The sequence below is a fragment of the Rhinopithecus roxellana genome, chromosome 13, assembly GCF_007565055.1.
Source record: "Rhinopithecus roxellana isolate Shanxi Qingling chromosome 13, ASM756505v1, whole genome shotgun sequence".
NCBI classification, from domain to species: Eukaryota; Metazoa; Chordata; class Mammalia; order Primates; family Cercopithecidae; genus Rhinopithecus; species Rhinopithecus roxellana.
In genome coordinates, this window is record NC_044561.1 from 108,784,652 (window position 1) to 108,997,693 (window position 213,042).

The window sequence follows — 213,042 nt, forward strand, 5'->3', positions numbered from 1 at the left end:
GCTTATTATATTTTAAAATAAATTTTTACAATAGATAATATATTCACATGATTAAAATTCTAATGACTAAATGCAATGTGATGTCTTTGATTGGATCCTGAAACAGAAAAAGGACATTAATGGAAAGGTGAAATCCGAATAAAGTCTGGAGTTTAGTTAATAGTAATGTACCAATGTTAATTTCAACAAATGTACTATTGTTATGTAAAATGTTAACATTAGAGGAAACCAGGTGAGGGTTATACAAGAACTCTCTGTACTATCTGTAACCTAGAATAATCTAAAACTATTGCCAAATAAAAGGTTTTTTTTTTTTTTTGAGACAGTCTCACTCTGATGCCCAGGCTAGAGTGTGGTGGCGCCATCTTGGCTCACTGCAACCTCTACCTCCCGGATTCAAGCGATTCTCCTGCCTCAGTCTTCCAAATAGCTGAGATTACAGCATGTGCAGCCATGCCCAGCTAATTTTTTTGTATTCTTAGTAGAGGCAGAGTTTTGGCATGTTGGTCAGGCTGGCCTCGAACTCTTAATCTCCAACTCCTGCCTCAGCCTCCCAAAGCTGGGATGACAGGCATGAGCCACCACGCACAGCCTAAAAGACTTACTTTTTTCATGTATCCCAGAACTTAAAGTATAATAAAACAAATTTTTTAAGACTTTTTTTTTTTAACTCTAAAGAAACATAGACCTGGTGCGGTGGCTCATGCCTGTAATCCTATGGGAGGCTGAGGCGGGCCGATCACCTGAGGTCAGGAGTTTGAGACCAGCCTGGCAAAACCCCATCTCTACAAAAATTACAAAAATTAGCTGGGCATGGTGATGTGCACCTGTAATCCCAGCTACTAGGGAGGCTGAGGCAGGAGAATTGCTTGAACCCGGGAGGCAGAGGTTGCAGTGAGCCGAGATCACACCACTGCACTTCAGCCTGGGCAACAGAGCAAGACTGGCTCAAAAAAAAAAGAAAGAAAGAAATGTAATAAAAAGTCCTCCTCCTACTCTTTCTTCCATCCACCCTGTTCCTGTTCCTAGTTTCTTGGATACCCTTCCACTGATAGGCAAATACGAATAATATTCTTTTGCCCCCTCTTAGAGGATTGGTATCCGCATGCTGTAGCAGATGCTGTCTGTGCCCTGCCTCTACCACCTCAAGCTCAGTTAGGTTTATGCCAACCACTTCCTTCTGGAAAAACCTGCATTTCTCCAGCTGAGGGCTTTCCTTCAGCCTGCATTGGGAGGGTGGAAGTGCTGGGGTGTTCATTTCCCTAGGGGCAGCCCTCAGCCATCGCAGAAGGAAGTGGAGAATACGGACCCCAACTCCCTTGCCCTTGCATGGGATAACTCTGAGATATGTGTTCTGCCTCAAGTGTAGATGTGATAGTCCAATTTTGCATCACTATAAGAAATATCTGAGGCTGAGTAATGTATAAAGAAAAGAGCTGTAATTGGCTCACAGTTCTACAAGCTATACAAGCATAGCTCCAGCATCTGCTTCTGTTGAGGGCCTCAGGAAGCTTCCAATCACGGCTGAAGGTGAAGCCGTGGCAAGAGAGGGAGTGTGGGGCATAGGGGAGGTGCATGCCCTTTTAAACAACCAGATCTCTGGTGAACTACGTGAGAATTCACTCATCACCACGGGAATAGTGCTAGGCCATTCTTGAGGGATCCGCCCCCATGATCCAAACACCTGCCACCAGACCCCACCTCCAACACAGGGAACCCCATTCCACATGAGATTTGGAGGGGACAGACATCCAAACCATATCAGCAGAGTTCCCAGCAGGGTTGAGCCTGGGTGTCACAGCGAGGTTGTGCAGCCTTCATTGGCTCTCCTTGTGTCCCTACCCCTACACTGTACTTCCTGGGTTCACCTCCCAAATAGATTCAAATTCTTTTTTTGTTTTGTTTTGTTTTTCGAGACAGAGTCTTGTTCTGTTGCCCAGGCTAGAATGCAGTGGGATGATCTCGGCTCACTGCAACCTCCGCCTCCTGGGTTCAAGCAATTCTGCCTCACCCTCCAAGCAGCTGGGACTACAGGCATGCGCCACCATGCCCAGCTAATTTTTGTATTTTTAGTAGAAATGGGGTTTCACTATGTTGGCCAGGCTGGTCTCAAACTCATGACCTCAGGTGATCCACTCACCTCGGCCTCCCAAAGTACTAGGATTACAGATGTGAGTCACCGCTCCTGGCCTTAGATTCAAATTCTTATCTAAGGGTCTGCTTCTCAGAGAACCCAAATCAAGACAGATGCCCTAACCCTGTTCTACCCCTTGCTGTTTTCACTTCACAGTACCTTTGGAGAGCTTTCCATGTCAGTACACTCAGTGCCGCCTTATTCTTTTTGACAGCTGCATAGCATTCCATAATGTGCTGGGTGATCTTGTATCCGGTCTCCTCATGGACAGCCTTTTGGGATGTTTTCAGGCCTTTGCTAATACAAATAGTATGTCAGGAAAAGCCCCACACACCCATCATTTCCCATATGCAGAAGGCAAGGCCGTTGGTAATTCCTAGAAGTGGAATTGCTGGCACCCATGCCCTTTGGGGTCTCCTCTATTTTGATGGCTGATGGCCTACAGTTTAAATCCAGAGTTCCTAGAGGGGCAGGGGGCATCAAGCCCTCCATGATCTGAGCCCAGGCATTTGCTTCCCTGTCCCCCTCAAAGCCCACACTCATCACATGGACAGTTTGCTGTCCCCAGCGCTCCCTGAATCCCTCGCCTTTGGCCATGATTTTGTCTCTACTTATCCCTTTTTATAAAACGCTCTTCCCTGCACCTTTGTCTGTTGAAATCTTACTTGTCCTCAGAGATCTGGCAGAAATACCGCCTCCTCTGGGGACCCTTCCTGGTGCCCCCCTGAGTATTAATCTCTCTCTTCACAGGACTGCACATCCTGGCTTCGACACTCTGGGATTTATCTTTATGTATTGTCCAAGTTCTGTGTGTATTTCTGCCTCCCTCCACTTGTCCACAAGCTCTTTAAGGGCTGGGACCATCTGAGTCACAGAGCAGGCTCCATAATTGTTGGAAGAATTGAATTAAATGTGCTGGCAATTGCTGCATTCTGACCATTTTGTTCTGCTGTTTGCCAGCATGACCTTCCAGGATGGTTCCCCAGTGGGGACCAGAAAGAAACAGGGCGAGGCAGGTGGCCTCCAGAATCCGCCTGCCCCGCAGTCAGAGCTCTGAGGCTGCAGGGCAGGACAGCATGGACAGCCTTGGCACAGCCCTCCCCTGAGAGTCATCTCCCAGCCTGTCTGTTGGAGGAAGGTTTTGGTGAGGCCACAGTTAGAGGCTATGTCCCCTGAGCATGGCCCAAGCTCAGGGTTCTGTGAGGTGGTGGCCAACTGAACATTGTCTCCTGAGAGCTGAGAAGCAGCACAGGAAGCTCATTGATGGCATGGGCTCTGGAGCCAAATTGACTGGGTTCAAATCCCAGCTCTGACACCTGCGTGACCTTGTACAAATCATTTCTCTCTGTGCCTCTGTTCTCTCTCTATAAAATGGGACCAACAATGAAACCTCCTTCATAGGGCTGATTTGAGGATTCAAAACATCATCCAAACAAAGTGCTTAGGTGTATGTAGGAAGCACCTGATCAGTAAGCTCTGAAAAGATCTTCATTCACAAGAGACAGGGTTTCGCCATGTTGACCAGGATGGTCTCAAACTCCCCACCTCAGATGATCTACCCACCTTGGGCTCCCAAATTTCTGGGATTACAGTCATGAGCCAGTGCGCCCAGCCTTATTCCAGAACTCTTTTATCACCCCTAACAGAGACCTTGTACCCATTAAGTAGTCACTCCCCATTCCTCTGACCTCCCAGCCCTTGGCAATTACTAATCCACTTTTTGTTCCTATCGATTTGCCTGTTCTGGACTTTTTTTTTTTTTTTTTTTTTTTTTGAGACAGTCTTGCTGTGTTGCCCAGGTTGGAGTGCAGTGGCACGATCTCAGCTCACTGCAACCTCCACCTCCTGAGTTCAAGTGATTCTCCTGCCTCAGCCTCCCAAGTAGCTGGGACTACAAGCGCCCACCACCACGCCTGGCTAATTGTTTGCATTTTTAGTAGAGACAGGGTTTCACCGTGTTAGCCAGGGTGGTCTTGAGCTCCTGACCTTGTGATCCACCCTCCTTGGCCTCCCAAAGTGCTGGGATTACAGGCATGAGCCACCGTGACTGGCCTATTCTGGACATTTCATATAAAGTAAGTCCTATCTTATGTGGCCTTTGCATCTGGCTTCTTTCAGTGAGCATGTTTTTGAGATTCATTCCTGCTGAGGTGTGGATCAGAACTTCATTCCTTCTTATGGCAGAATTATATTCCATTGTATGGAAATACAACACGGGGAAGAGGTGGAGTGAGATTTGTATCCAAGTCAGGTAGGGTCCAAACCTGTTCTCTTCCGCCTTTAGGGATGCCTGGTTTACAAGCGCTTTCCCATCCAGCTGGTCCCATTTGCCCCTCACGAGAGCCCCACGCTGTTAGGATAGTCAGCTCCAGTTTCAAATGAAGAAAACTGAGATGAAAAAATGACTTGCCTGAGGTCACAAGGTGAGGTAGCCAGGACTGGGGTCCCAGCCCTCACAAGTGCAACAACAAACACTGCTTGAAAACGGCAGCCAAGGGGGTGATCGTGGTCTATCCGGACCCTGCTGGAATGGGAAGGGGGAAAGATGAATGCCTGCGCTGACCCCCTTCCCAGGCCTATAGTTGTCCCAGTGGTGACCTGGAGAGCCGTCTCTAGGGCTGATGGGTGCTCACCCTGCGGCTGTGGCCAGCTGTCCCCCACCAGCTCTTCTGCAAGGCCCCAGGAATGTCCATCCCAGGGTGTTTTTTGGTATTTATTCATCAGCAAAAAGTTGTTTCTGTTGACTAGCACTTCTGCCAAGCATGGCCAGGCTGCTGATTCTCCAGCTTGAGCGTACAGAAAGCTCAGAGTCAGGAGAACTGAGCCCTCGGCAGCCTCCACCTGCTGTGTGACCTTGGGCAAGTGTCAGCCCCTGCCTGAGCCCAGTTAGCAAAGTGGAGCATGAGAGAGTTGGACCAGACATGACAGGTTTGGTGCTGAGTGACATCCCATAACTCATAGGCTTTAGAGAGTATTCCATGGGGGCTCCAGAGGGCAGAGGCCCTGTTCCTATCCCCATCCAGTTCCATGTAAGCCTCATGGGAAACACTGGCATGCAGTAATCAAGTTCTAGGCCAGTGCTGCCTATGGAGAACTGTCTGTGCTGATTGCAATGGTTTACATCTGCACTGTCCACAGGGTGGCCACTAGCCATTTGTGGCCACTGAGCACTTGAAATGTGACAAATGCAGCTGAAATTTTAAATTTAATTATATCTAAGTTTAATCATATGTCTAGAGCAGGTCTAGACAGTTGTGCTCTGGGAATACAAGGAGGGATGAGGGCCATGCAGAAAGAGCTCACAGCACAGAACATACCCAACCTTTGTTCGTTCAAAACCTCCAGAGAGGGCTAGGCACAGTGGCTCATGCCTGTAATCCCAGTACTTTGAGAGGCCAAGGCAGGTGGATCACCTGAGGTCACGAGTTCGAGACCAGCCTGGCCAACATGGTGAAACCCCATCTCTACTAAAAATACAAAAATTAACCAGGCGTGATGGCACATGCCTGTAATCCCAGCTACCCAGGAGGCCGAGGCACGAAGATCACTTGAACCTGGAGGCGGAGGTTGTAGTGAGCCAAGGTTGTGCCACTGCATTCCAGCCTGGGTGACACAGTGAGACTCTGTCTCAAAAAACAAAAACAAAAACAAACAAAACAAACTCCAGAAACCTCCAGAGAGCACTGGCCTAGGAGTCCAGAGGTCTGGGTACAAATTGCAGCTGCCACCAGTATGCTGTGACTGGGCCAAATCTCAGTCCCTCTCTGAACTTCTAGATGGCTAAACAGAGACGGTGCCCAGTCCTGTCTGGCTCTAGAGCCCACCCTTCCTCTAGCACCCTGACCTCCTTGTGTAGGTGGGTCTCATTGTTAGGGATAGTAACAGCAATACTTGGGTATTTGCTGTATGCCAGCCACTGTGCTGAGAGCCATCTGTCTGTGTAAACGCACTGATCTCTCCCAACAACCCTTTGGGGACACTGGGGCTCAGGGAGGTGAGGTAAGTGGCTCAAGGTCACACAGCAAGTAAATGTCAGCACCAGCATTCAAACTCGAGGAGGCTGGCTCCAGAGCCACATTCCCAGCCTCCATGCCACACGCACACATACACTATCTGCAGGGGCGGGGTTGTACTCAACCTCCCTGTGGCCAACACATGGAGCGGCAGTGAAGCCTGGAATCTCAAGTGGTGGTCTCCAGGTGAGGCCTGGAGATGGAGGGGAGGGGCCAGTCATGATCATCATCAAGATCACCCTCTCATCCCCTCAACTCAGACTTTTACTAGGTGAGGGTGGGGGAACCTGATTCCCCAAGGGTTGAAAGGGTCTTGGCTTGGGAGTCCAGGGAAGAAGCTCAGACCAGACTCATGTGCTTCGCATCAGCCACAGACCTGTCTTCCTCTGCTGATGAGCATATAATTCGTTAAGCCATGACTTTTATTTATTTTTATTTATTTATTTATTATTTTTGGAGATAGAGTCTCGCTTTGTCACCCAGGCTGGAGTGCAATGGCATGATCTTGGCTCACTGCAACCTCCACCTCCTGGGTTCAAGCAATTCTCCTGCCTCAGCCTCCCGACTAGCTGGGATTACAGGTATGTGCCACTGTACCTGGATAATTTTTGTATTTTTAGTACAGATGGGGTTTCACCATGTTGGCCAGGCTCGTCTTGAACTCCTGACCTCAAGTGACCCGCCTGCCTTGGCCTCCCAAAGTGCTGGGATTACAGGCGTGAGCCACCATGCCTGGCCTAAAACTTGACGTTTTTGAGAATGAAACGGCACTAACCGTCGGGGATTCTGGGACAGTTGGTTGAACCTGGGCAAACCAGGATGTCTGTCACCCTCTCCATGCACCACCATGTACAGAGGGCCAGCTCTCTACAGAGTCATTGCTTCTGGCTCAGGGGGATACTTAGGTTAATCCGTGACTCCTCATGCGGGAGCTCCCATCAGGGGGAGCCCCGATGAGGCCTTACCCACCACTTTCAAGGTCAGGGAAGATTTCTTGGAGCAGGGCGTGTCTTCTCTGAGCTTCAAGGATATTAAGCAGGGAAAGACTTGGCTAAGGACAGAGTGTTTTTAGGAAGGTTCTCAGGAACAGAAACACCAACCCAGCCTGTGTGGGATTCAGACATGGAGAAGAAGCAAAAAAAGAGGTGTGGTGAGGCCTAGCCATCAACTCCCTTCTCTCCCATCGGGCAGCTGCAGCTCTCTAGCTCCCCTCCCTTTGAGGCTCTGTCCGTCTGACTAACTCATTCATTGAACAAGTGTTTATTATGCACCTACTAGGTGCCAACTCCATGCTTAGCACCAGGGATAGAGTGGAAAATGAAACAGGTGCAGTCCCTCCCCTCTTGGAGCCCACAGAGCGCAGGAGGCACTAATCAAGAATGTGAGGAGCCAAGCAGGATAACGAGAGACCCCGATACAGGTCTGGAAAGCAATCAGGAAGGGTGTCAAGAGACCGCAGCGGGAGGGAGGTGCCTTCTAGACACAGGAGTCTGGGGAGGCCTCTGAGGAAGTGACGTTTAATCAGGGATCTAAATCAATAGAAGTAGCCGAATATGTGAAGTGTTGACAGGTGGATGGAACAGGTGGATGGAACAGCATGGGCAAAGGCCCCATGGCAGGCAAGAGCTGGGAGTGCTAGGGAAGTAACTAAGGAGGAGACTGGCATGGCTGGGGAGGGCTGAGCAGGCTGGAGTATTGGGTTGTTTTGTTTTGTTTTGTTTTGTTTGTTTTTGAGATAGGGTCTCACTCTGTTGCCCAGGCTGGAGCACAGTGGCAAAATCACAGCTCACTGCAGCCTCAACCTCCGGGCTCAAGCAATCTTCCCGTCACAGCCTCCCAAGTCACTAGGACTACAGGTATACACCTCTACACCTGGCTAATTTTTTTTTTTTTTTTTTTTTTTAGATGGAGTCTCGCTCTGTTGCCCAGGCTGGAGTGCAGTGGCCGGATCTTAGCTCACTGTGAGCTCCGCCTCCCGGGTTTACGCCATTCTCCTGCCTCAGCCTCCCGAGTAGCTGGGACTACAGGTGCCCACCACCTCGCCCGACTAGCTTTTTTGTATTTCTTTTTTTTTTTTTAGTAGAGACGGGGTTTCACCATGTTAGCCAGGATGGTCTGGATCTCCTGACCTCGTGATCCGCCCATCTCGGCCTCCCAAAGTGCTGGGATTACAGGCTTGAGCCATCGCGCCCGGCCGGCTAATTTTTTTTTTAATATTTTGGAGAGACAAGGCCTCACTATGCTGCCTAGACAGATCTCAAACTGCTGGGCTCAAGTGATCCTCCCATCTTGGTCTACCAAAATGCTGTGATTACAAGCATGAGCTGCCATGCCCAGCCTGAGGCTGGAGTTCTGCCTGAGGTTGAGGGTAGACCTTGAAGCATTTTAGGGGAACTGGGTGAAGCGATCCCATTTGAGGTTTGGTGGGGTTTTTGTTGGTTTTTGTTGTTGTTGTTGTTGTTTGAGATGGGGTTTTGCTCTTGTCGCCCAGGCTGGAGTGCAGTGGCACAATCTCAGCTCACTGCAACCTCCACCTCCCAGGTTCAAGCGATTCTCCTGCCTCAGCCTCCTGAGTAGCTGGGATTACAGGTGCTTGCCACCATGCCTGGCTAATTTTTGTATTTTTAGTGAAGAGAGGTTTCACCATGTTGGCCAGGCTAGCCTCAAACTGACCTCAGGTCACTGACCTGAGCTGACCTCAGGTGATCCGCCACCTTGGCCTCCCAAAGTGCTGGGATTACAGGCATGAGCCAACGTGCCTGGCCTCATTTGGTTGTGTGTGTGTGTGTGTGTGTGTGTGTGCACGTGCGCGTGTGTGACAGTCTCGCTCTTGTCGCCCAGGCTGGAGTGCAATGGTGAGATCTTGGCTCACTGTAACCCCCCTCCACCTCCCGCATTCTAGCAATTCTCCTGCCTCAGCCTCCCAAGTAGCTGGGATTACAGGCACTCACTGCCACACCTGACTAATTTTTTATTTTTAGAAGAGACAGGGTTTCACCACGTTGACCAGGCTAATCTCGAATTCCTGACCTCAAGTGATTCACCCACCTTGACCTCCCAAAGTGCTGGGGTTACAGGTGTGAGCCCCCACGCCCGGCCCATTTGAGGTTTTTGAAGGACAACCCTGGTTCCACCTCTGTAGTCCCTTTGCTCTGAGGGTCTAGAAGCCTTCAGTTCTTAGGTCTGTGTTTTCTTATCTTTTCGGTATCTACCACAGAAAGATGAGTGCTGTGTATGGAGCCCCTGTGACCCCCAGAGTGTCTGCTGAGGCTAGGCAGGTTTCAATGGGGGTGGGGTCACAGAGAGGCCAAGTAAGCAGCTCTGTCCCTACCAAGCCCTGAGCCCCTGAGGAGCTGTGGCATCCACATCCTGGGCCCTGTGTTCAGAGTTCACTGTCAGGATGGGCCCGGGAATTCACTTCTAATGGTTGTCTTCAAGTGGAGGAGGGACCCGAGGTGGGGGCAGTGTTGCTCACACATCCCCAGCAGCCATGGCCTGCTATCTTGTTGACCAAACAACTAGTTGATTGAATGTCATGCTTTTCAGACAGTTGCTATGGACACGGACTTAGGCTGGAAACAATTCAGACCTTGAATGCATCAGGATTATGGAGCTGTCTTAGATGGAAAGAATCCCGGAATCTCAACTCAGCCTGGTGGGCGGGGCCATGGGATGTGGGCTCAGAGATCAGGCCCAGATTCATACCCAGCGCCACCCCCTCCTGGATATGGGGCCTAGAGAGGTGACTAGCTATTGAGCTGCTGCTCCTCCTCTAACATGGGTGGATTTGTGACCTATTTCTTTCTTTCTTTCTTTTTTTTTTTTTTTGGCCACCTAGGCTGGAGTGCAGTGGTAAAATCATGGCTCACTGTAGTCTCCACCTCCCAGACTCAAGCAATCCTCTCACCTCAGCCTCCTGAATAGCTGGGACTACAGCTGTGTGCCACCACACCCAGCTAATTTTCTCATGCTTTATTTTTTGTAGAGATGGGGTCTCGTTTTGTTGCCCAGGCTGGTTTTGAACTCCTGGCCTCAAGTGATCTTCTTGCTCAGCCCAAAGTGCTGGGATTATAGGTGTGAGCCACTGCACTTGGTCCTCAGGGAACTATTTCTGCATGGTAAATCACCCCAAACCTTGGCCATGGTTTCCAACAATAAATATGTATCATCTCACAGAGCTTCTGGGGGTCAAGAATCGGGTAATGGCTCAGGGTCTTTCATGAGATGCAGTCAAGTTGTCAGCTGGGGCTGCCGCCGTTTAACTGGGGCTGCAGGATCCCCTTCCAAGGTGGCTCACCCACAGGGCTGGCAGGTTAGTGCTGGCTGTTGGTAGGAGGCCTTAGTTCCTTCCACATGGCCCTCTCCTTAGGACTATTTGAGTGTCCTCACAACATGGTGGCTAACTTCTCCAAGGGAGCAAAGCAGAAGCTGCAGTGTCTTTCCTGACCTAGCCTCAGAGGTCACACTCAGTCATCTCCACAATATCCTATTGGTGACACCAGTCAACCCTGCTTATGTTGGGGGAGAGGGGTGTACACAAGGATGGGACTCCAGGAGGTGGGGACCACTGGGGTGTATCTTGGAGGCTGGCTGCCATGGTGGATGCAGCATTCTCAGCAGAAGGAGTTGTAGTGAGGATTAAATGAGCTCACATATGTGAAGCACCTGGTATACAATAAGCACTAATAAAGGATCACACACAGCTCTCCCCACTAGCCTGACTGGCTTGAGTGGAAAACGTACTACCCTGTAGCTGCCTCACTTTCTACATCGTTTCTTGGCATCCCCAAGGCCTTCCAATCACTCTTTCATTCAACACAATCTTCATGAACACCTACTACATCCAGGCCCCATGCTGGATGCTGGTGACACAGTAGTGGCAGAGACACAGTCTGTCCTTGCTATCCCAGGCTGCTTCAGGAATACATCCGAGACAGCAGAGAGGGGCTGGCAGGCGAGGAACTGCTTTGGACGGTGTGGTCAGGGATCGCCTCTCAGTGGAGGTAGCCTGTGAGCCAAGCCCTGAATGAAGTGAGGGGGGCATTATGTGGACACAGGAGGGAAGAGCACTCCAGGCAGCTGGATCAGGCAGGGCAAAAGCAGGAGCAAACCATCCATGTCCGAAAGACAGAATGAAGACCCAAGGGAAGAAGGGCAGGAAATGAGGTCGGGAAAGCCAGAAGCAGACTGGTTTTTAGGCCAGGCACAGTGGCCCACACCTGTAATCCCAGCACTTTTAGAGGCCAAGGCGGGAGGATCACCTGAGCCCAGGAGTTCAAGACTGGCCTGGGCAACATGGGGAAACCCTGTCTCTACAAAAAATACAAAAATTAGGCTGGGTGCGGTGGCTCATGCCTGTAATCCTAGCACTTTGGGAGGCCGAGGCAGGAGGATCACCTGAGGTCGGGAGTTCAAGACCAGCCAAACCAACATGGAGAAACCTAGTCTCTACTAAAAATACAAAATTAGCCAGGCGTGGTGCTGCATGCCTGTAATCCCAGCTACTCTGGAGGCTGAGGCAGGAGAATCGCTTGAACCCGGGAGATGGAGGTTGCAGTGAGCCAAGATTGTTCCATTGCACTCCAGCTTGGGCAACAAGAGTGAAAACTCTGTCTCGAGGAAAAAAAAAAAAGTAGTAGCTGTGCCTGGTGGTGCACAGCTGTAGTCCCAGCTACCCAGGAGGCTGAGACCAGAGGATCTCTTGAGTGACGTGTGCCTTTAATCCCAGTTATTTGGGAGGCTGAGGCAGGAGAATCGCTTAAAACTGGCAAGCAGAGGTTGCAGTGAGCCAAGATCACACAACTGCACTCTGGCCTTGGCGACAGAGCAAAACTCTGCCTCAAAAAAAAAAAAAAAATAGGTTTTAGTCCAAGGGCCATGGGAGTCTTTGAAAGGATCTGAACAGCAGTCATCTGAGTGAAAGACAGTGGGGACTCAGCCTGGGGCAGGGCTGTGGAGGTGGAGTGGAGGAACTCCGGGGAGATGTGGAAGGGAGACTTGTTTTTAAAGTATGTGCTGCTGAATGGGATGCAGGAGTAGCGAAAGAGGAGTCAAGGGTACTTTCTGGTTTCTGACCTGAACAAGCAGGAGGGTGATGTTGTCATGAGTAGAATCGGGGCAGACTGTGGGCGGAGCAGGTCAGGGCGGGTGAGAGATCCAGTGTTCTATCTTGGACCTGTCAGACATCCAGGGCAAGATGTCAAGGAGGCAGTTAGAGATCCGAGTCTGGCGTCTGAGACAGAGATTGGGCGGAAGATGTAAATTCAGGAGTTGTCAGATAGGTGGTGTTTAAAGCCACGCGTCAGGATGAGATCAGCAGGGGAGAGGGTGTGTTAGAGCAAGGCCAAGAGCACCCGGGTCCTCTAGCATTTAGATGTCAGAGGAGAGAAGCCAGCAAGAGCCGGAGCAGGTATGAGAGATAAGAGCACGGGAAGGGTGCCCAGAGACTCAGCCATGGTACAAGACAGCCAGCCACTCTCTACCTTCATTCACCCCACCCCAGGAAGCAGCAAGGCCCTGAAGGCACCCAGAGAATCCATCCTTCCCCTTCCACACATCATCCCTTCAGAGGTCTAAGGCAGGGAATGTGTCCTCCATGGACTGCTATGTGCACCCCCAGAATGTTCGGCCATTCCACCTCACTTCATTTCTAAGCCTTCATCATCCAACTCAGCATTGAGCAGGACTACCCCTCCCTTCACTTAGACTCTCTACCTCTGTTAATGCAACCTTAGACAGAAGTAGGCTTTCTGGTAGTAGCAAATATGCAAGATATGAGTGGGGAATTGTAAGGGATCTGGGCTGGTTAAAGGGAAGGGCTGTGAAGAAAGGAAATGGGATTGGTAATGTCTGAAAAAGGGTTTAGGGTTAGATCAGTGAGAGACTTGATTGCCACACCAAGCAGTTTGGACTGAGGTGGGAAGAAGGATTCACAGAAGGTTCTGGCTTAAGGGAATGATGCAGTCAGGTGAATTTTGTGTCAGAAAGAGCCATGCTGGGTTCTGTTCCTGGCCTTATCCCTAATTAGCTCTCCCATGCTCACAGGCCCACTCTGGCACCACGATGAGGTGAGGTAGGGCAGGGACGTCCCACTCCGGCATGTGGGGGTGGTGGCTGCAGACACAGAGGCACCATGGAGCAGGGAGGTTCCCAGGGAGGCAGCAGCTGTGCTGGGCCCTCCGCGTTTCCATGAAGGTAATGAAGCTTATATTAATGAGCAGTAATTATGGGCACTCAGATGGGCCTAAGTATAGCTCATTGAGAAAGGCAGCTCGAGGCAGCCAGCTGCTTCCCCCTGAAAGGTCAAGGCCTGCCTATTTTAAGACCTCCCCAAGGTGAGGATCCTGCCGCCCTGGGTGTTGGGTGGCTGAGGGCCTGGCACCCAGTGGGCCAGAAACCCTGACCAAGGGAGCTCAGAGGAGTCAGGGTGACCAGACGCTCAGACCGTCCTCATTCAAACCCCCCATTGCCTAGAGGAGGAAACCAAGGCACAGAAGGAGGAAGGGACCAGTTCAAGGTCACAGCAAATAAATAGCAGGGTTTGAATTTAAATCCAAGGGGCTAGGCGCAGTGACTCATGCCTGTAATCCCAGCACTTTGGGAGGCTGAGGCAGGCGGATCACTTGAGGTCAGGAGTTCAAGACCAGCCTGGCCAACGGTGAAACCCCATCTTTACCAAAAATACAAAAATTAGCCAGGCGTGGTGGCAGGCACCTGTAATCCCAGCTATTCGGGAGGCTGAGCCAGGAGAATTGCTTGAACTTGGGGGGCAGGGGTTGCAGTGAGCCAAGATCACACTACTGAACTCTAGCCTGGGTGACAGAGCAAGACTCTGTCTCAAAAAAAAAAAAAAAAAAAAAAAAAAGATAGTATTTGAATACAGGTCCAACTACATGCAGTTTCCACCATGCTGTGCACCATTCCTCACCTGGAAGCTTTGGCCCTGTCCCCAAGAAGCATAGTACAGTGAGGTGAGGAGGGGAACGGGGTGTGACTGATACTGATTGGGCATCGAAATGCCAGAGGCTTTCTATATGACATCACAGTTCAACCTTATTATAATTTTTAAAAGTAAGGATCATGGCCAGGCACAGTGGCTCACGCCTGTAATCCCAGCACTTTGGGAGGCCGAGGCGGGCAGATCATCTGAGGTCAGGAGTTTGAGACCAGCCTGGCCAATATGGGGAAACTCTGTCTCTACTAAAAATACAAAAATTAACTGGACGTGGTGGCGCTCACCTGTAATCCCAGCTACTCGGGAGGCTGAGGCAGGGAGAATTGCTTGAACCCGGGAGGCAGAAGTTGCAGTGAGCCAAGATCATGCCGCTGTACTCCAGCCTGAGCGACAGAGTAAGACTCTGTCTCAAAAAGAAAAAGAAAAAAAAGAAAAAGGATCATTATCCCCATGTTATAGAACAGGAAACTGAGGCTCAGGAGGAATGACTGAATCACCAAGTGTCCTGCAGTGAGGAGGGGAAGGAGTAGAATCCAGTTCTGTCCTATCTCAGGTTAGCTTCCCAGGAAACAGACAGGTTTGCATGCAGAAGTTTCCTGGGAAATCATTTCAGAACACCTGTGACAGGTGAAGGGGACAGGATTGGGCAGAGGGAAGAGTCGAACCTCGATACAGCACAACAGAGGCCTCAGTGAATCCCATGGAGAGCTCTGGAACTGGGATGGCCCTTTAGGGTTGTTCTGTATTGGGGCAAGGGAGCCACACCTTGGTACCCAAACACTGACCAGTTATTGGATGCAGGGTGCCCCTGGGAAGGAGTGTAAGGACAGACTGTGGGTGGAGCAGGTCAGGGTGGGTGGGAGAATGAGTGCTGTATCTTGGACCTGTCAGACTTCCAGGGCAAGATGTCAAGGAGGCAGTTAGAGATCCAAGTCTGGCATCTTGGGTGAGGCACCTCCCTATGGCTGAGAGCAGCTCCTAGTGGGAACTTAGCTCTAAATTGTCAGCAGCCAATGCTCTTGGCAGCTGCGGTCGTGAGTGCCTCAGTGCAGGGGGATCCTGGGTGGCCATCACAGCATCCACTGCACATCCATCTCCAGAGCCATTCTCATTCCTCTGCCCCAGATGAGAACTAGCCCCTGCTCTCAGGAAAGTTATGGGCACATGGACTCCTGTTTTTTTGTTTGTTTTGTTTGTTTGTTTGTTTGTTTGTTTGTTTTTGAGAGAGTCTTGCTCTGTCACTCAGGCTGGAGTGCAGTGACACAATCTCAGTTCACTGCAGCCTCCACCTCCCAGATTCAAGCAATTCTCCTGCCTCTGCCTCCCAAGTGGTTGGGATTACAGGTGCAAGCCACCACGTCTGGCTAACTGTTGTATTTTTAGTAGAGATGGGGTTTCGCCATATTGGCCAGGGTGGTCTCGAACTCCTGACCTCAAGTAATCCACCCGCCTCAGCCTCCCAAAGTGCTGGGATTACAGGCGTGAGCCACTGTGCCTGGCCTTACACTCCTTTTCTTTATGGCGCTCACAGGCCAGGGGATGCTGGAGGAAGGGAGGCCATCAGTGCTAATGAGGAAGGAAAGAGTGAGTAAGTGGCCAGTCCTGGAAGAGGAGAAAAACACTACTGAAACCCCACAGGGACAGAATGGGAGAAAATATTTACAAACCATATATCTGCTAAGGGTTCAATATCTAGAGTATATATAAAGAATTCCTAGAGCTCAACAACAAAAATGACAAACAACCCAATTATAAAATGGGCAAAGGACTTAAATAGACATTTCACCAAAGGAGATATACAAACAGCCAATAAGCACATGAAAAGATGCTCAACATCGTTAGTCATCGGGAAAATGCAAATCAAAGCCACAATGAGATACCAGTTCACACCTACTAGGATGACTATAATTTTTTTAAAAAGGAAATAAGTTCTGGCAAGATCTGGGAAAATTGGAACCCCTGTACGTTGCTGGTGGGAACATCACATGGTGCAGCTGCTATGGAAAACAGTTTGGTGGTACCGCAAAAAGTTAAACATAGAGGCCGGGCACAGTGGCTCACGCCTGTAATCCCAGCACTTTGGGAGGCTGAAGCGGGCGGATGACGAGGTCAGGCGTTCAAGAATAGCCTGGCCAAATGGCGAAACCCCGTCTCTACTAAAAATACAAAAAATAGCCGGGTGCAGTGATGGGCACCTGTAATCCCAGCTACTCGGGTTGCTGAGGCAGAAGAATGGCTTGAACCCAGGAGGCAGAGGTTGCAGTGAGCCAAGATCGTGCCTTTGCACTCCAGCCTGAGCGACAAGAGCAAGACTCCATCTCAAAAAAAAAAAAAAAAAAAAAAAAGTTAAACATAGAATTACTATGTGATCCAGCAATTCCGCTTGGATATTAACCCAAAAGAATTGAAAAGAATTGAAAACAGAGACTGAAACAGATACTTGGATGCCATTGTTTGTAGCAATATTATTCACAATAGCCAAAAGGTAGAAACAATCGAAGTGTCCAGCCATAAAACAGAATGAAGTTCTGACACACGCTACAACATGGGTGAACTTAGAAAACAAACATTATGCTACATGAAATAGGTCAGACACAAAATGACAGATGTTATATGGTTCCACATATTGGGAATATTTAGCATAGGCAAATTCAGAGAGACAGAAAGTAGGTTATACATTACCAGGGGCCGCCAGGCATGGGGCTAACACCTGTAATCCCAGCACTTTGGGAGGCCAAGGCAGGCATTTCACTTGAAGTCAAGAGTTTGAGACCAGCCTGGCTAACATGGTGAAACGCATTCTCTACTAAAAATACAAAAATTAGCTGGGTATGGTGGCATGCGCCTCTAATCCCAGCTACTTGGGAGGCTGAGGCATGAGAATTGCTTGAACCCAGGAGGCAGAGGTTGCAGTGAGCCAAGAGCACCACTGCACTCCAGCCTGGGTGACAGAGTGAGACTCTGAGACTGTCTCAAAAAAAAAAATAAAGAAAAGAAAATAAAAGAAATTACCAGGGGCTAGGAGAAGGAGGAGAAAAGAAGTTTTTGCTTAATGGGTACAGAGTTTCTGTTTGGGGTGATGGAAAGGTTTTGGAAATAGATCGTGGTGATGGTTACACAACATTGCGAGTGTCCATAATGCCACTGAATTGCACACTTAAAGATGGTTCAAATGGCAAATTTTATGTTACATGTATTTTACTACAATAAAAGTAAAACCTATGGGAAATAGGAAAATTTATAGATACAGATGGTACAGATACAGTATGTATAGATACAGATTGTGGTTGTCAGAAGCTGGGAAGAGGGGAAAATAGGGAATGACTGCTTATTGAGGATGGGGTTTGCTTTTGGGGTTATGAAAATGTTTCAGGGCTGGGCATAGTGGCTCACACCTGTAATCCCAACACTGTGGGAGGCTGAGGCAGGAGCACTGCTTGAGCCCAGGAGTTCCAGACCAGCCTGGGCAACATAGTGAGACTCCTGTCTGTACCAAAAAAAAAAAAAAAAAAAGTTTTTTCTAATTAGCTGGGCATGTACCTGTTGTCTCAGCTACTCAAGAAGCTGAGGTGGGAGGACACTTGAGCCCAGGAGGTCAAAGCTGCGGTGAGCCATGATCACACCACTGCACTCCAGCCTGGGCAACAGAACAAGACCCTGTCTCAAAAGAAAGAGACTGGGTGCAGTGGCTCATGCCTGTAATCCCAACACTTTGGGAGGCAGAGGCGGGTGGGTCACGAAGTCAGGAGTTAGAGACCAGCCTGGCCAACATACTGAAACCCCATCTCTACTAAAAACTACAAAAATTAGCTGGATGTGGTGGCATGAACCTGTAGTCCCAGCTACTCGGGAGGCTGAGGCAGGAGAATTGGTTGAACCCAGGAGGCAGAGGTTGCAGTGAACTGAGACCACGCCGCTGCACTCCAACCTGGGTGACAGAGTGAGACTCCATCAAAAGAAAAGAGAGAGAGAGGAAAGGAGAGGAGAGAGAGAAAGGAGAAAGGAGAAAGGAAAGGAAAAAAGAAAGGAAATATTTCAGTACTAGATGGAGGTAGTGATTACACAGCATTGTGAATTTACTAAATGTCACTAAATTGTACACTTTAAAATGACTAATTTTATGTTTCATTAATTTCTCCTCATTTTTTTTTTAAAAAGGACAAAAGGGCTGGGCGCGGTGGCTCACGCCTGTAATCCCAGCACTTTGGGAAGCCGAGGCAGGCGGATCACGAGGTCAGGAGATCGAGACCATCCTGGCTAACACGGTGAAACCCTGTCTCTACTAAAAATAAAAAAAATTAGCCGGGTGTGGTGGCGGGTGCCTGTAGTCCCAGCTACTTAGGAGGCTGAGGCAGGAGAATGGCGGGAACCCAGGAGGCGGAGCTTGCAGTGAGCCAAGATCACGCCACTGCACTCCAGCCTGGGCAATGCAGTGAGACTCTGTCTCAAAAAAAAAAAAAAAAAAAAGGACAAAAGGATGGGCACGGTGGCTTACGCCTGTTATCCCAGCATTTTGGGAGGCCAAGGTGGGTGGATCACAGGAAGTCAGGAGTTCGAGACCAGCCTGGTCAACATGGTGAAAACCTGTCACTACTACAAATACAAAAATTAGCCAGGTGTGGTGTTGCATACCTGTAATCCCAGCTACTAGGAAGGCTGAGGCACGAGAATCACTGGAACCCAGGAGGCAGAGGTTGCAGTGAGCTGAGACCGCCCCATTGCACTCCAGCCTGGGCGACAAGAGCGAGACTCTGTGTCAAAAAATAAAAATAAGGCCAGGCGCAGTGGCTCACGCCTGTAATCTCAGCACTTTGGGAGGCCAAGGCAGGCGGGTCACGAGGTCAGGAGATCGAGACCATCCTGGTTAAGATGGTAAAACCCCGTCTCTACTAAAAATACAAAAAATTAGCTGGGCATGGTGGCGGGCGCCTGTAGTCCCAGCTACTTGGGAGGCTGAGGCAGGAGAATGGCGTGAACCCGGGAGGCGGAGCTTGCAGTGAGCCAAGATCACGCCATTCCACCCAGCCTGGGCGACAGAGTGAGACTCCATCTCAAAAAATATAATAAAATAAATTAAAAAATAAAAAGAGAAAAAAACTGGAAAAATAAAATCCATACTCGGGAAAATATATAGCTTTTCTATGACACATTTATTAGAGTATAAGGAGATCAGAAAACAAATGAACTAAACTTACAACTCAAAAAGATGGAAAAGGTATTAGAATAAGAGAGAGTGCTGAACCCAGCTTTAGCAGGGATGAGGGAGGGAGGCACCTTCTAAGGGGAGGGTTGAACCTCTAGGACTGTACTGTCAACCTGGCAGTCACTTGCCACATGTGCTATTTAAATTAATTAAACTTTTTTTTTTTTTGGGATGGAGTCTTGCTCTGTCGCCAGGCTGGATTTGCAGTGGTGCGATCTCAGCACACTGCAACCTCTGCCTCCTGGGTTCAAGCCATTGTCCTGCCTCAGCCTCCCGAGTAGCTGGGACTACAGGCGCCCGCCACCATGCCCAGCTAATTTTTTTGTATTTTTAGTAGAGAATGGGTTTCACTATGTTAGCCAGGATGGTCTCGATCTCTTGACCTTGTGATCCGTCTGCCTCGGCCTCCCAAAGTGCTGGGATTACAGGCGTGAGCCACTGCGCCTGGCCTAAACTTTTTAAAATATTAAAAATTCAGTTTCCCAGTTGCACTAGCTGCATGTCAAGTGCTCTGTGGCCCAGTGGCTACCATATTGGACAGCACAGATCTAGGGGAAGATGGACAAGAAACTAGAAAACAAGTAAACATGTGAGAGTTTCCCAGAGCAGTGAGAGCTATGAAGAAGTCCTGAAGGGTGTGAGCTTGGCTAGCAGATAGACAGCAAGAGATGGGGACAAGGCTGGAGAAGCTGGTGGAGACTGGGCCATGCCGGGCCGGATGGACATCCACTCTTTGCTGAGGCCGCACCTGGTACTGTCCCATCCTCCTCACCCTCTGCCCCTCAGCTGGTGGATCCAGCCCCCCACATTGTCCCCTTTCTTTGCACCTCCTCCAGTTCAGCAGGGCCAGTGGGCTGGTGGGGCCTGCATTAAGAGTCAAGAAGACCTGGGTTCCAGGCCTGGTTCTGTGTGACTTTGTGCTGTCTGATTCCCAGACTGGTGCACTTTGAATCATAGGATGTTCTAGTGGTCACAGTCTAAAACGGATTGCAGAGCTGCATTCTCTCTGGAAGTTCTAGGGGAGAATCCATCACTTTTTTTGAGACACAGTCTCACTTTGTTGCCCAAGCTGGTCTCAAACTCCTGGCCTCAAGCAATCCTCCTGCCTTGGCCTCCCAAAATGCTGGGATTACAGGTGTAAGCCACCATGCCCAGCCACCTCTGCCGGCTTCTGAAGCCTGCCTGCATTCCTTGGCTCATGTCTCCGCATCACTCTGATCTCTGCTTCTGTCAGCACATCTCCTCTGACTCTGACCTTCCTGCCTGTTTATTTATTTATGTATTTATTTTTGAGACAGAGTCTCACTCTGTTGCCCAGGATGGAGTGCAATGACACAATCTTGGCTCACTGCAAACTCCACCTCCAGGTTCAAGTGATTTTCCTGTCTCAGCCTCCCAAGTAGCTGGGATTACAGGCACACGCCACCACGCCCAGTAATTTTTGTATTTTTAGTAGAGACGGGGTTTCATGACGTTGGCCAGGCTGGTCTCAAACTCCTGACTTCAAGTGATCTGCCCCGCCTTGGCCTCCAAAAGTGCTGGGATTACGTAAAGGTGTGATCCACCATGCCTGGCCCATGCCTGTTTCTTTTCTTTTCTTTTCTTTTTTTTTTTTTTTTTTGAGACAGAGTCTCATTCTGTCACCCAGGCTGGAGTGCAGTGGCACGACCTCAGCTCACTGCAAACTCTGCCTGCTAGATTCAAGTGATTCTCCAGCAGCCTCAGCCTCCCAAGTAGTTGGCATTACAAGCACATGCCACCACACCCAGCTAAGTTTTTGTATTTTTAATAGAGACGGGGTTTCACTGTGTTGGCCAGGGTGGTCTCAAACTCCCAATCTCAAGTGATCCACCTACCTTGGCCTCTGAAAGTGCTGGGATTACAGGTGTGAACCACCATGCCCAGCCCATGCCTGTTTCTTATAGGAACCATGTGATTAGCTTGTGCCCATCCAGATAATTCATGATAGTCTCACCGTCTCAAGATCCTTAATCACATTTGCAAAATAACCACACCTGCCAAGTTCCTTTTGACAGGGTCGTGGGCATATTTGGGGACCATTATTCTGCCCTCCATGCTTGATGTCAGCCAGAGCTTTTGTGCTATGACCTGACCCAGCCCCTCCGAGAGCCCTCCCTCCACAACCCTTGTCCTCACTTGCTCTGCTCCAGCCACACTGACTCTTTGCCAATCCTCAGCACACCAGGCTCAGGCCAGACCAAGTCTTGGGACTCCCACGTACAGGGCCTGTGGGGGCCGGGGGCTTAGAAACCTCGCCAACCTTTCTGCTCCATGGCAGACAGGAAGACCGAGGCCCAGGCCCAGAAAAGGGAAGGGACTTACCTAAGTTTTGGACTAGTATTTCCAGGATGACCCCATTTTACAGCAGGGGAAACTGAGGCACAGCAACTGCACCTAAATCCCACCCTCTTGTGAGCCCTTGCCTTTTCCTGAGGATGTGCCCCCGTTACTGACTCTGAGAGCTCTATTCCAGGCTATCGTTGCTTCATCTCAATTGGAAATGATGGGCCTATGGGCTTGTTGGCCTCTTTGGTGTCTGAAGCCCTCAGCACCTGCCCAGCAGTCACACTTGGTAGACATTGGGTGAAGGGCAGAGCAGGTTTTTGCAGAGGGCTTACATTTGACATAGGAATTCCTCTGTTAAAGAGTTGGATGGTACTGCCCTCAGACCTGGAATAGATGGGCCTTGCCCTGGGTCCTCCTTTTTGGAAGGCCTCTCTAGCCAGGCACAGTGGCCCTCAGGTATAACCCCAGCACTTTGGGAGACCAAGGCTGGAGGATCGCTTGATCCCAGGAGGCCAAGGCTGCAGTGAGCTGTGACTTGTCGCAAAAAAAAAAAAAAAAAAAAAAAAAGCCAGTCATGGTGGCTCACGCCTGTAACCTCAGCACTTTGGGAGGCCAAGGCGGGCAGATCACTTGAGGTCAGGAGTTCGAGACCAGCCTGGCCAACATGGTGAAACCCTGTCTCTACTAAAAATACAAAAATTAGCCATGTGTGGTGGTGTCGGCCTGTAATCCCAGCTACTGGGCAGGCTGAGGCAGGAGAACCACTTGAACCCGGGAGACGGAGGTTGCAGTGAGCCGAGATCACACCATTACACTCCAGCCTGGGTAACAGAGTGACTCTGTCTCTAAAAAAAAAAAAAAATCCTCTTTGGCCCTCTAAAAGCCCGTGTTTTTCCCCATAAGGCAAGGAGAGTTCAGGAGTCCTGGAGACATACCCACCAGCAGACTGTATTCCCCCATAGACCACCCTGGATACTGGGAACCCTGGGATTCCCTGCTAAAATGACCCAAGCCTGCCTCCAGGGCCAGCACAGGGTCCTCCCATGGGAGGTGGACCCTGCCACAGGGACCATCCTGGGGTTCCGTGATGACTGTTTAGAGGCCTGTGGACAGAGCTAGGAGATGTGGGCTGGGGTATTTGCATCCATGTGGCCCCTCCGGGTGAGGGACAGAGTCAGAAACGGAAAGAGAGTGGAGGATGGGCAGCCCACCACTCATATTCCATCATGGAATTCAGAGGAGACCCAGAACTCTGCGTTGGAGCCTGGCTTTCCAGGTTGTTTTGAAGATACAGTCCTCAAGCTAGAACAATGGAAGATGTGTTTGTCTGATAGTCGGTAGCTTGAGTTGTAACTTTTATTTACACATAGAGTACGTGGGCCTCAGTGTGTACTCCTGTCCTCAGGCCCACAACATGGAGGACTGGCTTCAGAGATCCTCCCAGCCTGGCGATCTGGATCTGACCTTCCTGGCATCCCTCCCCCAAATCCAGCTGACCAGCTGACTGCTTTCTGTCTTCTCTCCCCAGGATAGCTGCCGCCCGGGAGAGGCGACCCGGGCGCCCTGCTAGGGTGACGGCCCCTGCCCTCGGCCCGGGATCATGAAAGGCCTCGGTGACAGCCGCCCACGCCACCTCTCCGACAGCCTAGACCCACCCCACGAGCCCCTGTTTGCAGGGACCGACCGCAACCCCTACCTGCTGTCGCCCACGGAGGCCTTCGCCCGTGAGGCCCGCTTCCCCGGGCAGAACACCCTGCCAGGGGATGGCCTCTTTCCCCTCAACAACCAGCTGCCCCCGCCCAGCAGCACCTTTCCCCGCATCCACTACAATTCCCACTTCGAGGTGCCAGAGGAGAGCCCCTTCCCCAGCCATGCTCAGGCGACCAAGATCAACCGGCTGCCCGCCAACCTCCTGGACCAGTTTGAGAAGCAGCTGCCCATCCATCGTGATGGCTTCAGCACCCTCCAGTTCCCCCGTGGTGAGGCCAAGGCCCGTGGTGAGAGCCCTGGCCGTATCCGCCACCTGGTCCACTCAGTCCAGCGGCTTTTCTTCACCAAGGCACCCTCACTGGAGGGCACAGCGGGCAAGGTCGGTGGCAATGGCAGCAAGAAGGGTGGCATGGAGGACGGCAAGGGCCGGAGGGCCAAAAGCAAGGAGCGGGCCAAGGCTGGGGAGCCCAAACGGCGCAGCCGCTCCAACATCTCAGGCTGGTGGAGCTCCGATGACAACTTGGACGGCGAGGCCGGCGCCTTCCGCAGCAGTGGCCCAGCCTCCGGGCTGATGACACTAGGCCGCCAGGCAGAACGCAGCCAGCCACGCTACTTCATGCACGCCTACAACACCATCAGTGGGCACATGCTCAAAGCCACCAAGAACAACACTACCGAGCTGACCGCCCCACCACCCCTGCCCGCACCCCCAGCCACCTGCCCCAGCCTTGGGGTGGGCACTGACACCAACTACGTCAAACGGGGCTCCTGGTCCACTCTGACACTCAGCCATGCCCACGAGGTCTGTCAGAAGACCTCGGCCACCTTGGATAAGAGCCTGCTCAAGTCCAAATCCTGCCACCAGGGTCTAGCCTACCATTACCTGCAGGTGGGTCTCTGCCAGGGTCAGGGGTGGGGTGAGGGCTCTGGGGACGACACCAGTTTTGAGGCCTAGCTGTACCACAGATTCACTTGGAAAGTCGCTTCATTCTGGGCCTCTGTGGCTCAACTATAAAATGGGTGGCCCAGTGGTACCTGCTAATCAGGGAGTCCTTCCACTGGTCATGCTCTCAACAGAGATTAATTAGGGCCTTTCTGAGCCCAGCCCTGAGCAGGGACTAAAATATGTTCCTGCCCTTTAGAAGACAAATCTGGAAGTTGTGCCATCCCAACCCCCTCACAGAACCAATTGCATGGCCTTCTAATTGCCAGCCTCTGCCTGCCACCCCCATCAGACTGACAGCTGTTTGAGGACAGGGATCACATCTGATGCAGCCATGTGTCCCCAAGACCCAGGACAGGGTCTGGCATGCAGGAAGTGCTCAGGAAATGTAAGTGAGAGAGGGGTAGATGGACAGATGGACAGTTAAATGAACAGAGTCAGAAATAAAGAAAACACAGTCCCAAAGATTAGGATACTGGGAAAGACATGAATGGTCATGTCAGTGTCAGCAGAGTGTCCTGGGGATCAGTACCGAGAGCTGCAGGGACCCAGGGGGTCCTAACCCAGCTTGGGGGAATACCTTCTTCTTTCAAATGCTAACACTGATTCAGGCACTTGCTGTGCACCAAAGCCACATGGCTTGAAAGTGGCAGAAGGCTGAGACATCACTGTGGCTGCACATTTCCAAATGGCTCTCAAGGAGGGTAGAGCAAGGGGCTGTGAACTGAATGGCTCCCCAGGGCAAAGCCAGGCTGTGGGTGGAAATTACAGAAAGCAGATTTTAGGTGGAAGGAGGCGCTTCTGTAGGTAGTGAGTGCCTCATCTCAGGGGGAATGCAAGTGCAGGCCTGGCCAGCCCTTGGGAACTCTAATGAGTCTTTTGTTTTTTTTTAAGACAGTTTCATTTTTGTTGCCCAGGCTGGAATGCAGTGGCGCCATCTCAGCTCACTGCAATCTCCGCCCCCACCGGGTTCAAGCAATTCTCCTGCCTCAGCCTCCCAAGTAGCTGGGATTACAGGCACCCACCACCATGCCTGGTTAATTTTTTGTATGTTTAATAGAGACGGGATTTCATCATGTTGGCCAGGCTGGTTTTGAACTCCTAACCTCCAGTCTGCTTCAGACTCCCAAAGTGCAGGGATTACAGGACTGAGCCACTGCGCCCAGGCTTTTTTTTTTTTTTTTTTTTCGAGATGGAATTTCAAACTTGTCACCCAGGCTGGAGTACAATGGCACGATCCTGGCTCACTGCAACCTCCACCTCCTGGGTTCCAGTGATTCTCCTTCCTCAGCCTCCCGAGTAGCTGGGATCATAGGTGCGAGCCACCACGCCTGGCCAATTTTTGTATTTTTAGTGGAGATGGGGTTTCATCATGTTGGCCAGGCTGGTCTCGAATTCCTGACCTCAGGTGAGGACCTGCCTCAGCCTCCCAAAGTGCTGGGATTACAGACGTGAGCCACCACGCCCAGCCATGAGATGCATTTTGAACGAGATGATCTTTGGGGTCTAACAGCCCTGACTTCTTATCATCTTGTATGAAATACCAGAAACAGTGAGACATTTTCTTTTTCAATAGGAGGAAACTGAAATCCAGGCAGTATTTGATATATTTAGGGCTCTTGTGGTTTTGAAACTGCTTCCTTGGTTTAGAAGCATTAGGGAGGGTGATGTGTGACCGGGCTTCCTCTCAAAATGGTATAGTTGGGTCTGATCATGTAACAATGCCGCAGAAACACCATGAGAGGGTGGCCCTGTGGGCCCTGGAGTCTGTGCTGCCTGCTTGGGTGACAGGAGGTGAGTGGGTGGCTTAGCAACAGTTTCTGAGCAGTGATGTACAAGGCCACATTCCCAAGGGACACTGGGGATAGTGGGGCTGGACTAGCAAGTGGCTTGTAGGCAAAATGCACTGGTCCTAGGATGGGCAGTCTGCTGAGGGTTTATGGGAAGGCTGGGTGGGGCAGGAGTGGGAGTCCTAGACGTTACCTTTCCTTTGTGGAAAGTGGGCCTCTGGCATGGAGGGCATGGAGAAGGGTGCAGTACCTGTGTGGGTGTGGCCCTTGGGCAGTGTGCATATGTGTATGTGATAGAGAGTGGGCATGCCGTGTACACTCAATATGTGGGCTTGGACATCTGTGGTGACGTGTAGCCTGCTGAGGGGTACGCTGTGTGCATGTGGAGGCGGGAACAATGCAAGGTGGATACATGTTGTGTGTCCACAGTGCAGTAGTTGCTGGTGCAAATGTCCAGAGGGAGGGTAGTGGGAAGGTGAGTGTGCTCTGTATATATGTTGCATACTTGTGGAGGGGTTGCCATGACGAAGTGGCTGCTGGTGTGTGTCCTTGGTGAGGTGTGTGGTACACTGGGGATACTGAGGGGCATGGGGCGTATGCTTGTTCTGTACATATTGAGATATGTGTATAGGATGAGGCATGTTCACTCTGTGCACAGGCTGTATGTGAGTGCTGAGATGTGTGCATTTTTCATTACACAGTGACCATCCACTGTGTTTCCGTAACAGTGTAAATGAAATGGCCAGGAATGTAGCCTGTGTGCACTGCCCTGGGGCGGCCAGCAGAGCCTGGCCTCAGAAGGACAGGGGAGGTCCCCTCTGTTGGTTACTGCCACCATAACCACTGGGGACTGGGGGACCAGGGCTGCCCTCTCAGCTGTGACCTCCCTTGCCCTATCATAGCCCTGTTCCGTGGACGGATTCCCTGAAGTTCAGATGGGAAAACAGCCCTTTTTCCAGCTCACCATGTGGCTACCTGACCCGGGGAAGCACTCTGCTCTCTGTACCTCAGTTTTCCTACCTGTGGGACAGAGAATATCCATTGACTCTGGGACCCTGTCCCCCCTCCATGCTGATGTGCCAGGGTCCTCTTGATTCCCCATTCTAGGCTCAGGTTCTGGATCCAGGTCTGGGGCCTCTTTCTGCAAGTGCCTTGCGTCCCTCAGGCCTGGTGTTCTCATCTGTGCAGTGGGATCATAAGCATCCCCTGAGACAGCCAGAGTGAAGTGACTGTGGGGCCAAGTAGAGATGGCTGCAGTGGAGGCCACCGTGACCACAGGGCCTAAGGGCATTGCTTCTGGGGCAAACCCAGCCTGGGATCCATGGAGAAATCCGAGGCTGGAGAGACTCTGGCACCCGGGTATTCCTCCCAGCCCAGGGCTCTGCTCTGCTGCCCCTTGGTTTCAAAAGCGGGAAACCCAGCACGTGAGCCCGAACTCTGCAGGGAACGAGGGAGCTTCAGGTCCCGGAGATGGGGGTTCTCGCCATCTGCTCATTTTCTGCGGTGGCCCCACTGAGTCCTGTGCCCCATCCCCAGGTGCCCGGCGGCGGCGGCGAGTGGAGCACGACGCTGCTGTCCCCACGCGAGACGGATGCCGCGGCCGAGGGCCCCATCCCGTGCCGACGCATGCGCAGCGGCAGCTACATCAAGGCCATGGGCGACGAGGACAGCGACGAGTCCGGCGGCAGCCCCAAGCCCTCACCCAAGACCGCGGCGCGGCGCCAGAGCTATCTGAGGGCCACGCAGCAGTCGCTGGGAGAGCAGAGCAACCCCCGCAGGTAGGCGCGCAGCTCCACCCCTAGGGTCCCGCCCATAGGCAAGCCCCGCCCACTACGAGTCCTGCTCCCTGGGAGGGCCCTTCCATTAAAATAAGCCCCGCCCGCGTGGTGGCCCCGCCCCTTTGAGCCCCGCCCACGTATGAGTCCTGCTCCCTGAGAGAACCCCTTCATTAAAATAAGGCCCGCCCGGCCCGCTGGTTCACGCCTGTAATCCCAGAACTTTGGGAGGTCGAGGCGGGTGGATCACTTGAGGTCAAGAGTTGGCCAACATGGGGAAACCCCGTCTCTACTAAAAATACAAAAATTAGCTGGGCTAGCGGCAGGCGCCTGTAATCCCAGCTACTTGGGAGACTCAGGTAGGAGAATCGCTTAAACTCGGGAGGCGGAGGTTGCAGTGAGCCGAGATCGCGTCACTGCACTCCAACCTGGGCGACTGAGCTAGACTCCGTATCAAAAAAAAAAAAAGGAAGAAAGAAAGAAAAAGAAAAGCCCCGCCCGCGTGGAAGCCCCTCCTAGAAGCTTTTCTCGCTCCTTCGGGTGAGCCCCGCCCACTTGTGAGCCCTCCCGGGGAAAACCTCTTTCAGTAAGTACAAGTCCCGCTCACCCGCAAGCCTCCTCCCCTAGGTGAACCCCTGATAGGTATGCCCCACCCCGGGAGCCTCGCCTTCCTCCCATTCGGTTGTCCCCCGGAGATCCCAGCCCACAGATGAATCCTGTCCCTCAGCTTCAGATCCAGGTGAACTCGCTGCTATAATGATCCAGGCCCCCTAAGTGAACCCGCCGTCAGGTTAGTTAGCTCCCTCCATGAGATCCTCAGGTTGGCCCTGCACTCTGATGAATTGACCTCGAAGAGCCCCGCCAATTGGAGAACCACCCTTTGAGCCCCACTCACAATTCAGCCCTGACCACAGGTGAGCCACATCCTTTGGTAAACCCCAGTAATGAAAGCCACTCTCAGGTGATAGGTCCAGGTAAACCCCTCCTACAGGAGCCACTTCCCCAGGTAAGTTCCACTCCCACAGGTGAACTGTCCCACGGGATCTTGGTCTTCAGGTTAGTAGAGCCTGCCCTAAGTGAGTGCATCACCTGTAACAGCACTGCCTAAGGAAGGCCAGAGCCCGCTCTACCCTTGCCCCTGTAACTGATCCTTGTGGGGAGCTCCAAGATGGGGGAGGGAGGTGAATCCAGAGGTCAAAGAGTGATAGACAGGCTTTGCCTGTCCCAGTGCCTGCCTGGAATTCACCAGCCAAGCCCCATCGTGTTGCTGTAAGGCTTGGCGGAGTTAGAGGAAACAAGCTTCTCCCTAGAGCTTCAACTATGGGGGACAGGAGCCAAGGCTTCATGGAGGAGGTGGCCTGGGAAGACTGAGACAGAGGGAAGAGAACAGGTCAGGTGACACTGGTACCTAGGCAGGAAGAGGACAGTGTTCTTGGAGCAGCCAGGAGTCTAGTTGACTGGGCAGAAGACAGAGAATGGCCTCCAGGATGGAATTCAGGACACCACCAGACAATCCCAGGTCTGCCCCTCTCTTAACCTTAGTTTCTCCATCTTTTTTGGGGGGTAAGTGGGGAACAGGGTCTTGCTATGTCACCCAGGTTGGAATGCAATAGTGCAATCATGGCTCACTGCAACCTCGACCTCCTGCACTCAAGTGATCCTCCTACCTCAGCAGCGTCCTGAGTAGCTGGGAGTACAGTCGTGGGCCACCATGCCCAGCTAATTTTTTTTTTTTTTTTTTTTTTTTTTTTTTGAGATGGAGTCTCGCTCTGTCGCCCAGGCTGGAGTGCAGTGGCCGGATCTCAGCTCACTGCAAGCTCCGCCTCCCGGGTCTACGCCATTCTCCTGCCTCAGCCTCCCGAGTAGCTGGGACTACAGGCGCCCGCCACCTCGCCCGGCTAGTTTTTTGTATTTTTTTAGTAGAGACAGGGTTTCACCGTGTTAGGATGGTCTCGATCTCCTGACCTCGTGATCCGCCCACCTCGGCCTTCTAAAGTGCTGGGATTACAGGCTTGAGCCACCGCGCCCGGCCTAATTTTTTAAAAGAAGTTTTTGTGACTGGGCACAGTGGCTCACGCTTGTAATCCCTGCACTTTGGGAGGCCAAGGCAGGCAGATCACTTGAGGTCAGGAGTTCAACGCCAGCCTGGTCAACATGGTGAAACCGCATCTCTACTAAAAATATAAAAATTAGCAGGTCATGGTGGTGCACGCCTGTAATCCCAGCTACTAGGGAGGCTGAGGCACGAAAATCACTTGAACCCAGGAGGCAGAGGTTGCAGGGAGCTGAGATCATGCCACTGCACTCCAGCCTAGGTGATAGAGTGAGACTGTCTCAAAAAAAAAAAAGAAAAAAAAAATATGTATGTATATATTGCTCTCCCCTTGCTCATCACCCCCCACACTGCCCAGGCTGGCAGTGGCTTCCGTTTTTCCCTCTGCCACTGGATGACCTTCGCCAGTCTTTTTCCCTCTGGGCCTCAGTTTCCCAGGCCTATGTTGCCCAGAGTGGTGTTGAACTCCTCGGCTCAAGTGACTCTTCTGCTTTGGCCTCCCAAAGTGCTGTAATTATAGGTGTGAGCCCCCACGCCTGCTCAGTTTCCCCATCTTTTTTTTTTTTTTTTTTGGAGACGGAGTCTCACTCTGTCGCCCAGGCTGGAGTGCAATGGCACAAACTTGGCTCACTACAACCTCCACCTCCCGGGTTCAAGCAATTCTCCTGCCTCAGCCTCCCGAGTAGCTGGGATTACAGGCGCACATCACCATGCCCGGCTAATTTTTGTATTTTACTGGAGATGGGGTTTCACCATGTTGTCCAGGCTGGTCTCGAACTCCTGACCTCAGGTGATCCACCCGCCTCGGCCTCCCAAAGTGCTGGGGTTACAGGCGTGAGCCACCACGCCCAGCCCAGTTTCCCCATCTTTAAGTGAAGGGGCTGAGCTGTAGGATCTCTAAGATCCCTTCTAGTACTGAGATCCTACTAGGATATCTATGAGTGACCAGTGGGCAGTAAGGTGGGAGAGGCAGGAAGCCCGGGGCTTAGGCCTAGATTCAAGGGAAGCAATAATAATAACAGTAGTAATAGTAGCAATAATAGTAAGAGCTGCTGTCTGTTAGCACTTGCCCACTGGCCACTGTGCCTGACCCGATGTCCTTTAATCTGCATCACTGAATCCTCACTGCAGCCCCAGCAGGCAGGCAGCGTCATCCCCATTTTAGAGATGAGGAAACTGAGACTTAAGTAAGGGGTAATGACTTGCCCAGGGTCACCCAGCAGAGAAAGCTGGATTCCAGTCCAAACCCTTCTGTATCAGGGGCCCGAGCTATTGGATGCTTGGATTTTATCCCCAGAATGAGGACTGGGGGAGGCCCAGGGTCAGGTAGACATGAGAAAGATTAAAGGACTGGGGTCATGGAGATAAGGGGTGAGTCTAGGGGCCTGATAGAAGCCACTTGAACATCGCCGCAGAGCTGATGCCCTTTGGGAACCCTAGGCTGTAGAACTTAACCCACCTCTGTCTGGCCTCTGGAAATGTCCCAGACCTGCAAGGAGGAAGGAAAGGGGCTGCAGAATTGGGCAGGGCCAGCCTTGGGCTTTGAACAGTCAAATGCAAGCTCGTGCTGCCACCCTGCGGCTGCAGTGGGCATCACAGGGGTGGACCACCTGTGCATCACAGATGGTCAAGGCCTCCAAAAGCTGGTTGAACAATGCGTGGGCTGAGCCCTGTCTGCTCCCCACTCCCCACCAGGAGTCTGGACCGCCTGGATTCAGTGGACATGCTGCTGCCCTCCAAGTGTCCAAGCTGGGAAGAGGACTACACCCCTGTCAGCGACAGCCTCAATGACTCCAGCTGCATCAGTCAGGTGAGGGTGGCAGGCAGGCTGGAGAGTCAAGGGGCTTGGGTACTGACTCCCATCTGGGAGGAGTACACCCCCAGGCCCAGCCCATGCTGAGTGGCCCCCAGATGTCTGCATTGTGCTTCTGTTTGGTCCTTATTCCTGAAGCCTCCTGTGTGTGTCTCTGCCCCACCGACTGTCCTGTGGCTGGAGAGCACAGTTATGGGGCCTGACCCAGGACCCCAAGGGAGGAAGCCCATACCACCATTGTAAACACAGGATGCCAGCGGGGCGCCTGTCACTTCTCATGGGGTTCAGAACCATGAGGATAGGGAACTAGAGACCTGGGTTCGAGTCCCAGTTTTGTCACTTGACAGTATGAACCCAGGATAGTCACCTCCCCTCCCTGAGCCTCGGTTTCCTGATTTACCAGAGGAAGGTGAGCATTTCTATTTGGGGGCTGTTGAGAGGAATAAGTGGGATTGTGAAGGCGGTGTGCTCAGCAGAGGGTAGCTGCCTTTCTGGTTATTATTAGCATCTTGTGTGGCCTCCAGCAAGTGACTGCTCTACTTTGGACCTCTGTGCCCACCTACTCAGTGGGCAGTTGTGCTCCCAGGCACAACCAGCTCTGCCTGTGTCAGTGAGGAGCACGCTGTGCTACACGTTGAATTTGCATGCCACCCTCTCAACCATCAGCTCCTTGAGCCCTTAACCACCCCCAAAGGTGGCCTTGTTATCCATATTCCCATTTCATAGGCGAGGCAACTGAGGCTCAGAGGGGTGAGGTCATGCAGCTAGGAGAAGGCAACGTTGGGCAGGGATCTGGGGCTGTCCAACCCAGACCTGGACCTCAGCTCCTGCCTCAGCACTTTAGGGTTTGCAAAGGGAGAACCAGTCAGAACCAAAAGGCACCCCGCATTGTGTGGATGGGGAGATGAGCCCCCCGAGAAGGCAGACGCCTGCTGGTGGTAGCAGTTAGGCAGTGGGGCAGCCAGGTGCGAGTCCAGCCCCCTTCAGCAGGAATAGGCCACTGTGCGCAGGCCCAGAACCAGGGTTAGAGGACTGCTTAGAAAGTTTTGGGACCCTGACTCCTCACAACTCCATTATTCCTGGCCTAGCCAAACTCCTTCCCCAGCCCCTCAGACATGGGGAGGGGTAGAGTGCCCCAGCCCAGGGAACCCCCTGCCCCTGCCCCCCTCATCCAGACTCCACCAAGTCACACCTGAACTGCTGTCCTCCAATCCATACTTAGTGGCCACATGGAGCTGTCAAAGCCACACCCCTGCTCAAGACCCTCCCTTGTCTCCCACCTCCCGCAGAGGGAAAGCCAGAGTCCTTACTTGGACCTGTGAAGCCCTGTAAGACCTAGGCCCTGCCTCCCTGTTGGACCCTGCCCCTTGCCCTGCTCCAGCCACACTGGCCTCCTTTCTGCTTCTTATATAGGAGCGTGCCACATCAATCTGCTCCAGGCCCTCCGCATTTGCTGTTTCCTCTTCTCAAATCTTTGCACAGCTGGCTCCTCGTGTTTCAGGTCTCTGCTCGAATGTCACCTCCTCAAAGAGGCTGCCTGTGATCGCTCTGTCTAAAGTAGCCCTCCCAGGCGCTGTTCCTTTACCCTGCTTAACTGACACTGCCTGGAACTAGAATCGTTTGCTTATTTACTTAATGTCTGTTTCCGTCTTAAAACTAGGATCTCCTGGGGGCGGGGGCTTTGCTGTCTTGTTCCCTGCAGTGTCCCCAGTGCCTGGCACAGTGCCTGGCACAGGGCAGATGCTCAGTAGGTGTTTGCTGAATGGACGGCATCCCTCCCTGTCTCTCCCATCCCACCACGTTTTCTCATCTCAGTCTTCCTGTCTGTGTCTGTCTCCGTCTGTTTTTTTTTCTCTCTCTCCCCTCATTCACATTTTTCTCTGATTCTCTCCAGTGTGTCTCCATCTCCATGTCTCTCTCTGTGTCTGTCTGTCCCTCTACACATCCCATCTCCACCCAGGCCTGGGCCTGGCACCTGGGACACCTTTGCCCTTTAACTACACAAAAAGGCTTATGAATCAGCCAGGCTGGGGGCAACAGCAGGTCTCACCCACCACCCACTGCCCAGTCCCAGTTCTTTCCTAGTCCAGGATCCTCTGACCCCTCACAGCCTCACCCCTAGAAGCTTGAGTGACCCAAGCCACACATTTGGCCCTAAAGTTAGAGATATCCTAGGCTGGGGAAGAGCAGGCTCTGGGCTCCATCCCTAATCTGTATCTCCAGGTGGGCTGCCTGCCAGATGAGAGGCAGCAGACAGAGGATACATGGTCACAGGGGCTAGACCTAAAGAAGAACTTTTATTTTATTTGTTTGTTTGTTTGTTTGTTTGTTTTGAGACGGAGTTTCGCTCTTGTTGCCCAGGCTGGAGTACAATGGCGTGATCTCGGCTCACCGAAACCTCTGCCTCCTGGGTTCAAGTGATTCTCCTGCCTCAGCCTCCCTAGTAACTCCCACAGGCATGTGCTACCATGCCTCGCTAATTTTGTATTTTTAGTAGAGATGGGGTTTCTCCATATTGGTCAGGCTGGTCTTGAACTGCCGACCTCAGGTGATCTGCCCACCTTGGCCTCCCAGAGTGCTGGGATTACAGGCATGAGCCACTGCGCCTGGTCAAGAAGGACTTTTAAACAGCAGATTATAAGTCCTCAGTAATGCCCAGCCCCAGAAGGAGTGAGCCTCCCATCCCTGGAAGAAGCCAAGTGAGACCTTCTAGCAGCTGGGTCCCAGCCAGTGTGGGGAGGAGGTTAGACCAGCCAGCTTCAAGTTTCCTTGCAACTGACCCTGAATCCCCAACCCCAGCCCCAGCCCTGGTCCCCCCATAACCCTCACCCTCTCTTTCCTGCAGATTTTTGGACAGGCCTCCCTGATCCCCCAGTTGTTTGGCCATGAGCAGCAGGTCAGTATGTTTGCCCTTCTCTTCCACCCCAAAGTGTAGGTCTGGGTCTTAGGCCTGCCCTCTGAGTGGTCCCAGCACCCAGTCCAGGCGGGTACAAGCAGAGCCATCACCAGGAAATCCACTTCCAATGGATGGAGTTTAGGCTTACATTGGTGTCTTGACCCTCCACTCCCTGCCCTTATTGCTTCACCTCTGTGTGCCTCAGTTTCCTCCTTTTGAAGATGGGGAAGAATGAGCTAGGTGCTGTGGATGGGGCAAGAAATAACTCCAGGACTCCTGCCCTTCTCTCTCCTCCCACAAAGCCTGGGTCAGGCCTAGGGAGACTGTTGAAGTTGGACAGGTCAGGGGCTGGTGGCTGGTGATATTAGCTTCCAGGTCCCAGCCCCCAGATCCCTTGGCTTTTCTCCTTTCTGGAGCCCCAGGAGGACATTTAAAGATGCTGGGGTGTTGGAGTGAGTGTGGAGACTTTCCAGCTTCACACAGGTTGGCGAGGTTATGCTGCTCACAGCACTGTCTGGCTGCCCTAAGGGCACCACCTCCCAGACACTCCTTTCCTGCCCCTGGAAGTGTCCCTCTCCTCCCTCCCAGGCCAAAGACCAAAAACCAGGGGCAGGAAAGGTACTCTGAGATCAACCCCACTTTGAGCCAGGAGGGTGTAAGGGACTTGTGCAAGGCCACACAACCCACAGGGGCAAAACTAGGACCAGACCTCCAGCTACTGATTCCAGCCATGGATACCCCATGTGTCCCTCTCCCCCATGTCACAGGAGCTGTGTGTTCCTCCTGAACACATGATTCAAGAAGTTGTTTAAAGAGCCCACAGTGGGCCAAGCCACCGCTTCCCCATCCACCTTTAATAGGCGAGTGGTAAGGATGTGATGTATTAACATACAAAGCCCCCAGGACAGTGCCCGCTACACAGTAAATCCTCAGTGATACACACACCAGCAGCACTGACCAGCTGGTCTCGCCTCTGATGGCTCAAGAGCATCTTAACCAACATCGACAGACTCCACAGAGTTACCTGTATTCGTGGGTAGAGGTTACTAGGTGCATACTCTCTTGGACTCTATCCTAAGCCTGTGATATAAATTCTCTAATTTCATTTTTACCACAACCCTGTGAAATAGGGACTATAGCCCCATTTTATAGGTGGGGAAACTGAGGCACAAAGCAATTAAGTGACTTGCCCACGTTCATATTGCAAGGAAATGATGGGCCAAGGGTTGGACCTGTGGCAGTCTAGTTCCAGAGCCATGTGGTTCCTGTGTGATCCCAAAGCAAGACCTCATGCCCCCGGTAGTCATGAGGGTCTCTTCATAACTTCAGGATGCAGTTTTGGAGGAGAAACACCTATCTCTTTAACACTCCTTCTGAGTGAATTTTGGGTTTGCCACATGGCCTATATTTTAATTTATCAGTACTATACAGTAGAACTTTCTGTAATGATGGAAATGTTCTATAATCCACACTGTCCAATAAGGTAGCCACTAGCTATATGTGACTTTATTTATTTACTTATTTTTGAGATAGGGTCTCACTCTGTCACCCACGCTGAGTGCAGTAGTGCAATCATGGTTCACTGCAGCCTTGACCTCCCAGGCTCAGGTGATCCTCCTACCTCAACATCCTGAGTAGCTGGGACTACAGGCACGCGCCACCATCCCTGGCTAATTTTTTATTAGAGACAGGGTCTCACTATGTTGCCCAGGCTGGTCTCAAACTCGTGAACTCAAGTGATCCTCCCACATCAGCCCCGCAAAGTGCTGAGATTACAGGCATGAGCCACTGTGTCTGGCTTACCTGTGGTCTTGAGCAAGTCAAATATGGCTCCTGTGACTATGGAACTTTATTTAATTTTAATCAAAAAAAAATTTTTTTGGAGACGGAGTCTCGTTTTATCACCCAGGCTGGAGTGCAGTTGCCCAGTCTCAGCTCACTGCAACCTCCCCCTCCAGGGTTCAAGTGATTCTCCTGCTTCAGCCTCCCAAGTAGCTGGCACCACAGGCATGTGCCACCATGTGCCACGCTTGGCCAATTTTGAGATTTTTAATAGAGACAGGGTTTCGCCATGTTGGCCAGGCTGGTCTCGAACTCCTGACCTCAAGTGATCTACCCACCTTGGCCTCCCAAAGTGCTGGGATTACAGGCATGAGCTACCACACGTGGCCTAATCAATCATTATTATCATTTTTAAATTTTTTTAGAGACAGGATCTTGCTTTGTCCCCCAGGCTGGAGTGCAGTGTCACGATCATAGTTCACTGCAGCCTGGAACTCCTGGGCTCAAGTAACTGGGACTTGAGGTACACACTACCACACCTGGCTAATTTTTATATTTTTAATTTCTTTTGTAGAGCTGGGGTTCCACTATGTTACCCAGGCTGAATTTTAATTAATTTAAACCTAAATAGCCATACATGGCTTGTGGCTGCCATATTGAAATGCACAGATTTGGCCAGGTGCAGTGGCTTATGCCTGTAATCCCAGCACTTTGGGAGGCCAAGGCAGGCAGATCACGAGGTCAGGAGTTTGAGACCAGCCTGGCCAACATGGTGAAACCCCATCACTACTAAAAATACAAAAATTAGCCGGGCATGGTGGCACACACCTGTAGTCCCAGCTACTCAGAAGGCCGAGGAAGAAGAATTTCTTGAACCCGGGAGGTGGAGGTTGCAGTGAGCCGAGATCACGCCAGTGCACTCCAGCCTGGGAGACAGAGCAAGATTCCGTCTCAAAAAAAAAAAAAAAAAAAAGCACAGATTTAGAACTTTCCATTCACCCTCCAAATTGGGTGACCACCCATCTAATTGTTTGACCTGATGCAGTCTCAGATGAGAACATGAGCATCTATTTCACATAGATGAGGAGAAACTAACCCAGAGAAGATAGTGATGGCCTGAGGTTACACAGCTGGGTGGGACACAGCTGGACCCAGGCCCAGGTCAATCTTTTCCTCCACATGGTCAGTCAGCTTGTGCCCCCTCCCCCTCTGGCCCAGGCCAACCCCCAGGATGTCCACATCTTTGGCCAACTGACTCCCCAGCTTATCCTCTGTGGTCTTCAGTTACCAACATGGCCTGAGACATGGGTCAGATAGCCCTTCTAGAACCCTCAAAGAGTATGTGCATGGTGAGGCCCCTCAAGGCCCACACCCTTGGCTTCAGATTTGCAGGGTCCTAGACAGTCATTTCTGGAGAAATACTTAGGAACCATCTACACAAAGTTGAACTAGATGTAAGATAGCAAATAGCATACACATCACCATTTTCCATACTGTCCATGACAGACATCATTAATCAATCCTCACTGCAACTACCCTCACTCCAGTTTTATCTTCTCCCACCAGACAATTGCTTCAGCTTCATCTCTGGCCTCTGTCTCCATTCCAGACCCCTTTCCCAACATCCATTCTGTATACCAGGGCGAGATTAATTTTCCTTAAATACATTTTTGGAGTGTTGGTTCTGCCACTTCCTCACCGGGTACCTGTGGCAAATGTCTTCCCTTCACTGACCCTTGGTTTCTTTCCTTGTAAAATAAAGGGATTGGACCATAAGATGGTAAATATCCAGCATGCCTACTGCCACCCCCATTCCAACATTCAGGACAGACATTGCTAATTGATTATAGACCTCTTTCACACTAAATTCAGATGTGCCCTTAAAATCTATTAATCAGTTTGGACCCTGATTTTTATCACAGAGTTAATATCCTGAGATATTCCAACTTTGTTCTCATTATAGAGATGGGAAAATTGAGGCCCAGAGAGGTGGGGCTGTTTCTTTCTTAAGGGCTCCATCTGCCCATCACATACCCTGAGTGAGATGGAGCTGGGTGGGCTGAGGTCAGACCTCACAGACTGTCCAGCCCTGCCCTGAGCCCACCACCAAGAACCTCTCCCCCCATCATGGGCAAGATAGCCAGCCCCTCATGCCTGCCTTTGCCTGGACAGGTACGGGAGGCAGAGCTGAGTGACCAGTATGAGGCGGCCTGCGAGTCAGCCTGCAGTGAAGCAGAGTCCACAGCGGCAGAGACGCTTGACTTGCCCCTGCCCAGCTACTTCCGCTCCCGCAGCCACAGCTACCTGCGTGCCATCCAGGCAGGCTGCTCGCAGGAGGAGGACAGTGTCTCCCTGCAGTCCCTCTCCCCACCGCCCAGTACCGGCAGCCTCAGCAATAGTCGCACGCTTCCGAGTGAGTACTGTGATGAGGGAAGGGGTTTTTTTTCTTTTCAAGGGGACGCTAAGGACCATGCCTGGTGGGCCAGCCTGGGAGGATACAGGGAGGAATCTGTCTCGGGCTGGCCTGCACCAGGGGGATGGTTGGGAGCAAAAGCAGGAGACCTTGGAGCTGAACTTCCAGCCAATTGGCCACTGGAGCTCAAATGGGGGTCCCAGAGGCAGATGCCATCCTTGGGGGGTGTGGGAGGTATTGGAGGGGGCTGGAGCTTGTGGGGTACTTGGTTGCTCATTGGCTTAGAGCAGCCACCTGCTGTAGTCAGGGCTTCCTGAAACTTGACCTGCCTCTTGGAATTAGTTCAGGTAGGCAAACCTGTAGGGGAGGTTGGAACCTGGAGAGAAGCCTGCCGTGAGGGTGGGGTCTGCACTGAGCCTTCTCAAAGGGATGCGTTTATAGGCTTCTCTCATATACACAATCACGGAATACCTTCTGGATTCTTGGGTGTTTTGTTGTTGTTGTTGTTGTTGTTGTTGATGAGACAGAGTCTCATTCTGTACCCAGGCTGGAGTGCAGTGGCATGATCTTGGCTAACTGAAACCTTTGCCTCCCAGGTTCAAGCAATTCTCATTCTTCAGCCTCCCAAGTAGCTGGAATTACAGGCACGTGCCACCATGCCTGGCTAATTTTTGTATTTTTAATAGAGATGGGATTTCACCATGTTGACCAGGCTGGTCTTTAACTTCTGACCTTAAGGGATCTGCTCATCGTGGCCTCTCAAAGTGCTGGGATTATAGGCATGAGCCACCATGCCTGGCCCTGGATTCTTGTTCTAAATCATCTGGAGATAACCCATATGTGATCAGAGAAAAAAGGGGACCCCGTATAACTGAGCAAGCCATGAAATAATAGAAAATTGCATGTTCTCACTCATAAGTGGGAGGTAAACAATGAGAACACATGGACACAGGGAGGGGAACATCACACACCAGGGCCTGTCGGAGGGGGTGGTGGGAGACAAGGTGAGGGAGAGCATTAGGACAAATACCTAATGCATGCAGGGTTTAAAACCTAGATGACGGGTTGATAGGTGCAGCAAACCACCATGGCACATGTATATCTTATTAAGTATTATTAAGATGGTCAAAAAAATAAAAAGAAATAATTGAAAATTAGCTGGGCGCAGTGGCTCACACCTATAATCCCAACACTTTGGGAGGCCGAGGCAGATCACTTGAGCCTAGGAGTTGGAGACCAGCCTGGGCAACATGATGAAACCCGGACTCTAAAAAAATAAAAAATTAGCTGGTCGGGTTGGCATATATCTGTGGTTCTTGCTACTCAGGAGGCTGAAGCAGGAGGGTCATCTGAGCCCAGGAGATCAAAGGTGAAGTGAGCTATGTTCACACCACTGCACTTCAGCCTAGGAGACAGAGCGAGACCTTGTCTCAAAATAATAATAATAGAAAATCAAAACCAAGGAAAAACAGCACAATTTATTGTTTATCAATAGTAGAGAGAGGTTTGAGCTTACTCTGGCAAGCTAGTTCTCCTCCCTGAGCCTCAGTTTCTCCATGTATAAATTGAGGGCATACGCCAGACCCCAGGGAGCTCTTAAGGAGATGAAATAATATTGTGCACCGGACATGTTTAGGCAGGGACTTGCTTGTGGTAGGAGCTTGGTAAGTGGTAGCTGTTATTATTGCTTCTCAGACTTCACTCTGAGCTTCCTGAAAATCAAAAGCAATTGGGGGCTGGGCGTGGTGGCTCATGCCTATAATCCCAGCACTTTGGGAAGCCAAGGTAGGCAGATCACTTGAGGTCAGGAGTTCAAGACCCGCCTGGCCAACATGGCGAAACGCCGTTTCTACTAAACATACAAAAATTACCCAGGTATGGTGGTACACACCTGTAGTTCTAGCTACTCGGGAGGCTGAGGTATGAGAATCGCTTGAATCCGGGAGGCAGAGGTTGCAATGAGCCAAGATCGAGCCACTGCGCTCCAGCCTGGGTGACAGAGTGAGACCTTGTCTCAAAGAAAAAATAAAAAAGCAATTGGGGTTGGATTGTTGTAGGAAGAGAGGCACTGCTTCAAGTGCTCAACCTGTGTTTGATATAAATAAATGAACTTGAATCCCATAGATATTCTATACATAGGTAACCAATTTATTGACTGAATGAACTTCTATTTGCAGGAGGCAGAGCAAGAAACAACTGTCTCACTATTGCCTGTTGCACCCTCTCTGGTCTCCTTGCCCTGCCAATGGGTTATATCTGGGGCAGATCCTTGAGCTTTTCCAGTCACTTTTAATATTTAAGGAACAGTCTCGTTTTCAGTTAGTAAGGGTCCAATCTGGTCTGATCGGTGTCTTTTTTTTTTTTTTTTTTTTGAAACGGAGTCTTGCTCTGTTGCCCGGCTGGAGTGCAGTGGCCGGATCTCAGCTCACTGCAAGCTCTGCCTCCCGGGTTTACGCCATTCTCCTGCCTCAGCCTCCGGAGTAGCTGGGACTACAGGCGCCCGTCACCTCGCCCGGCTAGTTTTTTGTATTTTTAGTAGAGACGGGGTTTCACCGTGTTAGCCAGGATGGTCTCGATCTCCTGACCTCGTGATCCGCCCGTCTCGGCCTCCCAAAGTGCTGGGATTACAGGCTTGAGCCACCGCGCCCGGCATGAGCCACGGCGCCCGGCCGGTGTCTTCTCTGTTCCTTGTTCACCTCTGTCTGTTTCTGGTTCCTACACTTGGGAAGGGATGGTAGCCAGAGAGGTGTTGTCTGGCATTGGGACTCTCTGATGCCACATGGTGGCTCTTTCTCCCACTCTGCAGGGTCCCCAGTGCTGTCTTTCCCGGCATGGGCAATCTTCCTTCACCTCACTGTTTCTTATTCCCCCTCAGCTTCTCCATCTGGCAGTCTGCCTCCTCCCCACTCAGCTTCTTTCTGCTAGGGCACCTGGCTCTGCTAGTCAGGCATCTTGGGTAGAATCCTTTGAAGACAACTCCAGCCCTACTTTCCCTCTTGGTGACCACTTAATGCATATGAAAACAAGGGCCTTTGCTTTATGGGACTCTGAAAGTATAGACTGGTCCGCTACAGCCTCTGAAAGTATAGACTGGCCTGCTACAGCCTTCCTTCCAGTCCTGCTGTTACCGGTAGCCCCGCCAGCCTCTCTACCTTCAAGGTCTCCAAATAGGAGCTGAGGCCCAGGTTCTGTGTCCTCCAAATCCAGAAGAGCTCTCCCAGGCTGTCCCAGACACTGCTACAATTCGAAAGGGGCCTCGGGTGAAGGATAACATCTCCCATATCCTCACAGCCATGCGAAGTTCTCTAAGCATTAAGTGGGCCTGGAGGGATAGACAGCACCCCTAGCAATTCTCTTCAAATAAACCATCCCTCACCAGTTTTTCCAACCCCAGTCACTTATGAATGGACTGAAGACAGGGGATGGGCTACATGTCCCAATATTGCCTGGGTCCCTGTATTGGTCAGCTCTTGCTACAATTATGCTGCGTAACAAACAACCACAAAATCAGCATAATACAACAATTCACATTTATTTCTTTCTCCCAAGTTTGTCAGTTGGGACAGTTCTGCTCCACATGTCTTTCATCCTCCTCCTGGGACCAAAGGGTCCTCGTGGGATCAGTGGTCTAGCCAGGGAATATTCTCCTTATGGTGATGGCAGAAGACAGAAGAGCAAGCCTAACTAACCAAACAAGCACATTTCAAGGCCTCTGCTCATGTCACACCTGCTAACATCCTATTGGCTAACACAAGTCGTATGACTGAGCTTATAGACAAGGGATGGAGAAGTACCTGCTCACCTTTGTGTAGGAAACTATATTCATATGGCAAAGGGTGTGGCCACAGGTGGGGGGGTAAAGAATCAGGCTCTGGCTGGGCATGGTGGCTCATGCCTGTAATCCCAGCACTTTGGGAGGCCGAGGCGGGTGGATCACTTGAGGCCAGGAGTTTGAGACCAGCCTCGCCAACATGGCGAAACCCCATCTCTATTGAAAATACAAAAATTAGCCAGGCGTGGTGGTGCCTGCCTGTAATTCCAGCTACTCGGGAGGCTGAGGCAGGAGAATCGCTTAAACCCAGGAGGTGGAGGTTGCAGTGAGCCGAGATTGCACCATTCATTGCACTCCAGCCTGGGCAACAAAAGCAAGACTCCGTCTCAAAAAAAAAAAAAAAGAATCAGGGTCAACAATTCAGTGCTCCATGATCCATTGTCTTGACTGTATTTACTTATGCCCTTTCCATGTAGAAAATGTTTATTCCCAAGACCCCCAAAAATCTCATCAAATCATGAGATTAGATCAGACTCTTAAAATCTATGTATGTCAGGTCTGGATGTGGCTTCTGTTGAACAATTGACTTAATTTTTTAAAGAAACTACTTTTCTACCCCACAGTCTAACCCTCCCCAACCACACAGCATACACTGGTGAAACAGGGACAGGATAACTGCAGTTAACACTCCTGTTCAGAAAAGAGGAAAATGGAGATTCAGAGACTTACTGATCCACAGCAATTCTGAAGTCCTGAGCAACTGTTGGGCAAATGCGTTAAGATTTGTTGATTAGGTCCAAGTTCTCCCTGGGGTTGATTTTCTAGTCTGTTGTTCTCCACAGCTCTTGATTCTGCTCTCTGAAAGCACTTATTTCTCCATCAGAATTTTTGGCCACTTCTAAAGAGAACTTGGAGAATATAGTCTTGGGCAGTGGAACACCTTTCTTAGCTTGCTTTCTTCCTAAAGAAAGTTAGGGAACTAGATGTCTTTTGCATCTTGAATGGTCTTACTCCCTTTAGCCTAAGCTGGTCAATCTTACCCATGCACTTACCTCAAACATTTGATGAGTTTTCTATGTATTTGATTCCTTGTAATTTCAAGTGCCAAAAGCCACACCCATAATTGTTTTTGAGTCATGCCTCTCTCTTGACTTGATGCTTACTTTGGGCTTCTGTGGGACCATGCCCTTAAGCTTTTGTAGGCCCTTTTGACCAGATAATAGCATCTGCTACCTGGTATCTTGATTGATTGATTGCTTGCTTGATTGAGACGGTCTCTCTCTCTGTTGCCCAGGCTGGAGTGCAGTGGTGCGATCTTGGCTCACTGCAACCTCCACCTCTCAGGTTCAAGCAATTATCATGCCTCAGCCTCCCAAGTAGCTGGGACTACAGGCGTGTGCCACCATGCCTGGCTAATTTTTGTATTTTTAGTAGAGACAGGGTTTCACCATGTTGGCCAGGCTGGTGTCGAACTCCTGACCTCAAGTGATCCACCCACCTCGGCCTCACAAAGTGCTGGGATTACAGGTGTGAGCTACCACGCCTGGCTCTACTATTTTTAGAGTGTTAATAAGAGATATTATAACCACACCTTGATTTGATCCTGTGCACATACTGCATCTTAACTGGCCATGATCTTGGTTTGATCTTTGCCCTGAGGATGTATCTTTTTTTTTTTTTTTTTTTTTTTTTTGAGTTTTGCTCTTGTTGCCCAGGCTGGAGTACAATGGCGCGATCTCAGCTCATCGCAACCTCCGCCTCCTGGGTTCAAGCAATTCTCCTGCCTCAAGCCTCCCAAGTAGCTGGGATTACAGGCATGCGCTACCACGCCCAGCTAATTTTGTATTTTTAGTAGAGATAGGGTTTCTCCATGTTGATCAGGCTGGTCTCAAACTCCTGACCTCAGGTGATCCACCTGCCTCGGCCTCCCAAAGTGCTAGAATTACAGGTGTGAGCCACCATGCCTAATGAAGCTGTATCTTAATTTGAGAATGGTTTACTGTCTGGAGGGGCTGGAGTTGACAAATTTATTTTCCAACTAAGCAAGTTCTGGTCTCCTTCCCTTTCCTCTAAACACTCCTTGAAGATCGGCTATTTTTTACTTTTTCAGACAGGATCTCCATGTGTCACCCAGGCATGGGTGCAGTGGCATGGTCATAGCTCACCATAGCCTTGACCCCCTGGGCTCAAGTGATCCTCCTGCTTCAGCCTCCTGAATACCTGGGACCAGAGGCATGCAGTACCATGCCTGGCTAATTTTTAAATTTTTTGTAGAGATGGGGTCACCTTATGTTCTACCAGGCTGGTCTTGAACTCCTGGGCTCAAGTGATCCTCCCACCTTGGCCTTGTAAAAGTACTGGGATTACAGGTGTGAGCCATGGTACTTGGCCTAGCTATTTCTTTTGAGTTCCTCCTTTTCTTTCTTTTTTTTTTTTTTGAGATGGAGTCTCGCTGTGTCGCCCAGGCTGGAGTGCAGTGGCCGGATCTCAGCTCACTGCAAACTCTGCCTCCCGGGTTCACGCCATTCTCCTGCCTCAGCCTCCCGAGTAGCTGGGACTACAGGCGTCCGCCACCTCGTCCGGCTAGTTTTTTTGTATTTTTTAGTAGAGACGGGGTTTCACCGTGTTAGCCAGGATGGTCTCGATCTCCTGACCTCATGATCCGCCCGTCTCGGCCTCCCAAAGTACTGGGATTACAAGCTTGAGCCACCATGCCCGGCCGAGTTCCTCCTTTTCTTATAAATCTTTTTTTTTTTTTTTTTTTTTTTTTAAAGACAGTCTTGCTCTGTTGTCTAGGCTGAAGTGCACGATCTCAACTCACTGCAATCTCTACTTCCTGAATTCAAGCCATTCTCCTGCCTTAGCCTCCCAAGGAGATGGGATTACAGGGGTGTGCCACCATACCCAGCTAACTTTTGTATTTTTAGTAAAGATGGGGTTTCATCATGTTGGCTAGGCTGGTCTTGAACGTCTGACCTCAGGTGATCTACCCACCTTGGCCTCCCAAAGTGCTGGGATTACAGGTGTGAGCCACTGCGCTTGGCCTTTTTCTTGTGTAAGTCTCTTTTTTTTTTTTTTTTTTTTTTTTTTTTTTGAGGCAGAGTCTCCCTCTGTCACTCAGGCTGGAGTGCAACGGCATGATCTCGGCTAACTACAACCTCCGCCTCCCAGGTTCAAGTCATTCTCCTGCCTCAGCCTCCCAAGTATCTGGGTCCGCAGGCATGCACCACCATGCCTGGCTAATTTTTGTATTTTTAGTAGAGACGGGGGTTTCACCATGCTGGCCAGGCTGGTTTCGAACTCTTGACCTCAAGTGATATGCCTGCCCTGGCCTCCCAAAGTGCTGGGATTACAGGCATGAGCCACTATGCTTGGCTCCTTTGTCTTGTAAGTCTTTAATAAATGCATCCAAAAGGAGCAAGCTCAGGCCAGGTACAGTGCTGAGCATGGTGCTATAATCCCAGCACTTTCAGAGGCTGAGGTGGGAGGATCTCTTGAGGCCAGAAGTTCAAGACCAGCCTCAGCAACATAGTGAGACTCCATCTCTACAAAAAAATTTTCTTAGTTAGCCACTGCACTTCAGCCTGGGTGACAGAGCAAAACCCTGTCTAAAAAGAAACAGAGGCGGGTGCAGTGGCTCATACCCATAATCCCAATGCTTTGGGAGACCAAGGTGGGAGGATCACTTGAGCCCAGGAGTTCAAGACCAGCCTGGGCAACATAGTGAGAACCTGTCTCTACAAAATAAAAACATTAGCTGGGCATGGTGATCGCAGCTGCTTGGGAGGCTGAGGTGGGATTTGCTTAAGCCTGGGAGGTCGGGCTGCAGTGAGCCATGATCATGCCACTGTACTCCAGCCTGGGTAACAGAATGAGACCCTGTCTTTAAAAAAAGAAAAAAGAGGCGTGGCACAGTGGGTCACACCTGTGATCCCAACACTTTGGGAGGCCAAGGCGGGTGGATCACCTGAGGTCAGGAGTTCGAGACCAGCCTGGCCAACATGGTGAAACCCTGTCTCTGCTAAAAATACAAAAATTAGCTGGGCGTGGTGGCAGGCGCCTATAATCCCAGCTACTCTGGAGGCTGAGGCAGAAGAATCACTTGAACCCAGAAGGCGGAGGTTGCTGTGAGCTGGGATTGCGCCCTTGCACTCCAGCCTGGGCGATAAGAGTGAGACTCCATCTCAAAAAAAAAGAAAGAAAGAAAAGAAAAAGAAAAAAAGAGGCTGGGCGTGGTGGCTCACACTTGTAATCCTAGCACTTTGGGAGGCCGAGGCGGGTGGATCATGTGAGGTCAGGAGTTCGAGACCAGAATGGCCAACATGGCAAAACCCCGTCTCTACTAAAAATACAAAAATTAGCTGGGCACCTATAATCCCAGCTACTCGGGAGGCTGAGGCAGGAGAATCACTTGAACCCGGGAGGCAGAGGTTGCAGTGAGCCGAGATTGCACCATTACACTCCAGCCTGGGTGACAGAGCGAGACTCTGTCTCAAAAAAAAAAAAAAGAAAGAAAGAAAGGGCATTCCTTAAGACACTTAACTGCCATCTGTTGAAAAACTGTCATGTCACACTTTTTATTGGAATAAGGTCCTTTACTTCCATTTGCCAGAAATTTGTCATAATAATTATATAATTAAATTATGTCTGTGTGGTGAATGGCTCCCCCCAGCCCCCGATATGTAGCATCCTTGATCAGTATAAAACTTGTACAACCATATATGGCGAGCCTGCCCAAAATCACTCCCTCCACAGACAAACACCAGCACACACAGGCACATCATCACCACTGCACATCCAGCTACTGTCTCCCTGCAGGGTCACCCCTGCTCAGAAGGCTGCCCCCTTACTCCTCAGCATCTGTTTCCAAGGAGTGAGCAATCAGGTCCTGTCCCCACCCCTAGGGCTGTTCTGAGCCCTCACATTGCTGAGGGGCATGAAGGCTCTGTCCCTCTCACAGAGGCATCTGTGCAGGCTAGTGGGTAGATGTGGGGGAGCGGCAGTTCTGAGGCAGAGAGCCCCTCTCAAGCAGGGCATGGGCAGGGCGAGGAGCTGCCTTCCTGCCCACCCACCCACATGTGCCTGGCCAGTTCCCCACTGCCAGTGCCACTACTGCTGTCCCCTTCTCCCTCCCCCTGTCTGACCCAGATTCCACATTCCAGAAATAGCTCTGGCAGGTGACTGGCAGGCGGGGTCAACTCTAGCTGGGATGGTGGGAGAAGCAGCCGCTGTGGATGCGTGCCCCTCCCCAGCCAAAGGACCTACCTAGAAGGGGGCTTGGGGGTGCCATCACTCCCCAATCTGCCCCCTCCTGCCTCTTCTCTCTCTATGCCTCTGAGAAAAAGGAGAACATCCTCCCTCCTCCTCCCTCCCTCCTCTTACTCTGCCCGTCTCCCTCTCTTTCTTCCAGCTTACCCTCCCTTCCTCTTCCTCTTTCTCCCCCTACCATCTTTGCCTTCTGTCTGTCTCCCTCAGTTCTCTGCTTCTCCCTCCCACCCTCTCTGCCTTCCTTCCCTGTCAGTTTCTCGCCCTCCTCCCCTTCCTCCCTTTCTGTGTCTCTCCCACTCCCTCTGAATCACAGGGAGGCTGTGATGGCAGCCAGGGGCCTGGGCAGGCATGGTGGTGGGCTGCGGGGTATACCCCCATTCCTGCCAGCTGCATTCTCTGCACCTGAGTGTGTGCAAGCACACAGGCACACACTTGGGCTCACTCCCTGACAGTGCCTGTGGCTCTAGGCTGAGCTGGGATGGGCTCCAGGCCTGGGAACCACCCTTGCTCCTTGCTCAGGGACCCTGAGATCTGTGTCACTCTGAGTGGGCTCCTGCCCTTCCCTGGCTTCCCTGGGCCTCAAAGTCTCTATCTGTGTTGTGAGGCCTTGGTTTGGGGACCCACGGGTACCTCCCATCTGTGACAATCCAGTCACCAGCTGCTATGCCTGCCCTGCTTTGTCCCATCTTCCATCCCCCAGCTTCTTCTCTGACTGACTCCCCTCCTACCTCTAACCACGCCCCCACACTCCATATACAGGAGGAGAGATTGATAAAATTGCAGTACACAGTCAACCCTGTCCTCCAACCCTACCCTGGGCCCACCCGTCCCCTTACTCCACCGCAGGCTCTTGTCAGCCCAACCCATCTAGTCCCCACAGTGTCAGGGCTAAGAGGAAACTCAAAGACCATCATGTCCAGAGATTGCAAATGGACTTGAACCACGTGTCATCTCTGATCCCTGGAGCTCAGTTCTGAGATTTGGTTAAGCAAAGAAAGGTGCCACCATCAATTCGCGATGTCTGCTGTAGCCAGAAGAGTTACATACATCTGCAATTCCTGATCTATCCCACTGATCCCAACATGCATGTGCACACACACACACGCACACACATTTACAGATATTTCACAAACATCAGCCTAGAGAAGGTGATTATCTATCAAGGTCAAAGTCACCCAGCGTGTAGGTCAGGGAGATGTTTCCCACCTGGGTGTGCCTGACTTCAAAGCCCTGAGTTCTCCATTGTCCCCTGTGCGTGGGAGCCACCCAGTCCTGGTAAAGAGGTACAAGCATGGGTGATGAAGGTATGCTGCAGGAGTTGCAGGGGAAGTCCTCTAGCAACATGGGCAGGATGGATTAGAGGCTGAGAGGCCACTCACAGGTTGATGCAGTGGTCTAGATAAGTGACAGTGAGGTCAGGACAGGGGCCATAGGGTCAGAGAATAATGGGAGGACCCAGGAGGCCTTCCTAGAGTGAGTAATGAGGAACCAAAATTCCCTACTGCTGGAACAGGCACCTCTCCACAGAGGATGCTGGGCCGAAGGCAGGCTTCCTGTCTGGGGTCCACCAAGCCTGGGACTAGGACGTGCCTGATTAATCGAGTGCCTACTGTGTGCTGAGTATATGGATCCTCACTCTTCCCTGTCCCTGTTTTTGAGACAGTGTCTCACTCTGTCACCCAAATTGGAGTGCCATGGCACGATCACAGCTCACTGCAGCTTTGACCTCCTAAGCCTAAGCAATCCTCCCACTTCAGCTCCCTGAGAAGCTGAGGAACCACAGGCACATGCCACCACACCCAGCTAATTTTTTTTTTTTTTTTTTTGAGACAGAGTCTCGCTCTGTTGCCCAGGCTGGAGTGCAGTGGCTTGATCTCAGCTCACTGCAAGCTCCGCCTCCTGGGTTCACACCATTCTCCTGCCTCAGCCTCCCGAGTAGCTGGGCCTACAGGCGCCCGCCACCGCACCCGGCTAATTTTTTGTATTTTTAGTAGAGACAGGGTTTCATCGTGTTAGCCAGGATGGTCTCAATCTCCTGACCTCGTGATCCGCCCGTCTCAGCCTCCCAAAGTGCTGGTTACAGGTGTGAGCCACCACGCCTGGCCCCAATTTTTAAATTTTTGTAGAGACAGGGTCTCCCTATGTTGCCCAGGCTGGTCTTTTTTAATAATTTATTTTTTTTGAGATGAAGTTTCGCTCTTGTTGCCCAGGCTGGAGTGCAGTGGCACAATCTCAGCTCACCACAACCTCTACCTCCCAGATTCAAACGATTCTCCTGCCTCAGCCTCTCAAGTAGCTGAGATTACAGACATGTGCCTCCACGCCCAGCTAATTTTGTATTTTTAGTAGACAGGGTTTCTCCATATTGGTGAGGCTGGTCTTGAACTCCCAACCTCAGGTGATCTGCCCGCCTTGGCCTCCCAAAGTGCTGGTATTACAGGTGTGAGCCACAGCGCCCGGCCCAGGCTGGTCTTAAACTCCTGGGCTCAAGTGATACTCCCATCTCAGCCTCTTGAAGTGTTGGGATTACAGGTGTGAGCCACCATGCCTGGCCTGAGTCTGCTTTTCTTTTCTTTTTTTCTTTTTTCTTTTTCTTTTCTTTTTCTTTTTGGAACAGAGTCTTGCTCTGTCACCCAGGCTGGAGTGCAGTGGTGTGATCTCAACTCACTGCAACCTCTGCCTCCCAGGTTCAAGCTATTCTCCTGCCTCAGCCTCCCGAATAGTTGGGACTACAGGCACACACCACCATGCCTGGCTGATTTTTGTATTTTTAGTAGAGATGGGGTTTACACCATGTTGGCCAGGCTGGTCTCGAACTCCTGACCTCATGATCCACCCGCCCCGGCCTCCCAAAGTGCTGGGATCACAGGTGTGAGCCACCACACTCGGCCCAGAATCTGCTTTTCAATTGGTGCCCCCAGTGATCTCTATTCAGGGTGTCAATCATGGTCCACAGTTTGAAAAATCTTGCCTTGGTCCAGTTTCTCTCCAGGGAACAGATAGGGCTGGTGATCCCAGAGAGGGAAAGGGACTTGTTCAAGGTCACACAGGGAGTGTGTTATTGAATTTGGGAGGATGGAGATGGAGGTGAAATAATGATATTTCATCCTGTGCTGTATGTGCTGCCTTGGGTCGTCCAGGCCCATAACAAATGTACCTTATTTTTTTCCTAAGTAAATCAACCTTGGCTCACGCCTGTAATCTCAACACTTCGGGAGCCCAAGGTGGGAGGATCGCTTGAGCGAAGGAGTTCAAGACCAGCCTGAGCAATAGTCTTTTATTGTCGCTATAAAAAATAAAAATAACCAACTTAAAGTGAATAGTACAGGCGTAGCATAAGTGACTGAGGATGAAGTAAACTATGACCTTCAAAGTGCTTAGCACAGTGCCTGGATTCAAAATGGTTGGCTAACCCTCAGTTCCATTTATTATTTTTACACCTTAATGCAAAAACCACGACAGTGGTATTGGAAATATTATCATCTTCGCCTGTCCTCAAAATATTTTGATATGTCAAAAATTCTTTTCTCGGCCGGGCGCGGTGGCTCAGGCCTGTAATCCCAGCACTTTGGGAGGCCGAGACGGGCGGATCACGAGGTCAGGAGATCGAGTCCATCCTGGCTAACACGGTGAAACCCCGTCTCTACTAAAAAATACAAAAAACTAGCCGGGCGATGTGGCGGGCGCCTGTAGTCCCAGCTACGTGGGAGGCTGAGGCAGGAGAATGGCGTGAACCCAGGAGGCGGAGCTTGCAGTGAGCTGAGATCCGGCCACTGCACTCCAGCCTGGGCGACAGAGCGAGACTCCATCTCAAAAAAAAAAAAAAAAATTCTTTTTTCCATTTTTTGGAAAATAGATGCGAGAAAGGAAAGGAGTTGCCTAAGTCACCCAGCAAGGCAGGTCATGAACAAGAGTTGGGTCTGCGTCTAGCAGACTTACCATAGGTGCGGCCTGGAGAAGATGAGGCCCACAAGGCAGTGACAGGACCTGGATTCACTGAGGAGAGGGGACTCACGGGCTAGAAGCCAGCAACCGGGAAGGCAAGGAGGCGTGAAGACACCACCTACTGCCAACTGGGCTCGAGCTGGTGGTCACTTTGCCCCCCATAAGATCGTAGGTGTGCTTGTTTTATTTGACGCAGGAGGAATGGAAGGCTCAGGGAGGTTGAATGCGGATGTTGTTCAAAATCACACAGGCCTCCAGAGGCGGAGCCGGGATTGGAACCCAATCTCTAGCACTCTGGGTTAGCAAAGCAAAGGAAGGATGCAGTGGCGAGGACAGCTAGAAACACCTAGGACGCAGAGCAGCCAGGATCGGAGGGCCAATCTGACTATGCAGGGATGAGAGGGCCACCTAGGGCAGCTTCCTCGGAGCCTCAGTTTCCCCCCTTACAGCGAGGTGTCGCCGGGGTGAACTGGTGGGAACTCCCGCCTCGGTCCACCTCCCGCACAGAGCATGCGTCGCGTTCCAGCTGGAACCGGTTTGGCGAGGCGGTTCGAGAGGCGGAGTCCCCCATCCTCGGGCATGCGCATGCCGACGTGGGCGCGCGCTCCTTTCCTGGGCCGGCCGGCCTGGGCGTGGGCCGGACGCGGCGGCCCGCGCGCCTGCGCACCAGCCCGGCTGAGCGCGCCGGGCCACGTGCCAAGGGGGCTGGCGCGCCCCCGCCCGGCCCGGGAGTCCCTGGCGACGCGCGCGCGGCTGACGCGGGGGGCGGGGCGGGGCGGGGCAGGCGCGGGTCTTTAACCCGGAGGCCCCGCCCCTCGGGCGTACAAAACCGGAGCCTCGGGCCGGGCTGCGTGAGGGAGGAGGGTGAGTGCCCGCCGCTGGCCGCAGCTGCCGCCAGTCCGTCCGTCACTCCGTCCGTCTGTCCGGTCCACGTCGTCGCTGCCGCCTCCTCAGCCCGGACGCCCGGGGCCCGCCCAGCGCCGCCCGGAGCAGCCGCGGCCCCGCGAGGAGACGGGCGCCGCCCCCGCCCGGCCCGTCCCGGCCCTGCCCCGCCCCCGCCCTCCTGCCCGTCTGTCCGTTCGTCCGTCCGTCCGCCCGCGCTTCCGTCCTTCTGTCCAGCCGCTAGTCCTCCGGCCCGTGTCCCCGCTCCGCCCGCTTTGTCTCTCCCCGGCTTGCTGTCTCTTTGTCTCTGCCCTCGCGCTCCCCCGCAGCCCCTCCCTCGCTCCCCATCTCCGGTCCCCTTCTCAGAGCGCTCTTCAGCCCTCAGAGCCGCCCTTTCTGGGCGACCCCATTCTTCGGGACTTCCCCTCAGAGCGCCCCGAGATCTTTTGGGGCTCCCCTTGAGAACACCTTCCACTCTCCCCAAGGGCTCCCCGTGAGCTTCTTGCACATCCTTTGGGGGTTCTCCTGCACCCCACATCGCTGGGGTCTCGCCTCCTCTGAGCCCCCATTCCCCCTGGGCTTTCCCTCTTCTGGGTGTTCCGCATATCCACTGGGAGCTCCTAAGTCCCTTGGGGTCTTTCTCCTTGGGGCCCCCCATATGTCCTCAGCTCCCTGACTTCAGGAGCCCGTCTCTGCTTTCCCCTGGTTTGTCGCCTGTCGCTGTCTCTCCTTGTTCTCTCTCAGGTCTCCGAGCACCCCCACTTCTTGGGATCGGGGTCCCCTGCTTTGCTCTCCCTGCCCCTCTGTGCCGCCACATCTGTTTCGGTGGTCTCGCCACTCTGTGTCTCTTGCGCTGAAGGTCCCCCTTTGAGCCTGCTTCTTTGCTTGGGGCCCTTGGTCCCCCCCTTGCTTTTTCTGCCCCAGCCCCCTGTCTCCCCTTCTCTCTGCTCCCTGTCTCCCTCTCCCTTTTTCTATCTTTGCCGGGTCTCTGGGTCTCTGACCCCCATCCGGCCCTCATGGCTTTGTGTCTGGAGCTCTTGAAGCAATGTGAGTGGTGGGGTGTCCGGGTCGGGCCGGAGTTGGCCCGCAGGCTGGCCGCGGCCGAGGCTCCATGGGGTTGGCGCTGGGGCAAGGGCTGGCGCTGGGGCAAGGGGGCTCTGGGGCCTCCCACAAAGGGTGGGGGGAAGGAGGGAGGGGCCAGGCTGTCTGGCGGAGGAGGGAGTGGGGGGCCTTCCTGCTCTGAGGCTTCTGCTTTAGTTGCTTGAGTGTGTGGAGGGCACCACGGGCTGGGCATCCCTGCCCACTTGGCCCCGCATGGCCTGGCACTTTGTGATCGCTTGTGGGCAGGCCGGGCTATTTTGGAGTCAGCAGGATGTGATATCATTTGGACGTTTATTTAGCCCCGGCTGGGTGTGGGGGCTGCGTTCTTGCCAGCTTGAGTAATGAAATTTCGCAGGGGGGCTTTGGGGGGATGGTCAGCCTCCTAGGCAGCTGGGTTGTGGGGTTCATGGCCAGAACTTTGCAGAACACCAGAGTGGGCAAGTGAACAAAGGTCTGTGCTGCCTGGATCTTGCTGAGACTCGACTCAGGATGAGCAGGGAGAGGACTTCTTAATCTGACCACCCAGAGGATTGGCTTTGGCAGTCTAACCTCTGGGGCCTTGGTTCTGCCAGGTTCAAGTTGTGTAATCTGAGTGAGACCCTTGTCCTCTCGAAGTGTCAGTTTCCCCATCTGTAAAAAGTGGATGATTGTGCTGGCCTCACAGGGTTGTCATGACGATCAAATGAAACATCTGTAGACATGCTTTGTGAACTGTCAGCTTGTCTTTAAAGAGCCCGGTCGAGGGAGAGGAGCTTGCCCAAGGGTAAACAGCTGGCTCGCTCCTGCCAGAGCTGGGACAGGGATCCAGGCCTAGGATACTACAGTCCAAGGCTCTTTAACCTCCTCCCCACTGCCTCCTAGTTATTCGGGAATGCACCTGCCCTTCCAATAGAACAGGGAGACGGCTGTTTCTTAATTCAGGCCCCAATCCTGCTTGCTCTTTGTTAGTCCGTTTGTAAAGATAGGTGGGTGTGTCCATCGGGATGTCTGTGCTGGGGGACAGTTGGATTTTCCATGTTCCATCCCATTGTTGTTTAAGGGTGGGCCCTGCTTGGACAGTGGCACTTGGAATAAAGTCACTTTGTAGTTGTGAGCCTTGGCTGCTTTTCCTGCTTCCCCTGCAGAGGAGGGGAACAAAGGCCTCAGCTGAGAGAGGCTCTGCAGAGAGCTGGGGTTTTCTGTCAAGGAGCTTAGGATGTTCTAGAACTTTGGTGCAGGGAATGAGATCAGCTGTTCAAGCGCCTTGTCTTACAGATGAAGAGATGAGGCCAAAAGGACCAAGGACCCACAGAGGGTTGAGCCAGGACTTCTGGGTCCTGTCCCATGGCACTGCCTCTGAAGAAGTCACTGTCATGCTGTTATCACCTGCCCCTGGTGTATAATGACAATCTCTAACATCCTTTGACCTTTTTACTGTGTGCCCTGTGCTTGGTGCTTTACTTCAGCTACTTGCAGTGGGAAAGAAGAAGGGCTTGGTCCCTGGCCTGGAAGTGAGGGGTGCAGGATCCCAGTCCCCACATCTCACCCACTTTTAGGGATGTCACTTTCCTTTGGGCTTCAGCTTCCTAATCCATAAAATGGTAATAACATTCCTTATCCTAAGACTGATTCTGAAATCATGGAATCCCTCAAGAATTGTGTGAGCAGCAGCTCACTCCTGTAATCCCAGCACTTTGGGAGGCCAAGGCAGGTGGGTCACTTGACCTCAGGAGTTCGAGACCAGCTTGGGCAACAGGGCAAAACCCTGTTGCTCCAAAAAATACAAAAATTAGCTGGGTGTGGTGGCATGCACTTGTAAACCCAGCTACTTGGAGGAGGCTGAGGCAGGAGGATAGCTTGAATCCAGGTCAGGAGGTTGAGACTGCAGTGAGCTGAGATCATGCCACCGCACTCCAACCTGGGTAACAAAATGAGATCCTGTCGACCGGGCGCAGTGACTCACGCCTGTAATCCCAACACTTTGGGAGGCTGAGGCAGGCGGATCACTGGAGGTCAGGAGTTCGACATCAGCCTGACCAACATGGTGAAACCCCGCCTCTACTAAAAATACAAAAATTAGCCGGGCGTGGTGGCACACACCTGTAATCCCAGCTACTTGGGAGGCTGATGCAGGAGAATCATTTGAACCTGGGAAGCGAAGGTTGCAGTGAGCTGAGATCGGGCCATTGCACTCCAGCATGGGTGACAAAAGCAAAACTCTGTCTCAAAAAAAAAAAAAAAAAAAACTGTTCCGGAGAGTAGAAACTCTGGGTTTCAGAACCACAAACGCCTGATTTTAATCAGTCTCCATCATTCACTGCATTTGTAATCTTGGGCAAATTATTTCTTTGAGCTTCAGTTTTCTTATCTGGACTCAAGATTTATACCACAGGATTATGATGAGGATTAAATGAGGTTATGTATTTTTTTAAATCTGGTGCACAGTAGGCACTTAATGAATGTGAACTTTCCCTTCCCAAAAACATCTGGGTGACTTTTCTCTTTGTAGGAACTAGACAGAAGCCCAGTCTCTCCCTCCCCCCACGCCCTGTGGTTGGGGTTCAGGCAACTAGGAAAGCACCTGTGACTATTTTAATAGTAATAAGAGTGATCTTCTCATCTCTCCCAGGCTGTGTGAGGCATTGTGTAATCAGCCAGGCCCTTTCCCGACCATTGTTCGCCACCAACAGGCCTGGAAGTCAGAAGCCAGTGGAGTTCTCCCTGTTTCACAGGTGAATGAAAAATAGGGGGCCCAGAGAGAGACAAGGACCTGCTCAGGGGCCCACAGCCACAGCAGTGTCAGGCAGGCTTGGAGCCCCGGCCTCTTCTCCACAGCCAACAGATTTATGGCTTCTGCCTGTTAGCGTACCCCCTCAGGCCGCCTTCCCTGGGTCTGTTCCCGTCTGTTCTGGGAGGGGGGTTTTCTTGACATTTCCCCAGTCTCTGAGCTCATCTTGAATTTAAAAGGAGGCTATCTGGAGGCTGGGTGGGGACTGAGTCACCACCTCCCCTGGCTTTCTCATCCTGAGCAGCTACCAGACACACCCAGAGGACCACTGCTGGAGACTTGCGGGTTGTAAACGCCACACAGGCTTTCTTTCCAGAAGCTCAGATGGGCTCTTGGGGGCAAGCTGCAGTTGTGGTTCCGTATGTATTTCTTCCTTCCCCTAGCCACTTTGAGAAGTTGTTGCCTGTCCTTTCCTGCTTCAGCCTTTATTAATGCTGTCGTCTTCTCCTATAGTGCCCTCTCTTCCCCTAGAGGCCCACACTGTCAAATGCCACCTTCCCCAGGAAGTCTCTCCTTGCTGACTCTGGAGTCCCACCAGGACTCCTGAGTATGCTTAAGGTATGACCTTGGCAGATCACGTCACCTTTCTGTGCCTCAGTTTCCTCATACATAAAATTCAGGTTTCTTGTCTTTATAAAGCTCCATCCCTAGACACAATCATTTGGCAGATCTGGGGGCAGGAATCAAACGCCCCTAGGTTTTTAAACCAGCCCTCTAGAGGATGCTGGTGCTGAGAGCCTGTCAGCTATGACCTGGGAAAAGCTGAACTGAGAGGATTCTGGGTTTGTATGACAGCCTGGCTTGTTGCTGTGTGACCTTGGATTAGTCACCTTTCTGTGCCTCAGTTTTCCCTGTCAGATTGGGATGGAAATGAGAACTCATGTAGTAAAAGCCCCTCAAGAAATGGCAGTCATTACCATCATCAGCTTTGTTTTGTGTGGGGGTTGGTGGTTTTCAGAAGTAAATCACCCTTCCCCTACTTGGTCCTGGCAGCAGGCACTGTCAAGTCAGACTGGGCCAGGGTGTGGGCTGTGGAATTGAACAAATTGAACACCTGAGCAGGGATGAAATCTAGTCCTTACAGGAATGTAATGAGGTTGATGAAGTGTGTGGTGTAAATCTCTCTCAGGTTCCCAGATTTCCCAGACCTAACCGTGGCTGCCTTTCCTCACTCAACCTGTGCTGGAATCAGCTGTGTTAATAGACAGACCCACCCATTCTTAGAAACCAAGGCTACCTTAAATACAAGCCACATTCTAGAGCTAAAACATGGCTGTTGTTCCACAGCACGGAAGCGGGCCCAGGGACGGGGAGGGATGCCTAGGATCCCAGAGCAAGACTAGAGCCACAGCTCTGCCTCCTTGCCCCGGGCTCCCTCGTCTCTGTACATCGCTGGCCTAGATCCCCAGGTGGAGAACTGGAGCCCTGAGGTCTGGTTTGGCCAGTGAACAGTTTCCTCACAGGACAGGAGCAAGAGAAGTGGTCCCTAGTGGTCAAAGCAAACTCGTCCTGGAGCTGAATGAGGCTTGGATAACTCCTCCTTCTCTGGGCCCTGCTTTCCTAGCCTTGGGCCAGGCTCTGAGAGGATGGGGATTCATAGACAGACAAGGCCTCTCTGCCCTGAGGAACTTATGGTTTGACAAGAAGACAAGCCTGCAATTATGAGAGACTGTGTGACAGTCTGTAATTAAGTGTCTGCTGAGGAAAAGCATTGTCTGAGAAAGAAGAAGTAAGCATGAGCCAGAGGAAACAAGAGCCCTTTGAGGGAGGCTGGATTTGCAGAGGCAGAGGGTGGTGCTGACATTCCAGGGAGGTGGAGGTGGCAGAGGGCATAGCTGGATAAGTTTGCATTTAGGGAAACAGCGAGTGTGCTAGTTTTGCTGAGGCATCAGAGCTCTGGCTGGAAAATCTGGGTGAAGCCAGAAGGTTGTAGGCAGTGTTAAACAGCTGAAAAACAGAGGCACCGGGGAGCTATGGAAGGTTTTAGAGCAGAGGTAGCACAACTGGAGGACTTCTTCCAGAAGATGAATCAGGCTGGATAAATTGGAATGAATAAAAATGACAACAGGGAGGAGGCTTTGCAGGAGTCCAGATGACACAAGAGGGTGAGGTTTGGGTGGGGCCCGTGGGAGTAGGAAGAGCCAGTTGGGGTAGCAGAGAATGCTTGTGTTCCCTTAGGAAAGCCTGGCCATCACCCTGATGGGCCAGAAGGGAAAATGTTGGGTGTTGCTGGTTTGGGGCAGGACGTAGCAGTCTGAGCACATTTCTTGTGCACCTGCTGTTTGCCTGGCTCTGCAAACAGGGGCTCCACAAAGGGGCTCATGAAATCTGTACAATAAGCCAGAGGCAGTGGACTTACCATCCCTGTTTTGCAGATAAGGAAAAGGTAGCTCAGACCCAAGGCCGATTGTCTCCAAACCGTGGCTCTTCCCACAGCTCAGCTCTGCTTCTTGGAAAGGGAACTCCTGCTTTTAGGGTCCAAGGGAGCTGAGACTTCTTGTCCTTTAATTAGGAGTAAGCACATTTATCCTAAAAGCCCACAAATCCTGCTTTCTAAGGATCCTGAAGGTCAGGGTGCCAGTTTAGAATTCCTTCAAGGTGGAAGAGTCAGAGGAACTAGGGACCCTCACACCAGCAGTTTTACATACTGGACTGTGAGAAGCTTCTGGAGTTGTGCCGTGTGTATGTCCAGCGCAATATTAGGCATGTCCACCACTGAGCCTGTTGGAATTCTCAGCTAACCCCCACCAGAGAGGGGCCCAGCCACAGTAATCAGTCACCCACAAAGGCAGGAAGGGACTTGTCTCCAAGGTGCCTTGCACAGGAGAGCCAAGTGACGGAGCCTAGGACCCATTTCTCAGGCTGCAGCCAGGAATCTCCAGTGGACAGAGGGAAAGGGAAGGGGACTAGTGCTTACAGAGTGGCTACCATGGGAGGCAGCAATGGTTGGTCCCAGTGTACAGCCAGGAGATTGATGGCTTGGCTGGGGTCTCCCAGCCAGTCATTCTCCTCTGTGTGCAGCCCATACTCCTCTGAACACAAACTTGGTCATGAGGCAGAGCAACCACATGGCAGGCACAGCTTCCAGGCGCCCCTCACCCCGCTGCTCCCTTGCCTCCAGCAGTCCCCAGCATCTATATGCCAGTTTGCTTTGGCAGATACTCTGAGCCCAGCGGTATGCAGGTTACAGTTGTAACTGTAACCATGTTCTTCATACCAAAATCTGGACAAAGGTTTTCAGGAGAGATTTTTGTGCTCCTTTGGAACAGAGATGGCCTGAGAAATGCTATTTGGACTTTGGAACAGTGGACTAGAGTGACGTATGCCATCCCTTTCCATTGTAGTAATTCATTTGATGACCATCTAGAGCCAGGTGCTTTCTCGTAAATTTGCTCATTCTCGCGTATATTCATTCTTTTTGTTTTGTTTTCAGCACGTTGGTTCTGGATCTTTAATATTTGTTTAGCCTGTTTTGATTTGCAGAGTACTTTTATATACATTATCTCCGTAGATCTTTATCCAGCTTTGGGAAGTATTACTATTCTTGTCATCCTTGTTTTTCAGAAGAGGAAACTGAGGTTCACTGGTAGAAAGAGGCTTGACCAAGGTCACTGTAGCTGAGCTACTTATTCAATAAATATTTATTAAGTGCTGCTCTGTGCCCGGCAGTGAGCTGGCCCTGGGGAAACACTGACAGTCAGAGCTGCCTTAGAGACTTAGTTTCTGACCTCCCAGAGTCTGCAGCAGCAGCAGCACTGAGATCTAGCCAGGATCCACCACCAGGCTCCTAACCTGCATCCTGGGCCCTCTCCACTTCAGGTCCCTGTAGTTTGGGCCTGTGGCTTAGGTCTAGACTGTTGCAGCCTGTAAGCCCTCAGCCTGGAGCATCATGGTGTAAAGCAAGCCAAGGCATAAGTCTCTGCAAACCGAACTTCCAAAGTAACAAAAGAGGCCAGGCATGGTGTCTCATGCCTGTAATCCCAGCACTTTGAGAGGCTGAGGTGGGTGGATCACCTGAGGTCAGGAATTTGAGAGCGGCCTGGCCAACATGGCAAAACCCCATCTCTACTAAAAATACAAAAATTAGCCAAGCGTGGTGGTACATGCCTGTAATCCCAGCTACTTGGGAGGCTGAGGCGGGAGAATCGCTTGAACCCGGGAGGTGGCGGTTGCAATGAGTCGAGATCACACCATTGCACTCCAGCCTGGGCAACAGAGCAAGACTCTGTCTCAAAAAAAAAAAAAGTAACAAAAGAGGTCTTCAGTAATGGCTTAATTATTAACAGGGTGAAGAAGGGCCTCTCAGCAGAAGGCCATCTGCTCCTTCTCCCTGGGGGGATGTCGCCCAAGGGCTGCTTTACCTAAGATCCTGGTGTGAATGTTCTGGAGCCTCCAAATATTTAATTATACTCTGTACAGGTGTGGAGCTCTGTGGCCATGTGCTGAGCTGGGGACCCACCCCACCACCTTTAATATTAAATGAGATGAAATAAAGTAAGGTCCTAGGATAGCAGGTCTGGAAAGGACTCTGGCCCAGCCCCTTTCTTTCCCATGAGTAGGAACCAAACCTCGGAGGGAAGGGACTTGCCAGGATCCCATATTGAAAGACATTCCTTCCCCTTCCCTTCCCTTATCAGTTTCACTTAATTTCCCCAGTCCTTCCTGATAGGAACTCTCATCCCAGCTGTACCTGTTCAACATTCAAAGCCTTCTTCAAATCTTTCCTATGCCTTAAAGTCAAGTTTTCCCTCAGTCTTCCCTGACACTCTCCTCCACGCCCCAGAGCCCCACAGTGTCCAGTCTGTCTCAGTCTACTTTCAGAGGCTGACTGCCTGTTCTACAAGACTAGACCAGCAGCCCTTGAGGAGACATTTCAAAATCTGGGTGCCTGGGTCCTGCCTCCCCTCCCAACCCAGGGAGTCTGATGCCTGAGATCTAGGAAAAGTCATCTCTGGATACATTTTGCTGGAGGGTTTTTTTTGTGTGTAAAAGTTATAATTTTACTGGAAAAGCAATACTTGTATGTTGGTTAAAAAAAAAATTCAAACTTGGTTAAAAAAAAAAAACAATGAAAAATTAGTCCCTGTCCTACCCAGACACCTGATCACTGTGACCGGTCTTGAGGTTTCCTTGTAGAAATACTCAGCATCCACGTGCAGCTATTGTCAGTAACATCCCTTTTTATTACTTATCAGTAGCGTATTCTCTCTCTGCTTTTCTATACCTTGCATTTTTCATGTAAGTCTCTGTTGCAGGTTATTCTTGGTGGGCACATACAGGTTCGTGGCCACCTTTGCTCCTGAGCTTGGCTTTCCATTGACCCGTAGACCACCAGTTGTTTGTCCTCTACTCAAGGATGTTTAGCTTGTTCTCAGGCTTGCTGCTGTAAACAGTGCTGCAGTAAACACCCTTTCCTATGTGTCTCCATGCACGAGTGCATGTGTAGCTGTTGGAGCCATTCCTGCACACGGAATTGCTCTTTCCAAGAGTCTGTGCACTTAAAATTTTGTCATATATTTTTTAATTGCCTTCTTTTTCATTCTGAAAATGTGTATATTTTAAAAGGCACCCCGCCTTCACCCCCAGATTCAAATTTGTTTCTTCCATGAGCTCCTCTTGTGCTGTACCTGCTTGGCAACGGCGGCGCCAGTGAGCTCATTCAAATATTTACTGACCTTACCAGTCATGGTGGCTCACGCCTGTAATCCCAGCACTTTGGGAGGCTAAGGCAGGCAGATCACAAGGTCAGGAGTTCGAGACCAGCCTGGCCAATATGGTGAAACCCCGTCTCTACTAAAAATACAAAAATCAGCCGGGCATGGTGGTAGGTGTCTGCAGTCCCAGATACTCAGGAGGCTGAGGCAGGAGAATCACTTGAACCCAGGAGGCGGAGGTTTCAATGAGCTGAGATTGTGCCACTGCACTCCAGGCTGGGTGACAGAGCAAGACTCCGTCTCCAAAAATAAATAAATAAAATCCTCCTGAATCCCAGTGCTGGCTTGACAGCTATACCCCGCCCTTCACTGAACCTATTTTCCTCTTCTAAATGGTTGGGAGACTCATTCCTGCCTTTCTCATGTTCCTGGGCTGTTTGGTAAACCAGCCAGTGGGAAGATGTCGTGAAATGTGTTACAGTGGTCTTAGAGTGGGCATGCCAGGGTCAGCAGAGATTCTGAAGTCTAGACCAGCTCCCCGGTGAGCCATTGTCAGTCCTAGCAGATGGCCAGGTCAGCCCTCTGGGTAGAAATTTTAGGACAGCTAGTGGTAGGTGTCTCCTCTTGCTGTGCTGAGATAGGGTCAAGATCACACTCAGGGTTTTGTTGAAAGAACATATAAGATGAGGGGGAAAAAAAAAAAAAGATCATACTTAGGGGCTTTCTGAATTTGCTCTGCCCTAGGTTGCTGGGACCTCTAGGACCTGTGCAGACTAAAGGAACTCAGTTGGTAGATCCAAGAGAGGTGGTCAGGGAGACCAGGAGCATGTTTGCACTGCCAGCAGGCTTTTGCCTCCTCCCCCAAGCCAACAGGATGGCCCAAAAAAGCGCCCCCCCCCCCCCCCAGCGGATCATCTTAGCAGCTCCTATTTTAGCTCCAGTGGCAGCAGGGATGAGGAAGGAGAAGTTCTATCATTTTTTTTCTAGTTTAAAGTGACATTTAAAATCACCAGCCTAGGGGCCAGGCGTGGTGGCTCATGCCTGTTATCCCTGCACTTTGGGAAGCCAAGACGGGTGGATCACTTGAACTCAGGAGTTCAAGACCAGCCTGGGCAACGTAGTGAAACCCCATCTCTATAAAAAATACAAAAAGTAGCTGGGTGTGGTGGTGCACACCTGTACTCTTAGCTACTTGTGGGGCTGAGGCGAAAGGATTGCTTGAGCCCAGGAGGTCAAGGCTGCAGTGAGCTGTTTGTGCCACTGCACTCCAGCCTGGGTGACAAAACAAGACCCTGTCTCAAAAAAAAAAAAAAAAAATTACTATCTCAGGTCCTCCCTCTTATTTTATCAGCGGGAAAACTGCAGCCTGGAGAAGTTGAGGGTCTCCTCCCAAGTCTCCCACTGAACTTGACAGGTCTCAGCTCACTTCTGCTCAGATTAGAAGCCAGGCATTTGACTCTCCTAGTCCTTAACTCTCAACATCTTTCCCAAATCGTTTCAGTTTCACTTAGGGGTTAAAAACCAAAGTGAAAGAAAAACAGCAAAGCAGGAAGCAGCCGCTTCAGACCCGGTCCAGGCTGAGGGGAGGCTCTGAGGGACCCAGGCCCTGGTGGCCTCATGAGGAGGGGAGCAGGCCTTTTCCCTACCCACTCCCACCCTTGCTCTGGGAGCCTGACTGGGGCAGGGACTGGGTGGGGCCCTGCAGGGAGAGGCACCAGGCTACAGACAGACAGTGGCGTCCTGGCCTGGCCCACTGCTGTCTGGGAGACAGCCAGTAGGACGGGTTCCCTGGGGAAGTCAGCCCCATGGAGGTGTGGTCCCAGCCGGGTTCCAGGTAGGCCTTTTAAACTCCGTCCTTCCGGGGCAGAGCTGAGCTGGAGCTGGGCCTCTGTCAGCTTGGGAAAGAAGCCCTGGCTTCCCAAACCCAGCTTTCACAAGAGCATTTCACTCTCCCTGAAGGTAAGAGCCAGCGCCCTGTCTTTACCATGAAAACTCTTAAACTTTTGGTCACTGTGGGCACTTACCTCCTATAGTTTCTTTTTGGGACCAAGATGACCTGAAAGCCCAAGGATGGGGGAGCTGGAACTGCTGGCTTCTCACCTCTTTATGTCACTGAGTTGATGGGTGGCCTCAGGCAAGACCCTTCCCTTCTCTGGCCTGCAGATTCCTCCTTTGTTTATCAGCAGGAGGGAGCTCCTTCTGTCTCTGCTATTAAGTTGAATTTGGTTCCTGGAAGCTGGTGAGAGAGTATCGTAACACCCATTTTGGTTGGCCTGTGTATTTCAGATATTAACTGTTACCTGATTAGCTGGGGTCTCAAGTTCCTATTTCCTATGCTTTTACTAAGGAAATTCTCAGACTTATCAATGCAAATGTATCAATTTTGTCGCTAGACCAAATATGATTTTTTTGAAATAGAGATATCCCACTATGCCACCCAGGCTGGTCTCAAACTTCTGGGCCCAAGCAATCTGCCTGCCTTGGCCTCCCAAAGTGCTAGGATTACAGGTGTGAGCTACCATGCCTGGCCAGCAAATATGATTTTTATGTACCTCTCTTCTCCTTTGCACAGTCACAGGGTCCGTAAGTACAGAGCTGGAGTCCAGTCTCTAAGGGCACCCACTGAGCATACAGTAGGTGATCAGGAAATCCACACCTCAAAGGTCATATGTACCCATAGTTAAGAGCATCTCTGTGGAGTTGGGCTGCTGGAATTCAGTTCTTGGGCTGCTAGTTAGAGCCATGAGACCTTGGACAAGGCACTTAACCTCTCTGGGCTTATTTCTTCACCTGCAAAATAGAGATGCTAATAATACCTGATTGTAGTCCAGCATGAGGACAAGAGAAATGTGTGCACAGCACTAAGCACAGTGCCTAGTACAGGGGAAGCATTTAAAAAGTAATAGCTGCTGCTGTTACTGATATCCAGGGGGAAAGAGAAGACTTGAAATAGGCAAAAACTGTCCATGTCCCATGCCTGGAAAGATGTAGATAGATTGGGTGGGCTGCTTGGAGTGGAGTCAGTTATTTGATGGCTGTTTGTCAAGTGCAGGGCTCTCACGGGGGAGAGTGGCCTGGGTAGGGGAGAGGCGAATGCCCTGAGTGAGGGAAGGGGAAGAAGGGCAGGCTGTCTAGGGTTCAGGACACCCAAGATCACGCTGGAGAATCTACCCAGGGCTGTCAGAATCTGCCAGGTATGTGGAGCTAGAGTTTTGTCTGCAGGATCATCACTCCTTCTGGGCAGTTTCCTACTGGGGACTGTAATGAGGACCTGTTACTGACTGCGGAGAATAGGTTTGATAGTTCTAGCCTCTCCTGAAACTTTCTTGCTTTCCCACGCTTCCTGATGTGGCTGTTGCCCTGCACAGGGGTGCAGTAATAGGAGTTGTCTGCCTGCCTGTGGAGTGCAGACCAAGGTCGGGTGGGGAAGAGGGGCCTTGTCTGATATCACCCAGTAAAGGTAGGGCTGCCACCGTTGCTGCTTTCCCAGCAGTTTCTTTAAGAGAGGCACATGCAGCAATGTGTGGGAATGGTGGGGGGTGGAGGGCAGGGATTGGGCTCCTCCCTCCTTCCCACCCCACCTCCACTTCTCTTTCCAAACAATCAGCCATTCATTTACTTGAGTGCCAAGTGCTGTGCCAGGAGCCAGGGAGAGACTAGGGAACAAGATTGACTTCCCTCCAGCTTGGAGTCCCCACCCAAGCAGGTAACAAATAATCAAGATACTATCTCATCTGTTTGTGATGAGAGCCCTAAAAGAAACAAATAGGTGCTGAGAGATTGGGGAAGGCATCTCAGAGAAGGTGACTAGGGGATGGGAAGGAGGCAGTCAGGGGCTGACTGGGACGTGTCACTACCCTAAGGTGGGGGTATCTTGAGGGAACAGGAGAGGTAGGGGTTACATCTGGAGCAGTCTCAAGGTCAGGCAGGACCCTGGGGATCTTGGTGAACCTAAAGAGGTGTGATAATGAATGTACTACAAGTGAATATGTTTCTTCCCTTCTCTTTCTTTCTTTTTTTTGAGCGTTTGAGATGGAGTCCTGCTCTGTTGCCCAGGCTGGAATGTAGTGGCATGATCTCGGCTCACTGCAACCTTGCCTGCCGGGTTCAAGTGATTCCCCTGCCTCAGCCTCCTGGGATTACGGTGCCTGCTACCATGCCTGGCTAATTTTTGTATTTTTAGTAGAGACGGGGTTTCACCCTGTTGGCCAGGCTGGTCTCGAACTCCTGACCTCGTGATCTGCCCGCCTCGGCCTCCTAAAGTGCTGGGATTACAGGCGTGAGCCACTGCGTCTGGCTCTCCATACAATCTCTTACCCAATTCCTATCCAAGATTCTATGATACACATCCATTACTGCCTTTGTACACCTCTGATCTTTATTTTCTATTTGAATTATTTTTCTTTTATTTACATTTGCTGAATTTCAGTAAATAGATTGTACGCAGATTATTAATCAGCCCTTGCTCACAAATACAGTTAAATCAGAAAATTTTAAAAAATGCTTAGTTTTAAATATTTTATTTGTGACTTTTAGGTTTGGAATGGCATGCACCACCTTGCCCGGCTAAAATCAAAGCAGTTTGATAACTGCTGGGGCTCATTCTTCAGTGGGCCACTCACTCGTCCATTTTTAACACTGTGTTAATGACCATCTTAACCTTTTTTTTTTGTCTTGTTTTGAGACAGAGTCTCACTCTGTCGCCCAGGCTAGAGTGCAGTGGTGCAATCTCGGCTCACTGCAACCTTCGCCTCCTGGGTTCAAGCATTTCTCGTGCCTCAGCCTCCCAAGTAGCTGGGATTACAGGCACCCGCCACCACACCCGATTAATTTTTGTATTTTTATTTTTTTATTTTTTTATTTTTTGAGATGGAGTCTCGCTCTGTCGCCCAGGCTGGAGTGCAATGGCCAGATCTCAGCTCACTGCAAGCTCCGCCTCCCGGGTTCACGCCATTCTCCTGCCTCAGCCTCCTGAGTAGCTGGGACTACAGGCGCCCGCCACCTCGCCCGGCTAGTTTTTTGTCTTTTTTAGTAGAGACGGGGTTTCACCGTGTTAGGCAGGATGGTTTCGATCTCCTGACCTCGTGATCTGCCCGTCTCGGCCTCCCAAAGTGCTGGGATTACAGGCTTGAGCCACCGCGCCCAGCCGATTTTTGTATTTTTAGTAGAGACGGGGTTTCACCATGTTGGCCAGGCTGGTCTCAAACTCCTGACCTCAGGTGATCCACCCGCCTCAGCCTCCCAAAGTGTTGGGATTACAGGCATGAGCCACCACACCCAGCCCTCACTAGCCCATTTTAAGGAGATGTATTTGAAGGGCAGCTGAGGGGAATGCTCTGAATAATTAACTCTTACGGTAGTGATTAATTCTCCAAGTTTTTTTTCTTTTTTCTTTTTTTTTTTTTTGAGACAGAGTCTCTGTCCCCCAGCTTGGAGTACAGTGGCGCGATTTCAGCTCCTTGCAACCTCCTCCTCCCGGATTCAAGCCTCCCAGGTAGCTGGAATTACAAGCACCTGCCACCACACCAGGCTAATTTTTGTATTTTCAGTAGAGAGGGGTTTCACCATGTTAGCCAGGCTGGTCTTGAACTCCTGACCTCAAGTGATCCACCTGCCTCGGCCTCCCAAAGTGCTGGGATTACAGGCATGAGCCACTGTGCCCGGGTAATTCTCCAAGTTAATGCACAATGCACATTTAAGCTTATGTGTGGCCTTATCCTGGCAGAATTGCTAAGGGACTGATCATCTGGGAGAGCCTCCTCTGCAGAGGTAACCTTGGTTACAAAGCCCCTGGTGGCCTGCTCACTGCCTCCTATCGAGGCAGGATAATGGGATGAGGAAGGCTGTGGATCTGATCACAGGACCCAGGCATCATTCCTTCATTAGCTGTTTGCTCTAGGATTTAGGCCAAGTCCCTCCACCTGCCTCAGCCTCAGCTTCCTCTTCAGGAAATGGGACAATACTTTCCAACATATTTATGACTCAGAGTCAGTGAGACAGATGATGGACTTCCCTTTGCAGTCTTGAGAATCCTAGCACAGTGTTTGGACACAGTTAAATGCAAGGAAAATAGGACTCCTGATCCCAATTTGTAGAAGTAGTGGAGACCCAGAGATACAGTGACTTGCCCAAGGTCATACAGCACTTCACTGATAAAATTGGGCTGAAACCCAGCTACCCTCCACAAGTTAACAGCTATTTAAGATTTCTTGTTGGTCAGTCTTTCGAAGGACAGTAGACTTGAAATAGATGTTTGCTTTTCCATCTTACTGGATTTGAAACATTTCTCAAGAAGCTCTGGTGTTGATGGGCCTGTGAGGGAGGATAGAGGGTAAAGGTTTGGGTAGAGGATAAGGACAATACTGTGTCATAGGACTAGAGTCCTAAATGACTTCCATGGTGATCATCTTGTCCAGGGACAGCAAATATCTTGCACTTGGCAATTACCCCTCATACTGGACCCATGGCAGACAGCATCAACCATAGCACTCCCATTGACCCCCGGATACAGCATGAGGAACCTTCTCAACACAGGCAAAACCAATCAACCGGAAGTAGCATGCCCAGTGGAACCTGTGCCCTCCCCAGTCTAGTGCAGTCCCCCGCTTTTACAGATGGGTGGAGTCCTGGGAGGGGGAAGGACTATGAAGGGCAAGTGATGTCACAGGTCTCTTTGTGAGAGCAGAAAGGAGTCTGGCAGGACAGTTTGAAGCCTTCGGAAGTATGTTTGCAAAAACATCGGGGCAGAACAGCTCCCAGGGGGTAGGTGTTATCAAGGTAAAGTCTGTTTTCTCCAGATGTTTCTTGGGATGCTGGCTTGGCTTCAGGGTGTTTTGTGAGAGTGTACCATAGTCAGATTCCACCAACCAGAGCGGGAGGACAAACTTGTCTTTCTACAGCAGCTTCTAAGCTTTGTAGGAATGTATGTGTCAGTCTTGCCGAAGCAAGCTTGTATTTTTACTACTGTGAGACTGGATTCTGTGAAGGTTCCATTCTGGAGGTTGAAACCTGTAGGGTTTGCACTCAGTTAGCAGATAGAACATGACTCACTGTGTGATCCCGAGCAAATCCTTCAACCTCTCTGAGCCTCCTTTTTCCTTAGTAGCACAGGGGTGATGATGAAAACATCTCCTTGAGGGGATCAGATATAAGATGCAGAGGTTAGGACCTCAGATGGTGACTGGGCTACTGCAATAACCACCAATTCCTGAGCAGGTGAAAAACATCTGGCAACTATGGTTATTAGCCACTAATATTCAGCCACTCCTCAGTGTGGCTGACCCCATGCCATTATTGGGGCAGAGTTCTATGGACAGGATGGGGTGGTTGGTGACCTTATGATTGGTAGGTGTTCTTTCAAAGAGATCTTCCCAGATGTTACCATGTTGTGCTTTCAGAGGTAGTTGAGAGGAAAATTGAATGGGGAGGGCTGTGTGGGCATGAGGGGGAACATATAGTCAAGACTTGTTCCAGCATCGCTGTCATCTGCTTGCTAAGTTATTTCTTACTCTTCTCTACTTAGAGTCTTCAAAGTCTTCTAGGATGAGGGCTCTGCCAGCCTGTGTCATTTTTTCGGGTGAAATCAGAGGGTGGGGTTCTGCCTCCTAAGTGGCAGCAGACATTCACCTGGGTACCTCTTTTGGGCCAGGAATGGAGGTCACAGGGATGCAACCCTGCCTTCAGGAGGCTCAGGGTCTAAAGGGGGAAGCAGAAGAGTAAAGAGGTTTGTAAAAACAATGTGGTGGGCAAGGGCCTGTGGTGTGCCTGAATGTGGGATTTTGTTCAGTGAGGGAGCCAGGGCAGGGGCCTGGAAAGACTGTCAGGGAAGGCTTTTTGGCAGGAGTGATGCTGGAACTGAGATTAAAGGAGGAGGCAGAATCAGTGAGGAAGAAGAGGGTGTTCAGGCAGCACAGAGGCCTGGAAGCTGAGCATGGTGTGTTGGCATGAAGGCGGTGATAGAGAGTTAGAGGGGTGATTGACAAGGCAGAGAGGCTAGTGGTCTCTGCACTAAACTGTTAGAATGGTGCTACTACAGCATGGTGTGGAGGGGCTGGATGGTTGTGAGTGCTGGGCAGGGCAATGAACCTTCCCAAAATCAATCCTTGGAGAGGATGAGGCCCCTCATTTCTGCCCCAGGCCAGAAATCCTCAGCCTCTGGCGTGCAGAGTCCCCGGAGGGCCTGGGATTGGGTAACAGCTCCGTGGGCCCTTTGCTCAGGAGATGTGTAGGCTCCTCAGGCAATTGTAATGACAGTTCCTCACCTGCCAAGCCCTTTCCCACCTGTCTTAGGAAACTCACAGCAGTGCTAGGGCAGTGGACAGGGCAAGCCTCATTATTCTCATTTTATAGATGAGAGAAATTCAGACCCAGGAGCTTAAGTCATGCAGTGAATGAAGGCTGGTTCCAGGGATTCCTAACCTACTGGCAGTTTCTGTCATAGCGGGTATTTTGAAGGGGGCGGGGTAGCAAGTGTCAGCTGATCTCATATTCTGATGATGGATTTATCATCTCAGATGGGAGCTCTTGTGCAGCTAGACTTCCCAGATGAAGGTGTTTTACTTCCTGACTTTGCTGTCTAAAGCCCTGGTGCTAGTTCTCACAAAATTTCCTGTGTGGCTAGGCTGTGTGAACACTCTCCTTTTGTATTTCGCTGTTTGTTGATAACAATTCTCCGGAGGTAGGGGGAAGAAAAGACCAGACATGGTGGCTCACGCCTGTAATCCCAGCACTTGGAAAACCAAGATGGGATGATAGCCTGAGCCCAGGAGTTGGAGATCAGTCTGGGCAACATAGCAAGACCCTGTCTCTACAAAAAATAAAAATTAAAAAAATTAGTCAGGGGCGGTGGTATATACCTGTAGTCCTAGCTACTTGGGAGGCTGATGTGGGAGGATCACTTGAGCCCAGGAAGTTGAAGCTGTAATGAACTATGATCACGCCCTGTACTCCAGCCTGGGTGACAGAGTGAAACCCTGTCTCTAAACAAAAAGTTGACTGGGCACGGTAACTCACGGCTGTAATCCCAGCACTTCAGGAAGTCTAGGTGGGAAAAGTGCTTAAGCCCAGGAGTCCAAGTCCAGCCTGGGCAACATAGTGAGACCTCATCTCTACAAAAACTAAAAAAAATTAGCCAGGCATGGTGGTGCACACCTGTGGTTCCAGTTACCTGGGAGGCTGAGGTGAGAGGATTGCTTGAGTCCGGGCTATCAAGGCTGCAGTGAGCCGTGATCACGCCACTGCACTCCAGCCTGGATGACAGAGTGAGACCCTGTCTCAAAAAAAAAAAGTTGAACTATGAATGTCACGCACACAAAGATGATGTCTGATATCACATCCAGAACTGGATGTAAAGTAGGAGGGCAAAGAGCATATCAGGCCCAGTAGGAATCTTAAAGTTCACACCCATGGGGACTTCAGTTTCCTCCCTGGCATCCATCCTACCTGCGTCTAGCCTGGCTGGCCGTCTTCTAGGCCCTTCCTCTGTCTTTGGCCAGCTCTGCTTCTTAGAAAACTCTTCTATATAATTAGGAAAAATCTACTTCCCATTAACAGTCCCCATCTTCTTTTTTCCCTCTGATTGTAGTGTGACCCTCTGGGGCCACATGTGTATTTGACAGTCTTTTAGGATTTGAGGACAGTCGTCATGCCCTTTTAAATTGTCTCTCTTCTCCAGGGTGACCAGCCTAGCCTCTCCAAGCCATCCCTCACTTTATGCTAAGCACAATTTTTGGTGCATATGTGTCACATGCCCCATTTGTGACAAGTCCGTCCCAGACACACTAATCACTTGTTGAGTCAGTCCTGGGCTTTCTCATGCAATTCCATGTGACTGCCACAGTGCCCAGTCAGTGGAGGAGGCTTTTCATTGTCGTATCTGCACATTCCTGTGGGTTTCTTGAGGACAAGGACTGCTCATTCTGGGTCCCTAGTGGCTGGCACTGTGCATGGCTTTCCCTCTGTAAATAAGCACTTGCTGGAATGGGATGGAGTTGAGACTTCTCCCTGTGTGGGTCACCTTCTGTCATCAGGCTCCAGTTTGACGATATCCCTTGCCTGGAATTACCTATGATACCCTCAGTATTATCCAGAGTTTGGTGGGGACTGCACCCTCTCTGATCCTGTGACTTTCCTGTAACAGTGCATCCTTAAACAGTGTCTGTGGTCTGCTGACATCACTAAGCCATTTTTCCACATATGCCGCTTTTCTTGTGTAATTGTGTTACTTGGGTTCCCAAACTCAGTGTCTTAATATAAGCTCAGAGGGGAAAAAAATCCCTCTCCTTTCTTGTGTCTCTGTCCCCAGGGCGTGTCTGGCACAGAGGCAGGCAACATTACCTCTGCTGACCTGAAGTGAACTCATGGTTTTCCCCATTCAGTCCTGCACTATTCGTCTCATCCCGACTCTTGGCTGCCTAGGGATCTTGGCTCCTACTCCTGTCACCTGATATGCCACCTGCCACTCCAGGCCCAGTGAATGAGCTTGTTAACACTGTGTTTCTATTCTGGGATTCGCTTGGTCATTCAGAATGGTGAAAGAGGCCACAAATCGAGGTGTACAGGGCCTGGCAGTGTCTGGCTTTGCATGCTGGACACAGGGCCTATGACAGTTTGTGAAAGCCAGGCTTTTGTGACCTATCACCAGGGTTTGACATCAGCCCTCCAGAAGTGAGGGTAGTTTTTTTTGAGGCTCTTTCCGAGTAATAACTTCCCAGTCTAGGCTCTGGGATCTTAGGGCTTTGGAAAGGTAGCAGCAAAGCTCTTATGATAGAGCCAGTATTTGAAAAGCCACATTTTGCATTCTCTACCCTCAGTCCTTCACCAGACCAAACAGAGGCTGCACATGTCAAGTTTTTGCACTGTGTTGGAGCCGAGGCAGCTCTGTAACTGGGCAGCTTCTCCTGCTCACTAGCACCTGTTTCTAGTGGGTTGGTTTTTTGTTTTTTTGTTTTTGTTTTTGTTTTCTGAGACAGGGTCTCACTCTGTTGTTCAGGCTGGAGTGCAGTGGCATGATCTTGGTTCACTGCAACCTCCTTCTCCCGGGTTCAAGTAGCTGGGATTACTGGCATGAGACACCATGCCCGGCTAATTTTTGTATTTTTGATAGAGACAGGGTTTCACCATGTTGGCCAGGCTGGTCTCAAACTCCTGACCTCAAGTGATCCTCCCACCTCAGCCTCTGAAAGTGCTGAGATTACAGGCATGAGTCACCATGCCCGCCCAAGTTGGTTATAGCTTTGATAAACAAGATTGTGATTTAGTAACAGTAGCTTGGGTGCTACCATCTCTTTAAAGCTTGGACTCCTAGGGATGTTGGTAATAAGGTGTCCAGGGTGGGCTGGGGCAGGGGCCACTGCAGACTCTGTAGGTGGGTCTCTGAGGATAAATAAAATGATGTTTGTGGTAGATTCCAATACAGAATGGGTGAGGAGTAGATGTTTCCTAACAGGCTGCTTACTGGATATGTTTGCAGTGGTGGTAGAAATGGTTTTTCAGAAACTACATGCTATTTGGACATACTATTTGGAGGTCAGTGGTCGGGGCTAGAGGAGGTGGAGTTCAGCTATGGGAGGGTGCCTCCCTGAATGCCTGGAACTGTGTTCTTCGGGCTGGGGGGAAACCAGGAACGTTCCCACACTCAGAGCACCAGGCAAGGGTCCCGTGCTCTGCTGCCAGATCCTCAGCGAGTGCATTTGCCTTCCTGGTCCTTTTTCATGTGTACTGTGAGAGAGTGAATTAGTCTGGTAGGTCCCAGAATACCATGTGGGAATTCTATACAGAGAAAAAAGGGGAAATGGAGCTGCTCTGAGGGACCTGGGGTGGGGGTGAGAGTCCAAAGAGCCTTCCCCAGGCCCCCTTGGGAATCACTAGAACCAGACTCAGTCACACTGGAGAAGTCCTGAGTGTCTGGGAACCCATGTTAGCAGTTCCGGTGTTCCTGGTGAGAAAGTCAGAGCATGTGGGGCCATGTGTCTGGGAGCAGGACCTGAAGGAGGACCGTGGACAGCAGCAGTCACAGGCAGAGTGGGTGCCTTAGCCATGTGCTGGGGTTCTGCACCGGGGTCACCAGGCCCCTGTCCTCATGGTCAGCAAAGCCAGAGCTGCCACCCTCTAACCCAGTCAGGAAATAGTCAAACCCTGCCTGAGGACCCCAGGAATAAAGGGCCCATTTAGGCCCTGACTGGGGAACTGGCCTGGCCCGGATCTCAGCCAGGCTCTGGCAGGTGGCACCTAACTCCCAGCCCTGGAGGGCGTGGCTAAAAAGCAGCTAAATGCACTGGTTCTGGGCGGAAAGCCTGGGCTCAGATTCTGACTTTTCTACTTCCTGTCTGTGTAATCCTGGGCTACTCAGTTCTCTGAGCCTCAGGGGGTTTTTTTTGTTTGTTTATTTTTCTCCTTGAAATCAGAATGGTAAGCCTGGTGAAGAGTTGGTGAGCCTATATAGTTAAAGTGCTTCATGCTAGGCCAGTTCACGTCAAGCCCTCTGTCAGTGGGAGATGTCTGGGAGCTTCTGAAGTCTCCCAGCCAGCAGACGGCTTCCCACCCACTGAGGACCTGCCACCCTGGACTGTAGGTGTGCCTAGAGGCATTGCTTAACCTCTTCCCTCACTCTTGTGGCCCCAACATGTCAGGAAAAAAGCCCCTCATACACTTGACCCCAGTTGGGGAGTGAGCAGCTCTCCTAAAGGAGCAGCTGGGGGTGGGGTGGAGGCATTGCCCTGGCAACTGAGCAGGTCCCTCTCAGGCCTCTGCTCCAGGCCCCTGAAGGAGGGTGGCTGTTTGCACTCTGGATATAGCTTTCCTGCCACCTGTGTCCTGGTGCCAAGAGCCTGAAACCAGACCTGGCCTTCTGGCCAAAAGGGACTTTCTCTGCTTTCACCCAGCTGGAACTGAGACACCGCTAGAAGTTCTTCCTGGCTTTCTCCACCTCAAGGTTCCCACCGGGCTAAGAGGAGGCTCTTATGGACAGGCTTCCTGGGGAGCAAAGAAGGGGGCTGGAGCCCTAGAAGGAGCAAGGAGGTCTGGGGCAGCTGCTGTAGCAGTCCATAGACTTGTGTGCCACAGGCCACTGCTGCTGCATGCGTACCTGCATTGTATTTCTTAAAATTATGAATTAACACCATTTGAAAATGCAGAGTTTTTTTGCCAATTGATTTTTTTTTCCACTGACTGTTTCTCAGATGATTTTTCTGTTGATATATAATAGATATACATATTTTCAGGGTAGATGTGATATTGTAATATATCCATATAATGTGTAATGATCAAGTAAGAGTAATTAGGATATCCATCACCTTAAACATTTTTCTATATGCTGGGAACGTTCAAATTCTTTGGCTGGGCAAGGTGGCTTATGCCAGTAATCCCAGCACTTTTGGAGGCCAAGTCCAGAGGATTGCTTGAGCCCAGGAGTTTGAGACCAGCTTGGGCAACATAGTGAGTTCCCATCTCTACAAAAAAATTAAAAATGAACCAGGCATGGTGGTGCATGCCTGTGGCCCCAGCTACTTGGGAGACTGAGGTGGGAGAATCATTTGAGCCCAGAGGTCAAGGCTGCAGTGAGCCCTGACAGAGTGAGACCCCGTCTCAAAAAAAAAAAACAAAAAAAACAAAAAAAAACCCGGCTAATTTGAAATGTATATTTTAAAATCCAGATTTCTGGTACATTTGGCAGCTCTGACAGTGCTGGGCCCTGGTCTCCAACATGGCAGCTGTGAGCCAGAAAGGGTTGATGCCCTGTACACATTTGAACTGTGACCTCCATTCAGGGACAACCCACTTAGTTTACAGCTGTGGAAACTAAGGCCCAGAAGGGACTCAGGCCCTGTGCAGAGTACGCAGCCTACCATGGCGAGCATTGATTTTAGATCCTGGCAGCCTGACCTTGCAGAGCAGAGCTTTCTGCACTGCCAGTCGTAAGAATAAAAAGCCTCTTCTCCCATCTATAAAGCATCAGTGATAATTACCACTCCTCTCAGAGCTGTGTCAGGATAAAGTAGCCCCTGGCCCGGGCTGCAGTAATGATTCTTTTAAATCTGTACAAATCCTACATCTTGCCTGGAAAGTGTTGCTGGAAGCACCACATGCTTTCTCTGCCACCTTTCAGAAATGATTATTTTTCACACACTTTCCATTGCTCAGTGCTGAAGGTTTGTTGCAGTCTCATTCCCATAGCTTCATTGCCCAGCTGCAAGCAGATTTGCTCAAGGCTCTACCTCCCACCAGACTGTGCTGCTGTGTGTAGTGGCGCGTGATCTGAAGGAAGTTCAAAGCCCTGGACCTGGGCATTAGATCCAAACTAAAAGACCAGGAATAAATCATTCTGCTTCCCTGTGCCTCTGTTTACCCAGTTGTCAAATAGGGGTTTGTTCATTCGTTCAGTAAGTATTTACTGAGCCCAACCATGTGTTGAGCCTGCTACTGAGAAAGCACCATGATTATATGAGATACTCAAGTTCCCCACCATCAGGGACCTGTATCAGATACTCAGGTTCCCTATCTAGTAGAGGAGAGAGACCAAAGACATGTGAGCTAATAAATGACCAGTGCTTGAATGAAACAAGCAGAGTCCTTAATGAAAGAATAACAGCTTTAGATGGGTGGTCAGGGAGGCCCTCACTGAAGACATGCCACTTGAGCTGAACCTAAAATAATAATGAGAAGGAGCAGACATGCCAACATGAGGGTGAAGGTCGTTTCAGACAGGGCATGGCAGGTCCAAAGGCCCCACATCGGAGCATACTTGGAGCGTTTGAGGAATAGCAAAAGGCTGGTGTGGCTGGAATGGAATGAGGGAGGGGGTGGGTGGGCCAGTTCCTATTGTAGGCCGAGGCGAGCAATGTGGATTTTATTCTGCATGGAATGAGGAGCGTTTTTTTTTTTTGAGATGGAGTTTCACTCTTGTTGCCCAGGCTGGAGTGTAGTGGCACAATCTCGGCTCACTGCAACCTCCACCTCCCAGGTTCAAGTGATTCACCTGTTTCAGCCCCCTGAGTAGCTGGGATTACAGGCATGTGCCACCACACCCAGCTAATTTTTTGTATTTTTAATAGAGACAGGGTTTCACCATGTTGGCCAGGCTGGTCTCAAACTCCTGACCTCAGGTGATCCACCTGCCTCAGCCTCCCGAAGTGCTGAGATTACAGGTGTGAGCCACCTCACCCGGCCTAGAATGGGGAGCCTTTGAAAAGCTTTAGAAAAGGGGAGAAGCAATCCAGTTTGAGCTATTAAAAACTGTCAGGGTTCCAAGAGTGACTGTGGGTAAGATGGGCCATAGAGAAAACAGGGAAGCAAAAGACCAGGCCTGTGGGGGCAAGGAGAAGCTGGTCTCTCTTAGCTGTGTTTTTGTGGTAGAGGAGTGAGGCTTTGCAGATGTAGGAGGGTGAAAGGAGGGGATAACTGAGTGCTCAGGGCCCCTCTCTGGGAGAGCAAGGCTGATGTGGAGGAGGAGAGGATTCAGATTCATTCTGGACATACTCAGCCTGAATGGCCTTGGCACTCCCTGGCAGAGCTGCCTAGTGCACTGGGACTCTCGAGATAGTAGGTGATACTCCCTCCTAACTGCTGTCAGTGTCTGTACACTATAAAATCCTCTGCCCATGGGCCAGTCTGGAGGGACTTCATAAGAAATGGGATGCTATGGCAGGAAGAAGGTGCCTCTGTTCCCATTGCTGCTTAGAGCAGCCCCAGGAAGCTGACAGTCCTGAGAGGAGGCAGCCTTCCTTGGATCTCCTTGCCTCAATCTCTATCCTCCCTCCACCAGCTAAGGTACCTAAGTTACGTTTCGCCAAACTGTGCCCCACTCAGCATCTGTCTTCCCATGCTTTGGGCTGTCCTGCTCTGCTCCTTTGCTCACAGAGGATCCCTTCACCAGAAAGCTCTGTATTTCCTTGCCACTCAGTGACTCTGGCTATCCATCTAGACGCAGGCAACCTCAGTGTCTTCCAGAAAGGCCCCCAGATTGCGTCCCAGGAGGCAATCACTTTCTCCTTAATCCAGAAACCATGGTAACAAATTGGCATGGGCCCACCCCAAGATCCAAAAGTACCTCGTGCCTGTCAGCTCCTTGGCTCCTCCCCGGAGCGCATTGAGTATCGCATCCTATTTTTAGGGGTAAAACAACTGCCAAGTAAAAGGCAGTTAGTGCAGCAGAGGGGCCATCAGGTAGTGGTCAGCCTTCAGGCACCCTGGTTTCAGGCTGCAGCCTGAGCACTGCCTAGCTGGGAGGTGAGTGCATGCAAATCTCCACCTCTCTGTAAAATGGAGCATTTACATTTGGGAAAATGGGAACCTCCCTCATACTGGTTTTGAGGATTCAGTCAGCTAAAGGATAGCTAAAGTAGATTCTCATTCACTGTAGGTCACAGAGTCATAGTGAATGCTAAACCATTGCTCTTCTGGGCAATACAGGGTCACTGCAAGCCTGTGGTCATAACATTTCTACCAACCAACCAGTCAGTCCATAACCTTGTGTTATGTGTGTCTCTGTTGAAAGTTTTTTTTCTTTTTCTTTTTTTTTTTTTTTTTGAGACAAGGTCTCTTATTGCCCAGGCTAGAGTGTGCAGTGGTGCAATCTTGGCTCACTGCACCCTCTGCCTCCCAGGTTCAAGTGATTCTCCCACCTCAGCCTCCCAAATAGCTACAGGCATCCACCACCACATCCAGCTAATTTTTGTATTTTCAGTAGAGACAGGGTTTTGCTACATTGGCCAGGCTGGTCTCCTGACCTCAAGTGATCCGCCCGCCTCGGCCTCCCAAAGTGCTGGGATTACAGACGTGAGCCACCGCGCCCGGCCGAAAGATTCTTTACTTAATATACTGTTGATTCATTAACATTGAACTCATGACTAGCAGCACTATGACTCATGCACGGATGAAGCGTACCTAACACTTTTCTCCATAAGGGACATCACAGCCTTCTTGCACTGAGAACACTGGGCAGTGCTTCAGCACTATGTGGGGGCCATTCTAAACAGTGAAGTCACCAACAGAAAGCCCACAAATGGGAAAAGTATAGCACTAAATAGACCTGTGAAAGGATACTTGTTTACAGTATGAGAGCTGCAGTGAGAAGGTGGAGTGTCACCTTGTTCCACCTCAGCTGGGGATGTGTGCAGCGGGCACACGTCTGCGAGCCCCTTAAGTGTTGGTTTTGCAAGTAAATTCGAGTGAGTAGGTAATTTTGCACATATAGAATTAGTAAGTAGGATCAGCTGTATATGAAGCACTGCTCAGGCCTGGCCATGGTCAGCACTCAGTAAGCTCATCTGTTAGCATCAGAATCATTACCGATGGGAGTGCATCCTGGCTTCTGGACCAGGCTCCAAGGACAGAGCTAGCTCCTTGAGCTTTGTGGCTTTGTCTTCACCAGCCTGACACCTTTTTAACTTCTTGGCTTCTGTGGATGTTGGGGTCTGAGGTAAATGCGGATCCTGGAGGCCCTGAGTGCTCCCACTGAAGGGTTGGTTTGTTCCAAGTCTACAAACCATTGAATGGTTTCAAACAGTGAAATGATTGGATTCCTCAAATGGCTGGGGTGGAAGGAGGGACAGGAGGTCGGAAGGCCAGAGGGCATCTGTGGTAGTCTCAGGGAAGCTGGCTGCAGATCAGGGGGAGAAGATAAGGATGGGAGGGGTCTGGCTGTGAGGGGCAGAGGAGGATCTCCAGAGGGACTTGGGAGGATGCTGCTGTGAGAGGGGCTACCAGTCCCTCTTGCTGGAGTTTGAAAGTAAAGTTTGAAGTTGCTAATTCTTTTTTTTTTTTCTTTTTTGAGATGGAGTCTTGCTCTGTCACCCAGGCTGGAGTGCAGTGGCACAATCCTAGCTCACTGCAACCTTCGCCTCCTGGGTTCAAGCAATTCTCTTGCCTCAGCCTCCCTAGTAGCTGGAATTACAGGTCTGCACCACCATGCCCGGCTGTTTTTTGTATTTTTAGTAGGGATGGGGTTACCCCATGTTGGCCAGGCTGGTCTCGATTTCCTGACCTTAGATGATCCACCCACCTCGGCCTCCCCAAACGCTGGGATTATAGGCATGAGCCACCGTGCCCAGCCAGTGTTGCTAATTCTTTTTTTTTTTTTTTTTTTGAGACGGAGTCTTGCTCTGTCGCCCAGGCTGGAGTGCAGTGGCCGGATCTCAGCTCACTGCAAGCTCCGCCTCCCGGGTTGACGCCATTCTCCTGTCTCAGCCTCCCAAGTAGCTGGGACTACAGGCGCCCGCCTCGTCACCCGGCTGGTTTTTTGTATTTTTTAGTAGAGACGGGGTTTCACCGTATTAGCCAGGATGGTCTCGATCTCCTGACCTCGTAATCCGCCCGTCTCGGCCTCCCAAAGTGCTGGGATTACAGGCTTGAGCCACCGCGCCCGGCCAGTGTTGCTAATTCTTAAGGCTCAGTGAGGGAGGTGGCTCTCAGACTGAAACAGTGGGAAAGGAGAGGGTCACATGGACAGTCAACAGAGAAGTGACTTGAAAAGGCAATCTGTCCCTGATCCTGACCTAGCTGCTTGGAATTCTCTTCCCAGCTGCTTCTGCCTTGGGCTGAAGAAACAGAGGAAAGGAGGGAGGGATTTGAGGCTGGGTGGGTGGGAGTCTTTGAGCTGTGTTTTTGTCGTAGCACACAGATGAGTTGCCCAATTTAGCTGTGTGGTTTGACAAGTTACTTGCTGGCTGGGAGAAGGAGTGGGATCTTACCAGCCCTCAGCCCTCCCACTAATGAGCCTTTTCCCTAGCTTGGCAGTACCAGCAAAGGGAGTTAAGGAAGTCTGCTTGTCTCTGGGGTCAGCTTCATCCATTCATGGGGGCCTTGAGCCTGGCCCCACTGCCTTCGCTGCAGAGCCTGAGCCATGGCTTCCAGGTTGTCTGTGGCCCCATGGCATCTGTTCCTCTTGAGGAGTTCAGACCGCCTCTCCTTTGCCCCCTCATCACCTGGGAGCCAGCAGGCATGAGGCCTGTGTTAGGCCTCAGGACCAAGTTCAGCCTGACCTCCAAAGACACATGCAGGGGACTAGCTTCTTGGGGTTGCTGTGTCCTCCACATCCCTCAGGAAATGGAGTCACAGCCACTCCTGAGTATTTGGCCATCTTAAAACCTTTACAATAAAAAACAAAATGCAGGCCAGTCAAGGTGGCTCACGCCTGTAATCCCAGCACTTTGGGAGGCCAAGGCGGGCAGATCACGAGGTCAGAAGTTCAAGACCAGCCTGACCAACATGGTGAAACCCCGTCTCTACTAAAAAATACAAAAATTAGCCAGGCATGGTGGTGCACGCCAGTAATCCCAGCTACTCAGGAGGTTAAGGCAGGAGAATTGCTTAAACCTGGGAGGTGGAGGGTGCAGTGAGCCGAGATCTCGGCTCACTGCACTCCAGCCTGGGTGACAGAACAAGACTCCGTCTCAAAAAAAAAAAAAAAAATGGAGAAACAAATTCATTCTGACCTGATAAATACAGTTTGGATGATAAAATCTTGAGGTAGAAGACAGAAATAATGAGATAAGGAAGCTTCTCTAGAAAAAGCAAAGACTTAGGTGCTGGGAGGCAGAGAGGCTGGGCTAGATATGTGGGGCTGGGAGCAGGCTGCACAGAGGATGCATCGTACAACTGGCTTGTGTCTGGGCTGTGGCATGAGGGACCTGCATGGCTGAGAGGGGGTTGGGAGAGGCAAGCATGCAGCCCACGGGACGGGGATGGGTGGTTTCGTGTGCTGTGGTTTAGGGGCCGGCAGGATGACAGGAAGCATGGAGGACAGGGGAAGGGGGCTCCAGCAAAAACCCATGCCCATGTAAAGGCTTGGACGCACGGAGGTGTGCTGTGTTTGGGAATGGTGCACTGTGCATTTGGTTCTCTGAAGCTGGAAGGGGGCGGTATGCTTAGGGGGTGAGAGGATCATGAGATGAAGCTGCCGAGATGGATGGGCAGGGACCAAGCAGAAAGGGCTCAGGTTTGGGAGGGGCCCTAGAACCTTGGATACTAAAGTGTTGGGAGCCTTTGCTGTATGGCCAAATAATCTGGGTTTTTTGCAACTGAGGGTTTTTGTAGTGATAATGAGGTTTATTTTCTCTTTCAACAAATTATTGAGAACCTTTGTGCTTGAGGCATAACCCCATTCCTAGCATGTGGCATGATTTGGCAGGACAGAGTTCCCTCAATTGCCCCAGGCCTGTAGCTGTCAGGTGACTCCTCCAAGCCCATGGACTGATGTGGTCAGTGCTCTGATGGAGATTCCCAGGTGGAAGAAGAGAGGGCAGTCAGGGGAGGCTCTCAGAGGAAGAAATTCTGAAACTTGTGAGTAGCTGAGGGAAGCCTTCCAGGCAAAAGAACAGTATGTGTGAAGGCCCCAGCAGGGGAGGAAGTGGCCGGGGTGAGGTATTGGAAGAGGTGGGGGCGAGGTATTTCCTCACTATATTTCCTGCATTCACACACTTGAAATGAGAGCTCTCCTGTACAAGGTTAGGTCCCATCTCCCTGCTCCAGGGGGGCAATACTCAGAGCAGAGGGGTGCCTGCCCCCCAGGGAGCCCCTGAAGCCCCCACATCTTGTATGCTAGTCAACACCACTTATCTGACTGTGGCCTCAGGAGACATAGAGGATCCAAGATAAGCTCACTTTCCTCTTATCAAATCAGGCCTGGACTTGCTTTCTGGCTGGGTCACCTTTCCCTCTGATAACTGGCTGCCTAGGCCAGAGCTCAGGGCTTCTGAGGGTGCTTAGTAGAACTGTGAGCCCAGCAGCTCTGAGAGTGAGGCTGGAGGGTCAATCCTTTGTCCAGACCCTGGCTGTGGGCGGTCCTATTGTCTTACATGGGGAAGAAGGTGTGCCTCTTCCCCACCAGACCCCCGTGAATGCTGCATGGACACTCTTCATGGACAGTGTCATCCCTACCCCACAGATGGGAACAAGGACTCTGGTGTCACAAAGCCTAAGCTAGGCTTAATGCCCAGTTCTTGCTCCCCTGTACTAACTGCTGCCCTCCTAAGGGAGATATATACCCCTTTAAACATTTTGAGCAAATTGAGGTTGGCTTCAGTTTTCTAATCTAGGGCAAAAAACCCCATTTGTTTGGAACTTTAGGCCAAACAAATGCATTCCTTTCCTGAAATCCTCAATGAGTTAGTCCTGTCTCTGCTGGGCACTGGTGGCCATAGATTTCAAGAACTGCTCTAAACGAACGTCCAGGTCTTAGGGGAAATTGTTCCTGGGCCAGTCGGAGAACCAGACCAGACTCCCTGCCAGTGGCTGGGGAGTGGTAGAAATTTGGCTTGCCTCCTATCCCCACCCTGTCCACAGGCCCAGTTGCCTCTGTACCAGAAATGAGGAGTCATGCCAAGCCTAGGCCTGGCCCAGCCTTAGCTTCTGCAATGCAACCTACGTAATCACGCCCTTTTTACAAGGAGGAAACTGGGACCATACAACAGGTCAGTGACAGAGCTGGGACCTGAACTCAGGCTAGTCTGGTTCCACACTGCCCCCTGGCTTCTGAACCCGTACCACCACCAAAATGATTCAAATTAGAGAATTTCAGGCATCTGTGGAGAGGGCATTCACAGAGGGGATCTTCCCTGCAGTCACAGTGATGGGAGGCTCCAAACCCATCCTTGAGGGAAAGGATGAATGGGACAGTGCTTTGAGTTTGTCAAGGGCTGTGTGAATACAGTATGCTGTGACCTAGTGAGAATCCTTCCCACCCTGGCTTCTGGGACAGATGAGAGTACTGAGAAGTCCAGAGGGCAAGCAGGAGCCTGGAAGCCAGGCCTCGGCCTCAGCCTCAGTCAAGGCCCTTTCTACTCCCACAGTCAGATTTTGGTTTGGTGTACCCCTGCAGACTGGTCCCAGGGCCCAGCAGGATGCTGTAGGGGTATGGTGATGAGTGAAGGCCCCAAACACCTGCAGCCCAGCCCAGCGACGAGGGGCCCAAGGCCTGGAGAGCAGAGTGAGGGGGCTGTGCCATGGAGCAGATGCGGCTGCTGCTTACTCCTGCAATCTGAGCAAGTTGTCTAACCTTCCTGAGCTTCACGTACCCCACCTGCAAAGTGGGCATAATCATGATCTCTACCTCACAGGCACTGAGGCTTACATTACAAAGCCGCAAAGCTGCTGAGCACAGCTTAGTAAATGACCCAGCTTTTGGCCCACAGCCTGTGCCTTGTGGCCAGCTGAACGCAGGCGCTCCTGTTCGCTGAGCAGGCCTGTCCCCCCTCTCGCAGGATGTTGTGTTAGAGGGCCATACTCCTTTTGACCTGAGCCCTGCCTCCTGCCTCCCTGCTGCCTTTCTTCTGGCCCAGACAGGTGGCTGTCCTTCTGCCTGCACACTGCTGTTTGGTTGGTAACCAGAGATGCAGGTGTCTGGGGGATCCCTGAGTTTTCTCAAGGCCTGAGCAGGACTGGGACATTTCGAACAGATGAGTAGGAAGTGAGTGCTCCTGGCTTGGAACTCAGAGCACTTTGTCCGCCTCTGGACTAGGCTGGGCACAAGGCACAGCATCCAGTTCCCTGGGCTTAACATCGTGGCATGTGTTACTTTCAAATAACTCACTGCAGAGCTGTTTCTCTGCTGATGAGGGCTCCTGGCTTTCCTGGAATCCAGTACAAGGCCTTGGTTCCATAGATGTCTATTGGATGAACAGATGGATTATTTTAAATTAAATTTTTAGGCCGGGCACTGTGGCTCAAGCCTGTAATCCCAGCACTTTGGGAGGCCGAGACGGGCGGATCACGAGGTCAGGAGATCGAGACCATCCTGGCTAACATGGTGAAACCCCGTCTCTACTAAAAAATATAAAAAACTAGCCGGGCGAGGTGGCGGGCGCCTGTAGTCCCAGCTACTCGGGAGGCTGAGGCAGGAGAATGGCGGGAACCCAGGAGGCGGAGCTTGCAGTGAGCTGAGATCCGGCCACTGCACTCCAGCCTGGGCGATAGAGCGAGACTCCGCCTCAAAAAAAAAAAATACAAAAAAAAATACAAAAAACTAGCCGGGCGAAGTGGCAGGCGCCTGTAGTCCCAGCTACTCGGGAGGCTGAGGCAGGAGAATGGCGTGAACCCGGGAGGCGGAGCTTGCAGTGAGCTGAGATCTGGCCACTGCACTCCAGCCTGGGCGACAGAACAAGACTCCGTCTCAAAAAAAAAAAAAAATTAGGGCCGGGCGCGGTGGCTCAAGCCTGTAATCCCAGCACTTTGGGAGGCCGAGACGGGCGGATCACGAGGTCAGGAGATCGAGACCATCCTGGCTAATACGCTGAAACCCCGTCTCTACTAAAAAATACAAAAAAACTAGCCGGGCGACGAGGCGGGCGCCTGTAGTCCCAGCTACTCGGGAGGCTGAGACAGGAGAATGGCGTGAACCTGGGAGGCGGAGCTTGCAGTGAGCTGAGAGCCGGCCACAGCACTCCAGCCTGGGCGGCAGAGCAAGACTCCGTCTCAAAAAAAAAAAAAAAAAAAAAAATTAAATTTTTAATTTTTAGACAATTGTAGATTCACATGCAGTTGTAAAAATAATACAGAGGGGTTCTTCGTACCCTTTACTCAATTTCCCTCAATAGTAAGATCTTGCAAAATTGTAATACATTCTCACATCCAGAATGTCAATAGATACAATCTACCCACCTTATTCAGATTTCCCCAGTTCCACTTGTGTTCACTTATGTGTGTGTTAGTGCTGTGCAATTTTATCACATGCATGCATTCATGTAACCATCCCCACACTCGATACAGAACTATTCTATCACTTCATACAAGGGTCCCTGTTGTTACCCTTTTATAGCCACACCTACTTCCCTCCTGCCCTCCCCTTCACCCTCTCCCTAGTGACCTCCTCTGCCCTAGCCCCTGGCAACTACTAATCTGTTCTCTATAATTAGGTCACTTCAAGAATGTTATAGGCCAGGCACAGTGGCTCACACCTATAATCCTAGCATTTTGGGAGACTGAGGCAGGAGGATCCCTTGAGTCCAGGAATTTGAGACCAACCTGGGCAACATAGTGAGACCCCATCTCTACCAAAACTTTTTTTTTTTTTTTTTTGAGACGTAGTTTCGCTCTTATTGCCTAGGCTGGAGTGCAATGGCATGATCTCGGCTCACTGCAACTTCTGCCTCAGTCTCCCGAGTAGCTGGGATTACAGGTGTGCACCACCATGCCCTGCTGCATGTTTAGTTTTATAAGAAAATGCCAATGTGTTTTCCATGACAGTAGTATCACTGTTTCTCCACATTCTTAATAGCATTTGATGTTGTCACTTTTTAGCCATTCTGGTAGGTTATGTGATAGTATCTCATAGTGGCAGATGGGTGGTTTCTGCAGTCCTCTGTCCACAGCTCCTATGATACTGGGCCTTGTTTTTTGAGTTTCCTCTGGGTTATCACCATCACCATGATTATAGCCCCTTGAAGGCAGGGCTTATCTGGCTTGTGGGCCCAGACCAGGGTAGGGGCTTGTTTCGGTTCTCACAGGGCAACAGGCAGCTGGAGTTAAGGTGCTGAGAAAGGCACTGGATCCAACCTCACCCTCCTAGCAAGTAGCCACTGTTGGAAAAGCACTTTCTATTGCCAACAGAGTTCATCGTCTGAGAAGCAAGCAGTGGGCCTTTGGTGTTTTGGGCCCCTGCTGTGGGTCAGCCCCTGGCTGGGATCGGGGTGAGATTCAGAGATGGCTCAGGTTCCTACCCATGGCAGGGCCTGGCTCTGGGAATCTCAGTGGAGAACAGGGAGTTGGACCAGTGGAGAACAGGGAGGCAGACCAGTGTACAGGGTTTCCCATAAGGAGGAAGAGGTGGGGTAGGAATGGCAAGATAGGGGAGGGGGTTAGCTGGACCCTGAAGGATGTGTTTTGTGTGTGTGTGTGTGTGTGTGTGTGTGTTTGTTTTGAGATGGAGTTTCGCTCTTGTTCCCCAGGCTGGAGGGCAATGATGCAACCTCGGCTCACTGCAACCTTCGCCTCCCGGGTTCAAGCAGTTCTCCTGCCTCAGCATTCCGAGTAGCTGGGATTACAGGCATGTGCCACCACGCCCAGCTAATTTTCTATATTTAGTAGAGACGGGGTTTCTCCATGCTGGTCAGGCTGGTCTCGAACTCCTGATCTCAGGTGATCTGCCCGCTTCAGCCTCCCAAAGTGCTGGGATTACAGGCGTGAGGCACCGTGCCCGGCTGGATGTGTTCATTTTTGACCAGATGGAGAGGGGCATCCAAGCAGAGGGAATAAGGGAGAGGGAAGGTGGTGTGGAAGGAAAAGACCAGGGGGAGCACTGAGTCTCTCAGTGACCTTGAAGATAGCAAGGTTAACCATTCCTTAGCTGTTTTGACATCTGCTCGGTTGTCACCACCTCCCCACGACACGGGTCAGGGTCTGTCAGAGCCTTGTGGCCCCACACACTTCACCTAGCACATGCCCCTGCTGGGTAATAAAGTTTGTGTGTGACTGACGTGGGGGATATCTTTGTCCAGTGGTGGCATCCCCTCAAGACTTTGTCTCGAATGAGGGTAGGTAGGGCCTGTGTGTGTCTGTCTTGGTCGTTGCTATCTTGACCCTTATTCTCCCTGCTCCAGAAATCCTTGCGGACAGAATGGCTAAGGCCAGAACTAGGGCCAAGTCAGGCAGGGCTTCTGCACTGGAAGGGGCTTGAGAGGGTTGGGGGCTTCACCATCTCACCTCTCCCCTGCCCTTCTCTCGTCCATCTGCAGGTTCCTCATGCCTAGTGGCGTATAAGAAGACCCCGCCACCGGTCCCTCCACGCACCACTTCAAAGCCGTTCATCTCAGTCACAGTCCAGAGCAGTACTGAGTCTGCCCAGGACACCTACCTGGACAGCCAGGACCACAAGAGTGAGGTGACTAGCCAGTCGGGCCTGAGCAACTCATCGGACAGCCTGGACAGCAGTACCCGACCGCCCAGCGTGACACGCGGTGGAGTCGTCCCAGCCCCTGAAGCCGCAGAGCCACCCCCAAAACATGCGTCTCTGAAAAGTGAACAAGGGACGCTGACCAGCTCTGAGTCCCACGCCGAGGCCACCCCCAAAAGGAAACTGTCATCAATAGGAATACAAGTAGGGGCTCCTTTTGCACTGTGTGTCCTCAGCCCACTCCGTGCACCTGCCTGCGTGTAATTACATCTGGTGGAGGCCCACTAGGTCTCCTGGGAAAAGGTGGTTTGTCTCTCTATTTTGGGGGATCAGCCCCAAGTGGCCAAACCGAATTCCACCCATAGCCACGCCTCACTGGTATCTGCCCACACATGCCACTGGTCAGCAGCCGCGGGCATGTGTTTCTGCTTCTCCAGTGGGTTGTCCCAGTGAATGTAGTTACACTCAGCCAGCCATCTCCTGTCCACTGTTTGCCTGTCCACTGTCTGTCTGTCCACTCCACCCTTTGCCCTGCCAGCTGGCCCGTGGGAGGCGGGACTGGCCTAACAGTTCTCTAATCCAAGGTCAGCTCGGGTGCGGAGGCCATAGCCCCGCTTGGCAGCAGGAGCAGCATGGAGCATAGACGCTGATGGGCCAGGGGCCCAGGACCCAGGGCCCTTGAGCCATGGGGGTTGCTCGAGGGGAACTTTGCCCAGAGCCCTCTCGGGCCTTGGGGACAGGTAGGTGGCTTGAGGGACCAGGCTCATGTCATTGAGAAAGGTGATACCCGTCTCAATGCCTCCCTCCATGGGATAGGGTCCAGGCGATGATTCCCCCAGGGCTAGGTGGCCAAAGTCAGCAGGCCCTCCATAGTCACGGCACACAGCAGGGCAGGTGTGCCAGCTTCCCCTCCACTACTTCATTGCACTCCTGCATGCACCTGATATCAATAATCTGTCTTGTTTGCTGAGCTGGGGAAACTTGGGCCCTGCCTTGTAGTTTTTAAGAGTTTCTCTAAATCCAGATTGAGTGGACTCTCCCTGCCCTGGCTGGAGCTGCAGACCAAACTAGGGCACATTCAGGGCCGTGAGGAAGGGGCAGCTACAGTGGGTGAGGGTGAGCAGGGAGACAGGCCCCCTCCAAGCCCAGGGGGTGAGTCAGGGAGGATGAGGCGTTGTGTGTTGTGGCACAGGCGGCAGGGGACTCCTCCAGCCACCCGTGAGCAATTGGATGTGGCCCAGCTGATAACAAAGCACTGAAATGCAGGAGCATGGGACACAAAGTGGAGCTTGAATGGAACAGAGAAGGCTTACTGAGCAATTTCTTGCAGTTGCCTAGACTTGTTTCCACCAAGAGGCAGCTCTAGGCTTCTGATTCCCCACATATAAACAGGGAGAGAGTTGGCCAGGAGACTCTGCTATCTGTTTTCTGGGCTTCTTAGGTGTCCAGACTCTGCCCTGCAGGTGGGATTCTCAGAAACACAGAGAGTAGCCTGATCTTTGACCCTTTGTCCTGACCACCCATATCTTTGGGCAGCCCCACCCTCTTTTTGGCCAAACCAGATGCTCTTCCCGGAAAGCCTAAGAGTTAGGACTACCCTTGATTCCTTTCACCCAGAAAATGACACCGGGATAAAGACTCTCTTAGGCCTGTCCTGGGCATCCTTTCCCTGGATTCACCCCAGCCCCATTCTTGCTTTCGTTGCAGCTCCTTGGAGATCCAGTGATGCTGCATTCCTTGAGCCGGCTTTTGCCGAGGGGAAATGTGGCTGCATCCCTGTCCCAGAAAGCTTCCCTGGCCCCTACTTCTCTCCACAAGGCCAAGAGACTGAAGAGTCCCCAGTTTCTGAGGATGCCCTGAACCCTTTGGTGCCTCATGCCCTAGGCTGAGTGTGGGTTCTCCCTCATTCTTGAGTGATGATAGGAAAGCTGGCCTGGCTGCCCTACGGCCCGGCACCTTTGTCCCAGAGAAGAAAGGCAGGCGCAGGGCATCACTGTTGTCCTGTTCCTTCCACTTCACAGGAGTGGAGGGAGTGACAGCTTTCCACTTGGCCCTGACCCCAGTCCTTCCTACTGCTCCCCAGGGCTACCCAGTGCTAAAGGTAACCTCAGCCAAGTATGAATAATGCCCAGGGACTTCGGTGGCTCCTGTCTGGGTGGCAGTTTCTGAATCTAGAACTGCTGTCCAGGGTTTGCCCTTAGTGCAGGCACCTCTGGCCTGCCCTCCAGGCTTCCACCACAGGGTTTGGGGAATGATCTTTGCCTCAAGACAGCCGCCAGCTTCAACTACACCAGATAACGGCTGTGGCTTTGTGTGTGTGTGTGTTTTCTTTCTCTTTCGTCGTCCTTTTTTTTTCTCTCTGATGCGTGTGAAGGAGAGGACTAGAAGGAACGGTTCCCACCTCTCGGAGGACAACGGACCCAAAGCGATCGATGTGATGGCACCCTCCTCAGAGTAGGGAAAGCCAGTCATCTCCACCCCATCCCACCTCCCATCCACCTGCCCGCCCGCCTCCACGCGAATGAGCAGTGCCCGGCTTAACCTGGTCCGGCCTCGGGCCCACGTGCAGTGTCCGCATGCCTCGTGTCTGTCTGTCCACACGTCCGTTTGCGTCGTCCCACTAATGTGAATTTCAGCAGCAAGTGTGGTGTTTGTTTTTTATTTTTGTCTTTGTCTCCGTGCCGTTGCTGTCGTTGTCCTTCAATAAGGTTGACTGCATTCAGCCAGTGCCAAAAGAGGAGCCCAGTCCCGCTACCAAATTCCAGTCCATCGGGGTTCAGGTAGAGGACGACTGGCGGTAAGTCGGACAGAGATGGCGGCTGCTTCTCCCCTCTCCTCTCCCTCCCTCCGCTCTCACCTCTCCTGCTCTCCCTAACCCACTTCTCCTTGCTGGATTTCTAATAACCAAGCTGGGTTTGGGTTGCGGGTGGTGGCCCACGCATGGGAGGCTGGGCAGGGGTGGGCGGGTGGACAGATGAGCACTTGCTCTGTGAGACCAGTCACCCACGGGGGCCACGGCTGGGCCGGGACATGGCCTCAGCTGCCCTGATGCTGGTGGTCTTCCTGGCCCCACTGCAGTAAACAGGCAACCTTATGACCTTGTCCTCGTGTGTGTGTGCGTGTGGGCTTGGGCGGGATGGGGCAAGGGCTGAGCCAAGAATGAGATGGGGGCTGTGGGACCCGCTTCAGGCGCATGGTGAGCAGATGATGCATCCGTTTCTCTGTCTCCCGTGTGTCCGGGTCAAGGCGGCCTCTGGTCTCTGGCCGTCTTGGTGACTCACTCCTTCCTGTCCCCACCCCATCCACCCCCTACCCACAGAAGCAGCGTCCCCTCTCACAGTATGTCCTCCCGACGGGACACAGACTCGGATACCCAGGATGCCAATGACTCAAGCTGTAAGTCATCTGAGAGGAGCCTCCCGGACTGTACCCCTCACCCCAACTCCATCAGCGTCGATGCCGGTCCCCGGCAGGCCCCCAAGATTGCCCAGATCAAGCGCAACCTCTCCTATGGAGACAACAGCGATCCTGCCCTAGAGGTGTCCTCGCTGCCCCCACCCGACCCCTGGCTTGAGACCTCCTCCAGCTCCCCAGCAGAGCCAGCACAGCCAGGGGCCTGCCGCCGAGACGGCTACTGGTTCCTAAAGCTGCTGCAGGCAGAAACGGAGCGACTAGAAGGCTGGTGCTGCCAGATGGACAAGGAGACCAAAGAGAACAACCTCTCTGAAGAAGGTAGGTGCCACACGGATGGTCCTTGGGCAAGGGTAGAAGGTGTTCGCAGCTGGTTCTCCAGCTGGTGGCCAGCAGCTTCTGAACTGAGTGGGGAGGTCTCTTAGGTTCTCTTCTTGGACTAGTTTTTGAGCTCCTTCTTACTTTCTTCGCATTCTTCCGTCCATCCACCTATTGAACCAAACCTCTTTTCAGAAACGGTTGCTGGTGATAGCTGCTTGTTGTGCAGGCTGTGAGGTCACCCACACCTGGGTTTGAATCCCAGCTCCTCCCTTAGTAGTGAAGTAACCTTGGTCAGGTTACTCTGAGCCCCCATTTCCTCATCTGTAAAATGGAGATAATCCTCTGCTCACTATGTGAGCATGTTGTAAGGGTTGAATATGGTCGTGCATGTAAAGGGCCTGACACAGAGAAAAGTGGGAGCCTAATTATGCCTTCAAGAACTTCCTTTTTTTTTTTTTTTTGAGATGGCGTGTTGCTCTTGTCACCCAGGCTGGAGTGGTGCAGTGCCACGATCTCAGCTCACTGCAACCTCTGCCTCCCAAGTTCAAGCAGTTCTCCTGCCTCAGCCTCCTGAGTAGCTGGGACTACAGGCACGTGCCACTACACCCGGCTGACTTGTATTTTTAGTAGAGATGGGGTTTCACCATGTTAGCCAGGCTGGTCTTGAACTCCTGATCTCAGGTGATCCACCCGCCTCTGCCTCCCAGAGTGCTGGGATTACAGGCGTGAGCCACCACACTCAGCCAACAGCTTCTTACTGAGTGCTTCCTGTGTGCCAAGCACCAGGGATCCAACTGGGTCTCAACAGGGCATGAAGAAGTTATGCTTTTATTTCCCACTTATGTTTCTACCAATATCATGCCAATTTCCAAAAATTCCTTTGAGAAGTTAGTTCAAGAAAGTGCTAGACATGTGTACGGAACTTAGATTCAAAGGTGGTTGAAGGGGGATTGGGTGGTGGAAGGGAGATCCTGGGAAGCTCCAAGCTGTTGACCTGCACCCACCTGGTTCACCTGAGGTTCTGGTTCCCATTGAGCTACTCCTCCACACTCAGGAAGGACAGGTCTTCAGAGTGTCCAAATGGTGTTGACCCACATCCCATACACGATGGAGGGGCCCTGAGGACAGCAGCCTTTGATGATGCAGAAAGCTCATCAGAGTCATTGTTTTCACTGTCCTCTAGGCCAATTCCCAGCTTTGATGTCACACCCACTAGTGCAGGGGAAGTGTTGTGAGGAAAGTACCTAGTAACTTTTTACAAGAAAAGTATTTTAAAAAATCAAAACAGAGACAGGCATCAGAGAGCATTAAAAGTCTTCTAAGAGAAGGCTGGGCGTGGTAGCTCATGCCTGTAATCCCAGCACTTCGGGAGGCTGAGGCGGGCGGATCACGAGGTCAGGAGGTTGAGACTATTGTGGCTAACATGGTGAAACCCCATCTCTACTAAAAATACAAAAAATTAGCCGGGCGTGGTGGCAGGCGCCTGTAGTCCCAGCTACTCGGGAGGCTGAGGCAGGAGAATGGCATGAACCCAGGTGGCGGAGTTTGCAGTGAGTCAAGATCGGACCACTGCACTCCAGCCTGGGCGACAGAGCGAGACTTCATCTCAAAAAAAAAAAAAAAAAAAAAAAAAAAAAGTCTTCTAAGAGAAAACATCCAGCCCACCGCCCTACCTTTAGTTTTTACTAGCTATATATTCTGGTATTTGCCTTCATACATGTTTTTAAAAATGTGACTGATTACCTTATATTTCCTCTTTAAAATTAATCATCATTTCTATTAATTTCCTTTTACCATAGGCATAAATGAGTGTTTACCTCTCACACAACCTCTTTCCCCCACCCTCTGTATACATCACACTTTATGGTTAAATAGTAATCAGTGTTTCTGTTTACTGAGTGTGTAAATATTGTTTATTGCAGAACTTAACAGTATATTATTACTGCATTTTCTTCTTTTTACATTTTGTTTTTCCTAAAACAGTTTGTCCTGTTGCCACATTTAAAAAATACGCTCCATTTGCTAAATTTAAAAAAAATTTTTAAGAGACATGGCCTCACTGTGTCATCCAGGTTGGAAGTGCAGTGGCATAAGCATAGCTCACTGCAGCCTCAAACTCCTAGGCCAAAGTAATCCTCTCGCCTCAGCTTCCTGAGTAGCAAGGGTCTACCACAGAGTGCCACCATGCTCAGCTAATTTTTTAAATTTTTTTGTAGGGACAAGGTCTCCCTGTGTTGCCTAGGCTGGTCTCAAACTCCTGGGCTCAAGCCATCCTCCTAGGTTGACCTCCCAAAATGCTGGGATTATAGGCATGAGCCACTGCAGCCAGCCTACAAAACTTTTTTTTTGTTTGTTTTTTGAGATGGAGTCTCGCTCTTTTGCCCAGGCTGGAGTGCAGTGGCATGATCTCTGCTCACTGCAAGCTCCACCCACTGGGTTCACACCATTCTCCTGCCTCAGCCTCCCGAGTAGCTGGGCCTACAGGCACCCGCCACCGCACCTGGCTAATTTTTTGTATTTTTAGTAGAGACAGGGTTTCACCGTATTAGCCAGGATGGTCTCGATCTCCTGACCTTGTGATCCGCCCACCTCAGCCTCCCAAAGTGCTGGGATTACAGGCATGAGCCACTGCACCTGGCCAAAACTTTTTTTTTTTTTAAAGAAAAATTAGCTGGTCATGATGGCACATGCCTGCAGTCCTCGCTAGTCTGGAGGCTAAGGCAGGAGGAACACTTGAGTCCGGGAGTTTGAGGCTGTGGTAAGCTATGATTGAGCCCTGCATTCCAGCCTGGGCAACAGAATGAGATCTTGTCTAGAGATCTTGTCTCAAAAAAAAAAAAAAAAAGGTGCCAGGCATGGTGGCTCATGCCTGTAATCCCAGTGCTTTGAGAGGCTAAGGTGGGCAGATCACTTGAGCCCAGGAGTTTGAGACCAGCCTGGGAAGCATAGTGAGACCTTACGTCTACAGAACATTTTTTAAAAATTAGCCGGGTGTGGTGGTGGCCACCTGCGGTCCCAGCTACTCAGGAGGCTGAGGTGGGAGGATTGCTTGAGCCCTGGAGGTTGAGGCTACAGTGAGCTGTGGCACCACTGCACTCCAGCTTGGGTGACAGAACGTGACCCTGTCTCAAAAAATAATAAAGAATATATTTATATGTAAATACAATTTCTGTATTTCTATACAAATATAAAAATGATATGAAGTTAAAAATAATTTTCCCTCAGAATCTTAAAAGACTCCATCTTTTTTTATTTTTATTTTTTTGAGACAGAGTCTCGCTCTGTCGCCCAGGCTGGAGTGCAGTGGCGTGATCTCAGCTCACTGCAACCTCCACCTCCTGGGTTCAAGTGATTCTCCTGCCTCAGCCTCCCGAGTAGCTGGGATTACAGGTGTGCACCACCATGCCTGGCTAATTTTTTGTATTTTTAGTAGAGATGGGGTTTCACCGTGTTGGCCAGGCTGGTCTCGAACTCCTGACCTCAGATAATCCACCTGGCTCTGCCTCCCAGAATGCTGAGATTACAGCCGTGAGCCACTGTGCCTGGCCACCTTGTATTAATTTTTAAAAGTAATTTTCTCACTTCTATTTGTTCTGTTGTCTGGCTCTGGAATTTCTGTCAGTCAGTTGCTGTACCTGCTGAGTGGATCCTCAGGCTTTCACCTTTTCTTCCTTATGTCTTTTTGTTGGACTTTCTGGAAGGTTTTCTTTTTCTTTTCTCTTTTTCTTCTGCCCTATAATGGCTTTACTGAGATATAATTCACATACCTCAAAATTCACCCTTTTAAAGTACACATTTAGTAAACTCACAATGGCACTTAAGTGTACTCACAGTGTGGTGCAACCATCACTACTGTTTAAGAACATGTTCTGGCCGGGCGCGGTGGCTCAAGCCTGTAATCCCAGCACTTTGGGAGGCCGAGACGGACGGATCACAAGGTCAGGAGATCGAGACCATCCTGGCTAACACGGTGAAACCCCATCTCTACTAAAAAATACAAAAAAAAAAAACTAGCTGGGCGAGGTGGCAGGCGCCTGTAGTCCCAGCTACTCGGGAGGCTGAGGCAGGAGAATGGCGTAAACCCGGGAGGCAGAGCTTGCAGTGAGCTGAGATCCGGCCACTGCACTCCAGCCTGGGTGACAGCGAGACTCCGTCTCAGAAAGAAAAAAAAAAGAACATGTTCATCGCCCCAAAAAGATGTTCTCTACTCATTAGGAGCCGCTCCTGCAGCCTTAGGCAACCTCTAATCTTTCTGTCTCTGTGAATTTGCCTATTCTGGACATTTTATATAAACAGAATAATACCATATATGGCCTTTTGTGTCTGGCTTTCACATGGCATGTTGAGATTCATCCATGTTGTAGCATATGCCAGTATTTCATTCCTTTTTGTTGCTGAATAATATTTCATTTCATACTACGTTTTATTTGTCCATTCTTCTGTTGATGGACATTTGGGTTGTTTGTACTTTTTGGCTGTTATGAATAATACTGCTAGAATATTCCTGTACAAGTTTTTGTATGGATGTATATTCATTTCTTTTGGAGTAGAAATGCTAGGTCAAACTGATATTTTTGTTTTCCTTTTTTTGTTGTAAAATAACATATAAAATTTACCTTTTAACTGTTTTTAAGTGTGCAATTCAATGGCATTAATTACATTCACAATATTGCTACCATCACAACTATCTATTTCCAAAACTTTTTCATCTAAAACATAAAATGTACCCATTAAACAGTAATTCCCCACTATCCTCTCTGGCTAGCCCCTGGTATCCTCTACTTGCTGTGTCTACAAATTTGCCTTATCCTTTTGTGTTTAGCATGTTTTCAAGGTTCATCCATGTTATAGCATGTATCAGAACTTCATTTTTGTGGCTGAGGAATATTCCATTATGTGTACAGTATATACCACATTTTGTTCATCTATTGCTGGGCACTTGGATTGTTTCCACCTTGTGGCTATTGTGAGTAATGCAGCTATGAAGATTGGCGTGTTTGAGTCCCTGTTTTTAATTCTTTGGGGAGTGAAATTGCTGAGTTATCTGGTAACTCTATGTTTAACTTTTTGAGGAACTGCTGAACTGTTTTCCATAGAAGCTATACGATTTTACATTCCCACCAGCAAAGCACGAAGGTTCCAGTTTCTCCACATCTTCACGAAAACTTATCTTCTGTCTTTTAAAAAAATTATAGCCTTCCTAACGGCTATGAAGTAGATGAAGTAGTATCTCATTATGATTTTGATTTGTATTTCCCTTATGACATTGAGCATCTTTTCATGTGTCTGTTGGTCATCTGTATGCCTTCTTGGAAGAAATGGCCAAGGCCTTCACCCATTTTTTAATTGGGTGGTTTGTCTTTTTGTTATTGAGTTGTAAGTCCTTTATATATTCTGGGTGCTGGACCCTCATCATATATATGATTTGCAGATACTTTCTCCCATTCTTTTCACTTTCCTCCTGGTGACTTTTGATGCATAAAGTTTCTTTTTTTTTTTTTGAGACAGAGTCTTGCTTTGTCGCCCAGACTGGAATGCAGTGACGCCGTCTTGGCTAACTGCAGCTTCCACCTGCTGGATTCAGGCAATTCTGCCTCAGCCTCCTGAGTAGCCATGTGCGTGCCACCATGCCTGGCTAATTTTTTGTATTTTTAGTAGAGACGGGGTTTCACCATGCTGGCCAGGCTGGTCTCGAACTCCTGACCTCATGATCTGCCTGCTTTGGCCTCACAAAGTGCTGGGATTACAGGTGTGAGCCACCACGCCTGGCTGACACACAAAGTTTCTTAGTTTTGATGAAATCCATTTTTTCCTTTTGTTGCTTGTGTCTCCACTTTTTTTTTTTTAATTATGAGCATATATTAATACAAATTTAAGATAAACAGTTGAGGCACTGAGAAGCTGACTGGCAGTTTTGTGTGGGCAGGGCTTGTTTTAAGTAGGCTTTCTATAGATCCCTTCTTAGAATAGTGGTTTTAGGCTGGGCGTGGTGGCTCATGCCTGTAATCCCAGCACCCCAGCACTTTTCGAGGCCGAGGCGAGAGTATCTCTTGAGCCCAGTAGTTCAAGACCAAGCCTCTTCAACATAGCAAGACCCCCTGGTTAATATAAAAATTAACCAGGCATGATGGCATGTGCCTGTTTTTCCAGCTATTCGGGAGGCTGACAAGCAGGGAGGATTGCTTGAGCCCAGGAGGTCGAGGCTGCAGTGAGCCAAGATTGGGCCACTATATTCCAGCCTGGGTGACAGAGTGAGACCCTGTCTCAAAAGGAAAAAATCATAAGAGAAAATATATTTACTGTTCATTAAGTAGAAGCGCATCGTCATAAAGGTCTTCGTCCTTGTCTTCACACTGAGTACACTGAGGAAGAGGAATGGGGAAGAGGAGGAATGTTGGTCCTGCTGTCTCAGGGGTGGCAGATGGGAAGAAAATTGATACATAAGTAGATTCGGCCGGGCGCGGTGGCTCAAGCCTGTAATCCCAGCACTTTGGGAGGCCGAGACGGGCGGATCACGAGGTCAGGAGATCGATACCATCCTGGCTAACATGGTGAAACCCCGTCTCTACTAAAAAATACAAAAAAACTAGCTGGGCGAGGTGGCGGGCGCCTGTAGTCCCAGCTACTCGGGAGGCTGAGGCAGGAGAATGGCATAAACCCGGGAGGTGGAGCTTGCAGTGAGATCCGGCCACTGCACTCCAGCCTGGGCGACAGAGCGAGACTCCGCCTCAAAAAAAAAAAAAAAAGTAGATGTGTGCAGTTCAAACCTGTGGTGTTCAAGGGTCAGCTGTATTTCACCATATATTCAATATAAAATTATTGCAATATTTTATATTCCTTTTCATAGTAAGTCTTTAAAATTTAGTATATATTTTACTCTTACAGCACATCTTAATTCAAACAAACTACATTTCAGGTGCTTACTAACCACATGTGGTTAGTAGCTGCTGTGTTGAATAGCACAGATTGAGACAGTAAGCCTGGGGCAGAGTGCACAGATTGCTTCGTGCCAATAGGATGATTCTGTGGGTTTGATTCCCTTTAACTTTCCTTTACTATATTAATTATAGTTATTTCTAGAGCAAGAAGATGTTTACCTGCAAAGGAAATGATGTCATGCCAAACAATATTGGTATTACCTTCCTGTCTACCTGGGAGGGAAGGGGTCTTTCATGATGTTTCTGGATAACCACACCACAACTCCTGCAGCTGAACACTCTAGAGGGAGCCCTTTCCATAGCCCTGTAGCACTTACTGCAGCTTACAGACAGATGGAGTCACATAGCTCGTGTCCCTTATCTAAAATACATATTCTGACTGCTCAGGGAACTCAGCAGTGCCCACGCACCCAGATGGCTGCCTGTCTTGATTGGAGTTTGCATTGCCCTCTTGTCTAAACCTGAAGAACTTTAAACTTGACAATGTTCTTTTCAGACAATTTCTTTTTCTGAATTGTGGTTAAATATATATATATATCATGAAAATTACCATTTCAACCAAGTGTACAGTCTGTGGCATTAATTAAATTCACATTGTTGTACAACCATCACCACCGTCCATCTCTAGAACTTGTTTTGTCTTCCCCAACTGAAATTCTGTGCCCATTAAACGCTGACTCCCCATTCCCTCCTACCCCCCAGCCACTGGCAGCCACCACTCTACTTTGTCTCTGTGAGTTTGACTATTCTAGCTACTTCATGTAAGTGGAACCATGCAGCATTTGTTCTTTCGTGACTGGCATATTTCACTTTGCATAATGTCTTCAAGGTTCATCCATAGCATGTGTCACAATTCCCTCCCTTGTTAAGGCTGAGTAATATTCCATTGTATGTAGAGACCACATTTTATGTATCTATTAATTTGCCAATAGATGGGTGGATTGCATCTACCTTTTGGCTGTTGTGAATAATGTTTCCTGTCTCTTAAGAATGATATTCTTCATTAAAATAACAAGGCCTTCTGATTAAATTCTGTACATCCACTCAAGGTCCTGACTTGTGATCACAAGTTAATTTTTTTGGTATTTTGTTGGTTTGTTATGTTTTTGTGAGACAGAGTCTCACTCTGTTGCCCAGACTGGAATGCAGTGGCATGATTTCTTCGGCTCACCACAACCTCCGCCTCTTGGGTTCAAGTGATTCTTGTGCCTCAGCCTCCTGAGTAGCTGGGATTACAGGCACGCGCCAACACGCCCAGCTAATTTTTGTATTTTTAGTAGAGACGGGGTTTCACCATGTTGGCCAGACTGGTCTCGAACTCCTGACCTCAAGTGATCTGCCCGCCTCGCCTTCCCAAAATGCTGGGATTACAGGTGTCAGTCACCACGCCCAGCCATGGCCACAAGTTTTAAGGTCACCCCTCTTACATCTGTGAGGAACTCCACCAAGGAGATACCATTCGTAGCTGGGCCTCAGAGAGTATCTGCAGGCTGGGGGAGAGGAAAGGCATTCCAGATGGAGGGAGCAAAGGCACAGAAGCAGGAAGGGCATAACAAGTCACCCCAAACCTAATGGCACAAAACAACCATTTTATTATGGTCATGGATTCTGTATGTCAGCAGTTCAGAAAGAGCGTGGCAGGAACATGTTGTTTCTTCTCCATAAAGCCTGGGGCTTCAGATGGGAAGGCTCAAGGGCTGGGGGTGACATGACACCTGAGGGATGGAATTACCTAAAGGTAGTTAAGGTGTGTGCCTGGCACTTAGACAAGGATGACTCAAAGGCCAGGACAGCCAGCCACAGCCCATGTGTATGCCCCTCCACCTGCCTTTGCTCCCTCGCAGCATGGCAGCCTTCTTGCGTGGTGGCTGCAGGCCCAAGTATGTGTTGAACACTGAGGCTGCATCACCTTTTCTGACCTAGCTCTGGAAGTCACCTGGTAACTCCTCCACTGTATTTGATTGGTTACAAGCAAGTCACAAGCCCAAGGCAGGGCTTCAGGTTGAAGGAGGGGAGTATTAGACCCTACCTATGATGCTTCATAGGGAAGTATCAAGGTTCTAGAAGAGGAGGAGGGACAGGAGAGACTGTTGGGGCCTTCAGAAAATACAGTCTGCCACAGCAAAGAAGCAGTTACATCCACTGTTAAGCTGTAGTTAAAAGAACAATTTTATTTTGAACACTGTGTCTTGAACACTCTTGTCTACTCTGATACATAGAGATCTAGTTCATTTCTGTTAAATTCATGTGCATATACTACATTCTCTTTGACCATTTTCCTAATGGTGTTTCGGGGTTATCTTTTTTTTTTTTTTTTTTTTTTTTTTTTTTTGAGACGGAGTTTCGCTCTTGTTACTCAGTCTGGAGTGCAATGGTGCGATCTAGGCTCACCGCAACCTTCCCCTCCCCGGTTCAAGCGATTCTCCTGCCTTAGCCTCCCAAGTAGCTGGGATTACAGGCATGTGCCACCACACCTGGCTAATTTTTTGTATTTTTAGTAGAGACGGGGTTTCTCCATGTTGGTCAGGCTGGTCTCGAACTCCCGACCTCCGGTGATCCGCCTGCCTGGGCCTCCCAAAGTGCTGGGATTACAGGCGTGAGCCACTGTGCCCAGGCCTTTTTGGTGTTTTCAGCGTTTCATCAACACTGGTGCATGTCTTTCTGCCACGACATGGGAGAATTTCTCTGGAGTACTTATCTTGGACAGAATCACTGGATGGGAGGAAACACATATTTTAATAAATTCTGCCTGATTGCTCTCCAAAGAGGTTATATCAGTTTATCCTTACACCAAGTGTTTGAAAATTGCCATTTCCCTAGTATACTTACTGATAGTTGATCTTGTTGGACTTTAAATCACTTACTTGATAAGTGGAAAATGAAAACCAGTTGATTTATCTCACATTTACTTGGTTACTAGAGAAGCATATTTTAATTTTATTTATATTGGCTATGCAAACTTTACTCCTGTGAATTACTTGTATACTCTATTCATTTTTCTGTTGGATTCTCAGTATTTTTCAAATCCTCTGGGCATGGTGGCTCATGCCTTTAATCCCAGCACTTCGGGAGGCTGACATGGGAGGATTCCTTGAGTTCAGGAGTTCAAAACTAGCCTGGGCAACATAGCAAGACTTCATGTCTACTACAAATGAAAATTAGAAAATAAAAAAAATTGGCCAGGCACGGTGGCTCACGCTTAAAATCCCAGCACTTTGGGAGGCCGAGGCGGGTGGATCACCTGAGGTCAGAAGAGTTCAAGAACAGCCTGGCCAACATAGTGAAACCCCGTCTCTACTGAAAATACAAAAATTAGCTGGGTGTGGTGGCAGGCGCCTGTAATCCCAGCTGGCTGAGGCAAGAGAATCGCTTGAACCCGGGAGGCAGAGGTTGCACTGAGCCAAGATCGCATCACTGTACTCCAGCCTGGGTGACAGAGCTAGACTCCATCTCAAAACATAAATAATAAAAATAAATAAAAAATTAACTGAGCACTGTGGTGCACACTTATAGTCCCAGTTACTCAGGAGACTAAGGTTAGAGGATTGCTTGAGTGCAGGAGAGTAAGGCTGTAGTGAGGTATGATTGTGTCAGTGCACTCCAGCCTGGGCAACAGAGTGAGACCCTGTCTCAAAAAAAAGTACTTTAAAAATCAATTTGTAGTTCTTTATATATATGGATAATTACACTATGCCTATTATAATATGACCAATATTTTCTGCCACATTATTGCTTGTCTTTTTTTTTTTTGAGACAGAGTTTTGCTCTTGTTGCCCAGGCTGGAGTGCAATGGCGCGATCTTGGATCACCACAACCTCTGCCTCCCAGGTTCAAGCGCTTCTCGTCTCAGCCTCCCAAGCAGTTGGGATTACAGGCATGTGCCACCACGCCCCGCTAATTTTGTATTTTTAGTAGAGATGGGGTTTCTCCATGTTGGTCAGGCTGGTCTCGAACTCCTGACCTCAAGTGATCTACCCGCCTCAGCCTCCCAAAGTGCTGGGATTACAGGCGTGAGCCACCACGCCTGACCTGAAGTCTCTTTCTTTCCCCAGTGTTTAGTGATGCTGGCCAGTCATAATCTGTCAGATTCCATATTTATGCAGGGGTGTGTTTCTGGGCTCTGTTCTGTTCCTCTTTTGGCTGCTTCTGTGTTAATACAACTATTTTCATTTATTTGTTTATTTAATTTTTTTTTTTTTTTTGGAGAATCTCGCTCTGGCACCCCATCTGAAATACAGTGGCATGATCTCGGCTCACTGCAACCTCTGCCTCCCAGGTTCAAGCGATTCTCCTGCCTCAGCCTCCCGAGTAGCTGGGACTACAGGTCCATGCAACTGCACCCCGCTAATTTTTTAGTAGAAATGAGGTTTCGCCATGTTGGCCAGGCTGGTCTGAAACTCCTGACCTCAGCTGACCCACCTGCCTCGGCCTCCCAAAGTGCTGGGATTACAGGTTGCGCCCAGCTGACACCTGGCTAATTTTTGTATTTCTAGTAGAGATGGGGTTTCACCACGTTGGCCAGGCTGGTTTGGAATTCCTGACCTCAAGTGATCTGCCTGCCTCAGCTTCCCAAAGTGCTGGGATTACAGGAGTGAGCCACTGTGCCCAGCTGTGTTAATATAACTTTTAATTACCATGGCTTTATAGCATGCCTTGATATCTAATGGGGTGAATGCTCCTTCTTTATCCTTTTTGTGCAAAAAGAAAAACTATTCTTGTATCTTCATTCTTCCAATATAAATTACATAATTTGTATATCAAGTTCCTTAGAAAAATTCTGTTGGGATGAAAACTGGAAGTAAAGTGAGCTTATAGATTAATAGGGGAAGAATTGATAACTGTAAAACATTGAATCTTCTCAACTATAAATCAACTTTATCACTCCATTTATTCAATAATCCTATTATATCCTTCTACCCAAGTTTGAGTAATTTCCCTATGAAGTCCTTTCATATTTTAATTTTCATTTAATTTAATTTTTTGAGAAAAGGTCTCACTCTGTCACCCAGGCTGGAGTACAATGGCATGATCTTGGCTTATTGCAGCCTCAGCCTCCTGGGCTCCGGTGATCCTCCTGCCTCAACCTTCCAAATAACTGAGGTTACAGGTGTGTGCTACCATGCCCAGCTAACTTTGAGATTTTTTTGTAGAGATAGGGTCTCAGTATGTTGTCCAGGGTGGTCTTGAACTTCTGGGCTGAAGCAGTCCTCCTGCTTTAGCCTCCCAAAGTGCTGGGATTTCATGCATGAGCCACTGCATCTGGCCTCCTGCATATTTTTATTAGATTTATTCCTTGGTACTTTCTAGTAGTTTTTGTTGAGTTTTGTGAAATTGATCATTTAAAAAATATTTGCGGCCAGGCGCAGTGGCTCAGGCCTGTAATCCCAGCACTTTGGAAGGCCGAGGCAGGCAGATCATGAGGTCAGGAGTTCGAGACCAGCCTGGCCAACATGGTGAAACCCCATCTCTACTAAAAATACAAAAATTAGCTGGGTGTCATGGTGGCCACCTGTAATCCCAGCTACTTGGGAGGCTGAGGCAGGAGAATCGCTTGAACTCAGGAGGTGGAGGTTGCAGTGAGCTGAGATCACGTCACCACACTCCAGCCTGGGCGACAGGGAGACCCTGTCTCAAAAAAAAAAAAAAAAAAAACAAATTGCATACTCTAATTAGTCACAGCTAGTAGGTAGAAATGTGTGATCCTTGTATGTTGATCTTGTGTCGGGCAACCAAGAGAATCCAACATGGTTCTCTTGGGTTTGCATCATAAATGATTATATTGTTTGCTAAGAACGCCAATTTTGTCTGTCTGTTCTTATTGATATCTTGTCCAACTGTATGGCAAGGTGCTTCAGGACAGTGTGGAAATAATAGGTCCCTATCTCTACCTTGGTCCTGAACGTCATTCACTCAGTAAGTATTTATTGAGTACCTATCATATATGCCAGGTACTGCTGTAGCTTCTGGGGATGTAGCAGTGAACAAAACAAAATCTCTGCCCTCATGGGAAGAGATACAAATAACCAAATGTGGTAAGCAGTAACCAGGTGAGCAATAACAACCAGGAACGGCAAGAGCAGTATAGTGTCTGCTGCACACACAGGGGTGGTGTTGCTGTTGCATTGAGGGTGGTCAGGGAGGGCATCCCTGGTCAGGTGACCTGTGAGCAGAAACCTGAAGAGAGAGAGAGAGGAAGTCTGTAGAGATCTGAGGAGAAGAACTTTCCAGGCAGAGGGAGCAGCACCTGACTTATGGACAAGTGCTTGACATGCTGAGGGAAGCCACCAGCAGGCTGAAGGCCAGAGGAGAGGGATGAGAGACGAAGTCAGAGTGGGAGTCAGAGTGGGGGCATCCCAGATCACAGGGGATTTCAGAAGCCTTTTTTTTTTTTTTTGAGATGGGGTTTCACGCTTTCACCCAGGCTGGAGTGTACTGGCACAGTTTTGGCTAACTGTAACCTCCAAGTGCCAGGCCCAAGCAATCCTCCCACCTCAGCCTCCCAAGTAGCTGGGACCACAGGCCCGCCACCACACCTAGCTGGGAGTTTCACCACGATGCCCAGGCTGGTCTTGAACTCCTGAGCTCAAGTGATCCACCCATCAGAGGCCATTATTAAAGGCTTGGTTTTACTCCAAGAAGAGCTCATCAGAGAGTTCTGAGTGCTGCAACTTGACATACTTTTTTAAAGGATTAATCTGGCTTCTCTATTCAGATGAGAACCTCTATGTACCTTTCATTGGCACACAAATGGAAGCTGGGAGATGAGTTAGGAGGATTTAACAATCTGGGTGAGAGAGACTTTAATGGAGGAATCAGATTGTGGATATGTTTTGAAGATAGAACAGGATTTCTTGACAGATTAGATATGGGGTAAGAGTAAGGGAGCCAAACATGGCTTGGAGTCTGAGCGAGGAAGAGGATGGCGTTGCCACTGAAATGGGGAAAACTATAGAAGGTGTCGATCTGGGGGAAAGTGAGGAGTTTGGAACATGTTAAATTTGATATGCTTTGTTGGACATCAGAATAGAGAAGTCAAGCAGGCAGTTGGATATATTAGTCTGGAGATAGGTCCAGTTTGAAGATGCTATTTGGGAGTCACTAGAGTATAGATTAAGTGAATGAGATGAGAATGCCTAATATGTAGAGAAGACAAGCAGTCTAAGGACTGAGCCCAGAGACATAAACACTTAGCGGTGGGAAGGGAGGAATAAACAGCAAGATCAAAGGAAGAGCAATTGGAAGCCACCGGAACAATGTTCTCAAGGAGAGAACGTTGTCAGAGGCAGCTGATGGGCTCACCAAGCCAGATCTAGAAAGGCAGAGGTCATTAGATATAAAAAGGGCCATTTTGGTGGAATGGTGATGGCGGAAGCATGGGTAAGGCAGCCTGATAGGAGGAGGATTAAGAGAAGAGAAAACAGGAGAGTAATTGGAGACCATTTGCATGGATTTTCCTGCACAAGGAAGCAGAGAAAGGGAGGGATGTAGGGTCGAAGGAGATAGCTGGTTTGTTGTTGTTGTTTTGAGATAGGGTCTTACTCTGTCACCCAGGCTGAAGTACAGTGGTGCGATCTTGGCTCACTGCAGCCTTGAACTCCTGGGCTCCACTGATCCTCCCACCCCAGCCTCCCAAGTAGCTGGGAACACAGGGGTGCACCACCACACCTGCCTAATTAAAAAAAAATTTTTTTGTAGAGATGCAGTCTCGCTTTGTTGCCTAGGCTGGTCTCAAACTCCTGGGCTTAAACAGTCCCCCAGTCTCGGCCTCCCAAAGTGTTAGGATTACAGGCATGAGCCACCATGCCTGGCCTTGTTTTGTTTTTTTAATGGAGCAATATAAGCATGTTTATATGTTGTTGAGAATGACCTTGTTAGAGAAAGGGAGCTTATTATGCTGGAGAGAAGGGGCAACTGTTGGGGTTATCCTTAGGTGAGAAGGAATCGAATTAGTGCCCAAGTAGAGAACAGATAGCTTCTCCACGGGGACAGGAGGAAGGCCATGTCTGAGGTGAGGTGAGGTGAGGCAGGCGGGAGCAGACTCAGCACCTCAGGGCGAGGAGGTGGGGAGGATGCGTAGGACGTCTCTGGAGAGCAGATTTGAAACTGGCATCCAGGAGAGAGGAGGCTCACCAGTCACTCAAAGGCCCACTGAGATTAGGTGTGAAGGCAGAACTGGAATGGGGAAGGGGTGTGTCCATCCAAAAGATGGGCTTGGGTTTACTGTTTAACATTCATTGTATGATGTCTATATCACACCACTTTCTATAAAATGGTTTGTCCATTTCTCCTTAAAATTCTGTCAATTTATGCTTTATATATTTTTGAAGATATTGGATGGAACAAGTTTAGAATTGTAATATTCCTGGCAGATGTTCACTGATCCATTCTGTTTTTCAGAATCTATGTTTGTGTTTGCCTGAGAGTCATCTTATATGTATTATGATTATTGCAGTAGCAGCCTTCCTTTGATTAGTGTTTGTCTGGTATATCTCTTTCCATCCATTTACTTGTAACCTTTCACTGTCCTTATTAATCATGTCTCTTGTAGTCAGCATATACCTGGGTTTTATGTTTTATCTGGTTTCCTGGTTTTTATTTTAGAAATAGGTAATGTCCATTTTTATGAAGTGATTTTTATATATTTAGGTTTATTCTTACCATGTTATTTTGGGGGATTTGTACTTTTTAAATGTATTTTAATTTATTTATTTAAATAGAGACAGGCTGTCACTATGTTGCCCAGGCTGGTCTCAAACTTCTAGCCTTAAGCAATCCTCCCACCTGGGCCTCCCAAAGTGTTGGGATTACAGGTGTGAGCCACTGTGCCCAGCCTTCTTTTCTGAGGTGTCTTTTTTCCTCTTTCTTCCCTTCTTTTGGATTAACTCCTCTCCCTACTCCTTTTACAAACCCTACTAGTTTTGAGGCTATATTAATTGGGATTACGTTTGCTTACAAGTAACACTAAAACATTTTCTAAAAAGTGATTTAAACAAGACTGTTTATTTCATTCTCAGGAATGTCTGAGATGGTGATGGTGGAGCCACAGGCTTTTTTTTCCCTTGCGGTTTGATGCCATTAATTGGCTTTCATTGATAAGATCTTCTCATCTGTCAGAGTGCTGCTGGATCCCAGCATCCTAAGTGCATTCCAGCCAGCAAAAGGAACCAATAGCAAAGAACAAGCTAGCCCACCCACTGCTTCTGCTTCCACCCCTTTGGCCAGAATTTAGACATATAACTTTGCATATCTTGCTGTAGGGGAGTCTAGGAAATGTTTGATTCCAGGCTATGTGCCCAGATAAAAATAAAAGGTCCACACAGATCACTTGTTTTCGGAAGCCTGTGCTGTGCTTAGTAGACAGTGTGCACATTATAGAGAGTTGGCATAATGCTAACAACAGAAATCCTTATTCCAATCCTGATCCTAGTATAACTTGTTGTAGGATTCTAGTACTTTGCATGCCATACCTCAGAGTTTTAATTTGACCGTACTGACTGGGTGTGGTGGCTCATGCCTGTAATCCCAGCACTTTGGGAGCCAAGGCGGGTGGATTGCCTGAGCTCAGGAGTTCGAGACCAGCCTGGGCAACGTGGTGAAACTCCATCTTTACTAAAATACAAAAAGTTAGCCGGGCGTGGCAGCGTGCGCCTGTAATCCCAGCTACTTGGAAGGCTAAGACAGGAGAATCGCTTGAACCTGGGAGGCAGAGGTTGCAGTGAGCCCAGATTGCACCATTGCATTCCAGTCTGGGCAACAGAGCTAGATTCCGTCTCAGGGAAAAAAAAAATTGACAGTACTTTGTCCTGGGAAATTCACACTATGCCTAAAGGCTTGCTGTGTTTTCCTTTCCTCTGAATAAAGTTGCTATTAGATATAAAGGAAAAAAAATCAAAAGTTCTGTGTATGGCTGGGTGCGGTGGCTTATGCCTATAGTCCCAACATTTTGGGAGGCTGAGGCAGGTGGATCACTGGATCCCAAAAGTTCGAGACCAGCCTGGGCAACACAGTGAACCCCCACGAAACACCATGTAAAACACCCCACGTGAAACAACATGCCTGGCTAATTTTGTATTTTGTATCTCTATAAAAAATACAAAAAAATTATTCAGGTATGGTGGCATGTGCTTGTAGTCCCAGCTCTTCAGGAGGCTAAGGTGGGAGTATTGCTTGAGCCTGGAGGTGGAGGTTGCAGTGAGCCAAGACTGTGCCACTGCACTCCAGCCTGGGCAACAGAGCAAGACCTTGTCTCAAAAATAAAAAGGTTCTATGTCTGAGGGGGAAGCAGAAAACAAACACTGGGGATGGCTAGCCTATCTGTCCCAGAAATCACTGTATTTCTATGTTTTCTACCCTTTAAAATTTTTATAATTTTTATTTTTTTCTGATATAATCAATGTTGAAAGAAAAAAGGCTGGGTATGGTGGTTCACACCTGTAATCCCAGCACTTTGGGAAGCTGAAAGCAGGAGGATTGCTTGAGGCCAGGAGTTTGTGACCAGCCTGGGCAACCTAAGGAGACCCCCATCTCTACAAAAAAAATATATATATATTTTTTGAGACAGGGTCTCCCTCTGTCACCCAGTCTGGACATGAACACTGCTCACTGAAGCCTCAACCCCCTGTGTTCAAACAATGCTCCTGCCTTAGTCTCCCCAGTAACTGAGACGACAGACACACACCACCATACCCAGCTGTTTTTTTAATTTTCTGTAGACATGGGATTTCACCATATTGCTCAGGCTGGTCTCAAACTACTGGGCTCAAGTGATCCACCCACCTCAGCCTTCCAAAGTTGCTGAGATTACAGGAGTGATCCAGTAGTGAGCCCTTCCTGGAAGTATTTAAATTTCATTTCAGATTGTTCATTGTTAGTGTAATAGAAATACAGTTGATTTTTGTATACTGATCTTGTATCTTGCAACCTTACTGCACTTATTAGGTCTAATATTTCTTGTGGGCCAGGCTTGGTAGCTCATACGTGTAATCCCAGAACTTTGGGAGGCCAAGGTGGGTGGATCACGAGGTCAGGAGTTCAAGACCAACCTGGCCAACATGGTGAAACCCCGTCTTTACTAAAAATACAAAAATTATCTGGGCGTGGTGGCGGGCACCTGTAATCCTAGCTACTCAGGAGGCTGAGGCAGAAAATTGCTTGAACCCAGGAGGCGGAGGTTGTAGTGAACCAAGATCACAGCACTGTACTCCAGCCTGGGCAACAGAGTGAGACTCCGTCTCAAAATATATATATATATTTATTTATATATATATATATTTTTATATATTTCTTGTAGATTCCTTAGGATTTTGTTTATTACAAGATCATGTCATCTGAGAATACAGATGATTTTACTTTGTTCTTTCCAATATGTATTGCTTTTATTTGGTATTTTTTCTAATGGCCCTGGCTCCAGGATAATGTTGAACAGAAGTATAAGGACAAACATCCTTCTTTTTCTTATTCCTGCTCTTAGGGGGAAATAATTTGGTCTTTCACCATTAAGTAGGATGCCAGCTGTGTATTATTATGAACATATTTAACTATGTCTCATGTTTCACATATACAAGGGTTTTCTAAGGTATGTACTGGGATTGGAAATGCTTGTTATAGGATATTTGTTCAGATTTATGAGAAATGCCAAATTGTTCTCCAAAGTGATTATACCAGATACTACTCACTTCAGCACTGTGTGAAGGGACTGAATGTTCTATGTCTTTGATCACTCTTAGTCTATACTCTCCTGGTTAGAATTATTGAATGAAATAATCTTTTTTTACTATCCACTTAGTCGTATGTTTTTTCTTTTTTAATGTAAAATGTGGTGAATTTTATTAATAGATTTTGCTTCTTTCTTGCTTTCTTTTTGGATTAATCAAGTGTTTCCACTTTTCTCATGTGAACTCATGAAATTCTTTTAGTAGTCACTTTAGAGATTAGAACCTGCATCCTTGTCTTTGTAGACTAATTCAAACTAGTACTTCTATCACTTCCCAGATCAGGAAGGACGACCTTTGAACACTTTCATTCCCTTCGTTTCCCTTCATGACTTTTGCACTATTGCTGTACTATTTAAGATCTACATATATTCTAAATGCTGCAAGTCATTATTTTATACAATCAGTATTTGCTTATCTTTACCCATATGTTTACTCATTTTGTTACTTTTCTCTTCTTTCTATATTTGTGTGCTTCTATCCACAATTGCTTTCATTCTGTCTAAAGAACTCCCTTTAGTATTATCTAATGCTATTTTATTTTATTTTATTTTATTTTATTTTATTTTATTTATTTATTTTTTGAGACAGCTTTGCTCTGTTGCCCAGGCTGGAGTGCAGTGGCACAATCTCAGCTCACTGTAACCTCCACCTCCCAGGTTCATGCAATTCTCATGCCTCAGCCCTCCTGAGTAGCTGGGATTACAGGTGCTTTCACCATGCCTGGCTAATTTTTGTATTTTAAATAGAGACGGGGTTTCATCATGTTGGCCAGGCTGGTCTTGAACTCCTGGTGGCCTCAAGTGATCTGCCCACCTCGGCCTCCCAAAGTGCTGGGATTACAGGAGTGAAGCACCATGCCCAGCCTTTTCTTTCTTTTTTTAAGACACAGGATCTCGGCCGGGCGCGGTGGCTCAAGCCTGTAATCCCAGCACTTTGGGAGGCCGAGACGGGCGGATCACGAGGTCAGGAGATCGAGACCATCCTGGCTAACACGGTGAAACCCCGTCTCTACTAAAAAAAAATACAAAAAACTAGCCGGGCGTGGTGACGGGCGCCTGTAGTCCCAGCTACTCGGGAGGCTGAGGCAGGAGAATAGCGGGAACCCGGGAGGCGGAGCTTGCAGTGAGCTGAGATCCGGCCACTGCACTCCAGACTGGGCGACAGAGCGAGACTCTGTCTCAAAAAAAAAAAAAAAAACAGGATCTCATTCTGTCTCCTAGGCTCCGGTGCAGTAGCGCAATCATACCTCACCACAGCCTCAATCTCCTGGGCTAAAGTAATCCTCCCACCTCAGCCTCCTGAGTAGCTAAACTACAGGCACACACCACCACCCCGGATTTAATTGTTTTATTTTTTGTAGAGATGGGGTCTTGTGACTGGGCACCAAGTTCTCTACTTGGGCACTAATTCGATTCCTTCTCACCGAAGGACAACCCCAACAGTTGCCCCTTTTCTCTCCAGCATAATAAGCTCCCTTTCTCTAACAAAGTCATTCTCAACAACATATAAACATGCTTATATTGCTCCATTAAAAAACAAAGTCAGGCGCAGTAGCTCATGCTTGTAATCCTAGCACTTTGGGAGGCCGAGATGGGGGGACTGTTTAAACCCAGGAGTTTGAGACTAGCCAAGGCAGCAAAGCGAGACTGGGTCTCTACAAAAAAGTTTTTTTAAACAGCTGGGTGTGGTGGTGCACCCCTGTGATCTCAGACTCCTTGGCCATAGGCGATCTTCCCACCTCAGCCTCTCAAAGTGCTGAGATTAGACAGTGCCAGGCCTAAATGTGTCATTGATTGTCTTCTAATTTCCAGCCTTTTTATTGAAAAGTAAGCTGTTAGTCTTACTGCTGCTCTTCTGAAGATTAATTTTATCCCCTCTATCTGCTTTTAAGATTTTCTCCTTGCGTTTTAGTTGTACAAGTTTTACTATGAGATCTAAGTATGATCTTCCCTTTATTTTTCCTGCTTGATATTCACAGGGCTTCTTGAATCTTGAACTAGAATATCTTTCATGAATTTCAGAAAAGTCCTGGCCATTCCTTACTCAAATTTCTGCTCCATTATATTTCTTCTCTAATTGTGGACTCTAGTTACACATATGTTTGACCGACTGTCTTGTCTCTTTATTGTTTTGTTTATTTTTTACCTTTAGGCCTCAGTCTGGATATTTCCTACCAGACTATTTTATAGTTCAGCCATGACTAATCTGTTAAACCCATCTGTTAGCCTGTAATCCCAGCACTTTGGGAGGCTGAGGCAGGCAGATCATGAGGTCAGGAGTTCGAGACCAGCCTGGCCAACAGGGTGAAACCCCGTCTCTACTAAAAATACAAAAATTAGCCAGGCGTGGTGGTGGCCACCTGTAATCCTGTACTCAGGAGGCTGAGACATGCGGATCACCTGAGGTCAGGAGTTCGAGACCAGCCTGGCCAACAGGGTGAAACCCCGTCTCTACTAAAACTACAAAAATTAGCCAGGCGTGGTGGCAGGCACCTGTAATCCCACCTACTCGGAGGGCTGAGGCAGAAGAATTGCTTGAACCTGGGAGGCAGAGGTTACAGTGAGCTGAGATAGCACCACTGCAGTGCAGCCTGGGCAACAGAGCAAGACTCCATCTCAAAAAAAAATAAAAAATAATTTTTAAAAACCATCTGTTACATTCTTCAGTAATATACTTCTTCTAGATTTTTTGTTTGATACTTTTTTGATAAATTCTGGTTCTCTGCTGATCTTCATCTGTTTTCTTGTATATGTAGATATTTACAGTTATTTTAAAGCCCTTGTCCAGTAACTCTGTAGGTCTCTGTAGGTCCAGACCCTGTAGGTCTCTTTCTTTTTCTATTTTTTCTCTTTTGGTGTATAATTATTTCATCATATCTCCTGGTATGCCTGTTAATTTTTATTCAGTGTTGGAAGTTACATTTGAAAACTAGAGGTAATTTGAGGCTCAGGATGATTTTCTGCCCTTTGAGAATTTTGCTTCTTACAGGTAATTAGTGTATGGCGAGATCAGTTTAATCAGAATGGTATTGAGGTGATTCAGAGCTGGGTGCTTGTGACAGCTCATCTATTTCTCGTTGGCAGCGTTCACACGTCAGGGGGTCACAGTGGTAGCCAGTGGTGTTTTCCAAGCCCCTCCTTCATGGCAGACTGAGCTCCAGTTTCCCTCTGTCTCATACCTCAAGACTACTGGAAGCTTTGCTCAGCCTAATGTACTTTCCAGGTGCTGTCTGCCTTGATAGCCCTGAATTCCAGTTTTTGTCTCTGTTCCCATGAAATTGCCACAAGCTCTGCTCAGCTTCTTATAAATTGGGAGATGCCTTATGGGCCCCCAGCTCACAGATGATACATAATATCAGACTTGACTATATCTTATTTCTCATTGGGATCTTGACCTCTCAAATTCTGGTTGTGCTGGTAGTTTCTTTTTTTTTCTTTTTTCTTTTTTTTTTTTTTGAGACAGTCTCGCTCTGTCACCCAGGCTGGAGTGCAGTGGCACAATCTCGGCTCACTGCGGCCTCCGCCTCCTGGGTTCAAGCAGTTCTCCTGCCTCAGCCTCCCGAGTAGCTGGGACTACAGGCGCCCACCACCACGCCCGGTTAATTTTTGTATTTTTAGTAGAGACAGGGTTTTAATGTGTTGGCCATGTTGGTCTCGAACTCCTGACCTCAGGTGATCCGCCCACCTCAGCCTCCCGAAGTGCTGGGATTACAGGTGTGAGCCACTGTGCCTGGCCTGGTAGTTTCTTAATGTTTTGAAAATGAAGTTTGTTGTTACTGATATATTTTTTTAATTTGTTGGTTGTGGGAGAGGTTAGCTTGTCTGACACTCACTGGTTTGTCTTAGCCAGAATCAGAAGTGATCACAATTGTCAATGTTGAATCAGTCTTGCATTCCCAGAATAAACCCAGCTGAATTTATGATATATTATCATTTAGTACAAACTGCCAAGTTTGGTTTAATATGTGATTTAATAATTTTGTCTTTGTTCAAGACATTGGCTTGTAATCTTTCGTTTCTATCCTTGTCCTGTTGTAGTATTAAGGTTCTCTAGCTTCATAAAATCAGCGTGGGACGTTTCCTCCTCTCATAGTCTCTGAAAGAACTTAACAACAGGATTTTGTCAGGCGCAGGGGCCCACACCTGTAACCCCAGCACTTTGGGAGGCCGAGGTGGACAGATCACCTGAGGTCAGGAGTTCAAGACTAGCCTGGCCAACATGGTGAAACCCCATTTCTACACAAATACAAAAATTAGCTGGGCATGATGGCGGGTGCTTGTAATCCCAGCTACTCTGAGGAGGGTGAGGCGAGAGAATTGCTTGAACCCGGGAGGCAGAGGTTGCAGTGAGCTGAGATCCTGCCACTCCAGCCTGGGTGACAGAACAAGACTCGGTCTCAAAAAAAAAAGAAAAGAAAAAAAAAACAGGATTTTATTTCCTGGTTTTGTATAACTCTCGTTTTGAGTATCTTTTCTAGTATAGCTATATCACATGATCCTTTTTTCCATCCTAATCATTATTTGCATCTGCCTTCTTTTTATCTTGATCATTCTGACAGGGTTTGTTAATTTTATTAATCCTCTATTATTTTTATTAATTTCACATCCCTTGGGGTTAATTGTATTATTCCCTTACTAATGTCTTAAATTGGAAGCTAATTTATTTTTTCAGCCTGTCCAAATTTTATATAAGCTTTGAGCCTGTGCATTTCTCTTTACTACTTTAGCTGTATTTGACAAGATCTGCAACTTCCACTGTGATTTCTTTGACTACTGGGTTATTTAGACGTGTAAGTCTTTGTTTTGTATTGGAGTTTATTAGTTAATGTTTTCATTAGTGGTTTCTAGCCTATTTATATTAATGTCAAAAAACATGATCTGGTGGGTCATGCCCACAATCCTAGCACTTTGAAAGGCTGAGGCAGGAGGATCAGTTCAGCCTAGAAGTTTAGGACCAGCCTGGGAAACACAGTGGGACCTCTTCTCTATTTAAAAAAAAAAAAAAAAAAAAAAAAAAGCCAGGTGCAGTGGCTCATGCCTATAATCCCAGCACTTTGGGCGGCCGAGACAGGCGGATCACCAGGTCAGGAGTTCGAGACTAGCCTTGCCAACATAGTGAAATCCCGTCTCTACTAAAAATACAAAAATTAGCTGGGTGTGGTGACGCATGCCTGTAGTCCCAGCTACTTGGGAGGCTGAGGCAGGAGAATCACCTGAACCCAGGAGGCAGAGGTTGCAGCAAGTCGCGATCGCGCCACTGCACACCAGCCCAAGCAACAGTGCGAGACTCTGTCTCAAAAAAAAAAAAAAAAAAAAAAATTAGCTGGGCAGGGTGGCGCCCACCTGTCCTAGCTACACAGGAGGCTAAGGCAGGAAGATTGCTCACGTGCGGAAGGTCAGGGCTGCAGTGAGCTATGATGGCACCACTGCACTCCAGCCTGGGTGACAAGATGGAGACCCTATCTCAAAAACAAAACACATGATCTGCATGATACCCAGTTCTTTGAAATTTATTGTATATTTTATGGCCAAGACTGGTCATTTTTAGCAAATGTTCCATGTGTGAGAAGTATATTTTGTATGGGGTTTATTTAGAGTTTTCTCTGTGCCTGTGCGTGCGTGCGTGCGTGTACACACAGATGTTTTTAGTCGGGGTCTGTTCATCTATTGACAGACACTTGGGTTGTTTCCACCTTTTGGTAACTGTGAATCAAACTGCTATAAATATTGGCGTACAAATATCTGTTTAAGTCTGTTTTCATTCTTTTGGGTTTATACCCAGAAGTGTAATTGGTTGATCATGTGGCAGATCTATGTCTCGCTTTCTGAGGAACCACTCAGCTATTTTTCACAGTAGCTACATCATTTTATATTCCCACCAGTAATGCACAGGGTTCCAGTTTCTCCACCTTTGCAACACTTGCTTCCACTTTTCTTGATAGCTTTTGGGTTGTTGTTTTTTTTGTTTGTTTGTTTGTTTGTTTTTGAGACGGAGTCTCGCTCTGTCGCCCAGGCTGGAGTGCAGTGGCCGGATCTCAGCTCACTGCAAGCTCCGCCTCCCGGGTTCACGCAATGCTCCTGCCTCAGCCTCCCGAGTAGCTGGGACTATAGGCGCCCGCCACGTCGCCCGGCTAGTTTTTTGTATTTTTTTAGTAGAGACTGGGTTTCACCGTGTTAGCCAGGATGGTCTCGATCTCCTGACCTCGTGATCCCCCCGTCTCGGCCTCCCAAAGTGCTGGGATTACAGGCTTGAGCCACCGCGCCCGGCCTGTTTTTTTTTTTTTGGAGACAGGGTTCCACTCTGTTGCCCAAGCTGTAGTACAATAGTGCCATCATACCTCACTGTAGCCTTGACCTTCTGGGCTCAAGCAATCCTCCCACCTCAGCCTCCTGTGTAGCTGGGACTACAGGTGTGTGCCACCATGCCCAGTTTTTTTGTTTTTTGGTAGAGAAGCGGTCTCACTGTGTTGCCCAGTCTGGTCCTGAACTCCCAGGCTCAAATGATACTCCACCTTGGCCTCCTAAAGTTCTGGGATTACAGGCAGGAGGCTTGATAGCTATCTTAATGGGTATGAAGTATCATCATGGCTCTGATGTGCAGTTCCCTGATGACTAATGCTGTTGAGATGTTGAGCATGTTTACTGAACAGCTGTCTATCATTGGAGAGAGGTCCTTGTACATTTGAAAACTGGGTTGTTTATCTTTTTGTTGTTCAGTTGTAGGGAATTCTTATATACGTATATTTTTGATATTAAACCCTTATCAGATACATGATTTGCAGATATTTTCTCCCATTCTGTGGGTTGTCTTCATTTTTTCATATTGTCTTTTTTTCTGTGAGACACAGTCTCGCTCTGTTGCCCAGGCTGGCGTGCAGTGGCACAATCTCAGCTCACTGCAACCTCCACCTCCCAGGTTGAAGTGATTCTCCTGCCTCAGCACCCCCGAGTAGCTGGGACTAATAGGCATGCGTCACCAGCCCAGCTAATGTTTGTATTGTTAGTAGAGACAGGGTTTCACCATGTTGGCCAGGCTGGTCTCGAACTCCTGACCTCAAGTGATCCACCCGCCTCAGTCTCTAAAAGGGCTGGGATTACAAGTGTGAGCCACCGCGCCCAGCTTTTTTCTTCATAGTGTCCTTCAATCCATAAACAGTTTTCCATTTTAATGAAGTCCAATTTTTCTGCTTTTTTTTCCTTCCTTCTTTGCTTATGCTTTTGGTGTCTTAAGAAACCATTGCAAAATCCAAGGTCATGAAGATTTGGTCTTATATTTTCATCTGAGAGTTTGTTTGTTTGTTTGATTGAGACGGAGTCTCGCTCCATCACCCAAGCCGGAGTGCAGTAGCGTGATCTCGGCTCACTGCAACCTCTGCCTCCCAGGTTCAAGCGATTCTCCTGCCTCAGACTCCCGAGTAGCTGGGATTACAGGTGCCCGTCACCAAGCCCGGCTAATTTTTGTATTTTTAGTAGAGATGGGGTTTCGCCATGTTGACCAGGCTGGTCTCAAACTCCTAACCTCAGGTGATCCGCCTGCCATTTATCAAAGAGACCTCTCCCCATCACATTTTTTTTTTTTTTTTTTTTTTTTAGATAGAGTCTTACTCTGTTGCAGTAGTGCAATCTTAGCTCACTGCAACCTCCACCACCTGGGTTCAAGTGATCCTCCTGCCTCAGCCTCCCCAGTAGCTGGGATTCCAAGCATGTGCAACTACACCCAGCTAATTTTTGCATTTCAGCTAATTTCTGCATTTTTAGTAGAGACGGGGTTTTGCCATGTTGGCCAGGCTGGTCTTAAACTCCTTACCTCAAGTGACCCACCTGCCTCAGCTTCCCAAAGTGATAGGATTGCAGGCGTGAGCCACTGTGCCTGGCATTTTTTTTTTTTTCTAACCTTCCACACTACACCAATGTATCCACATTATTTTTCTTTATTTTCTTGAGACAGGGTCTTGGCACAATCATAGCTCTCTACCACCTCAAACCGCCAGTCTCGTGGGGTCCTCCTGCCTCAGCCTTCCAAGTAGCTGGTTCTACCCCTGCAGGATCTGGCTATTTAAAAAAATATTTTTTAAGACATGAGGGTCTAGCTTTATTGCCCAGGCTTGTCTCCAATTCTTGGGCTTAAGCAGTCCTCCCTCTTTGACTTCCCAAAGTGCTGGGATGACAGGCATGGGCCACTGCACCCACCCCACATTTTTTTTTTTTTTTTTTTTTTTTGAGAGGGAGTTTTGTGCTTTGTTGCCCAGGCTGGAGCACGGTGGCACGATCTTGGCTCACTGCAACCTCTGCTTCCCAGGTTCAAGCAATTCTGCCTCAGCCTCCCAAGTAGCTGGGATTACAGGTGACTACCACCACACTCAGCTAGTATTTGTATTTTTAGCAGAGATGAGATTTCACCATGTTGGCCAGGCTGGTCTCAAACTCCGGACCTGAGATGACCTGCCCACCTCGGCCTCCCAAAGTGCTGGGATTCTACATTCATTCTTGAATGATACTTTCTCTAATGTAGAAATGTAAATTATACCTTTATCTGAATACTTGGAATATATTGTTTTACTGTTTTCATCCATTATGGTTGAGAGTTTGCTGTTAAACTCATTCCTTTGGCAGCAATTTTTCCTTGCCCTTTATTTTTTAAAATAAAAATTAATATGTAGGCCAGGCTCTGTGGCTCACACCTGTAATTCCAGTCCTTTTGGAGGCCAAGGCAGGAGGATCACTTGAGCCCAGGAGTTTGAGACAGACCTGGCTAACATAGTGAGATTTCATTCCTATAGGAAATACAAAAAGATTAGGCCAGGCACTCGTGTGGCTCACACCTGTAATCCCATGACTTTGGGAGGCCGAGGCAGGCAGATCACCTGAGGTCAGGAGTTTGAGACCAGCCTAGTCAACATGGTGAAATGCCATCTCTACTAAAAATATAAAAATTAGCTGGAAGTGGTGGCACATGCCAGTAATCCCAGCTACTCAGGAGGCTGAGGCAGGAGAATCATTTGAACCTGGGAGGCAGAGGTTGCGTGAGCCAAGATGTTGCCACTGCACTCTAGCCTGGGCGACAGAGTAAGACTCCGTCTCAAAAAGCAAAAAAAAAAAAAAGCTGGGTCTGATGGCATGTGCATCTATAGTCCCAGTTACTTGGGAGCCCAGGAGGTTGAGGCTGCAGTGAGCTATGATGGCGCCACTGCACTCCAGCCTGGACAACAGAGCAAGAGATTTTCTCAAATAAAAAATTTAAAAAGTTAATATGTGCATTATAGGAAACTGAGAAACACAAGAAGAACAAAGTCATCCACAATCACAGCTGTTTACAGTTTGACATGTTGTTCTAGGTGATCCATGATTTCTCACCTAGAAGATGATCCCTCTGATTTTTCCCATCTCTCTGTCCCCTTTTAGAACTCTGATAGATGCATGTTCTTTCTCTTCCATGTCTCTGAATCTCTTTTTAGTAGTTTGTCTTTTTAAATACTTAGTCCCTACTTCTGTTTGTAAAAAGATAAGGTACCCAGGTACAGTCTTACATAATAATTTTTTAGGAAAGACTCCCTTTTATTCCCACACTTTAAGCCAGGCACAGGTCTCCACTGTCTACCCTGGGGGGCTCATTTTATTCCCCCCAGCTTAACTATTTGTTTAAAATAAATGTTTTGTTCTGTTCATGGGGCAGCTGAAGCACTTTGTACCTGGAGCCTTTCAGCCCTCCTCTCCCTGTAGGGCTCTGCTACTCAGGACAAGTCCTCAGCAGGGTTGAACCTCTGTGTGACCTCCAGTGTGGCCTTATTTCTGTGATGGCCTGATTTTCCTCCTGCTCTAGTTCCAGAGCCCCTGTTTTATCTCCTTCCATTGTCTTACTGTCTCTGCTTTGAATTATTTTACATATTCATGGATAAATGTTACCATTTTCATCTATTCCCTGGCAGCAATTTCTGGTAAGTATTCATGTGCCATTTGCTGTTCCTGTAATATCTTTAACTCCTGTGTCAGTTCCCTTTTAATTAGTAATTTCTTAATGAGGCGAATTCTTCCTTGATGAGCTCTTGTAAGTAGATCATTGTGAGATGGGGGCCAGGACTGTGTCCCAGGCCAGCAGGAATCATATGTGGGAATAGGGTGGGAATGGGTGCCTGGGAGAGTTCTATCAGGCTTTTCTTCTCCACAGGCAACTACAGGGCTGCTCACAATGCAGGGCCTCCCCAACCCTGTCATTCTCCTTGTTGCTGGCTAGGTTCAGGAAAGCTCTTGCTGCAGTCCACACTCTTTGTTTTTTATTTTTGAGACAGGGTCTTGCTCTGTCATCCAGGCTGGAGGAATGCAGTGGTACCATCATAGCTCACTGCAGCCTTGAAACCCTGGGTTCAAGCAATCATAGAGACAGGGTTTCACTTTGTTGCCCAGGCTGTCTTGAACTCCTGGGCTCAAGTGATCCTCCCGCCTCAAGCCTCCTAAAGTACTAGGATTATAGGTGTGAGCCACCATGCCCAAGCCTCCTTTTTTAATTTCAAGTAAGTAATTTTAATTTCAAATAAAATTGGGTGTCCTACTTTTTGATTTTTGAGATGGATTCTTACTCTGCCACCCAAGCTGGAGTGTAGTGGGCGTGATCTTGGCTTGCTGCAACCTCCGCCTCCCAGGTTCAGATTCTCCTGTCTCGGCCTCCTGACTAGCTGGGATTACAGGCATGGGCCACCACACCCACCAATTTTTGTATTTTTAGTAGAGACAGGGTTTTACCATGTTGGCCAGGCTGGTCTCGAACCCCTGATCTTGTGATCCACCCACCTCAGCCTCCCTCTTGTTTACTTTGTTTGCTTTTCAGTGATTTCTAAGGGGGTTGGGGATGGGTAGCATTGTCTTTATGCCAGCACCTTTTTTGTGTGTGGTGGGGGGTGGGGGCAAGGTCTCACTTTGTCACTCAGGCTGGAGTACAATGCTGTCATCACAGCTCACTGCAGCCTCAACCTACCTGGTTCCAGTGATCCTCCCAAGTAGCTGGGGCTACAGGCACATGCTACCATGTCTGGCTAATTTTTGTATTTTCTGTAGAGATGGGCTTTTACCATGTGGCCTAGGCCTCAAAGTACCCAGCTGTGCCAGTACTTTATGATTTTTTGAGGCAGGGGGCCTCACTCTGTCACCCAGGCTGGAGTACAGTGGCATGGTCCAAGCTCACCACAGCCTCTGCCTCCCAGGTGGCTGGGACCACAGATGCGCCCCAGCGCGCCCAGCTAATTTTTTCTATTTTTGTTGGGGACCTCCTGCCTCCCTAAGTACTGGGATTACAGGTATGAGCCACTATGCCTGGCTGATGCCAGCACTTTAAAACTGGAAGTCACAATACAAGATCAACCTTGTATTCCTGGGTTAAATACTTCTCAATTAGGATGTTTATTTTTTACAATTCTTCTGATAGATCCTATTTGTTTATACTTTAAGACTCCTACATTTATGTTAGTGAAAGTGGTCCATTCTTGGCATGTCCTATCTGCTGTCAGAGTTCCTAAAACAAGTTGCATCATTTTCCATGTTTATTTAATCTCTGGAACAGAATATAAAAAAAAGGGATTTCCTGTTCCTTGAAAGTTTTTAATACCTCAGCTGTAAAACTTAGACCTAGTTCCTTTTCTGAGAAGAGTTCTGCTTCAGTTTCTTAAAAATACTTGAGTCTAATCAAATTTTTTATTTTTTAATTTTTTATTTTTTTTAAAGACTGAGTCTCGCTGTCACCCAGGCTGGAGTGCAGTGGCACGATCTCGGCTCACTGTAACCTCCGCCCCCTGGGTTCAAATGATTCTCCTGCCTCAGCCTCCTGAGTAGCTGGGATTACAGGCACCTGCCATTATGCCTGGCTAATTTTTGTGTATTCGTAGAGATGGGGTTCCATCATGCTGCCCAGGCTGGTCTTTAACTCCCGACCTCAGGTGATCCGCCTCAGTCTCCCAAAGTGCTGGGATTACAAGCGTGAGCCACTGAACCCGGCCTCTATTTCTTCTTAAGACCTTCTTATGTTTTTCTGGAAAATGTTTTACATTTATACTCAGTTTTCATATTTGTTGCCATAAAATATCCTCAGGAAATGGGATGGGGTTCACTTTATATTGTTTGTGTTTTTCTCAATGAGAATGGACTAATGTGTAGGTAAAATGAACACCACCACCATCATGAAATAATGAGTTCTACCTTAAGGGAGTGCAGGGGGAGATCAAAAGCATGATGCCGTCCCTACAAACGCTGTGCTGTGCTAAATCAGTCTTCCCACCCTCTGCTTCTCAGTCTTAGGAAAAGTCCTCAGTGCGGTGGGCAGTGCCCAGCTACTGATGTCCCAGAAATTCCAGCAGTTCCGGGGCCTCTGTGAGCAAAACTTGGTGAGTGTGATTCTTCTTCCTCCACAGCAGGGCTTCCAGCCTTTGGCTGCCCACTACACTCCGCCAGCCCCGCGAAGCCTGTGTGCCCTCCTCTGTAACACAAATAGTGCGGCTTCCTCGGGGTTGGAAGGACAGTGGCAATGTGTGTCAGTGTCTAGCACAAGAAAGGGGGCGAGAGCGGCCCTATCGGATCTCTTCTACCTTTCCATGTTGAAACAGCCACACGGATGATAGTCAATTAGCACTGGTTTATTTATCTAAAATATATTCTGTATCGGCCAGTCGTGGGGCTCACGCCTATAATCCCAGCACTTGGGAGGCTGAGGCAGGCAGATCACCTGAGGTCAGGAGTTCAAGAGCAGCCTGACCAACATGGAGAAACCCCATCTCTACTAAAATACAAAATTAGCCGGGCATGGTGGTACATGCCTATAATCCCAGCTACTCGGGAGGCTGAGGCAGAAGAATCGCTTGAACCCGGGAGGCGGAGGTTGTGGTGAGCTGAGATTGTGCCATTGCACTCCAACCTGGGCAACAAGAGTGAAACTCCGTCTCAAAAATTGTATCTATATACACATATATATGTATATTTTTTCTGTATCTAAGAAGACATTCAAGGTAAAAACTAAAGAAATACCACTGCTGGGATTGGTGGCTTGGCTTTCTCCCTCCCTCTTACCTGTTAGGAGGGCTGGCCCTGCTGGGGTCAAAAGCAGAGTCCTGAGCTGTTCTGCCTGTGGGAATCTGTGTGCTCCCAGCGGGACGCAGTGGAGAGTGTTTGTCTCCAAGACCTACAGAGACCTGGGGGTTGCATTGTCATGGAACAGAGTGACACTAGGGAGACAACACGGATTCTGTGATCTTCCTCACCTGGGAGTGAATGGGGCAATCGGTGTTACACCATGGCCAAAAACTTGTATTTCTTCCCTGCAAAACAACTGTCTGCCTGGCATACATTAGGGACAGGAGTGCTTTCCTCACCACAGCCCTACAGGCTGTCCCCAAGGATCTGCACCACTAAGGCTGGTGCTGACCAGAACTGGATTAGATTGATTCATACAGATACTGACCCGGACACTAGGCCTCAAGAGCCCCCTCGGGTGCTGGTGGGGCCAGAGGAAACATGCTTCAGCAGGGCGCGGTGGGGGAGACGGGGTTCGGGGGAGCAGGACAAGTCTCTGCTGAGCCCGCCCCACTGATCCCCATCTGGCCCACAGAACCCTGATGCCAACCCACGCCCTACAGCCCAGGACCTGGCAGGGTTCTGGGACCTGCTACAGCTGTCCATCGAGGACATCAGCATGAAGTTCGATGAACTCTACCACCTCAAGGCCAACAGCTGGCAGCTCGTGGAGACCCCCGAGAAGAGGAAGGTGAGCATGGAGCAGTGCGGAGGGGAAGTCCAGGGACAAATTCCTGGTCGGCAATAACGCTGCCCACATCGGTCAGTGCTGCTTGGCTCCCTTCTCCGTGTGTCGTCTTTGAGCTGGGGGCTCACGTCCATCACCGCTTGGGGTTCATGCTTGGCACTTGTCTAGCATGCTGCTTGCTCCGTATAGTTGAGGCTGCCCCTGAAGCATGTGTCCTGCCCTGCATGTCCAGAAAAGGGGGTCCTGGGAGAGGCACGCCCACAGCCTCAATCACGTTATAACAGGAGGCAGCAAAATGGTCCCTTCTCCTGGGGCCCTGCTGCCAGGAGTCCTGGGGTCTGGAGCCAGTTCTGTGACCTCGTGGTAGCCAGCCTCTTCCCTGAGGCCTCCTTCTGCAAACCAGCAGAACCAGTGACCCCTATTGAACCATGGCCCTGTCTACTCCCCTAGAATAGCCTGTAAAATGGGACCCGAAGCCCTAAATTTAAGTCTGTGACTGTCCTCGGGCTAGCTCCTGCCTGAGTCTCAAGCTCTTGGTGGTTCAACATGAGGGTGGACGTGGGGATCTGCCCATCCTGCTGCTTGAGCACCTTCGGAGTCTAGGCTTGCTTTCCGTTCCTGTGCCTTGTGCTCTTCCCACTGTCATCGCTTCTCGTGGCTTCCTGATTCCAAGTGTGTGTTGCTTGTGCCCGATGCGGGGAAGCTGGGGTGGAGACTCCAGCTGCCAGCATATGGTGGGGGTAGCGCCACACAAAACGTGGCACCTTTATTTTATTTTTGTTCCCTCCTCACTGTCTTCACTAAAGGAAGAGAAGAAACCACCCCCTCCGGTCCCGAAGAAGCCAGCCAAATCCAAGCCGGCAGTGAGCCGTGACAAGGCCTCAGACGCCAGCGACAAGCAGCGCCAGGAGGCCCGCAAAAGACTCCTGGCGGCGAAGCGGGCAGCTTCCGTGCGGCAGAACTCAGCCACCGAGAGCGCGGACAGCATCGAGATTTATGTCCCGGAGGCCCAGACCAGGCTCTGAGACCGTGCAGGAGGAAAGAAATGATTTTAAATCATTAAAACCACAAAAACTAAGTGTGAATGGAACAGAGTTTTCTCAGCCTTTGCTATGGTTATTCTGTCTAGAGACCCTGAGCCAACTTTCAAATTGACGCATACAAGGGCTCACATTTGGCTTTTTTGGGTCCCTCCCAGCTTTAGGTTATGAAAATTTTACTCACAAAAAAAATCAACAAAAATCACGAAACTAGAAAACTTTTTTTTCCTCTTGCTGGCCGTGGTGGACTAGATAGATGGACGTCGGCAACTCCCGGCTCAGCCTCCAGACTGCGGTCTTTTTACTCCTTCTATCTGATGAGAACTCACACTAGCTTGTTTACAAGATGACGACAGTCCAAGGGCAGCCTTGGGCACCTGCCATGTTCCCTCCTCCTTTCCCCGGCTACCCCCCGCTCTGACCTTGGATTTTCATTCTTAGGTTTTTCTCTTTTCCCTTCAGAGCTCACACAGTGGTCACCATTGTGGCAAGCAGCTTTCTGGGTCTCAGCCCTCTCTGCGGTTTGAGGGCCCAGAGGACAGAGAGATGGACACGCGTCCCCTCCCTCCCCCGCCAAGTGCTCACACACAACCTCACACGCACACACACACGCAGATGGAGGCGCCTCACTGGGAGGTGCCCTGCCAGCCCTGGGCAGTGTCAGGCAGGACTCACCACTGAGCAGATGAGGGAGGTTTTAGTCTTGGAGGGGGAAATGAGACGAAGCCACAGTTACCACACTCCAGACTCCCGCCTTTTTATTCTCTCCAGCCCCTTCTTCCTTCAGCAAAATCTAGGACTCAGAGTGGCTTCCAAGGGGCTGTCTGTCCTCAGCCGCGCCTGTGTCTGGTGCCCGAGGGGCGGGCGGCGGTGTCTGTATGTATGTGTACATATGCACATAGACCTTAGAGTGTATATTTAACAAACGCCCATCTGCTCACCCATGCCCACCCAGCGCCGCCGCCGCTGGCTCTCGGGGCACCTGGCAGGAGGCGGGTGTGTGAATAGCATATATTTTTACATGTACTATATCTAGGTGTGTGTACAAGTGTGTGTAAAAATACATACCTTGTGTGTAAGCAGCCCTCTTTTATTTTTGGTCTCCACCCCCTCCCCCCTACTCCCAAGGGCCCATCTGCCCAGCCTCTGAGTTTTCTATTTTTTTTTTTTTTTTTTTACCCCAATTATCCTTCTCTCTCTCCTGCCCCCAATCCCACTCCCAGGGTGTCACGAGCCCTGAGCTGCAATGGCCTGGGCCTGCAGGGCGGGGTGGGGGAGGGCAGGGGCTCAGCCCCGAAGCCAGCTCAGTACCCGAGGGGCTGCTCTACGCTGTGTATGCGCCTCTCTGGCATCCGAGACATCCTCTTGGCTGGCGCTTGCTGCAGGGGGGACTCCCCCAGGTGAACCAAGGGCCTGCTCCAGGGCCCTTTTCCAGCTTGGCCGCCGTCTGTGACCTTGGGCAAGTCACTTGACCTCTGTGTGCCTCAACTTCCTCCTCTGTAAAACGGGGTCAGTCCCTGCCCCTCCCTACCTCACAGGCATGTTGTGAGAATAAATGAGGTAACGTGTACCAAGGGCTTGTGGCATTATTGCAGGGGGATGAACAGAGTGGGCCCAGGAAACTGAGCCAGACCCCTCCCAAAAGGCAGCTCTGTGGAGACAGCCTGATGCGAGTGCCAGCCAGGATGCCAGCTGTCACATGCCAGCTCTGTGATCTGGGGCAGGAAGATGTGGCTGACAGTACCCTCTCCCGAAAATGAGTGTGCACTTACCAGCTTCCTGTTTGAAATAAACGCTTGAAAGATGCTATCACAGGAGCGAGGATAGGCTGATAAAGACCACCCTAGGCCGGGCGCGGTGGCTCAAGCCTGTAATCCCAGCACTTTGGGAGGCCGAGACGGGCGGATCACGAAGTCAGGAGATCGAGACCATCCTGGCTAACACGGTGAAACCCCGTCTCTACTAAAAAATACAAAAAACTAGCCGGGTGAGGTGGCAGGCGCCTGTAGGAGGCTGAGGCAGGACGTAAACCTGGGAGGCGGAGCTTGCAGTGAGCTGAGATCCGGCCACTGCACTCCAGCCTGGGCGACAGAGTGAAGACTCTGTCTCAAAAAAAAAAAAAAAAAAAAAAAAAGACCACCCTAGAGGACGGTTTACACTCCCCACAGATCCACAGTCTGCACATTCTCCAGGGCGGGGTACTCGGTATCCCCCTGCCTTGCAGCTGCTTCCATTCTGTCGGGTGCAAGCCCTGAGTGCATCTCCAGAACACCTCTACAGGCCCAGTGCTGGGGCAGAGCTCACTCTGGTGAGGGAGACATACTGAACGTGACAGACAAAGTCAAGTCAATGACAGGTGGTGAAAAACAAGACAGAATGAGGCTGCAGGACTCCGCAGCGCAACCGCCAAACCCAGCCTGGGCAGGAGTGTTCTGGTAGAGACTGGAAGGATGAGTGGGTAGCCAGCTTTGGGGGAGTTTAGGGGAGGGAACAGCACGCAGTCCACACAGAAGCCGGAGGTGCCGAGCCCTGGTGGTAGGAACATGCCTTTTTTTTTTCTTTTTTTTTTTTTTTTTTTGGAGAGTCTTTGTCACCCAGGCTGGAGCACAGTGGCACGATCTTGGCTCACTGCAACCCCCGCCTCCTGGGTTTCCTGGGTTCAAGCAATTCTGCCTCAGCCTCCCGAGTAGCTGGGATTACAGGCGCCTGCCATCATGCCTGGCTAATTTTTGTATTTTTAGTAGAGATGGGGTTTCACCCTGTTGGCCAGGCTGGTCTTGAACTCCTGACCTCAGGATCGGCCCCCATCGGCCTCCCAAAGTGCTGGGATTACAGGTGTGAGCCACCGCACCCGGCCGGAACATGCCTTTTAGGAAGTTCTCTGGCCAAGCTCTGGAGTCACAGATTCCTGTCTCCTCCCTTGGCCCAACCCAGCCAAGAAGCTCGTGACCTCAGGCCCAGTGGATGCACAGTCCCTGCCTTCCCAGCAGCTTTGTTCAGGCTGCCCGGCCCTCCCCAGAGAGGTCCCTGGGAGCCCATCCCAATTATGGCCAGACCCCAATACACCTGTGAGTGGTGACGGAGCATCTGGTAACCACAGGTGGCTCCTTCCCAGACCTACCCCTACCCTGAGACCCAGCTGGGAGTGACTTGAAGGGTAAGTGAAGAGGTTTCCGGCTGCATCAGGCATTGAAGCAGAAGCTCAGGGGTGCAGCCAGCAGCCGGCTCTCCTGGATGGGCCATGGGGACTGGGGATGGACCCTAAGCCTTTCAGAGCCTGCTTCTCCTGTGGCAGGGGAAGGGACTTGAGGGTTAGATTAGGGTCTCAGGAGGGATCCTGCACTCTATTAAGCACAAGATGGGGTAGGGGTGTCTGATGTACAGAATCTGGACCCCCACGCCCAGCCTTCCTGGCACAGCAGTGGAGAAGATGCCCCCTCCATTGAACGAACAGTATAATAATGAACACATATCCGGCGGCCAGAGTCACCGATTACCGATATTTCGCTCATATGGGCATTATCCCTCTCGGATACATACACATCGTTTTCCCCGCGAGCCATCTGAGAGTCAGTGGCATACACTGATACTTCACTGCAAAACACATCACGCAACTCCCAGGCACAAGGACGTTCCTGCACAACCACACCACCATCACCACCCTCAAACTTAAGAAAGGAATGTTCCAGGGAGCCCCTCCTTTACCCAGGAGAGCACCCAGTGCACATATTAATACGGCCTAAAGCACAGTCCATACGCCAGGTGCCCTCACAACCTTGTCCCTTACACCTTTTCCCTTTTATCCATCCAGGATCCCATTAAGGATCAGTCACTGCTTTCAGTTACCATGTCTGTCTGTTTTTTTTTTTCTTTTTTTAGACAGGGTCTCACTCTGCCGCCCAGGCCGAAGTGCAATGAATGGTGTGATCATGGCTCACTGCAGCCTCAACCAACTGGGCTCAATCAATCCTTCTGCCTCAGCTTCCCAAGTAGCCGGGACCACAGGTACATGCCACCATGCCCAGCTAATTTTAAAATGTTTTGTAGAGATGGAGTCTCAGTTTGCTGCCCAGGCTGGTCTCAAACTCCTGGGCTCAAGTGATTCTCCCGCCTTGGCCTCCCAAAGTGCTAGGATCACAGGTGTGAGCCAACGTGCCAGGCCACCATGTCCTTCTAGTCCTTCTAGTCTCTTTACAAATCAAAATTTCCCTACTTTGTTGGTTTTGTTTTTCGAGATGTTGATGGTGTTTTATTTATTTATTTTTTTCATGGGTTTTTTTGGTTTATTTTGTTTGTTTTCTGACAGAGTCTCGCTGCGACACCCAGGCTGGAGTGTAGTGGCGTGATCTTGGCTCACAGCAACCTCTACCTCCTGGGTTCAAGTGATTATCCTGCCTCTGCCTCCCAAGTAGCTGGGATTACAGGCATGAGCCACCTCGCCTGGCTAATTTTTGTATTTTTAGTAGAGACGGGGTTTCACCATATTGGCCAGGCTGGTTTCAAACTCCTGACCTCACGTGCTCCGCCTGCCTCGGCCTACCAAAGTGCTGGGATTATAGGCATGAGCCACTGCGCCAGGCTGAAATGTTGGTGTTTTTGAAGTATCCAAGCACACTCTATAGAATGGTGCACCATCTGGGTTTATGTTTTCTCATGGCCAGATTCAGATTAAATAGTTTTCACAAAAATATGACTTAGATGATGTCCCATGTCCTTGTACCTTGTTCCATTAGGGACGCATTTGTCACTTCAGGGAAAGGCTGACGGCAACTTCCCAGAGACGCTGGGAATGAGTCCTCAGCTTCTGTGTTTCCAAAGCCTAGTCCTTGAGGAAACAGGGGACCAGGACAGGGACAGACAGGAAGCGCCCTCCTAAAGGCTGCAGGATATGACCACAGAGGTGGCAGAGGGGACAGGAGACTGTCAGCCACCTGTGGGTCCCTGAGAACCCTACACGGCCCAGGTTTCCCTTATAGAACCCCAAGCTCCCCAGGGTTGCATGTTTCCATAGTCAGCACAGAGAAGACTCAGCTAACACCGGGAACAGCACTGGGCGCCCAGACCTTATAGAGAGGACAGTAGGACAAAGCTACTGTCACCAGGAGCCTGATGGCCAAGTACCATGCTGAGCCTGCATGGCAAATGCTGTGGAGGACAGACCCACTGAGATGAGATTTCTAGCACCAGCAGTGGAATGGGCTTTACAACAGAAATTCTAACAGTCTCCTGCCCATCTGAATCTGTGGCTGATCTAAAAGCTGGTGTGGACTCTACTGCCGCCCCTGGCCCTACCATATGGTGGCCACGGGAATTTTTTTTTTTTTTTTTTTTTTTTTTTTTTGAGACAAAGAGTCTCGCTCTCTTGCCCAGGCCGGAGTGCAGTGGCGTGATCTTGGCCCACTGCAAGCTCCGCCTCCCGGGTTCATGCCATTCGCCTGCCTCAGTCTCCAGAGTAGCTGGGACTACAGGCACCCACCACCATGCCCGGCTAATTTTCTTTCTTTTTTTTTTTTTTTTTTTTGTATTTTTAGTAGAGACAGTGTTTCATCGTGTTAGCCAGGATGGTCTTGATCTCCTGACCTCTTGATCTGCCCACCTCAGCCTCCCCAAGTGCTGGGATTACAGGTGTGAGCCACCGCACCTGGCCAAGGGGAATTTTCAAAATGCTGACTGGCTGCATCACCCTCTGCTTAAAACCCCTAAACCCAGGCAGAGGTTGTAGTGAGCTGAGATCCCACCACTGCATTCCAGCCTGGGCAACAGAGTGAAACTAGGTCTCAAAAGAAAAGAACCATTTGGCAACCATCATATTGTAATAATGGAATCATCCATGGATGTTAAAAGTACTGGTGGCTGGGTGCGGTGGCTCATGCTTATAATCCCAGCACTTTGGGAGGCCAAGGTAGGTGGATCACCTGAGGTCAGGAGTTCAAGACCAGCCTGGCCAACATGGTGAAACCCCATCTCTACTAAAAGTACAAAAAGTAGCTGGGAGTGATGGAGTGCACCTGTAATCCCAGCTGCATGGGAGGCTGAGGGAGAAGGGTTGCACTGGGATCGCCAATGAACTGTACTCCAGCTGGGCGACAAAGCGAGACTCTTGTCTCAAAAAAAAAAAAAAAAAGTATTGGTTGAAATGTTTATGAGGAACAGAATATTCACAGTCCCAAAGGAGCACACCACAAATTACTTATTTTCCAATGTTCATGGATTGGAAGACTTAGTATTGGTAAGATGGCAACACTCCCCCAAATTAATCTACAGGTTTGACACAACCCTTATCAAAATCCCAGCTCCCTTTTCTGCAGAAATTGAGATGCTGACCCTAAAATTCATATGAAAATGTAAAATTTACTACAAAACTAATGTAATCAAGGCTGGTCACAGTGGCTCATGCCTATAATCCCAACACTTTTGGAGGCTGGGACAGGAGGGTCACTTGAGCCCAAGAGTTTCAGACCAGCTTAGGCAACACAGTGAGATTCCATCTGTATAAAAAATACAAAAATTAACCAGGTGTGGTAGCACGTGCCTATAATTCCAGCTCCTCAGGAGGCTGAGACAGAAGGATCACTTGAGCCCAGGAGGTTGAGACTGCAGTGAGCTGTGATCACACCACTGTAGTCCAGACTGGGTGACAGAGAAAGACCCTGTCTCAAAAAATAAATAATCAAGATTGTATAGTACACAATCTTGTGTACTACCGTTGGCATAAGGGTAGACATATATATCAATGAAACAGAATTAAGAGTCTAAAATAAACCCATACATTAATGGACAACTGACTTTAGACAATAGTGCCAGGGTATTCAATGGGGAAAGAAGTATCAACAAATGGTGCTAGTGTAACTGGATATCCAAATGCAAAAGAGAGGAAGCTGGACCCTTACCTTGCAACATATACCAAATTAACTCAATGTGGGTTAGAGACCTGAAAACTCCACCCTGGCTAACACAGTGAAACCCCGTCTCTACTAAAAATACAAAAAATTAGCTGGGTGTGGTGGCGGGCGCCTGTAGTCCCAGCTACCCTGGAAGCTGAGGCAGGAGAATGACGTGAACCCGGGAGGCAGAGCCTGCAGTGAGCCGAGATCGCACCACTGCACTCTAGCCTGGGCAACAAAGCAAGACTGCATCTCAAAAAAAAAAAAAAACCTGAAAGCTAAAACTATCAAACTCTTAAAAGAAAACAGAAGTGTAAACATTTATAACCTTGGATTAGGCAATGATTTCTTGGGTATGACACGAAAGCACAAGCAACCAAAGAAAACACAGATAGGGGCCGGGCGCGGTGGCTCAAGCCTGTAATCCCAGCACTTTGGGAGGCCGAGACGGGCGGATCACGAAGTCAGCAGATCGAGACCATCCTAATACGGTGAAACCCTGTCTCTACTTAAAAATACAAAAAACTAGCCGGGCGACGAGGCGGGCGCCTGTGGTCCCAGATACTCGGGAGGCTGAGGCAGGAGAATGGCGTAAACCCGGGAGGCGGAGCTTGCAGTGAGCTGAGATCCGGCCACTGCACTCCAGCCTGGGTGGCAGAGCAAGACTCCGTCTCAAAAAAAAAAAAAAAAAAAGAAGAAAGAAAACACAGATAAACTAAACTTCAAGGTTAAAAACACTTGTGCTTCAGCCGGGCGCAGTGGCTCACGCCTGTAATCCCAGCACTTTGGGAGGCTGAAGCCGGAGAATCACGAGGTCAGGAGTTCAAGACCAGCCTGATCAAGATAGTGAAACCCCGTCTCTACTAAAAATACAAAAATTAGCCAGGTCCCAGCTACTCGGGAGGCTGAGGCAGAAGAATCACTTGAACCCAGGGGGCAGAGGTTGCAGTGAGCCGAGATCGCACCACTGCCCTACAGCCTGGGTGACAGAGCAAGACTCTGTCTCCAAAAAAAAAAAAGAAACTTGTGTTTCAAAGAACACTATCAAGAAAGTGAAAGGATAACCCACATAATAGGAGAAAATATTTCCAACCCATGTGTCTGATAAGGGTGCAACAGCTGGAATATATGAAGAATTTCTATAGCTCAAAATCAAAAGACAAATTTTTAAATAGGTAAAGGATCTAAATAGATACTTTTTTTTGAGACAGAGTCTCACTCTGTTGCCCAAGCTGGAGTGCAGTGGCACGATCTTGGCTCACTGCAAACTCCACCTCCCGAGTTCAAGTGATTCTGGTGCCTCAGCCTCCCGAGTAGCTGAGACTACAGGCACCCACCACCACCCCCAGCTAACTTTTATATTTTTAGTAGAGACAGGGTTTTGCCATGTTTGCCAGGCTGGTCTCAAACTCCTGACCTCAGGTGATCTGCCTGCCTCAGCCTCCCAAAGTGCTGGGACTACAGGCGTGAGCCACCACGGCCAGCCTAAATAGACACTTCTTTGAAGAAGACACACAAATCTCCAATGATAAGCATGTGAAAAATGCTCAACATCTTCAGTCACTAGACAAATGCAAATCAAAACCACAATGAGATACCACTTCACACCCGATAGGATGACTAGAATTAAAAAGACAAACAGGACCAGGTAGCTGTGGTCCCAGCTACCTGGGAGGCTGAGGTGGAAGGATTGCTAAGCCCAGGAGTTCAAGTCCAGCCTGGGGTAACGTAGTGAGACCCTGGCTCTAACACAAAGACAGACGAGTATTAGTGAAGAAGTAGAGAAACTGGAACCATACACTGCCAGTGGGAATTCAAAATGGTACAACATTGTGCAAAATAGTTTGGAAGTTCCTTAAAAGGTTAAACATAGAGGTGTAACCATAAGACCCAGCAGTTCCACTCTTATGTACCTGAGAAAGTGAAAACGTATATCCACACATAAACCTGCAGATCAATGTTCACAGTACCATATTCATAACGGGCAAAAAGTAGAAACAACCCAAATGTCTATCAACTGACAAACGCAAAAACAAAATGCAGCATATAGCCATACAACAGAATACTATTTGGAATGAAAAAGACTGAGGTACTGGGACATTCTACAACACAGATGAACCCTGAAAACATTATGCTAAGTGAAAGAAGCCAGACATTGTATGACTGCATTTGTTTGAAGTTTCTAGAGGAAACAAGCTGGCCAGGCGTGGTGGTTCACGCCTGTAATGCCAGCACTCTGGGAGGCTGAGGCAGGCAGATCACTTGAGGTCAGGATTTCGAGACCAGCCTGGACAACATGGTGAAAACCCATCTCTACCAAAAATACAAAAATTAGCTGGACGTGGTAGCGGGTGCCTGTAATCCCAGCTACTAGGGAGGATGAGGCAGGAGAATCACTTGAACTCAAGAGGCGGAGGTTGCAGTGAGCCCCGTGCACTCCTATCTGGGTGACAGGGCAAGTACTCCATCTCAAAACACAAAAACAAGTTTCTACAGTAAACAAGCTGATAGAGAGGGAAAGTAGATCCATAGTCTCCAGGGGCTGGGATGAGAGGAGAATGAGAAATGACTGCTGACAGGTACAGAGTTTCTTTGGGGGATTACTTACTAAAATGTTCTGGAATTACATAGTAGTGCTGATTACATAGCTTTGTAGATACACTAAATCCATTGAATTGTGCATTTCATAGGTGAATTTTATGGTTTATAAAAGATAACAATTTAAGCTTTTCTTTAAAATACAGAAAACCTGTAGAATAAGAAAAGTATTTACAAATCATATCAAGGGATTAATATCCAAAATATATTTTTAAAACACCTAGAATCTTAAAAAACAAAACAAAATTTAAAAAACAGCTCTTTTAAATAGGCAAAGATTTTTTTTTTTTTTTTTTTGAGACCGAGTCTCACTCTGTCCACCAGGCTGGAGTGCAGCGACACAATCTCGGCTCACCGCAACCTCTCCGCCTCCCGGGTTCAAGTGAGTCTCCTGCCTGAGCTTCCCGAGTGGCTGGGATTACAGGCATGTACAACCACACCTGGCTAATTTTGGTATTTTTTGTAGAGAATGGGGTTTCACCATGCTGGCCAGGCTAGTCTCAAATTCCTGGCATCAAGTGATCCGTCCACCTAGGCCTCCTAAAGTGCTGGGATTACAAGCAAGAGCAACCACACCAGGCCCCTTGTACACTGTTGATGGGAATTGAAAATGGTACAGCCACTACAGAAAACAGTTACTGCAGTTCCTCGGGATGTTAAAAATAGAATAACCATTTGATCCAGCAATTCCATTTCTGGGCATATACCCAAAAGAATTGAAAACAGAGACTTATATGTTCACAATGTCAGGTTAAAAAAACAACAGCATGAACTTGAAGAGACCCACGTTCACGGAAGCATTATTCAGAATCGCCAAAAAGTGGAAGCAACCAGTGTCCATCCATGATGAATGGATAAACAAAACATGCATACAATGGAGTATTATTCAGCCTTAAAAAGGATGAGAGCCTGGGCAACATGGCGAGACCCCATTTCTACAAAAAGAATTTTTAAAAAATTAGCCAGGGCCAAGCACAGTGGCTCAGGCCTATAATCCTAGCACTTTGGAAGGTCCAGGCAGGAGGACTGCTCGAGGCTAGAGGTTTGAGACCAGGCTGGGCAACACAGGGAGACCCTGTTTCTACAAAAGTAGAAAACTTAGCTGGGTGTGCTGGTGCATGCCTGCAGCCCTAGCTACTTGAGGGGGTCGAGGCAGGGGGACTGCTTGAGCCCAGGAGGTCAAGGCTGCAGTGAGTTATAATTGTGCCACTGCATGCCACCCAGGGCAACAGAGTGAGACCCTATCTCACCCCCCCACCCCCAAAAAGAAATTCTGATATACGCTAAACATGGATGAACCTGGAGCTTGAGAACATTATGCCGGGTGAAAGAAGCCAGTGACAAAAGGTCAAATGCTCTATGATTCCGCTTATATGAGACTCCAATGACTAGACAAACTCACAGAAAACAGAGATGAATGAAGACCACCAGGGCGGGGAGAAGGGGCAAGGTGGAGGCGGCAAGGCGGAGTTAGTGTTTAACTGGCAGGGAGTTTCGGCTGGGGAAGATGAAAGCGCTCTGGAGATGCATGGTGGTGATGGTTACACAACAAAGTGACTGCACTTAATGCCACCAAACTGTACACTTAAAAACGCTGAAAACGGTAATTTTATGTTATGTATATTTTACCACAATCAAAAAATAAAATTTAAAACAGGGATACTAAAGAAACGTGATGACAAATGATCTTACTTTGGCTCTTGGACCAGAAAAAATTCCTCTAAAGGACACTATTGGGATAACCGGCACGACCTGAATTAGGTCATTAAATCAATGTGAAAACTGTCCTGACTTTTATCATTGTACTAGGCTTATTTAAGAGAATCTCCTTTTTAGGAAGTACTCACTGAAACACGTCGAGATAACAGGACATATGTATGGAAGAAACTCTGAAATGGTTGGGGGTGGGAATAAATAAATATAAATGTATGTATATGTATTATATATATGTATATGTATATGGAAAGCAAGAAGAAAATATAATAAAACCCAATGGTAACAAATGGAGAATCCAGATGAAGGTATACAGGGTTCTTTGCACAGTTCTTATAACTTTATCCTAAGTCTGAAATCATTTCAAAATAAAGTTTTTAAAAATTAATTTGTCCAAAATAGAGTTTCTTATCCCTAAACTGCTCCACACAGCAAACCCATCTTAGAAAATGGTAGCTCTATCTTTCTGGTCGCTCAGATCAAAACTCTCAGGGTCCACCCTGACCCTTCTCTTTCACACCCATTCCAATCCACCCGCAGATCCTCCCGGCTGCACCTCGGAAACAGTTTCTGCACTCGTCCCTCGGCCTCCCCGCTGGTCCGGATCACCTTGATCCTTGCTGGGTCGCTCCTCACTGGTCCCCTGCTCAGGGACTCGGCCCCCTCTGCGCTATTTTCAACACATCACCCAAAAGGATTCCGTCAAAACCCAAGCCAGGTCGTCACTCCTTGCTCAGAACCCTCCGACACCCCACGTGGCCTATGGGGAGCCACCGAGGGGTCCCTGCTCCTTCTCAGCCCCTCCGGCTCCCGCCCCCATCCTCCTGCTGCTGGTGACCCTGAGCCCAGGAGCCCTCACCCCCGTACCTCCTGTCTGCCCAATGTCACTGCCCACAGCACCCTGCAGAACAGCCCACGAGCCCCCCAGGACCCCGCTCCTTCGAGGCCCCAGGCCGCTGAGCTACTTGTTCATCGTATTTCCCTCCACGAAACCAGTGCTTCCCGAGTGGGTCCTTCGGTCCCGCTCTGGTGGGTGGCCGTTGATGTGGACAGAGCGAGTCATCACGCATTGGGGTCCCTGGGGACTCCCTCACCCACTGCCTCTGCCCTCCCCCCACCGAGAGCCGTTCCCACGGCTGCGCTCCCACGGCCCACACAAGCGGGAGGCCTCTGGGGAAGCGGCGCTGGACGTTCCGCTTGCCTCGCTGGAGGGGAAGGGGCAGCCCAGAGCGAACCCCCACTCCCCTACTACCATTGCTTGCTCACCCCATCACCTCCTTTCCCTATAAGGCCCTCTGTGCAGCCAGGGTTGGCACAGCAAGGAAGGGGGGCTCACCCTAGAGCGCCCCCGCCTGCCAGCCCGTGGGCCGAGGCCAAATAAGGCCGGACGGCAGCCGAGGGCCCCTCCACCCCGCCCCGTGGCCCCGCCCCGCGCGCATTCTTCTGCCTTGTAAGGCCCGGCCGCCACACCCCGCCCCCGCCTGGAGTCCCGACCCGACGGCCGGCCCAGTTCCACGCACCCAGCGAGCCCGAGCACCTTCTCCGCACCAGGTGGGAGCCGGGGCCCAGGGGTCTTCAGAATGGGCCTGATTGCCCAGGGCTGGAGATGAAAGGTGGCCCGGGCCCAACCCGGCTGTCACGGGAGACAGAGGCGGGCCCCACGGACTGGGATGTGGTAGGGTCTGTTGGGCACAGATCGCGGGGTAAGCTGGGGCAGCGCCTGTGTTAGGGGCCGACAGGGACTCTGGCCAGGGGCCGGGCAGCAGGAAGGCTGCTCTGGCCTCTGGGAAGCAGTGGTCCTGCAGCAAGGGAAGGCCGTCGTCCAGGCCCTGCCCCTTTGCTAAGGAGCTAGAGACGCCAAGCCCAGAGCTCCAGGGGGGCTGGGAAGCCTGGGTGCAAGGATGCCGGGGAGGGGGGTTGCCGTCACCAGTACCCCAGACCCAGTAAAGGCATGTGTGTCACAGATGGAGAAACAGCCCTGTGGGGCTCCATGCCCCCACAGCATCCGTGTCCCCTCCCCATCTCCCATCTCCACACCCTGGGCCAGGAGAGAGGGACGGAGACCAGGGCACAGCCAGTGCTGTATGCAGGGACCCAGGCTTCCCCTCTCTGGGTCATCTCGCCTGTGGGTGGGGAAGGTCTGCCGAGGGCCCTGATGGACTCACCCCTAGGGGGGAGGACGAGGACTCAGGCCTGGGAGAACCCCATACCTGCTCTTCCCAGCCCTCCAACTGCTCTAAGGAGGAGCCTCAGATGAGGTGCACTCGAGAGGCAGGCATCTGGCCTGCCCAGCCCCAGGGGCTGGAGGTCATGGGGGCACTGCCCTGTGCTGGCTTCAGCCTGGCCTTTTCTGTTATGGTGGGAATCTGGACACCAGGATGGGGGACATGGCATCTCGTCACAGCCAGGCCAAGCATCAGTGCTGATCCCTGGGGTACAGGGCCCCTGAATGGGGAAGCGATGGCCCCAGAACTAAAGGCCCCACCCATGCCTGCCCCTCACTCCTCCACCAGTTCTAGAAGGTGCCTCTGGACACACAGAGCCCTTTCCTGCTCCGCTGCCCCAGGCCCGCCTAAGGACCAGTGCTCCCTGTTTTGTTCAAGCCTCGAGGGCACCAGGAGCCAAGTTTGCTCCCCACTGACCCAAACCTAGCCCAGGAATCCTGGCTTCCAGGTAGCCCCTCCCCCTCTCATGGGCACTCCATTCCCCTTCTGGGGCCTGTTTTTCTAGCTGCACCATGGGGGGCACCCCTGCCTCTGCCCACCACTTCCCACGATTGCTGGGGTGGACATGGCGGCCTTGTGCAAGCCTGTAAGCACAGTGCCCCCAGCCACACCATGGCAGAGAGTGCAGACTGGGTAGCTATGAAGGCAGAGGGGCCCAGCTGGGCTCAGACCCAGCTGTGGATGGCCTGGCCATGCCTGCCATAGGGACAGTAATGGCCATCACAGCCTCTGTTGGGCACAGTGCACTGCCCCTCTGCATGCAGCCTTCTGTGGGCACCAGGAGTCAAAGTTCCCGAGAACACTGGACTCAGGCAAGGATTAGGCCCCTCCAAACCATGGGAGAGGAGGGGGCCAGCATCTGGGTACAATGGCACTCCCATCCAGGTCATGGTTGAGAAGGACTTCTGTCTACCTTCCTGAACCATGCAAGAAACACTGAAGGTTGGGTGTGTTGGTCCCTGGGACACAGGTAGCCACTGTCTCATGACTACAGGCAGTGATGGCCCTGGGGACCAGCTGGGGCTGGCCAGGATCCTGGTCCAGGGTTGATGATCTCAAAGGCCAAGGACCGAGAATGACTTGAACAGAGTCATGGGAGGAGGGCCTGGAAACAGCTCAAGTTGCAACCACACAGCCTAGGGTGAACAACAGGCAGAGCAGGCTTCCTGGAGGCCCTGGGCCCGGGGGTTCGGGCAGAGGAAAGAGGGGCCACAGTCCTGGAACCTTAGCCAGGCCCACTGCCCCAGCCAAGGGAAGGAGGCACTGGGTCTTCAGGCGCATATCCCCACAAGCCGTGACAAGCGTTCAGGGAAAGAGTCCCAGGCCTGGCCTCAGTTTTCCCATCTGTACAGTGGAAGCAGCAGACTGGCCGTAGTTGCCTTCATATAGTCATTCATCAAACAAGCATCTGTCAGCCCCACTATGGCCTGGGATTGGCGTAAACTGGGGCATCTATGCTGGCCCACAAGGGAGAGAGATCTTTAACTGTTTACTGTGGAAGCAAGCGTGCAGGGAACAGCTCCCCAGGAGGTGGGGGTCTCAAGAACTGGGCTGGAGAAGAAAGAGCACAGGGGAGGAGGGACCACAGAGGAAAGCCTGGAGTGTCCAGTGAACTACAGAGGTCCGAAGGGCAGGATTGTGGGTCACAAATGGGACTCACACAGGGCCTTGAATGCCAGGATGAGGGACCCAGACTTGCTCTGAGGGGCGGCAGGAACCTTCGAGGGCTTCAGAGTGACAGGTGTAGGTCGGCGTCTGTATGGGACAGAAGAGGCCGGCTGGAGGCTAAGAAGCCAGGTCTAAGCAAGGGTGAAGAAGCTGGGGTTCTCAGCCCAAGCAAGCCTCACTCCCTGATAAGCACTGGGGAGTGAGAACAATCAGTGGGACCCAGGATCAGGCCATGACCACTCCCCATTGGGGGGCTGGTCAAGCTCCCTGAGGTGGGCAGGTCGGGGTTTGACTGCCCAGAGCCTCCTAGAACATCAGGCGGGCAGTGGAGGGATGGAGTGGGAGGGTAAGGAACGGCAGGAATGCAGGACTGCTGATCCAGCTCCTTCCTGCGGGGCAGGGAGCCTGGATGGCAGCCCAGGAGAGCCCTCACTGACTCCCATGAGTGGACCCACCTTGTCACCAGAAAGAGAGACAGACAGTGTAAATGCTATTAAGGATTAAAGGAGATAAAGCATGGTAATGGTTGGCACCAAGCCCAATCCTAAGTGTTTTACCCAAACAGTCACAGCCAAAATAGCTGACTCCATGCCCGGCAGTGTTCCAGGAACTCTCTGGCACTGGGTCAGTTAATCCCTACTGCTGGGCACTCCTCATGTCCCAAGTCCCAGATGAAGACTCTCGGGCTCAGAGAGGCAGAGGAAGTTGTTCAGAATCGCACAGCCCACACTTGTCTGCTTTTGTGAAGAACTGGCTGGTGGGAGCCCCAAATCCGTGGGTAGCCTTGAATGCCAGGCCCAAGTGCTAAAAGCCGGTCTGGGGGAGGCAGGAAGTTTCCCTGGCCCAGAGTCATGGGCCACCCGACCCCCACCCCTTCCTGCAGGGAAGCCCCACCCACCAGAAGCCAAGATGTCCAGCAAGCGGGCCAAAGCCAAGACCACCAAGAAGCGGCCACAGCGGGCCACATCCAATGTCTTCGCAATGTTTGACCAGTCCCAGATCCAGGAGTTTAAGGAGGCTTTCAACATGATTGACCAGAACCGTGATGGTTTCATTGACAAGGAGGATCTGCACGACATGCTGGCCTCGCTGGGTGAGCTGGGACAGGGACAGGGGTGAGATGGATGGGGCCAGGCAGGCTCTGCCAATCATTTACAGGGCCCCTCCTGTGTAGTGAGATGCGTGGTGTCCACCTTAGAGAATAGTTGCCATTACTTAGTCCGTTCAACAGGAAAACTGAAGCACAAAGCAGGTCCACCACTGGGTCTGAATGTAGAGAGGCTGACTCCACAGTGGGCCTGTCTTAGGCAGATTTATGCACTGGGCTGCCAGGTATCATTTCATTGAAAGAAAGGGGTCAGCTGGCTGGGCGCGGTGGCTCACACCTGTAATGCCAGCATTTTGGGAGGCCGAGGCAGGTAGATCACGAGGTCAGAAGATCGAGATCATCCTGGCTAACATGGTGAAACCCCGTCTCTACTGAAAATACAAAAATTAGCCAGGCGTGGTGGCAGGTGCCAGCTACTCCGGAGGCTGAGGCAGAAGAATGGTATGAACCCGGGAGGTGGAGCTTGCAGTGAGCCAAGATCGCACCACTGCACTCCAGCCTGGGCAACAGAGCAAGACTCCATCTCAAAAAAAAAAAAGGGTCAGCATCTAAATGAAAGCGAACTGCAGGCTGTCCACTGCACAGATGGGGAAACTGAGGCCTAGAGGGGAGGCCAGACCAGCTCCCCTCCTTCAGAGGTCATCCATCCCAGGCTCTCATAGCCTCTCTGGTCCCAGTGACTTCCTCAAGATCAGGACCTTAGAACTAAGGATACAAAAATCAAGTCCAATTCTCTACTGCAGATGGGGAAATACAGGCCCAGAGACAAGGCCTCCAGAGACCATGCCTCAACCCACAGGCCTGCCCCGACATCCCTCCCAAAGTGCTGGCCACAGCCAGCCACTCTCAGCCCAGTTCCCGCACACCCCTCATGCTGGGTGACAGCATCCAGACCAGACACTCCCTGGGGGAGGGAGAGTCCAGGACCAGAGGACACAGCCCCATGACAGTCAAGCCTCGAGCTTTGGGGCCAGAGAGTCAGTCCCTGGTACAGCCCTGTGCACATGCCTCTTCCTGTGAAATAGGGCCATGGCCCTGATGTTTACCCACGAGGCATTGAGCGGGAGAACCAGGCAACCCTGAGTGGGAGAACTGACAGCACACTGCCCCTCTGCCCTGAGGACCAAACCTCTCCCAGCTTCAGGCCAGGCTCACTTGAAACCTCCCTCTCCCAGGAGGTCACCTGGCAGGAAGTAAACTCCAGGGTTCTTTTTTTTTTTTTTTTTTTTTCATGAGACGAAGTCTCACTCTGTTGTCCAGGCTGGAGTGCAGTGGCACCATCTCGGCTCACTGCAACCTCCGCCTCACGGGTTCAAGAGATTCTCCTGCCTCAGCCTCCCCAGTAGCTGGGTTTTACAGGCGCCCGCCACCACGCCCAGATAATTTTTGTATTTTTAGTAGAGACAGGGTTTCGCCATGTTGGCCAGGCCGGTCTCAAACTCCTGAGCTCAGGTGATCCACCCGTCTCAGCCTCCTTAACTACTGGGATTACAGGCGTGAGCCACCGTGCCTTGCCAACTCCAGGGTTCTTATCTGGGGCCTTCCCAGCTTCATGGAAGGACTGAAGCCTGGTGAGAGAAGGGGCTGGGCTTAAGTACCCCACAGGAGTCCTGGTGTCACAGCTCCTCTTGGGCCTCAGCTGCCCTGGCCATCCCAGGGGGACACAGCGGGGTGTGTGAGACTCAGGGACATGAAAACTTCCTATTTCCAAGGCCACACCCTGCACCCAGGCCCCTGAGACTTCATGACAGCCCTGGGTGTCTACCCAGAAAAACATGCATCGTGTCTGTAGCTCATATCAGTGGGTCTGCAGATGAGCCACACCCTCATCTTCAAGTTAAAAACAAGAGCAGCAAATATAATCATCATATTAATAATAAGCCCTGCAGGTATTATCTTAAATCTCAAAGCAATCCTGTTGAACAGATGCAATTATCATTCCCTCTTTACAAACAAGGAAACTGAGGCTCAGAGAGGTTAAGTAATTTACCCAAGGTCACACAGCTACCAAGTAGTGGGGCTGCAATAGAAACCCAGCAGTTGATTCCAAAGTCCACAGGCCTGTGCCAGTCATTGCTATGAGCCTTTTGCAAATACTGTCTTATTGTCTTCACAATTCCCCTAAGAGATGGGGGAAACCAAGGTGCACAGCTGGGATCCAAATCCAGGCCTGTCTGACAGCAAAGCACTATGTCTGGACTTAGGAGTTAGGCTGCCTGGGTTCAAATGCCAGGTCTACTCAAGTCTTCTCCTTACTTGCTGTCTGACCCTGGACAAGTTGCCTGGCCTCTCTGTGCCTCAGCTTCCGTACCTGTGACGTGGGTAAGAATGCTGATTTCACAGGGTGGTGAGAGTTAAATGCAATAAGGCACGTGGGCCACCAGCCACAGTGAGCAGTCTGCAGAGGGTTGTTTTTATTATACTTTAGAGAGCACTGCCGACTGCTGACATCCAGGCCACAGGAGGAAACTGGTGGAAGCAGCCAGGGACTCCCGGCGCCCACTGCTGTGGCTGCCCTAACGCTATGCTTTCCAGTTCACAAAACCCACTACCTCCCATCTCACACAGAACCGTGAAGGGCAGGGGTGGGGAGCGGGGGTGGAGTTGCCCCAGCTGGGGACAGAGGGCCCAGGACCACAGGCTGGAACACCCCACCTGCCACAGGGAAGAACCCCACAGACGAATACCTGGAGGGCATGATGAGCGAGGCCCCGGGGCCCATCAACTTCACCATGTTCCTCACCATGTTTGGGGAGAAGCTGAACGGCACGGACCCCGAGGATGTGATTCGCAACGCTTTTGCCTGCTTCGACGAGGAAGCCTCAGGTCCGTGGCGCCCCTACCACCACCCTGCATGCAAGTGGGGCCAGGGCCACCCCAGGCATTCCGTGCCTCTGCCCCTAAGGGACAGAACAGACATCACCCATCTCCCAGGTTCTGTTACCAGAACTATAAAAGCCAGGCCACCTCCTTATTGTCCCCGCAAAGGCTAGGCCAGAACAGCCCATGCCCCAAGGCTCCTGCCTTCTTGATCTCCCCTGCTGGCCCAATGCACATTCTCCATCTGCTTTAGACCTTTCCGGAAATCAAACCATTTCATGCCTTTCTTGCCAAGAAGGTATAGAAACTGGCTCCCATCCTCAGATCTCCTAACGGACGTTTTGTCCCTCAGCTCATTTTTCCCAGGGACATGTCAGGGTAATGATGGCCATGGTAACATTGCTTGGGCCTGCACGGGCCTGACTACCTTCACGGTCCCTCACCAGAATGGCAACATGTTCATCCCAGTTTTCTAGATTAAACAGGCACACGGAAGCTAAGGGCCTTGCCCAAAGGCACACAGCTAGGGAGAATGCGAATCAGCATTTCAACCCAGGCAGCAGAACTCCAGAGTTCACGCTTCAAACAGGGCATACCCAGCGTTCACAGCCTCAAGTTCCCCAAGTGACACCTTGGAGGCAGTCCCACTGCACAACTCCTCCCCACAGGACCCAGGCACCCCTTCACGTGGGATCCGACACCCCTTCACGTGCATCCCCATACCCCTCCTGCCTCGTCCTCATTCCTCAGACTGACTAGAGACTAAGATGGTATCTTCCCAGCCCCTCTAGGTCTGCAAGAGCTGCCAGGGGGCTGAGGGATGGGGCTGCTGTGTGTGTCTCAGCCCGAGTTTCTGCTCTCACCCACCCTGCCCCTGCCCCCAGGTTTTATCCATGAGGACCACCTCCGGGAGCTGCTCACTACCATGGGTGACCGCTTCACGGACGAGGAAGTGGATGAGATGTACCGGGAGGCACCCATTGATAAGAAAGGAAACTTCAACTATGTGGAGTTCACCCGCATCCTCAAACATGGCGCCAAGGATAAAGACGACTAGGCCACCCCAGCCCCCGGACACTCCAGCCCCCGCCAGTCACCCCTCCCCGCACACACTCGTCCATACCAGCTCCCTGCCCATGACTTTGGCTCAGGGATCCCCCCTTTGAGGGATTAGGGTCCCAGCTCCCAGTGGAAGAAACAGGCCAGGAAAACTGCGTGCCGAGCTGAGGCAGGTATTCCCACGGTGACCCCAGAGCCCTGGGCTGGAGTCTCTGACACCTCCAAGGAAAGACCACCTTCTGGGGACATGGGCTGGAGGGCAAGACCTAGAGGCACCGAGGGAAGACCCCATTCCCGGGCTGCTCCCCGAGGAGGAAAGGGCTCTGTGTGCCCCCCAGGAAGAAGAGGCCCTGAGTGCTGAGATCCTACACCCCCTCACATGCATCCCCACACACATGCAAGCTCACCAAGGTCCCCTCTCAGTCCCCTCCTCTACACCCTGACCAGCCACTGCTGCACACCCACCCAGAGCGCGCCACCTGCCACGAGAGTGTGCTCAGGAGTTGCGGGTAGCATGGACATCTGTCCCAGAGGAGGCAGAATCTCCAATAGACGGCTGAGCACTGCTTCTGGTCTGTGTGTGTGTGGCTGGGGTGAAATAAGGGGACTCCGGACCTGAAATCCTCTCCCACCTTCTCCTGCCATCCCCAGTTACTGCCCTGCTCCTCCCACCCTGGCCCAGGGAAGGACTGGGTATCCTCCAGCCATATGGGCCCTGAAGCCTCTAGGGACCAGAGTCCCCAGTAAGTGGGCTCTATGTTCAGCTGAGGCCAGCAGAGGCAGGGGACGAAGGGAATGGGCCTGTTGGCCTTCTCGGGGCTTGTGGGAAAGGGAGGACCACGGGAATCACCACAGCTAATCCTATTGACGGTTCCAGGCCTCTTGGGGGGCAGGCCACACAGCCCTCCAGAAGAACATGGAGCCTCCAGGAACAGCAATGAGGCAGGCATCCCAGCAGCTCAGGGTTGGAGGTGGGAACGAGGGGCTTCCCAGCCCTGGGCAGCTGGAGGGCGAGTTCAGCCCCAGGACCAGCAGCGCGGGGGCCACAGCTTTCCATGCCCCTGTGTACGTAGGGTGGGCAGGGCTGGGATCCCTGCTACTAGTGGATGATGGGGACATTGATGGCAGTGCCTGGGGCCTAAGAGGGGCAGAAAGAGCACTGAATGACTGAGCAGATAATCCAGAGGGGTAGGGACTGCCTGGGTCACCCAACGGGCCTGGAGCAGAGTGAAAGCCGGACCCACCCCACCTGACCCGGGTGAGTGGACCCAGCTTGATCCTGAGGCCTTCTCCAGAAGTCACCCAGTGCAGGCAGCTGAAGCACTCAGCAAAGGGGGAGCTGAGCACCAGGGGACCCTGTGCCTGACCAGGAGGCCCTAACCTCCCGCAGGCCTCAACGCCAGGCCCTGCTCAGAGCCCGGCTGAAACTCCTCATCCTGGCTCCAAACGGAGCCCCAAAAGCCCCCGGTATCAATTCTAGAAGGGGCGAGACCCGAACAAGCTCCAAACCAGGCCCAAATAGTATCCCAAACTCGGTCCCAACCACATTCTCACCCCTGGCCACAGGCTGCAGTCCTCCAGCTACACACACGGCCCTGGGCGACCCTCAGCCTAGCCACCTATTCGATGCCGCCAGACCCAAGGGTGTGGGAGGGGGGTCTCAGAGTGTCCCAGGGTACAGACCACACATGCCCAGACACCAGGGTCATAAGGTCCTCTCAGCAGAGCCACTGCAGCACCAAAGGCATTTCTGGAAGGAGGCAAGGACGTGTCATCTAGATGTCAAGCCCCAGTGTGCAATTCTGTCACAGCCCACCCCACCTCCACCCCGAGACAGAAGAGCTTCGCATACAGGCGGGAAGAGGTCAGGACCAGTCCAGCCTCACTGGCTTCAGAACTAGCCTGGGGGCTACTGTGACCCACAGGAAGGGAAGAGGAAAGCACTCTGGTGAGGGCAGGGCAGGGCAGGACCTGCAGCACCCGCAGGCCAGCAGTAAAGGACCCCCAGAACTTTCCAAGTCTAGCACAAAACCCAGAAGCCACAAAGGAAAAGACTGGCAGTTTTAAATGCATGAAGTCAAAATTATTTTTATAGGGCTAAAGAAACCATAAGCAAAGTGAAAAGCCAAATGCATACTGGGAGGAAATATCTGCAGCATATTTAACTAAACAAGAGTTAACACTAATCTATATAAAGCTTCAATAATTCAATCAGAAAAACAACGCAGTAGGAAAAAAATGGTAACATGAAAAGGAATCTCAGAAGAAATGCATACACTTCTTTTTTTTTTTTTTTTTCTGAAACAGAGTCTCGTTCTTTCTCCCAGGCTGGAGTGCAGTGGCACGATCTTGGCTCACTGCAACCTCCGTCTCCCAGGTTCAAGCGATCCTTCTGCCTCAACCTCCTGGTTGCTGAGACTACAGGTACATGCCACCACATCCAGCTAATTTTTGTATTTTTAGTAGAGACGGGGTTTCACCATGTTCGCCAGGACAGTCTCGATCTCTTGACCTTGTGATCTGCCCGCCTCAGCCTCCCAAAGTGCTGGGATTACAGGGGTGGGCCACCGCACCCGGCCAAAATACGTACACTTAATAAGAACACTTTAAATACCACCAAATACATTTTTAAGTGCTCAACATCATTGTAAAACTGTAAATTTTTCTATTTCTTCCTAGTATTTGTCTAGCTTTTTGAGACTGGGTCTCTCTTGCTCAGGCTGGAGTGCAGTGGTGTGATCATAGTTCCTGCAGCCTAGAACTCCTGGGCTCAAGCAATTCTTCCACCTGAGCCTCCTGAGCAGCTGGTACTATAGACCTGTGCCACCACACCTGACTAATTTTTTTTTTTTGTAGAGACGGGGCCTTGCTATGTTGCCCAGGCTGGTGTCAAACTCCTGGGCTCAAGCAATCCTCCCACCTTGGCCTCCCAAAGCAGTGAGATTATAAGTGTAAGCCACCACGCCTGGCCTTAATTTTTAAATTTTTGTGGTTTTTCTTTTTTTTACAGAGTTTCACTCTTGTTGCCCAGATGGAGTGCAATGGCATGATCTCAGCTCACGGCAAGCTCCACCTCCCAGGTTCAAGCAATTATCCTGCCTCAGCCTCCCAAGTAGCTGGGATTACAGACACCCGCCACCACACCTGTATAATTTTTTGTATTTTTAGTAGAGACAGGGTTTCACCATGTTGGCCAGGCTGGTCTCAAACTCCTGACATCAGGTGATCTACCTGCCTTGGCCTCCCAAAGTGCTGGGATTACAGGCATGTGCCACCACACCTAGCCAATTTTTAAATTTTTGTTAGAGATGGGGGTCTCACTTTGTTGCGCAGGCTGGCCTCAAACTCTTGGCCTCAAGTGATCCTCCTGAGTAGCTAAGACTACAAGCGCATATCACACCTGACAGGTTCCTTTTTTATTCCTCCAAAGGCTAGAACTTTTAAAACATTAGAAATTCCATTTATTTTCTGAAAATTTTTGTGTTTCCTTATCTTTCTGGCAGCCTCATTAGACCCTATAAAAGAATCAAAATGAATCTTAAATTTTTTTTTTTTTTGATACGGTACGGCGTTTCACTCTGTCACCAGAATGGAGTGCAGTGGCATGATCTCAGCTCACTGCAACCTCCGCCTTCCAAGTTAAAGTGATTCTCCTGCCTCAGCCTCCTAAGTAGCTGGGATTACAGGCACGCACCACCATGCTCAGCTAATTTTGTATTTTTAGTAGAGTTGGGGTTTCACCATGTTGGTCAGGCTGGCCTTGAACTCCTGGCCTCAGGTGATCCACCCACCTCGGCCTCCCAAAGTGCTAGGATTACAGGTGTGAGCCACAGCGACTGGCCTAGATCTTAAAATTTAAGAGACATTATAATTTAATTTGATATATTATGGTGGTAGAAGAGTATTTCAAACTCTTATAGACACAGAGATTTGAAGCTTCAGTTCTACAATCTCATTCATATATCAAGTTAAACCAAAAAAACACAAAAACTCACTGATCCACATCTCAATGGGCTTTCTCCTTTCAATGTTTCCTTAAGTGACGTGAGATCACAAGCATACAAAATAATGACCAAAAAAAATCTAACAAATCAGGTTTCCTGTCATCTCTCTCTAGATAAAAAACAGACCGCCACCATCCTGATAAACAAAGAGATCATAAAACCATTGTTGCCAGCTATGAGAAGCAGCTTGGTCAAGAGCCAAACACAAAACAGAGAATCAGGCCAGCCATGGTGGCTCACGCCTGTAATCCCAGCATTTTGGGAGGCCGAGGCAGGTGGATCACATGAGGTCAGGAGTTCGAGAGTAGCCTGGCCAACATGGTGAAACCTCATCTCCACTAAACATACAAAAATTACCCAGGTGTGGTGATGCACACCTGTAGTCCCAGCTACTCAGGAGGCTGAGGCAGGAGAATCACTTGAACCCAGGAGGTGGAGGTTGCAGTGAGCTGAGATCACGCCACTGCACTCCAGCCTGGGCAACAGAGTGAGATTCCATTTCAAAAAAGGAAAAGAGGCTGGGGTGGGAGGATCGCTGAAAACCAGAAGTTCAAGGATACACTGAGCTATGATCGCGCCACCGCACACCAGCCTGGGTGACAGAGGGAGACTCTGTCTCTGAAAATATATAAATAAATAAATAAATAAATAAATAAACAAACAAACAAACAAACAAAAAAGGAAAGATAGACAGGTGGGGGAAAACACCAGAGTCTGTGAAAGTATTTGGTGGTGGTGGTGGTTGTTTTTTGAGATGAAGTCTCACTCTGTCACCCAGGCTGGAGTGTAGTGGGGTGATCTTGGTTCACTGTAATCTCCACCTCCTGGGTTCAAGGGATTCTCCTGCCTCAGCCTCCAGACTAGCTGGGATTACAGGCACACACCACCATGTCCAGCTAACTTTTATATTTTTAGTAGAGTCTGGGTTTCACCATGTTGGCCAGGCTGGTCTCCAACTCCTGACCTCAGGTGATCCATCCACCTCAGCCTCCCAAAGTGCTGAGATTACAGGCGTGAGCCACTGCGCCCAGCCTTACTGTATTGTTTTTTGGTGGTATTGTTATTTTTATTGGTTTTTTCTTTTTTTAAGATGGAGTTTCGCCCTTGTTGCCCAGGCTGGAGTGCAATGGCACGAACTCGGCTCACCACAACCTCCACCTCCTAGATTCAAGCGATTCTCCTGCCTCGGCCTCCCGAGTAGCTGGGATTACAGGCATGCGCCACCATGCCTGGCTAATTTTGTATTTTTAGTAGAGACAGGGTTTCACCATGTTGATCAGACTGGTCTCAAACTCCCAACCTCAGGTGATCTGCCTGCCTCAGTCTCCCGAAGTGCTGGGATTACAGGCGTGAGCCACCGCACCGCTCATTTTCTTTTTTTTTTTCTGTAGAAGCGGTCTCCCTATGTTGCCCAGGCTGGTCTCAAATTCCTGGGCTCAAGTGATCCTCCTGCCTCATGATATTTTCTATCAGAAGTTGGTTGAATCCATGGATGCAGAACCTTCAGATATGAAGGAACAACTGCAGTCAGAAAGAAAAGCAAATGAAAAATAAGAAGGCATTTTATGCCCATCAGCTTGTCAAAATTTAGAGAGAGGGATAACACTATTGGAAAAGATGCAGAGAAGTCTAAGGCATGGGTGATGGGAGGACACACTGGCGCACCAGCGCAGGAGGGCAACCACGCAGCGCCTGTGAGCAAGCAAATCCCTTCTGATGCAGCAACTCCACACTCGGAAACAAATACCAGAGAATTGTCCATAGGCCCAGAAGGGGTAGGAACATGTTCACTGAGGCAGCACTGACGGTAGCAGGGAATTTAAGGGAACCTACGTATCTATCAAGAGGAAAATCAGCAAGTGAAACGTAATGAACGCATACTGTGGATACCGTGCAGGACTCAATGTCCACATATCAACAGAGCTACATATCAAAAGCAATGTGAGGAAGAAAAGACCAGGCATGAGAGTATCGCCCAAAAACTTCAGTGTAATTTTAAAACATGCAGACTTAACCACTGCAGAATTGCCCAAGGGACTCTTCACACATAGCCAAGGACCCATTCAAAACCCTCAAGGGTGGATTCCTAGGGTGGGGTGGGGCTTAGAGGTGGTGCCTGGGGACATAGTGATGACCTTGTGTCCTGAATGCAGTGTGTCATATGCAAGTGAGGAGGACAAGGAAAAGATGGAGCCACCCTTACTGGGAAGAGAGGAGTGAAGCTTATATAAGACAGTACCTGAAACTAACAGGGTCCTACCTGATGAATAAACCTCAATAAGGACGGATGGAGAAAGGACACAAAAACTGATGGAGGTTTATCTGCAATTCAGAAGGAACCCTGGTCATCACCCTTAACTGATGAAAAAACAAAGCCAATTGCCCAGGCGCGGTGGCTCACGCCTGTACTTCCACCACTTTGGGAGGCCGAGGCGGGCGGATTACTTGAGGTCGGGAGTTTGAGACCAGCCTGGCCAACATGGAGAAGCCCCGTCTCTACTAAAAACACAAAATTAGCCAGCCATGGTGGCGCATGCCTGTAATCCCAGCTACTGAGGAGGCTGAGGCAGGAAAATCGCTTGATCCTGGGAGGCGGAGGTTGCAGTGAGCCAAGACCACACCACTGCACTCCAGCCTGGGCAACAGAGTGAAACTCTGTCTCAAAAAACGAATAAAGCCAAAGTGAAGGAGGAACTTTGCCCATGGTCTCAGGGCTAGAGATTGGGGCAAGGTAAAGAGAAGGATGTGGAGCCAGATGGAACGTGTCGCAAATGCCTCTGTGAGATCTTTTTGGGGTTTTTTTGTTTTTTTGTTTTTTGAGACAGTCTATCTTTGTCGCCCAGAATGGAGTACAATGGTATGATCATGGCTCACTGCAGCCTTGATCCCCTGGGCTCAAGCAATCCTCCTGCCTCAGCCCCCACAAGTAACTGTGGCTCCATGTGTGTGCCACCACACCTAGCTAATTCTTGTATTTTTTGTAGACACGGGGTTTCACCATGTTGCCCAGGCTGGTATACATTATTTTTAATCATTCTGTGCACAATACAAAGTTTTGACTGTGACCCATCACACCTGGTGAATTGAGTATTCCATGCGTGGCGCCATGTTGGTGCTCAAAACGTTTCAAATGTTGAAGCATTTCAGACTTAGGATTTTCAGATCAGGGATGTTCAACGTGTATATAGTAAGAAAACACACAGGATTTGCATTTATTGAATGAAGCCCCGTTCAATAAATATAATGGTGTAAAAGCAAATAAGAGAACTGCACCCAAGCAAATAACAGCAACTAAAAAGCAAGCCACAATGCAAAAAATATGAGGGAATTCCTACCCAGCACCTGCTGCAAAAGTCAACAAAATCTGGCACAAAGCCACACAACCCGTTCCTGCCAGACACGATGTTGCCACACTTCACCACTAGGGGACGACGAAGGTCACACAGCGAATTTGGGCCGCGATGCTCAGAATTCCTGACCCTGTCTGCTTTCCCAGACAGGCATGGCCTCTTCAGCACCAGTAAGGTCCCCCAAGCTGCAAGATGCCAGGAAGCAATCTCAAGGGACTAGCAGCCCCAGGCCTATTAAGCCCTCAAGAGTCTAAATCAGCCTGGGGTGCCCAAGGGCCCCACTTTGTACCATTCGCTTCCATCCACAATATGGGCATGTTATAAGAAGGTAAGGAATGCTGGGCACGGTGGCTCACACCTGTAATCCCAGCACTTTGGGAGGCTGGGGCGGGTGCATCACTTGATGTCAGGAGTTCCAGACCAGCCTGGCCAACATGGTGAAATCCCATCTCTACTAAAAATATAAAAATTAGCTGGGCGTGGTGGCGGGCGCCTGTAAAACCCAGCTACTGGGGAGGCTGAGGCAGGAGAATCACTTGAACCCGGGAGGCGGAGGTTGCAGTGAGTGGAGTGTCTGGGCAACAGAGCAAGACTCAGTCTCAAAAAAAAAGGCCAGTCGCAGTGGTGCACGTCTGTAATCCCAGCACTTTGGGAAGCCGAAGGGGGTGGATCGCCTAAGGTCAGGAGTTCAAGACCAGCCTGACTAACATGGTGAAACCAGATCTCTACTAAATACAAAAAATTAGCCAGATGTGGTGGCCTATGCCTGTAATCCCAGCTACTTGGGAGGCTGATGCAGGAGAATCGCTTGAACCTGGGAGGCGGAGGTTGCAGTGAACCGAGATCATGCCATTGCACTGGACAACAAAAGCAAAACTCTGTCCCAAAAAAAAGAAAAGACAGCAGGGAAGCTGCAGAACAGGCCAGGCACAGTGGCTCACAGCTGCAATGCCAGCAGTTTGGGAGGCCAAGGTAGGCGGATCACTTGAGCACAGGAGTTCAAGAACAGCCTGGGCAACATGGCAAGACCCCATATCTACAAAAAATATAAAAATTAATCAGACATGGAGGTGCATGCCTGAAGTCCCAGCTACTAAAGAGGCTAAAGTGGGAGGATCATCGGAGTCTGGGAGGTCCAGGCTGCAGTGAGCTGAGATTGTGCCACTGCAGTCCATCCTGGGTGACACAGCGACTGTGTCTCAAAAAAACAAACAACAAAAATTAAAATTAAAATTAAATTGCAGAAGGCATTTTTTAGAAAGGGGGAAAAGGGGTAAGTGAGTCATATGCCAGCAAACAGGATATCATCCTCACTTGAGAGATGAGGAAATAGAGGCTCAAAGAGGCAATGCAACCTATCCAGGCTCAATCATACCGCTAGGGAACATCAGAACCAGACTCAAAGCCAGGTGGTTCAGATCCTTGTCACTGGGACACTGTACCCCCAGCCCCAGACATATCTGTGAGAAGAGACAAACAGGCAAGGAGAGTATCTGAGGGAGGGAGGGGATATGAAGAAATGACTTCCTCCCACAGAGACCCTCCATGCCTTCCCCAAGTGGTCCAAGAAGGCCGTCCCAGCTCCCCGAGCCACAACACTTGAGGATGGGTGTCAGGCCTTCACTTGGCTCCCCTTCCTAGCAGGACCCCCAGAGCTACAGAGTCAGTTTGTTCATTCAGCAACGGCTCCTAAGTCTCACTCAGACATTTCCACCTTCAGTTCTTAAGTGTGACGTGATTTTCTCCCCATGTTGGCCTCTACCTTCACCCAATCCCTCTTCAAACTCTGGAAAGCTCTAAGCCAGAATCCTGCCCAAGTCACCAGACTTGTCATACTGTTCCCACTGGGCCCAGAACCCCTTTATCTGAGCTTTAAACTTTACATGGACCACTGTGATTTTCAGTTTTTTGTTTTTTCCCCTAAATAAAGATGGAGTCTTGCCACGTTACAGGGGCTGGTCTCAAACTCCTTACCTCAAGTGATCTTCCGAACTCAGCCTCCTGAGTTGCTGGGATTACAGGCAGCCACCACCATGCTCAGCTGTGATAGTCTTTTTTCAAAAAATTGAAGCATGGGCTGGGCGCGGTGGTTCACGCCTGTAATCCCAGCACTTTGGTAGGCTGAGGCAGGTGATCCCTTAAGCTCAGGAGTTCAAGACAAGCCTGGGCAACATGGCAGAACTCTGACTCTCCAAAACAAAAACAAAAACAAAAACAAAACCTGAAGCATAATTCACATATGGAAAAATGCATAAATGTCAAGCATGCAACTACACGACCTGCAATGGCCTCTTAACTGGCCTTCCTGACCCTCTCCTCCACCCTCCACAGGGCCATTTCAGGTTGCACTTTCCAAGTCTATCTGACAACATCACTACCCCAGCCAAAAACCTCCAATAGTTTCTCCTGCTCTAAGGATGGAGATCCTCAGAAACAGAATTATAAGCACTCCTCACCTTTGAGAATGAAAAATGAGGCCAGGTGCAGTGGCTCACACTTGGGAGGCTAAGGCAGGCAGATCATTTGGGGTCAGGAGTTGGAGACCTGCCTAGCCAACATGGTAAAATCCTGTCTCTACTAAAAATACAAAAATTAGCCAAGCGTGCTGGCACATACCTGTAGTCTCGGCTACTCAGGAGGCTGAGGCAGAAGAATTGCTTGAACCCGGGAGGTGGAGGTTGTAGTGAGCCAAGATTGTGTCCAGCCTGGGCAACAGAGAGAGAACAGAGAGAGACTCTGTCTCAAAAAAAAAAAAGGAAAATGGAAAAGTCAGATCTAAATCTGCCTTTAAGAAGGGAATCCACTGGCTGGGCACGGTGGCTCACACCTGTAATCCCAGAACTTTGGGAGGCTGAGGTAGGCAGATCATGAGGTCAGGAGTTCGAGACCAGCCTAGCCAACATAGTGAACTCCCGTCTCTACTAAAAATACAAAAATTAGCTGGGTGTAGTGGCATGCACTTGTATTCCCAGCTACTGCGGAGGCTGAGGCAAGAGAATCGCTTGAACCCGGGAGGCGGAGGTTGCAGTGAGCCAAGATTGTGCCACTGTACTCCAGCCTGGGTGACAGAGTGAGACTCTGTCTCAAAAAAAAAAAAAAAAACCCTTTCATGTTAGTGCACGCCTGTAGTCCCAGCTGCTTGGAAGGCTGAGGCAGGAGAATCCCTTGAACCTGGGAGGTTGATGCCGCAGTGAGCGGTGATTGCACCACTCAACTTCCAGACTGGGCAACAGAGACTGTGTCAAAACTAAAAATAATTTTTTTTTTTTTTTTTTTTTGCAGTGAGCCAAGATCGCGCCACTCCACTCCAGCTCTGACAGCAGAGTAAGATTCCGTCTCAAAAAAAGAAAAAAAAAAAAAAGAAAACCCATATAATGTGCCCACTCTATTGGCATAATAAAATTAGTTTTGGCAAATGTTCCTTTATGCCCCTCTTTAAATCAAGCCGTTCTCCCACCCCTCACCCCAGGAAACCACTGATTTACTCTCTATAAATTTCTTTGGCTTTTCTAAAATTTTGTATGAATGGGTCATACAATATTTATTTATTTATTTATTTATTTTTTTTTTTGAGACGGAGTCTCGCTCTGTCCCCCTGGCTGGAGTGCAGTGCCACGATCTTGGCTCACTGCAAGCTCCGCCTCCCGGGTTCACGCCATTCTCCTGCCTCAGCCTCCCGAGTAGCTGGGACTACAGGCGCCCACCACCGCGCCCAGCTAATTTTTTGTATTTTTAGTAGAGATGGGGTTTTACCGTGGTCTTGATCTCCTGACCTTGTGATCCGCCCGCCTCGGCCTCCCAAAGTGCTGGGATTACAGGCGTGAGCCACCGCGCCGGCCACAATATTTATTATTTTGTGTCTGGCTTCTTTCACTTAGCATATTTGTGAGATTGGCCTATGTTATTGTGTGCAAATATAGTTTTGATTGCCAAGAAATATTCCACTGTATAGACAGATTGTATTTACCCTTTTACCAGTCGATAAACATTTGGGTTGCTTATAGTTTGGGGCTATTATGAATAAGGTTATTATGAATATTCATATACAAATATTTTGCGTGGACATATGCTTTGTCCTCAACCAAAAAGGACAGATTTCTCTTTGGTGCTTCCTGCTATTCCATGTAAAATGTAAATATTCTCTGTCAATTTGACTTACTACAGAAACTAGTCTTTCTCATATAAAATACACACACACAGCCGGGCGTGGTGGCTCACACCTGTAATCCCAGCACTTTGGGAGGCTGAGGCGGGTGGATCACCTGAGGTCAGGAGTTCAAGACTAGCCTGGCCAACATAGTGAAACCTTACTCTACCAAAAATACAAAATTAGCTGGGTATGGTGGCGCATGCCTGTAATCCCAGCTACTTGAGAGGCTGAGGCAGGAGAATTGCTTGAACCCGGGAGGCAGAGGTTGCGGTGAGCCGACATCATGCCATTGCACTCCAGCCTGGGCAACAAGTGTGAATCACTCCCACACTTTTTTTTTTTTGCTCTGCCATCCAAGCTGGAGTACAGTGGCACAATCTCGGCTCACTGCAATCTCCACATCCCAGGCTCAAGTGATTCTCCTGCTCAGCCTCCAAAGTAGCTAGGATTACAGGCACCCACCACCATGCCCGGCTACATACACACTGATTTGTGAAACACATCAGACCGACCAGGCGCGGTGGCTCATGCCTGTAATCCCAGCACTTTGGGAGGCTAAGGTGGGTAGGTTGCTTGAGCTCAGGAGTTTGAGACAATCCTGGGCAACATGGTGAAACCTCATCTCTACAAAAAATACAATTTGCCAGGCATGGTACAATGCACTGTTGTCCCAGCTACTCAGGAAGCGGAGGCGGGAGACAGAAGTTGCAGTGAGCTGAGATTGAGTCACTGCGCTCCAGCCTAAGCGACAGAGTGAAACCCTGTCTCAAAAAATAAATTTTTAAAAACAAACGCATCAGATAATTACAGAAGTCATCAAATGTGACTAGTGAAGGTGCTGTAACTTTCCCTACTGCTTGCCAAGTCACCGGCAGGGCATGGCAGGAGTATTTTGTTGCTTATCTCTCATGACAGCCTCAGGAAGAGACAGTGCTGCTACCCACTTTCCAGATGGGAAGTTAGGCTCAGGGAAGGTGGGGGAATGACCCAAGGTACACCCACCTCAGGGCTCGCCGAAGTCAAGATACATCCCAGGGCAGAGGCTCCACCACTGACTTACTGTGAGTCCTGCCTGGGCCTCAGTTTGATAATTCCCTCAGAATCACAAATCTGTCATACTCTTCTGGAAAAGTCCTGACTTCAAATATTCTGCTCCTAACAGGTGTGATGGCTCCTGCCTGTAATCCTAGCTCCTCAGGAGGCTGAGGCACGAGGATCACTTGAGCTCAGGAGTTCAAGACCAGCCTGGACAACATAGGAAGACTCATCTCAAAAAAAAAAAAAAATTTATTCTCCCACCAATCATCAAAATGTCCAGGAAATGCCAACAATAGTCCCAGCTACTCATGAGGCTGAGGCGGAAGGATTGCTTGAGCCCAGGAGGTGGAGGCTGCAGTGAGCATTGATTGCGCCACTGCACTCCAGCCTGGGTGACAGAGTCAGACCCTGTCTTTAAATAAATAAATAAATAAAATATTTCACCCAACCACAGTAGAAAGTTGGAACAAGAAAGCCAGCATGAAATTAGCTGGGTGTGGTGGTACACACCTGTAATCCCAGCTATTTGGGAGGCTGAGGCAAAAATCTCTTAAACCTGGGAGATAGAGGTTGCAGTGAGCTGAGATCGCACCACTGCACTCCAGCCTGGGTGACACAGTGAGACCCTGTCTAAAAAAAAAAGAAAAAGCCAGCATGGAAAGCCAGGTGGGAAGTTTTCTTATCTAACTGCCTCATATCCCTCTTACTAAATTACTCTGGGCTTAACCAAGGAAGACAGTTAGAGCCTGACCCTTGAGGGGCCAAAGAAACAAAGACAACAAAAGCAGCTGTTAAATGGCTCTGCAGGAAGCAGAGGGAGAGAAGTGTTTTTGCTCCAGAGAGGAAAGGGGAGAGGGAAGGAGGGCTGGGAAATGCACAGAAGAGGAGACCAGAGTCAGGAGCTGGATAGTGACAGGAGGCTGCGTACTGGTGGGCCAAGTCAAACCCTGCAAAGCCAGGGCCTCGAAGATGCCCAAGGATGGAGAACATGGAAACTGATCTCTGCGTTTTTGTCAAGTGTGCCTTTCCTCTCATCCTCCAGCACTAAAGGGCTCAATTCACTTGTGTTACCAGGGTTTGGTGACTGCAGAGTCTAAGGCGAGCCTGGCAGAGATGAAGGGGAAAGACTGAACTGTGGAAACTATCAACTTAGCCCATTTTGTGCTTCTATGACAGAATACCTGAGACTGGTAACTAATAATGAAGAGAAGTTTATTTGACTCACAGTTCTGGAGGGTGGGAAGTCCAAGATCAAGGAACTACATCTGATGAGGGCCTTCTTGCTGCCTCATCACATGGTGGAAGGCCTCACATGGTGAGAGAGTACACAGGAGAGAAGGCAAGAGAGTGCTGAACGCAACATTTTACCAGGAATCCACTCCTGTGGTAACAGCATTAATCCATTCATGAGGGCAGAGCCTCTTAGAGGTCCCATCTCTCAACACTATTGCATTGGGGATTAAGTTTACAACACATGAACTTCGCTCATGGGGCACATTCAAGCCACAGCAACTACACAGCACCAGGGTATGCTGCAGGCAAGCAGGCCCCAGAGGCCAAGATGATGGAGAGTGGGAACTTCTAGAATCTATAGGCATCTGGGGAAGGGCTGAGGACTTCCTCAGAGTACGGAATAAAATTTCAGCTGGTCTTATCAAGATCCAGGGCAGGAAGACCAAGTTGACAAAGATCACTTAGATGAATCCAAAATGAATGAGGATACAGGAGGTGGAGAAATACCAGAGGTCACACCTTCAGGGACAGGGTAGTTGGGACGGGCATGAGAGTATGGACTCGGGAGTCAAGATTGTCTGGGTCTAAGATAGTATTTCCTACTAAAGCAGGATATTTTATAATTTTAAAAAGGTCATTCCATCAAAAAGAGATAACGTTTTAAACATATATGGAAACAGCAGAGCACCAAAATACAGGAAGCAAAGGCTGACAAATGAAGGGAGGAAACAACAGTCAGTTGGACTTCAACTCCCACTTTCAATATGGATAGCACAAGTAGGCAGAAGATCAATAGGAAACAGAAGACTTGAACACATGACAACACTACCAACCACCCAGACCTAACACCGATCTACAGAACACTGCACCCTACACCACCTAGACCTAACGCCCATCTACAGAACACCGCACCCTACAACCACAGAATACAGGTTCTTTTTTCTTTTTCCATTTTTTTGAGATGGGATCTTGCTCTGTCAACCAGGCTGGAGTGGAGAAGTGTGATCACAGTTCCCTGCAGCCTCAACTTCCCAGGTTCAGGTTATCTCCCACCTCAGCCTCCCAAGTAGCTTGGAGTATAAGCATGTCCCATTCCAGCTAATTTTTTTATTTTTTTGTAGAGATGGGGTCTCACTATGTTGCCCAGGTTGGTCTCAAACTTCTGGACTAAAGGGATCCTCCCACCTGAGGCTCCCAAAGTGCCGGGATTACAGGCATAAGCCACGGTGCCAGGGCCACATTATTCTTAAGTGAACATGGAACATTCTCCAGGAAAGACCATATGCTAGGTCATAAAACAAACCTCAATTAATTTAAAAGGATTCAAATAATACAAAGTGTGTTCTGTGAGGACACTATAAAGAAATTAGAAATTTGGGAAACTCACAAATACGTGAAACGTGGAAATTAAACAACATACTCTAAATAATGAATGATTCAAAGAAGAAATCCAAAAGGGAATTAGAAAATATTATGACATGAATAAAAAGGCTTAAAATTTATGAAATGCAGCTAAAGCAGTGCTTGAAGGAAAATTCACAGCTATCAATGCCTTTTTATTCCTTTGAGACAGTGTCTTGCTTTATTGCCCACACTGGAGTGCAGTCATGCAATCGGGGCTTACTGCAGCCTCACACCCCTGGGCTCAAAACAATCCTCCCACCTCAGCCTCTGGAACGGCTGAAACTACAGGCGCAAGCCACCACACCTGGCTTAATTTTTTTATTTTTTGTAGGGACGCGGTGTTGTTACATTGCCCAGGCTGGTCTCAAACCCCTGAGCTCAACTGATCCTCACCTCAGCCTCCCAAAGTGCTGGTATAACAGGATGAGCCACCATGCCTGGCCATACATGCTTTTTTTTTTCTTCTTTAATTTTTATTTATTTATTTTTGAGACGGAGTCTTGCTCTGTCACCCAGGCTGGAGTGCAAAATGGTACGACCTCAGCTCACTGCAACGTTGGCTCACTGCAACCTCTGCCTCTCAGGTTTCAGCGATTCTCCTGCCTCAGACTCCGGAGTAGCTGGGATTACAGGTGCCCGCCACCAGGCCTGGGTAATTTTCTATTTTTAGAAGCGCAGTTTCACCATGTTGGCCAGGCTGGTCTTGAACTCCTGACCTCAGGTGATCCGCCCACCTCGGCCTCCCAAAATGCTGGGATTACAGGCATGAGCCACCGCGCTCGGCCCATAAGTGCCTTCTTTTTTTTTTTTTAATGAAGATTATAGGCCAGGTGCAGTGGCTCACGCCTGTAATCCCAGCACTCTGGGAGGCCAAGGCGGGGGGGCAGTGGGGATCACGAGGTCAGGTGACTGAGACCATCCAGGCTAACACGGTGAAACCTCGTCTCTACTAAAAATACAAAAAATTAGCCGGCGGCCGGGCGCAGTGGCTCACGCCTGTAATCCCAGCACTTCGGGAGGCCGAGATGGGCGGATCACGGGGTCAGGAGATCGAGACCATCCTGGCTAACACGATGAAACCCCGTCTCTACTAAAAATACAAAAAAAAAATTAGCCGGGCGTGGCGGCAGGCGCCTGTAGTCCCAGCTACTCCGGAGGCTGAGGCAGGAGAATGGCGGGAACCCGGGAGGCGGAGCTTGCAGTGAGCCGAGATCGCGCCACTGCACTCCAGCCTGGGCGACAGAGCAAGACTCTGTCTCAAATAAATAAATAAATAAATAAATAAATAAATAAATAAATAAATAAATAAAGTAAATCAATAATCTAACCTTCCACTTTAAGATACCAGAAAAGCCGGGCGCAGTGGCTCACGCCTGTAATCCCAGCACTTTGGGAGGCCGAGGCAGGCGGACCATGAGGTCAGGAGATTTTTTTTTTTTTTTTTTTTTTGAGACGGAGTCTCGCTCTGTCGCCCAGGCTGGAGTGCAGTGGCGCGATCTCGGCTCACTGCAAGCTCCGCCTCCCGGGTTCCCGCCATTCTCCCACCTCAGCCTCCGAGTAGCTGGGACTACAGGCGCCTGCCGCCACGCCCGGCTAATTTTTTTTTGTATTTTTAGTAGAGACGGGGTTTCATCGTGTTAGCCAGGATGGTCTCGATCTCCTGACCTCGTGATCCGCCCGCCTCGGCCTCCCGAAGTGCTGGGATTACAGGCTTGAGCCACCGCGCCCGGCCTGAGGTCAGGAGATTGAGACCATCCTGGCTAACACGGTGAAACCCCGTCTCTACTAAAAATGCAAAAAATTAGCCGGGCGTGGCGGCGGGCGCCTACTGTAGTCCCAGCTACTTGGGAGGCTGAGGCAGGAGAATGGCGGGAACCCGGGAGGCGGAGCTTGCAGTGAGCCGAGATCGTGCCACTGCACTCCAGACTGGGCGACTGAGCAAGATTCTGTCTCAAAAAAAAAAAAGATACCAGAAAAATTAGAAAAGAAGAGCAAACTAAATTTAAAGTAAGCAAAACACAAGAGGAAAAGCAACAAATGCTGGGGCAGAAATGAATGAAACACAACAGAAAACAATAGAGAAAATTAATAAAACCAAAAGTTGGTTCTTTGAAAAAAGTCAAAACAACTGACGAACCTTCAGCTAGACTGACCAAGAAAAAAGAATAAAGACTTGAAATTACTAGAGTCAGAAATGGAGAAGATAATATTACCATTAACCTTTCAGGAATAAAATCCTACCTCCTCCAATGACCAGTTTTATAACCTCAGGTGTTACTTAGCCCCTCTGTGCCTCCCTTTTCTCTATTCTTTTTTTTTTTTTTTTTGAGACGGAGTCTCACACTGTCGCCCAGGCTGGAGTGTAGTGGCACAATCTTGGCTCACTGCCACCACAACCTCCGCCTCCCGGGTTGACACCATTCTCCTGCGTCAGCCTCCCAAAGTAGCTGGGACTACAGGGACCCACCACCACGCCTGGCTAATTTTTTGTATTTTTAGTAGAGACACGGTTTCACCATGTTAGCCAGGATCGTCTCGCTCTCCTGACCTTGTGATCCACCCGCCTCGGCCTCCCAAAGTGCTGGGATTACAGGCGTGAGCCACCACGCCTGGCCCTTTTCTCTATTCTTTAATCCCAACACTTTGGGAGGCCGAGGCAGGTGGATCACTTGAGCACAGGAGTTCAAGAGTAGCCTGGGCAACATGGCAAAACCATGTCTCTACTAAAAATTCAAAAATTAGCTAGCTGTGGTGGCGGGCGCCTGTAATCTCACCTACTCGGGAGGCTGAGCCATGAGAATCGCAGGAACCTGGGAGGCGGATGTTGCAGTGAGCAGAGATCGCGTCACAGTGAGACTCGGTGTCAAAGAAAAAGAAAACAGAAAAAAAAGCAGTGGACTCCTAGATCCTACGAAGGCTGCAACCCAGACCCTGCCAAGAGATCAGAATTTTCCAAAGAATACAGAAGGTCCTGGACTGATGGACACCAGGCACAGGAGAGGGAGAAGACAGCAACAACAGAAGGGTTATACAGTAAGTAATACACTCAGTGTTGAGGATGTCCAGACCCTTAGTCTTCTTCTTCCACTCAGCTTGGGAACACCGTCAGCAAGGCACAGAGCTCACTCAGGCCTTCATGCTCCACTCAGCTCCCAGGGACCCAGACCTTCCAGTACAATGGAAAAATGAGACTATCAGGGCGCAGCTGTCATCAAAGAAATTCCAGGCCAGGCACACTGGCTCACACCTGTAATCCCAACATTTTGGGAGGCCAAGGCAGGCCAGGAGTTTGAAATCAGGCTGGGCAACATGGTGGAACCCCATCTCTACTAAAAAATACAAAAATTGGTCAGGTGCAGTGGCTCACACCTGTAATCCCAACACTTTGGGAGGCTGAGGTGGGTGGATCACCTGAGGTCAGGAGTTCAAGACCAGCCTTGACAACATGGTAAAACACTGTCTCTACTAAAAACTCTAAAAATTAGCAGGCGTAGGCGGGCATCTATTGTCGCAGCTACTCAGGAGGCTCAGGCAGGAAAATCACTTGGACCTGGGAAGCAGAAGTTGCAGTGAGCCGAGATTGCGCCACTGCACTCCAGCCTGGGCAAGAGCAAAACTCTGTCTCAAACACACACACAAACAAAAAACAGCCTGGACAACATCATGAAACCCCAGCTCTACAAAAAATTTTAAAAATTAGCCGGGTATAACGACGCACACCTATAGTCCCAGCTCCTCAGGAAGCTGAGGCAGAAAGATCCCTTGAGCCTGGGAGCTCAAGTTTACAATAAGCTATGACTGTGCCACTGAACTCTAGCCTGGGTGACAGAGCCAGAAGACTCTGTTTCCTTAAAAAAAAAAAAAAAAAAAAGACCAGGCACAGGCACAGTGGCTTACACCTATATCCCAGATCACTTGAGGCCAGGAGTTTGAGACCAGTCTGGGCAACACAGCAAAACCCCATTTTTATTAAAAATAAATAAATAAAAAGAAAAAAATTCAGCCAGACGCAGTGGCTCATGCCTGTAATCCTAGCACTTTGGGAGGCTGAGGCAGGCAGATCACCTGAGGTGGAGAGTTCAAGACCAGCCTGACCAACATGGAGAAACCCCATCTCTACTAAAAATACAAAATTAGCTGGGCACATGCCTGTAATCCCAGCCACTCAGGAGGCTGAGGCAGGAGAATCGCTTGAACCCGGGAGGCGGAGGTTGCGGTGAGCTGAGATCCTGCCATTGCACTCCAGCCTAGGCAACATGAGCAAAAACTCCAGTCTCAAAAAAAAAAAAAAAGAAAAGAAAAGAAAAAAATTCAGAGAGATAAAAAGGAGAAGAGGGGTTACCAGCAGCTTCAGGGAGGAGAGAATAGGGAGTCACTACTTAATGGGTTCAGGGTTTCCGTTTGAGAAGATGAAAAAGTACTGGAGATGGATGGCAGGTGGTTGTATAACATATGAATGTACTTAATGTCACCTGAAAATGGTTAAAATGACAAATTTAACGTTATGTCCATTTTACCATAACAAAAGAAAAATCTGAAAAACATTATTTCCAACCTAAACTTCTACCATACATTGCTGATGGGAATGCAAATGCTGAGAATTTCTCCTACAGACAGGCTCATACTCATGTGAAATGATATATGTGCAAAGTTACTGCAGCACTGACAGTGATAACAATTCCGGCATCAAAATCCAAATGACAATTAACAAGAGAATCATCAGACGGAAGCGGGATAGCCACGTAAGGGCCTAGGGACAACTGCTGAAAAAAATGAGGAGGCTCTTCATGTAGCGACAGAGAAAGGTCTCCAAGACATGCTGCTAAGTGAAAAAGCCAAGGTAAAGAACACAGTACATAAACTGCCCTTCACTTAATGATCCATTTCCAAGTTTTATTTTAGGCTCGGCATGCCTGTAATCCCAACACTTTGGGAGGCCGAGGTGGGCGGATCACTTGAGGTCAGGAGTTCCAGACTAGCCTGGCCAACAGGGTGAAACCACATCTCTACTAAAAATACAAAAATTAGCTGGCGGTGGTAGCCTGCGCCTGTTAATCCCAGCTACTCTGGAGGCTGAGGCAGGAGAATCACTTAAACCGGGAGGCGGAGGCTTTGAGTCGAAATCATGCCACTATACTCCAGCCTGGGCAACAGAGTAAGACTTCGTCTCAAAAAAAAAGTAAGTTTTATTTTAGTGTCAAAATCACGGTATGTAGATATGACTGTATGAAAGAAGAAAAAAATAAATCAGAATAAAAGATAAGATATTCCAATTTCCAAAGGGCCAGAAGAGACAAGTTATAACTAGATATTCTAAAAGGTTATGGCTTATCTTTGACAACATACTCATCCTAATGGTTGAAGACAGATCCAGGTTTCATGGGACCCGAACCTTCTATAATTTTTGGAGCCCCCATTTAGAAAAAGAATGTAAAATTAAATATACAAAATCTGGCATAAACGTGAATGTTTATTCAAAATGAGAAAAGGAAAAGAAATTATAGCAGATTATAAATTTTTAAAAGTTGACCAAATATCACATCACAAAATCCAGATAGATAACATAGTATTTTAATTATTTGAATGCCTGGAACATTTCTTTTTTTCCTTATTTTTTTTTGAGACAGAGTCTTGCTCTGTCGCCCAGGCTGGCGTGCCAGTGGCATGATCTCAGCTTACTGCAGCCTCCGCCTCCCAGGTTCAAGCAATTCTCATGCCTCAGCCTCCCGAGTAGCTGGGACTACAGGCGTGTGCCACCACACTCAGCTAATTTTTGTATTTTTAGTAGAGATGGAGTTTTCCCATGTTGTGATCTGCCCAGCTCAGTCTCCCAAAATGGGGTGTGAGCCATGATGCCTGGCCTTCCTACTTTTGGGGGAACATTTTTTATTGTCCTTCATATGACAGTGGTTTTACACTATCATTTTATATCGAGAAAATAAAGAAAACTCAAGCGTTTCTTCTCAAGTACCTTCCTGGTAGAATAAAACTCCCTCCCCTTCTTTTTTGGAGACAGGGTTTTGCTCTGTTGCCCAGGCTTGAGTATAGTGGCATAATCATGGCTCACTGCAGCCTTGATCTCTTGGGCTCAAACAATTCTCCTGCCATCACAAGGTTAGGAGATCGAGACCATCCTGGCTAACATGGTGAAACCCCGTCTCCACTAAAAGACAAAAAATTAGCCAGGTGTGGTGGAGCACACCTGTAGTCCAAGCTACTCAGGAAGCTGAGGCAGAGGAATCTCTTGAACCTGGGAGACGGAGGTTGCAGTGAGCTGAAATCGTGCCACTGCACTCCAGCTTCGTGACACAGCAAGACTCCATCTCAAAAAAAAAAAAAAAAAAAAAACAATTCTCCTGCCTCAGCCTCCTGAGTAGCTGGGACCACAGGTGGGCACCATCATGCCTGGCTAATTTTTTTTTTTTTTTTTTTTGAGATGGCGTCTAGCTTTGTAGCCCAGGCTGGAATGCAGTGGTGCAATCTCGGTTCACTGCTAACTCCGCCTCCCAGATTCAAGTGATTCTCCTGCCTCAGCCTCCCAAGTAGCTGAGATTACAGGCGCCTGCCAACATGCCCAGCTAACTATTATATTTTTAGGGGGTTTCACTGTGTTGGCCAGGCTAGTCTCAAACTCCTGACCTCATGATCCACCCGCCTCGGCCTCCCAAAGTGCTGGGATTACAAGCGTGAGCCACCATGTCTGACCTTTTTTTTTTTCTTTTGAGACGTAGTTTTTGCTCTTGTCGCCCAGGCTGGAGTGCAATGGCGTGATCTCAGCTCACTGCAACCTCCACCTCCCAGGTTCAAAGTGACTCTCCTGCCTCAGCCTCCCGAGTAGCTGGGAGTACAGGCACTCGCCACCACGCCCAGCTAATTTTTGTATTTTTAGTAGAAATGGAGTTTCACCATGTTGGCCAGGATGGTCTCGATCTCCTGACCTCGTGATCCACCTGCCTTGGCCTCCCAAAGTGCTGGGATTACAGACGTAAGCCACCACGCCCGGCCTATGCCTGGCTAATTTTTACATTTTTTTATAGAGACGGGGTTTCACCATGTTGCCCAGGCTGATCAAAATCCAAACTCCTGGCCGGGCGCGGTGGCTCAAGCCTGTAATCCCAGCACTTTGGGAGGCCGAGACGGGTGGATCACGAGGTCAGGAGATCGAGACCATCCTGGCTAACACGGTGAAACCCCGTCTCTACTAAAAATACAAAAAAACTAGCCGGGCGAAGTGGCGGGCGCCTGTAGTCCCAGCTACTCGGGAGGCTGAGGCAGGAGAAGGGCGTAAACCCGGGAGGCGGAGCTTGCAGTGAGGTGAGATCCGGCCACTGCACTCCAGCCCCGGCGACAGAGTGAGACTCTGCCTCAAAAAAAAAAAAAAAAAAAAAAAAAAAATCCAAACTCCTGGGCTCAAGTGATCTTCCTGCCTCAGACTTTTTTTGGATCTGGCCAAGGGTTGAGTTTGGAATACGTTTACTTTGGGTTTATCTATTTATGTGGTTTGCAATTCCATGGGCACTTCAAATATAGATAACTGTCCTGATACAGGAAAGGCTGCCATGGCACAAAGTTGCAGGAGCAGAGGTGGGATCATGATATATAGGTGTCCTATAATTCTGTACCAGAAGTACATGAGTAAAGTAAGACAAACGAGGTTTAAAATGATCATAGTTAGAAGCTAGTCTATGGAAAATTCTTTCAATCATTAAAACTATAAAAATGGAAATGGAGGCCAGGCACTATGGGAGGCTGAGGTCACCTGAGGTCAGGAGTTCAAGACCAGCCTGGCCAACACGGTGAAACCCTATCTCTACTAAAATTACAAAACTTAGCAGGGTGTGGTGGCACACGCCTGTAGTCCCAGCTACTCAGGAGACTGAGGCAGGAGAATTGCTTGAACCTGGGAGGCAGAGATTGCAGTGAGCCAAGATTGTACCACTGCGCTCCAGCCTGGGCGACAGAGTGAGCCTCCATCTCAAAACAACAACAACAACAACAACAAACGTTGTCTTAACTGATTATGATTACAATTAAAATTTCTGAATTTTGTAAATTTTATAAAAACATGACTCCTCCCAGGGCTTTGGAAGAGAATATGGGCAACTAGGATCCTTAAAGGGCACACTTCATTTGCTTCATGGGAGATACCCGTTTTCACTACAGAAACCTCGGCCTTCCCAAGCCAAAATCTGTCTTTTCATCCTGTAAAGTAGTAGTATCAAGGTAGCTCTCCTTGGGTTATACCATGAAAAATAATGTTTAAGAACTCAACACCTTGGAAAAGCCATGAAGAAGGGAAAGATAAGGCTGGGTTGGCCGGGCGCGGTGGCTCAAGCCTGTAATCCCAGCACTTTGGGAGGCCGAGGCGGGCGGATCACGAGGTCAGGAGATCGAGACTATCCTGGCTAACACGGTGAAACCCCGTCTCTACTAAAAAAATACAAAAAACTAGCCGGGCGAGGTGGCGGGCGCCTGTAGTCCCAGCTACTCGGGAGGCTGAGGCAGGAGAATGGCGTAAACCCGGGAGGCGGAGTTTGCAGTGAGCTGAGATCTGGCCACTGCACTCCAGCCTGGGTGACAGAGTGAGACTCCTTCTCAAAAAAAAAAAAAAAAAAAAAAAAAAAAAAAAAAAAAGGCTGGGTGCAGTGGTCATGCCTGTCATCTCAGCACTTTGGGAGGCCGAGGTGGGTGGATCACTTGAAGTCAGGAGTTCAAGACCACCCTGGCCAACATGGTGAAACCCCCCATCTCTACTAAAAATACAAGAATGAGCTGGACGTGGTGGCAGGCACCTGTAATCCCAACTACTTGGGAGGCTGAGGCAGGAGAATTGCTTGAACACAGGAGGCAGAGGCTGCAGTGCACTGAGATTGTGCCACTGCACTCTAGCCTGGGTGACAGAGTGAGACTCCATCTCAAAAAAAAAAAAAAGAGGCCGGGCGCGGTGGCTCACACCTGTAATCCCAGCACTTTGGGAGGCCGAGACGGGCGGATCACAAGGTCAGGAGATCGAGACCATGGTGAAACCCCGTCTCTACTAAAAATACAAAAAATTAGCCGGGCGAGGTGGCGGGCGCCTGTAGTCCCAGCTACTCAGGAGGCTGAGGCAGGAGAATGGCGTGAACCCGGGAGGCGGAGCTTGCAGTGAGCCGAGATCGCGCCACTGCACTCCAGCCTGGGCGACAGAGCGAGACTCCGTCTCAAAAAAAAAAAAAAAAAAAAGAAAAAGGAAAGATAAGAAATGGTGGCTGGGCACAGTGGCTCACGCCTGTAATCCCAGCACTTTGGGAAGCCGAGGTGGGCGGATCATAAGGTCAGGAGTTCAATACCAACTTGGCCAAGATGGTGAAACCTCATCTCTACTAAAGATACAAAAAAAGAAAGAAAGAAATGTTGGCAGTTCAGAAAATCAGACAAAAATAAAAAATTTAAAAAATGTAAGGATTCTTACTGCACAGTGCAACCCAAAATACATTCCAGATGCAGCAAAGGGTTAAATGTTAAACAAGCCATTGGGAAACAAAATCAAAAAGAAAACATCAGGTATTCTCTCTGAGACTCAATGCAATGGGTATCGTCACAAAGACTGACATTTGACCAAGTGAAAATTTTAAACCCCAAAATTAAAAAACACTTTAGAAAAGTTTAAGGCAAACAATAATCTTAGAGAAAAGGAAAACTACTTGGAGCAAATATGACAAACCAGGGTTGAGACTCCTTACCATAGCTCAGCACTGTGGCTCAGGCCTGTAATCCCAGCACTTTGGGAGGCTGAGGCAGGAGGCTCACTTGAGCCCAGGAGGTCAAGGCTGCAGTGACTGCATTCCATCCTGGGTGACAGAGCTCTTGCCCTGTCTCAAAAATGAAAAAAGAAACAAACAAACAAACAAAAAGAACCCTTACTAGTATAATAGAGCTTGTAAATCAGAAAGAAATCACTATGACCGCAAAAGATATGGAAATGATTCACAGTGACCAGTGTCCAGTCATTCTGAAATTGTAAGGTGTTCAATCTCACTAATAAAAAATGCAGATTAAAAACCTAGGCTACAGGAGAATGGCGTGAACCCAGGAGGCGGAGCTTGCAGTGAGCCGAGATAGCGCCACTGCACTCCAGCCTGGGCGAAAGGGCTAGACTCCGTCTCAAAAAAAAAAAAGAAAAAAAAAACCTAGCCTAGTCCTCACCCATCAAATGAGGAAAGATTAATTAACACAAAATTGCTAACACTTGCTGTGGCTGGGGACTGGGTAAGACAAGCTCACCAACACCACAATCGCCGGCACGTGAACACTTTGGTGATCTGCTTTCACAATATCTACCCATACTGTCGGTCCCAGTAATTCCACTTCAGAGAATCTAGTTCAGGAAATTCTCACAACTGCAGAGATGTTTATGTAGAAAGTATTAAATACAGACCTATTGAAAATTGAGGCAAAATAAAAAAGAGAGAGCAACAGGGAAGACAGTATCTCTCAGGACCTGTGTGGACATCTACATGCACTTATCTGATGGTGGAAAAGAAAGAATATACACCTAATTGTCATCACTGCTAATGCTGAAGGGAGGGCTCAGGGGAGGGGGTCTTCGCTTTTTCTTTGTGTGCCTCTCAAAGGTTTAACTTCCCATCCTGAACATGGTGTATTTGCTCTTGTAATTTAAACGATATTCAGAGAGGTAAGAAAATTCCCACATATAAAAAGGATGAAACCATACAAATGAAATCTGATCCCCTTCCATCCTATAGCCCTGACCCTAGTAAAAAGAATGAAGAAAATACGCTCATTAAGCTCCCTGGCCACACAATGGCCAACTCAGACCTGCTGATTTCTACTGCTCTGATTAGGGATGCCATACCTAGCTGTTTCCGGGTCCGAATGCAGACTCCCAGTCTTCCAATGAAGCCCAGGTGTCAATGAGCAGTAATATTTCATAAGGAATCTTTTCTGAACTGTAGGTCTCAAGAGTGGGACCTATATTCAGTACACTATGCTGTAAACAGATGTGCTATTATCCAGGCTTTCTTGCTCCATTTCTAGAGCACAGGCAGAGTAATTTAGGATTTTTTTTTTTTTTTTTTCCCTGAGATGCAGTTTCACTCTTATTGCCCAGACTAGAGTGCAATGGCACGATCTCGGCTCACTGCAACCTCCGCCTCCAAGGTTCAAGCGATTCTCCTGCCTCAGACTCCTGAGTAGCTGGGATTACAGGCACGCACCACCAAGCCCAGCTAATTTTGTATTGTTAGTAGAGATGAGGTTTCTCCATGTTGGTCAGGCTGGTCTTGAACTCCCTACCTCGGGTGATCTGCCCACCTTGGCCTCCCAAAGTGCTAAGATTATAGGCATGAGCCACCACGCCTGGCCAATTTTTGAGACAGGGTCTCACTCTTTCACGCAGGCTGGAGCAGTGGCACAATTATACCTCACTGCAGCCTCAGCCTCCTGGGCTCAAGCCTTCCTCCACCTCAGCCTCCCAAGTAGCTGGGACTACAGGTATTTGCCACCATGCCCAGCTGATTATTTTTTGTTGAGACGGGGTCTTGCCATGTTGCTCAGGCTGGCCTCAAACTCCTGGGTTCAAGAGACCTTCCCGCCTCGGCCTCCTGAAGTGTTGGGATTACAGGCATGAGCCATCAGACCTAGCCAGATAGTTTTTGTTTGCTTTGAGACAGAGTCTTGCTGTCGCCCAGGCTGGAGTGTAGTGGCATGATGTCAGTTCACTGCAACCTCTGCCTCCCAGGTTCAAGCAATTCTCCCGCCTCAGCCTCCCCAGTAGCTGGGATTAGAGGTGTGAGCCACCGCACCTGGCCAATAGTTCTTGCATGAAATTAAAAGCGCTACTCCAGAGGCAGGGCATGGTGGCTCACACTTTTAATCCCAACACTTTCGGAGGCCGAGGCAGGAGGATCACTTGAGCCCAGGAGTTGGAGGCCAGCCTGGACAACAGAGCGAAACCTCACCTCTACTAAAAACTAAAAAAAAAAAAAAAAAAAAAAAGGCCTATCTTGGCTTTCAACATGCCTTTCTCACCGAGCTTAATTATTTCTAGCTCTCGATGTGAAGTGAGAGATTTGCAACACATTCTTACACTTGAACACTTAGAGGCCACTGTAGGATTACTAATTGCAAACAGCTGGTTGGTGGAGCAGTCAGAACGCATACAATATTGATGGATTAAGTTTGCCATCTTACACAGGCATCACTCATGACCCCCCAAAACAATTACAATAGTAACATCAAAGATTACTGATAGCAGATCACCATACTAGAAATAATAACAACAAAACTTTGAAATATTGCAAGAATTACCAAAATGTGGCACAGACTGAGCATCCTTTTGGAAAAATAATGCCGGTAGACTTTGCTCGACACAGGGTGGCCAAAATCCTTCACTTTGTAAAAAACGCAGTACCTGCAAAGCGCAAAAAAGCAAGGCACAATAAAACAAAGGGTGTGCCTGTTTTCTTTGACTCTCACCAAAGCCTTGTATTTCCACAACATGAGAAAAGGGAGGCTCAGAAGGTGTGGATGATTATCCTATATCACCTGGCTAGCAACCAAGTCCCAGGGCCACAGCCTTCCCACCACAAGGCACTGTCGCCCAAAGCCTTTAGGACTAACGTTGGCTGTAGGTTTTCCAGCTGTAGGCACACAGCCAGACACAGGCGAGCACTCAGGAATTAGTTACGTGAGTAAATACCCAACAACTACGAGAGAGCTAGGCAAATTGTGGTTGACCAACAAGACACTACAAGACTTTTCAGGAGGAAGATGTGGAATTCCACTTACCAACATTAGATGAAAATGCAGAACCTCACATAACAGCCACAAATCTCCCTAGATCTCAGAGGCGGGTCTCCATCCGCCCGGCCTCAATTACCCAGAGCTGAGTCACCAACTACCTTCCCTTGGTCTCTCCCCACCTCTCCGCAGGAACCAGCTGGGGCTCTCTACTGCCCACACTGCCAAATCCAAATTCTTTATGCTGGCCTTCACAGCCCTTCCATCTTACCCAATCCAGTTGTTTCCTGAACACTTCCACTTTCCCTGGCCTTTGCTGGACTCTTCCCTCTACCCCACATAACCCCATCTTCTCCTTTATCCTGAGACACGACTTGGCTCATGTGGATTCTCAGTAAATGCTGGTGCCTTTCCCCACTTCCATCAAAAACAGAGCGGTGGCCAGGTGCAGTGGCTCACACCTGTAATCTCAGTACTTTGGGAGGCCAAGGCAGGCGGATCACCTGAGGTCAGGAGTTGAAAACCAGCCTGGCCAACATGGCGAAATTCCGTCTCTACTGAAAATACAAAATCAGCCGGGTGTGGTGGTGCATGCCTGTAATCCCAGCTACTCAGGAGGCTGAGGCAGGAGAATCGCTTAAACCTGGGAAGTGGAGGTTGTAGTGAGCTGAGATCTTGCCACTGCACTCCAGCCTGGGCAACAAGAGCGAAACTCCGTCTCAAAAAAAAAAAAAAAAAAAAAAAAAGGAAGTGGCTCGCTTTTTTTTTTTTTTTTTTTTTTAAGTGGATTTATTCATTTGAACCAATGAGATCACCAAGTTCACTAGAAACTGGCAGGATGAACCTGGAGCCTCATATCCAAGAGTCTCCAGTTTGGGTTTTTCTGGCACGGAGGCAGGGAACTGACTTAGATGACCTGGGCAGCCAGGTTGGTCTCGGCTTGGATGTCTTTCCACCTCTCCTTCCTCTCCTAGTCTATCCCCAGATCCCTCCCAGGGGTCAGGACCCCAAACTCGTATTAGGCAAGTCTCTTCTTCCCTTAGTGACCCAGTTTCTTCAAACACGGGGAAAAAAGGTGGGGGGAGCTTCTTATTACAGTATTTTTTAATTTAGAAAGAGGGGGAGAAGGCTGGGCTCACACCTGTAATCCCAACACTTCGGGAGGTTGAGGCGGTGGACACTTCAGGTCAGTTCAATATCAGCCTGGCCAACATGGCAAAACTCCGTCTCTACTAAAAACACAAAAATTAGCTGGGCATGGTGGTGGGCGCCTTTAGGCTGAGGCAGGAGAATCGCTTGAACCCGCGAGGCAGAGGTTGCAGTGAGCTTAGATCGCCCCACTGCACTCCAGCCTGGAGACAGAGCAAGATTCTGTCTCCAAAAAAAAAAAAAGAAAAGAAAAAAGAAAGTGGGGGGGAGAAAAATGACAATAAAATAACTTATCACTTCGAAAAAGTTTTCCCACTGAAGTTCTCACCAAGTATGTCCAAAGTCCCTCCATGTTGGGACACTGTAAGCTGTCAATAAACACACCTTGGCCATGCCCCTACATTAGCGTACACCAACTTACCCCATTTTAAGAGCCTGTAGTAGAGAGGTCTCAGAGTTGCTATAATGGGCCAGCTCCTGGTGAGGGGTACTTAGCTGTTTGCAATTTTCCCGAATGAACAGTTCTGCAAAGAATAATCTTCTATAAGCATTTATCTTTGTTGTACAGCTACTTCTAAACACAGATTCCTAGAAGTGGAATTACTGGCTTAGAGAATCCACACATGCTAAATTCTGATACTTACTAGTTGAGAAACTTTACACAGTAATTCTCAAACTCTAATTGCACTAAGGCTTTACCTGTGAAGCTTGCTTACCTGCAAAATCTGACCCGCTACCAGCCTCCCTTCACCCCTACCCCGTCCTCCAGGAGGAAGGTCTTTGTTATGCAGCTCTCAGGTGGAGGAGGAGGCAGTCACTCCCTTCCATTTCCCCAACCTCATCTAGTACCAGACTTGGGAAGCACTGGTCTAAGGGGCTGCTGCAGGCACAATTTATGGTGCGGTCTCTGCCTCTAGCCCAGGCCCCCAGTGGCTTCCCCAGAAAGGGCAGCGCGGCTCTTAGGCATACAGGAGAAAAACGCATAGTGCAGCAGCCACTACCGGAGCCCCCTCTCCAGGCTCACCTGATGGCACCCATTTCCCCCTGGGGCTCCCCTCTTCTGAAGGTCCCTGTCCCATACATTTCCTAGAGGCCAAGGCCCATTGGTTTTACGTATCTTACCTAAGGCAACCCAGACATGGCTTTTTCTTTCAGAGGGCTGTGGGGGAAGCACCATTTATTCGGCCAAGAAAATTGCTTCTGACCCACACTCTGGGCCTCAGTTTCCCTGTCTGTGAAATGGAGAGCAACAGGCAGTGCCACTGACATTTCACCCGCTGCTGTGAGGAGATTTTTAACATTTGCAGGAAGTCTGGCTTCTATGGGGTGTCCAGGTGAAACCTTAACAATCTTTTAATTGGCGTTCTGATTGGCTTAAGGCTCGTTTGCAAAAAATTAAAGAGTGTTGTTCCTCGAGTTCTCCCTTGCTAAAGGGCCATTAAGACCAAAAGCTGTTTTCAAGGCGATTTACAAGCTCAGGGGCCCTAGATATCTGGGCCCAGCCGTACCCAGGTACAGGGCTGGGGGGGGTGGGGGTGCCCTAGGAGATTGGTTAACAGGTATTTCACAGTATGTGGTACCCACAGCAGACAGCGGGGGAAGAGTGTACTGACCCGGGTGGGGGAGGCCAAGGAAAACCTTCTGGAGTAGGGTGTAACCGGCAGAAGAGGAAAAACCAGACAGGAACTCTGGGAGCTCCTGAACTGATGGTTTAAGGCCGAGCACAACGGGTAAGGGATCAGGCTTCACCATCGACCGACCTGGGCTGAATGACACCGGTTGACTGTGTGACAAAAGCAAATCAAGAACCTCTCTGCGGCTCATGAACAAGCCAGAGACTTACAAAGGACAACACATACCCCATCACCCGAGGATGAGACGGGATGACACACACGAAGTGCCCCGCACAGCGTCGCTGCAAAGCACTGGCAGTTTTCACCTCTGGCCGCCCCCTGTGAGCCCGACCATGTGTTTTTTGGGCTTAGGTCGGAGGCGGCCTCCCAGACTCTACAGGCCCTTGAGGTCGTAACAGGCGTCCCCATCAGAGCCCAGTCCTTTACCAGCTGAGGGTAAGTGCCCGGACTAACCGGCCTCAGTTTCCCCTCGAAGCAACGGGAGCAATCGCACCGCCGGCAGGACATCTTGTGGGGGGCGCGAAATGACAAAAGTCACGATTTACAGAAGTTCCCCCTCGGTAACGACCCCTCTCCGGCGAGGAGCACAGTAAGCGCTCCGGAAACACCCTCCACGAGGAGGGCCGGGCCACTTCCTGCCCCCGAGCGGGCTCTCCCCGGCCGAGGCTCCCACCTCCGCTCTGGGGAGGCCATGCAGCATTCCTGAGGGCGGGGTGGGCGCAGGAAGAAGGTGCCCACGGCCCCGCCCCCTCCGGGCGCGCTGGGCGGGGCGAAGCCCCTCGGCGCCTTCGGCCCGCCCCGCGGGGGGTGGGCGCAGCTTGTCGCGCTCCTCACAAAGTTTGTTTTCTCCCTCCGGGCGGGTGGGGGAGGGCGCGGAGGGCGCGGGGGGAGGAGAGGGGATCTGACGTCAGGCCGCGAGGTGCTTTCCAGCCGCGAGCTGTCAGGCCGAGTGTCAGGCCCGGCAGGTACGCTGCGCGCGCCCCCGGGGCCCCCCGCCCCCCGCCGGGACTCCCCGCGCCGAGCCCGAGGCCGCGTGGACCCGAAAGCCTCTCGGAAAAGTTAGTGCAGGGAGCAGGAGAGGGCCAGATGGGGGTGGGGGCGCGCGGACAACTTGGAAAGTTTCTTTTTCTCAGTCGGACGGGGGAGGGAGCGTCGTCCTGGCGCGTGCGGTTGGGGGTGTGTGAGCTCGGGGGTGTTTGTGAGTCCCGACGGCCCCCAGGGGGTGTTTGTGAGTCCCGAAGGCGCTGCGCTCCGGGGGCCGGTGGGGGGCTGTTCCAGCCCTCGGGAGGAAGCCTGCTCGGGGCCCTGGTGGGGGGCCCCGCTTCATAGGATTCCACCCCAGGAGAGGGCCGATCCTGCGCCGGACCTGAGTGAGCGCGCGGGGGGGCGAATTTGTTTGGTTTCAAAAGTGCACGTTGCTAACCGCCGGCAGGGGCCCCCCGCCGCCGAGCCGGGCAGGGGGTGGCCGAGAGTGACAGCTGGGAGTGGGGGCTGCGGGAAGGGCTCGGAGCGGGGGGGCCCTGGGGAGCCCGCGCGAGTTCCCCTTTCCTTTGGAACAAAGGAAAGTCTGTCTCTGAGGCATCTGTCACTCCCAGGCGGGCCGAGGAAGCGGGGCGCGTGAGGCCGGCGCCCCGGAGAAAGTTTGTTGGCGCCGGGACCCTCGGGCAGGCCGAGGGTGAGCCGAGCCTCCCGAAGGAGAAGCGCGCAGCCTGCGGGGCAGGGGGCGGCCAACATGGAGTCTGGGCGCAGGGCTGTGGGGGGGCGGCGCGGAGGTGGGAGCCCAGCCCCCTCCCCTCCCTTCCCCTCCCCTCCCCCTCAGGGCCGAGTTCGGAGCACAAAGCCGAGCGCGCACGCTCCGCCGGCCCCGCGCCCCGAAGAGTCTGCCAGCCCCGAACTGCCGGGGAAGGGGGTGGGAACCAAACTTTTTCCTGCTCCAGGACAGACACGTGAGTTTTCTTTCTTCCAGAGCCCCCGCCCCACCGGAATGGCGGGCCCGCGGGGGAGCTGGTGCGCGGAGTCGGCCAGGGGTGAGGGAACTGTGGGGTGCAGGCGCCCCAAGCGCCGGCCGATTCCTCGCCGACCGGGGAGCCATGTGCTCCGACTCTGTCTGGGCCGCGGGGGAGGTTGCGCGCTTTGTCTGCATTGCTGGGAATGCGGGCTTGAGTGCGCGGCCGGGGGGAGTGTCGGGGCCAAGCTAGGGGAGTTGTCAGAAAGTTGGTGCGGGAGTGGCTGCAGGTGGCGTGGTGGGAGTCTGTAGGAGGGTGCATTGGATGTTGTGTCGAGGGGGTGCTGCCACTGGTCACTGAGGGTAGAACTGATTGTTAGTGTGATGACTCCTGGAGTTTTCCCTGTCGGAGAAATTGGGGGTGGCCGGGTCGGTGGGAGTTCGTGGGTGGGCGGGTACAAAAGTTGGGTTAGTTGCGTGGGTCACTGTTGTTCGTGCGAGGCCTGGGTCTGTAAGCTGTGTGTGTGCGTGCTGTGTGTGTCGGTGAAAACCCTAGGGTTTGTAGGGCTTGAGCGATGGGTCCGGGCCAGTTATCCTAGCGCTGTTGGTTAATTGCCTGGCTTGAGTGTGTCTGGGTGCGGTGTAGGGTGCATATGTGGGAAACCTCCCAGACTATAGATGGTCCTGGGTTGCAGAACACCGAGGTGGAGAAGTTTGTGTAGGCTGAGGGGTCGTTCCCCAGGGCCCACCCGGGGAACCCTGCAGACAGACTTGGCTGGCAGCCAGGGTGGAATTTGTACAGATAACCTTGAGTAAACTTCTCACAGCCGGCCAGGGCTGCATCACTGAACTTAGATCCCAGCTGCCCTGGCCATCTAGAAATGTCTGTCTGACCTCAGAAAGCGCCTGCTGTGGTGCTCTCTGAGGAGTGGCACCTCTAACCAGTGCCCGTCTCACCTCCAGGTGGCCTGGCTGAAAGGGTAGACCCTTCCCTCGAAAGCCTGGCCTAGCCAGCCCAGAGATCTGGGCTCAGGTCCAAGAAGAGGAAACAAAACCTGGGAGATGCCAGAGTCTGTTGGCCGGCCTGCTGGGGAGCTGTTAAAAGGCTGAGAAGGGAGGAGCCTTGAGATCCTGGCATCAGCCTGGCCTAGAACTTTTGCTTTTAAAATGAAAATCTGGCCGGATGCGGTGGCTCAGGCCTGTAATCCCAGCACTTTGGGAGGCCGAGGCCGGCAGATCACCTGAGGTCAGGAGTTGGAGACCAGCCTCGCCGACATGGCAAAACCCCATCTCTACTTTAAAAAAAAAAATTAACTAGGTGTGGTGGCACACACCTGTAATCCCAGCTACTTGGGAGGCTGAGGCAGAGTTGCTTGAACCCAGGAGACGGAGGTTGCGGTGAGCCGAGATTGTGCCACTGCACTCCAGCCTGGGCTACAGACCAAGACTCCATCTCAAAAAGAAAAAAGAAAATATTTTTTGCATGTGTGAAACAGAACTTTGTCGGGGGCTGAGCAGCTGATTTGGGTTATCTAGGGAAAATCCTTCCTTCATTTGACAGGTGAGGACTCAAGCCCAGAGAGGGGAGGATCCTTGCCCAGGGTTACAGTGCCAAGTGGAGGGTGGGCCTTGCTCATTCATCTGGATTTTGAGTGGTTGAGTCTAGGACCAGGTCAAGGGGCCTGACAAAGGAGAATGTCCAAGAAGCAACCAGTAGAGAGATGACTCGCCTCTCTCACTGCAAGGTACACAGTAGGTGCTCCTTAAATATTACATGGACTGCTGCAGGACCATGGTGATCTGTAGTTTCCAGAGTTCTCACTGGGCATTGGGAGACCTAGGAGGCAGTACGGTATACAGCCCACAAGAGAAGGTGGGGAGAGGCCTGGTCCATATCCAACTTTAGTATCCTAAGCTGGGGGTGGGATTTTTTTCCGTTACAGCTTTATTGAGATACAACTCACATACCATGCAATTCACCCATTTAAAGTATACTTATCAGCAGGTTTTGGTATGTTTGCAACTACCACTATAGTCAATTTTAGGACTTTTTCTTGAGGGGGATGGGGGGACAGGGTCTTGCTCTGCCTCTCAGACTGGAGTACAGTGGTGTTATCTCATCTCATTGCAACCTTTGCCTCCAGGCTCAAGCGATTCTCCCACCTCAGCCCCCGGAGAAGCTAGGACCACAGACATGTGTTACCATGCTCAACTAATTTTTGTATTTTTTTGCAGAGATGGGGTTTCACCGTGTTGCCCAGGCTGGTCTTGAACTTCTGAGCTCAAGTGATCTACCTGCCTTGGCCTCCCAAAGTGCCGGGATTATAGGTGTGAGCCACAGCATGTGGCTTTTTTTTTTATTATTTTATTTTTAAAAATGGGGTCTTACTATGTTGTCCAAGTTGACATGCACTGGTGCGATCATAGCTCACTACAGCCTTGAACTCCTGGGTTCAAGGGATCCTCTCACCTCAGCCTCTCAGAGTAGCTGGGACTACTGGCACACCACCATACTGGGCTAATTTTTATTTTATTTTATTTATTTATTTATTTTTATTTATTTTTTTGAGACGGAGTCTTGCTCTGTCGCCCAGGCTGGAGTGCGGTGGCCGGATCTCAGCTCATTGCAAGCTCCGCCTCCCGGGTTTACGCCATTCTCCTGCCTCAGCCTCCCAAGTAGCTGGGACTACAAGCGCCCGCCACCTCGCCTGGCTAGGTGTATTTTTAGTAGAGATGGGGTTTCACCGTGTTAGCCAGGATGGTCTCGATCTCCTGGCCTCATGATCCGCCCGTCTCGGCCTCCCAAAGTGCTGGGATTACAGGCTTGAGCCACCGCGCCCGGCCTTATTTTATTTTATTTTTTATTTTTATTTTTTTAATTTTTTTTTTTATTTTGTTAAGACAGAGAATTGCTCTGTCACCCAGGCTGGAGTGCAATAGCATAATCTCAGCTCACTGCAACCTCCACCTCCCAGGTTCAAGCAATTCTTCTGCTTCAGCCCTCCCCTGCGTAGCTGGGATTACAGGTGCCCACCACCACACCCAGCTACTTTTTGTATTTTTAGTAGAGACGGGGGTTTCACCATTTTGGCCGGGCTGGTCTCGAACTACTGACCTCAGGTGAGCCACCCGCCTCAGCCTCCTAAAGCGCTGGGATTTCGGGCGTGAGCCACCATGCCTGGCCCCAATTTTTATTTTTTGTAGAGACAGGGTCTTCTTGTGTTGTCCAGGCTGCTATTGAACTCCTGGCCTCAGGGGATCTTCCTGCCTTGGCCTCCCAAAGCATTGGGATTACAGGCATGAGCCTGTACTACACCTGAGCCTGTATTACACCTGGCCCAGGATGTTATACCCCATCAGAAAGAAACTCCATACACTTTAGCTATCAGCATTCTGTCTCCGCAGCCCTAACTGCGGAGCTGTTAGTTAGCTAATCTACCCTGTCTCGATAGAGTTCATGATCAATGAAATCATATAACATGTAGTCTCTTATGACTGGCTTTTTTCCCTTAGTATAATGCTTTCAAGGCCTACCATATTGTAGCATATGTCAGGACTGACTTTTTTTTTTTTGAGATGGAGTTTCGCTCTTGTTGCCCAAGCTGGAGTGCAATGGCATAATCTCGGCTCACTGCAACCTCCATCTCCTGGGTTCAAGGAATTCTCCTACCTCAGCCTCCCGAGTAGCAGGGATTACAGGCGCGCGCCACCACGCCCAGCTAATTTTTGTGTATTTTCAGTAGAGATGGGGTTTCACCATGTTGGCCAGGCTGGTCTGGAACTCCTGACCTCAAGTGATCCACCTGCTTCAGCCCCCCAAAGTGCTGGAATTACAGGCATGAGCCACTGCTCTCGGCTGTGAATTCCTTTTTTTAATGGGCGAATAAACCATTGAAGAGATAGACGACATTTTTTTTTTTGTAGAGATGAGGTCTCACTATGTTGCCCAAGCTGGTCTTGAACTTCTGGGCTCAAATAATCCTTCTACCTCAGCCTATACTGCTGTGAACATGTGTGTATGAGGTTTTATGTGGACACAAGTTTTCATTTCTGTTGGAATATCTAGGAGTGAAATTTCTGGGTTGCATAGTAACTCCGTTTGACCACCATAGTATCTTGGGCAGCCTTTTTTTTGTTTTGTTTTGTTTTTTGTTTTTTGTTTTTTTTGAGATGGAGTCTCAATGTGTTGCCCAGGGTGGAATGCAGTGGCATGATCTCGGCTCACTGCAACCTCCGCCTCCCGGGTTCAAGCGATTCTCCTGCCTCAGCCTCCTGAGTAACTGGGACTACAGGCGCTTGCCACCACAGCTGTCAAATTTTTGTATTTTTTGGTAGCAACAGAGTTTCACCATATTCGCCAGGCTGGTCTCAAACTCCTGACCTTGTGATCTGCCTGCCCCAGCTTCCCGAAGTGCTGGGATTACAGGTGTGATCCACCGCGCCCGGCCTTTTGTTTGTTTGGTTTTGGTTTTGTTCAGATGGATTCTCGCGCTGTCTCCAGGCTGGAGTACAGTGACACGATCTCTGCTCACTGCAACCTCCGCCTCCCGGGTTTAAGCAATTCTCCTGCCTCAGCCTCCGGAATAGCTGGGACTACAGGCACGCGCCACCACGCCCAGCTAATTTTTGTATTTTTAGTAGAAATGGGGTTTCATCGTGTTGGCCAAGATGGTCTTGAGCTCTTGACCTCGTGATCTGCCTGCCTTGGCCTCCCAAAGTGCTAGGATTACAGGCATAAGCCACCGAGCTCAGCCTTTATTTTTTGAGACCTTTTTTATTTTTTTGTTACCCAGGCTGAAGTGCAGTGGCACAAACACAGTTCACTGCAGCCTTGACCTCCTGGGCTCAAGCAATTCTGCCTCAGTCCCACAAGTAGGTGGGCCTACAGGTGCCCACCATGACACCTGACTGATTTTTTTTTTTTTTTTTTTTTTTTTTTTGTGAGCCACTGCGCTGGCCTTGGGCAGCTGTCTTAATCTCTCTCTGTTACCTCAGCTATAAAATGATGATAATAATAGCTTCTCCCTTATTGAGGAATTGTAATGATTAAATGAGATAACGTGTAAAATGCTCAGTACAGGCTGGGCATGGTGGCTCACACTTGTAATCCCAGCACTTTGGGAGGCTCAGGCTGCCAGATTGCTTGAGGCCAGGAGTTCAATACCAGCCTGGCCAATACGGTAAAACCCCGTGTCTACCAAAAAATACAGAAAATTAGCCAGACGCATGCCTGTAATCCCAGCTACTCGGATGCTGAGGTGGGAGATCACTTGAACCCAGGAAACAGAGGTTGAAGTGAGTCGAGATGGTGCCACTGCACTCCAGCCTGGGCTACAGAGTGAGACCTTGTCTCAAAACAAAAAAAAAAAAGAAAAGAAAAAACCAAATGCTCAGTAACGAACATGGAGAATAGTAGACCTCAGTGGAAACTGTAATTATTTCCAGTCCGAGTCCTGCTTGTGAATGAGCTGCCATTTGCTAGTCACCTACCTGTTCCATGAAGTGGAGGAACTTTGGACTCATACCTTCTAGCTTGCTTGGGCTATGTTATGGCCTGAGACTCTGAATTGCAATTACCCCATTTCTGGTGTCCCAGGCTCAAGTAATGCTGAGCGTGTTTGGAGACTAGGAAAAGGCAGTACATGCTAATGATGTTCCCATCCCCTGTGTCACTTGTCCCAGGTTTACCCAAGGTCCAGCCCCCTAGGCACCATGTCGGACAGTGATCTAGGCGAGGACGAAGGCCTCCTCTCTCTGACGGGCAAAAGGAAGCGCAGGGGGAACCTGCCCAAGGAGTCGGTGAAGATCCTCCGGGACTGGCTGTACTTGCACCGCTACAACGCCTACCCCTCAGAGCAGGAGAAGCTGAGCCTTTCTGGACAGACCAACCTGTCAGTGCTGCAGGTAAGGAGGGGATCTGGATAAGGGGGTGGTAGGAGGATCTGTGTTCTAGTCCTATTCCAGCCACGCCACTGACTCACTGTGGTCTTGGACCAGTCACTTTTGCTGTCTGGGCTTCAGTTTCTTCTTGGGTTAGGGGAGAACACCTGCTCTCCCTGTCTCAAGGGAAGACAATGAAACAGGGTCGCTGCGGTCAATTTCAGACTTTAGATAGTCCTTTCTTTTGAGACGGAGTCTTGTGCTGTCACCCGGGCTGGAGTGCAGTGGTGCAATCTCGGCTCACTGCAACCTCCACTTCCTGGGTTCAAGCGATTCTCCTCCCTCAGCCTCCCGAGTAGCTGGGATTACAGGCGCCCGCCACCATGCCCAGCTGATTTTTTGTATTTTTAGTAGAGACAGGGTTTCACCATGTTGGCCAGGCTGGTCTTGAACTCCTGACCTTGTGATTCGCCTGCCTCAGCCTCCCAAAGTGCTGGGATTACAGGCGTGAGCCACCACGCCTGGCCCAGACTTTGGATAGTTCTGAAGAGGCAAGGAATGTAATGCTGTCAAAGTCTAGGTGTCATCATTAACTTTGGAGGCCAAGGGAAGATGAGAAGGCATCGAGCATCTAGGATTTGGCCCCCAGCCCCAACGCAGTATTGGACGGCAATTTGGTTGAAAGGGGCAGCTGTGATTTGCAGTGAGGTTAAGAGATGGGACAGGATCACAATCCAGGAAAGGACAGAAGTCAGAGGTTCTGTGTTCATAATCCAGTCCTGCCTCACGTCTTGATTTCCTCATCTGTAAAGGAGCAGGGGGTGTGCAGAATCCTCCCCTGCCTGGTGGAACTGTTGTGACAAATAGATTCAGAACTGGATGTGAAAGTGCTTTGCAAACCATGCACATGAACGCACTCAAAAGAGATAGCCTTATCCCCTTTTAATCAGAGTGCAAAGTATTGTCCCCTTTGAATCACGCCTATTGCTGACCCGCAGGTGTCTTTGTTCTGCTTTCCTGGAGCAGAGGCGGGGGACCCTGGACCACCGTTGCTTTGCCTCCAGTTTGCCTCTCCCCTTCCTAGAGATACACAGTAGCCCGTTAGCCTAACACCAGAGGCCCGGTCCAGCCCTGTCCTGCTGGCCCCCACTGCTCCCTTCCTGAGCCAGTCAGACCTCTCCCCCAAACTCTCCTGTTTCTCTTTCCCCCTCTGTCCTTTCTTTCTTTTCTTTCTTTCTTTTTTTTTTTTTTTTTTTTTGAGGCAGAGTTTTGCTCTTGTTGCCCAGGCTGGAGGGCAATGGCATCATCTCAGCTCACCACAACCTCTGCCTCCTTCATGCAATTCTCCTGCCTCAGCCTCCCGAGTAGCTGGGATTACAGGCACCACGTCCGGCTAATTTTTGTATTTTTAGTAGAGATGGGGTTTCTCCATGTTGGTCAGGCTGGTCTCAATCTTCTGACCTCAGGTCATCTGCCCACTTCGGCCTCCCAAAGTGCTGGGATTAAAGACTTGAGTTACCATGCCTGGCCTCCCTCTCTGTCCTTTGATAACTTGTTACTCCAACCTTTGGTGCTGTCTCTCCCTCCTTCCCTTATCCCCTCTGAACCTCCCACATCTTTCTACCTCCTGTCTTTCTTCCATGTACAGACATGGTAAGTATTTCAGCCCGCAGAACTCCTGTCACCTGACTTTATACTCTGGGCAATGGTTAATCCAAGTATCTGTATGAGAAAGGCTCTAAAGTTACAGATCCTGACTCAGATTCCATCTTCTCCACAAGAGGAAGCCTGGACCTTGGCCAAGTCACTGCCTTCTCTCTAAGCCTCATTATTCCCTCATCTGAAAAAAGAGAGGTGATTGTAGTACTTTCATGAGCGTAGGGAGGAGGGGAAGAGAAGAAGAATTCAAGGCTCACTCAGGCCCTCCCTGCACAGTGGCTCACGCCTATAATCCCAGCACTTTGGGAGACCAAGGCAGGAGGATCACATGCGCCCAGGAGTTTGAGAGCAGCCTGGGCGACATAGGGAGACCCCATCTATACAAAACAAAAAAATTAGCTGGGCATAGTGGTACATACCTGTAGTCTCAGCTACTTGGGGGGCTAAAGTGGGAGGAAGGATTACTTGAGCCCTGGAGGTGGAGGCTGCAGTGAGCTTTGATTGCACCACTGCACTCCAGACTGGGCAACGGAGTGAGATGATGTCTCAAAAAAAAAAAATGGCCAGGTGTGGTGGCTCATTCCTGTAATCCCAGCACTTTGGGAGGTCAAGGCAGGTGGATTTCCTGAGGTTGGGTGTTAAGACCAGCCTGGCCAACATGTAGAAAACCCATCTGTACTAAAAATACAAAAAATTAGCTGGGCGTGATGGTGCATGCCTGTAATCCCAGCTACTCAGGAGGCTTAGGCAGGAGAATCGCTTGAACCCGGGAGGCAGAGGTTGCAGTGAGCCGAGATGGCTGCATTGCACTGCAGCCTGGGCAACAAGAACGAGACTCCATCTCAAAAAAAAAAAGGCTACTGTTCAGTGTTTGGCATACACTGGGTGTTTCTACTGTTTTCAGCTTCATGTCTCTGCCTGAGGCACAAAGTCTTGGGCTGACCCTGGGTGCCCAGCAGTGCATGGCATCTCACAGTGTACCTCCTCAGCATGGAGCTGTGCAGAGTTGGGATCCCAGAGAGGTTCCAGACACATTCTTACCCTCGAGGAGTGCGTAGACAGCCTCATTGCGGGTCTCCCTGCCTTCAGCCTTGTTCATTTAATCCATTATTTTGAACACAAAAGCCCAAATCTGATAGGGCCAGGCACTCCTAGACTCTACTGCCCTCAGGATAGAGTCCAAACTGATCCACAGCCTAAGTTTGGGGCTGCTGCTTATATTCCCAGTGCACCTCATCCTGTCCTGTCAAACCACTTGTCACATTCTATTGGAATTACTTTTTGTCAGGGACACTTTCTCAAACCTGAGAAATATTCCGGTGTTTGTTTTTTTTGGGTTTTTTTTTGTTTTTTTTGGTTTTTTTTTTTTGAGACAGAGTCTCTCTGTCACCCAGGCTAGAGTGCAGTGGCCGGATCTCAGCTCACTGCAAGCTCCACCTCCTGGGTTCATGCCATTCTCCTGCCTCAGCCTCCCAAGTAGCTGGGACTACAGGCGCCCGCCACCACGCCCGGCTACTTTTTTGTGTTTTTGGTAGAGACGGGGTTTCACCGTGTTAGCCAGGATGGTCTCGATCTCCTGACCTTATAGTCTGCCTGCCTCGGCCTCCCAAAGTGCTGGGATTACAGGCGTGAGACACCACGCCCAGCCTACTAACTCCTTTTGTTTATTTGTGTGTATGTGTGATGGAGTCTTGCTCTGTCACCCAGGCTGGAGTGCAGTGGTGCGATGTCAGCTCACGGCAGCCTTTGCCTCCTGGGTTCAAGTGGTTCTCCTGGCTCAGCCTCCTTAGTAGCTGGGATTGCAGGCGCATGCCACTTCACCCAGCTAATTTTTGTAGTTTAAGTAGAGACAGGGTTTCACTGTGCTGGCCAGGCTGGTCTTGTACTCCTGGCCTCAAGTAATCCATCCACCTCAGCCTCCCAAAGTGCTGGGATTACAGACGTGAGCCACTGTGCCTGGCCCATCTTTTTAAAGAAAACATTTTTCAGCCAGGAATGGTGGCTCATGCCTGTAATCCCAATACTTTGGGAGGCCGAGGCAGGCGAATCACCTGAGGTCAGGAGTTCAAAACCGGCCTGACCAACATGGTGAAACCCTGTCTCTACTAAAAATACAAAATTAGCTGGGCGTGGTGCCGCATGCCTGTACTCCCAGCTACTCAGGAGGCTGGGGCAGGAGAATCACTTGAACCCGGGAGGTGGAGGTTGCAGTGAGCCGAGATCGCACCGTTGCACTCTAGCTTGGGCAACAAGAGCAAAACTCCGTCTCAAAAAATAAAAAAATAAAGAAAACATTTTTCATGGGCCCATCTCCCCTCAAGATGTTAACTTGAATCATTTTTATCATATCACTTAGGTAAAACATAAAACTGGGTATATTAAAAAACAAAAAACAAAAAAACACTGCTTTTTGCTTTTGTTCTTATACCTAACCTTAAAATCAAACTGTTTCCAAAGTAGATAAGTGTAGAAAGCGTGACATTCCACCTGACTGTGTTAACTGAAAATGGCAGGTGGTGCTTTGCTGACTGCACTGCAGGATATGGTGTGACAAAGGCACACAGACTCAGTAGAGTAGGTCTGGATGGCCTTAGGCCCCGATGCTCCTATTGGTAATGAAAATGGAAACCCAAAGCCAAGCATCCTTCTAGAGAACTAGCGAACTCCTCAAGGTGACACATCCACAGATCTCACCTGGAGAAATGTGAGTCTAAGGAAAGGAGACTGGACATCCCCTGGAGGGAAGGGACCCATGGTGGCTACCTGCTCTAGAGTTATGCCGAGAGTTAAGAGCAGTGGGGACCACCCAGCCCTCCTTGATGGAAACTGACCATGAATCCCATGTCAGCCCCAGCTGCACACCTCTCTGGTAACTCCTCCCAGTTAGCTCATTCCCCTCAGCTCATTTGGTCAATTACCAGCTTCTGTACATATACCCCTTAAATATTTCAGGGTTTTGGCTTCTTTCTTACCCTTGTCTAAACCATCATTATCTGATCACGATCATTTATCACTCTCCAACTTAAAACCCTTCAGGCCAGGCATGGTGGTTTGTGCCTGTAATTCCAGCACTTTGGGAGGCTGAGGCAGGCGGTTTGCTTGAGGCCAGGCCAGGTGTTCGACACCAGCCTGGTTAACATGGTTAACCTCTTCAGTGCTAAAAATACAAAAATAGCTGGGCATGGCCGGGCGCGGTGGCTCAAGCCTGTAATCCCAGCACTTTGGGAGGCCGAGACGGGCAGATCACGAGGTCAGGAGATCGAGACCATCCTGGCTAACCCGGTGAAAGCCCGTCTCTACTAAAAAAAAATACAAAAAACTAGCCGGGTGAGATGGCGGGCGCCTGTAGTCCCAGCTACTCCGGAGGCTGAGGCAGGAAAATGGCGTAAACCTGGGAGGCGGAGCTTGCAGTGAGCTGAGATCCGGCCACTGCACTCCAGCCTGGGTGACAGAGTGAGACTTTGTCTCAAAAAGAAAAAAAAAAAAAATAGCCAGGCATGGTGGCACATGCCTGTAACCCCTGCTACTCAGGAGGCTGAGGTACAAGAATCACTTGAACCAGGAGGAGGAGACTGCGGTGAGATCACGCCACTGCACTCCAGCCTGGGCAACAGCAAAACTCTGTCTCAAAAAAAAAACTTCAATGGGCTGGCAGGGTAACTCATGCCTGTAATCCCAGCACTTTGGGAGGCTAGGATGGGAGACTCTTGAGCCCAGGAGTTCAAGGCTGCAGTGAGCTATGATCATGCCACTGCCCTCCAGCCTAGGTGACAGAGTGAGACCCTATCTCTAAAAAAAAAAAAAAAAAAAGCTGGGCACGGTGGCTTACATCTGTAATCCCAGCACTTTGGGAGGCCAAGGTGGGTGGATCACCTGAGGTCAGGAGTTGGAGACCTACCTGGCCAACTTCGTGAAACCTTGTCCTACTAAAAATACAAACATTAGGCCGAGCGCAGTGGCTCACGCCTGTAATCCCAGCATTTTGGGAGGCTGAGATGGGTGGATCACCTGAGGTCAGGAGTTTGAGACCAGCCTGGCCAAATGGCGAAACCCCGTCTCTACTAAAAATATAAAAATTAACCAGATGTGGTGCTGTGTGCCTGTAATCCTCAGGAGGCTGAGGCAGGAGAATCGCTTGAACCTGGAAGGTGGAAGTTGGAATGAGCCAAGACTGCGCCACCGCATTCCAGCCTGGGCAACAGACTAAGACTCTGTCTCAAGAAAACAAAAATTAGCTGGGCATGGTGGCAGGTACCTGTAATCCCAGCTATTTGGGAGGCTGAGGCAAGAGAATTGCTTAAACTTGGGAGGCAGAGGTTGTAGTGAGCTGAGATTGCACCATTGCACTCCACCCTGGGCAACAGAGCGAGAGTCCATCTCAAAAAAAGACAAAAAAACCTTCAATGGCTTTTGCCAACCTCATGACATCACCTGCCCGTGTCTACATCTTAAACCTCAACGCTGATCCCCCACATTCCTGCTACATTGATCCACTTCCCCAGACCATTTTCCTCCTATCCTTGACCTATCCATCCCCTAAAGGAGCTGTGTGCTCTCACAGCAGATAGAGGGGTCAGAGCACTGGGACACTAAACTGTAATTGCTTTTAGACTGCACCAAGTTCTAGAGGTATGGAGAGCACTGACCTAGTTTTGTTCATAGTTATGGCCCTAATGTAGCTTAGTGCTTGGTAATCTGGTAGGTAGGTGCTCAGTAAATAATGTTGAAGTAGCAGAAAAGGACTATGAAGTGTCAACAGGCAGGACCTCAGAAGTAAGGAAATGTAATGGCTCCTAATCATGAAAAATTGCCTAAAGCCTGAGAGCATCATTTTTTCCTGTATTTATTAATTTTTTTTTTTTTTTTTTTTTTTTTTTTTTTGAGACAGAGTCACCCAGGCTGGATTGCAGTGGCTCAATCTTAGCTCACTGCAACTTGTGCCACTCGGGTTCAAGCAGTTCTCCTGCCCAGCCTCCCGAGTAGCTGGGATTACAGGCGCCTGCCACCAGGCCCAACTAATTTTTGTAGTTTCAGTAAAGACAGGGTTTCACCATCTTGGCCAGGCTGGTTTCGAACTCCCGACCTCAGGTGATTCTCTCGCTTCAGCCTCCCAAAGTGCTGGGATTACAGGCGTGAGCCACTGCACCTGGCTTCCTGTATTTAAGTTTTTAAATTTCATTTTCCATTAAGGACATTTAAGAATATCTATAAAAGCTGAGCGCAGTCTGGGCATGGTGGCTCACACCTATAATTCCAGCACTTTGGGAGGCTGAGGCGAGTGGATCACCTGAGGTCAGGAGTTCGGGACCAGCCTGACCAACATGGAGAAACCCCATCTCTACTAAAAACTACAAGATTAGCTGGGTGTGGTGGCGCGTGCTTGTAGTCCCAGCTACTCTGGAGGCCGAGACTGGAGAATCACTGTAACCCAGGAGATGGAGGTTGCGGTGAGCCGAGATCGAGCCATTGCACTCCAGCCTAGGCAACAAGAGTGAAACTCCGTCTCAAAAAAAAAAAAAAAAAGAAAGAAAAACACTAGGCACAGTGTCTCACGCCTGTAATCCCAACACTTTGGGAGGCTGAAGCGGGTATATCACTTGAGGCCAGGAGTTGGAGACCAGTCTGGCCAACATGGTGAAACCCCATCTCTACTAAAAATAGTCCCAACTACTCAGGAGGCTGAAGCAGGAGAATCACTTGAACCTGGGGGTGGTGGAGGTTGCGGGGAGCCAAGATCACGCCACTGCACTCCACCCTGGTCGACAGAGTGGGACTCTGTCTTTTGAAAAAAAAAAAAAAAAAAAAACCGCAAAAGTAAGAGAATATAATAACCACCAGCACCAGTCATTTGGCTTGAACAAGTATCAACATTTTCCTAGCTTGTTTTATCTCTCCTTGGGGGCATCTCTTTTGATTGTCTCCTTTAACCCCCGCCCCAGGAGCGATTCATTAGCAAGTCAATGAGTCACTTAACTAACTGGTTTGCTAGTACTTGCCTGGGGCTAGGCAGTTGGGAGGGTTAGGGAAAAAAGTCTTTTGTAAAGGATTTTCACAGGTCCCTCTGACATCCTCTAAACCCAATTTATTGGTTGGACTAGATCTATGGCTACCTGGCAGGATTCTGGGCCCCATTCCTTTACTGTAGCAATGGTTGGGGATATACCACATGCCTGGCCCGGGACTCTGTGCTGGGTACACAGTAGTAAGATGGGTACCTTCCCATTACTCCCTGGCTGTCAGGACTGCTTTCATATGCAGCTTCCTGAGGGAAGTCTTCCCAAAGCCAACACCAGGGCAGGGCAGCCTTCCCCCGGCAAGGGCTATTGGGTGAGAAAGAGGCCTGGTGCAGAGGCTGTAGTGGTCAGCTGTGGGGGAGGGGTGTCCTGGCCTAGCCCCCAGGGCAGCCAGGGATGTAGGAGCTGCTCTCTTCTGACTCCAAAGCTAGCTGCCCTCTGCCTCAAGGCCTTTCATCTGTGTGTATTTTTTTTTTTGAGCTTCTGTGTAAGCTTTTTGGCTTAAATAAAGGGCTTGGCCTGCAAGGACAAGTAACCAGTAGGCTAAACCATTGGTTCCTAAGCCTGGGTGGCCAGACTTTCTGGGTAGCTGGTCTGAAAACACATTCCCGACTCCACCCCTCACCCCCACTAGATCAATAAAGCAGAGGGGAAATCACTATCTAACAGTTTTTAAAAATCTCCCCCAGGCTGGGCGTGGTGGCTCTCCCTGTAATCCCAGCACTTTGGGAGGCCAAAGTGGTCTGATCACTTGAGGTCAGGAGTTTGAGACCAGCGTGGCCAACATGCTGAAACCCTGTCTCTATTAAAGATACGAAAATTAGGCCGGGCGCGGTGGCTCAAGCCTGTAATTCCAGCACTTTGGGAGGCCGAGACGGGCGGATCACAAGGTCAGGAGATCAAGACCATCCTGGCTAACATAGTGAAACCCTGTCTCTACTAAAAACTACAAAAAACTAGCCGGGCGAGGTGGAAGGCGCCTGTAGTCCCAGCTACTCGGGAGGCTGAGGCAGGAGAATGGCGTGAGCCCGGGAAACAGAGCTTGCAGTGAGCTGATATCCGGCCACTGCACTCCAGCCTGGGCGACAGAGCGAGACTCCGTCACCAAAAAAAATAAAAAATAAAGATACGAAAATTAGGCCGGGCGCGGTGGCTCAAGCCTGTAATCCCAGCACTTTGGGAGGCCGAGACGGGCGGATCACGAGGTCAGGAGTTCGAGACCATCCTGGCTAACATGGTGAAACCCCGTCTCTACTAAAAAATACAAAAAGCTAGCCGGGCGAGGTGGCTGGCGCCTGTAGTCCCAGCTACTCGGGAGGCTGAGGCAGGAGAATGGCGTAAACCCGGGAGGCGGAGCTTGCAGTGAGCTGAGATCCGGCCACTGCACTCCAGTCCGGGTGACAGAGCGAGACTCCGTCTCAAAAAAAAAAAAAGATACGAAAATTAGTCGGGCATGTTGTCACATGCCTGTAATCCCAGCTACTTGGGAGGCTGAGGCAGAAGAATTGCTTGAACCCGAGAGGCGGAGGTTGCAGTGAGCCAAGATCGTACCGTTGCACTCCAGCCTGGGTGAAGAAGCGAGACTCCATCTCAAAAAAAAAAAAAAAATCTCCCCTAAGGCGATTCTCATACAGAGAACTGCCTTCAAGAGCACCTGGATATGGCAGTCCCAGCGCGAATGGTGGTACCATGACGTTTGGGAAAGGCGCCTCAGTGCCTTCACTTCCTTGACATGAAAATGAGAGAGTTTGTGCCTGCATCCATTAGCTGCTGCTCCTAGCATCACACCCTTTGTCAGCCTCCTGGTGTTCCTCCTACCCCCATTTGCCACAGTGATTCCCCCCTTGTCCCTCAGCAGCCTTTCAGATAGAGCCCTGTTTTATGGTAGAGACCGGTTTCAGGCTCCCAGCCTATGTTATGCCATATACATCACAGAGTTCACTTTGACCTTCCTACCATCTCTCCATGACCTTGAGTGGGGACAAGTCACAGGTTCTTTTCCTCACTTAGGCACAGGCTGGGCAGCTGGAAGGGGCTGCAGAAAGGGCACTGGCGGCCACTCAGTTCCGCCGCCTTGCCTTGCCCAGCCCCTCAGCCGTGCATTTTTCTGGGCTAAGAAGACAAAACAAACAGATGCTAGGCTGCTAAGTGCTCTGGACAGGACAGTCTTGTGGGGGAATGCGTGGAGGGGGTGTTTTTCTGTTCTCTGAATCCTCAGCCAAAATGGGAGGTGCCTTTAGGGGCTAGGTGTCCACACAGATGCTGAGGAATACCCAGGCTCCCTTCCCTGAGACTGCCTGCTCAACAACACTCCTCCTTAGTTTGCTTGATCCAGGTCACTGTGACCTGACCATTTTTCCCCTGCAGCACAGGTACGGGAGGAGGCAGCTGTGGGAGGGAGGGAGAGAAGGCCACAGGCACTGCTCTTGTGCAAGGAAGCCTCCCTCTCACTCTTCAGCTGGCAGTGGGTGGCTGCCCAGAACCAGGCTGTCTGGATCAAACCCAGTTTTTGCACTTGTGACCTTGAACAAGTTTCTGAACCTCTCTGATGTGTTTCTTCAACGGAGATAAGCATATAACCTGTCCGATAGGCTGAGATTGAATGAATAATTAGATATGAAATGTGAATAGCACCTGAGACCAGGCATGGTGGCTCACACCTGTAATCCCAACACTTCGGGAGGTTGAGGTGAGCAGAACGCCTGAGTTCAGGAGTTCAAGACCAGCCTGACCAACATAGAGAAACCCCATCTTTACTAAAAAAAAAAAAAGCCGGGCGCAGTGGCTCATGCCTGTAATCCCAGCACTTTGGGAGGCCAAGGCGGGTGGATCACAAGGTCAGGAGATGGAGACCATCCTGGCTAACATGGTGAAACCCCGTCTCTACTAAAAATACAAAGAAAAACAATTAGCCGGGCATGGTGGCAGGCACCTGTAATCCCAGCTACTCGGGAGGCTGAGGCAGGAGAATCACTTGAACCCAGGAGGCAGAGGTTGCAGTGAGCCACTGCTCTCCAGTCTGGGCAACAGAATGAGACTGTCTCAAAAAAAAAAAAAAAAAAAAAAAAAAAAAAAAAAAAAAAAAAAAACAGTAGCACCTGATGTGTTTTGTGTTCAAATGTTTGCTATCAGGATTATGATGTTTATTACTCAGCTATCCCCTTTGTTCCTCTGGAAAGACACAGCAAAGCTGGCTGGGTACTATGGCTCATACCTGTAATCCTAGCATTTTGGGAGGCTGAGGCAGGCAGATTGCTTGAGTCCAGGAGTTCAAGACCAGCCTGGCCAATACGGTGAAACCCCATCTCTACAAAAAATAATACCTGAGCGTGGTGGCACATGTCTGTGGTCCCAGCTACTCGGAAGGCTGAGGTGGGAGAATTACCTAAACCCAGGAGGTCAAGGCTGCAGTGAGCTGTGATTGCACCACTGCACTCCAGCCTGGGTGACAGAGTGAGACCCTGTCTTTAAAAAAAAAAAAAAAAAGCACAGCAAAGCAGTGGAAGCCCTAAAGCCAGGAGGCCTCATTTTAAATCCCAGCTCTGCACTGGGAGGATGTGTGACTGCACAAGGGCTTTCTTCTCTTTGAGCTCAGTTCTCTCTAGTACTTTTGGGACATTGCCCTCTACCCTTCAGGTTGTATGCAGATTAAACATAATGCAAGTGTGGTGGCTGGCATGATACTGCTATCAAAGGTGTTTGAATAAGTTTGTTCCCTTCCTTCATCCCACCCAGCTGTTCAGCCCTTCCTTTTTCTTTCTTTTTTTTTTTTTTTTTTTTTGAGATGGAGTCTTGCTCTGTTGCGCAGGCTGGAGTGCAGTGTCACGATTTCAACTCACCGCAACCTCTTCCTCCTGGGTTCAAGCAGTTCTCTCAGCCTCCTGAGTAGCTGGGACTACAGGCACACACACTGCTAAGCCCTTCCTCTCTTTAGGGTTTTCCCACAGCTCTAGTCAGGATTTGGCTCAGCCAGCGTCCACCGAAACCTGCTGGTATGTGTGTGCATTGGAGCACCATAGTGGTGAAGAGGAGCAATAAGAACCCCAGAACCAGGGCCCCTCCTGGCTGGAATGGAATGGGAGAGAAGGACCACAGAAGCCTCTGGCTCTGTCCTGCCTATGAGCCTTCCAGCCTGACATCCTGGTGCTGTCTTTGAGTCACCTGTAGAATAGATGCAGCTGCAGTTAGCTAAGGTAGGAGAAAGGACACAGGACCAGAAGACGGACCTAGAGTGTGAAATTTCAGTCAAGCCACCATTTAGACCGATTAATGGTTTTCCATGGTGCTCTGGCCTGGTTGTCAGCCCTGCCCACCTCTGAGCTCATGAGCTACCATTCACCGGTTCCTTAAGCCAACCCTTTCCTGCCTCAGTTCAGCTGTTTTGGAGGACCATAGAGGTGAAGGAGGGCAGATGAGAACCCCACGGCCAGAGCCTTTCCTTGGAATTGTCTAGAACATTCTTAGCTTTCTATGTGGCTGGCTCTTCCTTATCTTTACGTCTCAGCCTTCCAAAACCCTTAGCCGGCCGGGCGCAGTGGCTCAAGCCTGTAATCCCAGCACTTTGGGAGGCCGAGACGGGCGGATCACGATGTCAGGAGACCATCCTGGCTAACATGGTGAAACCCCGTCTCTACTAAAAAAAACTAGCCGGGCGAGGTGGCGGGCCCCTGTAGTGCCAGCTACTCGGGAGGCTGAGGCAGGAGAATGGCGTAAACCCGGGAGGCGGAGATTGCAGTGAGCTGAGATCTGGCCACTGCACTCAAGCCTGGGCGACAGGGCAAGACTCCGTCTCAAAAAAAAAACAAAAAAAAACCCTTAGCCATGGAAGTTTCTCTTATCTTTATAACCACCCCCCCTTTATTTCTGTTTCCTTTTTGGCGCTTATTGGTGATTATTCACCTAGTTGTTGATTGTCAGTCTCCATGACTAGGTGCGCTGTAAGCTCCACAGGTTGGCATGCATGTCTGTTTAATGCACAAAGTCATCCCAGCACCAAGAACTGGGCCCAATATAACAGGCACTCAAATGATATTTGAATGAGCAAGAAGCCTTGAAGAGCAGCAGGAAGGTGCGAAGCTCTAACTTTTTTTTTTTTTTTTAAGATGGAGTCTCTCGGCCGGGCGCGGTGGCTCGAGCCTGTAATCCCAGCACTTTGGGAGGCCGAGACGGGCGGATCACGAGGTCAGGAGATCGAGACCATCCTGGCTAACATGGTGAAACCCCGTCTCTACTAAATACAAAAAACTAGCCGGGCGAGGTGGTGGGCACCTGTAGTCCCAGCTACTCGGGAGGCTGAGGCAGGAGAATGGCATAAACGCGGGAGGCGGAGCTTGCAGTGAGCTGAGATCCGGCCACTGCACTCCAGCCTGGGCGACAGAGCGAGACTCCGTCTCAAAAAAAAAAAAAAAAAAAGATGGAGTCTCACTGTGTTACCCAGGCTGGAGCGCAATGGCGTGTTCTCGGCTCACTGCAACCTCCGCCTCCTGGGTTCAAGCAATTCTGCCTCAGCCCCCACAAGTAGCTGGGACTGCAGGCACACGCCACCACACCCGGTTAATTTTTGTATTTTTAGTAGAGATGGGGTTTCACTGTGTTGGCCAGGCTGGTCTCCTGACCTTGTGATCCATCCACCTCAGCCTCCCAAAGCGCTGAGGTTACAGGCATGAGCCACCACACTTGACCGACTTTTTTTGCCTTTGAGACAAGGTCTCACGCTGTCACCCAGGCTGGAGTACAGTGGCACAGTCACAGCTCACTGCAGCCTCAACCTCCTGGGCTCAATTGATCCTGTCACCTCAGCCTTGCAAGTAGCTAGGACTACAGACACACACCACCATACCCAGCTAATTTTTGTACTTTTTGTAGACACAGGGTTTTGCCATGTTGACCAGGCTGGTCTGGAACTCCTGAGTGAAAGCCATCTGCCCACCTTGGCCTCTCAAAGTACCGGGACTCCAGGTGTGAGCTAACAGCACCCAGCCTGACTCTCCAGGCTGGAGTACACAGGCATGATCATGGCTCACTGCAGCCTCGGCCTCCCTGACCTCAGCCTCCTGGGACTATAGGGCACGTGCCATCACAACAGCTAATTTTTTGTGTTTTTGTAGAGATGTGGTTTCACCATATTGCCCAGGCTGGTCTCGAATCCCTGGGCTCAAGTGATCTGCCTGCCTCAGCCTCCCAAAGGCTGGAATTACAGGTGTGAGCTACCGTGCCCAGCCAGGGGAGGGTCTTCATGTCCAAGCTCTGGAGTCTGGACTTATCCTGTAGGCAGTAGGAGACAAATGGCAGTTTTCTAGAACAGGAATGACAACCATGGCATTTTAGAAAGAGAACACGAAACCAGTAAAGAGGCTAGACTGAAGAGCTATAAAGTTGGGGGCTATTCAAGAGAGTCCAGAGATAGAGGGCAGGGTGCTATAGGTGTCCCCGAAACCACATGCATATCACTTAATGGTGAGAAATTTTATGCTTCTAAACAATCAACTAGATGGGAATGGGGTCAGAGTTAGTGGTAGCTTTCTCAGCAGCATGTGGAAAAAAGTCAAGGATGTTGGTTGAGCGCATGTTCTGCTGAGGCTACTACTCCTGGTATTGCTGAGAAATAAGAATGACTTTCTTCCAGGCCAGGCACGGTGGCTCATGCCTGTAATCTCAGCACTTTGGGAAGCTGAGGCAGGTGGATCACTTGAGGTCAGGAGTTCGAGACCAGCCTGGCCAACATGCTAAAACCCCATCTCAAAAAAAATAATAAGGAAAAAATAAAGAATAACCTTCTTCCTGGTAGCTCCCTTGTGCCTTTGTGGCTTTCTCCGGCCTGCAGTGAAACTCTGCACTACAAACTTGGGAATGAGTTGCCCTTAGCATCAATCCCTCTCTTCTTCTTCATCCACCCAGGCAGCAGGTCCTGCCATTCCAATATCCTAAACGCAGCAAACATTTGTCCTCTCGCCACCTCCCTTAACGTAACTTGAACTACTAGCAGTACCCCGTCTTCCTGCTTCCAGTCTGTTCTCCACATCATACGTTGCTCCTTGCGTCAAACCCTTATATAGCTCCTCAGTACCCTTAACAATAAAGAAGCAAATCCTCCTGCTAAGAGGTAGCCTTCAGTTACCACTCTAAGCTCCAGCCACATGGAGTTTTTGTTTGTTTGCTTTTTTGAGACTGGCTCTGTCACCCAGGCTAGAGGGCAGTGATGTAATCTTGGTTCACTGCAACCTCGTCCTCCTGGGTTCAACCAAGTCTCCTGCCTCAGCCTCCTAAGTAGCTGGGATTACAGGTGCCTGCCACCATGCCCAGCTAATTTTTCTATTTTTAGTAGAGACAAGGTTTCACCACGTTGGCCAGACTGGTGTGTGTTCTTATTTAACTCTCTTTTCCTACTATTAACTTCTGTGTTTTCTGCTGTGTTCCCAGGTCCTGGGACATGCTTCATAGCTGTTTGTTTTGGTTTGTTTTGAAACAGGGTCTTGTTCTGTTGCCCAGGCTGGAATACAGTGGTACGATCATAGCTCACTGCAGCTTCCACCTGTTGGGCTCCAGCGATCTTCCAACCTCAGCCTCCCAGGTAGCTGGAACCACAGGGGCGCACCACTACACCTGGCTAACTTCTTTTGTAGAAACAGGGTCTCCCTGTGTTGCCCAGGCTGGTCTCAAACTCCTGAGTTTAAGCAATCCTCCCGCCTTGACCTCCCAAATTGTTGGGATTACAGGCGTGAGCCACTGCGCCCAGCCCATAGCTGTTTTTGATTCAGCGAACTGATCGGTCTTGTATATTCATTCCAGATATGTAACTGGTTCATCAATGCCCGGCGGCGGCTTCTCCCAGACATGCTTCGGAAGGATGGCAAAGACCCTAATCAGTTTACCATTTCCCGCCGCGGGGGTAAGGCCTCAGATGTGGCCCTCCCCCGTGGCAGCAGCCCCTCTGTGCTGGCTGTATCTGTCCCAGCCCCCACCAATGTGCTCTCCCTGTCTGTGTGCTCCATGCCACTTCACTCAGGCCAGGGGGAAAAGCCAGCAGCCCCTTTCCCACGTGGGGAGCTGGAGTCTCCCAAGCCCCTGGTGACCCCTGGTAGCACACTTACCCTGCTGACCAGGGCTGAGGCTGGAAGCCCCACAGGTGGACTCTTCAACACGCCACCACCCACACCCCCAGAGCAGGACAAAGAGGACTTCAGCAGCTTCCAGCTGCTGGTGGAGGTGGCGCTACAGAGGGCTGCTGAGATGGAGCTTCAGAAGCAGCAGGACCCATCACTCTCATTACTACACACTCCCATCCCTTTAGTCTCTGAAAATCCCCAGTAGGCATCTGCCAACAAGGGTGCTCAAGGCTCAAGCCAGCTGTCCTGGGTTTCCGTTTTGGTTCCCTTTCATACAGAGGGTTTTCTATGGATCACTGCCAAACATTGGGATCATCTCCTCTGTCCAGAGGTCTTCAGCAGGAAGACACCAGCTGGCACCACTGCACTGTGATGGGGGCCCTCTCCTCTGCTGACTCTGCCGTTTCTCCAGGCCTCCCCTCAGTGATGAGACCAAGAGATCGGAGACAAGCATGGTGCTGATGCTGCTGCTGCTTCTCCAGAAAATCCCTGGGACACCTTTGTTCCAGCCTGGTTTCCTGGGCTGGGCTCAGGAAAGCTGCCAAGTTCAGTCCTATGTTGGGTCCAAGCTGCCCCTGTGCTGTTTCTGTCAAGCCAGGTATGGACATTCCAAGTTCATATGCATGAACAAAAGAAAAGAGGAACCCAGTGGATGTAACAGAACCGACTCCAGTTGAATGTTTAGATTTTTGCTAAACTGATTTCTTTTTCCCTTTTTTGCTGTGGTTTGCGTTCACGGCAGTAGTTAGCCCAGGTGTGGGGAACAAGAGTGCACTGCATGATAGCGTTATGGTGAGCTGGGAACGACCCACCACTGCCACTGGGGATTGTTTTGCAAGAAAGGAATATTTTTATTTTGGGGACCAGCTAAGTCTCTGCAGTAGTGTGAAATTCCAAATGGTTTTTTTATCGTTGGTTTGGTTTACCCAAAAAAAAGGCAGGAAAAAAAAAACCAATATGAGCGCATTGACTTTTCTGCCGCAGGCACAGAAGGGTAGAAAGCCACAGCAGGGGGCAGTCCAGCAGACTCTGACTCAACTTTCTAGGTACCTAGCAGAGAAGGATGGTAAGATCAAAAGGTGTTTGGTTTTTCTTTTCTTTTTTATTGTAGTTTTTTGGGGGGTGGGGGGAGTAAACTAGACTGAAGCGATGGATTTTTTTTTTTTTTCTTTAATGTTTTTCCCTTTGTTCTTGAACATTTTTGCCCTGCAGCCTGAGTTTTGAATTCTTTTAGGAACTTGGATTAGAGGGGCCCCTATGTCAGAAGCTCCCAGCACCTCCTACTTGGGAGAGAAGTGAGCCATCTGCTGGTCAGGAAGTCCTCCAAAGAGGCAGCCTTTCCCACAATGGTGGCAGGAAACTATCTGGGGAAAGCAGGAATAGTGTCCACTGCTGCCAGGGAACTGCCTTCAGAGAAGGCTGGGGCTGGAAAAGGGTTAGAAGCCTGCTAGCTGGGATTGTCTTTGTTTCAGCTTCCTTTAAATTAGAGTTACAGGGGCCCCTGCCCAGTGAACAGATCACAATTGGTCTTATGCTCCTCCCTCTCCCCCATTTTTTCTTTTGCTGTTTTGTTTTTTGTTTTTTTGAGACAGAGTCTCACTCTGTCACCGAGGCTGGAGTGCAGTGGTACGATCTCGGCTTACTGCAGCCTCCGCCTCCCGGGTTCAAGCAATTCTTTGCCGCAGCCTCACGAGTAGCTGGGATTATAGGCGCCCACCACCATGCCCGGCTAATTTTTGTATTTTTAGTAGCGATGGGGTTTTACCATCTTGGCCAGGCTGGTCTTGAACTGACCTCGTGAGCCACCGCGCCCAGCCTCTTTTGCTGTTTCATTGCTGACAGTGTTCAACAGCAATATGCCCCATCTTTATATATCCTAAGAAACACTAATCCTAGGTTATTGCTAGCCAAAATATTTTTGTCCTCAATAACGTCACTGGGCCAAAAGATAGATCAGTACCGCAGCCTTTAGTTTCCTGAAATCACCAGGTCAGGCTGAAGGAGAAGAGAGGTTCCTGGATACTGACTAACTTGAGTGGGCCTAGCCAGGAGAAAGACAGTAACATGTGTTCTGTACTTTCTTGGAAGATCCCTGAAGCCATCACAGAGGCTCCCCAACTTCTGAGTCGCCCATCTGTTGCTGGAGTGGGAATGGATTGCTGAAGGAGAGGGAGCTTTGCTCTCTCTAAGTGGGCAAGTTTCCTGGGCTCTCTGTGTTGCCTCCCTCTGGCTTCTTCCTCCTGTGCCCTCTCCCCGTGTGCCCCAGGGGGATCAGGGATCCTCACCCTCCTGAAGCCCAGTGGGGAAGAATGAACATGGCTGCATCCAGGTTAACTGAAGCTGCCATTTGCCCAGCCTTTTCCATCCCAGCCCTGTCAGTGAGCCCTGGTCTGGTGCAACTGCTGCAGGATGCCTGTAGTAGGGAACTCTGGAAGTGTATTGGTCTGAGGTGGGATTTTCCCTCCCCACAGTGCACTGAGCAACGGAGGGTGGTGAGGGGTGAGGGAGCCATGCTGCTGAATTCTGGTTGGCATTCACCCATTATGTAAAGTGAGGTGTTGGGGTGGGGCAGACTCTGCTTGGGTTTGGTTGTAAGATAAACCTGGAGGAGAAGCACAGTTGTCCCATTGAATTATTTGAGCAAAAACTACTGTAAATAACTTTTTTGTCTTTTGTCAAATAAAATTGTTGTTTTGTTTTTTTAAGCAGAAACAGGGTTCTTAATGATTGATCCACCAGGGCTCAGGGCCCAGGCTTGAAGACAAGGCAGTTACTGGCTTCCTACTTTGCTTTACATCTTTTACTCTCTCTCTAGTAGTCAGCTCTGAGTTCTGTGCACGCTATACCCCCATTCCCTTTCACCAGCTCCATTCTGTATCCCATTCAACTCAAGGTAAAGGGGGCCTTTGCATCCCACATTAAGCCAGTCTTCCCTGGGATCAACAGTTAAGCTTTAGCGTTGCTAAGTGGTGAGGAGATAACCTTGAGGAACTGTCAGTTTTGTCCTCCCCCTCTCTCGGTAAGAAATGAGCACAACTGCAGCGTGAACCCAGCACAGAGAGAAGCAGCTATGGGGTGGAAACTCCAGTCATGTCTGAAACCAGGACTACCTCTAGACTTCCCTATTATGTAAGTTAGTGAATTCCCCTTTTTGCTTAAATTAGCTGTTAATATATTTCTGCCATACTGAAATGACAATACACTAACTGCAGCCCAAACTACAAAAACCAAGGTCTGCAACAGTGGGAGACTGAGTTTGGCTGAGTGTGCCTGGGCCTGGGTCTGGGTCTGTGCTATGTTCGATCTCTCTTTTTTTTTGATACAGAGTCTATCGCCAGGCTGGAGTGCAGTGGTGCAATCTCGGCTCACTGTGACCTCCACCTCCCAGGTTCAAGCGATTCTCCTACCTCAGCCTCCCAAGTAGCTGGGACTACAGGCGTGCGCCACCACGCCTGGCTAATTTTTTGTATTTTTTAGTAGAGACGGGGTTTCACCGTGTTGGCCAGGATGGTCTCGATCTCCTGACCTCATGATCTGCCCACCTCGGCCTCCGAAAGTGCTGGGATTACAGGCGTGAGCCACTGTGCCCGGCCCCAGTTGCTTAATTTTTGTATACACACACACATGGAATTGAGATGCCCCAGGTAAAGAAACTGAGTGGGCTGTGGTTTGTGCCTACAGTCCCAGCTACTCCAAGGCTGAGGCTGGAGGATCACCTAAGCCTGGGAGTTTGAAGGTGTGGTGAGCTGTGATTGGACCACTGCACTCCAGCCTGGGTGACTGAGACCCCATCTTTTTTTTTTTTTTTTTAAAGAGAGAGTAATTGAGTAGGGATTTAAGATACTTGCCTGAACTCATATAGCCCATATAAAAATGGAGCTAGAATTCAAATTCAATTATGTTTTACTTCAGGGTCACTCAGGTCTGCCCAGAACCTATCTGAACTAATATAGTGGGCAATTATATATAGTGACCACTAATGTAGTATCATCTAGCTGTCTAGAACACTGCTATGGGCTAAGCACAAGAAGTTTCTTCTTGTGAACGAAATCTTGATTTCTCCCCGGTACACCTGGATGGAGGATGTCTGGTCTTCTACAGGTCATTCTGTAGGAATTTCGAGAGAGAGCCTCCCCACTCAAGTTTCCCAAGATTAAAGAGCCTCAACTCCCTTAGCCATTCACCCATGGTCCTGATTTTCCCCCACTTCTCTCTCAGTATCTCTCAAACTGCACACTTGGCCCTGGAACTCAGCAGAATAGGCTCGTGCTGTTACACCTTTTCTTTTTCTTTTTTTTTTTTTTTTTGAGATGGAGTCTCGCTCTGTCGCCCAGGCTGGAGTGCAGTGGCCGGATCTCAGCTCACTGCAAGCTCCGCCTCCCGGGTTTTACGCCATTCTCCTGCCTCAGCCTCCCGAGTAGCTGGGACTACAGGCGCCCGCCATCTCGCCCGGCTAGTTTTTTTTTTTGTATTTTTTAGTAGAGACGGGGTTTCACCATGTTAGCCAGGATGGTCTCGATCTCCTGACCTCGTGATCCGCCCGTCTCGGCCTCCCAAAGTGCTGGGATTACAGGCTTGAGCCACCGCGCCCGGCCTACACCTTTTCAAAGTAAGTTTAATATATAATTCACATTGGCCGGGGGTAGTGGCTCATGCTTGTAATTCCAGCATTTTGGGAGGCTGAGGTGGGTAGATCACTTTTGAGGTCAGGAGTTGGAGACCAGCCTGGCCAACATGGTGAAACCCTCTCTCTACTAAAAATACAAAAATTGGTGGGTGTGGTGGCATGTACCTGTAATCCCAAATACTCGGGAGGCTGAGGCAGGTGAATCGCTTGAACCACAGAGGTGGAGGTTGCAGTGAGCCGAGATCGCGCCACTGCACTCTAGCCTGAGCGACAGAGCGAGACTCTGTCTCAAAAAAAAAAAATAAAAGGAACTGAAACCAAAAGTGTCTTCTGCATCAAGCTTCAAACGAGCCCTGGAGTGAGCAAGCACTCTAGATAATGAAAGTGAACCGTGGGATACTGTGGCAGGGGCCCCTCCTCTGAAGTTGGGAACATGATCCAAGGACATCCACCTTTCTTACTATAGTCTTATTCAGGAAACAGCTTTTAAATGCATCTGCCCCGGTCGTGAATACCTGCTGTCTCTTTGGGCTGGCTGTGGATTGCCTGACCGCCTCTCTGTACCCTTGTTCTGTTCTTTTCTTTTCTTTTTTTTTTTTTTTTGAGATAGTATCACTCTTTATTAAAATAAAATAAAATAAAAGTAGTGGTAGTGATTGGTGGGGAGGGTGTATGCCATCCTCTAGACCGGTGGTCAGGGAAGTCCTCTTCCTTTCCACTGTTTTTGAATGGTAGTTTCTCCATGGCACCCAGGCTTAGAACCTTTTTTTTTTCTTTTGCATCGACTCAGCCCTATGAATAAGCATCTCTGGGGTAAGACTCAGGACTCTGGATTTTAAAAGTACAGTCTAGCTTGAAAGCTGCTACATGGACTGGGCACGGTGGCTCACACCTGTAATCCCAACAATTTGGGAGGCCAAGACGGGTAGATCACGAGGTCAGGAGTTTGAGACCGGCCTGGCCAAGATGGTGAAACTCCATCTCTACTAAAAATACAAAAATTAGCCAGGCGTGGTGGCGGGTGCCTGCAATCCCAGCTACTCGGGCGGCTGAGGCAGGAGAATCGCTTGAACCTGGGAGGCAGAGGTTGGAGTGAGCCAAGATCGCACTGCTGCACTCCAGCCTGGGCGACAGAGCAAAACTCCATCTCAAAAAAAGGAGCGCTGCTACATGAAAACTCCCATAAGGCAGAGGCCAGGTCTGCCTTGTATGGGTGTATCCTTGCTATGTTATGCACTAGAGCTGCAGAGGATAAGGTGTGGCACTCAAGAAGGATGCAGAAATAACCATCACTGCTGTCAGTTACTGATTTCAAAGGCATTTCTCTATGACCCAAGCCCGGTTTCAAATTCTTGGTCTGTCACAGATTAGCTGTCGTGACCATAGACAAGACAGTTCACTACTCCAGACGTCAGTTTTCATCATCAATAAAGTGGGAATAGTAATATCTCTTGGGAGGATGAAATGGGATAATCTATATGTTACTATCTAACCTTGTTTAGCACGCAGCTGAGGGAAAAACAACCTGTAAAATAACTTACCCCATACCACACAGCTTGTAAGTGGCGGAATTGGGCCTAATTACCCAGAGAAGTGATTCTCAGGCCTAAATATCCATCAAGATCATCAGGTAAAGCTTATAAAGATGCATATTCCCAGACCTCACGCTCAGAGAGTCTGGGCAGGAATCTGCATTCCTCACTGATGCCACAGGAGATTCTGATGATCTTGCTCCACAGACCTTGATCATTGTCAGGACACTGACCTATCCCCAGGAAACTGCTGGGCTGGGAAAGTAGAAACTCTTTGTCTTTCTTTTTTTTTTTTTTTTTTTTGAGACGGAGTCTCGCTCTGTCGCCCAGGCTGGAGTACAGTGGCTGGATCTCAGCTCACTGCAAGCTCCGCCTCCTGGGTTTACGCCATTCTCCTGCCTCAGCCTCCCGAGTAGCTGGGACTACAGGCGCCCACCACTTCGCCCGGCTAGTTTTTTGTATTTTTTAGTAGAGACGGGGTTTCACCGTGTTAGCCAGGATGGTCTCGATCTCCTGACCTCGTGATCTGCCCGTCTCGGCCTCCCAAAGTGCTGGGATTACAGGCTTGAGCCACCGCGCCCGGCCGAAACTCTTTGTCTTTCAAAGTTACAAGATGAGAGGAAGAAGTGTCTCTGAACCATCTGACATCTTTGCACTCAGGAGGCTATGGTAACTTGAACGTCAAGTGTAGCCCTACCATTTTAATTACCAAAGTAATCCACACTCAATGTAGAGAAATTGCAAGTAAAGGTATAAAAAGAGAAGAGTTTAGTATAATGGTTAGAAGCCCAACCAGGTTTTGGATGAAAACAAATGTGGCCAGACAAAGCGGCTCATACCTGTAATCCCATCACTTTGGAAAGACAGGTGGGTGGATCACCCAAGGTAGGAGCTCGAGACCAGCCTGGCAAACGTGGCAAAACCCCATCTCTACTAAAAATACAAAACTTAGCTGGGCATGGTGGCAGGTGCCTGTAGTCCCAGCTGCTCAAGAGGCTGAGGCAGGAGAATCGCTTGAACCCGGGAGGTGGAGGTTGCAGTGAGTCGAGACTGTCCCACTGCACTCCAGCCTGGATGACAGAGTGATAACAAATGAATGTAAAACATTTAGTAAAGTGACTGGTAGCTAGTAAGCGTTCATTAAGTACTAGTATGACATTTATTGTAGGCCAAAAAAAAAAAGGCCCAGATGCAATCTCAGACCTCCACTCCAACAACAGGTGCTCTTTCCATGGCTGGTGGTTGCCCCCAGGATTTCTGATACCTGTGATCCATCAGTGCCTGTGAGGGGCCAGTCTTACGTCTCAGAACATACCTTCCTCTCCAAACCCCACTCCAAGCAGCTGGCAGTGCTATCGGGCATTCAGCTGGGAGGAAATAGCCCTAAGGCTGAGCTCGTGTTCAACTAGTGCTGAAAAGCTACGAACTCACAAAGACAAAATCTGTCCCACTTCCAAATCTGTCTCTCCCACTTCCAGATCTGACCCTTCATCAAGCTATTTTCCATCTCAGACCACCCAAGATGTTTATTTTAACCAGATGGATTCACTGAGATTCAGCCAGATTCCCCGCTTCCTAAGATAAGGAAAGCCTTGTGTAAAAGCAAAAAGGGAACAAGTCTGAGTCCCAAAAATACCTTCTAGAGAAGGGCTTCCACTCTGCCTGCCAGCTTAGCTTTGATCCTAGAAAGGTAAGAGGAGGAACAGGGAGCAGGTTTCAGATGCCTGTTGAACTTCTTTTTTTTTTTTTTTGAGACAGAGTCTTGCTCTGTCGCCCAGGCTGGAGTGCAGTGGCGTGATCTCGGCTCACTGCAAGCTCCGCCTCCTGGGTTTACGCCATTCTCCTGCCTCAGCCTCCCGAGTAGCTGGGACTACAGGCACCCGCCACCGCCTGTTGAACTTCTAACTTCCCGTATATGACCTTGGGCTACACTGCAGGATTTGAGGACCCTTCTAACTAGAACTTTCTGTGACCTCTCCCAATCCCATGCAAACATAATGGCTCTTGGAGTTACGGTCAGAGCTTCACAATGTAATACAAACATGACCTAGAGCGGGATGCAGTGGCTCATGCCTGTAATCCCAGCACTTTGGGAGGCTGAGGTGGGTGGATCACTTGAGGTCAGGAGTTTGAGACCAGCCTGGCCAACATGATGAAACCCCGTCTCTACTAAAAATACAAAAATTAGCTGGGCATAGTGGTGGGCACCTGTAATCCTAGCTACTTGGGAGGCTGAGGAGAATCCCTTGAACCTGGGAGGTGGAAGTGGCAGTGCGCCGAGATCACACCACTGCACTCCAACCTGGGTGACAGAGCGAGACTCTGTCTCAAAAAAAAAAAAAAAAGAAAAGAAAAGAAAACATGACATAAAAAGAAAAAAATACTGCCTAATGAGATGCTCAATCATTACTAATCACTAGGGAAGTGCAAATCAAAACCACAATGAAAATACTACTTTGCACCTAGTAGGATGATGATTAACAACAGAAAAAGGCTGAGCGCAGTGGCTCACGCCTGTAACCCAGGGAGGATTTTGGGCAGCCGAGGCAAGCGGATCATGAGGTCAGGAGTTCCAGACCAGTCTGACCAACATGGCGAAACCCTATCCCTACTAAAAATACAAAAATTAACCTGGCATGATGGCGGGCACCTGTAATCCCAACTACTTGGGAGGCTGAGGCAGAAGAATCACTTGAACCCAGGAGGCGGAGATTGCAGTGAGCCGAGATTGCGCCATTGCCCTCCAGCCTGGGCGACAGAGCGAAACTCCTTCTCAACAACAACAACAACAAAAATCATGTATCTCCGAACCCTTGTGCACTGCTGGTGGAAACGCGAAATGCTGCAGCTGCTGTGGAAAACAACAGTTCCTCAAAAAATTAAAAATAGAATTACAACATGATCTAGCAATTCCACTTCTGAGAATGTGCCCAAAATAACAAAGCAGGGACACGAACAGATATTTGTGCGCTCCAATCCATAGCAGCATTATTCAGAATAGTCAAAGTGTAAGCAACCCAAGTGTCTATCAGTGGGTAAAAGCAAAATGTGGTATGCACATACAACAGCTTTAAAAGGAAAGAAATTCTAACACATGCTACAGTATGGGTGAACCTGGAGGACACAATGCTAACTGAAACAAACCAGTCACACAAGGACGAATACTGTACTCATATGACATACCCATGAGAATAGTCAAATTCCTACAGAGAAAGTAGAATGGAACTGGTTTCCAGGGACTGGGGAAATGGGAGAATGAGGAGTTATTTTTAATGGGTACAGAGTTTCAATTTTATAAGATCACGAAGTTCTGAAAAATGGATGGTGGTGATGGCTGCAGAACAAAGTGAATTCACTTAATGCCACTGAACTATACACTTAAGTGTTGAAATGATAAACTTTGTTAGATATATTTTACTAAAATTTAAAAAACAATTTTTTTTTTTTTTTTTTTTCTTGAGACTGAGTCTCTCTGTCACCCAGGCTGGAGTGCAGTGGTGTGATGATCACAGTTCACTGCAGCCTCTACCTCCTGGGCTTAAGCGAGCCTCCCACCTCAGCCTTCAAATAGTTGGGACTACAGGCGTGCACCACCATGTCTGGCTAATTGTTTTTTTCTTTTCTTTCTTTCTTTTTTTTTTTTGTAGAAATGGGGTCTCCCTGTGTAGCCCAGGCTAGTCGTGAGCTCCTGGGTTCAAGTGATCCTCCTGTCTTGGCCTCCCAAACTGCTGGGATTATAGTCATGAACCACCATGCCAGGCCCTTAAAAATATTTTTAATTTGGCTGGGTGTGGTGGCTCACACCTGTAATCCCAGCACCTTGGAAGGCTGAGGCAGGCAGATTGCCTGAGCTCAGTAGTTCAAGACTACCCTGGGCAACACAGTGAAACCCCACGTCTACTAAAATACAAAAAATTAGCCGGATGTGGTGGCACACACCTGTAATCCCATCTACTCTCAGAGGCTGAGGCATGAGAATCACTTGAACCTGGGAGGCAGAGGCTGCAGTGAACTGAGATGGTGCCACTGCACTCCAGCCTGGGCAACAGAGTGAGTCTCTGTCTCCAAAATAAATAAATAAATAAATAAATAAATAATGTTTAATTTAAAAAAGAATGGGCTGGGCATGGTGGCTCATGCCTGTAATCCCAGGACTTTGGGGGGCTGAGGCGGGTGGATCACCTGAGGTCAGGGGTTCAAGACCAGCCTGGGCAAACATGGTGAAACCCCATCTCTACTAAAAATACAAAAAAAATTACCCAGACGTGGTGGTGGGTGCCTGTAATTCCACCTACTCAGGAGGCTGAGGCAGGAGAATCACTTGAACCTGGGAGGTGGAGGTTGCAGTGAGCCGAGATCATGCCACTGCATTCCAACTTGGGCAACAAGAATGAGACTCTTTCTCAAACAACAACAACAACAAAAAGAACTTTTGAATCCAGTTTTCTGCATCTTCAGTGCCCTCACCAACTCTCACCTAAATGACTTTAGTAGACTCTTAACTAGTCCCCCATTCTGATCCAGTCCCCCAAATAGCAGCAAGCATGATCCTTCTAAGATGCAAACCTGATGGCTTCCCCTACCCCTGGGATAAGAAGCAAGCTCTTCCGCATGATTTTCCCCTGTGCTTCCCATCTGGTGGCTTCATTCCTTACCATTAGTCCACACGGTTTCATTTCCCTGAATGTTCTCTCCCACCTTCACCTCCCTCTTTTCCTTCTAATCTCTTCCTTCAGAGTTTAGCCTTCCCTAATCCCGCCAGATCAGGTTCCCCATTATATATCTTCACCAGGAGGAGACCTGGCAGAGTGAAAACTTACCTTTAGGCCAAGGGCTAGTCATTCTTCCTTCGTTCCATGACAGATTCATTAGTGTGTCTTCTGAACTACATGCTAGCAGGGAGTCTGTAAAAGAGGTTTTGTGACAATGGTACACTTCCCAACAAGTCAGTTTGGAAGCTCTTGGCCCCCTGAAGTTTCCCTGAAAATCAGTAATATGAGGCAGATTGATTACCAGGAGAAAAGGCATACAATTTGATTTGACACGTATACACAGGAGTCTTCAGAATGAAGACCCAGCTCCCCAACTCCCCAGTAAGGTACAGAAGCCTCTTTTTTTTAGACGGAGTTTTGCTCTTGTTGCCCAAGTTGGAGTGCAATGGCACAATCTTGGCTCACTGCAACCTCCGTCTCCCAGGTTCAAGCGATTCTCCTGCCTCAGCCTCCTGAGTAGCTGGGATTACAGGTGCACACCACCATGTTTGGGTAAGTTTTTATAAGTTTAGTAGAGATGGGGTTTCTCCATGTTGGTCAGGCTGGTCTCGAATTCCTAACCTCGGGTGATCCACCTGCCTCAGCCTCCCAAAGTGCTGGCATTACAGGTGTGAGCCACTGCACCCCGCCAGGTACAGAAGTTTCTGTACTATCTTGAGGTTACAGAAAGAATGGGGACTTGGATCCTGGTAGAACAGGTTATGGGAAGGGGGAGCACAGGAATTTTATTGAGGGACAACAAATGATTATTAGGAAGAATGATTGGTTGAGAAACAGAAGTTAACTTGTAAATAGTTATCTTTGGAATTTAAATTATTTTTGGAGACAGTCACTACCTTGAAAAAGGATCTGTTCAGTTGTGGTTACACTGTCTTACCTTCTGCAATAGAAAGTGAGATAACAGGGAAAGGAACAAGAACTCTTCTCCTTGGTGGGTCAGTCATATCTTTATGTAGATAGGGGAAAAGTCCCTTCCAGCCCCCAATCTCTAAAGGTTTTCAATTTCAGATATTCATTATGCTAGGCACAGTGGGTCATGCCTGTAATCCCAACACACTGGGAGGCTGAGATGGGAGGATTGCTTGAGCCCAGGAGTTCAAGACCAGCCTAGGCAACATAGTGAGACCCTGTCTCTACAGAAAATTAAAAAAAGAAAGAAAGAAAGAAAGAAAAGAAAAAAGAAAAAACATGGCAGGGCATGGTGGCTAATGCCTGTAATCCCAGCCCTTTGGGAGGCCAAGGCAGGCAGATCACTTGAGGTCAGGAATTTGAGACCAGCCTGGACAAGATGGCAAAACCCCATCTCTACTGAAAAATACAAAAATTAGCCAGGTGTGGTGGCACGCACCTGCAAGCCCAGCTTCTGGGGAGATTGAGTCAATAGAACTGGTTGAACCTGGGAGGCGGAGGTTGCAGTGAGCTGAGATCATGCCACTGCACTCCAGCTTGGGTGACAGAGTGAGACTCTGTCTCAAAAAATAATAATAATAATCAAAATAAATAAATAAATAAACTTAGCCAGGCGTGGTGGCATGTGCCTGTGCCTGTAGCTCCAGCTACTTGGGAAGTTGAGGTGGGAAGATCGTTTGAGCCCAGGAGATCAAAGCTGCAGTGAGCCCTGATCATGCCACTGCATTTGAGCATGGGCAACAGAGGGAGACCCTGTCTCAGAAACGAAACTAAAATAGTCATTATATGAGGGAGCCATATTTTGGGGCAAAATATTTTGATTTCCTTCAACTGGCTAAGCTTTACCATTTCATATGGGAGGGAAACTGGATCAGAAAAGAGGCAGGGCTGAAAAGAACAAGACCCATGGGGAAACTTAGGACAAAAGGTGTGCACCCATACAACGTATACGGCCCTTCCACCAGTTCCAGACAGTAATGTGATCACAGTATGTTTCACCTTGGGGGTCCAGCCCCACTTAATCTACTGAAACAATGTCAGGGTAGGCTTGGGGTGGAAAACAGCAGCTATGGTATTCTGGAAAAGCTCTCTAGGAGGGTCTTTTGTTTGTTTGTTTTTTGTTGTTTTTGAGACCAAGTCTTGCTCTGTTGCCAAGGCTGGAGTGCAATGGCGTGATCTTGGCTCACTGCAACCTCCCCCTCCAAGGTTCAGACAATTCTCATGCCTCGAGCCTCCTGAGAAGCTGGGATTACGGGTCCCCACCACCACGCCTGGCCTTTTTTTTTTTTTTTTTTTTGTATTTTTAGTACAGACAGGCTTTCAACCGTGTTGGCTAGGCTGGTCTTGAACTCCTGACCTGAAGTGATCCACCCACCTCGGCCTTCCAAAGTGCTGGGATTACAGGAGTGAGCCACTGCGCCTGGCCTCCCTAGGAGGTTCTATTACTCACGAAAAGTGAAGAATTACAGGTGAATGTTGATAGGTATGCAAAAGATGCTCTGACCTCATTGATACTCTTTAAGCTTTAAAGTTTAACAGTTAAGAGCACAGATTTTGGAGTCAGACACGCCCAGGTCCAGATACATTACTTGCCTCTATAAATCTACTGTCCAGAGGCCGGGTGAGGTGGCTCATGCCTGTAATCCTAGCACTTTGGGAGTCC

At 49.8% G+C, this 213,042-nt stretch overlaps 4 protein-coding genes and 1 long non-coding RNA gene across 20 annotated transcripts; 4 read left to right on the forward strand and 1 right to left on the reverse strand.

Annotated features, from left to right (window-relative positions):
* The first annotated feature begins 23,211 nt into the window (after positions 1-23,211).
* On the forward strand, positions 23,212-53,115 carry LOC115892020 (disks large-associated protein 4-like). The gene is made up of 7 exons (XM_030915347.1): positions 23,212-24,210; positions 27,591-27,832; positions 31,578-31,692; positions 34,541-34,591; positions 38,546-38,786; positions 52,279-52,844; positions 53,020-53,115. Exons 1-7 carry the CDS (start codon positions 23,212-23,214, stop codon positions 53,113-53,115), a joined length of 2,310 nt encoding a protein of 769 aa, XP_030771207.1.
* Positions 52,564-126,240, forward strand: LOC104680547 (disks large-associated protein 4). 12 transcript variants are annotated; one of them, XM_030914583.1, is made up of 8 exons: positions 52,598-52,635; positions 56,363-56,465; positions 87,840-88,201; positions 90,706-90,794; positions 91,317-91,729; positions 122,657-122,748; positions 123,966-124,121; positions 124,925-126,240. In XM_030914583.1, the coding sequence occupies exons 5-8, from the start codon at positions 91,339-91,341 to the stop codon at positions 125,141-125,143; spliced, it is 858 nt and encodes a 285-aa protein (XP_030770443.1). In that variant the 5' UTR covers positions 52,598-52,635; positions 56,363-56,465; positions 87,840-88,201; positions 90,706-90,794; positions 91,317-91,338; the 3' UTR covers positions 125,144-126,240. The 12 variants fall into 12 exon arrangements, with proteins under 12 accessions (XP_030770447.1, XP_030770443.1, XP_030770446.1 ...); XM_030914581.1 differs by lacking the exon at positions 52,598-52,635 and adding an exon at positions 53,636-53,700; XM_030914580.1 differs by lacking the exons at positions 52,598-52,635; positions 56,363-56,465 and adding exons at positions 63,868-64,134; positions 88,582-90,451.
* LOC115892757 lies at positions 101,178-176,640 on the reverse strand. The gene is made up of 3 exons (XR_004052643.1): positions 176,162-176,640; positions 174,724-174,826; positions 101,178-101,379 (listed from the first exon to the last, which is right to left on the reverse strand). It is a non-coding gene; the product is annotated as an uncharacterized LOC115892757 (long non-coding RNA).
* Positions 137,771-145,799, forward strand: MYL9 (myosin light chain 9). The gene is made up of 4 exons (XM_010386578.2): positions 137,771-137,904; positions 141,130-141,339; positions 144,019-144,180; positions 145,059-145,799. Exons 2-4 carry the CDS (start codon positions 141,156-141,158, stop codon positions 145,229-145,231), a joined length of 519 nt encoding a protein of 172 aa, XP_010384880.1. The 5' UTR covers positions 137,771-137,904; positions 141,130-141,155; the 3' UTR covers positions 145,232-145,799.
* Positions 176,641-176,780: 140 nt separating the features above from the next.
* On the forward strand, positions 176,781-202,253 carry TGIF2 (TGFB induced factor homeobox 2). 5 transcript variants are annotated; one of them, XM_010386583.2, is made up of 3 exons: positions 176,781-176,901; positions 183,564-183,785; positions 199,223-202,251. In XM_010386583.2, the coding sequence occupies exons 2-3, from the start codon at positions 183,594-183,596 to the stop codon at positions 199,742-199,744; spliced, it is 714 nt and encodes a 237-aa protein (XP_010384885.1). In that variant the 5' UTR covers positions 176,781-176,901; positions 183,564-183,593; the 3' UTR covers positions 199,745-202,251. The 5 variants fall into 5 exon arrangements, with proteins under 5 accessions (XP_010384885.1, XP_010384884.1, XP_030770448.1 ...); XM_010386582.1 differs by having other exon boundaries at positions 176,812-176,994; positions 199,223-202,253; XM_030914588.1 differs by lacking the exon at positions 176,781-176,901 and adding an exon at positions 177,137-177,306 and having other exon boundaries at positions 199,223-202,253.
* Positions 202,254-213,042: the final 10,789 nt, after the last annotated feature.

What these genes read in the sequence shown, in the direction of transcription:
- LOC115892020 (XM_030915347.1), top strand. Translation starts at nt 23,212, where the DNA reads ATGAAAGGCCTCGGTGACAGCCGCCCACGCCACCTCTCCGACAGCCTA. An exon ending in GAGCAGAGCAACCCCCGCAG is followed by an intron (nt 27,833 to 31,577) that starts GTAGGCGCGCAG and finishes ACTCCCCACCAG; the next exon opens with GAGTCTGGACCGCCTGGATT. An exon ending in CAATAGTCGCACGCTTCCGA is followed by an intron (nt 38,787 to 52,278) that starts GTGAGTACTGTG and finishes CCTCCCGCACAG; the next exon opens with AGCATGCGTCGCGTTCCAGC.
- LOC104680547 (XM_030914576.1), top strand. Translation starts at nt 63,793, where the DNA reads ATGAGGAGGGGAGCAGGCCTTTTCCCTACCCACTCCCACCCTTGCTCT. An exon ending in GCCTCTGTGAGCAAAACTTG is followed by an intron (nt 122,749 to 123,965) that starts GTGAGTGTGATT and finishes TCTGGCCCACAG; the next exon opens with AACCCTGATGCCAACCCACG. An exon ending in AGACCCCCGAGAAGAGGAAG is followed by an intron (nt 124,122 to 124,924) that starts GTGAGCATGGAG and finishes TCTTCACTAAAG; the next exon opens with GAAGAGAAGAAACCACCCCC.
- MYL9 (XM_010386578.2), top strand. Translation starts at nt 141,156, where the DNA reads ATGTCCAGCAAGCGGGCCAAAGCCAAGACCACCAAGAAGCGGCCACAG. An exon ending in CGACATGCTGGCCTCGCTGG is followed by an intron (nt 141,340 to 144,018) that starts GTGAGCTGGGAC and finishes CACCTGCCACAG; the next exon opens with GGAAGAACCCCACAGACGAA. An exon ending in CTTCGACGAGGAAGCCTCAG is followed by an intron (nt 144,181 to 145,058) that starts GTCCGTGGCGCC and finishes CCCTGCCCCCAG; the next exon opens with GTTTTATCCATGAGGACCAC.
- TGIF2 (XM_010386583.2), top strand. Translation starts at nt 183,594, where the DNA reads ATGTCGGACAGTGATCTAGGCGAGGACGAAGGCCTCCTCTCTCTGACG. An exon ending in CCAACCTGTCAGTGCTGCAG is followed by an intron (nt 183,786 to 199,222) that starts GTAAGGAGGGGA and finishes TATTCATTCCAG; the next exon opens with ATATGTAACTGGTTCATCAA.